Source organism: Lissotriton helveticus, chromosome 5_1 (genome assembly GCF_964261635.1).
Source record: "Lissotriton helveticus chromosome 5_1, aLisHel1.1, whole genome shotgun sequence".
NCBI classification, from domain to species: Eukaryota; Metazoa; Chordata; class Amphibia; order Caudata; family Salamandridae; genus Lissotriton; species Lissotriton helveticus.
Window position 1 is genome coordinate 7,852 of NC_136065.1, and position 288,358 is coordinate 296,209.

At 49.1% G+C, this 288,358-nt stretch overlaps 1 protein-coding gene and 1 long non-coding RNA gene across 2 annotated transcripts in view; one reads left to right on the forward strand and one right to left on the reverse strand.

The window, feature by feature from the left end:
• Positions 1 to 25,620: 25,620 nt before the first annotated feature.
• LOC144754041 (H-2 class I histocompatibility antigen, Q10 alpha chain-like) lies at positions 25,621 to 157,251 on the reverse strand. The gene is made up of 4 exons (XM_078641553.1): positions 157,092 to 157,251; positions 94,705 to 94,974; positions 93,294 to 93,566; positions 25,621 to 25,979 (listed from the first exon to the last, which is right to left on the reverse strand). Exons 1-4 carry the CDS (start codon positions 157,153 to 157,155, stop codon positions 25,636 to 25,638), a joined length of 951 nt encoding a protein of 316 aa, XP_078497679.1. The 5' UTR covers positions 157,156 to 157,251; the 3' UTR covers positions 25,621 to 25,635.
• A 130,094-nt stretch (positions 157,252 to 287,345) lies between these two features.
• Positions 287,346 to 288,358, forward strand: part of LOC144752880 (uncharacterized) — a 2,887-nt gene continuing 1,874 nt past the window's right edge. The window contains exons 1-2 of the long non-coding RNA XR_013594131.1: positions 287,346 to 288,165; positions 288,206 to 288,358. The exon at positions 288,206 to 288,358 is cut by the window's right edge and continues 450 nt beyond it. This is a non-coding gene — a long non-coding RNA (uncharacterized LOC144752880). The remainder of the gene's footprint in view (positions 288,166 to 288,205) is intronic.

The following is a 288,358-nucleotide window of genomic DNA, read 5'->3' on the forward strand; positions in this document are numbered from 1 at the left end:
GGGGGACCACCAACACTCAGCTGGCCCCCAGTTCGGCAATTTTCTGTTCACTGTATAGGAGGCCGTGGTCCCAGTAGACCCAGTGGGACCCCGAGGTGTCCCCGGCGGCTTGGGCTGTGGCTTGCTGCCGGGTCCCCTCGAGGGAGGGGCAGGCCTTCTGTTCCCGCTGGAATTGTTCTCGGGTGGGACCACCCTCCTGGCGCCATTGGGCTAGTTCGGGTATGTCGCTGAGATCGGTGCTGCCTTCTGGGTCGTGCTCCGATGGCCCGGGGTCGGAGTCCTCATTGACTGCGGGCGGTGGTGACGCGGGCCACTCTGATTCTTCAGTCGGGGTGGCCTCGGTTGCCGCCGGGGCCCGGGCAGTCATAGATCGGGTCGTAGCGCAGACCCACTCTGGTAGTCCCATCATTCCTAGATGTTCTCTCCGCTCGACTTGGGCCCAGGGAGAGCTCTCGAGGTCGTTTCTGAGGAGGCAGTCCACGGGGGCGTCGTCCCGGACGGTCACCTTGAGGGTGCCTGACACCCCCCCCACTCGAAGGGGATTCGGGCCATCTGACACAGAGTCTCGGAGTTGTCGGCGGCCCTCACGGGGCATCGCACGTTCGGTATGATCTGTTCGGGGGTCACCAAGTGGCAGCGGACAGCCGTTACACTGGCGCCCGTGTCTCGGAGGGCTTCGGTCCGTCGTCCATTGATGTGGACCCACTGGCGGTATTTTTGAGTGTTGCTCGGTAGCGGGGCCTGGGGGACCATGTCTCTTTCGCCCAGGCAGGCTAGGGCCATGGCGGCCGGTTCATACTCAGTTTGATCTTCATTATAGATCTCTTCGCCTTCTTCTTCCCCTTCCCCCAGGGCTGCTGCAGCGAACTGGCGGGTCGGAGGCCCGGTGGTGCCGGGACGCTGGTTCATGGGGCAGAGGGGGTCACTGGCATAGTGACCGGGCCGCTGGCATCTGTGGCAAGTAATGTTCGGGCGGGGCCCCGGCCGTGCGGGCGGGGTCCCTCTTCTGGTCAGGGATGGCGAAGTGTTTTTCTGGGGGGACCCCCGAGGGGGACTCCGTCCCGGGGCCGACGGAAAGTCCCGGCTCCTGTTCTGGCCTCCTCCGCCGCCACGCTGGCGGGGGTGCCCCGGGCCGTTCCGTCCCGTTTCTCCTATCGGGGTCCGGGGGACCCGGGTGCTCACCCATCCATCGGCCTCGACGGCGAGTCTTCGGGGCTCGGCCAGATTGCTGTCGAGGAGATGCTGCCTGAGCTCGACAAAGCAGTTGTTGGAGAGGTGCTCCCAAACGATGAGGTCGAAAAGCTGCTCGTAGGTGGATACTTTGCTGCCCTTGATCCATCCTTCCAGGGCCCAGCTATAAAAGTTTACGTACTCCACCCACGTGGTACCGGGGATCTTTTTGCAATCTCTGAACCTCTGTCGGTACATCTCGGGGGTGAGGCCATACCGGATGAGCAGGGCGTCCTTCATGTGGTCATAGGAGGACATCACGTCCTCGGCCAGCTCTAGCAGGGTGTCTCTTCCTTCGCTGACAAATCTCCCCCATAAGCCGGCACCCCAATCTTTTCGCGGGATGCGGTGCGCAGTCATGGCAACTTCATACGCCTTGAACCATTGCTGGATATCGTCATTTTTGTAGTACTCCTTGATGACATCCTTGGGGATGTGGACCTTCGGGTCGGCAGGAGGTGGAGGGTTCCGGGTTACCGCGGCGCCAGCCTCTTCGATCTTGGCTTTGATTTCTAGTTCCTTGAGGCCACGCTCGTGTTCGTACGTGAGCTTTTTTTCTTCCAATTCTCTTTGCCTCTGCCTCTCTTCTAGGTCTCCCTCTAATTGTAGTTGCTCAAGGGCCATTTTCTTTTCGGCTAATTGGAGTTCCCCGTCCAGTCGGAGTCGGGCGAGCTCTAGTTCATGGAGCCGACTCCTCTCTCGCTCTCGGGCGTCTTCAGGGGAGAGGCCCGGTTCTCCGTTGGTGGTTCTTTCTTCTACTGGGGTTATGACTGTACTCAGGGGTACCTCTAGGACAATGTCATCGTTAGTTTGGGGCGGCGTCGCTCCGGTCTCCACCCACGTTTGCAGCGCTTCTTTAAAATCGTCTTTCGTGCTTAGTCCGGTGGTAGCGATACCCAGGGCTTTGCAGAATTGTTTGAGTTCTTTATGGGTGTAATCCTCTAATCGTTCCTTCTGGAATTCTGTGGTCGTTCCGGCTTCCTTAGTACTCATGGTTGCTGTGTGTCTCTGTTAGTAGTGGCGAGTTACTCGCTGCACGATTTGCGTGGGCTCGGATCCCACCGCTGCCACCAATGTTGGAAAGGCGATCCCAGGGGAGACAGAAGATGTCTGACTGCCCGCCCCGAGACCCACCTCCCTCTATGGAATAGGCCGAGCGCCGTAGGGAGGCCTCCTTGGCGAGGCTCCTCACCTATAATCGTAACAGTTGAGCAACCACCCTACCACAGACGGACACCACACAAAGGAATATTCTCAAGAATCTTTATATAAGAAAGAAAGGCAAGTTCTCGTAAGGTTATCACACCGGGATCGAGGGATCCGTAAAGTCTTGGTTTCGGGAAAGGGGTTAGCGGGACAGTCTCGGCACCAACTGGTGCGTGGATAGTTCAAGGGGTCAGGCCGCGACAGCGTCAGCAGGGCCTCGATATCGTTCAGCGTTGTCCCGGCCGCGACAGCGTCAGCAGGGCCTCGAAGGTGGTTTCACCTCGGTCAGGCCGCGACAGTGTCAGCAGGGCCTCGAAGGTGGCTTCAGCTCGGTCAGGCCGCGACAGCGTCAGCAGGGCCTCGAAGGTGGTTTCAGCTCGGTCAGGCCGCGACAGCGTCAGCAGGGCCTCGAAGGTGGTTTCAGCTCGGTCAGGCCGCGACAGCGTCAGCAGGGCCTCGAAGGTGGTTTCAGCTCTGTCAGACCGCGACAGCGTCAGCAGGGCTCAGAGGTTCCAGGTTGCAGAGTTCTTATCAGGATCAGCCGCGACGAGGTCGGCAGGGCTTTGACTCCAAGATACAACTGAAGTCCCAGATCAGGGCTGGCCCAGATATAGGACTGGAGTCCTTTGATGTCCGGACCCTCGCGCCTGGGGGTCAGAGGGGCCAGGATGAAGGTGTCCAGACACCCAGCAGGGGGGTGGAGCCAGTGCCCAGGGAGGCTGGGGGGCGATAGATACCAGGCGTCCGGGGACGGCTGGAGGCCCATCGAAACTCCCCTCTTCTCGGATCTGCCAAGTGGCCACTCGACCACCCGGGAGGATCTTGGTGCCTCGATGTTGGGGCTTTGCTGGGGCCGGGGCCAGGGATGGCTGCGGCCATGTGCTCGGGACGTGATGGGCACAAGATGGAGTCGGGCCGGAATGGGTGGCCTGGCATGGTTGCCAGACCGGCAGTGTTGGCGAGCAGGGTCCGCCGGGGTCCCAGGGGGGAGAGCCGTGGGTTGCCAGGGGGGCTGCTCTCGTCGATGGTTCGTGTTCAGGGGGGTCGACAGCGGGTCGACGGAGGGCCGATGTCGTCCCGGGCCCGCCATGCGGGAGGGGTAGGACCACGCCACGAGGCCGGGTCCAACATACATTCACCCCAGTACAGAGATCTGGGCCTAAATCCATCGTTTTTTTGCACTCCACACCACCCCCGTTCAGACATGGCCATATGCAAATCAGCCTTGACCCTGTGCCTCATGGGAACAGTGCAGCCCGAACTGCCAAGCCATGTCTTTCCTGGTCCGAATCAAGCATTCTAGGAAGGGTTTCTGGCTATCAGCCGTCTTCAGCCAGGACAGCTTGACTCCAGTGGTGTGTAGAGTGCCTCATGGGAACAGTCCAACCCGAACTGCCAAGCCATGTCTTTCCTGGACCGAAATCAAGCATCCTAGGACCGGTTTCTGGCTATCAGCCGTCTTCAGCCAGGATAGCTTGACTCCAGTGGCATCTAAGCCCCCATGCTCTCCTTCTGACTGGCTCCTTCATTAATGGCTGCAGCCAGGTCAAAGATTGGCTGGAAAAAGGCTGGCTTCCTGTATCGTCTGCTGTCTTGGGTCGAGGGCCCCGGCGACACCTCCAGATAAACAACAATAAGGCCAAACTGACAACTTCCCTGGAACAATTCTTCAGCGTGGAATTCTTCTCTATTCACATCATTCTGTTATCCAGAGGTTGGGTCCAGATATTCCTGGCTCAGTAAAACTGCTTTATCTTTTCACCAGGGAGATGGGGGGAGGAATTAAGGTTTGAATGTAGAAGAGCTACAAGCCACAAAAGGAAGGGATACGGTTACCCTGTAAGCATCTGTTCGGAGTGTGCAGTGCTGAAGATTCACGTGCTCTGCATACTCCTACCATCTAGTTTTCGGCTCAGACGCTTGGAAGTTGTTTATCTTCGAAGAAGGTTTAGAGTCACACGATTTGCTGTGACTCCACCCTTCGTCCATAATGTGCACGGGCACCGGCTCCATCTTGGATTTTGCTTTTCAGACAGGGGTTCAGAATGTGGACATAGGGGCTAATTACGAGTTTGCGGTCATTAGATCGCCAAACCTGGAGTGGCGCAGCGGTGGCGGTGCGTCCAGGCGGTCTGACTGCTGTATTCTGATTTTTCTGGTTGAACCGCCGCAACCGCCGGGGACCCGTGATCTCTCGGCGGTGGCGTGTCGGTCACAGGCCATAATATGGTGCTGCACCGCCAAGCATATTATGAGTTTCCTCACCGCCGCAGCTTTCATGGTGGTGAACCCGCCATGAAAACTTTGGTGGTGAGTGTAGGAAGCCGGCTCTGTATATACTATACCAAAGTCAGGTATAGTGTGCACAGGATCCCTGAAGGCTTATAGAGGTTAAAGAAGATAATACTTTACTCTCTATTTGTGATAGTGTGGATAAGCAGTAAGGCTTTATCAGAGGGTAGTGTTAGGAATTTATTGTACACACTCAGGCAAGAAAGGATGTCACACACTAAAAGACTGAACTCAGACCAATTGTTTGTATAAAAATATATTTCTTATGCATTTTTTCTAGAACCAAGCAGGACTTGGTACAGGTAAGTAGAATTGTACTTTTCAAGACAGATGGATAAACAAGCAAGCAGGATGAAAATTACTTTTGTTACACGTTTGTAAAATATTTAAATACAGTTGAAATTACTCTTGATTACTTTTTCTACTCACACTGGGACATTTCCTAGATAAAAGGTAAGGAAAACAGTTTTCATAAAACCACAGAGGAAAACAGTCAATGCAATCCTATAGAGAAAAATTAGGTTATCGATTTGCAGGTAAGTAAACGGTCTTTAAGGTTGAGTTCCTGAGGTTAGAACAAGGGTTCCAATAGGGTCAAGGATGCACTCAAAAAACACACTCAACGGCACTACTGCGGCCGGGTGCAGAGTACTGAGGCCTAAAGTTAGCCTATGGGGGCTGTCGATTGATGGCTGCTCACGAGCAGGCCACTGGGTTGTAGGAGCAAAGCTTCTAGTGTTAAGCTCAGGGCAAAGGAGGATCCAAGTTAGCACACAAGATGCACCCACCACGGCTCAGGGGCGGCTGGATGCAGTGTGCCGGATCGGCGTTGGTTTCCTTGTTGTTTTCAATGGGAGATCTCCGGTCAGAACATTTGTTTGCAGGTTTGGGTAGGAATCTTACTGGAGGCGACCACCAGTTGGAAAGGTAAGTTGGGATGCTGGGAGTTGCTTGGACACCATCGTTTGGGCCACCCAAGGCCATGGGGCGTGTGGTGCAGCGGTGTCTTTAGGCATCGGGTTTCCTTACCAGCTCCAGTCGAGGAGACGCTTCACATAGAGGCTGTAGGCTTAGTGGGGAGGTTTGAGGCAGGTCAGGATCGCCGGGGGGACTTCCTCGTGGTGTTGGGATCCTCACGCTCTGGCATGGGCGTGGGGTGCAGACTCGTTCTTGAGCAAGTCCGGTGCTCACGGGAGACAAAGTCTATTTAGAGAAGGCAGGGCAGGTCCTCCAGGTTCTGGGAGGCTGCTGGCTGTAGGACATGCCAGGATTCTGCTGGAGCAGGTCGAGGTCCAGACAGGCCAGTCGGACTGGGGCGAAGTCAGTTAGTGTCCTCCTCTTCTTCCTTCAGCACGGCTCTTCGGTCCTTCTTCTTGCTTATCCAAGGAGGCAAGTGTCGGGGTGTCTACATTTAGGGGCGTTTCAGGTAGGTACAGGACCCTTCCTTTGGGTGGGTACACCCCCTATTATGCCAACCTCCAGTGTGAGTGGGGAATAAGCCTCACTCTAAATGGCTGGATCCCCCCATCTTCAAGGTGGCGGACACTGAGAGTTGTGCTTCACCTCGCCTCCCCCACCTGAGGTGTGGGGTTGGCAGAGTTGGGCTCCAGTCTTTAGCATTAAATCCCACACTGGCATCAGAGTGGGTTTAATGTCCTTAGAACTTTGTTACCAAACTACCCAGAATTCAGTGAAGCCATTATGGTGCTGTGGAGTTCGTAATGGGAAACTCCCAGACCATTTACTCTTTATGGCTTTACTACATTTACAGGGTCTAAGAATGAACTTAGACTCGGTAGGGGTTCAGGGCTCATGCACCTGAACCCTCACCAGTGGTATAGTGCACCCAGCAAGAGGGGTGTCTTACCTATACCATAGGCAGTGGATTGTAGCCACGCAGGGGCCCTCTCGACTCTTCACTTTTCTCTGCACCAAAACACGCAGCCTGCAAGGGCAGTGTGTGTTCAGGTACAGGGCCTCTGAGGGTGGCACAATATGTGCTGCAGTCCTTAGAGGCCTTCCCTGGTCACAGTGCCCTTGGTACCCATGTTACCTTTTACAAGGGACTTACATGTGGCCAGAGAGTTGCCAATTGGGGTTGCAAAGGTACAGTTTTAGAGAAAGAACATAGGCCCTTGGTACCTGATTAGCAGGTACCGAGGGCCCACTTCTTCAAAGCGCAGGAGGGTGAATCTACAGCACTACACGCTATAAACAGATACTTACAGGGGGAGTAACATTTTCTGTTCATAGTCTGTGGCTGTGGATTCACATACTCTGCAGAGACTAGAAAGCAGAACCCTTGATTTCGGCATGCTGGCGGAGGCTAGCAAGCAGATGTCTGGAACAAAGTTCTTAGAATTGTCTGGCCAATGATAGCCTGGTGGCAGGCTAAGCGACCACACAATAACGCTTGTTAAGAGTATGCGTTGGTGACCAGGTGACCTCTTTACAAATGTAGGCTGGTGCAATGTTTCATAATGAGGAAAATTGAATTTTGCCCTGTTATGTGTCCCTACGTGCTCCCCCACATGTAATATATGTGCATGATTAATATGCATATTTCCCTCCATGACCGAATAAAGATGCAGTTACAGTTGCGTCCAACGTTATTATGTCAGTTATCCAGTCCTCCTGAAAGCAACGTGAATTAGGCTTTTAGGCCTATGTTGCCAACGTTTTTTCATTTGTGCACGTTAAATCATCGAGATGCACCCGTTTCTAGGCCTTACAGGGCCCGGACACCAGATTCAGGCCTCAAGTCTCCTGAACCACTCCGAGGAGAGATGCAGCCCCGCCCGCATCCCTGACCCTTCACTCACTTCCTGCCAAGCAACGCGGTGCCCGGCTCGGCCCGGCCTGCCTGCCAAGGATATGTTATGCCTACAGTTATCAGTTCAGCTCCCCGGCTTCACATTCTTAGCTAACGAACCGCATAAACATCTTCATTTATAGTCTAGTCTTCCTGTCTCCATGCAAGAGAATTACTGAATTAATACCCATAGAAGATCCATAGCACACGCAATATCCAAAGAAATATATGCATGCACCAGCCTTAGTGACAAGTAGCCTTTGCCCTGATGACTTTTCGATTCAAGCAACATGTACTACAAACACAAGATATCAGATATGCTATAGGTACAGGTCGTTCTGACATCCTAGACTTTAGTCTCCTCTTCTAGTGCTAGAAGTCAGAGCCCCCAGCTCTCCTCAGTTACACGTCATGACCCGTTTGCGCGCACCAGTAGGTTAAAGGTTCCAGCTGCCCAGGTAGCCCCCTCCATGTATCCACCCATTTATGACATTTCTGTGACGTTTACATCACATGTCTCCGTGCACGCCCTGTGCACGCCTTCTTTTCACGCTCATATGTTCTTATCTTCTGTTTGTCACTTGTTACGCCTACTGTATTCAATGCAATTGTACTGTTTTACTATATATACTGTATGATGTTAATGAGATGGGGCAGCTGCCATTCCCCCTTTCCTTGTGTCCTGTCCCTTCCTGAACCTTAGCAGGTGATGGAACCCGATGGTCCATTGGCTCGAGCCATCTAATTAAAGCCCGTATGACTCAGATACCACGGATTCTGCCTCTTATTTATTGAGCTATCCTTTTTCAGTTAATGCATAGAAAAATAGTACCGGTAATTATTTATTTATTTACCACATAAATGGCGCCCGAATAGGGACGAGCCCCTTCCCCACGCGCCGGCGATGTAACGCAGGCCCCCTGACCCTTCTACAGCCGTGACGGACCCCTACTGTGCACGTGCAGATATTTCTGCTTCAAGTCTCCCTCAGGCCCACGGAGGAGACGGAGACTGCGGTCCGGCATCCAGACGAGGCGGTGAGGAAGGCGGATCGTCCCGACCAGAGCCCAAGCCGAGAGAGCAAGTGTCCGAGGTATCCGGAGGCCCACCTGTTTCCGAAGCCCGAGGCGCAAGCGTAGTGCGTAGCAGTAACCAGACGTCGTAGCAGTCCAGTCCAGTCCGAGGCCTTCAGTTTTGCTTCCCGGTGAGTACCGTTGCTGGGAACGTATCTAGACGGGTTCGTTAATTTGTGCCCGGTCCGACGGGTTTGGGTACACAGATCCGGTCCGACGTGTTCACCTAGGTGGATACGGTATGACGTGTCTCTTTAGGAGTATGTTCTGTACTGTTTTAGCAGTGCATCCAGTAATTCTAGTAAGTCTGTTCTCTGGTATAGTTTCTCGAGAAGTTCCAGTATTATGTTTTCGAAGTATTGTGTTTTCAATGTATTAGGTAGCACCTGTTCGAACTGTTATTAATGTGTTTTTGATGTCGTGGTATGAGTGATTGTTTGCTATTTATTACTGTGTTCATTGTGTATTGTGGTCAAGTTCAAATATGCCGCTGTTTTCTAAGTTACGTCAGATAAAAACCAGAAAAGGGTTACTCGAAGAATCAGTTCCTGTCCCTCCTAGGGACAGTCCTGGACATTTCATGTATCATAAGCATGGCTTAGATGCCATATTGTATCTAGATTTATGGGTGGACTACACCAAGGATCTCGAAGAGAAATATAGATGGCCTGTTTCAGGAACTTGGGATGCCGAGTGCATCATGAGAGTAGAGGAAGCATTATGGAAAAAGAAAGCCAGACAATCCCAGAAAGATGCCATAGAATTGTGGCGTAAAGAATCGCATAAAAGAACAGAAAAGGAATTCAGAAAAGCAGAACTAAGTAGGGAATCCTCAGAAAAAGCCCAAGAAAGGGAATTACTAGAAGAAGGTGAACGAGTTAGAGCAGAACAATCAGACAGACAAAGAAATGCCCTTATTAAAGGTATGTATCCTCTTCTCGCCGAGGGTTTGCCGAAGGCGACCCCGGAAACACCCTGTAATTTACCGCCACCATTGGTCCCGACTAAGCTACGTCATAAACCGACCGCAGCTGAAATCTTCCTTTCTTCCTATTTAGATGACACTGTCCCAGAATATGCTAATACGAATCCTACTCCGCCTGTTCAAGTTCAACCTCCTGTTAATAACGTAATTACTGTGCCTCCAGCCGTTGGACCCGGGAATTCTGTTAATGTGACAGTACCCCAGGACCAACCCACATTACGTACACCTACTTTACCAGTCACATTACCAGCAGCCGCACATTCAGTATTAATTGAAGATTCTGGTTCAGGGAGAGCAGGGGGAGGTATTCCTATCACCCCGCCTCAAACAAAACGACTGACACTGAGAGACGCAGCATTACAGCGTACGCCAAAAGTGGCTACATACGAAGCCCTCAAAAAGTACCTTACTGATTGTAGATATGATCCAGTGCCAGGCGAAGATCACATGATATTATATTCCGTACGTTTACGACGAGTTGCAAACTTTTTGATTACCATATCAGATATGAAAGACCATTTAGACAGAATATATCATTTCATCCGAACAGGGGAGAAACCAGAAAGTATTCACGAAGCTATGGTACACAGGAAAGTCGAGATTCAAGGCATGATTTTGCAATTTTTAATAAATTGTTTAATAAGAGAACAGGATCATCCTGATAAAGACAAAGAAGAGATGAAAGTCCTGACAAGACGGAGTGACAATATAGCAGACGGAAAACACAAGACACAAAATAGTATAGAAACCATGTACAGAAAGATTCGTAAAGAAATTATAGGCATACACGAGAGGGAGAAAGCAAGGATAATAGCAGAGAAAGAGAATGACTCTTCAGACGAAGAGGCAGACAACGAGAATCCCACTAGAATAGCGTATGTAGGTAGGACGAGACCTTCTGATAGACATACACGCCTAGACTACAAGAAAACTTTTCCTCCTCCCGTACCAGAACAGTGTTCTCTTGAACAATTATCCCAGGCTACTGATAAAGTTCTGAAACTACGAATAGGTTACAGTGAGCTTAGTACCATGCATGAACAAGAACTAGCCCGATCAGCAGTTCGATGGACTAGTGATTCTGCCACGTATTCAGACGAAGTAGTGGCTCAAATGTTTCTGAAGCTTCCGCCAGCCGAGCAGCGACTGGTGGGTATGTACATGATCCAGCACCTCATTACACTGTATGAGGATCAGCATTCTGATCCAGGTCCTTTATATAATGTATTGAACGAGTTACTCCTAAACAGATGGAAAGGTCTAGGTACCGATTTGATTAGCGTCATTTTAGAACAACGCCACAAATACAGAACGTTTCTGACTCCACATTTTGTTCCTGTTTCACCCCCATTCTACATAGATAGACAGAATCCGTTGCGAGAAGTACATCCTGTTAAGGGAACGGGGGGTGAGCTCGAACGAGTATTCGTTTACACTCCTATAACGAAAATAGAACTACTAGAAATGAAAAAGTTAGTGCCCTGTCACGATAAAGATCCTGCAGGGTTCCACCGTGAATTAAAAGACATGCTCCGTATGGGAGAATACACGTATCCCGATATCATCAAAATGTTAAAGGTCCTGTTGCCTGCGGGCATATATGAAAAACTCAAAGAAAAAGAATGGGAGGTGGGAGAGAAAAAGATAGATTGGACAGCGTTAGAGAACGAAGATAATACACGAGTTCCAGGTACTGGTCTTGGGGATAAAGCCAAAGAGTTGCCCGAGTTGCTAATACAAGTCTTGCCAAGATTACTAGCCACGAAAAAGGAAGACTGGGATGCCATCTCAGCCTGTAAACAGAAACAAGACGAAGACACTAGTGATTTTTATTCTAGATTTGAGAAATGTTTCATTATTAATAGCGGTTTGAAAACAAGTAGTGAGTCGTATCCACATCTTTTTGTTACCAAACTAGTTGAGAATTCTTTACCTCAAGTTAAAAATCGAGTATTGAAAGTCGAGAGTACCTGGAAAGCTAATACCCCGTCCCAAATGCTACAGATGTTACAGTACCACCAGAACCGAATCAGAGAAGAACAAGAACACGAAAGGAGACGTATGAAAGACACGAAAATGAAAGTACTAGTGGCACAGTCTGTTCCAGCAGATAGTCAAAAGAGGGGTACGAATCAAACTAGTCATTCGGCAGTTCCCGTTAAAGGGACATGCAATTACTGTAAACAGCCAGGTCATTATATAAACGAATGTGCAGTTCTGAAACACAACATAGCTACTGGTAAGACGAAAGAGAGACCGCGTCCTCCTAGACAGGAACATGTTCCGCAGAATACGCAACCACCGCAGAACGCACAACAGACAGTAACAGTACCGCAGCCTATAGCTGCCACACAACACGTTACACAGCAGATGTACCAGTACGCACAGTCAGATTATCCAGAGTATCAGCAGTATTCATGAAACAGCCTAGAGATGGAGGTTGGCTTGCCTCTCATCGAGGTTCCTGTAGATCAAGAGGGTCCCTATGTACACAGTCAAGTATTAGGGAAAGACAGAAAATTTCTGATTGATACAGGGGCAAGTAGGACTACCATCAGTCATGACGAGGTTCCAGGGGCTCCACTCTCAGGCTCAAGAAATGTTTCCCTGGGATTTTCAGGAAAGCCTATTGTTAACGAGATATCGAAACCAGTTTCCTTAGAAGTTGGTCCATTGTCCCGTACTACAGATTTGTTACTTACGAAATCATGTCCAGAAAACTTACTTGGTATTAAAACATTGAAAGAATTGGGTGCAGTAATCTGTTGTTCTCCGGAAGGAGTGAGATTGTTTTTACGTGATTTTAAAGGACATTACGTGTTAAGAGATTTTGATCCAAGATTACTGAATGTACCACAGCATTTATGGGCGCAAGGTCCAACTGATGTAGGTTGTATGCACATTACACCATATCGTGTCACCCTGAAACCTGTTACCTCGAATTCGACAATATAAGTTGCCACCTGAGGCTGTAGCAGCCTTATCGAAAATTATTGACGAGCTCATCGCTCAAGGAGTAGTTGTAGAAACTGACTCCAATGTATGTAATTCCCCGATCATCCCGATTCTCAAACGTACTGACCCAAATGCACCTCCAGTTTATCGACTAATAATTGACCTTCGAGAACTTAATAAATGTATCAGACCCCAGTACCCAGTGGTTCCAGATATTTCTTCCCTATTGACTGCCATTGATTCCGAAGCTACGTTCTTTACTGTTATTGATCTCAAGAACGCTTTCTTTAGTGTCCCCATCCATCCGGATAGTCAATTCCTTTTCGGATTCTGTTTAAATGGACGTAGCTATAAATTCACACGTGCACCTCAAGGTTTCACAGAAAGTCCTAGTATTTACAGTCAAGCGCTTAAATGACAACTAGACAGTATTCACATGCCAACTGACACTGCCCTGCTCCAGTATGTTGATGATCTATTGATCACAGCCCGTACAGAACATGACTGCGAACGAGCATCGCTGACAGTCTTGTATTTCCTGGCAGAAATGGGGCACAAGGTGTCCCCTTCGAAACTGCAATTCTGTGTCCAGCAAGTGGTATACCTTGGACACTTGCTGTCCAAGTGGGGTAGACAGTTGACACCTGACCGTATCCAGTTAATAGCACATCTTCCACAGCCCAAGACACAGAAGGAGGTACGAGCTTTTATTGGCCTCACTTCTTACTGCAGACAATGGATCCCTCAGTACGCATATCTAGCCAAGCCATTGATACAGTTAACAACACAGGAGGCAGCGACATCGACTGTCCTCCCTTGGACCCAGGAACATACACTTGTTTTCAATGAGTTAAAGAAAGCTTTATGTAATGCACCTGTGTTAGCGACACCAAACTACAGTAAACCTTTTACACTTTTTGTCACTGAACGTGATGGTACAGCATTATCTGTTCTCACACAAGACCAAGCAGGACAACACAAGCCTTGTGCTTATTTTTCTAGCACATTAGATCCAGTAGCCCAGGCTCTGCCTGCGTGCCTCAAATCAGTTGCAGCCACAGCTCTAGCTATTAGACAAAGTGATTCCATAGTGTTAGGACACTCCCTGACAGTACAGGTTCCACACTCTGTGGAAGTTCTTTTAAACCGAACACAGACTCAGCACTTGACAATTGCACGATTAACAGGATATGAACTGACACTGTTCCAGCCACACATAGAAATCAGACGCTGCAACATATTAAATCCTGCTACACTGTTACCCTCGATTACCTCAAATCCTGCCACACATGACTGTGTGGAAGTTATTAACACCATGACAAAGCCAAGACAAGACTTGACGGACATTGTATTACCTGATCCAGACCTGACACTTTATGTGGATGGTTCATGTATGAGAACAAGTACTGGAGAGTTAGTAGCTGCATATGCAGTGACTACTGAAACTGAAGTTATAGAAACACATCGTATTGACACCCTGTCTGCTCAAGCAGCAGAGCTCATCGCTCTGACCCAAGCCTGCATACGAGCCAAGAACCTGAAAGTAAACATATATACAGATTCACGTTATGCATTCGGAGTCGTACACGACTTTGGAGTCCTCTGGCAAGAAAGAGGTTTCATGACCTCTCATGGAGCCAAGATTCAGCATTGCCCCCTCATTCAAGCTCTGTTAGAAGCAATACATTTACCGACAGCTATAGCCATTATGAAGTGCAAAGCACATACGAAAGCCACTGACACCATTTCCCAGGGTAACGATCTGGCAGATCGAACAGCCAAGCTTACAGCTCAGACTCCAGACACTCCAGTTAACATGACAAAAACAGACGTTCCAGACCAGACGACTTGTATGACAGTTAAGGACCCTACACAAGACGTACTAGACATACAGACACATGCTACCCCAGACGAAATCAAGAAATGGTCTGAACAAGGAGGGGTCCAGACAGATCAGGGATGGTTGACGAAGGGAAAAGCCACATGGTTTCTCCCCGACTCTATGGTTCAAGTCATCATTAATACAGCACACAGTCCAGCACACTTAGGAGAAAAAGCTATGTTAGACAGCATTCAGAATCTCTGGTTTAACAAGCATTTATGAGCAGCAGCGAAGCAGAAAGTGCGTACCTGCATGATCTGTTGTCAGTTCAATCCAGGTAAAGGTGTTCCCGTGGAACAAGGTGGATTTCATCCTCCTGACCACCCTTTTGAAGTCCTCCAGATGGATTATATCCAGATGGATCGATATCGAGGTTTCAAGTATGTCCTCGTAGTTGTATGCGCTTTGTCCAGATGGACAGAAGCATATCCAGTCCCAGATTACACTGCCGCGACCACTGCCAAGCAGCTGGTTCGTGAGTTCTTCCCTTGCTATGGTTTGCCCCGGGTCGTGTATTCAGATAACGGACAGCCATTCTCGTCCGAACTCATGAAACAGGTATCACTTCTGTTAGGGTACCAGTGGAAGTTCCACTGCGTACGACATCCCGAGGCAGCTGGCCTCGTCGAGAGACACAATCAAACTCTGAAAATACGAATAGCGAAGGTCTGTGCAGAGAAAGGTGTAGATTGGATGGTAGCCCTGCCGGTTGCCCTCTTTTATATGAGAATGGTCGCTCACTCCCGATCGGGTTTGTCACCTTACGAAGTAGTGTTTGGTCGTCCCCCAAACATGTGGGGTACACCTATGCCACGTAAAATCACCGATGTTGACAGTAATATGCTGACAGATTACCTAGCTTCCTTGATGTCTGCACTACTCTCTTGTCGTTCACAGGTCGCGGCTGCCTTTCCAGATAACACCCAGGTGAAACCGCACGAGGTCGTTCCCGGTGACCTTGTTCTGATCCGCAACTTCGATCGTTCAAGCCCTCTGGAGCCCCGCTGGAAGGAGCCAAAACTCGTTCTGATGACTACAAGGACCGCCGTAAAGCTGGAAGGAAGAAAAGGCTGGCTCCACTCCAGTCACATCAAGCGTTTCCATGGACTGCGTCCAAAGACTTTTTTCAAGGACTGCCCCGATACTGACTCTAAACTTCCCCTGTTAGAGAAAACTCCGCAGCAGGAGTATAAATTAAAATTTAGGTCTAGTAAGTCAGACAGCGTTTAATTGTTTAAGTCCCTCTCGGGTGAAGCGGTTAGACAGGTTCCTGACATGTATGAGATAGACCCACATAGTGAGAGAGATAGACGAAACTCCAAGAAAACGAAATACTGTAAAAGTCTGCGAAGCAGATGCGTCGTTACGTTATTGTTTATGTTATTTCTGAGTCTTACGATCACATGTATAAGTTATATGCTACACGTATTTTTTCCTCCTCTTGGTCCGCATGTACACTTTTTCTTCTAATGATACAGTAGAGCACACTTTTAGTGAACTACCCCCTCACGAGTTATCCTACCGACTTGCAATGCGCAACAATACTTTTATTCGTATGTTACACTATTCACACCAGACCAGCAATGCCACTAATTGTTGGGTATGTGGTCGACTCCCCCCTTACCAGACAGTGAAGGGAGCTCTGCCACTTTTTCCCTATCTGTTTTCACACAATGGTTCGTGTGGAGCCTGGTTTACTTTAACGTCATCTTCAGACGATAAGTCCCTTCTGAATAGAACCTGTTTCCCAGACAAGGACGGTCTTTCCCATAGAACGGGGTTAGATCTAGAAAATGAAGTATATGATCTAGGTAACTTTTCCTCCAACCTCATGGTCTTGAATGTTCAGTCCGAGACCACTCCAGACTTGCCTTCTATAACAGTTCTAGCAGTGAAAGGCAAATTATGTGTTAGAAAGAATGGTTCAGTACATCTAGGACACAGTGATTGTACTACTGTGGTCGAGTATAGTGACAGTGGGAAATCTACTTTTAAAGCCTCACGTCATTCTTATTTTATATGTGGTCAGACCGCATATGTACGTTTGCCCCTAGATTGGGATGGAACATGTTACATTGCCTTCCTACTGCCACCAGTTTTCCTGGCCCCATCCGATTATCACAGAAATACCCATCTAGTACACGTTAGACATAGAAGGGAGATCGAGTCCCCAATTGTCGATCAAACTGAAACTGCCTTAGAACAGTATACAGATTTCAATAAAGGTTTCTTTTTCTTCATAGGACCTATCCAGAATAGTAAATTAATACGCAGGTTAACCAGAACCCTTGAAGCAGTAGTGAATGAGACTACTTCCGCCCTAGGTAACTTAACAGAAGAGCAGTCTGCTATGAGATTTGTTGTTCTTCAGAACCGCCTTGTTCTTGACGTCATACTGGCCGATAGGGGCAGAGCTTGTAGAGTCATCGGATCTAGTTGTTGCATTTTCATTCCTAATAACGCACCGTCTGTGTATTCAGCCATAACTAGACTTCATAAAATAGCTCATCAGCTACACCAGAATCCAGGCACCTGGACTTGGTCCGGCTGGCTCTGGAGTATAATATCTGCGTGGGGATGGAAAGTATTGTCATTCCTAGGAGTAGTAGTAATGATCATATTTAGTTGTTGTCTCTGTTTACAATGTGGCCCTGCGATTTGCGGCTTGTGCGCTACATCTTGTATTCCACGCCCACGATCCCATTCCCAAAAGATAAAAGACGAGCAAATGATGCTGTATGAACAGATAGATGGTCTCATGAATATTGATGTTTCCTGAAGGGAACGTAGGGAACAAGGAGGGAATGAGGAAAATTGAATTTTGCCCTGTTATGTGTCCCTACGTGCTCCCCCACATGTAATATATGTGCATGATTAATATGCATATTTCCCTCCATGACCGAATAAAGATGCAGTTACAGTTGCGTCCAACGTTATTATGTCAGTTATCCAGTCCTCCTGAAAGCAACGTGAATTAGGCTTTTAGGCCTATGTTGCCAACGTTTTTTCATTTGTGCACGTTAAATCATCGAGATGCACCCGTTTCTAGGCCTTACAGGGCCCGGACACCAGATTCAGGCCTCAAGTCTCCTGAACCACTCCGAGGAGAGATGCAGCCCCGCCCGCATCCCTGACCCTTCACTCACTTCCTGCCAAGCAACGCGGTGCCCGGCTCGGCCCGGCCTGCCTGCCAAGGATATGTTATGCCTACAGTTATCAGTTCAGCTCCCCGGCTTCACATTCTTAGCTAACGAACCGCATAAACATCTTCATTTATAGTCTAGTCTTCCTGTCTCCATGCAAGAGAATTACTGAATTAATACCCATAGAAGATCCATAGCACACGCAATATCCAAAGAAATATATGCATGCACCAGCCTTAGTGACAAGTAGCCTTTGCCCTGATGACTTTTCGATTCAAGCAACATGTACTCCAAACACAAGATATCAGATATGCTATAGGTACAGGTCGTTCTGACATCCTAGACTTTAGTCTCCTCTTCTAGTGCTAGAAGTCAGAGCCCCCAGCTCTCCTCAGTTACACGTCATGACCCGTTTGCGCGCACCAGTAGGTTAAAGGTTCCAGCTGCCCAGGTAGCCCCCTCCATGTATCCACCCATTTATGACATTTCTGTGACGTTTACATCACATGTCTCCGTGCACGCCCTGTGCACGCCTTCTTTTCACGCTCATATGTTCTTATCTTCTGTTTGTCACTTGTTACGCCTACTGTATTCAATGCAATTGTACTGTTTTACTATATATACTGTATGATGTTAATGAGATGGGGCAGCTGCCATTCCCCCTTTCCTTGTGTCCTGTCCCTTCCTGAACCTTAGCAGGTGATGGAACCCGATGGTCCATTGGCTCGAGCCATCTAATTAAAGCCCGTATGACTCAGATACCACGGATTCTGCCTCTTATTTATTGAGCTATCCTTTTTCAGTTAATGCATAGAAAAATAGTACCGGTAATTATTTATTTATTTACCACAATAAGAAAGCCATGGTTGCTCCATTCTCGTGGGCAGAATGTTCCTTGGGGTGGTATAGGTAAACTTATCTTGGTTTTATGATAGTAAAAGTGGATTATCCATCTTGCAATATGTGCCTTGGAACCAGACTGGCCTGTGAAAGGTTTCACAAAGGCTACAGAGTTGATACGATTTGTAAAAGAGCTTGGTTCTGTAAATGTAGTACAAAAGAGCTCTCTTGAAATCTAGTGTGTGTAAATCTCTTCCCGCCGCTGAGTCTGGGTGCAGAAAGAGGGCTGGGAGTGCTATTGTTTGACTGAGGTGAAGACTAAGGTGAAGCCTCCTTCGGCAAGAACTTAGGGTTTGTTCTGAGAACACTCCTATCCTTGACAACTTGAATGAAAGGTTCTTGTATGGTGCAGCTCGCTAATGCACCTGAGTGTTGTTTGGCAACTAAGAAGGCCCCCTTACAGGAAAGGAAATTTGAGGGCCAAAAACCTCCTGGGGACCACATTGCGGTTCTGGTGGAGTGTGGGGGGGATTTGACGAAGTATGACCCTTTATGAAAGCCTTGACTACTGGGATTCTAACGAGGGAGGAGTGTTACATCTTTTGCATATAATCAGCTACAGCAGCGAGGCTTAACCCCTTTCCTGCGGGGCATATTCCCCCGCTGTGCTGGGAGGAGGGGGGGCACGCGCAGCGCCCCGGTGCTCATGAGGAGCTCAGCTCGTCATGAGCCACGGTGGTCGTGTGCTCATGATGAGCTGAGCTCGTCATGACCACAACCGTTTCTTTAGAACGCTCGCACAGCAGGGTAATTTGCCCAGCGTGCGAGCGTTCTAACGGTCATAATGAGCTCAGCTCGTCATGAGCACACGAGCACCGTGGCTCATGACGAGCTCAGTTCGTAATGACCACACCCGTTTCTTTAGAACGCTCGCACAGCAGGGTAATTTGCCCAGCGTGCGAGCCTTCTAACGGTCATGATGAGCTCAGCTCGTCATGAGCCACGGTGGTCGTGTGGTCATGACGAGCTCAGCTCGTAATGACCACACCCGTTTCTTTAGAATGCTCGCACAGCAGGGTCATTTGCCCAGCGTGCGAGCGTTCTAACGGTCATGACGAGCTCAGCTCGTCATGAGCACACGAGCACCGTGGCTCATGACGAGCTCAGTTCGTAATGACCACACCCGTTTCTTTAGAACGCTCGCACAGCAGGGTAATTTGCCCAGCGTGCGAGCCTTCTAACGGTCATGATGAGCTCAGCTCGTCATGAGCCACGGTGGTCGTGTGGTCATGACGAGCTCAGCTCGTAATGACCACACCCGTTTCTTTAGAATGCTCGCACAGCAGGGTCATTTGCCCAGCGTGCGAGCGTTCTAACGGTCATGACGAGCTCAGCTCGTCATGAGCACACGAGCACCGTGGCTCATGATGAGCTGAGCTCGTCATGAGCATGGAAGGTGTTAAGTGTTTTGACATGTAGGTATAAAGGTAGCAGATGATGCCCCAGACCTTATCCATCGCAGGGGTCTAGATGTTTGGAAAGGCAATAATGGATAAATGCCTACGTTAAGCCGCATGGGGTCTGGGGGTCTGATCTGACCCCATCTCTGGGTGAGAAGATCCAGCCTGATTGGGAACTTCTCCTGTGGCTGATGGACATTTCCTGAAGCATGGAGTGCCACGACTGTCTGGCCCACGTCAAAGCCACTAGGAGACATGGATGCTTGCCTCATCTTACCACGTATCGGAGAAGTAGGAGAGGAGGAAAAGCATAGGCAAAGGTAAGATATCTGACGGAACTTGGGCCAGAGTGAGCATTTTAAATTAATGCTTCGGCAGGAAGGCACCCAGGGGGCGAAGACCTAAACTAGAATGAAGGCATCCATGCCTCTTCGGCAGGGTGCAATAGAGGTAGTAAGAAATCATCCCTGCTTGCAAGGACGGCCTCCTCTTGATGGCCCCTTTGACAGTAAGTCCTGCACCTCTTGTAGAAAGATGGAAAGGTGCTCCTCCGAAAGCCACCCTGATGTGGGAGGAAGCGGTGTACATCAGAGTGAAATGGGAGGGCAGACCCCGCTCAACGATCTGTAGGATGTAATGTCTGATTCTTCCTTCCACGAGGTGGTCGTGAGCCCCTGAGGGCATATACTAAAGCGGTTTGGAGGTTCATACCAAAGGGAAGGGGGCCAAGAAGAGCGTTGGCAATGGTGGCCTGTGCGATTTCTGCTTGATCCCTGCCACGAAAGGACTGGGGTTGCTGGATGGGTCTGATGTTTGTGTACGCCAGCCCTCCGCGGTGACCTTGGAAGGAGTGAAAATGACCAGCGGCTGGAAAGGCCCAAGGATCGCACTGTGACTCTGATTCCCTTAAAGCGTTTGAGGGCAGAGTCAGCCTCTGATCAAACAGGCGGGACCTGTCGAAAGACATATCTGTAAGGAACGCCTGCACATTTCCAGAAAAGCCACTGATCGCATCCATGCATGCTGGCGAAGCATCACTCCAGAGCCCATCCCTCGCCCAGAGCAATCAGTAATGCCAAGGCCAGCCCTCATTGGTGACATCCTAGCGGCCCTGAATGGTTAGAGCCAAAGAGGCCCGAAACCAATCTGTGCCTAACAAGTATATACCGCATTGATCGACCTCAATGCTAAGCCAGCCGATGAGAACATTCACTCCCCGAACAAATTGGGATTTACTTTGCTGGTGGAAGTCTGGAGCACCAAACTCTCAGGAGTAGGCGCTTCATAAGAAAATCCAGATCACCAGGTGCCGGTCTGCGGCACGATAGGTTATGTGTATTTGTAAAGCACACTATCACCAGTGGAGGTATTCACAGGTGAGTGTGTGTGCCTAGGCCTGCCGACGGTAAGTTGGTTAATTGAAACGCAAGGTCTTCAGCTTCTTGTAGAAGAGAAGAGAAGCGAGGAGGAGGCCCAGATGCAGAGTGGGATGCCGTTCCACGCGTTAGGAGCATTGTAAGAGAATGCCTGTTTTATTGATTTTGTTCTGTGTATGTGCTGTATGTATGTGCATAGTAGTCCTACGTAGCAGGTGTCTGGGTGGTTGGTGGTAGGAGATCCGTCTGTTCAGGTAGGTGGGGCCTAGTTTCAGTAGTGCCTTGATTGTGTGTGTGGGACCAGTTTGAAATGAGCTTATTCGTATATCAGGTGCCAGTGGTGCGATGTGATTCGAATGCTTTGTGGGAGGTGGAGAATAAAAGTGGCTGCTGAGTTCTGGATGGTTTGTAGTCTTCTCGTGAGTTGTTTGTTCATTCCGGCTTAGAGAAGTCCTACTTGCTGGTGAGTGGAGCATGAGTGACAGTTGTTCTAGTGTTGCCCGGGAGCCATTTGAAGATCTTCTGCAGCATCTTCAGGTTGGTGAAGCAGGATGCAGCGATGACTTTGACTTGAGCGGTCATGTCCAGTTTGCTGATTATTCCAGGGTACTTGGCGAGGGTGCAGTTCTCAGTTCAGCTGGCCAGCAGCTGGACTCCCATGGTGAGGTGTTCTTGCTGAAGATCAATACTTCTGAGTAGGCTTACATTCAGTTGGCAAATTCTGCCATGCAGGCGATGATCTGGTTTCTTGTGTTGGGTGCTTACCTGAGAGGGAGAGCATGAGTTGCACCTCGTCAGCATAGAAGAGAATGTTTATATCGTGTGTGGATAACGTTGGCCCGGGGATCATATATGCATTGAAAAGGGTGGGAACACTTCCTATAACACTTAAGAAGGAACGCAATCTACTGGCAGTCCGCAAACTCTTAAAAACTTGGCTCTTTAACTACTAGCTCAAACACACTTTTCTCTCATTCTCCTCTGGTTAGCCAATTCTGCAGTATTCACAGCGCCTAGACACCCATGGGTATTAGTGAGCGTGATACATTATATTTTCATTTTATTTCACTGAGCGATGAACCTTGAGGCACTCCACAGATAAGTTTGGAGGCATCCAATGTGTAAGGTGCCAGGCTCACAGCTTGTGTTCTATCCTGAGAGAAAAGTGGGGTATTAGATAGTGTGGCTGTGCGACTACACCATGTAATACGTTCACAATATCGTCTTGGGTCCAGTTACATGACATAACATGTGTATTTGTAAAGGGCATGTTCACCACTACGGGTATCTTGGCGCTGAGTAACAGATGTTTTTTGTTACCCAACTCAATGGTACTCATTTTATCGACCTCCGATGGATGAAAGGCTGGGTGGACCTGCTGGGATTTGAACCTGTGATCATGAGGTCGAGCACAGGCCTCTGCAGTAGACGCATTAGTCCACTGAGCAACCAGACCCGGCAGTTCGGCTGGTTTGTCAAACTTTAGCTCAACCCTGGGTCGCTGTGGGTTTGAGCATTCAGGTTTAAACAAAGAAACAAGTCTAAGCATTTAAACAGCGGCAAAAGCACTGAATAAGAAAGAGACATGACTCTCGAAATCAGACATGAATTTATAAAAACAGAGAGTATTTTTATGACTTTATAGACACCAAAATGAACAAAATCCACTGGAGGGCTCTGGAGATTTTAATACTTGAAAAAACAGTAAATTAGGATTCCTCACTCAACCATGAACAAGCTGTGGCAAGTTCAAAGTATTTGACACTTTGAAGCATTTTCGAGAAAAACTTGCATCAAGGTTGAATGATGTCACTTCCAGTTACTTTGGGCAGGGAGCAGGCCAAATGTATTTATATATTTTTTTAAGTTTACGGTGTACCACACTGGTACCTAGCAACTACAGTTTGTTAAAAAATGATTTATTTTTGCTTTTTTTAAATTGTGCTGCAATGTGTAGGTATTACAGCGGTACTCCATAGACTTTTTTAGAAATAATAAAATACATAAAAAATGTAAAATAAACTAGTACACTATTGGTGAAATACGGAGTAGTACAGTGTATTTTAAATTTTTGTACAAATGTTTTTTAAATTTTATGTACAGCGGTACTTCCTATGTAGCACCGCGATAGTCCGTAATACTTTTTTTCAAATATATAGAAACTTATAAATAATTTTCCCTACCACTTACTACTTATAATAAAGTGTTCGGAAAAAATCTCAGACCTAAAACGTACCTATATCAAAGGCCCTAACCCCGAACTCTGCCAAAGTGCACTTAAAACAACATGGCTGCCTTTCACTTTTGTAAAGGTGGTCATTAGCCAACTCTATGACGCCTTGTCATCGGCATGTACCGTGGTACTTTCGTGACATGTTGTGAAACTACTGCAGCAACAGATATCTCTAAGTTAAAATGCTTAGAAACTTAACAAATACTTGCCCCTCTTACCTATAGTACCATAAAGAGTCATCCACAGACCATTATCTATAATCCTGCCTACATTAATGTGAATCCGACAGGTGTTTGCCCGCCACATGTGAGTACAAAGTCTATGGAAAATGCATTAGGGCAAAAAGACGCTTTGGGAACCCCCAGCCCCCTTTTCCTTTGCACCCCCTTGACAAATCTCTGCTAAATTTTGCATCATCTGCCAATGTAGAACAAGCATTTGCAATGCAATAGGTCTCGCATTATTTAAGTTTAAGCTACTAGTACTGTAAATGGCAATGTTTTTATTTTTATTTATGCGCTATTTTAATTTTCTTTGCATAAAAAGGCGAATGCGCAGCATAAGAATATTCATTCTATGTTAAGCCAAGTGATGGAACACACATGGCTATAACCCGATCTATGCAAACCGAGACCTCGATGCTCATAGATTAAACATTCAGGATTCTAGGCGCAATGTTTTACTTGCGGTTACTTTCACTTTAAACCCTTGATTTGTTTCTTGGATATTTGATTGATATTACATAATTCTAGCGACATTCCAAAGTCCACCAATAAAAGCAGTTGTCGACTAATAGATAAACATTACAAAGAGCAGCTTTTTAAAATTCCCAATCTTGCAGATGAGCGCATTTTTAAAAAGGCTATTTGAAGACAAAAAAACTTTGGCACAAAATAATGCGCACTTACCCACAGAGATTCGTCACTCGTTTCCATTCAATTTACTGAAGGCGACATTCTACCGAACACTTTACTGCACCGTTCTGCATAATCTTTTCAACAACCATATCCAACTAAGTACATTTTCATTGATTGATGAGGTGTGCATAGAGGGCGTAGCTACAGCCGGGTATATGGGTTAGCGTGTGCCCTGTGCAAAAACTCACCGCCGCAGCCCGGCTCGAACAGGAAGCCAGGCAACCTGTGTTGGGACGGGGGCGGGGCCGCAAAAAGACAGGAAGCAGACGGGAGCCTACCCCGCGCTCCTGTGCCCGTCAGCCGGAAGATTGCCGGAAGATTTGCGTGTCAGCTAGCGGGGCTCCTGTGCTCGTGGAGAGCCCCGCCTGCTGCTGAGGATGACCCGCTGCCTGCCGCTGCCTGCCGAAGGAGAGAGGGAAGGAGAGAGAGACACACGAAAAGAACTCGGTGAGTGGGGTGTGAGGGGGGGAGGGGACATGTGCGCGCGCGCGTGTGTGTCTGTGTGTGTGCCTGTGTGTGCGTGTGTGCCTGTGCGTGCGCGTGTGTCTGTGTGTGTGTATGTATGCATGCATGCGTGCGTGTGTAAAAAAATCCGATGACTGGTGGGGGGGTTGCAAAGTGAAAGTAAGCAGCGCGTGTGTATGTGCGCATGCGTGAGTGCTGTGTATGCGTGTGCCTGTGATGTGCGCATGCGTGAATGTTGGTGCGCGTGCAAGCAGCTGAATCCAGCCGGGGAGAAGCGCGTGACAGTTTTTGTCCGTCATTCCCCCATGTCAGCTCGCTATAAGTCTCCGACCCTGGACGCATCCTTCGGATGCGAATTCCAGGGCGAGACCTAAAAAGGAATAGGGCTGCAAGGTTTTGCACAGATTTGTCAAATGGCGCAAAGTTATTAATGGACCAAAAGCCAAGGAAATCCTGTCTCTGGGAACCCTAACTATAAGTACAGAGTGGCTAGCGCCGCTCTGCAACTAGGATCCTTGATTCATTCTTTGCAGGGGAGTCTAGGGTGGGGTGACCTGTATGAACCCCCCTAGGTTTTCTTACACAGAATGCCGTTCAAACCCCAAGCTTTTGGCTAAACTCACACAATTTCCTCATACTTCTGTGAGGGAAACTTTTGAAATCTGTCGGGATCTACAACATTTCTACCACCAGCATTCCCACAAATCTCCCCATAAAAATGTACTCCCCTTCTGTGGCTGGGCCTAGCGCCAGTGACAGGAACAGATCAAGCTAGAGACCGTATGAAGTCAATATGTGCACCACTGTCACAATCACCCCTACAGACCAAAGTGCACTCACCATACATCACACTCACAGTGTCCGGCAGGCCGCTGTGATCCACCTCATAGTTGTACATTTTCTCATCATCTCCTTCCTGAACTTCCACTGTTTTCTGGGCCTGGTAGGTTCCGTCAGGGTTTGGCAGGATGTCCATCGATTCCCAGGGCATCTCGACACCATTCCTGACCCATTTCACCTCAATGTCTCTGGGATAAAATCCATAAGCGTAGCCGGTCAGAAAGGTGCGACCGCCGTTCTTTCTTCGTGTAATCATTGTTTGAGGGGCAACTGGAAGGAAACACCATAAGTACAATTACACAACAATCACAAGATTGGGTTTTACCCAGTACATTATTTGGAAATACATACCAGTGACACTTTTCTTCAGCACATGCTTTGACTACCCCCCTTCCCGGCACTTCCAGGACCCCATGTGCAACTGCACAGAGGAGGAACCTGGGTAGAGGGGCTGGAAGGAGAAGCCTCACCACAGCCATCTCAGATCACAGATTCCACTACATTGGTAGCTCCATCCTACAAAGAGCTGAGGATGCTACTTAGAGCTCAAGGAAAGGACCAAAGAAGGTGACAGATGTTGGGGCTCACCCGCAGAGGCTCGATGGAGGCGAAACAAGATGATGCCAAAGTAGTGTCGCTGGATACAGACCCGGTCACGGGATTACAGGGAACCTCACATCCAGTTTTTATAGTTAATTTATCAAGCGATTTACCAAGAAGAGGCTGGGGCAATAGGACACCGCACACAACACATACACAGGCTGGTTGTTATTCAAAACATTGTGGTGCTCGAGTCAAGAGGACCAGCTGTCTTAGTCTACAAAACTAGGTGAAAGATCTCTATCAGATTTAATCAAGATGTGAATCGCAACCCACGTCCCAACACCTTTTTGGTTAATAACACCCCAATTAATCACAGCAGCAATTTGACAGCAAATGCACAGACTCACAGAATATTTTTTTGATAAAAGGAGATTCTTTATTCATTCATTCTTTTAAAACATATCCTTTTCTTCTTGGATTCTTGCTGTAGCCAACGTGTTTTGTACAATTGGACTTCTCCAGGGCTTCTTCAATGTATATCCCAGGGTTTTAAATAAAGATTCTCCATGCAAAAGTCAAGAGCACCAGATAGTGCGCTATTGCAACAATCTGTACGGACACCTGAAGTTCCTGCAAACTGAATCAAGAGTGGAGGAGCCTAGATGCCCAAATGTTATCAGATATCAACTTTTAAGTTCTTAAATCAATATATGAACAAAGGTTATAATCCAATAATGGATGAGGTCTTGATAATAACAAACAGCGCGGTCCAAAGTCAGAACCCACACAATGTGGCGTATGGTAACTCCCACGCAAGTGGAGTAAGTAATTAATTTATCGCACGGCATCTTTACCTGTGTTGCATTGAAAGGACTGTTTAGTAAGAACCACATTATTTCGATTAATTGAGCTCATTCAATTATTTTTGGAGTAAGACAGACAAATATACAGACAACTCAGAGGTGGTGAAGAGACGCACAGGTAGTCTCATTCCATTTCTTAGCGTGTCCGGCCATCTTGTATCAGATGACCGTGTGCGGACTCCAGGCGTGTTTCTGAAGCCTTCAGTGGGGATTGTCTCTCTACCATATAACATTTGGGAAGGCACTGCCAGGCGGGGCTGGCACACATTTGGTTGAAAGTTTTTGTAAACTCTAGGCATATCTATCTGGCAAGGCAGCCGAGGACCACGGCTCCCACATGGAGGCAGACTACAGGAAGGAGGAACAGGATTCCCATGGCATGGACCCGGATGTTGGCTCAGTTGCCACATAGGACCACAAGGATGTCTGTAGGAATCACTCAAAACATGCCTAAAACAGCCACGGAAGGTCGGCACTTTTGATGGCTCTCATCAGGGTGCCTGTGGGACGCCCCTGGGGCTCCAGAGCCCGGAATTAAGGCAGAAAACTCACCACTGGTTCCTGGCCAAGGCAGATACAATTCAGAGATATGGAGGCGGAAGTAGCAGCGACTAGTGGTCTTTTTGCTCTCTTGAACCTCACCTTTGGGCAGGATGAAGTCTGGGACGGGCATCCCGTTGGGGAGGCCAGGGGAAAGCTTGGAGTTCACTCGGGGATTCCCTCCTCAAGACGGGAACTTGCCTAAGGCTTCTTTAATCTACAGGAATTCAGACATTCCCACTTGTCTGAGTGGGAGCCATCCCCCAGGTAGTCATCTATGTACCTATACATGTAGCGTACATCCGGCAGATTACACCTGTACATATAGCGTACACCCGGCAGATTACACCTATGCATGTAGCAACCACCCGGCAGATTACACCTATACATGTAGCGTACACCCGCCAGATTACACCTATACATGTAGCATAAATCCAGCAGGTTAAACCTATATATGTACAGTACACCCGGCAGATTACACCTATAGATGTAGCGTACAGCCGGCAGATTACACCTGTACATATAGCGTACACCCGGCAGATTACACCTATGCATGTAGCAACCACCCGGCAGATTACACCTATACATGTAGCGTACACCCGCCAGATTACACCTATACATGTAGCATAAATCCAGCAGGTTAAACCTATATATGTACAGTACACCCGGCAGATTACACCTATACATGTAGCGTACACCCGCCAGATTACACCTATACATGTAGCATAAATCCAGCAGGTTAAACCTATATATGTACAGTACACCCGGCAGATTACACCTATAGATGTAGCGTACAGCCGGCAGATTACACCTATACATATAGGAGCTCTCAGCCTTCACCTCGCCTAACCCTACGCTGTCTTCCTTGTCTGCCTCTTTGCACTGGTTGTGCCGCGCAGGAGATTACACCGCTGTCCCACATCCTCGCGGCCGATTAGGTGCCGTAGGGGTTTTTGGGACATGTAGGCAGAGCGTTTTGGGAGCGGCCATCTTGGGGGGAGCCAGGCACGCTGGTCGGCTGACCAGTGGTGCGGTTTCTCGCGGCTGAGACGGCCTAAATCTGAGCTAATTGGCTGCTCAGGTTAGACCTTGACCCTCCCCCGCTTTACCTAAGGCGGATGCTGGGTGCGGGCGAGTGGGTGCTTACGCTGCTGATTACTAGCCTCATTTTGTAACTGCCTTATTTTTAAAAAGTGTTCGTGTTGCGCGCTGATTGCTAGCGCTTCTATTTTAAATTGCACTGCTGTACTTTTAACTGTGTACTTTGCCCTCACTCTCCTTTCATTTTTCGTTACCTGAGGCGGTTGCCGGGTAACCTCTTGCTCTCAGCCTTCACCTCGCCCAACCCTACGCTGTCTTCCTTGTCTGCCTCTTTGCACTGGTTGTGCCGCGCAGGAGATTACACCGCTGTCCCACATCCTCACGGCCGATTAGGTGCCGTAGGGGTTTTTGGGACATGTAGGCAGAGCGTTTTGGGAGCGGCCATCTTGGGGGGAGTCAGGCACGCTGGTCGGCTGACCAGTGGTGCGGTTTCTCGCGGCTGAGACGGCATAAATCTAGAGGCTTTCTCCTCCACGCAGCGGATGTGCATTGCGGTCGCGCCTCTATCGCGCCGAAGGAGCGCCGAAGGAAAGCCCGTCTGTGCCCGTCAGCGTCCCGGAGGCGGACGGGTGCGGCGGGGCAGGCCCATAAATTCCGCTCCCAGTGATTTGGCATCATGCTGGCATACACGGCAGCCGAGCTCATTTCTCTCAGGGGAAAGGCGGCCTACTGTTGTACGGCTTTCCCTGGTCGGCCTAAAGGTAAGAGGCGATGTCCTGGCTGTGGCTGGCTACTGGGCAACACCCCCATCTCCACCCCTTTGGCTTCTCCTGTAAAGAGCTCGTGTCTGCTCCTGAATACTAGATCTCTTAGCAAACATGCCCTAGACATACACAAACTTTTGGTCGTAGCAAAGCCGATCTGCTTATTTCTTACTGAGACATGGCTGGGTGACTGCTCGAACCCAGACATAGCCGCTGCAATTCCCCCTAATTATGTTATCTTTAGCAAAGATAGGACAAATGGTAGGGGTGGGGGGGTGGCGATGGTGGTGGACAAGCGCTTTACTTGTTCTATCATCCAAATCGATGAGATTCATGGGTGCGAGTCCCTGGGGTTTTCCCTGTCCTTGTCTCCGCACCAATCCTGCACAGGGTTACTGATTTATAGGCCACCGGGACCCACTGGCTCCTTTCACAAAGAACTTTACGGTGTGGTTTCGGCACTTTGCCTTAGAACAGAGCACTGTCTGGTATTGGGGGATTTTAACATCCACATGGATATTGGGACTGATGCTGATGCCATTAAGATCGGTGACACTACTTCCCCTTTGGGACTCTCCCCCTACCTGTCCACCCCCACACACAATAAAGGCCATACGCTCGATCAAATATTCTCCACTATGCCAATTGAGATTTCCACTCTTACACCGGTTCTTTGGTCGGACAATTTTTTTGTTAATTTTCAAATTCTTCACACTGTCAAACCTTTGCACAACATGTCTAGTCGACCTCTCCAGGCCTCACGTGCTTATCACCTTGTCACCCCTGAGATGCTAGCTCGGGCTTGTCTATCCCATCCGTGCTTGTTGTCAGGCACTCTAGAGAAGGACCTAGTTCTCCTGCGGTCATGGTTTGTGGAGAGACTAGACGAACTAGCCCCTGTGACATCGTCCCATAAGCCCGCCTGCCGGGTCTCTGCTCCTTGGTTCACTGAAGGCTTGTCCATGAAGCGGCGGCAATGTAAGAGTGCAGAAAGGGCATGGCGCCGCCACTATGACATCACTGCCAAAATGGCGTATAGGGCATCCATCAAAGCTTACCATAGGGACATTTTGCTGGAGAAGAAAGTATATTTCTCAAAAAGAATTGAGGCTGCCTCAAATACCAGTAAGGACATTTTTTCGATTGTGAGGGAGTTTACCTCACCCAAGATGAGCACGGCTCCGTGTGCTCACTCCGAATCTTGGATCACGTTATTGGCCGATTTTTTTACCAATAAAATTAAGACCATTTTAGAACTCCTTTGCGCAGTCCGGGGTAGGGGCAGGCTCCGATACGATCTTTCCTTCTTCTTCTTCCCTGGTTGGTGGGGCTCCTACTCTTTGGGAATTTCCGCCGCTTTCCTGTCCAACATCATTGGATTTTCTCACCAAACTAAAATCAGGCTCTCCTTTGGACCCCTGTCCGGCCAAATTTTTTGCTAGAATGGCGGAAGTGATGAATCCCATAATAAACCCGGTGCTCAATCTATCTCTCAGCACGGGAGTGGTCCCTCTAGCCTGGAAGAAAGCCCTGATCATACCACTTCTAAAGTAGCTCAATCTGGATCCGGCGGAACACGCCAACTATAGGCCTATCTCCCTTCTGCCAGCTTTTGCCAAAGTCGTGGAGAAATATGTACACTCCTCCCTCTCCAACTTCCTTGAGTCCAATAGCATTCTGCATTGCACCCAATCCGGCTTCCGCACCAACATGAGCACGGAGACAGCGCTACTAGAAGTAACGGAGGCAATCAAGGAGGTTTTGGACGCAGGGGGTAAAGCGATGCTGGTGATGCTCGACCTGTCGGCGGCCTTTGACACCGTCCCCCATACTGGTCTCCTCTCAAGACTCAGTGAGATCGGTCTGCGGGGGACGGTGTTCAGCTGGTTTAAGTCCTTTCTGGCGGGCCGGCGTCAAACGGTCTGGGCCCCTCCTTTCTCTGCCGCGGTGCCGCCATTAGAGGTGGGAGTTCCTCATGGCTCTATTTTGAGCCCGACTCTCTTTAACATCTTTATGGCCCCCCTGGCGGCACTGGCGGAGTCGTTTGGTGCCCAGATCGTGTCGTACGCCGACGACACCCAGCTCCTTTTCACTTGTGAGAAGGGGTCTGATTTCGACGGGGAGAGCATCAGAGGCTGCCTTGGGGCTGTGTTTAAGTGGTTCCAGCAAAACAGCCTTAAGGGCAACTCGGATAAATCCATTGGCTGCTTCTGCCGTGGCCAAGAACCTTGGAGTAAAAATTGATAATAATCTCTTGTTGAAGCCCCAGATTCTTGGCCTAGCTGGGAAATGTTTTGGCCTTCTTAAAATGCTCCGAAAATGTCTTCGTCTGCTCTCGCAGGTACATAGAAAAATCATGGTGCAGGCTCTAATGGGTTCTCGCCTTGATTACGCCAACGTCCTGTAACTCGGATTGCCAGAGTATCTTCTCCAACGCCTGCAGATAGTTCAAAATTCGGCTGCCTGTGCCATCTTTGGCCTCCATCGGAGAGCCAGAGTCTCTGGTCTCCTGAAGACTCTTCATTGGCTCCCCATCCGGAAACGAATCATTTTTAAGGGACTTACTCTGGCCTTCAAGGCTCTCCATGACACTGACGCCAAATACATCCAACGGCGGTTGGCCTACTATCAGCCTTCTAGATCTCTGAGGTCAGCATCATTGGCTTTGGCCTCAGTCCCTGTTATCAGGAGAGCACGGATTGGAGGTCGGTCGTTTAGATGTCTGGCGCCTCAATTGTGGAACACCCTGCCTGTGTCTTTGAGAAGGAGTACCAACTTGTTAGCCTTCAGGAAGGATTTAAAATCTTGGCTGTTTGTTCAGTAGTACCTGCTTCCCTTCTGTCTGTTCCGTGTCTGTTTTAGGTCAGAAGCGCCGGGACACTCCTCGGAGTAGCTGAGCGCTATATAAAACATCCCTTAACATAACATAACATAGCGTACACTCGGCAGATTACACCTATACATGTAGCATACACCCAGCAGATTACACCTATATGTGTAGCGTACACCCAGCAGATTACACCTATACGTGTAGCGTACACCCAGAAGATTACACCTATACATGTAGCATACACCCAGCAGATTACACCTATACGTGTAGCGTACACCCAGCAGATTACACCTATATGTGTAGCGTACACCCAGCAGATTACACCTATACATGTAGCATACACCCAGCAGATTACACCTATATGTGTAGCGTACACCGAGCAGATTACACCTATACACATAGCGTACACCCGGCAAATTACACCTATACATGTAGCATACACCCAGCAGATTACACTTATACATGTAGCGTACGCCCAGCAGATTACACCTATACATGTAGCGTACACCCGGCCGATTACACCTATACATGTCACACCCGGCAGATTACACCTATACATGTAGCGTACACCCGGCAGATTACACTTATACATGTAGCGTACACACAGCAGATTACATCTATATATGTAGCATACACCCGGCAGATTACACCTATACATGTAGCGTACACCCGGCAGATTACACCTATACATATAGCGTACTCCCGGCAAATTACACCTATACATGTAGCGTACCCCCGGCAGGTTACACCTATACATGTACAGTACACCCGGAAGATTACACCTATAGATGTAGCGTACAGCCGGCAGATTACACCTATACATATAGCGTACGCCCGGCAGGTTACACCTATACTTGTAGCATACACCCAGCAGATTACACCTATAAGTGTAGCGTACACCCAGCAGATTACACCTATACGTGTAGCGTACACCCAGCAAATTACACCTATACATGTAGCATACACCCAGCAGATTACACCTATATGTGTAGCGTACACCCAGCAGATTACACCTATACATGTAGCGTACACCCAGCAGATTACACCTATACATGTAGCGTACACCCAGCAGATTACACCTATACATGTAGCGTACACCCAGCAGATTACACCTATACATATAGCGTATGCCCGGCAGATTGCACCTATACATATAGCGTACGCCTGGAAAATTACACCTATACATGTAGCATACACCAAGCAGATTACACCTATACATGTAGCGTACGCCCGGCAGCTTACACCTATACATGTTCCGTACACCCGGCAGATTACACCTATACATGTCACACCCGGCAGATTACACCTATACATGTAGCGTACACCCGGCAGATTGAAGGTATACATGTAGCGTACACACAGCAGATTACATCTATATATGTAGCATACACCCGGCAGATTACACCTATACATGTAGCGTACACCCGGCAGATTACACCTATATATTTAGCATACACCTGGCTGATTACACCTATACATGTAGCGTACACCCAGCAGATTACACCTATACATGTAGCGTACACCCGGCAGGTTACACCGATACATGTAGCGTACACCCGGCAGGTAACACCTATACATGTAGCGTACGCCTGGAAAATTACACCTATACATGTAGCATACACCAAGCAGATTACACCTATACATGTAGCGTACGCCCGGCAGTTTACACCTATACATGTTCCGTACACCCGGCAGATTACACCTATACATGTCACACCCGGCAGATTACACCTATACATGTAGCGTACACCCGGCAGATTGAAGGTATACATGTAGCGTACACACAGCAGATTACATCTATATATGTAGCATACACCCGGCAGATTACACCTATACATGTAGCGTACACCCGGCAGATTACACCTATATATTTAGCATACACCTGGCTGATTACACCTATACATGTAGCGTACACCCAGCAGATTACACCTATACATGTAGCGTACACCCGGCAGGTTACACCGATACATGTAGCGTACACCCGGCAGGTAACACCTATACATGTAGCGTACCCCCGGCAGGTTACACCTATACATGTAGCGTACACCTGGCAGGTTACACCTATATATGTAGCGTACCCCCGGCAGATTACACCTATACATGTAGCGTACACCCGGCAGGTTACACCTATACATATAGCGTACGCCCGGCAGATTACACCTATACATATAGCGTACGCCTGGCAAATTACACCTATACATGTAGCATACACCAAGCAGATTACACCTATACATGTAGCGTACGCCCGGCAGATTACACCTATACATGTTCCGTACACCCGGCAGATTACATCTATACATGTCACACCCGGCAGATTACACCTATACATGTAGCGTACACCCGGCAGATTACAGGTATACATGTAGCGTACACACAGCAGATTACATCTATATATGTAGCGTACACCCGGCAGATTACACCTATACATGTAGCGTACACCCGGCAGATTACACCTATATATTTAGCATACACCTGGCTGATTACACCTATACATGTAGCGTACACCCAGCAGATTACACCTATACATGTAGCGTACACCCGGCAGGTTACACCTATACATGTAGCGTACACCCGGCAGGTAACACCTATACATGTAGCGTACCCCCGGCAGGATACACCTATATATGTAGCGTACACCTGGCAGGTTACACCTATGTATGTAGCGTACCGCCGGCAGATTACACCTATACATGTAGCGTAAACCCGGCAGGTTACACCTATAAATGTAGCGTACCCCCGGCAGGCTACAACTATACATGTAGCGTACACCCAGCAGATTACACCTATACGTGTAGTTTACACCCAGCAGATTACACCTATACATGTAGCATACACCAAGCAGATTACACCTATACGTGTAGCGTACACCCAGCAGATTACCCCTATACATATAGCGTACGCCTGGCAGATTACACCTATACATGTAGCATACACCCAGCAGATTACACCTATACATGTAGCGTACGCCTGGCAGATTACACCTATACATGTAGCGTACACACGGCAGATTACACCTACACATGTAGCGTACACCCGGCAGATTACACTTATACATGTAGCGTACACACAGCAGATTACATCTATATATGTAGCATACACCCGGCAGATTACACCTATACATGTAGCGTACGCCGGGCAGATTACACCTATACATGTAGAAAACACCCGGCAGATTACACCTATACATGTAGCCTACACCCGGCAGATTACACTTATACATGTAGCTAACACCCGGCAGATTACACCTATACATGTAGCGTACACCCGGCAGATTACATTTATACATGTAGCGTACACCCGGCAGATTACATTTATACATGTAGCTAACACCCGGCAGATTACACCTATACATGTAGCATACACCCGGCAGATTAAACCTATACAGGTAGGATACACCTGGTAGATTACACCTATAGATGTAGCGTACAGCCGGCAGATTACACCTATACATATAGCATACGCCAGGCAGATTACACCTATACATGTAGCATACACCCGGCAGATTACACGTATACATGTAGCTAACACCCGGCAGATTACACCTATACATGTAGCATACTCCCGGCAGATTACACTTATACATGTAACTAACACCCTGCAGATTACACCTATACATGTAGCATACACCCGACAGATTACACCTATACAGCTAGGATACACCTGGTAGATTACACCTATAGATGTAGCATACAGCAGGCAGATTACACCTATACATATAGCAGACGTCAGGCAGATTAAACCTATATATGTAGCATAAACCCAGCAGGTTCCACCTATATATGTAGCATAAACCCACAGGTTACACCTATATATGTAGCATACACCTGCAGATTACACCTATATATGTAGCGTACACCCGGCAGGTTACACCTATACATGTAGCGTACACCCTGCAGGTTACACCTATACATGTAGCATACACCCGGCAGATTACACCTATACATGTACCGTAAACCCGGCTGATTACTCCTATACATGTAGCATACACCCGGCAGATTACTCCTATACATGTAGCGTACACCCGGCAGATTACACCCATACATGTAGTGTACACCCTGCAGGTTACATCTATAGATGTAGCATACACCCGGCAGATTACACCTATACATGTAGCGTACACCCGGCAGATTACTCCTATACATGTAGCGTACACCCGGCAGGTTACACCTATACATGTAACGTACACTGGCAGATTACACCTATAAATGTAGCATACACCCGGCAGGATACACCTATACATGTAGTGTACACCCGGCAGATTACACCTATACATGTAGTGTACACCCGGCAGGTTACACCTATACATGTAACGTACACCGGCAGATTACACCTATACATGTAGTGTACACCCGACAGATTCCACCTATACATGTAACGTACACCCTGCAGATTACTCCTATACATGTAGCGTACACCCGGCAGATTACTCCTATACATGTAGCGTACACCCAGCAGATTACACCTATACATGTAGCGTACACCCAGCACATTACACCTATACATGTAGCGTACACCCGGCAGGTTACACCTATACATGTAACGTACACCGGCAGATTACACCTATACATGTAGCATACACCCGGCAGGTTACACCTATACATGTAGTGTACACATGGCAGATTCCACCTATACATTTAGTGTACACCCGGCAAGTTACACCTATACATTTAACGTACACCGGCAGATTACACCTATACATGTAGTGTACACCCGGCAAATTCCACCTATACATGTAACGTACACCCGGCAGATTACTCCTATACATGTAGCGTACACCCGGCAGATTACTCCTATACATGTAGCGTACTCCCAGCAGATTACACCTATACATGTAGCGTACACCCAGCAGATTACACCTATACATGTAGCGTACACCCGGCAGGTTACACCTATACATGTAACGTACACCGGCAGATTACACCTATACATGTAGCATACACCCGGCAGGTTACACCTATGCATGTAGTGTACACACGGCAGATTCCATCTATACATGTAGTGTACACCCGGCAGGTTACACCTATACATGTAACGTACACCGGCAGATTACACCTATACATGTAGTGTACACCCGGCAGATTCCACCTATACATGTAACGTACACCCGGCAGATTACTCCTATACATGTAGCGTACACCCGGCAGATTACTCCTATACATGTAGCGTACACCCTGCAGGGTACACCTATACATGTAGCGTACACCCGGCAGGTTACACCTATACATGTAGCGTACACCCAGCAGATTACTCCTATACATGTAGCGTACACCCGGCAGATTACTCATATACATGTAGCGTACTCCCAGCAGATTACACCTATACATGTAGCGTACACCCGGCAGATTACACCTATACATGTAGTGTACACCCGGCAGATTACACCTATACATGTAGCGTACACCCGGCAGATTACACCTAGCAGATTACACCTATACGTGTAGCGTACACCCAGCAGATTACACCTATACGTGTAGCGTACACCCGGCAGATTACTCCTATACATGTAGCGTACTCCCAGCAGATTACACCTATACATGTAGCGTACACCCGGCAGATTACACCTATACATGTAGTGTACACCCGGCAGATTCCACCTATACATGTAGCGTACACTCGGCAGATTACACCTATACATGTAGCGTACACCTGGCAGATTACACCTATACATGTAGCGCACACCCAGCAGATTCCACCTATACATGTAACGTACACCCGGCAGATTACTCCTATACATGTAGCGTACTCCCGGCAGATTACACCTATACATGTAGCGTACACCCGGCAGATTACACCTATACATGTAGTGTACACCCGGCAGATTCCACCTATACATGTAGCGTACACTCGGCAGATTACACCTATACATGTAGCGTACACCCGGCAGATTACACCTATACATGTAGCGTACACCCGGCACGTTACACCTATACATGTAGCGTACACCCAGCAGGTTACACCTATACGTGTAGCGTACACCCGGCAGATTACACCTGTACATGTAGCGTACACCCGGCAGATTACACCTATACATGTAGCGTACACCCAGCACATTACACCTATACATGTAGCGTACACCCGGCAGGTTACACCTATACATGTAGCGTACACCCGGCAGATTACACCTATACATGTAGCGTACACCCAGCAGATTACACCTATACATGTAGCGTACACCCGGCAGATTACACCTATACGTGTAGCGTACACCCAGCAGATTACACCTATACGTGTAGCGTACACCCAGCAGATTACACCTATACGTGTAGCGTACACCCGGCAGATTCCTCCTATACATGTAGCGTACTCCCAGCAGATTACACCTATACATGTAGCGTACACCCGGCAGATTACACCTATACATGTAGTGTACACCCGGCAGATTCCACCTATACATGTAGCGTACACTCGGCAGATTACACCTATACATGTAGCGTACACCCGGCAGATTAAACCTATACAAGTAGCGTACACCCGGCAGATTACACCTATACGTGTAGCGTACACCCAGCAGATTACACCTATACGTGTAGCGTACACCCAGCAGATTACACCTATACGTGTAGCGTACACCCGGCAGATTACTCCTATACATGTAGCGTACTCCCAGCAGATTACACCTATACATGTAGCGTACACCCGGCAGATTACACCTATACATGTAGCGTACACCCGGCAGATTCCACCTATACACGTAGCGTACACTCGGCAGATTACACCTATACACGTAGCGTACACTCGGCAGATTACACCTATACATGTAGCGTACACCCGGCAGATTACACCTATACATGTAGTGTACACCCGGCAGATTCCACCTATACATGTAGCGTACACTCGGCAGATTACACCTATACATGTAGCGTACACCTGGCAGATTACACCTATACATGTAGCGCACACCCAGCAGATTCCACCTATACATGTAACGTACACCCGGCAGATTACTCCTATACATGTAGCGTACACCTGGCAGATTACTCCTATACATGTAGCTTACACCCTGCAGGGTACACCTATACATGTAGCGTACACCCGGCAGGTTACACCTATACAAGTAGCGTACACCCAGCAGATTACTCCTATACATGTAGCGTACACCCGGCAGATTACTCCTATACATGTAGCGTACTCCCAGCAGATTACACCTATACATGTAGCGTACACCCGGCAGATTACACCTATACATGTAGTGTACACCCGGCAGATTACACCTATACATGTAGCGTACACCCGGAAGATTACACCTATACGTGTAGCGTACACCCGGCAGATTACACCTATACGTGTAGCGTACACCCAGCAGATTACACCTATACGTGTAGCGTACACCCAGCAGATTACACCTATACGTGTAGCGTACACCCGGCAGATTACTCCTATACATGTAGCGTACTCCCGGCAGATTACACCTATACATGTAGCGTACACCCGGCAGATTACACCTATACATGTAGTGTACACCCGGCAGATTCCACCTATACATGTAGCGTACACTCGGTAGATTACACCTATACATGTAGCGTACACCCGGCAGATTACACCTATACATGTAGCGTACACCCGGCACATTACACCTATACATGTAGCGTACACCCAGCAGGTTACACCTATACATGTAGCGTACACCCGGCAGATTACACCTGTACATGTAGCGTACACCCGGCAGATTACACCTATACATGTAGCGTACACCCAGCAGATTACACCTATACGTGTAGCGTACACCCAGCAGATTACACCTATACGTGTAGCGTACACCCGGCAGATTACTCCTATACATGTAGCGTACTCCCAGCAGATTACACCTATACATGTAGCGTACACCCGGCAGATTACACCTATACATGTAGTGTACACCCGGCAGATTCCACCTATACATGTAGCGTACACTCGGCAGATTACACCTATACACGTAGCGTACACTCGGCAGATTACACCTATACATGTAGCGTACACCCGGCAGGTTACACCTATACATGTAGCGTACACCCGGCAGGTTACACCTATACATGTAGCGTACACCCGGCAGATTACACCTATACATGTAGCGTACACCCGGCAGGTTACACCTATACATGTAGCGTACACCCGGCAGGTTACACCTATACATGTACCTCCTAGACCATTACCCACGGAGACTCCCTTTAGGGGCCCGCAGTGCTTCGATTGCGGGATGTGGGGACATATCGCCCGCCTTTGCCCCCAGAAACGTTCACAGGAGGAGCCCATGGACATCAACTTCCTGCCCAAGGCCGTCATGTATTCAGCGGAGTTGGGTGGAGCCTATCACGTGAGTGTTACCGTCAACGGGACGATAGTCAAGGCTCTCCTAGACTCGGGTTGTAAGCAGTCAGTAATACAGGGAGATTTCGTGAGGCCCCACCAGGTAATGCCAGAGGGGTCTGTGTATATCAAGTGTGTACACGGGGACGTGAAGGGATATCCGGTAGCGTACATCCCCATCGAGGTAAAGGGAAAAGACACTCTAGTAGTAAAGGTTGGGGTTATGGATGCCCTTCCAGAGGCCCTCATTCTCGGGACGGATAATCCCCACTTCCTGGACCTCTTTAAGGACTGCCTAATTCCAAAGACAGAGAAAGGTGTCAGGGCTATCCCGGATCTCACCTCTACTGACCCCTGGGAGGGAGACAGGAGCTTTCGTTTCGCTCAAGCCAATGATTCCGGCTTACTCAACGCCTGGGAGCAGGCCCACCAAGAACAGAACAATCCGCAACCAACCTATCCTCGTTTTCTGATTAAGGAGGACCTCCTCTATAGACAAGCCAAACATGATGACCCCCTGCAACTGCTTGTACCGACATGCTTTAGAGAACAAGTTATGTTCTATGCCCATACGCACTTGCTTGCGGGGCACATCGGGAGCGAAAAAACCGCCCAAAACGTTCTACGCAGCTTTTACTGGCCTGGTATTTATCATGACATCAAAGCCCACTGCCAGACATGCGACCTGTGTCAAAGGAAGAACACCCAAAGACCTGCAGCAGTGCCCCTCCAACCCCTTCCCATAATCGGAACCCCGTTTGAAAGGGTTGGAATGGACCTGATCGGCCCCCTACCTCCGACACGCAAAGGATACAGATATGCTCTCGTAATCGTGGATTACGCGACTCGTTTCCCGGAGGCGTCCCCTTTTGAAAAGCCCCACGTCCAGGAACATCGCGGATAAGTTCATGGAACTGTTTTCCCGGGTCGGATTCCCTAAAGAGATCCTGACGGATCAGGGGACACCCTTCATGTCCCGAGTAATGAAGGAAGTATGCCGCCTCCTGGGGCTACACCAGATAAAAACGTCAGTGTATCATCCCCAGACTGACGGCCTGGTGGAGCGCTATAACGGGACCCTTAAGGTGGTGCTCAAGAAGATGTTTACCGTGAACGAAAGCGATTGGGACCTACTGCTTCCCCTGGCCCTATACGTTATCCGTGGCCAGAAGCAGAGCAGTTTAGGCTGCTCGTCTTTCGAGATGTTGTACGGACGCCAACCCCGGAGCCTCCTGGACATGACCCGTGAGGTGTGGGAATCAGAGCCAGGGAGGGAGACCAGAACGCTGTTGGAATACAGCCAGAATCTAAGGAACAAGTTGGGCAAGATACGCGAACTGGCGTTCGCCCACCTGGAAGGCAGCCAAAGGAAACAGCAGGTACACTATGACAGAGGGAAAAAATGGAGACACCTACAGAAAGGCGACTGGGCCCTGGTGCTATTACCGTCCACTTCTAAAAAGTTCCAGAACTAGTGGCAAGGGCCCTACGAAGTCCTCGAGACCATAGGAAAAACCACCTACCGTCTATGTCTGCGGAGAAACAAGACACAGATCTTTCACATTAATCTTTTAAAGAAATGGCTGGGCACAGCCCCGGTGTCCTCCCATCTGGCAGACGCAGTACGTAACCATCCTGAAACCACGCTGGGGGACCTGGTGGTCAACGAGGACTTGTACGAGAAGGAAAAAGAGGGACTACAAGCTGTCCTACAACCATTCAAATCCCTGTTCTCGGACCTTCCGGGCCTAACTCACTTGGCGGAACACCGAATTGATACCCCTACCGGAGTCACCGTTAAGCGAAGGCCATATCGGATTCCTGAGGCAAAAAGAGAGGCCATACGGAGGGAAGTCAAGGAAATGATCCGGTTGGGGGTGATACGACCCTCCCGAAGCGAGTGGTCCTCGCCCATCGTGATGGTGCCAAAGCCCGACAGCAGCAGCCGTTTTTGCATGGACTTTCGAGCCCTCAACGCGGTGTCTTCCTTCGACGCCTATCCCATCCCCAGAATCGACGAGCTTATTGAGAAACTGGGTGATTCCCGATACATCAGCACGCTAGACCTAACCAAGGGGTACTGGCAGGTACCCCTTCGGGAAGGGGACCGAAAGAAGACGGCTTTTTCAACACCAGACGGGTTATACGAGTTCAACGTCCTCCCCTTTGGACTACATGGTGCCCCGGCCACCTTCCAAAGACTAATGAACGAGGTGTTACGGGGACACCAGGAATACAGCTCGGCATATCTTGACGACATTATTATCTTTAGCCCCTCCTGGGAGAGACACCTACAACACCTACGGATCATTCTCCAACTGTTGAAAGACGCAGGGCTTCACGTCAACTCCAGAAAATCCAGGATTGGATATCAGAAGGTGAAATACCTCGGATACCTGCTGGGACACGGTGTCATAGAACCCCAGATCGAGAAAATAAGAGCCATCGCTGAAACGCCGTTTCCCAAGAACCCGAAAGAGATGAGAGCCTTCCTAGGACTGGTGGGCTACTATCGGAGATTCATTCCCTCTTTTTCGAACATCGCTGCCCCTTTGACGGACACCTTGCAAAAAAACCCGAAGGGATGCGACTTCCATAATCCGACGCCCGCCATGTGGAAGGCCTTCCAGACCTTGAAACGGGCGATCACAACAAGCCCGGTACTGACCTCCCCGGACTTCACCAAACCATTCATCCTGCAAACGGATGCCTCCGATTTCGGTATCGGGGCAGTGTTGTCCCAGGGCTCAGGGGAGGGGGTTGAGAGGCCCATACTATACATCAGCCGGAAACTATTCCCTAGAGAGGTAAAATACCCCACGATTGAGAAGGAGTGTCTCGCTATAAGATGGGCGATAGACAAACTCCGGTATTACCTGGAGGGGCGTCAGTTCGTGCTGTATACTGACCACGCGCCCCTGTTATGGATGAGCAGAAACGTGTCCAACAACCCAAGGGTAATGAGATGGTTCCTGGCGCTGCAACCCTTCAGGTTCCTGGTCCGCCACAGGAAGGGGTGTGACAATGCCAATGCGGATTATCTGTCCAGGTTTCCTCTCCCCGATCGGGAGAATCCTAGGGGGGAGGTGTGTGACACGGGGGACCCGGACACGGGCCCCCCTGGCCTACCTTTTCATGTGTCCCCTCTGTTGTTTCAGCATACCGACACTTGGAAAACCGCGGATGTGGTCAGCTGCCTTCCAGTGATGGACAGCGAGGGACCCTGTACCTTTAAATGGGCGGCAGCAGAGCAGGAATCTATCCACGGCCGCTCCATAAAAACCGGCCCTGCCCCTGGACAGGTGTGTGTTACACCTGGAGGCGGAGAGTGGAGACTGGAGTGCGAGGACGGAGGGGAGCGGCGAAGGAGTGAAGACGGAGAGGAGTGGAGGTGGATCGAGGACGAGAAGGAGTGGTGGCGGATCGAAGACGAAGACGAGAGGAATTCGAGCCAGGACGGAGAGGAGTGGAGGAGAACCGAGGACGGAGCGGAGAAAGGAGGAAACACCGACCCAAGCGGGACGAGGCGGGACCAGGACGGACCAGGAGCGGAGAGCGGAGGAGACCGCCCTACAGAGAAGCGAGACTGCAGCGACACGCCAGGAGGCCACCGAGAAGGCGCATCGCCCAGCCACGCTTCCCAGGAAGTGTGGCTAGGACAGGTACGGTCACGACTCCTGGGTTGGGCTGGACGTACTCTGGGCAAGCCTCCTTGACCCCTACGGGACACCGTTAAATATATCCCCCTCTGGACTGTTTCTTTGTTCCTTCACCATCCGGCATTTACCGAGGGGTAGATAATTTGCACGCGTGTTTCCCTCACATCCCCTTCCTCACACTGATTGTGCTGGGACAACTGAGTAACACTGGTTTCCTTTGTTTTGTTGCACGTTGGGCGGATCCCCACCCGGAAACATCTTGACCACGGCGGAAGCACGGACTACAACGCCCAGCAGGCACCGGGAGACGAGACGGCGGAGCGGAGTGCGAGAGGCGGCAGAGGAGGCGGCAAACCCTCTTCCATTTTACCGAATACCTGCGATAACAAGCATTTACAATGCAATGGTTTTGCCTTTGTTAAAGTTAGAGCTATTGGCATTGCTCTTGACACTCTGAAGCTCCACTCTGAAGCTCCACTCTGAAGCTCCACTCTGCACTCTGAAGCTCCACTCTGCACTCTGAAGCTCCACTCTGCACTCTGAAGCTCCACTCTGCACTCTGAAGCTCCACTCTGCACTCTGAAGCTGCACTCTGAAGCTCCACTCTGCACTCTGAAGCTGCACTCTGAAGCTCCACTCTGCACTCTGAAGCTCCACTCTGAAGCTCCACTCTGAAGCTCCACTCTGAAGCTCCACTCTGAAGCTCCACTCTGAAGCTCCACTCTGAAGCTCCACTCTGAAGCTCCACTCTGAAGCTCCACTCTGCACTCTGAAGCTCCACTCTGCACTCTGAAGCTCCACTCTGCACTCTGAAGCTCCACTCTGCACTCTGAAGCTCCACTCTGAAGCTCCACTCTGCACTCTGAAGCTCCACTCTGCACTCTGAAGCTCCACTCTGAAGCTCCACTCTGCACTCTGAAGCTCCACTCTGAAGCTCCACTCTGCACTCTGAAGCTCCACTCTGCACTCTGAAGCTCCACTCTGCACTCTGAAGCTCCACTCTGAATCTGCACTCTGAAGCTCCACTCTGCACTCTGAAGCTCCACTCTGCACTCTGAAGCTCCACTCTGAAGCTCCACTCTGAAGCTCCACTCTGAAGCTCCACTCTAAAGCTCCACTCTGAAGCTCCACTCTGAAGCTCCACTCTGAAGCTCCACTCTGAAGCTCCACTCTGAAGCTCCACTCTGAAGCTCCACTCTGAAGCTCCACTCTGAAGCTCCACTCTGAAGCTCCACTCTGAAGCTCCACTCTGCACTCTGAAGCTCCACTCTGAAGCTCCACTCTGCACTCTGAAGCTCCACTCTGCACTCTGAAGCTCCACTCTGAAGCTCCACTCTGCACTCTGAAGCTCCACTCTGAATCTGCACTCTGAAGCTCCACTCTGCACTCTGAAGCTCCACTCTGAATCTGCACTCTGAAGCTCCACTCTGCACTCTGAAGCTCCACTCTGAATCTGCACTCTGAAGCTCCACTCTGCACTCTGAAGCTCCACTCTGAATCTGCACTCTGAAGCTCCACTCTGCACTCTGAAGCTCCACTCTGAATCTGCACTCTGATGCTCCACTCTGAATCTGCACTCTGAAGCTCCACTCTGCACTCTGAAGCTCCACTCTGCACTCTGAATCTGCACTCTGAAGCTCCACTCTGCACTCTGAATCTGCACTCTGCAGCTCCACTCTGAATCTGCAGCTCCACTCTGCACTCTGAAGCTCCACTCTGAAGCTCCACTCTGAAGCTCCACTCTGAAGCTCCACTCTGAAGCTCCACTCTGAAGCTCCACTCTGAAGCTCCACTCTGAATCTGCACTCTGAATCTGCACTCTGAAGCTCCACTCTGCACTCTGAAGCTCCACTCTGCACTCTGAAGCTCCACTCTGCACTCTGAAGCTCCACTCTGAAGCTCCACTCTGAAGCTCCACTCTGAAGCTCCACTCTGAAGCTCCACTCTGAAGCTCCACTCTGAAGCTCCACTCTGAAGCTCCACTCTGAAGCTCCACTCTGCACTCTGAAGCTCCACTCTGAAGCTCCACTCTGAAGCTCCACTCTGCACTCTGAAGCTCCACTCTGAAGCTCCACTCTGCACTCTGAAGCTCCACTCTGCACTCTGAAGCTCCACTCTGCACTCTGAAGCTCCACTCTGCACTCTGAAGCTCCACTCTGAATCTGCACTCTGAAGCTCCACTCTGCACTCTGAAGCTCCACTCTGAATCTGCACTCTGAAGCTCCACTCTGCACTCTGAAGCTCCACTCTGAATCTGCACTCTGAAGCTCCACTCTGCACTCTGAAGCTCCACTCTGAATCTGCACTCTGATGCTCCACTCTGAATCTGCACTCTGAAGCTCCACTCTGAATCTGCACTCTGAAGCTCCACTCTGAATCTGCACTCTGAATCTGCACTCTGAAGCTCCACTCTGCACTCTGAAGCTCCACTCTGAAGCTCCACTCTGAAGCTCCACTCTGAAGCTCCACTCTGAAGCTCCACTCTGAAGCTCCACTCTGAAGCTCCACTCTGAAGCTCCACTCTGCACTCTGAAGCTCCACTCTGAAGCTCCACTCTGCACTCTGAAGCTCCACTCTGCACTCTGAAGCTCCACTCTGCACTCTGAAGCTCCACTCTGCACTCTGAAGCTCCACTCTGAATCTGCACTCTGAAGCTCCACTCTGCACTCTGAAGCTCCACTCTGAATCTGCACTCTGAAGCTCCACTCTGCACTCTGAAGCTCCACTCTGAATCTGCACTCTGATGCTCCACTCTGAATCTGCACTCTGAATCTGCACTCTGAAGCTCCACTCTGCACTCTGAAGCTCCACTCTGAATCTGCACTCTGAATCTGCACTCTGAAGCTCCACTCTGAATCTGCACTCTGAAGCTCCACTCTGAAGCTCCACTCTGAAGCTCCACTCTGAAGCTCCACTCTGAAGCTCCACTCTGAAGCTCCACTCTGAAGCTCCACTCTGAAGCTCCACTCTGAAGCTCCACTCTGCACTCTGAAGCTCCACTCTGCACTCTGAATCTGCACTCTGAAGCTCCACTCTGCACTCTGAAGCTCCACTCTGCACTCTGAAGCTCCACTCTGAATCTGCACTCTGAAGCTCCACTCTGAAGCTCCACTCTGCACTCTGAAGCTCCACTCTGAATCTGCACTCTGAAGCTCCACTCTGCACTCTGAAGCTCCACTCTGAATCTGCACTCTGAAGCTCCACTCTGCACTCTGAAGCTCCACTCTGAATCTGCACTCTGAAGCTCCACTCTGCACTCTGAAGCTCCACTCTGAATCTGCACTCTGATGCTCCACTCTGAATCTGCACTCTGCAGCTCCACTCTGAATCTGCAGCTCCACTCTGAATCTGCAGCTCCACTCTGCACTCTGAAGCTCCACTCTGAATCTCCACTCTGAATCTGCACTCTGAAGCTCCACTCTGAATCTGCACTCTGAAGCTCCACTCTGAATCTGCACTCTGAAGCTCCACTCTGAAGCTCCACTCTGAAGCTCCACTCTGAAGCTCCACTCTGAAGCTCCACTCTGAATCTGCACTCTGAATCTGCACTCTGAAGCTCCACTCTGCACTCTGAAGCTCCACTCTGCACTCTGAAGCTCCACTCTGAAGCTCCACTCTGAAGCTCCACTCTGAAGCTCCACTCTGAAGCTCCACTCTGAAGCTCCACTCTGAAGCTCCACTCTGAAGCTCCACTCTGAAGCTCCACTCTGCACTCTGAAGCTCCACTCTGAAGCTCCACTCTGCACTCTGAAGCTCCACTCTGAAGCTCCACTCTGAAGCTCCACTCTGCACTCTGAAGCTCCACTCTGAATCTGCACTCTGAAGCTCCACTCTGCACTCTGAAGCTCCACTCTGCACTCTGAAGCTGCACTCTGAAGCTCCACTCTGAAGCTCCACTCTGAAGCTCCACTCTGAAGCTCCACTCTGAAGCTCCACTCTGAAGCTCCACTCTCCACTCTGAAGCTCCACTCTGAAGCTCCACTCTGAAGCTCCACTCTGAAGCTCCACTCTGAAGCTCCACTCTGAAGCTCCACTCTGAAGCTCCACTCTGAAGCTCCACTCTGCACTCTGAAGCTCCACTCTGAAGCTCCACTCTGCACTCTGAAGCTCCACTCTGCACTCTGAAGCTCCACTCTGAAGCTCCACTCTGCACTCTGAAGCTCCACTCTGAATCTGCACTCTGAAGCTCCACTCTGCACTCTGAAGCTCCACTCTGAATCTGCACTCTGAAGCTCCACTCTGAAGCTCCACTCTGAAGCTCCACTCTGAAGCTCCACTCTGAAGCTCCACTCTGAAGCTCCACTCTGAAGCTCCACTCTGAAGCTCCACTCTGAATCTGCACTCTGAAGCTCCACTCTGCACTCTGAAGCTCCACTCTGCACTCTGAAGCTCCACTCTGAATCTGCACTCTGAAGCTCCACTCTGCACTCTGAAGCTCCACTCTGCACTCTGAAGCTCCACTCTGAATCTGCACTCTGAATCTGCACTCTGAAGCTCCACTCTGAAGCTCCACTCTGAATCTGCACTCTGAAGCTCCACTCTGAATCTGCACTCTGAAGCTCCACTCTGAAGCTCCACTCTGAAGCTCCACTCTGAAGCTCCACTCTGAAGCTCCACTCTGAAGCTCCACTCTGAAGCTCCACTCTGAAGCTCCACTCTGCACCTCCACTCTGAAGCTCCACTCTGAAGCTCCACTCTGCACTCTGAAGCTCCACTCTGAAGCTCCACTCTGCACTCTGAAGCTCCACTCTGAAGCTCCACTCTGCACTCTGAAGCTCCACTCTGAATCTGCACTCTGAAGCTCCACTCTGAATCTGCACTCTGAAGCTCCACTCTGAATCTGCACTCTGAAGCTCCACTCTGAAGCTCCACTCTGAAGCTCCACTCTGAAGCTCCACTCTGAAGCTCCACTCTGAAGCTCCACTCTGAAGCTCCACTCTGCACTCTGAAGCTCCACTCTGAATCTGCACTCTGAAGCTCCACTCTGCACTCTGAAGCTCCACTCTGCACTCTGAAGCTCCACTCTGCACTCTGAAGCTCCACTCTGAATCTGCACTCTGAAGCTCCACTCTGAAGCTCCACTCTGAAGCTCCACTCTGAAGCTCCACTCTGAAGCTCCACTCTGAAGCTCCACTCTGAAGCTCCACTCTGCACTCTGAAGCTCCACTCTGCACTCTGAAGCTCCACTCTGCACTCTGAAGCTCCACTCTGCACTCTGAAGCTCCACTCTGAATCTGCACTCTGAAGCTCCACTCTGCACTCTGAAGCTCCACTCTGAAGCTGCACTCTGAAGCTCCACTCTGCACTCTGAAGCTCCACTCTGAAGCTGCACTCTGAAGCTGCACTCTGCACTCTGAAGCTCCACTCTGAAGCTCCACTCTGAAGCTCCACTCTGAAGCTCCACTCTGAAGCTCCACTCTGAAGCTCCACTCTGAAGCTCCACTCTGCACTCTGAAGCTCCACTCTGAAGCTCCACTCTGCACTCTGAAGCTCCACTCTGAAGCTCCACTCTGAAGCTCCACTCTGAAGCTCCACTCTGAAGCTCCACTCTGAAGCTCCACTCTGAAGCTCCACTCTGCACTCTGAAGCTCCACTCTGAATCTGCACTCTGAAGCTCCACTCTGCACTCTGAAGCTCCACTCTGAATCTGCACTCTGAAGCTCCACTCTGCACTCTGAAGCTCCACTCTGCACTCTGAAGCTCCACTCTGAAGCTCCACTCTGAAGCTCCACTCTGAAGCTCCACTCTGAAGCTCCACTCTGAAGCTCCACTCTGCACTCTGAAGCTCCACTCTGAAGCTCCACTCTGCACTCTGAAGCTCCACTCTGTACTCTGAAGCTCCACTCTGAAGCTCCACTCTGCACTCTGAAGCTCCACTCTGCACTCTGAAGCTCCACTCTGCACTCTGAAGCTCCACTCTGAAGCTCCACTCTGCACTCTGAAGCTCCACTCTGAAGCTCCACTCTGCACTCTGAAGCTCCACTCTGAATCTGCACTCTGAAGCTCCACTCTGCACTCTGAAGCTCCACTCTGAATCTGCACTCTGAAGCTCCACTCTGCACTCTGAAGCTCCACTCTGCACTCTGAAGCTCCACTCTGCACTCTGAAGCTCCACTCTGAAGCTCCACTCTGAAGCTCCACTCTGAAGCTCCACTCTGAAGCTCCACTCTGAAGCTCCACTCTGAAGCTCCACTCTGAAGCTCCACTCTGAAGCTCCACTCTGAAGCTCCACTCTGCACTCTGAAGCTCCACTCTGAAGCTCCACTCTGAAGCTCCACTCTGCACTCTGAAGCTCCACTCTGAAGCTCCACTCTGCACTCTGAAGCTCCACTCTGCACTCTGAAGCTCCACTCTGCACTCTGAAGCTCCACTCTGCACTCTGAAGCTCCACTCTGAATCTGCACTCTGAAGCTCCACTCTGCACTCTGAAGCTCCACTCTGAATCTGCACTCTGAAGCTCCACTCTGCACTCTGAAGCTCCACTCTGAATCTGCACTCTGAAGCTCCACTCTGCACTCTGAAGCTCCACTCTGAATCTGCACTCTGATGCTCCACTCTGAATCTGCACTCTGAAGCTCCACTCTGAATCTGCACTCTGAAGCTCCACTCTGAATCTGCACTCTGAATCTGCACTCTGAAGCTCCACTCTGCACTCTGAAGCTCCACTCTGAAGCTCCACTCTGAAGCTCCACTCTGAAGCTCCACTCTGAAGCTCCACTCTGAAGCTCCACTCTGAAGCTCCACTCTGAAGCTCCACTCTGCACTCTGAAGCTCCACTCTGAAGCTCCACTCTGCACTCTGAAGCTCCACTCTGCACTCTGAAGCTCCACTCTGCACTCTGAAGCTCCACTCTGAATCTGCACTCTGAAGCTCCACTCTGCACTCTGAAGCTCCACTCTGAATCTGCACTCTGAAGCTCCACTCTGCACTCTGAAGCTCCACTCTGAATCTGCACTCTGAAGCTCCACTCTGCACTCTGAAGCTCCACTCTGAATCTGCACTCTGATGCTCCACTCTGAATCTGCACTCTGAATCTGCACTCTGAAGCTCCACTCTGCACTCTGAAGCTCCACTCTGAATCTGCACTCTGAATCTGCACTCTGAAGCTCCACTCTGAATCTGCACTCTGAAGCTCCACTCTGAAGCTCCACTCTGAAGCTCCACTCTGAAGCTCCACTCTGAAGCTCCACTCTGAAGCTCCACTCTGAAGCTCCACTCTGAAGCTCCACTCTGAAGCTCCACTCTGAAGCTCCACTCTGAAGCTCCACTCTGCACTCTGAATCTGCACTCTGAAGCTCCACTCTGCACTCTGAAGCTCCACTCTGCACTCTGAAGCTCCACTCTGAATCTGCACTCTGAAGCTCCACTCTGAAGCTCCACTCTGCACTCTGAAGCTCCACTCTGAATCTGCACTCTGAAGCTCCACTCTGCACTCTGAAGCTCCACTCTGAATCTGCACTCTGAAGCTCCACTCTGCACTCTGAAGCTCCACTCTGAATCTGCACTCTGAAGCTCCACTCTGCACTCTGAAGCTCCACTCTGAATCTGCACTCTGATGCTCCACTCTGAATCTGCACTCTGCAGCTCCACTCTGAATCTGCAGCTCCACTCTGAATCTGCAGCTCCACTCTGCACTCTGAAGCTCCACTCTGAATCTCCACTCTGAATCTGCACTCTGAAGCTCCACTCTGAATCTGCACTCTGAAGCTCCACTCTGAATCTGCACTCTGAAGCTCCACTCTGAAGCTCCACTCTGAAGCTCCACTCTGAAGCTCCACTCTGAAGCTCCACTCTGAATCTGCACTCTGAATCTGCACTCTGAAGCTCCACTCTGCACTCTGAAGCTCCACTCTGCACTCTGAAGCTCCACTCTGAAGCTCCACTCTGAAGCTCCACTCTGAAGCTCCACTCTGAAGCTCCACTCTGAAGCTCCACTCTGAAGCTCCACTCTGAAGCTCCACTCTGAAGCTCCACTCTGCACTCTGAAGCTCCACTCTGAAGCTCCACTCTGCACTCTGAAGCTCCACTCTGAAGCTCCACTCTGAAGCTCCACTCTGCACTCTGAAGCTCCACTCTGAATCTGCACTCTGAAGCTCCACTCTGCACTCTGAAGCTCCACTCTGCACTCTGAAGCTGCACTCTGAAGCTCCACTCTGAAGCTCCACTCTGAAGCTCCACTCTGAAGCTCCACTCTGAAGCTCCACTCTCCACTCTGAAGCTCCACTCTGAAGCTCCACTCTGAAGCTCCACTCTGAAGCTCCACTCTGAAGCTCCACTCTGAAGCTCCACTCTGAAGCTCCACTCTGAAGCTCCACTCTGCACTCTGAAGCTCCACTCTGAAGCTCCACTCTGCACTCTGAAGCTCCACTCTGCACTCTGAAGCTCCACTCTGAAGCTCCACTCTGCACTCTGAAGCTCCACTCTGAATCTGCACTCTGAAGCTCCACTCTGCACTCTGAAGCTCCACTCTGAATCTGCACTCTGAAGCTCCACTCTGAAGCTCCACTCTGAAGCTCCACTCTGAAGCTCCACTCTGAAGCTCCACTCTGAAGCTCCACTCTGAAGCTCCACTCTGAAGCTCCACTCTGAAGCTCCACTCTGAATCTGCACTCTGAAGCTCCACTCTGCACTCTGAAGCTCCACTCTGCACTCTGAAGCTCCACTCTGAATCTGCACTCTGAAGCTCCACTCTGCACTCTGAAGCTCCACTCTGCACTCTGAAGCTCCACTCTGAATCTGCACTCTGAATCTGCACTCTGAAGCTCCACTCTGAAGCTCCACTCTGAAGCTCCACTCTGAAGCTCCACTCTGAATCTGCACTCTGAAGCTCCACTCTGAATCTGCACTCTGAAGCTCCACTCTGAAGCTCCACTCTGAAGCTCCACTCTGAAGCTCCACTCTGAAGCTCCACTCTGAAGCTCCACTCTGAAGCTCCACTCTGCACCTCCACTCTGAAGCTCCACTCTGAAGCTCCACTCTGCACTCTGAAGCTCCACTCTGAAGCTCCACTCTGCACTCTGAAGCTCCACTCTGAAGCTCCACTCTGCACTCTGAAGCTCCACTCTGAATCTGCACTCTGAAGCTCCACTCTGAATCTGCACTCTGAAGCTCCACTCTGAATCTGCACTCTGAAGCTCCACTCTGAAGCTCCACTCTGAAGCTCCACTCTGAAGCTCCACTCTGAAGCTCCACTCTGAAGCTCCACTCTGAAGCTCCACTCTGAAGCTCCACTCTGCACTCTGAAGCTCCACTCTGAATCTGCACTCTGAAGCTCCACTCTGCACTCTGAAGCTCCACTCTGCACTCTGAAGCTCCACTCTGCACTCTGAAGCTCCACTCTGAATCTGCACTCTGAAGCTCCACTCTGAAGCTCCACTCTGAAGCTCCACTCTGAAGCTCCACTCTGAAGCTCCACTCTGAAGCTCCACTCTGAAGCTCCACTCTGAAGCTCCACTCTGCACTCTGAAGCTCCACTCTGCACTCTGAAGCTCCACTCTGCACTCTGAAGCTCCACTCTGCACTCTGAAGCTCCACTCTGAATCTGCACTCTGAAGCTCCACTCTGCACTCTGAAGCTCCACTCTGAAGCTGCACTCTGAAGCTCCACTCTGCACTCTGAAGCTCCACTCTGAAGCTGCACTCTGAAGCTGCACTCTGCACTCTGAAGCTCCACTCTGAAGCTCCACTCTGAAGCTCCACTCTGAAGCTCCACTCTGAAGCTCCACTCTGAAGCTCCACTCTGAAGCTCCACTCTGCACTCTGAAGCTCCACTCTGAAGCTCCACTCTGCACTCTGAAGCTCCACTCTGAAGCTCCACTCTGAAGCTCCACTCTGAAGCTCCACTCTGAAGCTCCACTCTGAAGCTCCACTCTGAAGCTCCACTCTGCACTCTGAAGCTCCACTCTGAATCTGCACTCTGAAGCTCCACTCTGCACTCTGAAGCTCCACTCTGAATCTGCACTCTGAAGCTCCACTCTGCACTCTGAAGCTCCACTCTGCACTCTGAAGCTCCACTCTGAAGCTCCACTCTGAAGCTCCACTCTGAAGCTCCACTCTGAAGCTCCACTCTGAAGCTCCACTCTGCACTCTGAAGCTCCACTCTGAAGCTCCACTCTGCACTCTGAAGCTCCACTCTGTACTCTGAAGCTCCACTCTGAAGCTCCACTCTGCACTCTGAAGCTCCACTCTGCACTCTGAAGCTCCACTCTGCACTCTGAAGCTCCACTCTGAAGCTCCACTCTGCACTCTGAAGCTCCACTCTGAAGCTCCACTCTGCACTCTGAAGCTCCACTCTGAATCTGCACTCTGAAGCTCCACTCTGCACTCTGAAGCTCCACTCTGAATCTGCACTCTGAAGCTCCACTCTGCACTCTGAAGCTCCACTCTGAAGCTGCACTCTGAAGCTGCACTCTGAAGCTGCACTCTGAAGCTCCACTCTGAAGCTCCACTCTGAAGCTCCACTCTGAAGCTCCACTCTGAAGCTCCACTCTGAAGCTCCACTCTGCACTCTGAAGCTCCACTCTGAAGCTGCACTCTGAAGCTCCACTCTGAAGCTCCACTCTGAAGCTCCACTCTGAAGCTCCACTCTGAAGCTCCACTCTGAAGCTGCACTCTGAAGCTGCACTCTGAAGCTGCACTCTGAAGCTCCACTCTGAAGCTCCACTCTGAAGCTCCACTCTGAAGCTCCACTCTGAAGCTCCACTCTGAAGCTCCACTCTGAAGCTCCACTCTGCACTCTGAAGCTCCACTCTGAAGCTCCACTCTGAAGCTCCACTCTGAAGCTCCACTCTGAAGCTCCACTCTGAAGCTCCACTCTGCACTCTGAAGCTCCACTGAAGCTACACACCGCGCAGGGCAGCTCTGGATGCTGATGCGAGAGGCCAGCTGGGAGGCGCGCTGCTCGTCTTCCTGCTCGTGCTGACTCGGAGAGAAAACTTGTTTTCATTGGGAGAGCGGCCTTCAAAGACCCGGTCACTGCGCCTCTCCGAGTGTTTAGCTTGGGATAAAATGGGCGCAGTGTTGTGGTGATGACAGTAGAGCAAGGGAGGTGCCGGCAATGCCGGAACAGACTCGGGGGCGTTCCCGGCGTCGCGTGACGTCGGCAAAAGGGAAAGAATGTCGGGAACGCCCCCGTGTCTGGTCCGGCATTGACGGACAGGCCCCTCGTCCAATGGCAAGGCTCCATTTACGGAGCCAGCCAATGAATGAGGAGGGCCGACCCAAAGCACACTACAATTCTCATCAGGTTTTCGCCTGCGCGAAAAAGATGCGCAGAGCGCATCTTTTTGGCGAGGCAAAACCTAACAAGCATTTACAATGCAATGGTTTCGCCTTTGGAAAAGTTAGAGCTATTGGCATTGTAAATGACAAAATTTGTATTTATGTGTTGGTTTTGAAAACATAAATAAATGGCATTGTCATTTACATTGCCATTAGCTTAATCTCGGCAGTCACTCTGCACTCCCTAGCTCTCCCTAGTCACTCTGCACTCCCTAGTCACTCTGCACTCCCTAGTCACTCTGCACACTCCCTACTCTGCACACTCCCTACTCTGCACACTCCCTACTCTGCACACTCCCTACTCTGCACACTCCCTACTCTGCACACTCCCTACTCCGCACACTCCCTACTCCGCACACTCCCTACTCTGCACACTCCCTACTCTCCAGCCTTCCTACTCTCCAGCTATCTGTAAGTAGCTCTCCTGTGTGTTGCCCAGCCTACTCAATTTGAAGCTTTTGGTTGGGTGAATATGTGGAAACCAAAATAAAAACGTGTATTTGAGACAAAAATGTGTGTATTTTCAGAACTCATAAGCTGACAGCTGGAGTAAATGGTTGGCGTTCCAAAATATATTTAAAGCAGATGTTGGAGTGATAAATCGTGGGGCGATTGGGAGACATATTACTGACAGTTTTACGTTGATGATCAGGCATTGCAGCTATGCCGGTTATGTATTAGCTATGTAAAAGCGTTCCAAATTGACAATTTTTTTTTTTTTTACAGTACTGCTGGCAACCCTCTTGATGCATGGAATGGATCACTGTTGGTAAGCCTGCATAACGTGGCCCCTAAAGTAATCATATATGATGGGGTCACTGTGACAAAGTTGTTAATAGCTCACGATGATTTTCATTTAATAAAAGTAGGTCTTGCTACAGAATAGGTTGGAGGCCCCTGGAGCAAGAGTTTTCTCTTTTTTGGAGCAAGATGTTCTCGCTCTGTAGAGGCTGAGAGGTGCAATGTATACATCTTGGCATGCAATAACAGCAGCAGAGTGTAGGTAGGCCCCGCCGGGGCGAAGATTCAAAGAAGGTGACGCCCTTTAAGTGACGGCGAGTTGATTGGCGAGTATAAGGTTAGGGTGAGGCCTGCACATAAGGACGGAATGAGTTCAGATGAACGGGCCATATAGGCAGCGGCGGAATTGGTTGACCAGGGTCTAAAACATCACAGCGGCGCAGGGGTCAACATTACTAGTACCGTGAGTTGAGGTTCAAGTCCCTGTAATAGACGGAGGTTAATAAGAAGACAAGGCCACCTCCAGTTCAGACTGTAATCGACCTGCCCCACCCTTCCGAGGGGCATCACTGGTTCAACCAGAGACCGACAGCCAAAATGGAACCTTGCTTTAAAAAAAAAATCAAAAAATGGTATACGAATACGTACTTTTTAAACTAAGATACCTGCAGTCACTTTGGTAAGCTTTTTACCGAAAATAAAACCGTTGGGCGGCACTTCCCCTTTACTGTGTCAAGTGCCCTGTCACTCCACCGAGGGAAGTCTGCTCACCAGGAAAGCCTCAACAAGTCGCTAGAATTCCGGATTTGCATAAAATGTAGAGACGCTGCCCAGGAATAACTAGCTGCACTCAACTTTGAAAGGGCCTGTATGCAGACGATCATATTCCTAAAATAAACACGAGCAGACAGTTGACTGCACGCATTGAACTAGGAAATCCTGGCCGTCTCATGGGGGGGGGGGGGGTTACATTTATCGCATTTGATCAACTAGTAAAACGGGTTACACAGGAGTGGGCGTGCTCCAACTGGTGAAATGGCTCAGGGGGTTCGTCTAACTGCTGCATATCCATCAAGGGGCTAGCAGTAGAGATAATTACGAGGCCTTCACTTTACGGGTTCCAAACATAGTAAAACAGCACTTACCACTAACTAAGATGAATGTGTGTACTGCGGAGATGTGCCTCCACCACTAACCCGGGCACACCCAGGCCGCACCACGTGTCTCGAAACCGACCTCCTGCAACCCTTAAAGGGCTGGCAAGGCTCGGCGTCCGTTCTCCCCTACGTCAGGGCAAAGTGGAAGCCACCAGTGGAAAGGTCGAGGCCAGTACCCTCACCCCCCACTCGCCCGGCCCACCTCCCAATGTCTGCGGCGGTACAGCGGCCTACGAGGAGAGTGGACCTCCCAATGTCTGCGGCGGTACAGCGGCCTACGAGGAGAGTGGTCCAAGATCTGGGTCATCTCTGGGCCCCAGCGGACCCCACAGACAACCCCTAGCTCTGTAACGAAATAGAGAATACAAGAGTCACCACGGTGAATACTGCGTGCGTTCTCTTACCGGGTTAAGGATCGGGTGTAGGCTCCCGCGCACCCCGCTCTCTGGGGGTGAGGCCCGCTCTGTTGTTATGCTTCCGGAATGTGCTGAGTTGTGAGCGGCGGGTTAATTTCCTGGAATTACTCACTCCCTCAGAGAGATTCCTTCCATTCGAGGACACAGGGGGCGGGGGAGGGTGCGGGAGGGGGCGGGAGAGGACACAAACGGCGGGAGGGGGCGGGAGATCCATTCGAGGACACAGGGGGCGGGGGAGGGTGCGGGAGGGGGCGGGAGAGGACACAAACGGCGGGAGGGGGGCGGGAGAGGACACGGACGGCGGGAGGGGGCGGGAGAGGACACGGACGGCATTCACTTTCAGTGAAAGGGGAGGGAACGGAAAAAACGTAACTCCGCCCTGGGAAAAAATCTCCGGAACGCCCCCGAATCTGGTCCAGCCTTGATGGACAGATCCGGCACTCAATGGCTAGCCTCCATTTATGGAGCTAACCAATGAGAGCCGTGGGACGTTCCAGGAGTCCTTATTGACGACATAGGATTTCACCTGCGCTGAAGAGCTGCGCAGAGCGCAGCCTTCGGCAGGCGAAACCCAAAAAGGAGACTGTATACCGGAATAAAACCCGCTCTTCCCAAAACCCCAGTGTCTCTGGATTTATTCGACAGTCGAGCTGAACCCCCACAGCTACCAAATGCCCTGTTTTCCGTCTAGCTTCGGCATCCCCCACTTTGTTGAGTTCTGGGTTTTTTCTTGTTAGTTTTATATATTGCGCAAACTCAGCCCAAGGTCGACGCCAGTTGCTTTACAGATGGACACATTTATTTTGTTAGGCATAGGATGATTAAGTGATTTGCCGAGAGTCACCGGATGTGGAGCGTCCTTGCCGAGACTGGAACCCCCGCTTTGAGGTATGTTGTGAATTCTGCTGTGTCTGTGAGGGTGCCTGAAGTCTGTGTATAGTGTAAGAGTGTCTCTGCTGCGTAGACTGCCTGCATGCACGCACTCGAGGGGCTGAGATGATGCCATGTGGAGCTCCTCTGCTCCTGCGGGTGCGTGTCGCAAGTGACTTGCGTGTAATTTACAGTCATAAAGCAAGCAGGTACACGGATGTGCCTGTACCAGCAGACGTCTCGTTGCAGCACTGGGCAGGCGCACTGCGCATCGGAGCACGGACCACAGATGCAGGTACACTCTGGCGTCCAGCACACCGAGGCTGGCATGTTCAGACACACATACAGCGCTGCGAGTACCGACACAACACTGTAACTAGATGTTATCACTCAATTAAAAGTAGCGTCTTTTTATTAGCTGCTGAATGATGAGAGGTTGACTCGACAGTGGATGCATTCGAATCTGTAACCTCAGATTACACACAGGTCCCTGCAACCGGTGCATTACCGACAGGTCTATCTTAGATGCGCATGCTGAATAGGAAGTGCGCGGTGTGCTGCACTGGGCCGCTTGCAGCACAGAGGACGGTACCAGGCTTGCCACGGTTTCAGAAGCGCTGTCGAGGGAGATTCATTGCCCTTCCCCCCTTTCACCCACCCTCCCCAACTCACCTCCAAACTTCACCGTTAGAAACATCCTGCCTCCTCCGGGGGCGAGCCTTGATCTCGAGCGGGGCCTGGGTAGGAGTAGGGTGGAGTGGGGTAGATTGGAGTAGGATTGACTGGAGTAAATTGGGATGTGGTTCACTGAAGATATTGGAGTAGGATTGAGTGGGGTAGATTGAAATAGGGAGGAGTGGGGTAGATTGGAGTGGGGTATAGTGGGGTGGGGTAGATTGGAGTGGGGTATAGTGGGGTAGAGTCGGGTAGATAGGAGTGGGTTAGATTGGAGTAGGGTAGAGTAGGGTAGAGTGGGGTAGAGTGGAGCGGGTTAGATTGGGTACTGTGGGGTAGATTGGAGTCGGGTAGATTGGAGTGGGGTAGAGTTAGGTAGAATGGAGTGGGGTAGATTGAAGCGGGTTAGATTGGGTACAGTGGGGTAGATTTGAGTCGGGCAGAATGTAGTAAGTTAGATTGGGGTTGGGTAGAATGTAGTGGGGTAGATTGGAGTGGGGTAAAGTTGGGTAAAATGGAGTGGGGTAGATTGGAGTTGGGTAGAATGGAGTGGGGTAGATTGGAGTAGGATGGACTGGAGTAAATTGGGATGTGGTTCACTGAAGATATTGGAGTAGGATTGAGTGGGGTAGATTGAAATAGGGAGGAGTGGGGTAGATTGGAGTGGGGTATAGTGGGGTGGGGTAGATTGGAGTGGGGTATAGTGGGGTAGAGTCGGGTAGATAGGAGTGGGTTAGATTGGAGTAGGGTAGAGTAGGGTAGAGTGGGGTAGAGTGGAGCGGGTTAGATTGGGTACTGTGGGGTAGATTGGAGTCGGGGAAAATGGAGTGGGGTAGATTGGAGTGGGGTAGATTGGAGTTGGGTAGAATGTAGTGGCGTAGATAGGAGTGGGGTAGAGTTGGGTTGAATGGAGTGGGGTAGATTGGAGCGGGTTAGAGTGGAGTGGGGTAGATTGAGGTAGATTGTATTGTAGTACATTGGGGTGGATTGTTGTGGGCTGGAATGGGGTAGAGTGAAGTAGATTGCGCGGCGTGGGGTGGACGGCGTGGAGTACGGTAGTTTGGAGTTGAGTATGGTAGATTAGGGAAGCTGGATTGAGGTAGATTGGAGTAAAATAGATTGTGGTAGGGGTAGAGTGAAGTGCAGTAGAGTTGGGTAGATTGGGGTAGACTGGAGTGTGGTAGATTGGAGCGGGTTAGATTGGGTACAGTGGGGTAGATTGGAGTCGGGTAGATTGGAGTGGGGTAGAGTTAGGTAGAATGGAGTGGGGTAGATTGAAGCGGGTTAGATTGGGTACAGTGGGGTAGATTTGAGTCGGGCAGAATGTAGTAAGTTAGATTGGGGTTGGGTAGAATGTAGTGGGGTAGATTGGAGTGGGGTAAAGTTGGGTAAAATGGAGTGGGGTAGATTGGAGTTGGGTAGAATGGAGTGGGGTAGATTGGAGTGCGGTAGATTGGAGTGGGGTAGATTGGAGTGGGGTATATTGGAGTAGGGTGGAGTGGGGTAGATTGGAGTGGGGTATATTGGAGTAGGGTGGAGTGGGGTAAATTGGAGTGGGGTAGAGTCGGGTAGATTGGAGTGGGGTAGATTGGAGTAGGGTGGAGTGGGGTAGATAGGAGTGTGTTAGAGTTGGGTTGAATGGAGTGGGGTAGATTGGAGCGGGTAGAGTGGGGTAGATTGGGGTGGGGTAGATTGGAGTGGGGTAGAGTGGGGTAGATTGGAATGGGGTAGAGTGGGGTAGATTGGAGTGTGTTAAGAGTTGGGTTGAATGGAGTGGGGTAGATTGGAGCGGGTAGAGTGGGGTAGATTGGGGTGGGGTAGATTGGAGTGGGGTAGAGTGGAGTAGATTGGAATGGGGTAGAGTGGGGTAGATTGGAGTGGGTTAGATTGGAGTGGGGCAGATTGGAGTGGGGTAGATTGGAGTGGGGTATAGTGGGGTAGATTGGAGTGGGGCAGATTGGTATAGGGAGGAGTGGGGTATATTTGAGTGGGGTACATTGGGATGGGGTTCTCTGAAAGGTGTATATTGGAGTAGGATGGAGTGGGGTAGATTGGAGTGGGGTAGATAGGAGTGGGGTAGAGTCGGGTAGATTGGAGTGTGTTAGATTGGGGTGGAGTGGGGTAGAGTGGAGTGGGGTAGAGTGGGGTAGATTGGAGTGGGTTAGATTGGAGTAGGGTGGAGTGGGGTAGATTGGAGTGGGGTAGATTGGAGTAGGTTAGATTGGAGTGGGGTAGATTGGAGTAGGGTGGTGTGGGGTAGATAGGAGTGTGTTAGAGTTGGGTTGAATGGAGTGGGGTAGATTGGAGCGGGGTAGAGTGGAGTGGGGTAGATTGAGGTAGATTGTATTGTAGTACATTGGGGTGGATTGTTGTGGGCTGGAATGGGGTAGAGTGAAGTAGATTGCGCGGCGTGGGGTGGACGGCGTGGAGTACGAAAGTTTGGAGTTGAGTATGGTAGATTGGGGAAGCTGGATTGAGGTAGATTGGAGTAAAACAATTGTGGTAGGGGTAGAGTGAAGTGCAGTAGAGTTGGCTAGATTGGGGTAGACTGGAGTGGGGTAGATTGTAACGGGTTAGATTGGGTACAGTGGGGTAGATTGGAGTTGGGTAGAATGTAGTGGGGTAGATTGGAGTGGGGTAGATTGGAATGAGGTAGAGAGGGGTAGATTGGAGTGGGGTAGAGTGGGGTAGATTGGAGTGGGGTAGAGTGGGGTAGATTGGGATGGGGTTCACTGGTAGGTGTATATTGGAGTAGGGTGGAGTGGGGTGGATTGGAGTGGGGTAGAGTGGGGTAGATTGGGGTGGGGTAGATTGGAGTATGGTAGAGTGGGGTAGATTGGAGTGGGGTAGAGTGGGGTAGATTGGGATGGGGTTCACTGGTAGGTGTATATTGGAGTAGGGTGGGGTGGGGTGGATTGGAGTGGGGTAGAGTGGGGTAGATTGGGGTGGGGTAGATTGGAGTATGGTAGAGTGGGCTAGAGTGGAGTGGGGTAGAGTGGGGTAGATTGGGGTGGAGTTCACTGGAAGGTGTATATTAGAATAGGGTGGAGTGGGGTAGATTTGAGTGGGGTAGAGTGGAGTGGGATAGAGTGGGGTAGATTGCAGTGGTTCCGCTCCTACCTCGGCAATCGTTCCTTCTGTGTTGCCATCCCTCCCTTCAAGTCCAATTTCCAGCCACTGGCCATGGGGGTTCCGCAGGGATCCTCGCTGAGCCCCACGTTGTTTAATCTGTACGTGAGACCGCTGGCTGAGGTCGCCAGGCAGTGGGGCCTAACTTTGGTCTCATATGCCGACGACACTCAGCTAGCGGTTACTCTCAGCGGGGATGCGGAACTAGATGCCCCCAGGTTTCAGGATGGACTGAAGGCGGTGGCTTGCTGGTTGACGGGGAACTGTCTCCAGCTGAATGCCACCAAGACAGAGGTTATGATTGTCGGAAGGGGAGTGGAACTTTGGGGTGACCATTGGTGGCCATCAGAGCTGGGACCAACCCCGACTCCGGTGTCGGAGTTGAAAAACTTGAGAGTCTGGTTGGATGCTGGTCTCACTTTCGTAGGACACACTAAAAGAACAGCTGCCTGCTGCTTTGGTCTGTTGAGAGGCTTAAGACCTGTCCTCAAATACTTTGATGCCCCAACCAGACAGCTAGTAATCCAGGCCACTGTTATCTCTCGCCTGGATTATGCTAGCTCTCTTCTGGCTGGGGCCAACCAGGCTGAGCTCACTCGCCTGCAAAGGGTGCAAAACGCTGCGGCCAGAGCGATTGTTGGCCTGCCCAGATTTTGTTCGGTGGCGAGTGTCCTTCGCTCCTTACACTGGCTCCCAGTGAGGAAGCGTATTCTTTTCAAGGTCCTATGCTTGACTTTTAAGATTCTGAGAGGCATAGGCCCTGAGATCATGTCTCGCTTCCTTTCCTTCTATGTCCCCACTCGCACCCTGCGCTCCCAAGGCCAGGCCTTTGTCGTAGTCCCTAGATACAGGCTCTGCCGTATGGGGGGACGCTCCTTCTGTGTAAAGGCGGCATTAGCGTGGAACTCTCTCCCGATGGAAATCCGTCTGCTGGAGGATCTTTTGGCTTTCCGGAAAGCCTTGAAAACTTTTTTGTTTTAGCTGCCTCTTTTCAGTCCCCAGTTTATTCTTATTGTGCTTTTCTTTTAGAGTGGTCCCTTCTTAGCATTCCGCTTCCTTCTGTTGTGTTATGTTCCTCCTTGTCAAATGCGCCAGGACGCTCCTTAGCTGGAGTAGCTGTGCGCACAACAAAAAACAATAACATAACATAACATAACAGATTGGGATGGGGTTAACTGGAAGGTATATTGGAGTAGGGTAGAGTGGGGTGGATTGGAGTGGGATAGAGTGGGGTAGATTGGAGTAGGGTGGAGTGGGGTAGCCTGGAGTGGGGTAGAGTGGTGTAGATTGGAGTAGGGTAGAGTGGGGTAGATTGCCATTGGGTTCACCGGAAGGTGTATATTGGAATAGGGTGGAGTGGGGTAGATTGGAGTGGGGTAGATTGGAGTGGGGTAGAGTGGGGTAGATTGGAGTGGGGTAGATTGGAGTGGGGTAGAGTGGAGTGGGGTAGAGTGGGGTAGATTGGGTTCATTGAAAGGTGTATATTGGAGTAAGGTAGAGTGGGGTAGACGGGGGGGGTCACTGGAAGGTGTATATTGGAGTAGGGTGGAGTGGGGTAGATTGCGGTGGGGTTCACTGGAAGGTGTATATTGGAGTAGGGTAGAGTGGGGTAGATTGGAGTGGGGTAGATTGGGGTGAGGTTCACTGGAAGGTGTATATTGGAGTAGGGTGGAGTGGGTAGATTGGAGTAGAATGGAGTGGGGTAGATTGAAGTGGGGTAGAGTACAGTGGGGTAAAGTGGGGTAGATAAGGGTGGGGTTCACTGGAAGGTGTATATTGGAGATGGGTTGAGTGGGGTAGATTGGAGTGGGGTAGATTGGAATGGGGTAGATTGGGGTAGATTGGAGTGGGGTAGAGTGGGGTAGTTTGGAGAGGGGCATAGCGGAGTAGATTGGAGTGGCGTAGAGTGGAGTGGAGTAGATTGGGATGGGGTTCAATGGAAGGTGTATATTGGAGTAGGGAGGAGTGGGGTAGATTGGAGTGGGGTAGAGTGGGGTAGATTGGAGTGGGGTGGAGTGGGGTAGAGTGGAGTGGGGTAGATTGGGATGGGGTTCACTGGAAGGAGTGTATTGGAGTAGGATGAGTGGGGTAGATTGGAGTGGGGTAGATTGGAGTGGTGTAGAGTGGGGTAGATTGGAGTGGGGTGGAATGGGGTAGAATGGAGTGGGGTAGATTGAAGTGGGGTAGATTGGAGTGGGGTAGTGTGGGGTAGATCAGAGTAGGGTGGAGTAGGGTGGATTGGGTAGATTGGAGTGGGGTAGGTTGAGGTGGGGTTCACTGGAAGGTGTATATTGGAATAGGGTGGAGTGGGGTCGATTGGAGTGGGGTAGATTGGAGTGAGGTACAGTGGAGTAGATTGGAGTGGAGTAGAGTGGGGTAGATTGGAGTGGGGTAGATTGGAGTAGGGTGGAGTGGGGTAGAATGGAGTGGGGGAGAGTGGGGTAGATTGGATTGGGCTAGAGTGGGGTAGATTGGGGTGGGGTTCACTGGAAGGTGTATATTGGAATAGGGTGGAGTGGGGTAGATTGGAGTGGGGTAGAGTGGAGTGGGGTAGAGCGGGGTAGATTGGGATGGGGTTCACTGTAAGGTGTATATTGGAATAGGGTTGAGTTGGGTAGAGTGGGGTACATTGGGATGGGTTCACTGGAAGGTGTATATTGGAGTAGGGAGGAGTGTGGTAGATTGGAGTGGGGTAGATTGGAGTGGGGTAGAGTGGGGTAGATTTGAGTGGGATAGAGTGGAGTAGGATGGAGTGGGGTAGATTGGATTGGGGTAGATTGGACTGTGGTAGAGTGGGGTAGAGTGGAGTGGGGTTCACTGGAAGGTGTATATTGGAGTAGGGTAGAGTGGGGTAGGTTGGAGTAGGGTAGAGTGGGGTAGACTGGAGTGGGGTAGATTGGAATAGGGAGGAGTGAGGTAGATTGGAGTAGGATAGAGTGGAGTAGATTGGAGTTGGGTAGATTGGAGTAGGGAGGAGTGGGGTAGATTGGAGTGGGGTAGAGTGGGGTAGATTGGAGTGGGGTAGAGTGGGGTAGATTGGAGTGGGGTAGAGTGGGGTAAATTGGTGTTGGGTAGAGTGGGGTAGATTGGAGTGGGGTAGAGTGAGGTAGATAGGAGTGGGGTTCACTGGAAGGTGTATATTGGAGTAGGGTAGAGTGGGGTAGGTTGGAGTAGGGTAGAGTGGGGTAGACTGGAGTGGGGTAGATTGGAATAGGGAGGAGTGAGGTAGATTGGAGTAGGATAGAGTGGAGTAGATTGGAGTTGGGTAGATTGGAGTAGGGAGGAGTGGGGTAGATTGGAGTAGGATAGAGTGGAGTAGATTGGAGTTGGGTAGATTGGAGTAGGGAGGAGTGGGGTAAATTGGTGTTGGGTAGAGTGGGGTAGATTGGAGTGGGGTAGAGTGAGGTAGATAGGAGTGGGGTAGATTGGAATGGGGTAGAGTGGGGTAGATTGGAGTGGGGTAGTTTGGAGAGGGGTAGAGTGGGGAAGATTGGAGTGGGATAGAGTGGGGTAGATTGGAGGCGAGTAGATTTGGATGGTGTTCACTGGAAGGTGTATATTGGAGTAGGGAGGAGTGGGGTAATTGGAGTGGGGTAGATTGGAGTCGGGTAGAGTGGGGAAGATTGGAGTGGGATAGAGTGGGGTAGATTGGAGTAGGATGGAGTGGGGTAGATTGGAGTGGGGTAGATTGGAGTGGGGTAGAGTGGGGTAGATTGGGGTGAATTCACTGGAATGTGTATATTGGAATAGGTTAGAGTGGGGTAAATTGGAGTGGGGTAGAGTAGGGTAGATTGGAGTGGGGTTCACTGGAAGGTGTATATTGGAGTAGGGTAGAGTGGGGTAGGTTGGAGTAGGGTAGAGTGGGGTAGACTGGAGTGGGGTAGATTGGAATAGGGAGGAGTGAGGTAGATTGGAGTGGGGTAGATTGGGATGGGGTTAACTGAAAGGTGTATATTGGAGTAGGATGGAGTGGAGTAGATTGGAGTTGGGTAGATTGGAGTAGGGAGAAGTGAGGTAGATTGGAGTGGGGTAGAGTGGGGTAAATTGGTGTCGGTAGAGTGGGGTAGATTGGAGTAGGGTAGAGTGAGGTAGATAGGAGTGGGGTAGATTGGAGTGGGGTAGATTGGAATGGGGTAGAGTGGGGTAGATTGGAGTGGGGTAGAGTGGAGTGGGGTAGAGTGGAGTGGGGTAGAGTGGGGTGGGGTTTACTGGAAGTTGTATATTGGAGTGGGGTAGATTGGAGTGGGGAAGATTGGAGTGGGGCGTAGAGTGGGGTAGAGTGGGGTAGGGTGGAGTGGGGTAGATTGGGATGGGGTTCACTGGAAGGTGCATATTGGAGTGGGGTAGAGTGGGTAGATTGGAGTGGGGGTAGAGTGGAGTAGGGTGGAGTAGGGTAGATTGGGATGGGGTTCACTGGAAGGTGTACATTGGAGTAGGGTGGAGTGGGGTAGAGTGGGGTAAATTGGAGTGGGGTAGAGTGGAGTGGGGTAGAGTGGGGTAAATTGGAGTGGGGTAGAGTGGAGTGGGGTAGAGTAGAGTGGGGTAGAGTAGAGTGGGGTAGAGTAGAGTGGGGTAGAGTGGGGTAGATTGGAGTGGGGTAGAGTGGAGTGGGGTAGAGTGGGGTAAATTGGAGTGGGGTAGAGTGGAGTGGGGTAGAGTAGAGTGGGGTAGAGTAGAGTGGGGTAGAGTAGAGTGGGGTAGAGTGGGGTAGATTGGGATGGGGTTCACTGAAAGGTGTAGATTGGAGTGGGGTAGAGGGGTAAATTGGTGTCGGGTAGAGTGGGGTAGATTGGAGTGGGGTAGAGTGAGGTAGATAGGAGTGGGGTAGATTGGAGTGGGGTAGATTGGAGTGGGGTAGAGTGGAGTAGATTGGAGTGGAGTGGAGTAGAGTGGGGTAGATTGGAGTGGGGTAGAGTGGGGTAGATTGGAGTGGGGTAGATTGGAGTAGGGTGGAGTGGGGTAGAATGGAGTGGGGGAGAGTGGGGTAGATTGGATTGGGCTAGAGTGGGGTAGATTGGGGTGGGGTTCACTGGAAGGTGTATATTGGAATAGGGTGGAGTGGGGTAGATTGGAGTGGGGTAGAGTGGAGTGGGGTAGATTGGGATGGGGTTCACTGTAAGGTGTATATTGGAATAGGGTTGAGTTGGGTAGAGTGGGGTACATTGGGATGGGTTCACTGGAAGGTGTATATTGGAGTAGGGAGGAGTGGGGTGGATTGGATTGGGGTAGATTGGACTGTGGTAGAGTGGGGTAGATTGGAGTGGGGTAGATTGGAGTGGGGTAGAGTGGGTTAGATTGGGGTGGGATAGAGTGGGGTAGATTGGAGTGGGGTTCACTGGAAGGTGTATATTGGAGTAGGATAGAGTGGAGTAGATTGGAGTTGGGTAGAGTGGGGTAAATTGGTGTCGGGTAGAGTGGGGTAGATTGGAGTGGGGTAGAGTAAGGTAGATAGGAGTGGGGTAGATTGGAGTGGGGTAGATTGGAATGGGGTAGAGTGGGGTAGATTGGAGTGGGGTAGAGTGGGGTAGTTTGGAGAGGGGTAGAGTGGAGTGGCGTAGAGTGGAGGCGAGTAGATTTGGATGGTGTTCACTGGAAGGTGTATATTGGAGTAGGGAGGAGTGGGGTAGATTGGAGTGGGGTAGATTGGAGTCGGGTAGAGTGGGGAAGATTGGAGTGGGATAGAGTGGGGTAGATTGGAGTAGGATGGAGTGGGGTAGATTGGATTGGGGTAGTTTGGACTGTGGTAGAGTGGGGTAGATTGGAGTGGGGTAGAGTGGAGTGGGGTAGATTGGAATAGAGAGGAGTGAGGTAGATTGGAGTGGGGTAGAGTGGGGTAGATTTGAGTGGGATAGAGTGGAGTAGGATGGAGTGGGGTAGATTGGATTGGGGTAGATTGGACTGTGGTAGAGTGGGGTAGAGTGGAGTGGGGTTCACTGGAAGGTGTATATTGGAGTAGGGTAGAGTGGGGTAGGTTGGAGTAGGGTAGAGTGGGGTAGACTGGAGTGGGGTAGATTGGAATAGGGAGGAGTGAGGTAGATTGGAGTAGGATAGAGTGGAGTAGATTGGAGTTGGGTAGATTGGAGTAGGGAGGAGTGGGGTAGATTGGAGTGGGGTAGAGTGGGGTAGATTGGAGTGGGGTAGAGTGGGGTAGATTGGAGTGGGGTAGAGTGGGGTAAATTGGTGTTGGGTAGAGTGGGGTAGATTGGAGTGGGGTAGAGTGAGGTAGATAGGAGTGGGGTTCACTGGAAGGTGTATATTGGAGTAGGGTAGAGTGGGGTAGGTTGGAGTAGGGTAGAGTGGGGTAGACTGGAGTGGGGTAGATTGGAATAGGGAGGAGTGAGGTAGATTGGAGTAGGATAGAGTGGAGTAGATTGGAGTTGGGTAGATTGGAGTAGGGAGGAGTGGGGTAGATTGGAGTAGGATAGAGTGGAGTAGATTGGAGTTGGGTAGATTGGAGTAGGGAGGAGTGGGGTAAATTGGTGTTGGGTAGAGTGGGGTAGATTGGAGTGGGGTAGAGTGAGGTAGATAGGAGTGGGGTAGATTGGAATGGGGTAGAGTGGGGTAGATTGGAGTGGGGTAGTTTGGAGAGGGGTAGAGTGGGGAAGATTGGAGTGGGATAGAGTGGGGTAGATTGGAGGCGAGTAGATTTGGATGGTGTTCACTGGAAGGTGTATATTGGAGTAGGGAGGAGTGGGGTAGATTGGAGTGGGGTAGATTGGAGTCGGGTAGAGTGGGGAAGATTGGAGTGGGATAGAGTGGGGTAGATTGGAGTAGGATGGAGTGGGGTAGATTGGAGTGGGGTAGATTGGAGTGGGGTAGAGTGGGGTAGATTGGGGTGAATTCACTGGAATGTGTATATTGGAATAGGTTAGAGTGGGGTAAATTGGAGTGGGGTAGAGTAGGGTAGATTGGAGTGGGGTTCACTGGAAGGTGTATATTGGAGTAGGGTAGAGTGGGGTAGGTTGGAGTAGGGTAGAGTGGGGTAGACTGGAGTGGGGTAGATTGGAATAGGGAGGAGTGAGGTAGATTGGAGTGGGGTAGATTGGGATGGGGTTAACTGAAAGGTGTATATTGGAGTAGGATGGAGTGGAGTAGATTGGAGTTGGGTAGATTGGAGTAGGGAGAAGTGAGGTAGATTGGAGTGGGGTAGAGTGGGGTAAATTGGTGTCGGTAGAGTGGGGTAGATTGGAGTAGGGTAGAGTGAGGTAGATAGGAGTGGGGTAGATTGGAGTGGGGTAGATTGGAATGGGGTAGAGTGGGGTAGATTGGAGTGGGGTAGAGTGGAGTGGGGTAGAGTGGAGTGGGGTAGAGTGGGGTGGGGTTTACTGGAAGTTGTATATTGGAGTGGGGTAGATTGGAGTGGGGAAGATTGGAGTGGGGCGTAGAGTGGGGTAGAGTGGGGTAGGGTGGAGTGGGGTAGATTGGGATGGGGTTCACTGGAAGGTGCATATTGGAGTGGGGTAGAGTGGGTAGATTGGAGTGGGGGTAGAGTGGAGTAGGGTGGAGTAGGGTAGATTGGGATGGGGTTCACTGGAAGGTGTACATTGGAGTAGGGTGGAGTGGGGTAGAGTGGGGTAAATTGGAGTGGGGTAGAGTGGAGTGGGGTAGAGTGGGGTAAATTGGAGTGGGGTAGAGTGGAGTGGGGTAGAGTAGAGTGGGGTAGAGTAGAGTGGGGTAGAGTAGAGTGGGGTAGAGTGGGGTAGATTGGAGTGGGGTAGAGTGGAGTGGGGTAGAGTGGGGTAAATTGGAGTGGGGTAGAGTGGAGTGGGGTAGAGTAGAGTGGGGTAGAGTAGAGTGGGGTAGAGTAGAGTGGGGTAGAGTGGGGTAGATTGGGATGGGGTTCACTGAAAGGTGTAGATTGGAGTGGGGTAGAGGGGTAAATTGGTGTCGGGTAGAGTGGGGTAGATTGGAGTGGGGTAGAGTGAGGTAGATAGGAGTGGGGTAGATTGGAGTGGGGTAGATTGGAGTGGGGTAGAGTGGAGTAGATTGGAGTGGAGTGGAGTAGAGTGGGGTAGATTGGAGTGGGGTAGAGTGGGGTAGATTGGAGTGGGGTAGATTGGAGTAGGGTGGAGTGGGGTAGAATGGAGTGGGGGAGAGTGGGGTAGATTGGATTGGGCTAGAGTGGGGTAGATTGGGGTGGAGTTCACTGGAAGGTGTATATTGGAATAGGGTGGAGTGGGGTAGATTGGAGTGGGGTAGAGTGGAGTGGGGTAGATTGGGATGGGGTTCACTGTAAGGTGTATATTGGAATAGGGTTGAGTTGGGTAGAGTGGGGTACATTGGGATGGGTTCACTGGAAGGTGTATATTGGAGTAGGGAGGAGTGGGGTGGATTGGATTGGGGTAGATTGGACTGTGGTAGAGTGGGGTAGATTGGAGTGGGGTAGATTGGAGTGGGGTAGAGTGGGTTAGATTGGGGTGGGATAGAGTGGGGTAGATTGGAGTGGGGTTCACTGGAAGGTGTATATTGGAGTAGGATAGAGTGGAGTAGATTGGAGTTGGGTAGAGTGGGGTAAATTGGTGTCGGGTAGAGTGGGGTAGATTGGAGTGGGGTAGAGTAAGGTAGATAGGAGTGGGGTAGATTGGAGTGGGGTAGATTGGAATGGGGTAGAGTGGGGTAGATTGGAGTGGGGTAGAGTGGGGTAGTTTGGAGAGGGGTAGAGTGGAGTGGCGTAGAGTGGAGGCGAGTAGATTTGGATGGTGTTCACTGGAAGGTGTATATTGGAGTAGGGAGGAGTGGGGTAGATTGGAGTGGGGTAGATTGGAGTCGGGTAGAGTGGGGAAGATTGGAGTGGGATAGAGTGGGGTAGATTGGAGTAGGATGGAGTGGGGTAGATTGGATTGGGGTAGTTTGGACTGTGGTAGATTGGAGTGGGGTAGATTGGAGTGGGGTAGAGTGGAGTGGGGTAGATTGGAATAGAGAGGAGTGAGGTAGATTGGAGTGGGGTAGAGTGGGGTAGATTGGTGTCGGGTAGAGTGGGGTAGATTGGAGTGGGGTAGAGTGAGGTAGATAGGAGTGGGGTAGATTGGAGTGGGGTAGATTGGAATGGGGTAGAGTGGGGTAGATTGGAGTGGGGTAGAGTGGAGTGGGGTAGAGTGGAGTGGGGTAGATTGGGATGGGGTTCACTGGAAGGTATATATTGGAGTGGAGTGGGGTAGAGTGGGGTAGATTGAAGTGGGGTAGATTGGGGTGGGGGTAGAGTGGTGTAGAGTGGGGTAGGGTGGAGTGGGGTAGATTGGGATGGGGTTCACTGGAAGGTGTACATTGGAGTAGGGTGGAGTGGGGTAAATTGGTGTCGGGTAGAGTGGGGTAGATTGGAGTGGGGTAGAGTGAGGTAGATAGGAGTGGGGTAGATTGGAGTGGGGTAGATTGGAGTGGGGTGGAGTGGGGTAGAATGGAGTGGGGGAGAGTGGGGTAGATTGGATTGGGCTAGAGTGGGGTAGATTGGGGTGGGGTTCACTGGAAGGTGTATATTGGAATAGGGTGGAGTGGGGTAGATTGGAGTGGGGTAGAGTGGAGTGGGGTAGAGTGGGGTAGATTGAAGTGGGGTAGATTGGGGTGGGGGTAGAGTGGTGTAGAGTGGGGTAGATTGGAGTGGGGTAGATTGGGATGGGGTTCACTGGAAGGTGTACATTGGAGTAGGGTGGAGTGGGGTAGATTGGAGTGGGGTAGAGTGGGGTAAATTGGAGTGGGGTAGAGTGGAGTGGGGTAGAGTAGAGTGGGGTAGAGTAGAGTGGGGTAGAGTAGAGTGGGGTAGAGTAGAGTGGGGTAGAGTGGGGTAGATTGGGATGGGGTTCACTGAAAGGTGTACATTGGAGTGGGGTAGAGGGGTAAATTGGTGTCAGGTAGAGTGGGGTAGATTGGAGTGGGGTAGAGTGAGGTAGATAGGAGTGGGGTAGATTGGAGTGGGGTAGATTGGAGTGGGGTGGAGTGGGGTAGAATGGAGTGGGGGAGAGTGGGGTAGATTGGATTGGGCTAGAGTGGGGTAGATTGGGGTGGGGTTCACTGGAAGGTGTATATTGGAATAGGGTGGAGTGGGGTAGATTGGAGTGGGGTAGAGTGGAGTGGGGTAGAGTGGGGTAGATTGGGATAGGGTTTAATGGAAGGGGTATATTGGAATAGGGTGGAGTGGGGTAGATTGGAGTGGGGTAGAGTGGAGTGGGGTAGAGTGGGGTACATTGGGATGGGTTCACTGGAATGTGTATATTGGAATAGGGTAGAGTGGGGTACATTGGAGTGGGGTAGATTGGAGTGGGGTTCACTGGAAGGTGTATATTGGAGTAGGGTAGAGTGGGGTAGACTGGAGTGGGGTAGATTGGAATAGGGAGGAGTGAGGTAGATTGGAGTGGGATAGAGTGGGGTAGATTGGGGTGGGGTTCACTGAAAGGTGTATATTGGAGTAGGATAGAGTGGAGTAGATTGGAGTTGGGTAGATTGGAGTAGGGAGGAGTGGGGTAGATTGGAGTGGGGTAGAGTGGGGTAAATTGGTGTCGGGTAGAGTGGGGTAGATTGGAGTGGGGTAGAGTGAGGTAGATAGGAGTGGGGTAGATTGGAGTGGGGTAGATTGGAATGGGGTAGAGTGGGGTAGATTGGAGTGGGGTAGAGTGGGGTAGTTTGGAGAGGGGTAGAGTGGGGTAGATTGGAGTGGCGTAGAGTGGAGTCGAGTAGATTTGGATGGTGTTCACTGGAAGGTGTATATTGGAGTAGGGATTAGTGGGGTAGATTGGAGTGGGGTAGATTGGAGTCGGGTAGAGTGGGGAAGATTGGAGTGGGATAGAGTGGGGTAGATTGGAGTAGGATGGAGTGGGGTAGATTGGATTGGGGTAGTTTGGACTGTGGTAGAGTGGGGTAGATTGGAGTGGGGTAGAGTGGAGTGGGGTAGAGTGGGGTAGATTGGGGTGAATTCACTGGAATGTGTATATTGGAATAGGTTAGAGTGGGGTAGGTTGGAGTAGAGTAGAGTGGGGTAGATTGGAATAGGGAGGAGTGAGGTAGATTGGAGTGGGGTAGAGTGGGGTAGATTGGGATGGGGTTCACTGAAAGGTGTATATTGGAGTAGGATGGAGTGGGGTAGATTGGAGTGGGGTAGATTGGAGTGGTGTAGAGTGGGGTAGATTGGAGTAGGGAGGAGTGAGGTAGATTGGAGTGGGGTAGAGTGGGGTAAATTGGTGTCGGGTAGAGTGGGGTAGATTGGAGTGGGGTAGAGTGAGGTAGATAGGAGTGGGGTAGATTGGAGTGGGGTAGATTGGAATGGGGTAGAGTGGGGTAGATTGGAGTGGGGTAGAGTGGAGTGGGGTAGAGTGGAGTGGGTAGAGTGGAGTGGGGTAGATTGGGATGGGGTTCACTGGAAGGTGTATATTGGAGTAGGATGGAGTGGGGTAGATTGGAGTGGGGTAGATTGGAGTGGTGTAGAGTGGGGTAGATTGGAGTAGGGTGGAGTAGGGTAGAATGGAGTGGGGTAGAGTGGGTAGATTGGAGTGGAGTAGAGTGGGGTAGATTGGAGTGGGGTAGATTGTAGTGGGGTAGATTGGAGTGGGATAGTTTGGAGTAGAGTGGGGAAGATTGGAGTAGGGTGGAGTGGGGTAGATTGGAGTGGGATAGAGTGGGGTAGATTGGAGTAGGGTGGAGTGGGGTAGACTGGATTGGGGTAGATTGGACTGTGGTAGAGTGGGGTAGATCGGAGTGGAGTAGAGTGGAGTGGGGTAGAGTGGGGCAGATTGGGGTGAGGTTCACTGGAATGTGTATATTGGAATAGGGTAGAGTGGGGTAAATTGGAGTGGGTAGAGTGGGGTAGATTGGAGTGGGGTTCACTGGAAGGTGTATATTGGAGTAGGGTAGAGTAGGGTAGGTTGGAGTAGGGTAGAGTGGGGTAGACTGGAGTGGGGTAGATTGGGATGGGGTTCACTGAAAGGTGTATATTGGAGTAGGATGGAGTGGAGTAGATTGGAGTTGGGTAGATTGGAGTAGGGAGATGTGGGGTAAATTGGAGTCGATAGAGTGGGGTAGATTGGAGTGCGGTAGAGTGAGGTAGATAGGAGTGGGGTAGATTGGGGTGGGTTTCACTAGAAAGTGTATATTGGAATAGGGTAGAGTGGTGTAGATTGGAGTGGGGTAGATTGGGGTAGATTGGAGTGGGGTAGATTGGGGTGGGGCGTAGAGTGGGGTAGGGTGGAGTGGGGGGTAGAGTGGGGTACAGTGGGGTAGCGTGCAGTGGGGTAGATTGGAGTGGGGTAGATTGGGGTGGGGGTAGAGTGGTGTACAGTGGGGTAGGGTGGAGTGGGGTAGATTGGGATGAGGTTCACTGGAAGGTGCATATTGGAGTGGGGTAGAGTGGGTAGATTGGAGTGGGGGTAGAGTGGAGTAGGGTAGATTGGGATGGGGGTAGAGTGGTGTAGAGTGGGGTAGGGTGGAGTAGAGTGGTGTAGAGTGGGGTAGGGTGGAGTAGGGTGGAGTGGGGTAGAATGGAGTGGGGTAGATTGAAGTGGGGTAGATTGGGGTGGGGGTAGAGTGGTGTAGAGTGGGGTAGGGTGGAGTGGGGTAGATTGGGATGGGGTTCACTGGAAGGTGCATATTGGAGTGGGGTAGAGTGGGTAGATTGGAGTGGGGGTAGAGTGGAGTAGGGTGGAGTGGGGTAGATTGGGATGGGGTTCACTGGAAGGTGTACATTGGAGTAGGGTGGAGTGGGGTAGATTGGAGTGGGGTAAATTGGAGTGGGGTAGAGTGGAGTGGGGTAGAGTAGAGTGGGGTAGAGTAGAGTGGGGTAGAGTAGAGTGGGGTAGAGTAGAGTGGGGTAGAGTAGAGTGGGGTAGAGTAGAGTGGGGTAGAGTAGAGTGGGGTAGAGTGCGGTAGATTGGGATGGGGTAGAGTAGGGGAGATTGGGGTGGGGTTCACTGGAAGGTGTATATTTGAATAGGGTGGAGTGGGGTAGATTGGAGAGGGGTATATTGGAGTAGGAGGGAGTGGGGTAGATTGGAGTAGGGTAGAGTGGGGTAGACTGGAGTGGGGTAGATTTGAATAGGGAGGAGTGAGGTAGTTTGGAGCGGGGTCGAGTGCGGTAGATTGCGATGGGGTTCACTGAAAGGTGTATATTGGAGTAGGATGGAGTGGGGTAGATTCGAGAGGGGTAGATTGGAGTAGGGAGGAGTGGGGTAGATTGGAGTGGGGTAAATTGGAGTCTGGTAGAGTGGGGCAGATTGGAGTGGGATAGAGTGGGGTAGATTGGGGTGGGTTTCACTGGAATGTATATATTGGAATAGGGTAGAGTGGAGTAGATTGGAGTGGGGTAGATTGGAGTGAGGTACAGTGGGGTAGATTGGAGTGAGGTAGATTGGGGTGGGGTTCACTGGAAGTCTATATTGGAGTAGGGTAGAGTGGGGTAGATTGGAGTGGGGTAGATTGGAGTGGGGTAGATTGGAGTAGGTTGAGTGGGGTAGAGTGGGGTAGAGTGGGGTAGATTGGAGTGGGGTAGATTGGAGTAGGGTGGAGTGGGGTAGATTGGAGTGGGGTAGAGTCGGGTAGATTGGAGTCGGGTAGATTGGAGTGGGGTAGATTGGAGTAGGGTAGATTGAGTGGGGTAGAGTTGGGTAGATTGGGTGTGGTAGATTGAAGTGGAGTAGAGTGGGGTAGATTGGGGTTGGGTTTAATGGAAGGTGTATATTGGAGTGGGGTAGATTGGAGTGGGGATGATTGGAGTGGGGCGTAGAGTGGGGTAGAGTGTGGTAGGGTGGAGTGGGGTAGATTGGAGTGGGGGGTAGAGTGGGGTAGGGTGCAGTGGGGTAGATTGGAGTGGGGTAGATTGGAGTGGGGGGTAGAGTGGGGTAGATTGGAGTGGGGGTAAAGTGGGGTAGGGTGGAGTAGGGTAGATTGGGATGGGGTTCACTGGAAGGTGTATATTGGAGTAGGGTAGAGTGGGGTAGATTGGAGTGGGGTAGAGTGGGGTAAATTGGAGTGGGGTAGAGTGGAGTGGGGTAGAGTAGAGTGGGGTAGAGTGGGGTAGATTGGGATGGGGTTCACTGAAAGGTGTAGATTGTAGTGGGGTAGAGTGGGGTAGATTGGGATGGGGTAGAGTAGGGGAGATTGGGGTGGGGTTCACTGGAAGGTGTATATTGGAATATGTTGGAGTGGGGTAGATTGGAGAGGGGTATATTGGAGTAGGAGGGAGTGGGGTAGATTGGAGTAGGGTAGAGTGGGGTAGACTAGAGTGGGGTAGATTGGAATAGGGAGCAGTGAGGTAGATTGGAGTGGGGTAGAGTGGGGTAGATTGGGATGGGGTTCACTGAAAGGTGTATATGGGAGTAGGATGGAGTGGGGTAGATTTGAGAGGGGTAGATTGGAGTAGGGAGCAGTGAGGTAGATTGGAGTCTGGTAGAGTGGGGTAGATTGGAGTGGGGTAGAGTGGGGTATATTGGGGTGGGTTTCACTGGAAGGTATATATTGGAATAGGGTAGAGTGGAGTAGATTGGAGTGGGGTAGATTGGAGTGAGGTACAGTGGGGTAGATTGGAGTGGGGTAGATTGGGGTGGGGTTCACTGGAAGTCTATATTGGAGTGGGGTAGATTGGAGTAGTTTGAGTGGGGTAGATTGGAGTGGGGTAGAGTGGGGTAGATTTGAGTGGGGTAGATTGGAGTAGGGTAGATTGGAGTGGGGTAGAGTGGGGTAGATTGGAGTGGGGTAGATTTAAGTAGGGTGGAGTGGGGTAGATTGAGATTGGTAGAGTGGGGTAGACTGGGGTGGGGTTTACTGCAAGGTGTATATTGGAGTGGGGTAGAGTGGGGTAGATTGGAGTGGGGAAGATTGGAGTGGGGGTAGAGTGGGGTAGAGTGGAGTAGGGTGGAGTGGGGTAGATTGGAGTGCGGTAGATTGGAGTGGGGGGTAGAGTGGGGTAGGGTGGAGTGGGGTAGGGTGGAGTGGGGTAGATTGGGATGGGGTTCACTGGAAGGTGTATATTGGAGTAGGGTGGAGTAGGGTAGTTTGGAGTGGGGGTAGAGTGGGGTAGGGTGGAGTGGGGTAGATTGGAGTGGGGTAGATTGGGATGGGGTTCACTGGAAGGTGTATATTGGAGTGGGGTAGAGTGGGGGAGATTGGAGTGGGGTAGATTGGAGTGGGGGTGGAGTGGGGGAGATTGGAGTGGGGTAGATTGGAGTGGGGGTAGAGTGGGGTAGGGTGGATTGGGGTAGATTGGGATGGGGTTAACTGGAAGGTGTATATTGGAGTAGGGTGGAGTGGGAAAGATTGGAGTGGGGTAGAGTGGGGGAGATTGGAGTGGGGTAGAGTGGGTTGAGTGGAGTGGGGTAGAGAGGGGTATGGTGGAGTGGGGTAGAGAGGGGTAGAGTGGAGTGGGGTAGATTGGGATGGGGTTCACTGAAAGGTGTAGATTGGAGTGGGGTAGAGTGGAGTGGGGTAGAGTGGGGTAGATTGGGGTGGGGTTCACTGGAAGGTGTATATTGAAATAGGGTGGAGTGGGGTGGGTAGAGTGGGGTAGATTGGGGTGGGGTAGAGTGGGGTAGATTGGAGTGGGGTAGAGTGGGGTGGGGTTCACTGGAAGGTGTATATTGAAATAGGGTGGAGTGGGGTGGGTAGAGTGGGGTAGATTGGGGTGGGGAAGAGTGGGGTAGATTGGAGAATGGTAGAGTGGGGTAGATTGGAGTGGGGGTAGAGTGGAGTAGGGTGGAGTGGGGTAGATTGGGATGGGGTTCACTGGAAGGTGTATATTGGAGTAGGATGGAGTGGGGTGGATTGGGGTAGTTTGGAGAGGGGTAGAGTGGGGTGGGGTTGAATGGAATGTGTATATTGGAATAGGGTGGAGTGGGGAAGATTGGAATGGGGTCAATTGGAGTGGGGTAGATTGGGTGGGGTAGAGTGGGGTAGATTAGAGTAGGGTGGAGTGGGGTAAATTGGAGTAGGGTAGAGGGGTAGATTGGGGTGGGGTTTACTGGAAGGTGTATATTGGAATAGGGTGGAGTGGGATGGGTAGATTGGGGTGGGGTAGATTTTTTTTTTTTTTTTTGTAAGACCTTTATTTACATAGAGCAAGTTACACTGCATGAGCCTACAACCCTGAGGCCGGCTCGCCATGTTACCATGTTCGTCCAATATAGCATATGTAATACATGAATAACTGTGCAGATACGGTAGGCAGATCCGTCTCATTCGCCCTACGCAGAACTCTTAGCAGTCAGTCGGTATGAGTCTTACATTTTGTAATTTTATAAACAGAACTATAACATTCCCCAACTGTAGACCTTACAGTGCTCTCGAATACAACCTATACAGTGAGTGGAGCAGTATCCCGGTATTTCCCCAGTGCCGCCCTCAGTCATCTCCAATGCATTCAGCAGTCATCCACACTCCAGTCTTTCTAGTGTATCAGCTAGTCCTCCTCATGTTCCTGCAAGGAATTCAGATAGTCTGACAAAAAGCCCCACATGTCCTTCGGCTTCGATGTTACAGGTAAGTCTTCCTCGTAAGTTTGTAGTTTATCCCGGCAGATGGACATGTCATGTAGCCACACTTTTGTAGTCGGTACTCTACGGCTGTGCCAGCATTGCGCCACCTGTCTTTTTGCTAGCAGTAGTGCGATTGCACAGAATTTGCGTTTTAGTGCTCTGAATTGAGGTACAATACCCAGCAGGCAGATCTGTGGCGTGCACCGCACCTCATCTCCCAATATGGCCGACAGTGCTGCTGTGACCTCCTCCCAGTAATCCGCTACCCTCGCACACTGCCATGCCAGATGTACAAAGTCCGCACCCTCACTACCACAGCGCTTACATTTGTCGTCCTCTTGTAGCCCATATTTGCGCATTTTCACCGGTGTGTAGTAGGCTTGGTGGAGGATCTTAAAATGTATAATTCTCAGATTCCCATTGGGTGTCAATATCTGTGTCAGTGCGCATGTGCTGTACCATTCCTCATCTGTCAGGGGAGTATCAAACTGCGCATCCCATCTCTCCTTAGCTTTCAGTGTGTGGCCTGCTATTTCCGTTTGCGCAGCATTATACAACCTGGACACCTAAGTGAGATAGATCCCTAGTAGTGATCAGCATCTGTAAGGGCGCTAGAGTTTCCGGTTCCGCTGGGAACGATGGGTAGTGTTCCCTCAATGCCCTTTTCAACCTGTAGTACGTGAATCGGAACATAGAAGACTGGTTCCGGATATAATGCAAGTTGTCGATGTCTATAAATGTGCCACCCTGATACACATCACACATCCTGTCGATTCCAGCTCTTGTCAGCAGAGACATCCCCACTTTTTCGTTAGTGACTGACAAAGCCTGATGGTGCTGCAATGGCATGTCCGGTGCATACAATGGGGTTTTGTGAGCCAATTGTCCTAGTTTGTTCCAAGCTTTGATTGTGGTGTCTACAGTGTTGATGTCCTGTTTGTGGAGTGGAGGTCTGGTGTGTGATAATATCGCCGACAGGGGAACGGGATGGGCATCCCCTTCCTCAATGGCCACGTGAGTAATATAGGGGACCTCATGGTACCAATATGCTGCGTACTGTGCCTGGGCACAAAGGTAATATAGGAGAAAGTCTGGGACCCCGAATCCACCTTTTGATATCGGGAGTGTCAGTGTTTGCAGGTCAATTCGAGCCTGTTTACCCGCCCATATCAAGGTTAGTACTAGTGACTTTATGCGTTGAAAGACCTCTCTCGTAGGCGTAATGGGTATGTTGTTAAAGAGATATATTATCTTGGGCAAGATGTTCATTTTAACTATCGCTATACGATCAGCTATTGATAATGGTAAGTGTATCCAACGACGGACCTTATCGTCCAGTTTGGAGAGTACCACCCCATAGTTTGCTCGCATGACTTCGTCTGGATTCCTGTGGAACATGACCCCTAGGTATCGAATCGGGTCCTGCTGCCACTCTAGTGGATAATCCATTGCAAAGGGGGTAGTGGCATCGGTGAGAGGTATGAGCGAGGATTTGGACCAGTTTATTGCTAAACCCGAGTGACCCCCAAACCGGATGTACTCTCTAAGCAGCGGGTTCAGATGTGTCTCTGGGTCGCGAACATATAATAACATATCGTCTGCGTAGAGTGATATGTGCAGTGGCCTAGACACAAATTGCAGGGCCGACTCCTTGTAATTTTGACGTACTATGCACGCTAGTGGTTCTAACGCCAGCGCAAAGAGCAGGGGTGACAGGGGGCAACCCTGCCTTGTGCCCCGCCCAATGTCAAATGGAGCTGAAACATAACCATTGATTCGGACTCTTGCACATGGTTTAGTATACAGCAAGGAAATCCACTGGACAAACCTTTTAGGGAACCCCATCCTATTGAGGACAGTCAGCATGTAACGCCATTCGATCGAATCGAACGCTTTCGCGGCGTCGAGCATGACAGCTACCGCCTTAACCGAGGGCTTCAGATAGTGTGCCAGCGCGAACAGGGTTCTGGTATTATGCGAGGTGGATCTAGTGGGCACGAACCCCGCCTGATCCGGGAGTACTAGTCGAGTCATCAGTGGGGACAGCCTAACGGCCAGTAACTTTGCGAGTATTTTCGAATCTACGTTTATTAGGGAAAGGGGTCTATAGGAGTCGCAATTTTCCGGATCTTTGGATGGTTTAAGGAGTGCTATGATCATTGCCTCCCGCAGAGTGGGGGGGAGTAATGATCCCTCAAAGGAATTACCATACATGTCCACCAAATAGGGGGCGATGATATCCACAAATTTTTTATAAAATTCGGACGTGTACCCGTCAGGGCCTGGGGCCTTTCCATTGGGGAGCGAGGCGATCACCTCAGTGACCTCCTCGACCGTGATCGGTCGAGCCAGATATTCCCTATGGGCATCCGACAGCCAGCCAATCGCCACCTCATGTAAGTAGTCATATGTTTCCTCAGTAGTAGCTGTTGGTTGGGATTGGTATAGTGTGCTGTAGGAGTCTACAAAACATTCGACTATGTCTGCTGGATGTGTTTGTAAAATCCCCTCCCCTGACTTGACTCGGAGTATCGTTGAGTGTCCTCGTCCCTCACAGATTTTCCGCGCCAGTACTTTCCCTGGTCTACCCCCTTCCCCAAAAGCCCTGGCCTCGTGTTTGCGATCTAGGTATTTGATTTCTGCCGTTAAAAAATCGGCATGTTCTGTGTGTAATTCGCGCAGCTTGGGTAACAACAATACGTCCTGCGTTTGTTCATAGTGCATTTCTAAGTCCCTCATCTGGCTTTCGCAGCGGCGAATTTGGCACCGTATGTTTTTGAGTACTCCTATGGTAGTGCTAATGCAGACTCCCCTTATCGTGGCCTTAAAGGCTTCCCAGAGGAGACAAGAGTCTTCAGTAGTTTGAGAATTATTAGCAAAGTAGTCTTTGATTGCCTTAGTCAGGGTGTCTACATATATTGGGTCTGTGAGGGCCTGGGAGTTGAAACGCCATTGGAATGGGGGGGGTGTGTAATGAGGTATGTCCAATTGTAAGTGAACCGGGTTGTGATCCGATAGCGTGCGTGGCAGCACCTGTATCTTACGCGCCCACAGAGCAACATCCTTGGAACCCAACCAGTAGTCCAGTCTGGACCAACTATTGTGGGATGCTGTGATGTGTGTAGCACCTGGGTCGTCAGTGTGTTTTAGTCTCCAGATGTCCGCCAACGCTAGATCCTCCATCATGTGACCCACCATTAGTCTCGACTGCTTGTGTTGTTCCACTGATTGTGAGGAGCGATCCAGTCCGTCCAGTAGTGTCACGTTCCAGTCCCCCCCGCATAAAATGTGCGTGCAAGCATGTTTCTGCAGATGTCCCCAAATGTCACGATAGAATTCCGGCGCGTCAATATTCGGGCCGTACACGTTTAGGAGTGTTATGTGTTGGCCTCTTAGTGTACCCGTCACTAGCACGTATCTGCCAGCTGGGTCCTGTGTCAAATGCTCCTCCTCAAAATTGACCCCCTTCCTAATCAGTATAAGCACCCCCCGGGAATAAGACGAGTATGAGGCTCTGTATGAAGTACCTGCCCACCTCGACCCCAATGTAGCGTGAGTGTGCGGTGCTAAGTGCGATTCCTGCAGGAATGCTATATCAATATTCCATCTAGTAAGACTGGCAAATACCTGCCTAATTTTCTGTGGGCGAGAAAACCCACGAATATTCCAAGTGAGGACGTTTAGACAGTTACCGCTGCCAGTTCTAGAACCTGGTGTACACAAATGATGCTATACCACACATACCAGCACATACAAGTACCCTACCCGGATCCTGATCCCACCCATTACCATGGTCGTAAGTTGCAAATACAATCCCCCTCAAGGAATATCTGAATGATGTGTACATTTGCAATGCAATTGGTCTTAGTAAACAGTCAAACATCCCCCCTCCCCAAAACCCACCCACTCCAGCATCCCCAACCTGCCGAAGCCTTACCCCTTCTGAGCACAACTCCCTCAACCACTGAACCAACAACTCGGTGCTCATGGCAGAACTTGTGTTGGGTATTACCCTTATGGAGGTCCGCCAGTAGTGCAACTCTTCACCCGATGTACGGGTGCAGGCGATACTTGATAGAATCAGACAGAATCGCAATATATGTGTCCATCAATCCACAATTCCACTTCCCCCCCACCATCCTCCCGCTGGGTGCAAGTAGTGGAGTAGCTCTAAAGGATAAGCTGTTGCGTCTCGCAGCGAACATACATGTGCGGAAAAGTCTAGGCCTAATAGAACCAATGCACAGCCCTCCCCGCACATAGCAATCATTTGGTTATACATTGTACGGGACACAGCAGCGTGTGGGGGCGATGTCACCACCGGTAGTCCACACAGCGCAATGCAAAGTGAGTCATAGTGTACAGTGGTCTGCCACTCCCTCCGCTATCTTATTCCAGTTCTGAGGGTCTGCGATCACTTTTGAAATAAAGGGTCCTGACCCATCGCTCGCAGTGGTGGCATTATTTACAGTTTGATACAATCGTGTGATCAAAAAATTCAGCGGGGAAGGCATAGCAGCAAGGTCAATTTATGAATATCCGTGGCAGTTCAGGACAGTGGTGTGTGCCCTCCCCTGCCATCCCAGCTTGTCCCTGCCTTTCCACCGCACATTGTCAACTTTAAACGCTATTCTCTCACCTTTGGTAGCCTCGTGTCCGCATACCCTGTGCAATGCAGCTGAGGAGGGCCATAAAGCAGCCCCACGTTGTCATCCGTGCGGCAACTCTTACCATCGCGCAAAGTTGGATACCTTCAGTGACATCAGTCCGAGACTTCGTTCTGGTCGTCCCGGGATTCCGACCTCGCCTCACGCTGTATTCTCTTGACAAAGACGAGGGCCGCTTTGGGCGTCGCCAGCACGATCGTCTGCTCCTTCCACACCACTCGAAGTCGGGCAGGATATAGCATAGAATACCCAATGTTCAATGCTCGCAGCTTAGCCTTCACTGTGGCGTACTCCTTTCGTGCCTGCTGCACAGCGACCGTGTGATCAGGGTAAAACTCCAGAGAGTTGCCCTGATGAGTGATTTTGCCCTTTTCCCTTGCCAGCCTTAGGATCACGTCTCTGTCCCTGTAATTGAGGATCCGCGCCACTATCGGTCTGGGTGTCGCGCCGGTCGGTGGCTTGGGGCCCAGTGATCTATGGGCTCTTTCCACAATAAAGATCTGCGATAGGGCCTCCGCCCCAAAGATATCCTTACAGAGACCCTCGATGTAGTGTTCCATGCGCCCTGTGTTGGTAGATTCTGGCAGGCCCGTGATTCGCACGTTATTGCGCCTCGAGCGCGCTTCCAAATCCTCTTCCTTCGCTTTTATCACTGCCAGAATGCGTTCAAATCCCGCGCATTTAGTGGTGGACGTATGCGCCTCATCTTCGACGGCAGATATTCTCGCTTCAGCTTCGTCCAACCGTTCGCCATGTTTTTCTTGTCGGGCAGCCATGTCATCCATCCTGCACGTCAGATTGTCCAGCTTGCCATTGATGTCCTGCAGATTTGATTGGATAGCCAGCAAAATCTTCTCAATGTTAGTAGTTGGCGGTGGATCTGCAGAACCGCCGGCCTCCGCCATGTCGTCCGCAGGTTTAGTTACCCTTTTGCTGTCAAATGAAAGTTTTGGTTGCTGTTTGTCTGGCTTCCCCATAGTGGTGGCCGGTGAGTGCACTTTCCTCAATGTGGGTCCAGACGCCCTCGTTGCTCTGGTCGCCGTGTTTCCTCTTTAGTGGTGGCCAGCAGCTGCACGTGGTGGTAGTTCTCTTCCAAGATGGCCTCCGCCAGTTGTATTACGCCAGCGTGTGAGTACCCCGGGGGGGATGCGGTCTGGTCACCCCTGCGGCAAGTTGAAGGAAGGGAGAGACATGTGCCCGTGACCTTGGGGTGCCACTGCGCGATCAGCCCGGCAATGGGACGCCACCTAGCTCGTGCGTTATCTCGCTCCCTATACCTGTCGGCACTATGGATGTAAATTTCACTGTTTGCTGGATTGATTGAGTGCAGGAGGCCTGCGTTGTGCCGTTCTCAGTCTCTCATGCACCTGCCGGTGTATCCCGCTCTCCGCCCCGCCAATCCGCCAGTAGTGAGCCCAGTACTCCGTGCAGGAGCCCGCCGGCGCTAAACCCCAGGTTCCGCTGTGACGGCAGTGGGCGCCGCCATATTGTCAGGCAGCCGGCCGAAGTTTGGGCGCACTCCGCCCGTGTGCCTCGGTGCTGGAACGATGTAATCGGTTCCGCTGGGCCTGGCAATCTGCGCTCACCTTCGGGCAATATTTGCTGGGCTACTCGGGCAGTACGCTGCTGAACCTGCGTTGTTCGCTCCACTCTCGCAGTCGTCCGCCGGCCATCTTGTCAGGCACATCGGTGCACGCCGCGGTTACCTCGGTATTGTATTTGCGCCCGGGGGGTATCGACAACTTCCACACCTGTCCGCCTCCGCTCCACATATTCCCACACCAAATTCTGGTCGCGCAGTGTGGAATGGTGGGGTTTTAGTGGCAATGGATCACATCGTGTGATATCGCCCGGCGGAGCTGCAGTTCAGGCAGCCATTCCGCTGTGCGCCCCCTAGCGCCTCCCGGGGTGGGGTAGATTGGAGTAGGGTGGAGTGGGGTAGACTGGAGTGGGGTAGAGTGGGGTAGATTGGGTGGGATTCACTGGAAGGTGTATATATTAGAATTGAGTGGGGTAGATTGGAGTGGGGTAGAGTGGGTAGATTGCGATTGGGTTCGCCGGAAGGTGTATATTGGAATAGTTGGAGTGGGGTAGATTGGAGTAGGGTGGAGTGTGGTAGATTGGAGTAGGGCAGAGTGGGGTAGATTGGAATGGGGTAGATTGGAGTAGGGTGGAGTGGGGTAGATTGGAATGGGGTAGTGTGGGGTAGATTGGAGTAGGGTGGAGTGGGGTAGATTGGAGTAGGGCAGAGTGGGTACATTGGGATGGGGTTCACTGGAAGGTGTATATTGGAATAGGGTGGAGTTGGGTAGAGTGGGGTAGATTGGTTTGGATTTCACTGGAAGGGGTATATTGGAGTAGGGTGGAGTGGGGTAGATTGGAGTGGGGTAGAGTGGGGTTAATTGGAGTGGGTTAGATTGGAGTAGGGTGGAGTGGGGTAGATTCGAGTGGGGTTGATTGGAGTAGGGTGGAGTGGGGTAGATTGGAGTGGGGTAGAGTGGGGTGGTGTGCAGTAGATTGGAGAGGGGTAGATTGGAATAGGGAGGAGTAAGGTAGATTGGGGTGGGGTTAGAGTGGAGTAGATTGGGATGGGGTTCACTGAAAGGTGTATATTGGAGTATGATGGAGTGCGGTAGATTGGAGTAGGGTAGAGTGGGGTAGATTGGAGTAGGGTGGAGTGGGGTAGATTGGAGTGGTGTAGAGTGGGGTAGATAGGAGTGGGGTAGATTGGGTTGGATAGATTGGAATAGGGAGGAGTGGGGTAGATTGGAGTGGGGTAGAGTGGGGTAGAATGGGTTGGAGTAGGATGGAGTGGGGTAGATTGGAGTAGGGTAGAGTGGAGTAGATTGGGATGGGTATCGCTGAAAGGTGTATATTGGAGTAGCATGGAGTGGGGTAGATTGGAGTAGGGAGGACCGGGGGAGATTGGAGTAGGGTAGAGTGGGGTAGATTGGGGTGGGGTAGAGTGGAGTAGATTGGGATGGGGTTCACTGAAAGGTGTATATTGGAGTAGGATGGAGTGGGGTAGATTGAAGTAGGGTAGAGTGGGGTAGATTGGAGTAGGGAGGAGTCGGGTAGATTGGGATGGGGTAGATTGGAGTGGGGTAGATAGGAGTGCGGTAGATTGGGGTGGGTTTCACTGGAAGCTGTATATTGGAGTAGGGTGGAGTGGGGTAGATTGGAGTAGGGAGGAGTGGGGTAGATTGGGGTGGGGTTCACTGGAAGTCTATATTGGAGTAGGGTAGAGCGGGGTAGATTGGAGTGGGGTAGAGTGGGTTAGATTGGAGTAGGGTGGAGTGGGGTAGATTGGAGTAGCTTGCAGTGGGGTAGAATGGAGTGGGGTAGAGTAGGGTAGATTGGAGTGGGGTAGAGTGGGGTAGTTTGGAGTGGGGTAGAATGGGGTAGATTGGGGTGGGGTAGAGTGGAGTGGGGTAGATTGCGATGGGGTAGAGTGGAGTGGGGTAGAGTGGGGTAGATTGGGATGGGGTTTACTGGAAGGTGTATATTGGAGTAGGGTGGAGTGGGGTAGATTGGAGTGGGGGTAGAGTGGGTAGAATGGAGTGGGGTAGAGTGGGGTAGATTGGGGTGAGGTAGAGCGAAGTGGGGTAGAGTGGGGTAGATTGGGATGGGGTTCACTGGAAAGTGTATATTGGAATAGGGTGGAGTGGGGTAGATTAGAGTGGGGTAGAGTGGGGTAGAATGGGTTGGAGTAGGATGGAGTGGGGTAGATTGGAGTAGGGTAGAGTGGAGTAGATTGGGATGGGTATCGCTGAAAGGTGTATATTGGAGTAGCATGGAGTGGGGTAGATTGGAGTAGGGAGGACCGGGGGAGATTGGAGTAGGGTAGAGTGGGGTAGATTGGGGTGGGGTAGAGTGGAGTAGATTGGGATGGGTATCGCTGAAAGGTGTATATTGGAGTAGCATGGAGTGGGGTAGATTGGAGTAGGGAGGACCGGGGGAGATTGGAGTAGGGTAGAGTGGGGTAGATTGGGGTGGGGTAGAGTGGAGTAGATTGGGGTGGGTTTCACTGGAAGCTGTATATTGGAGTAGGGTGGAGTGGGGTAGATTGGAGTAGGGAGGAGTGGGGTAGATTGGGGTGGGGTTCACTGGAAGTCTATATTGGAGTAGGGTAGAGCGGGGTAGATTGGAGTGGGGTAGAGTGGGTTAGATTGGAGTAGGGTGGAGTGGGGTAGATTGGAGTAGCTTGCAGTGGGGTAGAATGGAGTGGGGTAGAGTAGGGTAGATTGGAGTGGGGTAGAGTGGGGTAGTTTGGAGTGGGGTAGAATGGGGTAGATTGGGGTGGGGTAGAGTGGAGTGGGGTAGATTGCGATGGGGTAGAGTGGAGTGGGGTAGAGTGGGGTAGATTGGGATGGGGTTTACTGGAAGGTGTATATTGGAGTAGGGTGGAGTGGGGTAGATTGGAGTGGGGGTAGAGTGGGTAGAATGGAGTGGGGTAGAGTGGGGTAGATTGGGGTGAGGTAGAGCGGAGTGGGGTAGAGTGGGGTAGATTGGGATGGGGTTCACTGGAAAGTGTATATTGGAATAGGGTGGAGTGGGGTAGATTAGAGTGGGGTAGATTGGATTGGGGTAGATTGGAGTGGGGTAGATTGGAGTGGGGTAGAGTGGGGTGGGGTTCACTGGAAGGTGTATATATTAGAATAGAGTGGGGTAGACTGGAGTAGGGTGGAGTGGGGTAGATTGGAGTGGGGTAGAGTGGGGTAGATTCGGGTGGGGTAGAGTAGAGTGGAGTAGAGTGGGTTAGATAGGGGTGGGGTTCACTGGAATGTGTATATTGGAATAGAGTAAAGTGGGGTAGATTGGAGTGGGGTTCACTGGAAGGTGTATATTGGAAAAGGGTTTAGTGGGGTAGATTGGAGTGGGGTAGAGTGGGGTAGATTGGAGTGGGGTAGAGTGGAGTGGGGTAGAGTGGGGTAGATTGTAGTGGGGTAGAGTGGAGTGGGGTAGATTGGGGTTGGGTTCACCGGAAGTCTATATTGGAGTAGGGTAGAGTGGGGTAGATTGGAGTGGGGTTTACTGGAAGGTGTATATTGAAATAGAGTTTAGTGGGGTAGATTGGAGTGGGGTAGAGTGGGGTAGATTAGAGTGGGGTAGAGTTGAGTGGGGTAGAGTGGGGTAGCTAAGGGTGGGGTTCACTGGAAGGTGTGTATTGGAATAGGGTGGAGTGTGGTAGATTGGAGTGGGGTAGAGTGGAGTAGGGTAGAGTGGGGTAGATTGGGGTTGGGTTCACCGGAAGTCTACATTGGAGTAGGGTAGAGTGGGGTAGATTGGAGTGGGGTAGATTGGAGTAGGGTGGAGTGGGGTAGATTGGAATGGGGTAGTGTGGGGTAGATTGGAGTAGGGTGGAGTGGGGTAGATTGGAGTGGGGTAGAGTGGGGTAGATTGGAGTGGGGTAGAGTGCAGTGGGGTAGATTGGAGTGGGGTAGAGTGGGGTAGATTGCGATGGGGTTCACCGGAAGGTGTATATTGTAATAGGGTGGCGTGGGGTAGAGTGGAGTGGGGTAGAGCGGGGTAGATTGGGATGGGGTTCACTGGAAGGTGTATAGATTGGAGTGGAGATTAGAGTGGGGTAGAGTGGGGTAGGGTGGAGTGGGGTAGATTGGAGTGGGGTAGAGTGGGGTAGATTGGGGTGGGGTAGAGTGTGGTAGATTGCGATGGGGTTCACCGGAAGGCGTATATTGGAATAGGGTAGAGTGGGGTAGATTGGAGTAGGGTGGAGTGGGGTATATTGGAGTTGGGTAGAATGGAATGGGGTTCACTGGAAGGTGTATATTGGAATATGGTAGAGTGGGGTATATTGGAGTGGGGTAGAGTGGGGTACATTGGGGTGGGTTTCACTGGAAACTGTATATTGGAATAGGGTAGAGTGGGGTAGATTGGATTGGGGTAGAGTTAAGGATAATGGGGTTAGATTGAAGCGGGTTAGATTGGGTACAGTGGGGTAGATTTGAGTCAGGCAGAATGTAGTAAGTTAGATTGGAGTTGGGTTGAATGTAGTGGGGTAGATTGAAGTGGGGTAGATTGGAGTGATTTAGATTGGGTACAGCGGGGTAGATTGGAGATGGGTAGAATGTAGTGGGGTAGATTCTAGTTTGGTAGAATGTAGTGGGGTAGATTGGAGTGGGGTAGAGTTGGGTAGAATGGAGAGGGGTAGATTGCAGCGGGTTAGATTGGGCACAGTGTGGTAGATTGGAGTCGGGTAGAATGTAGTGGGGTAGAATGGAGTTGGGTAGAATGTAGTGGGGTAGATTGGAGTGGGGTAGAGTTGGGTAGAATGGAGTGGGGTAGATTGTAAATGTAAATGTAAATGTAAATGTACAGGAATTTATATAGCACAAATCACCAAGCGGTTTCTAAGCGCTTGCTTAGGGAACCCGTCGTGGTATTCCCCTGTGAGATAACCCCGGCAGGGTATCCGCAAGGTGAAAGCCAGGCATCCCGCCGCGAGGGGCCGTTGTGGAGATTAAGCAAGCTATTGCCCAGAGTCGCAGAGTGTGAACCCGTGAATCCGGTAGGCACCGGAGCGAGAATTGTCGAGTCCATGGACATTTTAGGACTCAAGACCCCGCCGAGCCGGGAATTGAACCCTGGTCCTGGGCTGACCTCTGCTTCCAGGTCTGCCTCCTCTAACCAGTGAGCCACACGTCTCTAGATTAGAGCGGGTTAGATTGGGTACAGTGGGGTAGATTTGAGTGGGGTAGAATGGAGTGGGGTAGCTTGGAGTGGGGTGGATTGGAGTGGGTTAGATTGGGTACAGCGGGGTAGATTGGAGTAGGGTAGAATGTAGTGGGGTAGAGTTGGGTAGAATGTAGTGGGGTAGATTCTAGTTTGGTAGAATGTAGTGGGGTAGATTGGAGTGGGGTAGAGTTGGGTAGAATGGAGAGGGGTAGATTGGAGCGGGTTAGATTGGGTACAGTGGGGTAGATTTGAGTCGGGCAGAATGTAGTGGGGTAGAGTTGGGTAGAATGGAGTGGGGTAGATTGGAGCGGGTTAGATTGGGTTCTGTGGGGTAGATTGGAGTCGGGGAAAATGGAGTGGGGTAGATTGGAGTTGGGTAGAATGTAGTGGGGTAGATAGGAGTGGGGTAGATTTGGGTTGAATGGAGTGGGGTAGATTGGAGCGGGTTAGAGTGGAGTGGGGTAGATTGAGGTAGACTGTATTGTAGTACATTGGGGTGGATTGTTGTGGGCTGGAATGGGGAAGAGTGAAGTAGATTGCGTGGCGTGGGGTGGACGGCGTAGAGTACGGAAGCTTGGAGTTGAGTATGGTAGATTAGGGAAGCTGGAATGAGGTAGATTGGAGTAAAATAGATTGTGGTAGGGGTACAGTGAAGTGCAGTAGAGTTGGGTAGATTGGGGTAGACTGGAGTGGGGTAGATTGGAGCGGGTAAGATTGGGTACGGTGGGGTAGATAGGAGTCGGGTAGAATGTAGTGGGGTAGATTGGAGTGGGGTAGAGTTAGGTAGAATAGAGTGGGGTAGATTGGGTACAGTGTTGTGGAGTGGAGTGGGGTAGAATGGAGTGAGATAGATTGGAGTGGGGTAGATTGGGTACAGTGGGGTGGATTGGAGTGAGGTAGAATGTGGTGGGGTAGATTCTAGTTTGGTAGAATGTAGTGGGGTAGATTGGAGTGGGGTAGAGTTGGGTAGAATGGAGAGGGGTAGATTGGAGCGGGTTAGATTGGATACAGTGGTGTAGATTGGAGTCGGGCAGAATGTAGTGGGGTAGATTGGAGTTGGGTAGAATGTAGTGGAGTAGATTGGAGTGGAGTAGAGTTGGGTAGAATGGAGTGGGGTAGATTGGAGCGGGTTAGATTGGGAACTGTGGGGTAGATTGGAGTCGGGTAAAATGGAGTGGGGTAGATTGGAGTTGGGAAGAATCTAGTGGGGTAGATAGGAGTGGGGTAGAGTGGAGTGGGGTAGATTGAGGTAGATTGTATTGTAGTACATTGGGGTGGATTGTTGTGGGCTGGAATGGGGAAGAGTGAAGTAGATTGCGTGGCGTGGGGTGGACGGCGTAGAGTACAGTAGCTTGGAGTTGAGTATGGTAGATTAGGGAAGCTGGATTGAGGTAGATTGGAGTAAAATAGATTGTGGTAGGGGTGGAGTGAAGTGCAGTAGAGTTGGGTAGATTGGGGTAGACTGGAGTGGGGTAGATTGGAACGGGTTAAATTGGGTGCAGTGGGGTAGATTGGAGTCGGGTAGAATATAGTGGGGTAGATTGGAGTGGGGTAGAGTTAGGTAGAATGGAGTGGGGTAGATTGGAGTTGGGTAGAATGGAGTAGGGTAGATTGGGTACAGTGGGGTAGATTTGAGTCGGGCAGAATGTAGTAAGTTAGATTGGAGTTGGGTAGAATGTAGTGGGGTAGATTGAAGTGGGGTAGAGTTGGGAAGAATGGAGTGGAGTAGATTGGAGCGGGTTAGATTGGGTACTGTGGGGTAGATTGGAGTTGGGTAAAATGTAGTGGGGTAGATTGGAGTGGGGTCGAGTTGGGTAGAATGCAGTGGGGTAGATTGGAGTCGGGTAGAATATAGTGGGGCACATTGGATTAAGGTAGATTGGGGTAGCGTAGAGAGAAGTGTGGTAGAGTGGGGTGGATTGGATAGAGTGGGGTAGACTGGGGTGCAGTAGACTGGAGTTGGGTAGAATGGAGTGGGGTAGATTGTAGTAAGGTAGATTGGGGCAGGGTAGAGAGAAGTGTGGTAGAGTGGGGTGGGGTGGATTGGATGGAGTGGGGTAGATTGGAGTAAGGTAGATTGGGGCAGGGTAGAGAGAAGTGTGGTAGAGAGGGGTGGGGTGGATTGGATGGAGTGGGGTAGATTGGAGTAAGGTAGATTGGGGTAGGGTAGAGAGAAGTGTGGTAGAGTGGGGTGGGGTGGATTGGATGGAGTGGGGTAGATTGGAGTAAGGTAGATTGGGGCAGGGTAGAGAGAAGTGTGGTAGAGAGGGGTGGGGTGGATTGGATGGAGTGGGGTAGATTGGAGTAAGGTAGATTGGCGTAGGGTAGAGAGAAGTGGGGTAGATTGGGGTGGTTGTGGATTGGATCGAGTGGGTTACATGGGGTAGAGTGGGGTAGACTTCGATCGGCTGGGGTAGACTGGAGTGGGGTAGAGTTGGGTAGAATGGAATGGGGTAGGATTGGGGCAGTGTGCCGTGGAGCCAGGTAGCTGCTTCAAGAGTCGGGGTACACTTGCGCTCACATGGAAGAGCCGAAGGAAGCGCCGAACAGAAAACAAAGTCAAAGGATATAAAAAACAACACTAGTCAGAAAAAGATATAGAAAAGTTCTGTGACTCTCTGCGGACGGATACAAATTAAGTGGGATCAGTTGGGGGTGGTGCAGACTCCGCTTCAAGCACCTTCACTGTATAGAATACGTACTAAGAAAGGAGTGGGGGCTGGGGGGGGAGCACGGATCTCATACAGGGTACAAAGCCCCCCACTGTGTGTAACACTGCTCCAGACCCCCTTGTATCATCCCTGGGGGGGACAGAAATACTGGAGTCGGCGAGATGGGGGGAGGGGCGCAGAGCGGATCACAGAGGGCAGCAAACAAACCTCGCCCCTGAGGGTAACCCGGTCTTCTTGCAGTACAGGGTGCCAGTCTCTGTCCACACAAGGCTTCAGTGGGGGCGGTAAGCGCTATATAATTACCCATAACCCACCTGTCTGCAGCCGCTCCGCCCCGAGCTTCAGGTATTTCTTCAGGTACTCGATGCACCTCCCCTCCAGGAAGTCCTTATAATACTGGGCGATGCTCCTCTCCGAGTTCCATCGGTCCTGTGTGATCCTGGCCGCATCCATGGCCGCCGTGTACGTCTGTCTGTCCTTGTCGAAGCTGAGGAAGTCGTGTCCGTCGAAGGCGTCCTGACGGAACCCTCCCACGGAGCCGTCGTCCCGGAGCTCACAGCCGAACATCCACTGGACCATGTGGAGACCTGAGGGGGGGGGGGAGAGGGGGGGTGAGAAGAGAGAGGTCTGACACCCGCAGGCAGAGGCTGAGGGGAGATACAACACCCCCCCCTCTCACGCACCCCCCTCGCACCCTGCTCACAGCCTTACATCCACTGGATAATGTGGAGACCTGAGGGGGGAGCGAGGGCTGAGGGAGGGGTGGAGAGCACGAGGGGCAATCACCAGCACCCCTTTCCCCCCCCTCGATGGGGCCGCCACTGCAGTGAGGAGACACAAGAACCGCCCCATGGGGCGTCACCCGGAGCTCACGCCCGGAATCCTAGTGGACACGTGTGGGATCTGAGGGGGGGGAGAATGGGGGGCTGAGGGGGGGCCCTGCGGGAGAGCAGCGGAGAGACGCTGGCTGAGAGGGGGGAGAGTGGGGGGCTGAGGGGGGGACCTGCGGGAGAGGAGCGGAGAGACGCTGGCTGAGGGGGGGGGGGGGCAGCAATGATCGATCCGGGAGAGCGGAGGTGAGTGAGAGCCTGAGGGAGGGGGGGGGCGAATGAGGGGGGACCCAAGAAAATCCTTCCCGCCCCCCCCCACTCCACCAATTCCGATCACCTGAGCTCAGCAAACACCACCCACAGCATGTGGAGAGGGGGGGGGCATGAGGGCCTGAGTGGGGGGGGGCAGGGGTTCAGTCACGTTCAAGCCCAGAGAGACCGTCGACCCTCATAAAACCCCCGTAATGAGGGAGAGGACTGTGGGGGCACTGGGGGGGCGTGGGAGGGGGAAGCACAGAGGCAGGGTGAGGCCCCTGGGTTGGGGGGCTTCTTACCCCCCCCTGCAGGCACAAACACCCCTCACAGCCTCTGCGCTTCAGAATGTTTTGCGTGACTGCGTCAGATCCCCCCCTCTGCAGTCACTCGCCCCCCCCCCAAATCACTGACCTGTCACAGCTCACTCGTGCTGGGTCTCCACCCCCCTCCCTCGAGCTAAGTTCGACCCACAGCCACACTGGAGCCCCCCCTCCCGGCCGTTCCTCCAACCCCCCCTCAACACCCAGATGCCCCTCACCCCTGTCTGAATGAGGCCCCTCCCCCGGTGTCACGCACTTCCGGTTGCCCCGCTTCCCTGGACACACTCCCCCCCCCGACCATGCCCCCCCCTGTCACTCACCCTGGGTCTGGTTGACTCGGTCCATCACGGTCCTCACATTGGCCTTGGACACCTGCTCGTTGCCTCGGCTGATCTCCGTCTCCACCTCCCAGTACCGGGGGTCCTCGGCGGTGATCCTCTCCATCCAGGGGGCCCGGGGCTGGTACCTGCGGCTCTCACTGGTGTACCCCACGATGGGGACGTCATCCACGTACCCCGCTATGGAGAACTGGGGGACCCCGGGGAGGGGCCCCGAGAGGGAGGAGTGGAAGTACCGGAGGGAGTGCGAGCCTGGGGGGGGAGAGAGAGGGAGGGGGTCAGAGGAGAGAGCGCCCCCCACATGAAAAACGTTCCAACCGCACCCCACACAACAGTGACCCACCACATGCATTATAAAGACACCCCCCAGTCCTCCACCCCCCCTCTACAGTGTACGTCACTCTTACAAATAAACGGGGCGACCCCAGGGCGGGGCCCCGAGAGGGTGGAGTAGAAACCTCTGAAGGTGCGAGCCTGGGGGGGAGAGAGGCACAGGGGGTCAGGTGAGGCTCTCAGGGAAGGGGGGGTGTCAGCCCCGCACCAATAATACATATTCCCGGGCACCCCATCACCCCCCCCCCCCACTCTGTCACTCATGTTCCTGATCTAAGAAATAGCCACTCTCTGCTGGGGTGGGGGAGGGGATCACCTCTCATAACCACCCTGCCCCGCGCGGCCACCCCTCCCTTTCACCCTCTTCAGCACTGGTGGACGGGGGGGGGGACGGGGGGGGGGGTGTTCTGGAGGATTCCACAGTCTGAGATGGTGATGACACCGCGGGCCTCTATTTACATAGCCACGCCCATTCCACGATATAGCCACGCCCCTCAATGTTGATGCTGGGAGCCTTAGATGTAGCTAACACCCCCCCATCTCTTCGAGCAGGGGAAGGGTAAGAAACCCCAAGAGAGCCTCCTACGAAAACCACTGTTATCGACCCTGCAAGTGTTAAAGGGTGTGTGTGCCCTGCAATGCCTTTAACCAAATGACTGCAGGTGAAGAAGCTGAATGCACAAGACTTACTGAGATCGGTAAATAATACTTGGGGCCCCATAACTAGGGAGCAAGGTGTGACGGTAATAGGGGAGGAGTCACGAGGGGCGGAGTCATAAAAACCAGACTTTGACAACAGTTTATGCTTTTATTTTTTAATAATGCAGCCACAAGGACAAATGAGATAGTAAATATGTCTGGGTTAGGTGTCTGACACAGAGGCTGCATTTTAAAATATCTCCTGCGGTTCAGGCACCTGCTGCAGAGATCTGTGTGCAAAGAAACTTTTAGGGGATAATAAAACTGTCAAGATAACTCTGGAAGTTAATGCACTTCTGCAGTGATCTATGTCTGACCAGCAACTTTTAGGGGATAATAATACTGTCAAGACAGCTCTGCAAAGAACTGTGTGCGCCCAGCAACATTTAAAGGATATTAATACTGGCACGATAGCTCTGGAGGTTAATGCACTTGCTGCAGTGATCTCTGTCCGACCAGCAACTTTTAGGGGATAATAATACTAGCAAGACAGCTCTGCAAAGAACTGTGGGCGCCCAGCAACATTTAAAGGATATTGGTACTGGCAAGATAGCTGTGGAAGTTAATGCACTTGCTGCAGAGATGTGCATGCCCACCTAGGAACTTTTAGGGGATAATAATACTGACAAGATAAGTCTGGAGGTTAATGCACTGGTTGCAGAGATCAGTGTGTCCCCAACAACTTTTAAAGGTTAATAATACTGGCCAGATAGCTCTGTACGTTAATGCACTTGCTGCAGAGATCTATGTTTTTCCCAGTCACAGTTTTGACTCAAAGTAGCACAGAGGGTTACAGTGCCTGCGGCAAAGCACATTGCGTAACATGCAGACCACGATTTCTATTTGTAGGCCCAGCAACCACCACAGTCTACAGTGTATGCTACTCACACCGCAGAAGTAGGGGACCCTGGGAAGGAGACCGGAGAGGGAGGAGAAGTAACGGAGGGAGCAGGAGCCTGGGAAGAAAGTGCACACCCATCCCCCCACATGCAATACCTTCCCTCTGCACCCCCACACAGCACTGAACTCCCCCCCCCCTGGCTATCGGGCATGTTAATCTTCCACATACAATGGGAGACCCCGGGGAGGGGCCCACGAGTGAGGAGCGAGCCTGGGAGGGGGGTTACAAAGGGTCAGAGAACTGACCTCACTTAGGGGTTTGGGGGAACGGGGCAAAAAAAACACCCCCACAGCATTCCCCTCGGTCATCAGGCATGTCCCTGACTCAAGAGAGCTGGGGGGTGGAGGTGGGGGCAGGGGGTAGGGGGTTATACTTCACAAGGAGAGGTAGAAATGAGAGCAAGTCTGGGGGGGCAGGCCAAAGACCTTGCATTATAGTCGCCCCCACGTGTGTAATACTACCCCTCCTACAACACTGCCCCCGCTCGCCGCGGCGGTCACCTCACCCTTTTCCAGTCTCTAAGCTTCCTTTGAGGGGTGGAACAAGAGCAAGGGGAGTGATGGGCGTGGGTGGGGGGGGAAGATGGGGGTAGTTTGAGTATTATCGGTTCCAGGTTCTGATGATACTATAAAATCTCTATTTACATAACCACGCCCCACTAACGCATCCCCACCAATCACATGGCCACACTCCTCAGCTCTGACCAAACTCCCCTAAATCTGTTAGAACAGAAGAGTAAGAACACCCCCCCCCAAATACATAGAGAGCCCCCTCGGTAAACCACTCTCTTATCGACCCTGCAAGGATTAAAGGCAGAGTGCGCCCTGTTGTCCCTTTCACCCAATGCCTACAGGTGAAACAGATGAATGTACAGAGTTGGCATCGTAAAATAATACTCTGGGAACCCACACCTGGAGGTCAAGTTGAGATAGGGGAAAGGGGGTGGAGTCACAGGGCGGAGTCAAGAAAACCAGACTCTGGCATATGTACGAACGCCTCTACATCTGAGCAGGCAGGAGAAGGGTAAGAAACCACAAGCAGAGAGAGCCGCCTACTTAAACCACTCTCGTATCGACTCTGCAAGGATTAATGGCCGAGTGTGACCTGTTGTGCCTATAACCCAATGCCTGCAGGTGAAACAGCTGTATGTACAGAGCTGGAATCAGAAAATAACACTCCAGGAATTCCTAACGGGGGTGTCAAGGTGTAGCAGGGGAAATGGGGTGGTCAAGAGGGGCGGAGACATGAAAAGCAGAGTCTGACCGCCAACTTGTACATCTATTTTTTAAAAACTCAGCTGATCACAAAAAGACAGCTTTTTAAAGATCTCTTGGGGTTAAGGCACCTGCTGCAGAAATGTGCCTCACCTCCCCACCCCCCACCCAACGAATCCTTATCTACGGTGCATGTTACTCTCAGAGAACTAGGGTGTCTTGGGGTGAGGGGCACAGAATAACCAGACACACTCCTGTGAAGTTTCCCAGGTCCAAGCGTGATGTGCTACTCTAGGTCAGATGTTTTATTTGAATTCTAGGACTTGTAAGCTTATCTTTTACAATATAAAACAGGACTACAAGTCCCAGAATTCAAAGGAAAAAACCTGGAATGCAGCAGCTCATCATACAAGAACCTGGGAAGCTTGGCAGGTATGTGAATAGAGGGGGGCAGAGGGGCAGAGACTGGACCTCAAAGAGGAGAGGCAAGTCCCCCCCTCACATGTCACCCGCAGATGGGGGGCAGCACAAATACCACACCCCTGCCAAGGACAACACTGCCCCCCCACTCTTCTCTCCAGTGTGTGTACTTACCACCACCGTAATTAACTCTCTCCCTTCCTACCAAACACTGCCCCCCAGCGGATGCCTTCCCCCTCTCGTCCACGTCACTGGTCCAATACAACTTAGGTACTGCTATGGAGCTTAGGAGACCCCCTGGCTTATATCTCCAAGGCGCTCCCTGAAATACGGCCACGCCCACCCGGACCTTTAGGAGTCAGGGTGAACCCGATGATGCAGCATGACACCAACAGGGTGTGTGAGGGTAAATTAACAGAAAGGAGTTCCCTCCTATCCCGCATTTTAGCGGGGTACGCCACGTAAGCCTAATGTTGAGCCCGTTGGGTCTGGATATTTAAGTTTGCTCCATTTTTCTTTGTTCCCCAGCCCACTCATAGTGTAGAGCACCCTGCACAGTCCCACATTAAGTCAGAATGCCTCTGCTACAGAGGAATTCTTGCCATTCAATATGTTATATATAAGATCGCGCCCTGATGAAGGATAAGTTCATCTTTTGGTCACGTCCGAAACGCGCGTCAGTGCATTTCTGTCTAATATTGCATTATGATCAATTTCTGTACATTGGATTACGTTTACTGTATTATGTTTAATATGTACATCTGATTAATTTGAATATTGATTGAATTATTGTTGTTTCTAATCTTTGTGTAGGTCTCTTTTGTGTTGTATGCTTGTTGCTTATTTTTTGTACAGTTTGTGAGAGGTTGGCCTGGCATATGCTGTCCTCTATTCTAGTGGGCCCCTTGCACCAGTCCAAACGACCCTTATTGATGATAGGTTAAGACAAACTTTATTGAAAGCTATCCTAGTGGTAGCTTTGGAGAGCAGCCTTCAGGCTAAGTCTTGAAGCAGATTGTTTTACCAGTCTATAATCTCGTGAATGAGCAAATGAAAGGAGAACCACACTAAGGGGCAGATTTACTACAAAGTAACGCAGCGCGGTGCAGCAAGTCATTTTGCTGCTCCGAGCTGCGTTAGTTTGGAAAGCACAGAGATGAAACATATTTACAAGAATATGTCGCATCTCTGTGCTTCCCCCTGCGCTAGCACACAAACTGCAGCCATGCGCCGGAGCAGGCACCCTTGTACCATGGTGCAAGGATGCCTCTGTTGTGGGGAGATTGTTTATGTGCAGGAACACGACATTTTTCGATGCAGCCATTCCAAAGTTAGCATTTACAGCGAGGTTATAATGCACTTAAGAGTATATGGCCTGGCTGCATCACAAAACAGCCTCAGAGAATAGATTCCGAAAGCTGCAGAGGGTTCTTGCTCATGAATGAGCACCCTCTCACACAAAACCAAGCACTCTGCCTTCAGGATTGTCAAGGCCTGCCATAGGAGTGACTTACAGGTTTACATGCGTCAGTGATTTAAGGTAGATATAGGAAGCCTATATCTTAGTAAGGGGTGCATGCACCACCTTACCCAGGCTGCAGTAGCAGTCCTATGGTGCCATTTTGGAAGGCTTCCCAGAGGTGGCATAATACATGCTGCAGCCTCTGGGGTACCTATGATTTGGTACCCAAGGTACCATATACTAGGGACTCACAAGGGTAGCCCAGTAACCAATCTGGAGTGTACCTAAAGTACATGCAATCATTTTAGAGAGGAAGCAGCTAGGCTGAGGTCCTGGATAGCAGGATTGCAGCCAAACTAAGTCAAAAACCATCAAAACACCAGGAAGAAAGTGGGGGTAACTATACAGTCGGATTCCACCTTCCTACACTGTTGTAATTTTACATGCTGTGATTTCTTGCTCATTGTACATTGTTATTGCTGTATTTCATGTGTTGTTTCTTTATAGAGTTTCTACGGGTGCTCCTCAAATTACACACATGAAAATATATTGACTATTTATACTGAATAAAGACTTGTTAAATATATTTTTGTCTTTTTTCATAAATAAATTGGTAAAACCATTGGTCTGGTACTGAACAGTTTATATACCATGGATGAATTGCAAGTCTTTAAATGATTTTGTTTTGGAGAAGTTTTTGTTGTCTTTGTTTCTTCAAACAGGCTAGCCAACATAGGCCTACGTGGACTGCAATAAATCTCCTCCAATCCTTTCTGGTGAATAGAGAACAGGCGGTTTCCCTTGGGGAATTTAGATCAAAACCCTCCTCTCTGCCTTGCGGGGTTCCACAAGGGTTGTCATTGAGCCCCACCGTTTCTAATGTTAATGTGACCCCCGCTAGCCAAACTGATCAAATCTTTTGGTTTCTCAAAAACATCACATGCAGACGAGGCTCATATTATTGTGTCCATCGCTAGCAATGAGGGGGACGCCTCCCATCGCTTCAATAGTTGCATGGGTGAGATTGTCAGATGGATGAAACATAATAGTGTGAAGTTAAATTTGGGTGGCGTGGCCAAGATGGCGTCTTGGTAAGATCCAGTTGCTCTGCTCTCCGCTCCCACCGGGCCCGTTTTCGCACCTCCGGCGGCAGAAAGGGCACCAGAGCCTGCCTGTGTTACTGCAAAGGGCAACGCAGCATTCCTCGCGGTGTCGAAGGGCCGGGCCCCGGCGACAAAGGCAGCTCTGAGATCGTGGCGGAGCGCCAGAGGACGTGACGGAGGACCACGAGAAGCCGCGGCAGACGGCTTGGAGCAGAGGGCGCCTGGGCAGGTCTTTTGGCGGTCCACGTGTCTGGTATGGGGGCTGCCACTGCTACACAATGCAACCAGAGCGGCAACCTCAGCCGCAAACTCAGAGGCTCGCATCGGTGGCTATGAGAAGAGCCCGGGCCGCGGGAATTACGCGAGGCCCCGGCTTTGCAGGCCTAGGTGGGCTTTCACACACACAACCTGGTGATTGTTGGAGCTGTTGCCCACATCGGCTGGGGAGAGAGCTCCAGCAGTCTCCCCACCTGCGGGAGCCCCCTCCTTGCAGCCACATGAGATGAGAAGGAACCCCGGATGGATGATCAATAGCCCCTTGAGGTCTTCAGGGGCACATACATCGGCCACAGGCCTCTCTGAAAGAGAGGCCAGCGTGGTGGCCCCTTCGACCAAGATCACACCGGAGGCTATAGGGGGTGCCAGCACACGGATGTCTAAGACAGGGGAAGTTTGGAGGAGCACTCCTGCCCACCAACCTCAAGATTGCCCCTTACACTACTGCATCAGTCCAGAGGAGTCTACAGCTTGAACACGGGCTTCACTGAGAGATGAGAGCGGCAGCGGGGCAGGGGTAGGACAGCATTGCGGCAGCAAGGCCCCGGCACAGAGCCCTGATGGACACTAAACACCCCCTCATTGGTGAATGAAGGGAGGGAAGAAGGGAGAGCCCAGCTTGTCTGAGGCACACGCCGGGAAGAGCCACAGCCGCATCAGCGATAGCCCACCAATACCTTACCTCTACCACCGCTTCACCTGCTGGGCCTTTCGCTTTGGGTCTGCACCCGTTCACAGAGACTCTAACACTACAGAGCTAGCGGCATTCAAGGGCAAGAAAGACAGATGGGTGAGGGACCTGCTGCTCAAGTCGACGCCAACAGCAAAGCACCTGGATGAGGCTGAGGGCGGCGAGCACCCAGAGGGCCCGGTCAGCCGATCCTTCATGGAGTCGCTGCTCCCCTCACTCCGTGAAGATTTGCCCACTATGAAGCACAAGTTATTAGCGGACATGAAGGATATCCGCCATGATGTGGACTCCCTGGGTGAACAGGTCAACACCCTAGAAGAGGGTGAAGCGGGACGAGACGAAGAGCTCGAGCACCTTCAACAGGAAGTCATTAATTAGGCTGCACGAGCAGAACCTGGAACTCCAAGCACACACGGAGGACTTGGAGAATAGGTCCAGGCAGAATAATATCCGCATCCGTGGTGTGGCCCAGGACGCAGGAGATGGCGACATTGAGGCGCTCGTGGTGGGCCTATTCTGCTCCATCTTGGGCGAATCTCCATCAAACTGGACCACTCCCGCAGAGTAGCCTTAGGAGGATGGCCCGGCCCCCCCAGCGGACATCTTGACGTGCGTCCATGACTATCAGCTAAAGGAGCGGATTCTCTGTGAGGCCCGGCATCACACAGACTTTACCTATGAAGTTTCAAAGCCCACGCTGTTCCAAGACTGGGCAGCCTCTACCCTACTTAAGCACAAAACCTTCTGCCTGATCACTTCTTACCTTCGAGAAGCTGGCATCAAGTACTCCTGGGGACATCCCTTTAGACTGATTTGCCATTTCAAAGGGGAACTGAGACAAATTCGCTCCCTCTCGGCTGCTTGCAAACTTCTGGACATTGAGGTTCCTGCAGCAGGTGAATCGAAAAAGAACAATCATGCACACAGACGCCGCAGTGGTCATGGGTGGACCACCATCAAGCCCTCTAGCCCGTCAACACGCCCTGACCCAGACACTATGGCCAGAGAGTGACAGGCGGTCCTGGCATCTCTCGCAGGAGGAGCCTTGGAGTGAAAATGGAGCTATCTAGGCTGAGATTCGATGATTGTTGTTAACATCTCTGCCTGCTGCTGGAAACACTTTAAGACATTGGCATGGGCCTTGCCTGGAGGGAGCGGGGAGTCGCAGGCCACAGGTACCCTCTACTATTATTCCAGGGAGCAGCAGGCTACGGACATTGACTCTTTGCTTCTTTTCATCGTTAGAGGTTTTTGCTAAAGTTGGGGTGTTGGTATTATACTCAATGGGTCCTCTATCCCCTTCCCACGCTTCTCTTGTCTTCCTTACATGCGCGTGACTTCTGTCTAGCCAGGACCCTAGCTATGCGCTCTCACAGGGCCCCATACGGGTCGGGCGCACTATGCCCCCTCGCACCTACACCGCCTTCTGTCCCCACCATCCTCCAAGATGAGTATTAACATCCTGACCCTCAATGTGAAGGGTCTTAATAATCCTATCAAACGCAGAGCTATCATGTCGTACTTGGAGAATTCCAAAGCTCATGTCTGCTTGTTGCAAGTGACTCACCTATTGCACGGCGACACACATAGATTGCGCTCTAAGGCCTTTCCACGGCAGTACTTCTCCTCACTCCCTACTTTGAAGGCCGGGGTCGCTATTTTTATATTTCCTCATTTTCCGGGGTGGTAGGGGCAAGGGTACGAGAAATCAGGGGGAGGCTTTTGGCGCTCTCTTTGACCTTAGGATCGCACGCGCTTACGGTGGCCATTATCTATGTATCTATGTTCCTAACGAGGGCCAAGAGTCATTCATCCGAGAGGCAGTGACATCTTGACATCCTCCTCAGACCGGCAGATACTGATGGGAGGTGACCTGAACATTGTGTTCAACGGCCAACTGGACCGCTCGTTTCAAAGGCCGGGACTAACTGGGGCTGTATCTGATGGCACTCAACAGTGGTTTCATGACCTGGGGTTAATCGATGTGTGGCGCCACTTTCAATTCCATTCAGAAGACTACACTTTCTACTCCCACTCCCGCTGGACCCATGCCCGTTTGAATGACTTCACTGGGTCTCGGTCCCACCTTCCTTCGATACAGGTGTTGGCTGTTGAGCCACAGGCACTCTCTGACCGTGCGGCACTGACCACAACTCTACTCCTTCCCCCACTCTCCGTCCATCACACTCCTGGAGGCTCAGAGAGACACTCCTTCAGCGCCCTGAAGTCATTGCTCACCTCAAGAAGACGCTGGAGGACTACTTAGCCATGAATAATACCCAGGAAACTTCTATGGTATCCGTGTGGGAAACACTTAAAACCCTAAACACTTAAAAGGGCTATATTTTAACGCGCGCTCAGTGCCAAAGCATGCAGTAAAAATATGGAGCCTTTTGGGTATTAAAAAGCCTGATATTTGCTTCATTCCTGAAACCTGGATCCATGAACAGGCCTCCCCTGATGAGGCGACTGCGTTCCCTCCCCAATACCATCTAACTAGATTAGACAGAAACATCAGGAGAGGCGGAGGTTTAGCAATAGCCACTACGGCCGGATTGGAAATTACCTCCATAGAATACATTGCTTTGGATGTGTTCGAACTATGCATTTTTAGAATCGAAAGGCAATCTAAAGGAATCTGGAGATGCGCAATAGTGTACAGACCCCCGGGCCGGAAAGCTAACTTTATACACTACTTGATTGAAGCTATTGTCCCCCAATGTTCAAGCAGCTGATAATTTTCTTCTCAATGGGGATTTCAATTATCACGCGGAATTACTATCAGACCCTGACACCAATCAACTGATCACCAACCTGAGCACTCTGGGATTGGTTCAAATGGTGGTGGGACCTACCCACCCGGCTGGCCACACGCTTGACCTTCTGATCACCAGCACAACCAGCGTCAGAGTGGAGAGGTGTGGAGTCAGAGTGGAGTCTCCCCTTCACCTGCTATGGTCCGACCATGATATGTTGAAATTCTCTATACCAGTAATCACCACTAAAACTGACCTCAGTAGTGAATGTACATGGAGAAGGCCCTGGCGGAAAGTTACCTTTTCCCCCCATCTCAGCCCCTCACTTTTATCCTACACCAAGATTGACCCGGCAGCCACCTCTTTCGAGGCAGCAATTGCATCGACTCTGAACACTGTGGACCCCTTCAAAAGGGTAAAATTTAAGCCCAGGAGAGCACCCTGGTTTACAGAACAAATAAAAATTTACAAACTCCCCAGTAGGATAGCTGAACGGAAATGGAGGAAAAGCAAAAGTACCAAAGATCGGAAAAAGTATAAACTCCTCCATCAGAGCTATTTAGTCGATATTAGACAGGCAAAAAAAGTACATCTCATGAACAGGATTGAAAAGGCCGCCAATTCCAATAAGGAACTTCATAAAATACTAAAGGAATTTACCACCCCACCACCCAGTCGTGTAATTCTGCTTCACAAGACTGGACAGAGACACTTTCTACGTTTTTGAGGAAAAGAGTATCGCGATCCATAATACCCTTCCTAAGCAGGATACAAAAACCCTATAAATGACACTGATAGCACCCTTCCCTTTCTAGAGGAGTTCACTCCGCTTAATTCAGATGAAGGGTCAACTACCCTGGCCAAGATTAAATCGGGTTCTCCAGTAGACCCGGTTTCACCCCGCTTTTTCTCAACCATCGCCCCCCTGCTCCTTAGAAAACTTACTGATTTATTTAACATGTCACTGTCACAATCAGTAGTTCCAGCTATATGGAAAGCTGCTAGGGTCAGATCTATTATAAAAAAACACTTCTGATCCCAAGATACCAAGTAATTATCATCCAATCTCTCTGCTTCTATATTTTGGTAAGGTGCTTGAGTCCCTGATCAATAAGCAACTCAACACACACCTGGAGAGCCACGGATTATTGGACCCGTCACAGTCAGGTTTCAGGGCCGCCCACAGAACCGAAACAGCACTGGTGGAAGTCACTGATAACATCAGGCTAGCCCAGGACAACGGGCAGTCAGCCATGCTTGTCTTGTTGGGTCTGTCAGCCGCCTTCGACACCATCTCCCTCAGCATTTTAGAACAACGGCTCTGGGAGATGGGTGTCAGAGGTAGGGCCCTAGACTGGCTCAGAAGTTATTTAACTGACCGAACCACCACGATACAGATCGGCAACATGGTCTCTCGAAGTCGGCCAGTAAAGATGGAGTCCCTCAGGGTTCCATATTGAGCCCTGTGCTCTTTAATCTTTATGTGACACCACTGGCTAAGGTGATCAGGTCCTATGGTTTTGATGTTGTGTCATACGCTGATGACACTCAGCTATTGATCACCCTAGGCCCTGATCCCATCGACACAAAGATCCGCTTCAAAAACTCTATGACCCACATTAATAACTGGATGAGCGCTAACTATCCTCAGCTAAATGGTAGCAAGACTGAGCATATTCTCTTCGGCAGGGCACACAAATTTTGGTTGAGTGTCTGGTGGCCCCATAATCGTGGTCTTAAACAAAGAGAGGGACTAGAAGGGCTGTTTAACGGGGTTCAGCGTACGTTGCCAAATACTGTGGAACAAAGGAGGGTATGCAGTTCCCCAATGGAGGGGGATGAACCAACGTGAGTGGAGACAGCAAGGAGGGGGTTCCTCCTAGGCGGAACTAAAGTCCTCACACACCCAGCAAGCTAGGTGTCATGCTTCATCATATGGACTTGCTCCTCGTGTGGTCGGCGGTGCAATACCCGACGGGCACCCATAAAGGGGCTCTTTGGCGGAGAGCTTCTGTTCCTGCCGTATGGTGCTGTGGGTGTGAGGGCCCTAGGTAAACGTGTAGACGTGAGTGAGTGGTTTAAAAAAGGTTGGATAGTCCACAGTAGAAGTTTTATGGAGTGGTAATCCACCTTATTAAAATACAAAAGAGAGGCTGCTCGCTAGCTCAATGGTCCAGGAGAGCAATGCTCTACTCTGAACTAGTGGTCGACATGTTTCACGCAGTGTGTTCAAAATGACACTATGCATTTCATCAGGACCTAAAAGCACTATCTACACATAGCGGTCAGGTGGAAGGGTTCCTGCCTACCACTATCTTAATGCGAGCACGTAGTCCCGCCCTGTAGGAGAGTAGGGTCTGCTATCCTATGGTCACCCCAAATTTTTGCTTTTTGCTTCACTGGTTTTCGACTACTGAGGCTGTGGGCCTGCTGATCAGACCCCCAGCCTGCTGTTCTCTCACTAAATTACTGACACATGTGCTATAGGCACATACCAATTGGAAATGGACTCCTTGTCAGCCCCTGTAGAATGCACTATAGGTGCACAGGGCATAGGGGCCACCAAGGCCTACCAGGGGCTGCAGTATATCTTTTGCCACCCCTGGCTGGTTCTTTAAATTGACACAACTGGCTGATCACTCAGCTGGGGTAAGGTGGTGTAAACACCCCTTGCTTAGATATAGTATACCTATATCTAAACCTATATCTGGACACATGTAAACCTGTGAGCCATTCCTATAGAAGGCCTCATCAATCCTGGAGGCTGAGTGCGTGGTTTTATGTGAGATGGAGCTCTAGCATGAGCTGAGCCTGTCTGCAGCCGTCGGGAACAAATCCCTAAGCTGTTTCAGGATAATGCCATACCATATACTCTTAAGTGCCTTATAATCCTCGCGGTTAAATAGCAACTTTGGTTTGGCTTTATCAAAACATGTCGTGTAAGGTGTCATACGATTTGGAATACCATCCCCTCGCCAGTTCTGGCGACGGGGATGGCATTCCACCCCTCTAGAGGGGTAAGACATGTTACTTTACTTTAATGCGGTTGATTTCTCCAAAGACCTTAAGATCCACAAAATGGATGCCTCTGCCACAGACAAATGTCTGGACCCCTGCAGTTGACCGAAACTCGACCAAATGGGTCCTGGACAAAGGGTTTCCTGTCACAGGAGGGTGTCACCGCCCTCCAGACAGGAGATAGTGTATTGTAGCAGGGAGGTTTGAAAGAAACCAGACACTGCTTGGGGCGCACAAGGCTGCCCCTTGCATAATCCGGCCAAACCGGTTCTGGGGCACTCCAGCCCTCGTGCCAGGGCGGCCTGGATCAAAAGAAGGGGGTGTATCCACCCACTTCCTGGGTCCCACCCATAGGAGGGGACCTAGCAGGTAATCACGCCCCCCAGATTCGAATAAGAGTGGGAGCAGTGCCAATGCACATCAGATTTCCTGGAAGAAACATTTGAAACGAAATTCTGGACCCTTCGCCCTCCATCTCAACGTGGAAGCCCGAAGAATCTCCCTTGTGGTCAAGGAGTGACCACCCTGCAGCAGCAGGCACCATCCAGCCCTCGACGTCTACTTAGTTGCAGTTCCTGCCGGAACTCGAGCGACTGAGATCGACGAGATCAAGCCTGCCTGCCTTCTAACAGCCCGATCACCAGTTCCTGCAAAGCTGAGACCCGTGGAGGCGACCGGAAGCGTGGGGCACGCCATCTTGAATTGACCACGAGACGCTGACCGTGCAGCCCACGAGTGATCCTCAAAGCTGTGCACCGGGGTTTGAGAAGCCCCCACCCTGAGCTACTCCTGAGCCGAAGTTCAGCCCTCCACACTCGACGAGTGCTGCGTGGGGCCCTTTGGCTCTATTTGGCTCAACGCGTTGGCCCGGTCACTTGCCAGCTGGCTAGTGGTCCCTGTGCCGACGAACTAACTAAGAAGACTCGTGAATCTGGTTGCTCCAGATCCACACCAGCTCCCCTGAAAAGGAGCCCTGACTCTGACCTTCCTGGTCCGAGTGAGAAGCAATCTTCCGATCCCGCGTGGATTGCTCTTGCCAAGGCTTGTTTGCTCCAAACTTGAAGCCGACTGCACCGACGGTGAGAGCCTGCGTGGGACAGATCGTGACCTGCTCCTGGACGTCGCAGATGCCCCAGAGCCCACGTGACAGCGGAGAGAAGCTCCTCGACGACCACCTGATTGCGCCCGACATTGCCTGGTTCCGTCCTGGTTCCACCCTGGTCACTGCTGAGTGACCCAGACTCTGTCCCCTCTGCTTTCAGGTACTCTACAACTTGAGTCCACCCTTGGACTCCACCGGACACTTCATCTTTAACCTGCCTGCAGCCCTTTCAGCTTCAAGCACCAAGAGCCTGCGAGTCAAAACCCGACGTCACTTCGACCCTGTGCACCCACTTCCTGTGGGTGAGGTAACTTTGCTCCGCCGGTGTTCCCACACTGGTGCACACCTCTAGGGTCTGTGTGTTAAGTTTTGTTCCTCTAGGTTCAGCGGAAGTGTCCTTTAACTTTATGACTTTTACGCACCATTGGTTAACATTGGTGCGTGCGTGCGCTTTCCGCACATCTCCCGAATCCCGAGGGCCATTCCCGACTTCAGCATTGCTTGTCCTGACTGCTCCCAGCGATTCCCTAGGCCCTAGGCCTAACCACTGCTCGAGTGGCATCTCTTATACCACTTGTTTAGTATATGGTTTGAGTGGCCCCCTGCCCTCATCCATAATTGTGCAACTTTGTATGTTTAAACAGTGCTTTTGATTTAACGCTTGTGCCCCTTTATTCATAAAGAATACTGGGGATTGTTTTTAGTAATAAACACATATATTTTTATAATATATACTTGTGTGGTGTCCTTTCATTTGGTATTACAGGATTGTAGGTGGTAAAACAGCTCGCTTAACACGACCTCTTAAGTTAAGCCTTTAGGCTGCTTAGTCCATGCTACCCCTAGGATAGCTTGTCTAATAAGGTTGACTTACAACCAGACACCATAAGGGATTGTTTGGTCAGGTAGTAGGTGGTTCCAGAATTGGAAACATCCCCTACCAGGCCAACTTCTCACATTGGTGAGCAGCGGTGCGGATTTGAGCTTGCTGTTGTTTTACCATTGCAATCTTTATATCAAATTGAAAGATCACATCAAGTACCTCTAGGTACATATAAATCAAAAGCTTAGCATATTAAGTTCTACTGAACTTAGTAGTTGTAGATTAAAGGGATTAGCACACCCTGACTACAACTCACTAGCAAGGTACAGTAGGAAAACACTTAGTGTAGGTAAGTGCACCACTTACACCTCACTAGTAACCATGTCTGACACAGGAAAAGCCTCAGGGTCTAATCCTGTGACAGTTGACCTTACCCAGGCAACTTTTGGATATGACAAGTTAACCCGCAGAGACTTGATTGCCTTGTGCAAAGCAAGAGGGTTAAAAAGGGGCAGAAGCCCCACCTGCCAAATCCTGGTGGAAATCCTAGAACAGGATGACTTAGAGAAGGCAAAGGAAGCTTCCCTAGAAACAGGAAATGGAGGGAACCCCCCTGAAACTGATCCCCCTCAGGAGGAGGAGGATGATGATGACTTAGATGAGGACTCAGACGTTGAGGACTTAGAAGTTCAGGAGCAGGGTAGCCAGGTTCCAGTTGCCAGGCTTAGCCAGGCCAACTTGGACCTACTGGGGAATGGAGAGGGCCAGCACCTCCCCAGAACCCACCATGGGATTCTCCCAGGCAACAGAAGAGTGAGATCTCCCTCAGGGGACTCTCATATTTCTAGTGCCTCCAGAGAATCAGAGAGAGGCATGACTGCTTCTCAGAAAGCTGAGCATAGGGCTAGGATGAGGGCTGTCAGACTCCAGATAGAGAGAGAGGAGGTAGCCCTGAGTCAAGCTAAACTTACCTTAGCTCAAGCTAAACTTGCCTTGGCAAGAGAGCAGAAATTAAGTGGCTTAGATGTCACTGGTGGCAGCAATTTTCCAAGAGAAAAAGACAGGGCCTATGACAATAGAAACCTGACCAAAATTGTGCCCCCCTTTAAAGAAGGGGATGACATCCACAAATGGATGACTGCTCTTGAGAGAGCCTGCATGGTACAGCAGGTTCCTGAGAATCAGTGGGCTGCAATTTTGTGGTACTCCTTTTCTGAGAAAGGGAGGGACAGGCTCCTCACAGTTAGACCTGAGGATGCCAAAAACTACTCCGTTTTGAAGAGTGCTCTTATTGAAGGGTTTGGCCTAACCACTGAGCAATACAGGTTGTTGTTCAGAGACACCCAAAAAGCACAGACTCAAGACTGGACTGATTTCGTTGAGTGTGCCACTAAGGCTTTGGAGGGTTGGTTGCAGGGAAGTAAAGTTTCAGACTATACAGGATTGTACAATCTTATGATGAGAGAACAGATCCTTAATAACTGCACAAACCAGCTGTTGCATCAATACCTTATTGACTCTGATCTGACCTCTCCCCAAGAATTGGGAAAGAAGGCAGACAAATGGGTCAGAACAAGGATTAAGCAGAAACCCCAGAACCAAGGTGGTGACCAGAAGAAAACAGACCAGAAGGGTGGTAATCAGAATCAGAAAGATAAAGAAAAAGACCAGAAGTCTTCAGGCCCCCAAACTAATAGTAAGGAGGGTGGTTCCCAAAATGGTAACAAGAAGAAGAAGAACAAAGGTCCAAAGACACCTTGGTGTAATACCTGCAAATCAGTTTCACACTGGGGCAGTGAGTGCACCAAGGCAAATCCAGTTCCCACCACTACAGCTCCTAAAGCAACTGCAACCCCAAGTACAGTAAGCAGTGGTGGAACACAGTCCAAGGGTGTAGCTGGGTTGACCCTGGGTATTGAAGTAGGATCTGGCCTAGTCAGAATCCCTACACAGGCAGTTCTCCTGTATGATGTGGACATCGAGTTGCCCACTGCAGTAAGCCCCACTAACCTGGGCAAATACAGGCAGACTCCCTTAATTAATGAGAAACTGGCTCAAGCCTACAGGGACACATGTGCCAGTGTCACAATGGTGACACCTGACTTTGTGGACCCTGGACAGATTGTACTAGGAGAGAGCTACCTAGTAACCAATGCAAGCAACTCCACTACTTCCCATAGTGTGGCAGTTGTGAACTTCTCCTGGGGAGGAGTTGATGGCCTAAAGAAAGTTGTGGTGAGTGCAGACCTACCAGTAGACTGTCTGTTAGGCAATGACCTTGAAAGCTCAGCATGGTCAGAAGTGGAGTACAGGACTCATGCAGAAATGCTAGGGATTTCAGAGCATGTCCTTGCCATGACAAGGGCTCAGGCTAAGAAGTGCCTTCCTGAACCAGTGGTGGATCTTGGAACAATAGACCAACCACAACCCAAGAGAAGGAGCAAGAGAGGAAAGGCCCAGCCTTCCACCTTGCCCCAGGTTGAGGATCAAGTTTCAGAGGAAACTGATTCTGCAGTCCAAGAGGAGACTGTCTCTGAGGAGCTTGAACCTGACCAGGTTGAGTTTCTGGGGACAGGGGGACCCTCAAGGGCAGACCTGAGGCAGGCTCAATTAGATTGCCCTTCCCTTGAACCCCTCAGACAGCAGGCTGCTGCTGAGGCTGCTGGGGATGCCCAAGGTACCCATACTGTGTATTGGGATGATGGACTCCTTTACTCAGAGGCTAGAGACCCCAAGCCTGGCATGACCAGGAGGTTGGTTATACCTCTGCAGTTTAGGGGGTTCCTTCTTACTTTGGCCCATGATATTCCCCTTGCAGGGCACTTAGGCCAGAACAAGACGTGGGACAGGCTTGTCTCACACTTTCACTGGCCTCACATGTCAGAGAATGTCAAGGAGTTTTGTCGCTCCTGTGTCACTTGCCAAGCCAGTGGTAAGTCAGGTGGCACAACAAAGGCCCCCCTAATACCACTACCTGTGGTGGGGGTCCCCTTTGAGAGAGTTGGAATTGATATTGTGGGTCCAATGGACCCCCAAACAGCATCTGGGAACAGATTCATACTGGTGGTAGTGGATCATGCCACCAGGTATCCAGAGGCTATTCCCCTAAGGACCACCACAGCACCTGTGGTGGCAAATGCCCTCATTGCAGTTTTCTCAAGAGTGGGCTTTCCTAAGGAGGTACTATCAGATAGGGGCACCAATTTTATGTCCAGCTATCTGAAAGCAATGTGGAAGGAATGTGGAGTAAACTATAAGTTTACCACCCCATATCATCCACAATGAAATGGGCTTGTGGAGAGATTTAACAAGACCCTTAAAGGCATGATAAAAGGATTACCAGAGAAGCTCAGGCGGAAATGGGACATTCTTTTACCCTGCCTGCTCTTTGCTTACAGAGAGGTCCCACAGAAGGGGGTTGGCTACAGCCCTTTTGAACTTTTGTTTGGCCACCCTGTGAGAGGTCCATTGTGTTTGGTGAAAGAAGGATGGGAGTTACCTCTCAAACAACCCAAACTAGACATAGTGGACTATGTACTTGGTCTCCGCTCCAGGATGGCTGAGTACATGGAAAGGGCATCTAAAAACCTGGAGGCCAGCCAAGAATTACAGAAAGCTTGGCATGACCAAAAGGCTGTGCTGGTAGAGTTCCAACCAGGACAGAAGGTATGGGTACTGGAGCCAGTGGCTCCAGCAGCACTCCAAGACAAATGGAGTGGACCCTATCCTATTATTGCAAAGAAGGGGGAAGTCACCTACTTGGTGGACTTTGGAACACCCAGGAGCCCTCACAGGGTAATCCATGTGAACCGCTTGAAAGCATTTGTGGACAGGGAGGACATGAGCTTGCTCATGGCCACAGATGGGGAACAGGAGGAAGAGAGTGACCCTCTCCCAGACCTGCTTTCTCAGAACCCTGATGATGGTTCAGTAGATGGAGTAGCCTTGGCAGGCAGCCTCACTGACCAGCAACAGATGGACTGCAGACAAGTTTTGCAGGCCCACAGGCATTTGTTTTCACTCACACCCAGCCAGACTGACTGGTGTACCCATGTTGTGGACACTGGTGACAGTCTGCCTGTCAAGAATAAGATCTACAGGCAACCTGACCATGTCAGGGATTGCATCAAGGCTGAGGTGCAAAAGATGTTGGAGCTTGGAGTGATTGAGCCATCAGAGAGCCCATGGGCCAGCCCAGTAGTCCTGGTGCCAAAACCTCATACCCAAGATGGAAAGAGAGAAATGAGGTTTTGCGTGGATTACAGGGGTCTCAATGCTGTCACTAGGACAGATGCTCACCCCATTCCAAGAGCAGATGAGCTCATTGACAGATTGGCTTCTGCCAAGTTTCTGAGCACATTCGACCTGACAGCTGGCTACTGGCAAATCAGACTAGCTGAGGAGTCAAAGGCCAAGACAGCATTCTCTACCCCTAGTGGACATTATCAGTTTGTGGTAATGCCCTTTGGGTTGAAGAATGCACCTGCCACTTTCCAAAGGTTGGTGAACCAAGTCCTTACTGGGTTGGATGACTTTTGTGCAGCTTATCTGGATGATATTGCTGTCTTTAGCTCCACCTGGGAGGATCACCTGATCCACCTGAAGAGAGTTTTGGAGGCCCTGCAGAAGGCAGGCCTAACTATCAAGGCCACTAAGTGCCAGATAGGGCAGAGTAAGGTTGTATACCTGGGCCATCTAGTAGGTGGAGGCCAGGTTCAGCCACTGGAGAGCAAAATCCAGGCCATACAGGACTGGGCTCCTCCAGTTACCCAGACACAAGTCAGAGCCTTCTTGGGCCTGACTGGGTATTACAGGAAGTTTGTGAAGAACTATGGGTCTATAGTGACACCATTAAATGACTTGACATCCAAGAAGATGCCAAAAAAGGTTCAGTGGACAGTTAGCTGTCAGAAGGCATTTGAAGACCTGAAGAAGGCCATGTGCTCTGCACCTATCCTAAAGAGTCCTGACTACTCCAAACAGTTCATTGTACAGACAGATGCTTCTGAGTTGGGGGTGGGAGCTGTGCTCTCACAACTTAATCAAGATGGTCAAGACCAGCCAATTGCTTTCATTAGCAGGAGGCTGACCCCAAGAGAAAAACGTTGGTCAGCCATTGAGAGGGAGGCCTTTGCTGTGGTTTGGGCATTAAAGAAGTTGAGGTCCTACTTGTTTGGAACTCACTTCCTGGTGCAAACAGACCATAAGCCCCTCTTGTGGCTTAATCAGATGAAGGGTGAAAATCCCAAACTGCTCAGGTGGTCCATTTCCTTACAGGGGATGGACTTTACAGTGGAGCACCGCCCAGGGACTGACCATGGTAATGCAGATGGTCTCTCCCGGTACTTCCACTTAGAACATGAAGACTTATCTGGTCAAGGTTAGTTTAATGTCCCTGCGTTTGGGGGGGGGGGGGTTGTGTAGGAGAGTAGGGTCTGCTATCCTATGGTCACCCCAAATTTTTGCTTTTTGCTTCACTGGTTTTCGACTACTGAGGCTGTGGGCCTGCTGATCAGACCCCCAGCCTGCTGTTCTCTCACTAAATTACTGACACATGTGCTATAGGCACATACCAATTGGAAATGGACTCCTTGTCAGCCCCTGTAGAATGCACTATAGGTGCACAGGGCATAGGGGCCACCAAGGCCTACCAGGGGCTGCAGCATATCTTTTGCCACCCCTGGCTGGTTCTTAAATTGACACAACTGGCTGATCACTCAGCTGGGGTAAGGTGGTGTAAACACCCCTTGCTTAGATATAGTATACCTATATCTAAACCTATATCTGGACACATGTAAACCTGTGAGCCACTCCTATAGAAGGCCTCATCAATCCTGGAGGCTGAGTGCGTGGTTTTATGTGAGATGGAGCTCTAGCATGAGCTGAGCCTGTCTGCAGCCGTCGGGAACAAATCCCTAAGCTGTTTCAGGATAATGCCATACCATATACTCTTAAGTGCCTTATAATCCTCGCGGTTAAATAGCAACTTTGGTTTGGCTTTATCAAAACATGTCGTGTAAGGTGTCATACGATTTGGAATACCATCCCCTCGCCAGTTCTGGCGACGGGGATGGCATTCCACCCCTCTAGAGGGGTAAGACATGTTACTTTACTTTAATGTGGTTGATTTCTCCAAAGACCTTAAGATCCACAAAATGGATGCCTCTGCCACAGACAAATGTCTGGACCCCTGCAGTTGACCGAAACTCGACCAAATGGGTCCTGGACAAAGGGTTTCCTGTCACAGGAGGGTGTCACCGCCCTCCAGACAGGAGATAGTGTATTGTAGCAGGGAGGTTTGAAAGAAACCAGACACTGCTTGGGGCGCACAAGGCTGCCCCTTGCATAATCCGGCCAAACCGGTTCTGGGGCACTCCAGCCCTCGTGCCAGGGCGGCCTGGATCAAAGGAAGGGGGTGTATCCACCCACTTCCTGGGTCCCACCCATAGGAGGGGACCTAGCAGGTAATCACGCCCCCCAGATTCGAATAAGAGTGGGAGCAGTGCCAATGCACATCAGATTTCCTGGAAGAAACATTTGAAACGAAATTCTGGACCCTTCGCCCTCCATCTCAACGTGGAAGCCCGAAGAATCTCCCTTGTGGTCAAGGAGTGACCACCCTGCAGCAGCAGGCACCATCCAGCCCTCGACGTCTACTTAGTTGCAGTTCCCGCCGGAACTCGAGCGACTGAGATCGACGAGATCAAGCCTGCCTGCCTTCTAACAGCCCGATCCACAGTCCCTGCAAAGCTGAGACCCGTGGAGGCGACCGGAAGCGTGGAGCACGCCATCTTGAATTGACCACGAGACGCTGACCGTGCAGCCCACGAGTGATCCTCGAAGCTGTGCACCGGGGTTTGAGAAGCCCCCACCCTGAGCTACTTCTGAGCCGAAGTTCAGCCCTCCACACTCGACGAGTGCTGCGTGGGGCCCTTTGGCTCTATTTGGCTCAACGCGTTGGCCCGGTCACTTGCCAGCTGGCTAGTGGTCCCTGTGCCGACGAACTAACTAAGAAGACTCGTGAATCTGGTTGCTCCAGATCCACACCAGCTCCCCTGAAAAGGAGCCCCGACTCTGACCTTCCTGGTCCGAGTGAGAAGCAATCTTCCGATCCCGCGTGGATTGCTCTTGCCAAGGCTTGTTTGCTCCAAACTTGAAGCCGACTGCACCGACGGTGAGAGCCTGCGTGGGACAGATCGTGACCTGCTCCTGGACGTCGCAGATGCCCCAGAGCCCACGTGACAGCGGAGAGAAGCTCCTCGACAACCACCTGATTGCGCCCGACATTGCCTGGTTCCGTCCTGGTTCCACCCTGGTCACTGCTGAGTGACCAAGACTCTGTCCCCTCTGCTTTCAGGTACTCTACAACTTGAGTCCACCCTTGGACTCCACCGGACACTTCATCTTTAACCTGCCTGCAGCCCTTTCAGCTTCAAGCACCAAGAGCCTGCGAGTCAAAACCCGACGTCACTTCGACCCTGTGCACCCGCTTCCTGTGGGTGAGGTAACTTTGCTCCGCCGGTGTTCCCACACTGGTGCACACCTCTAGGGTCTGTGTCTTAAGTTTTGTTCCTCTAGGTTCAGCGGAAGTGTCCTTTAACTTTAACTTTATGACTTTTACGCACCATTGGTTAACATTGGTGCGTGCGTGCGCTTTCCGCACATCTCCCGAATCCCGAGGGCCATTCCCGACTTCAGCATTGCTTGTCCTGACTGCTCCCAGCGATTCCCTAGGCCCTAGGCCTAACCACTGCTCGAGTGGCATCTCTTATACCACTTGTTTAGTATATGGTTTGAGTGGCCCCCTGCCCTCATCCATAATTGTGCAACTTTGTATGTTTAAACAGTGCTTTTGATTTAACGCTTGTGCCCCTTTATTCATAAAGAATACTGGGGATTGTTTTTAGTAATAAACACATATATTTTTATAATATATACTTGTTTGGTGTCCTTTCATTTGGTATTACAGGATTGTAGGTGGTAAAACAGCTCGCTTAACACGACCTCTTAAGTTAAGCCTTTAGGCTGCTTAGTCCATGCTACCCCTAGGATAGCTTGTCTAATAAGGTTGACTTACAACCAGACACCATAAGGGATTGTTTGGTCAGGTAGTAGGTGGTTCCAGAATTGGAAACATCCCCTACCAGGCCAACTTCTCACACGCCCGATCTAGTGGAAACCTAGACAGGGATGACACAATCAAAAACATTTGGAATTGGTAATCTGTATAAGCCGGAGTCATCATTACAGCTTCACATCACGCAGCACATCAAACATAACATGTAGGATTCAAAGGTTAAAAACAAAGGATGACGAAGAGAACGCATAAAAAGAACCGGAACTAGTATATCGTAAGATGCCTCACCTAACTAGGGGATAGCGCTGGCTTCTACGGTGTTCTCAGCAAAATGACAACTCCATTTGGGTGTACTGGTCGTAATCATTAACACCGCAAAAAGATTGGCTGATGCCCTCCTTCTTAGAATACAGGTGGCAGAAGCTGCATTGAAACCATCTATCCCCAAAACTGCCTTCCCGTCTAAACTAGCAGAGATTTACAACGGAATTACAGAAAACAGAGAGTTTCTATTAAAACAAAAGCTTAACAAATTGCAAAAGGATGTAGCCAAATTTGATAAGGAGAAGGTTTACCCCTACCTTAAGGAGGATTACACCACATTCAAGAACAGATCCTCCTCTGATGAGAGCTCAGACAACGGCAGCAGAAGGGGCTCGTCCAACAGTGATTCCAGCACTGGGAGCTGGGGTAACCATAACCAACATAAGCCCAATATCCAACCATAACCCAACTTTGAAAATGGGCCGATGTTTCATGGTCCCGTTCCTCCGCCATGGCAGTACCCAATGTACCCTCAAGGCCCTCCACAATACTACCCGATAAACAACCCCCCTTTTTTAGGCAGAGGCTGGGGCAAAGGAAGAGGGCAAAGAAGAGGAGCACAGAAGGGGGTACAGTGGCAGGACCAGACCCCACACTCAATAGAGACGAGGGGAAGGAGGGCTTAGTGATCAACCTTTCTACCAGACTCCTGACAACTACCGAAAAGACAGTCCTGGAAAAGGGTCTGGAATTTGTGCCCACACCAGACAAATTCAATGAGATGTGTGAAGTAAGCGATTTTCTAAGGAAGGTACAACTCAAAGCCGTCTTTCACGACAAGGCCCCACCGGAACAAGATGACACTGGGCTGCGTAATCCTTCTGCGTTCACTCCGAACAACAGTATGGTTCCCCCCTGAGATTTTAGCATTTGAGGGTGCCGTACTCAAGGGGTTGACTAACATGCTTAGAGCCCCTCTCTTCCACAATCTGTCAAATGCAGAGAGAGAGGCAGCCCTGACACTATCGAATGACCGTAACATTACTATCAAACAGGTGGACAAGGGAGGGGCCATTGTAATCCAATCCACCACGGATTAAGACATAGAGTGTAGACCTCAGCTTGACATCACCAACCACTAGACCCCTTTGGCTGTGGACCCCACTCCCAGATTGTCAGCCGAGATAGCATCCTTGGTTTTTGAAGCTGAAACTAACGTGTGGGTAAGCAAGAAGGAAGCGGACTTCTGACAAAAGACCCCAAGACGTCATACTTCTACACCCTCCCCAAAATCCATAAGAACATCATACCGGTCCCAGGGAGACCAATCGTGTCAGGGATAGGGTCCCTGCTTGAACCCCTTTCCAAATTCTGCCACCACTTCCTCCAGCCCCTGGTCAGGAAGATACCTTCATTTGTGCAGGACACCACCAATGTCCTCCGCATTATCGACAACATCAAGGGGAGAGTTGGGGTGGACCTGCTGGTCGCCTTGGCCGTGGAGGCGTTGTATACTAATATCCCGCAACGAGCCACCTTGGAGGCAATAGAATCCTGCCTGATTAAGGAGTTTTGGACTTCACCTACCCCCATCCCATTCATGATGAGCTGTGCCACCCTAGCCCTAACTGAAAACTTTTTTGAATATGACACACAACTGTTCCACCAGACCCAAGGTACTTCCATGGGGAGTACCTTCGCCCCTAGTGTGGCCTGTCTTGACATGGCTACCTTTGAGGCAGATGTCATTATGAATCCTAACAATCCATATAGAGACAACCTGACATTATGGAGGAGATACATAGATGACATCCTCATTCTATGGAAAGGGGATATAACAACCTGTGAGGCTCTTTGTGGTTGGATCAAAACACAAAACGCATTCCTCAACTATTCGCATTAAGATAGTGATAGGTAGGAACCCTTCCACCTGACCGCTATGTGTAGATAGTGTTTTTAGGTCCTGGCGAAATGCACAGTGTAATTTTGAACACACTGCGTGAAACATGTCGACCACTAGTTCAGAGTAGAGCATTGCTCTCCTGGACCATTGAGCCAGCGAGCAACCTCTCTTTTGTATTTTAATAAGGTGGATTATCACGCCATTAAACTTCTTCTATGGACTATCCAACCTTTTTTAAACCACTCACTCACATCTACATGTTTGGCACACCCACAGCATCATACTGCAGGAACAGAAGATCTCCGCCCAAGAGCCCCTTCATGTGTGCCCTTCGGGTATTGCACCGCCGACCACACGAGGAGCAAGTCCTTATGATGAAGCTTGACACCTAGCTTGCTTGGTGCGAGAGGACTTTAGTTCCGCCTAGGAGGATCCCCCTCCTTGCTGTCTCCACTCACGTTGGTTCATCCCCCTCCATTGGGGAACTGCGTACCCCATAATCTTGGTCCCTGTCCATCTCCAAAACCAGTGGTGCAGAACCTTGGAGTAATGATTGACAACCAGCTATCAATTAAGAATCATGCAAACCATATAATTAGCATCTGCTATGGTATTATGCGCAGTTTACAAAAAATCTTTCAAGGGATCCCAATTGAATCAAGGAAGCCACTTGCTCAGGGACTAATCATAAGCCGTATTGATTATGGAAATGCCCTGTTGGCCTCGATCAATGAAGAACTGTATTCTAAGCTTCAGGTCCAGGTAATGGCGTACCAACTACGATCCCTTAGATACAGTCTCGTACAAACTGGCCATCTCAGTCTACAAGGAGATGATTGTGAAAGCAAAATCGAGCTACTTTACATCTAAAATTCAGTCCTCAAACTATTCTAAAGAACTTTTCGATGTGACTAAGTCCCCGATCCCAAAAACAACACCTCTCACCAAGTGTTCTGTAACGCTCTAGCCTAGTGCTTCAAGACTAAGGTTGAGGCTATCTACAGCTCCCTTTCCTCTCACTCTTCATTCACCTCTCCTCACCTGGCTGCGCAGCAAATAAATGCAACTAAGTTGTGTTTAATTCTTGTTGTCCTCGCGACCTGCCTCGCGCTGCCCTTCTCCGCGTGCCCTCGCCCAGGGTACTTTTGACGTTCTCCCGTTCTACGTTAGAACCTTGGGCGAGGGTGGCAGGTGAGGGGCAGTTGGAAGATTACTTCTCAGACTGTCAGACGCCTATTGGTGTCAGGGCATATTATTTAATAAAGACGGCTACGACTACCTCAGCCTTTACAAACTATTCCTTCCAATAACATGGCCCAGCGATACAATAGCACAGTCCCTCTCTCCAGCATGCCCAAAGGGATTCTCCCATCGCACAATGCTGTACATTGTGCAAATCTCCTTTTCTTCTCTGTCCATAACATCTGTTCAGTCTTTTCTTAGTCAGGTCAAGCCAGGGTCACCACTTGACCCTTGCCTCCCCCCCCCCCCAAAAAAAAATCTTTCGCCTTGCTCCTGAAACAGTAGCCAAGTACCTTACAGACATCTTTATCGGATGTTTGAGACCGGCCACTGAAAGAGGAGAGCCTTCACCCTCCCTCTTTTAAAGAAACCTCCCTTGGATGCTCTTCGTTGAGCCCTACTCTTTTCAATCTTTACATCACCCCCTTGGCTGTTTGATTAAATCTCTTGGCCTTGCAGTAGTGCCATACGCTGGCGAAACCCAGATTGTGGTGTCAGTGGGCAGTAATACTGACGACAGTGCCTCCAGATTCCACTATTGCATGCTACAGATTGGAAGCCGGATGTCCCGTAATCTTTTTAATAGTAATCTCTTATTCTCATTTAATTGTATTCAGCCTGGGTCCTCCTAGTTGCTCAGCCAGAGTGAGAGATGGTATTGGAATGTTGGTGTGACTATGATGCGTGGAATGTTGGTGTGACTGTGATGCGTGGAATGTTGGTGTGACTGTGATGCATGGAATGTTGGTGTGACTGTGATGCTTGGAATGTTGGTGTGACTGTGATGCGTGGAATGTTGGTGTGACTGTGATGCGTGGAATGTTGGTGTGACTGTGATGCGTGGAATGTTGGTGTGACTGTGATGCTTGGAATGTTGGTGAGCCTGTGATGCGTGGAATGTTGGTGTGACTGTGATGCTTGGAATGTTGGTGTGACTGTGATGCTTGGAATGTTGGTGTGACTGTGATGCGTGGAATGTTGGTGTGACTGTGATGCGTGGAATGTTGGTGTGACTGTGATGCGTGGAATGTTGGTGTGACTGTGATGCTTGGAATGTTGGTGAGCCTGTGATGCGTGGAATGTTGGTGTGACTGTGATGCTTGGAATGTTGGTGTGACTGTGATGCATGGAATGTTGGTGTGACTGTGATGCTTGGAATGTTGGTGTGACTGATGCGTGGAATTTTGGTGTGACTGTGATGCGTGGAATGTTGGTGTGACTGTGATGCGTGGAATGTTGGTGTGACTGTGATGCTTGGAATGTTGGTGAGCCTGTGATGCGTGGAATGTTGGTGTGACTGTGATGCTTGGAATGTTGGTGTGACTGTGATGCATGGAACGCCTGGGTGCCTGTGATGCGTGGAATGTTGGTGTGACTGTGATGCGTGGAATGTTGGTGTGACTGTGATGCTTGGAATGTTGGTGTGACTGTGATGCTTGGAACGCCTGGGTGCCTGTGATGAATGGAATGTTGGTGTGACTGTGATGCTTGGAATGTTGGTGTGACTGTGATGCGTGGAATGTTGGTGTGACTGTGATGCGTGGAATGTTGGTGTGACTGTGATGCGTGGAATGTTGGTGTGACTGTGATGCTTGGAATGTTGGTGAGCCTGTGATGCGTGGAATGTTGGTGTGACTGTGATGCTTGGAATGTTGCTGTGACTGTGATGCATGGAATGTTGGTGTGACTGTGATGCTTGGAATGTTGGTGTGACTGTGATGCGTGGAATTTTGGTGTGACTGTGATGCGTGGAATGTTGGTGTGACTGTGATGCGTGGAATGTTGGTGTGACTGTGATGCTTGGAACGCCTGGGTGCCTGTGATGAATGGAATGTTGGTGTGACTGTGATGCTTGGAATGTTGGTGTGACTGTGATGCTTGGAACGCCTGGGTGCCTGTGTGGATGAGTGGTGACAGTAGGAGATGGGCTGAGCAGCAGGGAGGCTGCTCCTGGTGGAGCTGGTGTAGGAGCTGTAGGAGCTGGTACATGGCTGGACTGTGATTGACGTGGAACTAATAAAGAAGATGTGAAACTCTACAAGGCTACCAGTGTCTCAATGCGCGGGGTACAACATAATCTGTCTTTTGATTGGATTCCATCATCGTCTTTCTTCGTGCTTAAGACACCAATGAAAGTTCTTCCGTTCATCCTGTGTGATCTACAGAACAATGTAATTTTCACTCTTATTGTTTCCAAAATAGATTATTGTTATACCTTGTTTACTAACATCAAGAAAAGATGCCTCAGAATGCTGCGGTACGGCTACTGCTGAGAACTCCCAAGTTCCGATCTGTCTCCCAGGGCCTCTCCAGCTCCACTGGCTTCCCATTAAAAAGCAGATAGAGTTCAAGGCCCTATGCATGGCCTTAAAGGCGCTGCACGATGTGGGGTCTAAGTATCTGAATCTACACTTCCAACGGTACACCCCCAGTAGCTCACTTTGATCGTTGTTAGCTCGCAATCTGTTAGCACCTAAAGTCAAAACTTAGATCTAACTGAGGGGCATGGGAAGGGGGGGGGGGGGGCAGGAGCTTCATCACTTGCATTGCCAAGCTCTGGAACACGATGCCCCCACATCTGAAAAAAAAAAACAGCCAGTAGAGGGGTAGTAGATGGGTAGAATGGTAGTAGAAGAGGGATAGAGGGGGGTAGAAGAGGGCAGAAGAGGGAGAGAGGGGTAGAAGAGTAGTAGAGTAGTAGAAGAGGGGTAGCAAAAGGGGTAGAAAAGGGGTAGAAGAGTAGAGGGTACAGGGGTAGTAGAGGGGTAGAAGAGGGGTAGGGGTAGCAGATGGATAGAAGAGGGGTGGAGGGGTAGTGGAAGGATAGAGGGGTAGTAGAGGGGTAGTAGACTGGTATAGAGGGGTAGGCGAGGGGTTGAGGGGTCGTAGGGTAGTAGAGGGGTAGAAAAGGGGTAGAGGGATAGTAGAGGTGTAGTAGAGGGCTAGAAGACAGATAGAGGAGGGGTAGCGTGGTAGAAAAGGGATAGTAGAGGGGTAGAGGGGTTGTGGGGGGTAGAGGGGTAGATGAGGGGTAGAGGAGTAGAAGAGAGGTAGAGGGATAGAAGAGGGGTAGAGGAGTAGAAGAGAGGTAGAGGGGTAGAAGAGAGGTAGAGGGGTAGAAGGGTGGTAGAGGGGTAGAAGATGGATTGAGGGCTAGTAGAAGGGTAGAGGGGCAGTAGAAGAGTTGAGAGGTATTAGAGGGGTAGAAGAGGGATAGAAGAGGGGTAGAGGGGTAGAGGGGTAGTAGAAGGGTAGAGGGGTAGTAGAAGGGTAGAGGGGTAGTAGAAGGGTAGAACTGTAGTAGAGGGGTAGAGGGGCAGAGGGGTCGGAGAGGGGTCGAGGGGCAGAAGATGGGTAGAGAGGTCGAAGAGGGGTAGAGGGGTAGAGGGGCAGAGGGCCGAGGGGCAGGGGGTCGTAGAGGGGTCGAGGGGCAGAATATGGGTAGAGGGGTTGAAGAGGGGTAGAGGGGTAGAGGGTAGAAGAGGAGTAGAGGGGTAGAAGGGTAGAAGAGGGGTAGAAGGGTAGTAGAGGTGTAGTAGAGGGGTAGAAGAGGGATAGAGGGGTAGAAGGGTTGAAGAGGCATAAAGGGGTAGAGGGGGTAGAAGAGGGGTAGAGGGGTAGAAGATGGGTAGAAAAGGGGTAGAAGAGTAGAGGGTAGAGGAATAGTAGAGGGGTAGAAGAGGGGTAGTAGAGGGATAGAGGGGTAGAGGGGTAGTAGAAGGATAGAGGGGGATAGAGGGGTAGAAGAGGGGGATAGAGGGGTAGAGGGGTCGAAGAGAGGTAGAGGGGTAGAAGGGTAGGAGAGGGGTAGAAGGGTAGTAGAGGGGTCGAATGGGGTAGAGGGGTCAAAGGGTAAAAGAGGGGTAGAGGGGTAGAAGGGTAGAAGAGGGGGTAGAAGAGGGCAGAAGAGGAGTAGTAGAGTAGTAGAATGGGTAGAAAAGGGGTAGAGGGGTAGAAGATATGTAGAAAAGGGGTATAGGAGTAGAGGGTAGAGGGGTAGAGTGGTAGAAGAGGGTAGAGGTGTAGTAGAAGGATAGAGGGGTAGTAGAGGGGGATAGAGGGGTAGAAGGGTAGAAGAGGGGTAAAAGGGTAGAAGAGGGATAGAAGGGTAGAAGAGGGGTAGAAGGGTAGAAGAGGGGTAGAAGGGTAGAAGAGGGGTAGAAGAGGGGTAGACAAGGGGTAGAAAAGTAGAGGGTAGAGGGGCAGTAGAGGGATAGAAGAGGGATAGGGGGTAGCAGAGGGATAGAAGAGGGGTGGAGGGGTAGTAGAAGGATAGAGGGGTAGTAGAGTGGGATAGAGTGGTAGGCGAGGGGTAGTAGGGTAGTAGAGGGGTAGAAAAGGGGTAGAGGGATAGTAGATGGGTAGAGGGATAGTAGATGGGTAGAGGGGTAGTAGAGGAGTAGAGGGGTAGACGAGGGATAGAGGGGTAAAGAGGGGTAGAGGGAAGAAGGGTGGTAAAGGGGTAGAAGAGGGGTAGAACAGTAGATGAGGGATAGAGGGGGTAGAAGAGGAATAGAGGGGTAGAAAAGTAGTAGAGTAGTGGTAGAGGGGTAGAAAAGGCGTAGAGGGGTAGAAAAGGGGTAGAAGGGTAGAGGGGTAGTAGAGGGATAGAAGAGGGGTAGGGGGTAGTAGAGGGATAGAAGAGGGGTGGAGGGGTAGTAGAAGGATAGAGGGGTTATGGGGTAGTAGGGTGGTAGTAGAGTAGAGGGGTAGAAGAGGGGTAGAGGGATAGTAGATGGGTAGAGGGGTAGTAGAGGGGTAGAAGAGGGGTAGTAGAGGGGTAGAGGGCAGTAGAGGGGTTGTGGGATAGTAGAGGGGTAGAGGTGTAGAAGAGGGGTAGAGGGGTATAAGAAGGTTTAGGGGGATATAAGAAGGGTAGCGGGGTATAAGAGGGGTAGAGGGATGGTAGAGGGGTAGAGGTGTAAAGGGGTAGAAGAGGGATAGAGAGGTTGAAGAGGAGTAGAGAGGTAGAAGAGGGGTAGAAGAGGGGTAGAAGAGAGGTAGAGGGGTAGAGGGGTAGAAGAGTAGAAGAGAGGTAGAGGGGTAGGAGAGAGGTAGAGTAGAGGTAGAGGGGTTGAAGTGAGGTAGGGATATATAGGCAATTGAAAAGGAAGCTATGGACTTCAGGAATGTGAAAGAAAGCTCTCATATCTTGAGAGCTGATTACAAGCATCTCCTAAGAAATGCTGCAAAACTTTCAAACCACGGAAACAATGTTGTTGTTTGAAAGTTTCACCGTGTTTCTCTGGAGATGCTTGTAAACACGAGTAACCTGATTCATTTAATTTAACAGTTGGCTCCGCCCAGGATTGCTTAGTAACGCAAATGACAAGGAAACTATCGACTTCAGGAATGTGAAAGAAAGCTCTCGTATCTTGAAAGCTGATGACCCATGACGAGAGAGGAAAGCCGGATGGCGCCTCTGCTCGTAAGCCCGCGCCCTTGTGCGTAACTGCAAGCTCTAGGCCAAGTCTTAGCATTTTCTGAGGCCCACTTACTAAAAGTCTCGCCAGATTAGCGCATGCGCTGGCTCATGAGAGACCTAAAAAAACATAAAGAGTGAAAGAAAGAGAAAAACAGGAAAAGAGAGAACGGATTGAGGAAGGAAAGGGGAGTCGACAAGAAAGTAACAGAGAAACAAGAGACAAACTAGAGATGTAGAGGATGAAAAGAGAAGATGAAAACAAAAACTGAACAACTAAGACAGGAAGCATAAAAAAAGGAGACAAAGGTTAGAATGAAAGAATAAAGAAACAAGGGGAAAGAAGAAAACATGGGAGAAAAGGAAAGAAATGCAGAAAAGCGAGTGAAAGGAGGCAAAAGAAAACAAAGTAATAAAGAAACAGTGAAACAAGGAGAAATAGAGAAAAAGAAAGTAATAGTCAAAGAAGGACACAAGTAGCAAAATAAAGAAAGAAAATGAAAAAAATATATTTCAGAAGAGAGTAAACTACATGTTCCTTTATTTTCGGATCCCTAGGCCCAACAAAAAGCATTGCACGGTGCTGCCATAGCATCTGAACTGCTCCTATTGTCCAACCAGCTGACAGGTAATGATCATGTGAGGTCAGAGAGCTGCTGGTAGCTCGCAATCGACCTGTTTGAAACGCCTATGCTGGAGTCTAGCATCGCACTCTGACAGGTAATGATCATGTTAGGCCAGAGAGCTATTGGTAGCTTGCAATCGACCGGTTGGAAACGCCTGTGCTAGAGTCTAGCATCGCACTCTGACAAGTAATGATCATGTGAGGCCAGAGAGCTATTGGTAGCTCGTGATCGTCCTGTTGGAAACGCCAATGCTAGAGTCTAGCATCGCACTCTGACAGGTGATTATCATGTGAGGCCAGAGAGCTGCTGGTAGCTCGCGATCGACCTGTTGGAAACGCCTATGCTAGAGTCTAGCATCGCACTCTGACAGGTGATTATCATGTGAGGCCAGAGAGCTACTTGTAGCTCACTATCGACCTGTGCTAGCGTCTAGCATCACACTCTAACAGGTAATTATCATGTGAGGCCAGAGAGCTGCTGGTAGCTCGCAATCGACCTGTGCTAGTGTCTAGCATCACACTCTAACAGATAATTATCATGTGAGGCCAGAGAGATAGAGTATCGGCCAAACCTGCACTCAAAGCCCTCCACTGGCTGCCAATACGGGAAAGGATTAAATTCAAGTCCCTGTGCATTGCCCATAAAACTCTTCAGAACAAGGGGCCCCCTATTCTAGGGAGCTTGGTCCGTCCATATAAGGCTATTAGGGCCTTGCGTTCGGACCATGGAAATTTGACCATATTTCAAAGAGTCAAGAAGGTTCGCTCTGGAGGGCGGCGATTCTCGGTCAATACGGCGACCCTGTGGAATGCCCTCCTGGTTAGTCTGCGAACCGAACCAAGTTACTTGAAATTCCGAAAGCTCCTTAAAACGTTTCTCTTTCCTCAGGATGTGTAAGACCTAGGCCCTTTCTCAGTTGTCCTCTGTTCTATAGCGCTGGGACGTTCCCGGGCAACCATGCGCTTTATAAATCAAATTTCATTTCATTTCATTGGTAGCTCGTAATCGACCTGTTCGAGATGGCTGTGCTAGAGCCTAGCATCACACTCTGACAGGTAATTATCATGTGATTCCAGAGAGCTACTGATAGCTCACAATCGATGTAGGAGAGTAGGGTCTGTTATCCTATGGTCACCCCAAATTTTTGCTTTTTGCTTCACTGGTTTTCGACTACTGAGGCTGTGGGCCTGCTGATCAGACCCCCAGCCTGCTGTTCTCTCACTAAATTACTGACACATGTGCTATAGGCACATACCAATTGGAAATGGACTCCTTGTCAGCCCCTGTATAATGCACTATAGGTGCCCAGGGCATAGGGGCCACCAAGGCCTACCAGGGGCTGCAGCATATCTTTTGCCACCCCTGGCTGGTTCTTAAATTGACACAACTGGCTGATCACTCAGCTGGGGTAAGGTGGTGTAATCACCCCTTGCTTAGATATAGTATACCTATATCTAAACCTATATCTGGACACATGTAAACCTGTGAGCCACTCCTATGGAAGGCCTCATCAATCCTGGAGGCAGAGTGCGTGGTTTTATGTGAGATGGAGCTCTAGCATGAGCTGAGCCTGTCTGCAGCTGTCGGGAACAACTCCCTAAGCTGTTTCAGGATAATGCCATACCATATACTCTTAAGTGCCTTATAATCCTCGCGGTTAAATAGCAACTTTGGTTTGGCTTTATCAAAACATGTCGTGTAAGGTGTCATACGATTTGGAATACTATCCCCTCGCCAGTTCTGGCGACGGGGATAGCATTCCACCCCTCTAGAGGGGTAAGACATGTTGCTTTACTTAAATGCGGTTAATTTCTCCAAAGACCTTAAGATCCACAAAATGGATGCCTCTGCCACAGACAAATGTCTGGACCCCTGCAGTTGACCGAAACTCAACCAAATGGGTCCTGGACAAAGGGTTTCCTGTCACAGGAGGGTGTCACCGCCCTCCAGACAGGAGATAGTGGATTGTAGCAGGGAGGTTTGAAAGAAACCAGACACTGCTTGGGGCGCACAAGGCTGCCCCTTGCATAATCCGGCCAAACCGGTTCTGGGGCACTCCAGCCCTCGTGCCAGGGCGGCCTGGATCAAAGGAAGGGGGTGTATCCACCCACTTCCTGGGTCCCACCCATAGGGGGGGACCTAGCAGGTAATCACGCCCCCCAGATTCGAATAAGAGTGGGAGCAGTGCCAATGCACATCAGATTTCCTGGAAGAAACATTTGAAACGCAATTCTGGACCCTTCGCCCTCCATCTCAACGTGGAAGCCCGAAGAATCTCCCTTGTGGTCAAGGAGTGACCACCCTGCAGCAGCAGGCACCATCCAGCCCTCGACGTCTACTTAGTTGCAGTTCCTGCCGGAACTCGAGCGACTGAGATCGACGAGATCAAGCCTGCCTGCCTTCCAACAGCCCGCTCCACAGTCGCTGCAAAGCTGAGACCCGTGGAGGCGACCGGAAGCGTGGGGCACGCCATCTTGAATTGACCACGAGACGCTGACCGTGCAGCCCACGAGTGACCCTCGAAGCTGTACACCGGGGTTTGAGAAGCCCCCACCCTGAGCTACTCCTGAGCCGAAGTTCAGCCCTCCACACTCGACGAGTGCTGCGTGGGGCCCTTCTGCTCCATTTGGCTCAACGCGTTGGCCCGGTCACTTGCCAGCTGGCTAGTGGTCCCTGTGCCGACGAAACTACAAAGAAGACTCGTGAATCTGGTTGCTCCAGATCCACACCAGCTCCCCTGAAAAGGAGCCCCGACTCTGACCTTCCTGGTCCGAGTGAGAAGCAATCTTCCGATCCCGCGTGGATTGCTCTTGCCAAGGCTTGTTTGCTCCAAACTTGAAGCCGACTGCACCGACGGTGAGAGCCTGCGTGGGACAGATCGTGACCTGCTCCTGGACGTCGCAGATGCCCCAGAGCCCACGTGACAGCGGAGAGAAGCTCCTCGACGACCACTTGATTGCGCCCTACATTGCCTGGTTCCGTCCTGGTTCCACCCTGGTCACTGCTGAGTGACCCAGACTCTGTCCCCTCTGCTTTCAGGTACCCTTCGACTTGAGTCCACCCTTGGACTCCACCGGACACTTCATCTTTAACCCGCCTGCAGCCCTTTCAGCTTCAAGCACCAAGAGCCTGCGTGTCAGAACCCGACGCCACTTCGACCCTGTGCACCCACTTCCTGTGGGTGAGGTAACTTTGCTCCGCCGGTGTTCCCACACTGGTGCACACCTCTAGGGTCTGTGTGTTAAGTTTTGTTCCTCTAGGTTCAGCGGAAGTGTCCTTTAACTTTAACTTTACAACTTTTACGCACCATTGGTTAACATTGGTGCGTGCGTGCGCTTTCCGCACATCTCCCGAATCCCGAGGGCCATTCCCGACTTCAGCATTGCTTGTCCTGACTGCTCCCAGCGATTCCCTAGGCCCTAGGCCTAACCACTGCTCGAGTGGCATCTCTTATACCACTTGTTTAGTATATGGTTTGAGTGGCCCCCTGCCCTCATCCATAATTGTGCAACTTTGTATGTTTAAACAGTGCTTTTGATTTAACACTTGTGCCCCTTTATTCATAAAGAATACTGGGGATTGTTTTTAGTAATAAATACATATATTTTTATAATATATACTTGTGTGGTGTCCTTTCATTTGGTATTACAGGATTGTATGTGGTAAAACAGCTCGCTTAACACGACCTCTTAAGTTAAGCCTTTAGGCTGCTTAGTCCATGCTACCCCTAGGATAGCTTGTCTAATAAGGTTGACTTACAACCAGACACCATAAGGGATTGTTTGGTCTGATAATAGGTGGTTCCAGAATTGGAAACATCACCTATCAGGCCAACTTCTCACAATCGATCTGTGATAGAGTCCAGCATCACTCTCTGACAGGTAATTATCATGCGAGGCCAGAGAGCTATTGGTAGCTTGCGATCAACCTTTAGGAGACACCTGTGCTGGAGTCTCAGACAGGTAATTGTCGTGTGAGGCCAGAGAGCTACTGGTAGCTCGCGATCGGCCTGTTGGAAACACCTCTGCTAGAGTCTAGCATCACACTCATGATGACACACTCTTATCATGTGAGAGCCAGAGAGCTATTGGTAGCTCGCGATCGACCTGTTGGAAATGCCTGTGCTGAAGTATAGCATCGAACGCTGACAGATAATTATCATATGAAAGCCAGAGAGATACTGGTAGCTTGCGATCGATTTGTTCTAGAGTCTAGCATCACACTCTGACAGGTAATTATCATGAGAGGCCAGAGAGCTCCTGGTAGCTCACGATCGACCTGTTCTAGAGTCTAGCATCGCACTCTGACAGGTAATTATCATGTGAGGCCAGAGAGCTGCTGGTAGCTCGCGATCGACCTTTTGGAGACACCCGTGTTGGAGTCTAGCATAACAGCGTTTGTTACATATAAAAACACATGTTGAAAATCTTGCCTATTCCCATTAAAATTACATTTTTGTTTGCAAATGAAATAAAATAGTACACGATTTGATTATGATGGATGCTTCTTTGCATGTTTGTAGTATTTTGCAGTTCAAATAGTCCCTATGCGGGAACTATTGACTTGCCAATGTCGTTTAGTCATGTTGTCCAGCGGCTTGGCTGCGCAGTGTGGCTAGAAGGAAAGGTAAGAAAGCGCTAAGACGCGGCCAGAGCTGGCATCACATCATAACTTGTTTTGGGTGGGGGGCAAGCAAAGAAGGGGAAAGGAGTGGGTTAGAGGCAAACACATATGGCTGATGGAGCATGACGGGGAGAGAAACTCAATAACGGGGTGGGTGGGTGGGGGGGAGAGAAACTCAAACAAGGGGTGGGTGGGTGGGAAAGAGGCAACACGGCGTACGGGTTGGGTGAGAGGGGGATGAGAAATAGTACCTCATTCACAGCACGATCAGCGGGGGGACATTAATCAACAGGACGCACTCTGTACTTCACCCATGCTTCACAGAAAGAAAAGGAAGTGACGCCACGAATGCACTGGCCAATTAGGAGGGGAAATGGCCTTAACAACAGGGGGCCGTTTCCCTGCAAGCTGTACCGCGCTTGCCTTAACCATGCATATGCCTTATTTACAGGGCAGGGAGCAGTTATAGGGCCCAAGGCAAGGGGGGCTGGGTAGTTAGCAGGGGTAGGGGACAGTTTTAAGGGCTCAGGGCGGATGGGGCTGGGATCGTGGTAGTTTTTAGGTCTCGCGACCTATCGATGCGCGCATGCGCATCGAGCGGAGCGAGAATTCAAGCGGCGAAAACATCATGAAACCACCAGCTTTTTGCTGGCGTTTTCATGCAGTTCATGTGAACCACGTGTTCAAACATGAACGCGCACCAGCCTCCCTCCATTTGCCGCAGAGCACATCAAAGGGCTTCGCCCAGCGTGCGCTCTGCGGCTTCTCGGCTACTCCTCCCCTAATTAGTCATTTTCGCCGCTCCCCTGCCCGCCGTGTCGCATTTCTCCTCCCCCCTCCCCTTCTCTGCCTTCTGCCTTCCTTTCCCGGCGCACGCATTTTTTTTTTTTTTTTACAAGCCAAGCCGGCGGTAAACTGAGGGGTTTTTTTTGCCGAGTTTTATATAGCGCGAACTAGACCCGAACGGAATCAGGTATCAGAGCGCTTTACATATTTTCCTTCTTTGCTTTCCTTTCTTTAGAGTCCCCTCCTTGCAGCTCTGGACCAGTTTAGGGTTAAACATCATCCAAGCAAGCAGTGTGACGTAGCATCATGTTCCCTCTTTCCCTCACTCCAATTCCCTAAAGTATTCCCCCCCCCATGCCCTGTCATTCCCTCTTCAATTGTGTTGCAGCGCTTTAAACGTCTTAAACACAATAAGCACTATACAAGCCAATACATTACATAAAGTGACATCCTCCCCTCGCCACTTTTGTGTTTACCTTTCCCCTTCAGATGCAGCGCTTTGACCCTATCTGCATGTGGCATAAGCGCTATCTATGCAAACTGCTGACATATTACATTGGGTTTTCCTGTTCCCTCTCTCTAATTCCTTTTCTCCTTCCACTTGTTTCTCCTCACCTTTAATGCTTCCTTAAAGTACTAAGTTGCACTATAAATGTAGGGCAACTTTACTGTCGTATAATAAGCAGCCAACGTGACATAACTTCCAGGTTCCTTTCTTCTCTCTCTCCGGCTCCCTCCTGTGTCCACTCCTACCCTTGCTTGCCTCCGCTCTGCGCATGCGCCAGCTGTTTGCAAGCGTTTATTGACAAAAGGAAAACATAGTCTGGGAATCACAGAGGCGGGTAACAGGGGGTCCTCAAGCATTGGCATTGCCAATAGGTCTCGCTTGTGGGATCTTACAAGTATTTAGTTTTGCAGCACAATATCCGATTATGCAACAAGGATATTGTGCTGCAAAACTAAATACTTCTAAGGTCCCAGAAATGCGAGACCTATTGGCAATGCCAATGCTTGTTATGGTGGGGGGACAGTTTTCAGGGCTAAGGGCGGAGCCAGGAAAAGGGGCAGTTTACAGGGCAGGGGACAATTTTAGGTCTCAGGGCGGGGGCTCGATCGGGGTCCTTTAGGGATGTAGGGGACAGTTATTAGGGCTCAGGGTGGAGGGCTGGGGTCGTTTTTGGGGCGTGGTGCTAATTTTTAGGGCTCAGGGCAGGGGGGAAAAGGACAGTTTACCGGGCAGGGGTATGATCTTTACCCTGCATGTACCTTTACCCATCATGTATTTACCACAAAATTGCATGGTAAAGGCACGCGTGGAAAAGGCACGTGTGGTAAAGACGCAGTTGTGGCAGGGAACGCATTGTTCAGGCAAGCGCTGTACCATCACACAACCAATTAGGAGGCAGCAACTAAGATTGACAATGAAACCAACGAATGGAACGCAGCAGCGGGCTTCAAACCGCAAACAATGCCCCTGCAGCGGCAGCGAATGCGCTTTTGGCGGGTGAATCCTAAAATCGGATTATGCTGGGGGCGGGGCTACAACATTTCCAAATGTTAAGGAAATACACTTTTTGGCCTTGTAGATTGTTTGTTGTATGATTTGCATGATATTTTGGTGACTTGGCTCATGTTGTGGCGTGCTACACTCATTCACACGTACACACACTATTGTATTACACTAATCTGAGCACACAACCCCTCCCTGTGTTATATTTATCCTCCCACACACACTCCTCTCCCTGAGTTACACAGATCCCCACACACAGCCCTCACCCCGTGTTACACTGATCCCCACACACAGCCCTCACCCCGGGTTACACTGATCCCCACACACAACCCTCTTCCAAGGTTACACTGATCCCCACACACAGCCCTCACCCTGTGTTACACTGATCCCCACACACACTCCTCTCCCTGAGTTACACAGATCCCCACACACAGCCCTCACCCCGTGTTACACTGATCCCCACACACAGCCCTCACCCCGGGTTACACTGATCCCCACACACAACCCTCACCTCGTGTTACACTGATCCCCACACACAGCCCTCACCCCGGGTTACACTGATCCCCACACACAGCCCTCACCCCGGGTTACACTGATCCCCACACACAACCCTCACCTCGTGTTACACTGATCCCCACACGCAGCCCTCACCCTGTGTTACACTGATCCCCACACACAGCCCTCACCCCGTGTTACACTGATCCCCACACTCAGCCCTCACCCCGTGTTACACTGATCCCCACACACAGCCCTCACCCTGTGTTACACTGATCCCCACACAAAGCCCTCACCCTGTGTTACACTGATCCCCACACACAGCCCTCACCCCGTGTTACACTGATCCCCACACACAGCCCTCACCCCGTGTTACACTGATCCCCACACACAGCCCTCACCCTGTGTTACACTGATCCCCACACACAGCCCTCACCCCGTGTTACACTGATCCCCACACGCAGCCCTCACCCTGTGTTACACTGATCCCCACACACAGCCCTCACCCCGTGTTACACTGATCCCCACGCGCAGCCCTCACCCTGTGTTACACTGATCCCCACACACAGCCCTCACCGTGTTACACTGATCCCCACACACAGCCCTCACCCTGTGTTACACTGATCCCTACACACAGCCCTCACCCCGTGTTACACTGATCCCCACACACAGCCCTCACCCTGTTACACTGATCCCCACACACAGCCCTCACCCCGTGTTACACTGATCCCCACAGCCCTCACCCCCTGTTACACTGATCCCCACACACAGCCCTCACCCTGTGTTACACTGATCCCCACACACAGCCCTCACCCCGTGTCACTGATCCCCACACACAGCCCTCACCCCATGTTACACTGATCCCCACACACAGCCCTCACCCTGTGTTACACTGATCCTCACACACAGATCTCATCCCATCTTACACTGATCCCCACACACAGCCCTCTCCCTGTGTTACACTGATCCCCACACACAGCCCTCACCCTGTGTTACACTGATCCCCACACACAGCCCTCACTCTGTGTTACACTGATCCCCACACACAGCCCTCACCCTGTGTTACACTGATCCCCACACACAGCCCTCACCCTGTGTTACACTGATCCCCACACACAGCCCTCACCCTGTGTTACACTGATCCCCACACACAGCCCTCACCCTGTGTTACACTGATCCCCACACACAGCCCTTACCCTGTGTTACACTGATCCCTACACACAGCCCTCAGCCTGTGTTACACTGATCCCCACACACAGCCCTCACCCTGTGTTACACTGATCCCCACACACAGCCCTCACCCTGTGTTACACTGATCCCCACACACAGCCCTCACCTATGTTACACTGATCCCCACACACAGCCCTCACACTGTGTTACACTGATCCCCACACACAGCCCTCACCCTGTGTTACACTGATCCCCACACACAGCCCTCACCCCGGGTTACACTGATCCCCACACACAGCCCTCACCCTGTGTTACACTGATCCCCACACACAGCCCTCACCCTGTGTTACACTGATCCCTACACACAGCCCTCACCCCGTGTTACACTGATCCCCACACACAGCCCTCTCTGTGTTACACTGATCCCCACACACAGCCCTCACCCCGTGTTACACTGATCCCCACACACAGCCCTCTCTGTGTTACACTGATCCCCACACACAGCCCTCACCCCGTGTCACTGATCCTCACACACAGCCCTCACCCCATGTTACACTGATCCCCACACACAGCCCTCACCCCGTGTTACACTGATCCCCACACACAGCCCTCACCCTGTGTTACACTGATCCCCACACACAGCCCTCACCCTGTTACACTGATGCCCACACACAGCCCTCACCCCGTGTTACACTGATCCCCACACACAGCCCTCACCCCGTGTTACACTGATCCCCACACACAGCCCTCACCCAGTGTTACACTGATCCCCACACACAGCCCTCCCTGTGTTACACTGATCCCACACACAGCCCTCACCCCGTGTTACACTGATCCCCACACACAGCCCTCACCCCGTGTTACACTGATCCCTACACACAGCCCTCACCCCGTGTTACACTGATCCCCACACACAGCCCTCACCCTGTTACACTGATCCCCACACACAGCCCTCACCCCGTGTTACACTGATCCCCACAGCCCTCACCCCCTGTTACACTGATCCCCACACACAGCCCTCACCCTGTGTTACACTGATCCCCACACACAGCCCTCACCCCGTGTCACTGATCCCCACACACAGCCCTCACCCCATGTTACACTGATCCCCACACACAGCCCTCACCCCGTGTTACACTGATCCCCACACACAGCCCTCACCCTGTGTTACACTGATCCTCACACACAGATCTCATCCCATCTTACACTGATCCCCACACACAGCCCTCTCCCTGTGTTACACTGATCCCCACACACAGCCCTCACCCTGTGTTACACTGATCCCCACACACAGCCCTCACCCTGTGTTACACTGATCCCCACACACAGCCCTCACCCTGTGTTACACTGATCCCCACACACAGCCCTTACCCTGTGTTACACTGATCCCTACACACAGCCCTCAGCCTGTGTTACACTGATCCCCACACACAGCCCTCACCCTGTGTTACACTGATCCCCACACACAGCCCTCACCCTGTGTTACACTGATCCACACACACAGCCCTCACCTATGTTACACTGATCCCCACACACAGCCCTCACCCCGTGTTACACTGATCCCCACACACAGCCCTCACCCTGTGTTACACTGATCCCCACACACAGCCCTCACCCTGTGTTACACTGATCCACACACACAGCCCTCACCTATGTTACACTGATCCCCACACACAGCCCTCACCCTGTGTTACACTGATCCCCACACACAGCCCTCACCCTGTCTTACACTGATCCTCACACACAGCCCTCACCCAGTGTTACACTGATCCCCACACACAGCCCTCACACTGTGTTACACTGATCCCCACACACAGCCCTCACCCTGTGTTACACTGATCCCCACACACAGCCCTCACCCCGGGTTACACTGATCCCCACACACAGCCCTCACCCCGTGTTACACTGATTTATTTATTTATTTATTTATTTTTAATATTTATAGAGCGCAGCATATACCCTTGGGCGTCTTGGCGCTAATAAATCATTTGTTTACATACGGAGCATGATGCTTTGGACCGGATGAAGAAGCAACTGGCCAAATGATATAGTTATTGAATAAACAACCAGGTCTTCAGGAGTTTACGGAACTGAAGGAGGGTGGTGCTTTGCCTGATGTTGAGAGGCAAAGTGTTCCAGAGTCTGGGGGCTGCCACCAAAAACCGACGGTCTCCCCAGGTAACGGTTTTGGTACGAGGTACAACCAGTTGATGAAGAGTGGCTGATCGTAAAGCTCTGGTGGGTTTGTGGAGTTGCAATTGTTCCTTGAGAAAGTGTGGTCCTTGATTATTGAGAGCTTTAAACACAATGCAGAGGGATTTAAAGTGAATTCTTTTTTGTACGGTGAGCCAGTGAAAGTCTGTTATATTTTTAGAGATGGATTCGAACTTTGTTTTGCCTGAAAGCAGGCGTGCCGCTGCGTTTTGTATTGTTTGTAGCTGTAGGAGAGTAGGGTCTGCTATCCTATGGTCACCCCAAATTTTTGCTTTTTGCTTCACTGGTTTTCGACTACTGAGGCTGTGGGCCTGCTGATCAGACCCCCAGCCTGCTGTTCTCTCACTAAATTAATGACACATGTGCTATAGGCACATACCAATTGGAAATGGACTCCTTGTCAGCCCCTGTAGAATGCACTATAGGTGCACAGGGCACAGGAGCCACTAAGGCCTACCAGGGGCTGCAGCATATCTTTTGCCACCCCTGGCTGGTTCTTAAATTGGCACAACTGGCTGATCACTCAGCTGGGGTAAGGTGGTGTACACACCCCTTGCTTAGATATAGTATACCTATGTCTAAACCTATATCTGGACACATGTAAACCTGTGAGCCACTCCTATAGACAGGCCTCACCAATCCTGGAGGCTGGGTGCATGGTTTTTATGTGAGATGGAGCTCTAGCATGAGCTGAGCCTGTCTGCAGCCGTCGGGAACAAATCCCTAAGCTGTTTCAGGATAATGCCATACCATATACTATTAAGTGCCTTATAATCCTCGCGGTTATTTAGCAACTCTGGTTTGGCTTTATCAAAACATGTCGTGTAAGGTGTCATACGCTTTGGAATACCATCCCCTCGCCAGTTCTGGCGACGGGGATGGCATTCCACCCCTCTAGAGGGGTAAGACATGTTACTTCACTTTAATGCGGTTGATTTCTCCAAAGGCCTTAAGATCCACAAAATGGATGCCTCTGCCACAGACAAATGTCTGGACCCCTGGAGCTGACCGAAACCCAGTCAAGGGGGTCCTGGACAAAGGGTTTCCTGTCACAGGAGGGTGTCACCGCCCTCCAGACAGGAGATAGTGTATTGTAGCAGGGAGGTTTGAAAGAAACCAGACACTGCCTGGGGCGCACAAGGCTGCCCCTTGCATAATCCGGCCAAACCGGTTCTGGGGCACTCCAGCCCTCGTGCCAGGGCGGCCTGGATCAAAGGAAGGGGGTGTATCCACCCACTTCCTGGGTCCCACCCATAGGAGGGGACCTAGCAGGTAATCACGCCCACCAGATTCGAATAAGAGTGGGAGCAGTGCCAATGCACATCAGATTTCCTGGAAGAAACATTTGAAACGATATTCTGGACCCTTCGCCCTCCATCTCAACGTGGAAGCCCGAAGAATCTCCCTTGTGGTCAAGGAGTGACCACCCTGCAGCAGCAGGCACCATCCAGCCCTCGACGTCTACTTAGTTGCAGTTCCCGCCGGAACTCGAGCGACTGAGATCGACGAGATCAAGCCTGCCCAGCTTCTAACAGCCCGATCCACCGTCCATGCAAAGCTGAGACCCGTGGAGGCGACCGGAAGCGTGGGGCACGCCATCTTGAAGTGACCACGAGACGCTGACCGTGCAGCCCACGAGTGACCCTCGAAGCTGTACACCGGGGTTTGAGAAGCCCCCACCCTGAGCTACTCCTGAGCCGAAGTTCAGCCCTCCACACTCGACGAGTGCTGCGTGGGGCCCTTTGGCACGATTTGGCTCAACGCGTTGGCCCGGTCACTTGCCAGCTGGCTTGTGGTCCCTGTGCCGACGAACTACAAAAGAAGACTCGTGATTCTGGTTGCTCCAGATCCACACCAGCTCCCCTGAAAGGGAGCCCCGACTCTGACCTTCCTGGTCCGAGTGAGACGCCATCTTCCAATCCCGCGTGGATTGCTCTTACCAAGGCTTGTTTGCTCCAAACCGGAAGCCGACTGCACCGACGGTGAGAGCCTGCGTGGGACAGATCGTGACCTGCTCCTGGACGTCGCAGATGCCCCAGAGCCCACGTGACAGCGAAGAGAAGCGCCTCGACGACCACCTGATTGCGCCCGACATTGCCTGGTTCCGTCCTGGTTCCACCCTGGTCACTGCTGAGTGACCCAGACTCTGTCCCCTCTGCTTTCAGGTACTCTACAACTTGAGTCCACCCTTGGACTCCACCGGACACTTCGTCTTCACCCTGCCTGCAGCCCTTTCAGCTTCAAGCACCAAGAGCCTGCGTGTCAAAACCCGACGCCACTTCGACCCTGTGCACCCACTTCCTGTGGGTGAGGTAACTTTGCTCCGCCGGTGTTCCCACACTGGTGCACACCTCTAGGGTCTGTGTGTTAAGTTTTGTTCCTCTAGGTTCAGCGGAAGTGTCCTTAAACTTTAACTATTTGACTTTTACGCACCATTGGTTAACATTGGTGCATGCGTGCGCTTTCCGCACCTCTCCCGAATCCCGAGGGCCATTCCCGACTTCAGCATTGCTTGTCCTGACTGCTCCCAGCGATTCCCTAGGCCCTAGGTCTAAACACTGCTCGAGTGGCCTCTCTTATACCACTTGTTTAGTATATGGTTTGAGTGGCCCCCTGCCCTCATCCATAATTGTGCAACTTTGTATGTTTAAACAGTGCTTTTGATTTAACGCTTGTGCCCCTTTATTCATAAAGAATACTGGGGATTGTTTTTAGTAATAAACACATATATTTTTATAATATATACTTGTGTGGTGTCCTTTCATTTGGTATTACAGGATTGTATGTGGTAAAACAGCTCGCTTAACACGACCTCTTAAGTTAAGCCTTTAGGCTGCTTAGTCCATGCTACCACTAGGATAGCTTGTCTAATAAGGTTGACTTACAACCAGACACCATAAGGGGATTGTTTGGTCAGGTAGTAGGTGGTTCCAGAATTGGAAACATCCCCTACCAGGCCAACTTCTCACATTGGTGAGCAGCGGTGCGGATTTGAGCTTGCTGTTGTTTTACCATTGCAATCTTTATATCAAATTGAAAGATCACATCAAGTACCTCTAGGTACATATAAAATCAAAAGCTTAGCATATTAAGTTCTACTGAACTTAGTAGTTGTAGGTTGAAGGGAGTAGCACACCCCTGACTACAACTCACTAGCAAGGTCCAGTAGGAAAACACTTAGTGTAGGTAAGTGCACCACTTACACCTCACTAGTAACCATGTCCGACACAGGAAAGGCCTCAGGGTCTAGTCCTGTGACAGTTGACCCTACCCAGGCAACTTCTGGATATGACAAACTAACCCGCAGAGACTTGATTGTCTTGTGCAAAGCAAGAGGGTTAAAAAGGGGCAGAAGCCCCACCTGCCTAATCCTGATAGGACTCCTAGAACAGGATGACTTAGAGAGGGCAAAAGCAGCTTCCCTAGATACAGGAACTGAAGGGAACCCCCCTGCAGTTGATCCCCCTGAAGAGGAGGATGATGATGACTTGGATGAGGACTCAGAAGTTGAGGACTTAGAAGTACAGGATCAGGGTAGCCAGGTTCCAGTTGGTAGGCTTAGCCAGGCCAACTTGGACCTACTGGGGAATGGAGAGGGCCAGCACCTCCCCAGAACCCAACATGTGATTCTCCCAGGCAACAGAAGAGTGAGATCTCCCTCAGGGGACTCTCATCTTTCTAGTGCCTCCAGAGAATCAGAGAGAGGCATGAGTGCTTCTCAGAAAGCTGAGCATAGGGCTAGAATGAGGGCTGTCAGACTCCAGATAGAGAGAGAGGAGGTAGCCCTGAGTCAAGCTAAGCTTACCTTAGCTCAAGCTAAACTTGCCTTGGCAAGAGAGCAGAAATTAAGTGGCTTAGATGTCACTGGTGGCAGCAATTTTCCAAGAGAAAAAGACAGGGCCTATGATAATAGAAACCTGACCAAAATTGTGCCCCCCTTTAAAGAAGGGGATGACATCCACAAATGGATGACTGCTCTTGAGAGAGCCTGCATGGTACAGCAGGTTCCTGAGAACCAGTGGGCTGCAATTTTGTGGTACTCCTTTTCTGAGAAAGGGAGAGACAGGCTCCTCACAGTTAGACCTGAGGATGCCAAAAACTACTCTGTTTTGAAGAGTGCTCTCATTGAAGGGTATGGCCTAACCACTGAGCAATACAGGTTGTTGTTCAGAGACACCCAGAAAGCACAGACTCAAGACTGGACTGATTTTGTGGAGTGTGCCACTAAGGCTTTGGAGGGTTGGTTACAGGGAAGTAAAGTTTCAGACTATACAGGATTGTACAATCTTATGATGAGAGAACAGATCCTTAATAACTGTACAAACCAGCTGTTGCATCAATACCTTATTGACTCTGATCTGACCTCTCCCCAAGAATTGGGAAAGAAGGCAGACAAATGGGTCAGAACAAGGATTAAGCAGAAACCCCAGAACCAAGGTGGTGACCAGAAGAAAACAGACCAGAAGGGTGGTAATCAGAATCAGAAAGATAAAGAAAAAGACCAGAAGTCTTCAGGCCCCCAAACTAATAGTAAGGAGGGTGGTTCCCAAAATGGTAACAAGAAGAAGAAGAACAAAGGTCCAAAGACACCTTGGTGTAATACCTGCAAATCAGTTTCACACTGGGGCAGTGAGTGCACCAAGGCAAATCCAGTTCCCACCACTACAGCTCCTAAAGCAACTGCAACCCCAAGTACAGTAAGCAGTGGTGGAACACAGTCCAAGGGTGTAGCTGGGTTGACCCTGGGTATTGAAGTAGGATCTGGCCTAGTCAGAGTCCCTACACAGGCAGTTCTCCTGTATGATGTGGACATTGAGTTGCCCACTGCAGTAAGCCCCACTAACCTGGGCAAATACAGGCAGACTCCCTTAATAAATGAGAAACTGGCTCAAGCTTACAGGGACACATGTGCTAGTGTCACCATGGTGACCCCTGGCTTTGTGGACCCTGGACAGATTGTACTAGGAGAGAGCTACCTAGTAACCAATGCAAGCAACTCCACTACCTCCCATAGTGTGGCAGTTGTGAACTTCTCCTGGGGAGGGGTTGATGGCCTAAAGAAAGTTGTGGTGAGTGCAGACCTACCAGTAGACTGTCTGTTAGGCAATGACCTTGAAAGCTCAGCATGGTCAGAAGTGGAGTACAGGACTCATGCAGAAATGCTAGGGATTTCAGAGCATGTCCTTGCCATGACAAGGGCTCAGGCTAAGAAGTGCCTTCCTGAACCAGTGGTGGATCTTGAGACAATAGACCAGCCACAACCCAAGAGAAGGAGCAAGAGAGGAAAGGCCTCGCCTTCCACCTTGCCCCAGGTTGAGGATCAGGTTTCAGAGGAAACTGATTCTGCAGTCCAAGAGGAGACTGTCTCTGAGGAGCTTGAACCTGACCAGGTTGAGTTTCTGGGGACAGGGGGACCCTCAAGGGCAGACCTGAGGCAGGCTCAATTAGATTGCCCTTCCCTTGAACCCCTCAGACAGCAGGCTGCTGCTGAGGCTGCTGGGGATGCCCAAGGTACCCATACTGTGTATTGGGATGAGGGACTCCTTTACTCAGAGGCTAGAGCCCCCAAGCCTGGCATGACCAGGAGGTTGGTGATACCTCTGCAGTTTAGGGGATTCCTCCTTACCTTGGCCCATGATATTCCCCTTGCAGGACACTTAGGCCAGAACAAGACGTGGGACAGGCTTGTTCCACACTTTCACTGGCCTCACATGTCAGAGGATGTCAAGGAGTTTTGTCGCTCCTGTGTCACTTGCCAAGCCAGTGGTAAGTCAGGTGGCACAACAAAGGCCCCCCTAATACCACTACCTGTGGTGGGGGTCCCCTTTGAGAGAGTTGGAATTGATATTGTGGGTCCAATGGACCCCCAAACAGCATCTGGGAACAGATTCATACTGGTGGTAGTGGATCATGCCACCAGGTACCCAGAGGCTATTCCCCTAAGGACCACCACAGCACCTGTGGTGGCAAAAGCCCTCATTGCAGTTTTCTCAAGAGTGGGCTTTCCTAAGGAGGTACTATCAGATAGAGGGACAAATTTTATGTCCAGCTATCTAAAAGCAATGTGGAAGGAATGTGGAGTAAACTATAAGTTTACCACCCCATATCATCCACAATGCAATGGGCTTGTGGAGAGATTTAACAAGACCCTTAAAGGCATGATAAAAGGATTACCAGAGAAGCTCAGGCGGAAATGGGACATTCTTTTACCCTGCCTGCTCTTTGCTTACAGAGAGGTCCCACAGAAGGGGGTTGGCTACAGCCCTTTTGAACTTTTGTTTGGCCACCCTGTGAGAGGTCCATTGTGTTTGGTGAAGGAAGGATGGGAGTTACCTCTCAAAAAGCCCAAACTAGACATAGTGGACTATGTACTTGGTCTCCGCTCCAGGATGGCTGAGTACATGGAAAGAGCATCCAAAAACCTGGAGGCCAGCCAAGAATTGCAGAAAGCTTGGCATGACCAAAAGGCTGTACTGGTAGAGTTCCAACCAGGACAGAAGGTATGGGTACTGGAGCCAGTGGCTCCAGCAGCACTCCAAGACAAATGGAGTGGACCCTATCCTATTATTGAGAAGAAAGGGGAAGTCACCTACTTGGTAGACTTTGGAACACCCAGGAGCCCTCACAGGGTAATCCATGTGAATCGCTTGAAAGCATTTGTAGACAGGGAGGACATGAGCTTGCTCATGGCCACAGATGGGGAACAGGAGGAAGAGAGTGACCCTCTCCCAGACCTGCTTTCCCAGAACCCTGATGATGGTTCAGTTGATGGAGTAGCCTTGGCAGGCAGCCTCACTGACCAGCAACAGAGGGACTGCAGACAAGTTTTGCAGGCTCACAGGCAAATGTTTTCACTCACACCCAGCCAAACTGACTGGTGTACCCATGTTGTGGACACTGGTGACAGTCTGCCTGTCAAGAATAAGATCTACAGGCAACCTGATCATGTCAGGGATTGCATCAAGGCTGAGGTGCAAAAGATGTTGGAGCTTGGAGTGATTGAGCCATCAGAGAGCCCATGGGCCAGCCCAGTAGTCCTGGTGCCAAAACCTCATACCCAAGATGGTAAGAGAGAAATGAGGTTTTGCGTGGATTACAGGGGTCTCAATGCTGTCACTAGGACAGATGCTCACCCCATTCCAAGAGCAGATGAGCTCATTGACAGATTGGCTTCTGCCCAGTTTCTGAGCACATTTGATCTGACAGCTGGCTACTGGCAAATCAGACTAGCTGAGGAGTCAAAAGCCAAAACAGCATTCTCTACCCCTAGTGGACATTATCAGTTTGTGGTAATGCCCTTTGGTTTGAAGAATGCACCTGCCACTTTTCAAAGGTTGGTGAACCAAGTCCTTACTGGGTTGGATGACTTTTGTGCAGCTTATCTGGATGATATTGCTGTCTTTAGCTCCACCTGGGAGGATCACCTGATCCACCTGAAGAAAGTTTTGGAGGCCCTGCAAAAGGCAGGCCTAACTATCAAGGCCACAAAGTGCCAGATAGGGCAGAGTAAGGTTGTATACCTGGGCCACCTAGTAGGTGGAGGCCAGGTTCAGCCACTGGAAAGCAAAATCCAGGCCATACAGGACTGGGCTCCTCCAGTTACCCAGACACAAGTCAGAGCCTTCTTGGGCCTGACTGGGTATTACAGGAAGTTTGTGAAAAACTATGGGTCTATAGTGACACCATTAAATGACTTGACATCCAAGAAGATGCCAAAAAAGGTTCAGTGGACAGTTAGCTGTCAGAAGGCATTTGAAGACCTGAAGAAGGCCATGTGCTCTGCACCTATCCTAAAGAGTCCTGACTACTCCAAACAGTTCATTGTTCAGACAGATGCTTCTGAGTTGGGGGTGGGAGCTGTACTCTCACAACTTAATCAAGATGGTCAAGACCAGCCAATTGCTTTCATTAGCAGGAGGCTAACCCCAAGAGAAAAACGTTGGTCAGCCATTGAGAGGGAGGCCTTTGCTGTGGTTTGGGCATTAAAGAAGTTGAGGTCCTACTTGTTTGGAACTCACTTCCTGGTGCAAACAGACCATAAGCCCCTCTTATGGCTTAATCAGATGAAGGGTGAAAATCCCAAACTGCTCAGGTGGTCCATTTCCCTACAGGGGATGGACTTTACAGTGGAGCACCGCCCAGGGACTGACCATGGTAATGCAGATGGTCTCTCCAGGTACTTCCACTTAGAACATGAAGACTTATCTGGTCAAGGTTAGTTTAATGTCCCTGCGTTTGGGGGGGGGTTGTGTAGGAGAGTAGGGTCTGCTATCCTATGGTCACCCCAAATTTTTGCTTTTTGCTTCACTGGTTTTCGACTACTGAGGCTGTGGGCCTGCTGATCAGACCCCCAGCCTGCTGTTCTCTCACTAAATTAATGACACATGTGCTATAGGCACATACCAATTGGAAATGGACTCCTTGTCAGCCCCTGTAGAATGCACTATAGGTGCACAGGGCACAGGAGCCACTAAGGCCTACCAGGGGCTGCAGCATATCTTTTGCCACCCCTGGCTGGTTCTTAAATTGGCACAACTGGCTGATCACTCAGCTGGGGTAAGGTGGTGTACACACCCCTTGCTTAGATATAGTATACCTATGTCTAAACCTATATCTGGACACATGTAAACCTGTGAGCCACTCCTATAGACAGGCCTCACCAATCCTGGAGGCTGGGTGCATGGTTTTTATGTGAGATGGAGCTCTAGCATGAGCTGAGCCTGTCTGCAGCCGTCGGGAACAAATCCCTAAGCTGTTTCAGGATAATGCCATACCATATACTATTAAGTGCCTTATAATCCTCGCGGTTATTTAGCAACTCTGGTTTGGCTTTATCAAAACATGTCGTGTAAGGTGTCATACGCTTTGGAATACCATCCCCTCGCCAGTTCTGGCGACGGGGATGGCATTCCACCCCTCTAGAGGGGTAAGACATGTTACTTCACTTTAATGCGGTTGATTTCTCCAAAGGCCTTAAGATCCACAAAATGGATGCCTCTGCCACAGACAAATGTCTGGACCCCTGGAGCTGACCGAAACCCAGTCAAGGGGGTCCTGGACAAAGGGTTTCCTGTCACAGGAGGGTGTCACCGCCCTCCAGACAGGAGATAGTGTATTGTAGCAGGGAGGTTTGAAAGAAACCAGACACTGCCTGGGGCGCACAAGGCTGCCCCTTGCATAATCCGGCCAAACCGGTTCTGGGGCACTCCAGCCCTCGTGCCAGGGCGGCCTGGATCAAAGGAAGGGGGTGTATCCACCCACTTCCTGGGTCCCACCCATAGGAGGGGACCTAGCAGGTAATCACGCCCACCAGATTCGAATAAGAGTGGGAGCAGTGCCAATGCACATCAGATTTCCTGGAAGAAACATTTGAAACGATATTCTGGACCCTTCGCCCTCCATCTCAACGTGGAAGCCCGAAGAATCTCCCTTGTGGTCAAGGAGTGACCACCCTGCAGCAGCAGGCACCATCCAGCCCTCGACGTCTACTTAGTTGCAGTTCCCGCCGGAACTCGAGCGACTGAGATCGACGAGATCAAGCCTGCCCAGCTTCTAACAGCCCGATCCACCGTCCATGCAAAGCTGAGACCCGTGGAGGCGACCGGAAGCGTGGGGCACGCCATCTTGAAGTGACCACGAGACGCTGACCGTGCAGCCCACGAGTGACCCTCGAAGCTGTACACCGGGGTTTGAGAAGCCCCCACCCTGAGCTACTCCTGAGCCGAAGTTCAGCCCTCCACACTCGACGAGTGCTGCGTGGGGCCCTTTGGCACGATTTGGCTCAACGCGTTGGCCCGGTCACTTGCCAGCTGGCTTGTGGTCCCTGTGCCGACGAACTACAAAAGAAGACTCGTGATTCTGGTTGCTCCAGATCCACACCAGCTCCCCTGAAAGGGAGCCCCGACTCTGACCTTCCTGGTCCGAGTGAGACGCCATCTTCCAATCCCGCGTGGATTGCTCTTACCAAGGCTTGTTTGCTCCAAACCGGAAGCCGACTGCACCGACGGTGAGAGCCTGCGTGGGACAGATCGTGACCTGCTCCTGGACGTCGCAGATGCCCCAGAGCCCACGTGACAGCGAAGAGAAGCGCCTCGACGACCACCTGATTGCGCCCGACATTGCCTGGTTCCGTCCTGGTTCCACCCTGGTCACTGCTGAGTGACCCAGACTCTGTCCCCTCTGCTTTCAGGTACTCTACAACTTGAGTCCACCCTTGGACTCCACCGGACACTTCGTCTTCACCCTGCCTGCAGCCCTTTCAGCTTCAAGCACCAAGAGCCTGCGTGTCAAAACCCGACGCCACTTCGACCCTGTGCACCCACTTCCTGTGGGTGAGGTAACTTTGCTCCGCCGGTGTTCCCACACTGGTGCACACCTCTAGGGTCTGTGTGTTAAGTTTTGTTCCTCTAGGTTCAGCGGAAGTGTCCTTAAACTTTAACTATTTGACTTTTACGCACCATTGGTTAACATTGGTGCATGCGTGCGCTTTCCGCACCTCTCCCGAATCCCGAGGGCCATTCCCGACTTCAGCATTGCTTGTCCTGACTGCTCCCAGCGATTCCCTAGGCCCTAGGTCTAAACACTGCTCGAGTGGCCTCTCTTATACCACTTGTTTAGTATATGGTTTGAGTGGCCCCCTGCCCTCATCCATAATTGTGCAACTTTGTATGTTTAAACAGTGCTTTTGATTTAACGCTTGTGCCCCTTTATTCATAAAGAATACTGGGGATTGTTTTTAGTAATAAACACATATATTTTTATAATATATACTTGTGTGGTGTCCTTTCATTTGGTATTACAGGATTGTATGTGGTAAAACAGCTCGCTTAACACGACCTCTTAAGTTAAGCCTTTAGGCTGCTTAGTCCATGCTACCACTAGGATAGCTTGTCTAATAAGGTTGACTTACAACCAGACACCATAAGGGGATTGTTTGGTCAGGTAGTAGGTGGTTCCAGAATTGGAAACATCCCCTACCAGGCCAACTTCTCACAGTAGCTTTGTGATTACTCTGGTTTGAGCATTAAGAAATAGCCCATTGCAATAGTCCAGGGATGCAAGGACAAGGGCAGTTACTAGTGTCTTAATGGCAGAATCAGGGAGAAAAGGACGTATCTTCCTGATCATTTTTAATTTCAGGTGTGCCGTAGACACTGTTTTATTAGCATGGTCCAGGAAGATAAGACCGTCATCAAAGATGACTCCGAGGTTCCTGACCTTGGTGGTAGGAGTAGGAGGGGTACCAAAGGTTTCAGGCCACCAACTGGTTGGCCAGGCTGGTGACAGGGGACCAAAAATGAGTACCTCGGTCTTTTCTGAATTTAACTTTAGGCAGTTGGTAGCCATCCATTTGCCTATGTCTAGGAGCCCCTTCTTAAATTTATCGGCTATTTGTTCTCCGTTCCCTTTGATTGCCAACACTAGTTGGGTATCGTCGGCATAGGAAGTTAGGCTCATCCCATGTGCCTTGATGGTATTGGCAAGGTCCGACACATAGATGTTAAAAAGTGTCGGACTCAGGGATGAGCCTTGAGGAACTCCACAGGGGGCGGAGAGTTGGGCCGATTGAAAGGGACCTAGAATGACAGCCTGTGTTCTTTTGTCAAGGAAGGACGCAATTAGGTCTTTGGCAGTGTGGCCGATGCCACATCCCTGGACACGGTCGACCAAGGTGTTGTGGTCGACCGTGTCGAAGGCCGCCGATAAATCTAGCAGAACCAGTATGGCAGTGCCACCCTGGTCCCTGATTACCCTGATGTCGTCGGCGGCTTTGATCAGGGCTGTTTCTGTGCCATGATGTTTCCTGAACCCAAACTGCGTGCTGTCAAGGAGCTGGTGTTTTTCGATAAATTCAGAAATCTGGATGTTCATGATTTTTTCAGTCACCTTTGCCATGAAAGGGAGGCTAGCAATGGGACGATAGTTTTTTAGCTCACTTTTGTCTAGGGAAGGTTTTTTTAACAGGGGTTTTAGTAAGGTGTTTTTGAGGAGATCAGGGTAATTGCCTGACAAAAGAATCAAATTGCAGACCTGCGTGATTGCCGGTATGATAGAGTCCATGACCGGTCGAAGTACAGAGAGAGGGCAGGGGTCCAGAGAAGATCCTGATTTGATGGTGGATAATATATTTTTTATTTGGTCTGGGGTGACTGGTTGAAAAGTGAGAAACCTATTAGCAGGGGGAATAGTGGGTGTAGTTACAATTTGAGGTGATTTGGTGGAGAAAGCCTGGTAAATATCATCTACTTTAGTGAAGAAAAAGGAAGCAAGAGAGTCACACATAAGTTGCGACGGAGGGGGGGTAAGGTCGGGGGAATTCCCTGATAGTGCTTTGGTGATTTGGAAAAGTTGTTTACTGGAGTTCTTAGCTCTCTCAATTTGGTCACTGTAATATTGTTTTTTGGCTTTTGCTATCATGACTTTGTAAAGTGCCAGGGCTTCCTTGTAGACTAGTCTACTGGCTGTGTCGTAGTCTTTTCTCCAATTTCGTTCCTTGCTACGATTAATCTGTTTTTGTGCCCTTAGTTGTTCGTTATACCAGGGGGCAGAAGGTTTAGATCTATTTTTGGAGTGTTCTTTGGAGGGAGCAGATTGATCCGTGGCCTGGCTCAACCAGTCGTAGAGTTGCTGGAGAGCTAAGTTAGGGTCCGAGGCAAACGCGGGACGGGTTTGTTCCAATATAAGTTGCCCGTGTTTAACCCCGTGTTAAACTGATCCCCACACACAGCCCTCACCCTGTGTTACACTGATCCCTACACACAGCCCTCACCCCGTGTTACACTGATCCCCACACACAGCCCTCTCTGTGTTACACTGATCCCCACACACAGCCCTCACCCCGTGTTACACTGATCCCCACACACAGCCCTCTCTGTGTTACACTGATCCCCACACACAGCCCTCACCCCGTGTCACTGATCCTCACACACAGCCCTCACCCCATGTTACACTGATCCCCACACACAGCCCTCACCCCGTGTTACACTGATCCCCACACACAGCCCTCACCCTGTGTTACACTGATCCCCACACACAGCCCTCACCCTGTTACACTGATGCCCACACACAGCCCTCACCCCGTGTTACACTGATCCCCACACACAGCCCTCACCCCGTGTTACACTGATCCCCACACACAGCCCTCACCCAGTGTTACACTGATCCCCACACACAGCCCTCCCTGTGTTACACTGATCCCACACACAGCCCTCACCCCGTGTTACACTGATCCCCACACACAGCCCTCACCCCGTGTTACACTGATCCCCACACACAGCCCTCACCCCGTGTTACACTGATCCCCACACACAGCCTTCACCCTGTGTTACACTGATCCCCACACACAGCCCTCACCCGGTGTTACACTGATCCCCACACACAGCCCTCACCCCGTGTTACACTGATCCCCACACACAGCCCTCACCCCGTGTTACACTGATCCCCACACGCAGCCCTCACCCTGTGTTACACTGATCCCCGCACAGCCCTCACCCCGTGTTAAACTGATCCCCACACACAACCCTCACCCCGTGTTACACTGATCCCCACACACAGCCCTCACCCCGTGTTACACTGATCCCCACACACAGCCCTCACCCCGTGTTAAACTGATCCCCACACACAACCCTCACCCTGTGTTACACTGATCCCCACACACAGCCCTCACCCTGTGTTACACTGATCCCCGCACACAGCCCTCACCCTGTGTTACACTGATCCCCACACACAGCCCTCACCCCGTGTTACACTGATCCCCACACACAGCCCTCACCCCGTGTTACACGGATCCCCACACACAGCCCTCACCCATTTTACACTGATCCCCACACACAGCCCTCACCCCGTGTTACACTGATCCCCACACACAGCCCTCACCCCGTGTTACACGGATCCCCACACACAGCCCTCACCCTGTGTTACACTGATCCCCACACACAGCCCTCACCCTGTGTTACACTGATCCCCACACACAGCCTCACCCTGTGTTACACTGATCCCCACACACAGCCCTCACCCATGTTACACTGATCCCCACACAGCCCTCACCCCGTGTTACACTGATCCCCACAAAGCCCTCACCCTGTGTTACACTGATCCTCACACACAGCCCTCACCCCGTGTTACACTGATCCTCACACACAGCCCTCACCCCGTGTTACACTGATCCCCACACACAGCCCTCACCCCGGGTTACACTGATCCCCACACACAGCCCTCACCCTGTGTTACACTGATCCCCACACACAGACCTCACCCTGTGTTACACTGATCCCCACACACAGCCCTCACCCCGTGTTACACTGATCCTCACACACAGCCCTCACCCCGTGTTACACTGATCTCCACACACAGCCCTCACCCCGTGTTACACTGATCCCCACACACAGCCCTCTCTGTGTTACACTGATCCCCACACACAGCCCTCACCCCGTGTTACACTGATCCCCACACACAGCCCTCTCTGTGTTACACTGATCCCCACACACAGCCCTCACCCCGTGTCACTGATCCTCACACACAGCCCTCACCCCATGTTACACTGATCCCCACACACAGCCCTCACCCCGTGTTACACTGATCCCCACACACAGCCCTCACCCTGTGTTACACTGATCCCCACACACAGCCCTCACCCTGTTACACTGATGCCCACACACAGCCCTCACCCCGTGTTACACTGATCCCCACACACAGCCCTCACCCCGTGTTACACTGATCCCCACACACAGCCCTCACCCTGTGTTACACTGATCCCCACACACAGCCCTCACCCAGTGTTACACTGATCCCCACACACAGCCCTCCCTGTGTTACACTGATCCCACACACAGCCCTCACCCCGTGTTACACTGATCCCCACACACAGCCCTCACCCCGTGTTACACTGATCCCCACACACAGCCCTCACCCCGTGTTACACTGATCCCCACACACAGCCTTCACCCTGTGTTACACTGATCCCCACACACAGCCCTCACCCGGTGTTACACTGATCCCCACACACAGCCCTCACCCCGTGTTACACTGATCCCCACACACAGCCCTCACCCCGTGTTACACTGATCCCCACACGCAGCCCTCACCCTGTGTTACACTGATCCCCGCACAGCCCTCGTCCCGTGTTAAACTGATCCCCACACACAACCCTCACCCCGTGTTACACTGATCCCCACACACAACCCTCACCCCGTGTTACACTGATCCCCACACACAGCCCTCACCCCGTGTTACACTGATCCCCACACACAGCCCTCACCCCGTGTTACACTGATCCCCACACACAGCCCTCACCCATGTTACACTGATCCCTACACACAGCCCTCACCCTGTGTTACACTGATCCCCACACACAGGCCTCACCCCGTGTTACACTGATCCCCACACACAGCCCTCACCCCGTGTTACACTGATCCCCACACACAGCCCTCACCCCGTGTTACACTGATCCCCACACACAGCCCTCACCCCGTGTTACACTGATCCCCACACAGCCCTCACCCTGTGTTACACTGATCCCCACACACAGGCCTCACCCCGTGTTACACTGATCCCCACACACAGGCCTCACCCCGTGTTACACTGATCCCCACACACATCCCTCACCCCGTGTTACACTGATCCCCACACACAGCCCTCACCCCGTGTTACACTGATCCCCACACACAGCCCTCACCCCGTGTTACACTGATCCCCACACACAGCCCTCACCCAGTGTTACACTGATCCCCACACACAGCCCTCCCTGTGTTACACTGATCCCCACACACAGCCCTTACCCTGTGTTACACTGATCCCTACACACAGCCCTCAGCCTGTGTTACACTGATCCCCACACACAGCCCTCACCCTGTGTTACACTGATCCCCACACACAGCCCTTACCCTGTGTTACACTGATCCCTACACACAGCCCTCAGCCTGTGTTACACTGATCCCCACACACATCCCTCACCCCGTGTTACACTGATCCCCACACACAGCCCTCACCCCGTGTTACACTGATCCCCACACACAGCCCTCACCCTGTGTTACACTGATCCCCGCACACAGCCCTCACCCTGTGTTACACTGATCCCCACACACAGCCCTCACCCCGTGTTACACTGATCCCCACACACAGCCCTCACCCCGTGTTACACGGATCCCCACACACAGCCCTCACCCATGTTACACTGATCCCCACACACAGCCCTCACCCCGTGTTACACTGATCCCCACACACAGCCCTCACCCCGTGTTACACGGATCCCCACACACAGCCCTCACCCTGTGTTACACTGATCCCCACACACAGCCCTCACCCTGTGTTACACTGATCCCCACACACAGCCTCACCCTGTGTTACACTGATCCCCACACACAGCCCTCACCCATGTTACACTGATCCCCACACAGCCCTCACCCCGTGTTACACTGATCCCCACAAAGCCCTCACCCTGTGTTACACTGATCCTCACACACAGCCCTCACCCCGTGTTACACTGATCCTCACACACAGCCCTCACCCCGTGTTACACTGATCCCCACACACAGCCCTCACCCCGTGTTACACTGATCCCCACACACAGCCCTCACCCTGTGTTACACTGATCCCCACACACAGACCTCACCCTGTGTTACACTGATCCCCACACACAGCCCTCACCCCGTGTTACACTGATCCTCACACACAGCCCTCACCCCGTGTTACACTGATCTCCACACACAGCCCTCACCCCGTGTTACACTGATCCCCACACACAGCCCTCTCTGTGTTACACTGATCCCCACACACAGCCCTCACCCCATGTTACACTGATCCCCACACACAGCCCTCTCTGTGTTACACTGATCCCCACACACAGCCCTCACCCCGTGTCACTGATCCTCACACACAGCCCTCACCCCATGTTACACTGATCCCCACACACAGCCCTCACCCCGTGTTACACTGATCCCCACACACAGCCCTCACCCTGTGTTACACTGATCCCCACACACAGCCCTCACCCTGTTACACTGATGCCCACACACAGCCCTCACCCCGTGTTACACTGATCCCCACACACAGCCCTCACCCCGTGTTACACTGATCCCCACACACAGCCCTCACCCTGTGTTACACTGATCCCCACACACAGCCCTCACCCAGTGTTACACTGATCCCCACACACAGCCCTCCCTGTGTTACACTGATCCCACACACAGCCCTCACCCCATGTTACACTGATCCCCACACACAGCCCTCACCCCGTGTTACACTGATCCCCACACACAGCCCTCACCCCGTGTTACACTGATCCCCACACACAGCCTTCACCCTGTGTTACACTGATCCCCACACACAGCCCTCACCCGGTGTTACACTGATCCCCACACACAGCCCTCACCCCGTGTTACACTGATCCCCACACACAGCCCTCACCCCGTGTTACACTGATCCCCACACGCAGCCCTCACCCTGTGTTACACTGATCCCCGCACAGCCCTCATCCCGTGTTAAACATATCCCCACACACAACCCTCACCCCGTGTTACACTGATCCCCACACACAACCCTCACCCCGTGTTACACTGATCCCCACACACAGCCCTCACCCCGTGTTACACTGATCCCCACACACAGCCCTCACCCCGTGTTACACTGATCCCCACACACAGCCCTCACCCATGTTACACTGATCCCTACACACAGCCCTCACCCTGTGTTACACTGATCCCCACACACAGGCCTCACCCCGTGTTACACTGATCCCCACACACAGCCCTCACCCCGTGTTACACTGATCCCCACACACAGCCCTCACCCCGTGTTACACTGATCCCCACACACAGCCCTCACCCCGTGTTACACTGATCCCCACACACAGCCCTCACCCCGTGTTACACTGATCCCCACACAGCCCTCACCCCGTGTTACACTGATCCCCACACACAGGCCTCACCCCGTGTTACACTGATCCCCACACACAGGCCTCACCCCGTGTTACACTGATCCCCACACACAGCCCTCACCCCGTGTTACACTGATCCCCACACACAGCCCTCACCCCGTGTTACACTGATCCCCACACACAGCCCTCACCCCGTGTTACACTGATCCCCACACACAGCCCTCACCCCGTTACACTGATCCCCACACACAGCCCTCACCTCGTGTTACACTGATCCCCACACACAGCCCTCACCCCGTGTTACACTGATCCCCACACACAGCCCTCACCTGTGTTACACTGATCCCCACACACAGCCCTCACCCCGTGTTACACTGATCCCCACACACAGCCCTCACCCCGTGTTACACTGATCCCCACACACAACCCTCACCCCGTGTTACACTGATCCCCACACACAGCCCTACCCCGTGTTACACTGATCCCCACACACAGCCCTACCCCGTGTTACACTGATCCCCACACACAGCCCTCACCCCGTGTTACACTGATCCCCACACACAACCCCCACCCTGTGTTACACTGATCCCCACACACAACCCCCACCCTGTGTTACACTGATCCCCACACACAGCCCTCACCTCGTGTTACACTGATCCCCACACACAGCCCTCACCCCGTGTTACACTGATCCCCACACACAGCCCTCACCCCGTGTTACACTGATCCCCACACACAGCCCTCACCTGTGTTACACTGATCCCCACACACAGCCCTCACCCCGTGTTACACTGATCCCCACACACAGCCCTCACCCCGTGTTACACTGATCCCCACACACAGCCCTCACCCCGTGTTACACTGATCCCCTCACACAGCCCTCACCCCGTGTTACACTGATCACCACACACAGCCCTCACCCCGTGTTACACTGATCCCCACACACAGCCCTCACCCCGTGTTACACTGATCCCCACACACAGCCCTCACCCCGTGTTACATTGATCCCCACACACAGCCCTCACCCCGTGTTACACTGATCCCCACACACAGCCCTCACCCCGTGTTACACTGATCCCCACACACAGCCCTCACCCCGTGTTACACTGATCCCCACACACAGCCCTCACCCGTGTTACACTGATCCCCACACACAGCCCTCACCCCGTGTTACACTGATCCCCACACACAGCCCTCACCCTGTGTTACACTGATCCTCACACACAGATCTCATCCCATCTTACACTGATCCCCACACACAGCCTCACCCTGTCTTACACTGATCCCCACACACCCCAGTGGAGCCCCCCTCCCTATTCCCTCCCCCCACCCACGATGTATCCCCCCCCCCCCCTCAGGTCACTGACCTGCCCGGGCCGGCTGCAGCAAGAGCCCCCCCAGGAGCAGGAGGAGGGGGGCACAGCAGGTCATGATGAGGGGGGCACAGTGACGTCACCGAGGGGTCAATAACCACAGCCTGGAGGTGAGGACGAGCTCCGGTGAGAACTTCACACGATCTGAGCTCAGCCCCCCAGGGCTCAGAGGGAGAGGGGGGCCCACCAATCAGAAGGCAGAACAGCAGCGCGTCATCACTCTCCAGGTAGAGCCTCGCTGCGAGGAGCTAGATGGAGCAAGGAAAAGTGAAAGTGAAAGTAAAGAGACAGAAGTTTCGTTGTCTTTTTTTCTAGTTCCCCTCTGATCATTTACCCAGTGCTTAAGCCCCCTCGCCTGTCCTTCTTGCAGACCATTGTGAAGAGTCTACACAGCGATTTCACCCCCCCCCCCTTGTGTTATTCCTTCCTCCAGTTTTGACCCTCTCTCTCTCTCTCTCTCTGTATCGCTCTTTGTGATGGGCGCTGTCTGTGCTCAGACTCTGAAGTGCCTCGAAGCACTCGCTGTTATTATTGGCTGGGAGAGGGTGCGCCATTACAGGCAGAGCTGCCGACTTTGTCCTGTGGAATCATGTTCGGAATCCCGGCGTCCACTCCGCACCCTGTGATTCTGGACAGATCACTTCACCTCCCTTGTCTGTGACATGAAAGTGACTCATTGTAATGTGACCGGTGCTCCCGTAAAGCGCTTCCTTTGGGTCGGTTTCGCGCTATATGCGAACTGCAAAATACATGAGTTTCTGCTTTCTCTTCCCTCAGCTCTGTTAGTGCTTAGAAGCCTGAGTCATTACTGATGTAAGTGTCTGGAAACCCCCTCCCCGCTCTGGTGACAGCACTGTGAGGATGAATGTTTTCCGCTTCCCCTGCGGTGCTCTAGCGCCACCCAGCGGACGGATAGCGCCTCTGTGACTGGAGAGGGGCTGATTTCCCAGAAACGGAGGCTTTGAGGCGTTGGGGGGGGGGGGGGGGGGGGGGAGGAGGGAACCTCTGATGAGAACTTCACAGAGCTCAGCCCGACCCAAGACTTGGAGACTGAGGGAGAACCAACCAATCAGAAGGCAGAACTGCAGCGCGTCATCACTCTCCAGGTAGAGCCTCACTGCGAGGAGCTAAACTGAGTAAAAGTTCAGAGGAGCCGAAGTGTCATTCCTGTCCTGATCCTCTGTCAGTGCTTAGAAGCCCTCGTGGCCCTGCCTCAATCAGTGATTTGTAAAGCGCGCTACTCACCCTTGAGGGTCTCAAGGGGGGGAGGGGCAGAGGGCGGGGAGTCGTGCAGCATCGCGAGGCTACATCTTACCCAAAGAGCCAGGCTTGAGTCTCTTTCTGAAGGCATTCAGAGTAGTGGAAAGTCTGATGCTGAGCGGGAGGTCATTCCAGGTTTTCGCTGCAATGTACGAGTAGGCTCTTCCACCCGTTCTGGCTCTGCGGTTGCGGCGAATGGCCAAGGTGAGGTCAGTAGGGACGAGGGTTCTCTTGGGTGCGTAGACGGAGACTCTATCGTTGAGGTGCTGGGATCTGATGTTGTAGTGGGATTTGTAGGTGTGGGTGAGTAGCTTGAAGGTCACTCTCTTTTCGACGGGGAGCCAGTGGAGGTCTCGTAGGCGCTGGGTAATGTGGTCCTGTCGCGGGATGCCAAGGACGAGTCTGGCGGCGGAGTTTTGATTGGTCTGGAGTTTTCGGAGTAGGGGCTTGTTGATTCCGGCGTAGAGGGCATTCCCGTAGTCCAGTCTGCTGGTAAGAGTGCACGGGTGACGGTCTTTCTGGACTCGGTGGGGGGGATCCATTTGAAGGTCTTGCGGAGGGTATTGAAGCTTGCGGAGTAGACCTCGTTGACCTGTCTGGTCATGCTGAGGGATGAGTCGAGTATGATGCCGAGGTTATGGGCGTGGTCCGTCGGAGTGGGGGGGTTGCCGAGGGCGGTGGGTCACCATGTGTTGTCCCCGGAGGATGGGGTGGGCCCAGGATGAGGACTGTGAGAAGTTGGCCTGGCATATGCTGTCCTCTAGTTATAGTGGACACCTTGCACCAGTCCAAACAACCCTTATTGATGATAGGTTAAGACAACCTTTATAGAAAGCTATCCTAGTGGTAGCTATGGGAGCAGCCTTTAGGCTAAGTCTTGGAGGAACGTAAAGCAGCTTGTTTTACCAGTCTATAATCTTGTGAATGACCAAATTTAAGGAGAACCACACCAGGTGTATATATAAAATATATGTATTTCTACTAAACACATCCCACTAGTCTCTTTATGAGGCTAGAGGCAAAAGTACATCCAGTAAACTCAATAGCATACAGTAAATAAGCACTGTGAGAAGTTGGCCTGGTAGGGGATGTTTCCAATTCTGGAACCACCTACTACCTGACCAAACAATCCCTTATGGTGTCTGGTTGTAAGTCAACCTTATTAGACAAGCTATCCTAGGGGTAGCATGGACTAAGCAGCCTAAAGGCTTAACTTAAGAGGTCGTGTTAAGCGAGCTGTTTTACCACATACAATCCTGTAATACCAAATGAAAGGACACCACACAAGTATATATTATAAAAATATATGTGTTTATTACTAAAAACAATCCCCAGTATTCTTTATGAATAAAGGGGCACAAGCGTTAAATCAAAAGCACTGTTTAAACATACAAGTTGCACAATTATGGATGAGGGCGGGTGGCCACTCAAACCATATACTAAACAAGTGGTATAAAAATTTTTGCTTTTGGCTTCACTGGTTTTCGACTACTGAGGCTGTGGGCCTGCTAATCAGACCCCCAGCCTGCTGTTCTCTCACTAAATTAATGACACATGTGCCATAGGCACATACCAATTGGAAATGGACTCCTTGTCAGCCCCTGTAGAATGCACTATAGGTGCCCAGGGCATAGGGGCCACCAAGGCCTACCAGGGGCTGCAGCATATCTTTTGCCACCCCTGGCGGGTTCTTAAATTGACACAACTGGCTGATCACTCAGCTGGGGTAAGGTGGTGTAAACACCCCTTGCTTAGGTATAGTATATCTATATCTAAACCTATATCTGGACACATGTAAACCTGTGAGCCACTCCTATAGTAGGCCTCATCAATCCTGGAGGCTGAGTGCGTGGTTTTATGTGAGATGGAGCTCTAGCATGAGCTGAGCCTGTCTGCAGCTGTCGGGAACAAATCCCTAAGCTGTTTCAGGATAATGCCATACCATATACTATTAAGTGCCTTATAATCCTCGCGGTTATTTAGCAACTTTGGTTTGGCTTTATCAAAACATGTCGTGTAAGGTGTCATACGATTTGGAATACCATCCCCTCGCCAGTTCTGGCGACGGGGATGGCATTCCCCCCCTCTAGAGGGGTAAGACATGTTCCTTTACTAAATGCGGTTAATTTCTCCAAAGACCTTAAGATCCACAAAATGGATGCCTCTGCCACAGACAAATGTCTGGACCCCTGCAGTTGACCGAAACTCAGCAGATGGGGCCTGGACAAAGGGTTTCCTGTCACAGGAGGGTGTCACCACCCTCCAGACAGGAGATAGTGTATTGTAGCAGGGAGGTTTGAAAGAAACCAGACACTGCCTGGGGCGCACAAGGCTGCCCCTTGCATAATCCGGCCAAACCGGTTCTGGGGCACTCCAGCCCTCGTGCCAGGGCGGCCTGGATCAAAGGAAGGGGGTGTAACCACCCACTTCCTGGGTCCCACCCATAGGAGGGGACCTAGCAGGTAATCACGCCCCCCAGATTGGAATAAGAGTGGGAGCAGTGCCAATGCACATCAGATTTCCTGGAAGAAACATTTGAAACGCATTTCTGGACCCTTCGCCCTCCATCTCATCGTGGAAGCCCGAAGAATCTCCCTTGTGGTCAAGGAGTGACCACCCTGCAGCAGCAGGCACCATCCAGCCCTCGACGTCTACTTAGTTGCAGTTCCCGCCGGAACTCGAGCGACTGAGACCGACGAGATCAATCTTGCCTGCCTTCCAACAGCCCGATCCACAGTCCCTGCAGAGCTGAGACCCGTGGAGGCGACCGGAAGCGTGGGGCACGCCATCTTGAATTGACCACGAGACGCTGACCGTGCAGCCCACGAGTGACCCTCGAAGCTGTGCACCGGGGTTTGAGAAGCCCCCACCCTGAGCTGCTCCTGAGCCGAAGTTCAGCCCTCCACACTCAACGAGTGCTGCGTGGGGCCCTTTGGCTCTATTTGGCTCAACGCGTTGGCCCGGTCACTTGCCAGCTGGCTAGTGGTCCCTGTGCCGACGAAACTACAAAGAAGACTCGTGAATCTGGTTGCTCCAGATCCACACCAGCTCCCCTGAAAAGGAGCCCCGACTCTGACCTTCCTGGTCCGAGTGAGAAGCCATCTTCCAATCCCGCGCGGATTGCTCTTGCCAAGGCTTGTTTGCTCCAAACTTGAAGCCGACTGCACCGACGGTGAGAGCCTGCGTGGGACAGATCGTGACCTGCTCCTGGATATCGCAGATGCCCCAGAGCCCACGTGACAGCGGAGAGAAGCTCCTCGACGACCACCTGATTGCGCCCGACATTGCCTGGTTCCGTCCTGGTTCCACCCTGGTCACTGCTGAGTGACCCAGACTCTGTCCCCTCTGCTTTCAGGTACTCTACAACTTGAGTCCACCCTTGGACTCCACCGGACACTTCATCTTTAACCCGCCTGCAGCCCTTTCAGCTTCAAGCACCAAGAGCCTGCGTGTCAAAACCCGACGCCACTTCGACCCTGTGCACCCACTTCCTGTGGGTGAGGTAACTTTGCTCCGCCGGTGTTCCCACACTGGTGCACACCTCTAGGGTCTGTGTGTTAAGTTTTGTTCCTCTAGGTTCAGCGGAAGTGTCCTTAAACTTTAACTCTATGACTTTTACGCACCATTGGTTAACATTGGTGCATGCGTGCGCTTTCCGCACAGCTCCCGAATCCCGAGGGCCATTCCCGACTTCAGCATTGCTTGTCCTGACTGCTCCCAGCGATTCCCTAGGCCCTAGGCCTAACCACTGTTCGAGTGGCCTCTCTTATACCACTTGTTTAGTATATGGTTTGAGTGGCCACCCGCCCTCATCCATAATTGTGCAACTTGTATGTTTAAACAGTGCTTTTGATTTAACGCTTGTGCCCCTTTATTCATAAAGAATACTGGGGATTGTTTTTAGTAATAAACACATATATTTTTATAATATATACTTGTGTGGTGTCCTTTCATTTGGTATTACAGGATTGTATGTGGTAAAACAGCTCGCTTAACACGACCTCTTAAGTTAAGCCTTTAGGCTGCTTAGTCCATGCTACCCCTAGGATAGCTTGTCTAATAAGGTTTACTTACAACCAGACACCATAAGGGATTGTTTGGTCAGGTAGTAGGTGGTTCCAGAATTGGAAACATCCCCTACCAGGCCAACTTCTCACATTGGTGAGCAGCGGTGCGGATTTGAGCTTGCTGTTGTTTTACCATTGCAATCTTTATATCAAATTGAAAGATCACATCAAGTACCTCTAGGTACATATAAATCAAAAGCTTAGCATATTAAGTTCTACTGAACTTAGTAGTTGTAGGTTGAAGGGATTAGCACACCCTGACTACAACTAACTAGCAAGGTACAGTAGGAAAACACTTAGTGTAGGTAAGTGCACCACTTACACCTCACTAGTAACCATGTCTGACACAGGAAAAGCCTCAGGGTCTGCTCCTGTGACAGTTGACCCTACCCAGGCAACTTTTGGATATGACAAACTAACCCGCAGAGACTTGATTGCCTTGTGCAAAGCAAGAGGGTTAAAAAGGGGCAGAAGCCCCACCTGCCTAATCCTGGTAGAAATCCTAGAACAGGATGACTTAGAAAAGGCAAAGGCAGCTTCCCTAGACACAGGAAGTGGAGGGAACCCCCCTGAAACTGATCCCCCTCAGGAGGAGGAGGATGATGATGACTTAGATGAGGACTCAGATGTTGAGGACTTAGAAGTTCAGGATCAGGGTAGCCAGGTTCCAGTTGGCAGGCTTAGCCAGGCCAACTTGGACCTACTGGGGAATGGAGAGGGCCAGCACCTCCCCAGAACCCCACATGGGATTCTCCCAGGCAACAGAAGAGTGAGATCTCCCTCAGGGGACTCTCATATTTCTAGTGCCTCCAGAGAATCAGAGAGAGGCATGACTGCTTCTCAGAAAGCTGAGCATAGGGCTAGGATGAGGGCTGTCAGACTCCAGATAGAGAGAGAGGAGGTAGCCCTGAGTCAAGCTAAACTTACCTTAGCTCAAGCTAAACTTGCCTTGGCAAGAGAGCAGAAATTAAGTGGCTTAGATGTCACTGGTGGCAGCAATTTTCCAAGAGAAAAAGACAGGGCCTATGACAATAGAAACCTGACCAAAATTGTGCCCCCCTTTAAAGAAGGGGATGACATCCACAAATGGATGACTGCTCTTGGGAGAGCCTGCATGGTACAGCAGGTTCCTGAGAATCAGTGGGCTGCAATTTTGTGGTACTCCTTTTCTGAGAAAGGGAGAGACAGGCTCCTCACAGTTAGACCTGAGGATGCCAAAAACTACTCTGTTTTGAAGAGTGCTCTTATTGAAGGGTTTGGCCTAACCACTGAGCAATAAAGGTTGTTGTTCAGAGACACCCAAAAAGCACAGACTCAAGACTGGACTGATTTCGTTGAGTGTGCCACTAAGGCTTTGGAGGGTTGGTTGCAGGGAAGTAAAGTTTCAGACTATACAGGATTATACAATCTTATAATGAGAGAACAGATCCTTAATAACTGTACAAACCAGCTGTTGCATCAATACCTTATTGACTCTGATCTGACCTCTCCCCAAGAATTGGGAAAGAAGGCAGACAAATGGGTCAGAACAAGGATTAAGCAGAAACCCCAGAACCAAGGTGGTGACCAGAAGAAAACAGACCAGAAGGGTGGTAACCAGAATCAGAAAGATAAAGAAAAAGACCAGAAGTCTTCAGGCCCCCAAACTAATAGTAAGGAGGGTGGTTCCCAAAATGGTAACAAGAAGAAGAAGAACAAAGGTCCAAAGACACCTTGGTGTAATACCTGCAAATCAGTTTCACACTGGGGCAGTGAGTGCACCAAGGCAAATCCAGTTCCCACCACTACAGCTCCTAAAGCAACTACAACCCCAAGTACAGTAAGCAGTGGTGGAACACAGTCCAAGGGTGTAGCTGGGTTGACCCTGGGTATTGAAGTAGGATCTGGCCTAGTCAGAATCCCTACACAGGCAGTTCTCCTGTATGATGTGGACATTGAGTTGCCCACTGCAGTAAGCCCCACTAACCTGGGCAAATACAGGCAGACTCCCTTAATTAATGAGAAACTGGCTCAAGCATACAGGGACACATGTGCCAGTGTCACCATGGTGACACCTGACTTTGTGGACCCTGGACAGATTGTACTAGGAGAGAGCTACCTAGTAACCAACGCCAGCAACTCCACTACCTCCCATAGTGTGGCAGTTGTGAACTTCTCCTGGGGAGGGGTTGATGGCCTAAAGAAAGTTGTGGTGAGTGCAGACCTACCAGTAGACTGTCTGTTAGGCAATGACCTTGAAAGCTCAGCATGGTCAGAAGTGGAGTACAGGACTCATGCAGAAATGCTAGGGATTTCAGAGCATGTCCTTGCCATGACAAGGGCTCAGGCTAAGAAGTGCCTTCCTGAACCAGTGGTGGATCTTGAAACAATAGACCAGCCACAACCCAAGAGAAGGAGCAAGAGAGGAAAGGCTCAGCCTTCCACCTTGCCCCAGGTTGAGGATCAAGTTTCAGAGGAAACTGATTCTGCAGTCCAAGAGGAGACTGTCTCTGAGGAGCTTGAACCTGACCAGGTTGAGTTTCTGGGGACAGGGGGACCCTCAAGGGCAGACCTGAGGCAAGCTCAATTAGATTGCCCTTCCCTTGAACCCCTCAGACAGCAGGCTGCTGCTGAGGCTGCTGGGGATGCCCAAGGTACCCATACTGTGTATTGGGATGATGGACTCCTTTACTCAGAGGCTAGAGACCCCAAGCCTGGCATGACCAGGAGGTTGGTCATACCTCTGCAGTTTAGGGGGTTCCTTCTTACCTTGGCCCATGATATTCCCCTTGCAGGACACTTAGGCCAGAACAAGACGTGGGACAGGCTTGTTTCACACTTTCACTGGCCTCACATGTCAGAGGATGTCAAGGAGTTTTGTCGCTCCTGTGTCACTTGCCAAGCCAGTGGTAAGTCAGGTGGCACAACAAAGGCCCCCCTAATACCACTACCTGTGGTGGGGGTTCCCTTTGAAAGAGTTGGAATTGATATTGTGGGTCCAATGGACCCCCAAACAGCATCTGGGAACAGGTTTATACTGGTGGTAGTGGATCATGCCACCAGGTATCCAGAGGCTATTCCCCTGAGGACCACCACAGCACCTGTGGTGGCAAAAGCCCTCATTGCAGTTTTCTCAAGAGTGGGCTTTCCAAAGGAGGTGTTATCAGATAGGGGCACCAATTTTATGTCCAGCTATCTGAAAGCAATGTGGAAGGAATGTGGAGTAAACTATAAGTTTACCACCCCATATCATCCACAATGCAATGGGCTTGTGGAGAGATTTAACAAGACCCTTAAAGGCATGATAAAAGGACTACCAGAGAAGCTCAGGCGGAAATGGGACATTCTTTTACCCTGCCTGCTCTTTGCTTACAGAGAGGTCCCACAGAAGGGGGTTGGCTACAGCCCTTTTGAACTTTTGTTTGGCCACCCTGTGAGAGGTCCATTGTGTTTGGTGAAGGAAGGATGGGAGTTACCTCTCAAAAAGCCCAAACTAGACATAGTGGACTATGTACTTGGTCTCCGCTCCAGGATGGCTGAGTACATGGAAAGAGCATCCAAAAACCTGGAGGCCAGCCAAGAATTACAGAAAGCTTGGCATGACCAAAAGGCTGTGCTGGTAGAGTTCCAACCAGGACAGAAGGTATGGGTACTGGAGCCAGTGGCTCCAGCAGCACTCCAAGACAAATGGAGTGGACCCTATCCTATTATTGAGAAGAAGGGGGAAGTCACCTACTTGGTAGACTTTGGAACACCCAGGAGCCCTCACAGGGTAATCCATGTGAATCGCTTGAAAGCATTTGTGGACAGGGAGGACATGAGCTTGCTCATGGCCACAGATGGGGAACAGGAGGAAGAGAGTGACCCTCTCCCAGACCTGCTTTCTCAGAACCCTGATGATGGTTCAGTTGATGGAGTAGCCTTGGCAGGCAGCCTCACTGACCAGCAACAGATGGACTGCAGACAAGTTTTGCAGGCTCACAGGCAAATGTTTTCACTCACACCCAGCCAGACTGACTGGTGTACCCATGTTGTGGACACTGGTGACAGTCTGCCTGTCAAGAATAAGATCTACAGGCAACCTGATCATGTCAGGGATTGCATCAAGGCTGAGGTGCAAAAGATGTTGGAGCTTGGAGTGATTGAGCCATCAGAGAGCCCATGGGCCAGCCCAGTAGTCCTGGTGCCAAAACCTCATACCCAAGATGGAAAGAGAGAAATGAGGTTTTGCGTGGATTACAGGGGTCTCAATGCTGTCACTAGGACAGATGCTCACCCCATTCCAAGAGCAGATGAGCTCATTGACAGATTGGCTTCTGCCAAGTTTCTGAGCACATTTGATCTGACAGCTGGCTACTGGCAAATCAGACTAGCTGAAGAGTCAAAAGCCAAAACAGCATTCTCTACCCCTAGTGGACATTATCAGTTTGTGGTAATGCCCTTTGGTTTGAAGAATGCACCTGCCACTTTCCAAAGGTTGGTGAACCAAGTCCTTACTGGGTTGGATGACTTTTGTGCAGCTTATCTAGATGATATTGCTGTCTTTAGCTCCACCTGGGAGGATCACCTGATCCACCTGAAGAAAGTTTTGGAGGCCCTGCAAAAGGCAGGCCTAACTATCAAGGCCACAAAGTGCCAGATAGGGCAGAGTAAGGTTGTATACCTGGGCCACCTAGTAGGTGGAGGCCAGGTTCAGCCACTGGAAAGCAAAATCCAGGCCATACAGGACTGGGCTCCTCCAGTTACCCAGACACAAGTCAGAGCCTTCTTGGGCCTGACTGGGTATTACAGAAAGTTTGTGAAAAACTATGGGTCTATAGTGACACCATTAAATGACTTGACATCCAAGAAGATGCCAAAAAAGGTTCAGTGGACAGTTAGCTGTCAGAAGGCATTTGATGACCTGAAGAAGGCCATGTGCTCTGCACCTATCCTAAAGAGTCCTGACTACTCCAAACAGTTCATTGTTCAGACAGATGCTTCTGAGTTGGGGGTGGGAGCTGTGCTCTCACAACTTAATCAAGATGGTCAAGACCAGCCTATTGCTTTCATTAGCAGGAGGCTGACTCCCAGAGAGAAACGTTGGTCAGCCATTGAGAGGGAGGCCTTTGCTGTGGTTTGGGCATTAAAGAAGTTGAGGTCCTACTTGTTTGGAACTCACTTCCTGGTGCAGACAGACCATAAGCCCCTCTTATGGCTTAATCAGATGAAGGGTGAAAATCCCAAACTGCTCAGGTGGTCCATTTCCCTACAGGGGATGGACTTTACAGTGGAGCACCGCCCAGGGACTGACCATGGTAATGCAGATGGTCTCTCCAGGTACTTCCACTTAGAACATGAAGACTTATCTGGTCAAGGTTAGTTTAATGTCCCTGCGTTTGGGGGGGGGGGTTGTGTAGGAGAGTAGGGTCTGCTATCCTATGGTCACCCCAAATTTTTGCTTTTGGCTTCACTGGTTTTCGACTACTGAGGCTGTGGGCCTGCTAATCAGACCCCCAGCCTGCTGTTCTCTCACTAAATTAATGACACATGTGCCATAGGCACATACCAATTGGAAATGGACTCCTTGTCAGCCCCTGTAGAATGCACTATAGGTGCCCAGGGCATAGGGGCCACCAAGGCCTACCAGGGGCTGCAGCATATCTTTTGCCACCCCTGGCGGGTTCTTAAATTGACACAACTGGCTGATCACTCAGCTGGGGTAAGGTGGTGTAAACACCCCTTGCTTAGGTATAGTATATCTATATCTAAACCTATATCTGGACACATGTAAACCTGTGAGCCACTCCTATAGTAGGCCTCATCAATCCTGGAGGCTGAGTGCGTGGTTTTATGTGAGATGGAGCTCTAGCATGAGCTGAGCCTGTCTGCAGCTGTCGGGAACAAATCCCTAAGCTGTTTCAGGATAATGCCATACCATATACTATTAAGTGCCTTATAATCCTCGCGGTTATTTAGCAACTTTGGTTTGGCTTTATCAAAACATGTCGTGTAAGGTGTCATACGATTTGGAATACCATCCCCTCGCCAGTTCTGGTGACGGGGATGGCATTCCACCCCTCTAGAGGGGTAAGACATGTTCCTTTACTAAATGCGGTTAATTTCTCCAAAGACCTTAAGATCCACAAAATGGATGCCTCTGCCACAGACAAATGTCTGGACCCCTGCAGTTGACCGAAACTCAGCAGATGGGGCCTGGACAAAGGGTTTCCTGTCACAGGAGGGTGTCACCACCCTCCAGACAGGAGATAGTGTATTGTAGCAGGGAGGTTTGAAAGAAACCAGACACTGCCTGGGGCGCACAAGGCTGCCCCTTGCATAATCCGGCCAAACCGGTTCTGGGGCACTCCAGCCCTCGTGCCAGGGCGGCCTGGATCAAAGGAAGGGGGTGTAACCACCCACTTCCTGGGTCCCACCCATAGGAGGGGACCTAGCAGGTAATCACGCCCCCCAGATTGGAATAAGAGTGGGAGCAGTGCCAATGCACATCAGATTTCCTGGAAGAAACATTTGAAACGCAATTCTGGACCCTTCGCCCTCCATCTCATCGTGGAAGCCCGAAGAATCTCCCTTGTGGTCAAGGAGTGACCACCCTGCAGCAGCAGGCACCATCCAGCCCTCGACGTCTACTTAGTTGCAGTTCCCGCCGGAACTCGAGCGACTGAGACCGACGAGATCAAGCTTGCCTGCCTTCCAACAGCCCGATCCACAGTACCTGCAGAGCTGAGACCCGTGGAGGCGACCGGAAGCGTGGGGCACGCCATCTTGAATTGACCACGAGACGCTGACCGTGCAGCCCACGAGTGACCCTCGAAGCTGTGCACCGGGGTTTGAGAAGCCCCCACCCTGAGCTGCTCCTGAGCCGAAGTTCAGCCCTCCACACTCGACGAGTGCTGCGTGGGGCCCTTTGGCTCTATTTGGCTCAACGCGTTGGCCCGGTCACTTGCCAGCTGGCTAGTGGTCCCTGTGCCGACGAAACTACAAAGAAGACTCGTGAATCTGGTTGCTCCAGATCCACACCAGCTCCCCTGAAAAGGAGCCCCGACTCTGACCTTCCTGGTCCGAGTGAGAAGCCATCTTCCAATCCCGCGTGGATTGCTCTTGCCAAGGCTTGTTTGCTCCAAACTTGAAGCCGACTGCACCGACGGTGAGAGCCTGCGTGGGACAGATCGTGACCTGCTCCTGGACATCGCAGATGCCCCAGAGCCCACGTGACAGCGGAGAGAAGCTCCTCGACGACCACCTGATTGCGCCCGACATTGCCTGGTTCCGTCCTGGTTCCACCCTGGTCACTGCTGAGTGACCCAGACTCTGTCCCCTCTGCTTTCAGGTACTCTACAACTTGAGTCCACCCTTGGACTCCACCGGACACTTCATCTTTAACCCGCCTGCAGCCCTTTCAGCTTCAAGCACCAAGAGCCTGCGTGTCAAAACCCGACGCCACTTCGACCCTGTGCACCCACTTCCTGTGGGTGAGGTAACTTTGCTCCGCCGGTGTTCCCACACTGGTGCACACCTCTAGGGTCTGTGTGTTAAGTTTTGTTCCTCTAGGTTCAGCGGAAGTGTCCTTAAACTTTAACTCTATGACTTTTACGCACCATTGGTTAACATTGGTGCATGCGTGCGCTTTCCGCACAGCTCCCGAATCCCGAGGGCCATTCCCGACTTCAGCATTGCTTGTCCTGACTGCTCCCAGCGATTCCCTAGGCCCTAGGCCTAACCACTGTTCGAGTGGCCTCTCTTATACCACTTGTTTAGTATATGGTTTGAGTGGCCACCCGCCCTCATCCATAATTGTGCAACTTGTATGTTTAAACAGTGCTTTTGATTTAACGCTTGTGCCCCTTTATTCATAAAGAATACTGGGGATTGTTTTTAGTAATAAACACATATATTTTTATAATATATACTTGTGTGGTGTCCTTTCATTTGGTATTACAGGATTGTATGTGATAAAACAGCTCGCTTAACACGACCTCTTAAGTTAAGCCTTTAGGCTGCTTAGTCCATGCTACCCCTAGGATAGCTTGTCTAATAAGGTTGACTTACAACCAGACACCATAAGGGATTGTTTGGTCAGGTAGTAGGTGGTTCCAGAATTGGAAACATCCCCTACCAGGCCAACTTCTCACAGCGAGGATCTTGTTCTGAATGAAGTACCTTTTGGTGGATCTTATGCGTTGGTGTTATTCTGTCATGGCGTTCTTGTAGTTGGTCTGTTATTCCGGGGTTTTGTTCTGGAATCTGGGAGGTTGGTGGTGAACCAGGTGGCTTTCGTGGGGCGCTGTTTGTTGGAGTTCCGGAGGGGGGCGAGTTTGTCTGCGCAGTTGGTGATCCATCTGTAGAGTCCATGGGCTGCAGTGTTAGCGTCGGTCATGGTGGGCTGGGGCATGACTGACTGACTGAAACATTTATAAAGCGCTTGAATGCCGCGGCGTCTTGGCGCTAAGGTGCAGAGAAAGCGGTGTGAACGAGAGTCTACTGCAGAGAGAAAAGCCAGGTTTTCAGTGCCTTTCTGAAGCACATTTTGGATTTTTGTGAGTGCAGTGCGGGGGGCAGAGAGTTCCACAAACTAGAGGCTTGGTAGGAAAAAGATTTCCCGCCCCAACGAGCTCTCCTAATTCTGGGTTGGCAGATTAAGTCTTGGTTGGCTGATCTCAAAGTTCGAGCCGGCAAGTACCGAGGAAGGAGTTTGGTAAGGTCATCAGGTCCCTTGCCATACAAGGACCTGTGAACCAGGCAGAGGGCTTTGAACTTTATTCTGCTTCTAATAGGTAGCCAGTGAAGCTCGCGTATGGATTTAGAGGTTGGATGGCGACGCGGTAGGTTCAACAGGACCCTGGCTGCGGCATTTTGGATTGCCTGTAAATTGGTCAGCTGCTTTTCTCCAGTGCCCAGGTAGAGTGCGTTGCAATAGTCCACTCGGGACATTACCAGGGCCCCCATAACCGTCTTTGTTAGTACTGACGGAATGTATGGCAGCACTTTCCTGAGGATTTTGATGGTATAAAAGCAGGTGGAAGTCACCTGATTAATTTGCGCCTTACACGAAAGATCTTTGTCCAGCATAAAACCGAGGTTCCTGACCTTATCTGCAGGATCAGGACAAGATCCCGCCTCTGGGGGCCACCAAAGGTCACTCCAAATGGAAGGTTTTTGGCCGAACTCGATTATCTCGGTTTTATCCGCGTTTAATTTTAGAAAATTTCCGCTCATCCAATTTTTTACACTAATGAGGCAAGTTTTAAAGCGCTCGGCTGTTGCTTCGATTGATTGGGATATTGACACTACAATTTGAGTGTCGTCTGCGTACGACACTAATTGTAGGCCATGAGCTTGGATTAGAGCGGCAAGAGGAGTGACATACAAATTAAATAGTGTAGGTGATAGTGCAGAGCCCTGGGGAACCCCACCCGGCAGGGTGAATTCATTGGATTGTAGACCGTCCCAGTGCACCTGCTGAATTCGAGAATCCAAGAAAGATTTTAAAAGAGTCAGCGCGGTGCCGGTAAAGCCAAGAGTTCTCAATCTGCTTATAAGGACAGGATGATTCACGGTGTCGAAAGCCGCTGTGAGGTCCAATAGAATCAGGGCCGTTCTGCCGCCTTCATCCATTGTGAAGGACTGGACTATTTAAGGCCCAGCGGTGCCAGGGAACAACACCTAAAACCTTCGTGGGATACCTGTTCTGGCGCACTAAAGACAGAGACACGGGAGACTTCCTTCGGCGTCAAAGATCAGCGTTTATTACTGCAGGGAGGCAAAAGTCACGAGAAGTACAACAGCGTGTAGGTTCTGAGAGTCTGCTTCGAATTGCATATGTGAGTCGCTCTCTTTTTATACAAGATTTTGTTACTGCACAATATGTAAGCAAAAGGTTACAACTCAGTTCCCACAGTTAAATTCAAAAGGATCGCTTTCATGTATTCAGAACCCCGGAACATAATTACATTAACATCACCAGTTCCAACTGTAAAAGCACATCTTCCCACCATTAGGTACATTCCACTTGAGTTGTAAATAAGCAAGAGAAAGAGACAAGAACAGCTGCAAGGAAGTCAGACAGCAGGGAAGAGATAGTGCGAGGATAATATTGGATGCGTAATCGTAGCTTAAAAGGGCTTGATCCCAGCATGTGCGAGGCTGAAACAATAGACCGGCACGGCGGAATCACCTTCGAGCGGAGGCAATTGCCTTAGCAGTGTCCTTCCCCTAGTCATAAAAGACGCCTGAAAGGAATATGCTTCTTCCGTAAAGCTTGGGAACTAAAGGGTCACGATGCGGACAGTTGCCTGTTCGCTGACTACGTGAGGGCAAGAAACAAAACGGATGCCGTATCTAAAATGGAACCCGAGGGTTCGTTGAAGAAACCTGTAAATGAGACGAACTCTTCTGAGTAGCATGGTGAAAACGCGTACACTTACTAAACTCGTCATTTACGGTTCATAGATACCACACTCGTCCATATTCGGCGATTCCCAAAACGCAGTAATGATTCTCACGGAACCTCAGACGCTCCTTTTGCCCTCATGTAGGCAAGAACTAGTCGAAGTCGGAGTCGATCTCGATATTCATCAGATCATTCAGATGTTGTTGGAGCATAATTCTATCCATCAATGCCTCTTTGGTAACAGATGGCCTTCTTATACACGTTGTAGCGCAAAGGCCACATAAGGCAGGACCACACTGTACACACAGACAACACGTGAACAGAAATGTCACAACAACCCCTATAATCATCAGAATCTTCCAACCCCAAGTCGACATTAGACCCCAAAACCATCCTAGAAACGTCCAATCTCCCTCGTCCACGTGTATGGACTCCGAGATTTTGTGCAACTTGGAGATGGCTTGATAAACCGTTGGAGCGTTATCAGGTATAAATATGCAGCAGCTCGAATGGATGACCTTACACACACCACCTCTATCTGCTAGAACAACGTCCAGAACCATATGGTTCTGTAACGTCATAAGCCTATCCGCTTGAAGCTCTGCTGTCAGATTACCAAGGGCGCTTGCAGTTATGTTAGCAGTTGACTCTACTACACGAGTTAACTGTCTCAGATTTCTGCTATTGACCATAGGGCCCCAAAACGGTAGAAAACCCTTGAAGAAGTCTCCTGCTTCTTGGCCGGAAGTATCCTCTTTACTAATGACACCTCTCACAACTCTGGTTTTGTGATAGTCGGCAGCAACAGTGAAAGTCGGGGGCAAGAGATTTGCAATATAGCAGGTACCTGAGAAGTCATGAGGTAACCACGTATATGCTCGGTCATAACATACAAAATAGGTACCCTTGGCAGTCAGAAAGACAGGGGAAGAGAGCATCGGTAGAACGTAAGTATCCACACAAGCACTCTTCCCAAGCTGGGCTCTTGGATTTCGGCCACGACCTTGCAGACAAAAGTGGCCTAGGTGAGGTACAATCCAGATTGGAGATGAGCTTTTAAGCTGCCTATCACCCACTGATATACTATACTCAGCCTCACTAAGGTACTTATAGGCTTGTACCTCCTCCTCTGGGATAAGTGATGGATCAAATATATCTCTATCTAAATCGGCAATAGCTATCACCAGAGACTTGTGGTACGGGCCAGGACCAAGGTTTGCTGAGCGTGGCTCTCGATGGGGGTAGGAATCTAGTGCACTACGGAACATGGTTTGGAATGCCCGAGCTGACCCCTGGGGGCTGTACGGAAGAACCAAATATGGGACACCCTGTCCATGGTATGTGGCATTAGCCCACACACCCAACAATTTGTAGTATTTACCACCAACTGATGCTGATGCAAAAGTTGCACAAAGGAATTGTTTCTAAACTCCGCACGTCTGACTTGTTCATGTTGGGGCAGTAGGTGAAAAGAATGTGGAGAAACAGTAGAGACGAAATTTAGATCATGAGGAGGAGAAGTAGGTAAAGTAGAAGGCAGCAATAATTGAGAACCAAAATACACTCCTCCCACCAGCAGCATAGATACAGTCAGGAACAACGTGAAAACCTGTAATGAAAAACATTTTGTACGAAACACCTTATCTAGTGCAGATCTTTGCACCGACATTTTCTCTCTTTTCGACAGCTTAGAAAATTCCATCCTCTAACGACCGTCCGCAACGTTCTTGACGCACTTCGTTCTGAGTAGCGATTATCAATTCCCAGGAGTTCCCAGAAATTGACAAAAGAAACCGACCTAGTGTCGATAACTGCTAAACAGAAGAAAATACCCGCACGGCCCTACGGCCAACCCAGATGATAGGTTCTAGATAAATTGAGCATTCAATTTACTATAAGTTTCTTGGCTGTACGGAAAAGGAAAAAGGTACACAATAAAAAATGTCCACAATGTTCAGGGCAAATGTGAGATCCAAAAATAACAAAATAACTTTATTTCGTGCGTGGACGAAGAAAGTACCGGCTTCTTCCGGGTCGAGTCTGATCTTTAAACAGTGGATTGGGTGGCAAATGAGTGTTCGATTGTTCAGGCAATTGTTCAGCACTTGAATTCTCCAAGGTTGATGGAAAGGAAATTGTTTGAGGGGAATCAACAGGGGTGTCAGATAAAACCAAAGTGTTCCTTATGGGCTGAGCTTCGCTGAATGGGACAAAACGTTGTGGAGCGTCGGTTTCAGACGAGGAAAAACCTCTTCTTATCCAAGTATCCTCTGGCAAAGGAAGCGGAACCTTTTTGGTGTGGGTGGCATGCACCCAGTGCTTCCGTCCCTCCAGCCGAACCGCCGTCCTCGTTGCCAGTAGCACCTGGAAGGGTCCCACAAACCTCGGCTCGAGGTTTCGTTTTCATCCGAAATTTCTGGTGAGGACCCAGTCCCCTGGTTGGAGCCGATGACCAGGACCCTCTGTTTGTGACGGCAGAGGCTCAAAGACCTGTTGATGAATCAAACTCAATTTAGCAGTCAGATCATGAAGATAATCAATCAACATTGGATATTCAATTCTATCAAATTCTTTAGGCCTCGGGACTCCCCAAATATTCGCAGGACGGCCGAACACAATCTCATATGGGCTAAGCCCTACTCGAGAGTGCACAGTTGCCCTGGTTGATAGGAGAGCTAGAGGCAAAGCATCTGGCCATGATAAACCAGTAGTTGCCTGTATTTTAGCAAGTTTCAGTTTCAGGGTGCCATTGTATCCTTCCACCAAGCCCGCTGACTGAGGATGATTAGCACTATGAAATTTCTGGACTATACCTAAGCCACGACACACACTCTTCATCACACTTCCCACAAACTCACTTCCGTTGTCCGACCATACAATCCGAGGCATGCCGTACCTGGGGAAATACTCTTTGAGCAGAATTTTAGCTGTGGATAGGGCAGTATTATCCTTGAGAGGGTAAGCCTCAATCCATCTGGAGAACGCACAAACCACAACCAGAACATACTTTAAATTATTGCATCTCTCCATGTGGATGAAGTCCAATTGGATGACTTCGAAAGGACATGTAGGAGGGGCAAAATGACCAGGTGGAGTGGGGGTGCCCTTACCGGGATTATGCATCAAACATACCATGCAATTCTTAACCACTCTCTCTGCACATTTAGTAATCCCATCATTCTTCCATACAGGAGACAACAACTTGCATATGCCCTTCGAGCTAATATGTGCTGTGCCATGGGCCATTGTAACAACAGCAAGCACATACGCATCCGGTAACATCCATCTCTGTTTCTCTGACAGATCAACCCAACATCCATCCTCGTCTAATTTTCCCGTGTTTTCTTTCCACTTAGTCTTCTCCATCTCAGTGGCCTCATTCTGTATTTCCTTCACACTCTCCACGGTGTCCTCACACATACTAGTCTCCGCAGGCCATCTCACTGAACTTGTAACATACATTCGATTTGTCAGATCTTTAGCTGTCTCCTTAGCAGTCTCATCTGCAAACGCATTACCACGACCAACATCATCTGTCACTTTTCGATGCGCACTGCATTTAATTATGGCCACCTGCTTAGGCAATGTGAGTGCATCTAAAAGGTCATTCACAAGCTGTCCATGCTGAATCTTTGTGCCATGCGACGTTAAGAATCCTCTTTCTTTCCACAATCGCCCAAAACTATGTGCCACACCAAAAGCATACTGGCTGTCTGTGAACACATTCACCCGCTTTCCTCTGGACAACACACACGCTCTCGTCAAGGCGATCAACTCAGCTGCCTGAGCCGAATTCTGATTTAATCTCGTAGATTCCACAACCGTTCTCAACGTCACTACAGCATACGCAGTCGTCACATCACCATTCGGTAACTTAAAACACGAACCATCAACATACAAAGTACCATCAGGGTCTACCAATGGAGTATCTTTCAGGTCAATACGACCTTTTGTTTCCTCTTCAGTTTTCAAATAACAATCATGTGGTGCTACATCACTTAACTCCGTGTTGATCGGCAACAATGTTGCTGGATTCAACACATTACACCGTTTTATCCGTATGTGACTAGCCAGTAACGTCAGCTCATACCCAGACAACCTTGAACTCGTCAAATGTTGAGTTTTCGTTCGGTTCAAGAGAGTGTCGACTGCATGCGGAACCATCACCGTGAGCATATTATCCATGACCAGACCCGCGGACTGTCGAATGGACACTGCAGCTGCCGCTGTTGCCCTTAAACAACTCGGCAAGGCTCTAGCTACTGGGTCTAAGGTCGAAGAAAAATATGCGCATGGACGCTGTTTGTCGCCAAAGTGTTGCGTCAGGACACTCAACGCACAACCATCCCTCTCGTGAACGTACAGTGTAAATGGCTTACTGTAATCAGGAGTACCTAACACAGGAGCCGAACACAACGCATCACGTAATTCAGAAAAACCTTTCTGACACTCTTCAGTCCATGGCAAAGGAGTCGGAACATCCTTGCACGTGAGGGCTAACAATGGTTTCGCCAATAGTGAAAAATTTGGGATCCATTGTCTGCAGTATGACGTAATACCTAGAAAGGCACGTACATCTCTCTGAGTTTTTGGCACAGTCATTCGGGTAATCGCTGCAATTCTCTCTGGGGTCAACCTTCTCCCCTCTTTTGACAATAAGTGACCTAAGTAGGTTACTTCTTGGCAACAATATTGCAGCTTGGAAGGTGACACCTTGTGATGTAAGTCACATAAATGCCGCAACAACGATACTGTAGCAGTTCTACAAATATCTTCGGTATCAGCAGCTACCAATAGGTCGTCAACGTACTGAATCAAGGCTGCGCCTGCCGGTAGTACAAATAAATCAAGTTGACTTTTAAGGGCTTGACTGTAGATCGACGGGCTCTCACAATAGCCCTGTGGTGCGCGTTTCAATCTAAAACTGCGACCACCTAATGAGAATCCGAATATGTCTCTGCTTTTCTCAGCAATCGGGATACTAAAGAAAGCATTCTTTAGGTCGATCACCGTGAACCAGGAGGCAGAAGCTGGAATCAGGGTCAACAAAGTCGTGATATCAGGGACCACGGGGAACTGTGGGATCACGATTTTATTCACTTCTCTTAAATCGATTATGAAACGATACACAGGAGGTTTAGATGGATCAGTTCGTTTTAAAATTGGTAGTACAGGACTATTACACACATTTCCTCGAGTTTCTTCAATGACATCCTTTTTGATCAGGTCGTGCACGATCGCTAATAGCGCCCGTTCTCCCTCAATGGAGATACGATACTGTGGTATACGTGGCAATCGCACATTTGGTTTCAGCTTGATCATATAAGGTGGGATGTCCAAGAGACCCACGTCATTGGGACCTGTGGCCCATAGAGACGCAGGAAGGGAGCTCAATTCCGGCGGGAATTTATCGATCGACAAGTACATAGGAGAGATTACTCTCCGACCTAATGTAAGCTCCACTCCTTCAGCAGAGCAATACAAAGTCGCATATAACCGTTTTAACAAATCCAAGCCCAGAAGATTCTCACCACAACCAGTAGATAGAATCAATGGAGCCTCCAGCTCACGAGGGCCAATCGTAAGGGGCAAAGGGCTAGAGACAGGATTGCTAACCGGGGCGCCAGAGAATCCAACGGAAACATTTGTTAAGCCAGACAAAGGTGCGCCAGGGAGTTTCGAATGCATGATGGAACTTTTCGTCGCACCAGTGTCTAACAGAAAAGGCTCAACTACGCCAGATGTAGCAACTGCGACGTAAGGCCCACTCTGATCAACCGGAACTGATACTACTCCCTCTCTCTGTCGGTGGCTGTCCTAGTAACGGTCATTTACAACAGTCTCATGTTCAACGTAATAGTCGTCCGCATAATACTGCGCTGATTTATCGGACCTTACATTTCGCTGGTCAAAACAGTTATTCGCGTCCGAGGACGTATTAGGGCGCTCAGTCTGATTTTGGAAGGTACCGCGACCTCTACCTCGAGATGCTTGTTGAGGACCACCACGACCACCTCGTGCCGATACACCATTAAGGCGGTCACGCAAAGCGGGACAATCATATTTTATATGTCCCTCTCTTCTACAGTATGCACACTGGTTATACCCAAGCATAGATCTAAAGTCAGAGGAGTCAGAACGTGACTGCATTCTGGAGGATTGCGGTTGTGGTCTATATTGCTGTTGCGAATCAGTGTGATTTGAACGCGGAGGATACACTTGCTGCAACAAAACCTTCGTTTTGAGCTCCTTCGTTTTCTTATCTACGCGATCACTTTCTTCCTTTTCCCTATTCTCATAATATTGAGCAGTCGCTAGTATTTGAGCAGTAGTGGAAACAGCCCAGGCACTTTCTGAATTTTTCAATTTGTTGCATAGTTCAGGCAACAAATTTAATACGAATTTATCGACAAATAAACGTTGGCCTCCCTCAGTGCCCATATCCTGACCGCTATGATCGACAAATGCCTCTTCAAATCTAGTGAAGAAATCGGAGACACTCTCGTCCTTCTTTTGCTTACAAGCTGATAATTTATCCCAGTTTACTCTCATCGCCGGCATAAGCGTTTTCATGAGCGTAATTATTTTCTGAGGCAGATCCAAAATTAACTGCTCAGGCTTAGCCCCACCAACTTGTAGTCCTTCAGCCGCTATTAATGCAGCCCAATCACCACCTAACTCATTCGCATGATTTTCCTGACGAATTTTCGCCCAAACCGGCTGTGGTACTACATTACCGAACAGCATGTCGATGTCGGCAAGGTTCATAATAGTAGCATCTACCAATTGGGACAACTCCTTATAGTAACCCGCCGGATTCTTGCGTGGATCAGGCAAGGACTGTTTGACCTGCAAGACTTCTGATCGCTTCCATGGGAGGTGTATCCAAACTCTTTGGAAATGTGGCAAAACTGGGGGAGCAGCACCAGGATCACCTGGCATCCACACTGGCGGAACCTCTCTCATAGGATACTGACCAGGAGCCGCTTTCCAATTCTCAGAGTCGTCATCAAACGACACTCGAGAAGGCACTGTCGACCTATGGGCTAACAATCGCTCTAAGGCACGTCGTACATCTCCACCTACAATCATACCATTCGAAAATTGACCCTGAAGTTCAACCATATCGGGCGGTACGTTATCTAAATCGTCGTTATACCATTGTTCCCTCAAAAAGTTACACATTTCTTCGAACACGAATCTCTGCGTAGGCTCATTAAACTGAGAAAACGTCTCGAAGACCATGCGTGGGGGGTAGTTAACAGGATGTCTTATCCACCTACGAGCCATATTCGCTAATGTTGCACTCTCTCTTCCACCAGGGATTTGACTTCGTCTCTGGGGAGTATCGGAAGCACTGGTTGGTAGTATCGATCCGGATAGTGGGGAATAGAGCGTAGGCACAGTATTAGGAATACGGGTACGAACAGAAGGAGAAGAAGGAAAAAGAACGGGAGCGACAATATTAGAAGTGAACGTAGGAACAGCAGAAACAGGCAAGATAGTCGGGGTAACAGAGACTGGAGTTTGCGAAGGCACAGGCAAAGGAGCAGTAGGAATAGGAACAGGTGGTGGGACAAACGTAGGATTAACAACGGGCTGACCAGCAGCCACCGGAACAACAGGAGGGACAACAGGAGGAATTACAGGCGGAACCACAGGAGGAACTACAGGGGCTGTAGCACCCTGTGCATAAGGAGGTGGCGATTTCATCAAATACGCTAACAGGGGATCCTCCTTTGAGTCCTCTTCTTTCTTATCAAGACTAGCTGGTAAAACCGGATAACATTTGTCTATCCTCATGTGATGTAGTCTAGTGGAAACTTCTATTTCTTTCTCTTCTTTATCTCGCTGACATTGTTGTACAACTTGCATTATCGGAACGAACCCTTCTCTTCGATCCTTTTTAAGCTGTTTGATTTCTTTCTGCTTGGCCTCTTTACGCCACAACCGAAAAGAATCAAACATAGCTGGCCTAGCTTTCCTTTTAAACAACTTAGCTTCTAGATTATCTAAAATCGTAAGGTCGAAACTTCCATGCGGTGGCCAACTAAGGACACCATCTTTTTTCGTGTAACGGGTCCAATATTCATTATATATAATAGGGCCCACACCATGTCGACTATAGAGCTCATATATCGGAGTTCCAACTGGAGGTATCGGACACGAATCCTCCAACCGGGAATCCTTGTTGCAACATTTTAAGAAACCAAGAAAACCACTATGGCTAGGCATCGTGCACACTAATCTAGTATCAAACTTCAAGGGTTACCAAAGTACTAAATCTTCGTGAAAGACAAAACCCTCGGTCTTTGGCAATTGCAACTGTCAAATAAAAACTAAGAACCAACAACTAAGAACCACAAATGCAATGGAACCATGCAAACAACAAAGCTTCAACAAGCTGCAACAACAACTAAGGACTGGGAGCGACCCACAAATACTTAACTGAGAGCTTCAATGGCGTCACCAGGAAGGCCCGTCTATCGTCTCGCTGTACGAAAGGTCTACGCCAGGCGTCGAAAACAGGTAGACAGTCAGGGCATCGGTCCGTCGCAGCCGTCAGGAGGCGGGAATCTTCGCGGGAAAAATCTTCGGACCACTTGTTTCGACAACAGGATCGATGAAGCGGGGTGCACCTTTTCCTCGGAGATTTCACACGAAGTTCCTCACAATCGTCAGGCTTTGGACCGGTACCGCCGATGTCGCCCCGCGTTGGGCGCCATCTGAAGGACTGGACTATTTAAGGCCCAGCGGTGCCAGGGAACAACACCTAAAACCTTCGTGGGATACCTGTTCTGGCGCACTAAAGACAGAGACACGGGAGACTTCCTTCGGCGTCAAAGATCAGCGTTTATTACTGCAGGGAGGCAAAAGTCACGAGAAGTACAACAGCGTGTAGGTTCTGAGAGTCTGCTTCGAATTGCATATGTGAGTCGCTCTCTTTTTATACAAGATTTTGTTACTGCACAATATGTAAGCAAAAGGTTACAACTCAGTTCCCACAGTTAAATTCAAAAGGATCGCTTTCATGTATTCAGAACCCCGGAACATAATTACATTAACATCACCAGTTCCAACTGTAAAAGCACATCTTCCCACCATTAGGTACATTCCACTTGAGTTGTAAATAAGCAAGAGAAAGAGACAAGAACAGCTGCAAGGAAGTCAGACAGCAGGGAAGAGATAGTGCGAGGATAATATTGGATGCATAATCGTAGCTTAAAAGGGCTTGATCCCAGCATGTGCGAGGCTGAAACAATAGACCGGCACGGCGGAATCACCTTCGAGCGGAGGCAATTGCCTTAGCAGTGTCCTTCCCCTAGTCATAAAAGACGCATGAAAGGAATATGCTTCTTCCGTAAAGCTTGGGAACTAAAGGGTCACGATGCGGACAGTTGCCTGTTCGCTGACTACGTGAGGGCAAGAAACAAAATGGATGCCGTATCTAAAATGGAACCCGAAGGTTCGTTGAAGAAACCTGTAAATGAGACGAACTCTTCTGAGTAGCATGGTGAAAACGCGTACACTTACTAAACTCGTCATTTACGGTTCATAGATACCACACTCGTCCATATTCGGCGATTCCCAAAACGCCGTAATGATTCTCACGGAACCTCAATTGTCCTTCGTATGTTTTCCGTTGCCATTATCAGGGTGGACTCAGTTGAGTAACAAGGTCGAAACCCATGTTGTGATGGATCCAGTAGCTTGTTAGAGTCTACGTATCTCACCATTTCATTATTCATAGCTTTCTCCAGGATTTTGGCTGGAAGGGGCAGGCAAGATATAGGCCGGTAGTGTTTAAGTTCGGCAGGTTCCAATGTGTCCTTCTTAAGGATGGGGCGGATACAGGCTTTTTTCCAATTTGTGGGGAATTCGCCAGAGGTAATGACCTTGTTTAGGAGGGGAGTTAGTACAGCTGACACAGTCTTTGGGATCATATGCAGTACATGCGGTGGACAGGGGTCAAGTGGGGAACCTGATTTCATTTGTATGATTAAATCCATCACTTGCATCTCCTCTAATAGAGGGAAACAGGAAAAGTTGGGGTGAGGCATCATGATAATCGTATTGTTGTCAGTGGGTGGGTCAGCTGATGAGACACTAAGATCATCATAAACTGCCTGGACCTTCTGTTGAAAGAAGGTAGCGATGCTTGCCACCATGTTCTGGTTGGGACTAAAAGCAGTATCACGGGGGCTCTTTGTCAAATGGGTAACGGTTTTAAATAGTTCTCTAGCAGTGTTGGAGGCAAGTTGGATTTTATTTGTAAAGTAAGTTGATTTGGCCAGAACTATCATATTTATATTCATGCAGGGCTTTAGAGTATTCCAATTTGCTTTGGTGACTGTAGTCTGAACGCCACGACCGCTCTAATCGCCGGCATTTCAGTTTTATTAGTTTAACCTCAGTGGAATACCATTGTGCAGTGGCAAACCGTCTTCTATGTTTTTTTATTTCCACTGGAGCCAGCTCGTCCACTGCCTGACTGATCCAGTTATGATATTTAAGAGCCCCATTGTTCGAGTTCTCATGCTCAAGTCTTGGGGGATCCTTCTCAAGTATATTTGCCAAAGGAGTGGGTTCGAGCTTCTTCCACGGACGTATTTTTTCAGGGAGTGTAAGGCCTCTCCTATGGTTGACCAGATTAGTTAATTGCAGGTTAAAGAAAATAGCATTGTGGTCAGACCAGGGAACTGGTTGAATTGAGATAACTTTAACATGGTTATTATTTGTAAAAAGGCCGTCCAGGGTATGTCCTGCGATGTGAGTGGGCTTTGAAATTAATTGAGTCATGCCAAAGCTATGAAAATTATCAATTAGTGTAGTTGATTCAGGGTCCTTAATTGCTTCCAAGTGAAAGTTAAAATCACCCAGAATAGTATGGGTAATCGAGTCCGAAGTAGTTTCTAGGTAGGTATGTAATGCTCTAATAAATGGAGCTCTCGGGCCTGGTGGCCGGTAGATCAGCAGGCCATCGAAGATCAGGCAGTTATTGTTTTTAATTTTAAAGCTCATGGCTTCGGCTTCTAGGTCTTGTTGGGAGCGTGCAAAAACTTTTAAGTGGGATTTATAGATTATCCCAATTCCACCCCCCACTGCTCCTCCTCTATTTACATATTCCACCGAATAACCTTCCGGAGTGGCCACATTCCAGTCCGGGCCTGAGACATCGGATGCCCATGTTTCTGTTAGAAACATTAGGTCAGCAGCATGGTCTGAGATCAGTGCTTCAATTTCATATTTATGTTTGACCATAGATCTGGTATTCAGCAAGATACATTTTAAAAGTCTGTTTCCACTACCTGTGCCCCCTGCCCTGGGTTTCTGATTGTTGTTTGGCCCCTGATGGGCGATAAGGCATTCGTTTGTAGCCAGCGACGGGATGGGCTGTTTATATGTTAAGCAGGGAGAGTTATTAATCACCTGCAAGCCACACGTAGCACACCTGAGGGTAGAGGGAAGACCTACCGGGTTTAATCTTCGCGGAGGTTTGCAGGAGTGCATATCCATTCTAATCAGCTCCGCTCTGGGGTAGTGTATATTTAGAAAATGGGCATAGTCTCCCGCGCTAGGCGCGGATTCGGCGCGGACGGGCGCAGACGGGCTTGCCTTCGGCGCGCCGCCGGCGCGCCCGCTGCGCCCGTCCGCTGCGCCTACGGAATGGAGGCTCCATTATGTAGTGGCCGAGGGCGGGTGGGCGGGAGGGGCGAAGCACAGGAGTGCTGAGCCTGATCCTGGTCCTCACCTAAGATGGCGGCCCCCCGAGCAGCGTCCAGTCAGCTGCAAGAGGTGGAACCTGACGTGGTTAGCAGCCAGGAGAGCCCCTGTTCTAGGTAGCGAGTCTGTAATAAGGGGTTCAACACAAGCGCTATAGATACCGCTAAATATCAAGTGGGTATAGTGCAAAATACAAGTTATTCACAAGTTTAAAAAATATTTGTATTTAAAAATTCGGCGCTTTTAAAATAATGCAATGTACAAGAAATGCGCAGTCAGTCCCGGCTTTCCGTCTCAGGACGTGGTAGTCTGACTCACACACACACAATCTCAATCATTAGTGGTGCGGAGGAAGAGGGCTTGTGTAGTGGCCGAGGGCGGGTGGGCGGGAGGGGCGAAGCACAGGAGTGCTGAGCCTGATCCTGGTCCTCACCTAAGATGGCGGCCCCCCCGAGCAGCGTCCAGTCAGCTGCAAGAGATGGAACCTGACGTGGTTAGCAGCCAGGAGAGCCCCTGTTCCAGGTAGCGAGTCTGTAATAAGGGGTTCAACACAAGCGCTATAGATACCGCTAAATATCAAGTGGGTATAGTGCAAAATACAAGTTATTCACAAGTTTAAAAAATATTTGTATTTAAAAATTCGGCGCTTTTAAAATAATGCAATGTACAAGAAATGCGCAGTCAGTCCCGGCTTTCCGCCTCAGGACGTGGTAGTCTGACTCACACACACACAATCTCAATCCATGGTTAAGGGTGGAGTTGAGTTGATCTCTTTGTGGAGGGCATGGGGTAGGCTTGTGTGCTGTAGTTCTGGATAAGGAGAAGTGGAGGTCTGTCCAGATGAGTTGCGTGGTGTGGTTGAAGTGGATGTTGTTTCCTCCTGTGACAATGGCGTCAAGAGTGTGTCCTGCCTTGTCCGGGGGTGGTGACGAGCTGTTTCAGTTCGATGTTTTAAGAACTGTACCTTATGGGCCCGGCGGCGCAGGGCACGCCTGAAATCTCCGGGTTCACCTGCCTTGTCGGACAGAGACATGAGACACTCTGTTGGGCGTAGAAAACCAGGTTTATTAGCTGCAGCTAAGCACAGTTTTCCCAGAAGTACAGAGTGGGTTCTCAGGAGACTGCCACTTTACTTCGTGGCGCACAATCTTTTATAGCACAGATATTTACGACATATACTCCCAATACATACAATGCTAACCAATGGGAAAAGTTGGAAAACAAGCTATCAAGTGTCTCAAATACGCCCTTCTTTCAGACCCCGTGTGTTGCCCCTCCCCACAAGTCAATCAGTGCTAGTGCCTACAATCCACTTTGCAGGTGGCAGGACGTATTTGTGTGCCTCAAAGGATAGTTGTGTAACAAGAGAATACACGAAGAGAATAGCGAAGGCCAGTCGGATAAGATAAAGTAAGGGAAGAATTGGGAAAGCCAAACAGTCAGTCGAGACAGGGATCAATCAGCCTAGACATGGATTAGTAGATTCGGCCAGACCCTGACATCGGTTTCGTAAACAAGGGCAGGGGATTACTTTTTAACAGAAAAGACACGCAGCAGCTAGAGAAGGCGAAAACACTCCGTTCGCCATGCCGCCTGAGTGAGGGCAACACAAAATGGCGACGGGACACAAAATGGCGGCCGCATAAGGCGAAGTCGAAAACCGAAGAACCTCAGACCCTCCTTTTACCATTACTCAGGCAAAAAACAACAGACTCAAGTTAATCTGAGTCGATGTCAACGGCCATGAGGTCGTCGAGTTGTTGCTGCAACATCATTTTAATGTTCTCTGTTTTCTGTGACACAGGCCTTGGGGCACACATCGTGGCACAAAGACCGCAAATGGCAGGGCCACACTGTAAACAAAGACAACAAGAGAAAACGATGGCCAAAACCATTCCAAGGAAGGTTAGTACCTTCCATCCCCATGTGGACAGTAGTCCCCAGAACCATCCCATGATAGACCAATCTCCTGTGTCCTGGTGAATTGACTCGGAAATTACGTGCAATTTAGAGATGGCTTGGTATACTGTAGGGGCGTTATCAGGAATATAAATGCAGCAACTAGACCCGATCAATTTCCAGACGCCTCCACGATCTGCAGGAACAATATCTAGAACCATCCGGTTCTGTAAAGTCATAAGGCGGTTCGCCTGAAGTTCGGCTGTTAGATTACTCAAGGCTCCAGAAGTCACATTTATGGTAGCCTCAACAACACAAACCAACTGTCTAATGTTTCTGCTATTGGCCATTGGGCCCCAAAAGGGAAGGAACCCTTTGAGAAAGTCCCCTCCCTCCTGTACTGCTGTGTCTTTGGAATCAATAACGCCTCTGCCATATCTAATTCTGTGATGACCTGAAGGAGCAGTGTATGTCGGAGGGAGAAGAAAAGCCATATAACATGTTCTTGAAAAGTTGGTGGGGAGCCATGTGTAGGCTCTGTCATGGCAGACAAAGTATGTGCCCTGAGATGGCACTAACGGTGAAGAAATCTTGGATGAATAGATGTATATACGAGAAAAAACACTCTTTTCCTGTTTATTTTTAATATTTTGACCATTTATCTGTAAACACAGATTGCCTCGATGTGGTATGGTCCAAATTGGTGAGGATCTCCCTCGTCTAGTCTTATCGGTAAGGCTAGTAACGTAACAAGTCACATTCCAACCATCATATGCTCGTTTCTCATCAATGGGGATCTTACCAATTTCAGCAATTCTAGCCATAGTCACTATTCCCTTTATCACAGAGCTAAGACTAAAATCTGCTCCACTACCATATGAACCAATAAGAGGATGTCGAAGTTGATTCTGGTATGCATTGGAAAACATGGCCAAATAAGCCCAAGCGGAACCTTCGTAAGAAAACGGAAGGACTAAATATGGCATCCCTTTCTCTGTGTTATGGGGCATGAGTCCACAAACCCGACAGTCAGTAGTATTGACTGCCAGTTGGTGCTGAAGCAACAGCTGGATGAATGAATTGTTAAAATATTCTGTTCTCCTAATTTGTCCGTGCTCTGGGAGTGTGTGGAACTGATATGGGGAGGCAGTAGTGGAAAAAGACAAAGAAACAGAAGTAGGAACAGGTGCTCACTGCGTGGTGTGGACAACCCAGCCCACACCAGCCAATAGAATACATGAACATATTAGGATACACAAGGTTACGCCACATCGACTAAACAATAATTTCTTATATTTACTTTTCATCTCTTGCTTTTTATTATTATTTTCCCATTTATTATCCATCCTCTAAGGCGTTGCTCACGGTAATCTTCCTAGATCACTTAGTTGTGGCTGTTAGCCGTCCTATGACACTGCAAGTCCTGCAGACCTACTGTCACTACTCAGGTCACAGCCTAAGACTCCTACCGTGACCCTGCAACTTGATGGATTGCAAAAGAAATGTCTCTAAGAGTGCAACCAGAGACAAGAAATTATTTTAATTATTCTTGATCAATCTGGGTCTTAGATTGTACCGAGTCTTGTCAGGCACCGTTTGGTCTCGAAACAAAGTCTCTGGATTTGCTGTGTTCAATCGCAGATGTGATAGTACAGCTTCTTGCAACACGTCATCGTCTTCTTTTTCAGATCTCATCCAATCCAGACGTGCACTACTAAAAGGTACAAACTGAGGGACCCTTTCGCCTTCACTATCATTTACACCCCGGCGAACCCATTGGTCGAAAGGCAAAGGCAAGGGTACCCCTTTACTGTGCACGCCGTGGATCCAGTTATTCTTTCCGGCGACCTTCTCTGCTGTACGTGTGGCCAGAAGAACTTGCCATGGCGGCCCCCAACGAGGTTCCAGGTTCTTTTTTTGCTGAAAATTCTTCAGAAAGACCCAGTCCCCGGGTTGGATGGAGTGACCTGGGTCTGTCGAGGCCTCCGGCAAAGCGTCTTGAACCTGCTGATGAAGAACATGCAATTAAGTGGTGAGGTCATGCAAGTAGTCAATCATCATAGGATATGGAATGTCGGAGTACTTTTTAGGTCCAGGGACTCCCCAAACGTTAGCTGGGCGCCCAAAAACAACCTCGTATGGGCTGAGTCCCAAGCGAGAGTGTACAGCTGTTCTTGTAGATAGGAGTGCCAAAGGTAAAGCATCGGGCCAAGCAAAACTCGTGCTGGCCTGAATCTTCGCCAATTTAAGCTTAAGAGTGCCATTGTAGCACTCTACCAAGCCTGCTGACTGAGGGTGGTTTGCCGCATGGAATTTCTGCCTAATACCAAGACCCGCACACACCTTCTGCATAATTTGGCCTACAAATTCACTTCCATTGTCACTCCAGACAATTCACGGCAAACCAAACCTCGGGAAGAATTCCTTCAAGAGGGCTTTGGCAGTTGACAAAGCAGTATTATCCTTTAGGGGGTAGGCCTCTATCCATCTGGAAAAGGCACATACCACCACCAGGACGTACTTTAAGTTATTACAACGTTCCATATGAATGTAATCGATTTGTAATACCTCAAAAGGATGTGAAGGGGGAGCCAAATGACCTGCTGGGGTTGGGGTTCCCTTTCCTGGATTATGCATCAAACAAACGATACAATGTTTCACCACATTTTCCGCACATTTAGGGATTCCTTCATTCTGCCATACTGGAGCCAGAAGTTTGCATATCCCTTTCGCACTGATGTGAGCTAGACCATGCACCATAGTAACTACAGGCAGTACATAGGCGTCTGGTAACAACCAACGCTGGTGTTCTGACAATTCCGTCCAGCACCCTGTCGCGTCCAACATTCCCGTACTTTCTCTCCACTTACTCAATTCCTTCTCCGCAGCCTCTTCTTGAATCTTTCTCACACTTTCTATTGTGTCCTCACACATTCCTCCTTCTTTGACCCATCTTGCAGGGCCTGCAACATACATGCGACTTGTAGCATCTCTCGCTGTTTCTTTCGCTACTTCATCTGCAAAAGCATTCCCGCGACCCACATCATCAGTGATCCTTTTATGTGCACTACACTTCACAATTGCTATCTGGGTAGGCAAAGCAAGTAATTCGAGAAGGTCAGTTACCAACTGACCATGCTGTATCTTAGCCCCATGGGAAATAAAGAATCCTCTTACCTTCCACAAATGGCCGAAACTATGGGCCACCCCAAATGCATACTGGCTATCAGTGTAAACATTCACTCTCTTTCCTTCAGCCAATACACAAGCTCTAGTCAGAGCAATCAATTCAGCTGCTTGGGCTGAATTCTGCCTAATGCGTGCTGTTTTTACAACTGTATGCAAAGTGGTAACAGCATAGGCTGCAGTCGTTTCACCATTGGGAAGTTTGAAACAAGACCCATCCACCCATAGGATCCCATCCGGGTCCGCGAGTGGTGTATCTTTCAAGTCTATTCTGCCTTTTGTTTCCTCCTCTGTACGGAGAAAACAATCAGGTTGTTCTTGGGTGGTCCTTCTCTTCTGCAATGGGTGACAGTGTTGCTGGGTTCAGAGTATTACATCGCTTGATGTGTATGTGACTAGCCAAGAGCATCAGCTCATATCCAGACAAGCGGGCACTCGTGAGATGTTGTGTTTTCATTCTGTTCAAAAGAGTATCCACTGCATGTGGTACCATAACAACGAGAGTATTATCCAGTACCTATCCAGCAGATTGGCGAATGGAGATCGCCGCTGCTGCTGTAGCTTTGAGACAACTAGGCAATGCCTTAGCTACTGGGTCCAGTGTAGCCGAAAAATAGGCACATGGCCGTTGTTTGTCTCCAAATTGTTGTGTTAAGACTGACAGCGCGCAACCTTCTCTTTCATGAACGTAGAGTGTAAAAGGAGTACCTAACACAGGAGCAGAACACAAGGCCGTGCGTAAGCTAGAAAAACTCTTCTGACATTCGTCAGTCCAAGGAAGAGGTTGGGGTGTGTCTTTCAGAGTAAGTGCCAGCAGAGGTTTAGCCAACAAAGAAAAATTTGGAATACACTGTCTACAGTAAGAGGTAATGCCCAGAAAGGCACGCACCTCCCTTTGTGTGGATGGTACACACATTTGTGCGATTGCTTGAATACGTTCTGGGGTCAATCGCCTTCCCTCCTTCGACAAGAGATGACCTAAGTAGGTAACCTCTTGGCGGCAATATTGCAGTTTAGAGGGGGACACCTTGTGGTGCAGGTCAGACATATGACGCAACAGTGAAACAGTCACATTCTTACAAACAGGAGGCTGAGAAGAATCAGTTTGTTTAAGGATAGGTAGAACAGGACTATTGCAAAAATGTCCTCTCGTTTCCTCAACCACACCCTTCTGAACTAAGTCATGGATGATAGCCAACAGAGCTCTTTCACCATCACTGGAAATTTTGTACTGAGGAATGCGCGGTAATTTAACATTCAGTTTGACAGTAACCACGTAAGGTGGGATCTGGAGCAGACCAACATCATTCAGACCAAGACCATTTTCAAGGTGTTGAAAGACCTTACCGCTAAAAAGGTGAATGCGATCCACCAGAGCTCTGTTGAGCACTGTGAAATATTGGCGGATTTCTTTTTGGAAAAGGTCAACGCCATTTATCGGGCCTTTCCGTCGGCTATTCCACCCGCAGAAACACCTTTTAAACGTTTGACATCCGAGGAGTTGCACTCTTTTCCGAATTTAACATCTGAAAGCCTTGGCAAATTGGCCTGCCAAGTGAGGTCGGGGTCCCCAGCGGATCCGCTTTGTCCGGCTGTGTTCAAAGACCTAGCTGTGCATAACATCTCACCGCTATGTTCTCTGATCAATACGTCGCTTACATCCGGCGTAGTTCCACACAAGTGGAAACAGGCCATGTTCCGGCCTATCCTCAAGAAACCTAGCCTGGATGGTAGCAAGCCCGAAAGTTATCGGCCAATTTCACTTCTGCCGTGGCCTGCCAAGGTGACTGAGGCGCATGTTAACGCGGTCCTCTCGGAACATCTATACCAAGCCGATATCCTTGATATGACGCAGAATGGGTTTCGGGCAGGTCATAGCACGGAGACGGCTCTGCTGTATATGGTGGAGCATTTGCGCTCCGTGCTTGATGCGGGTCAAACGGCGGCGCTGGTGCTATTAGATCTGAGCGCCGCCTTTGACACCGTATCACACCCCATCCTTCTGCGTCGTTTAGAGGAGGCGGGTGTCACCGGCATCGCTCTCCAATGGTTCCGGTCTTTTTTAGCCAATCGGACCTTTAGCGTGACCGTCCCTCCGTACCAGTCCAAATACCATCTGTTGGATCTGGGGGTCCCCCAAGGCTCCTCGCTGAGTCCTACGTTGTTTAATCTATACGTAAGGCCGCTAGCTGAGGTTGTCCGGCAATGGGGTATGACAATGATGTCATACGCCGATGATACCCAGCTAGCGGTCACGATCAGCGGGGATGCTGATGTGGATGCACCCAGATTCCAACAAGGACTGCGGGCGGTCGCTGGCTGGATGACGTCCAACTGTCTCCAGCTGAACGCTAGTAAGACCGAGGTCATGATTTTTGGCAAACAACCGGAACTTTGGGGAGGGAGATGGTGGCCAGGGGATTTGGGTCCCACACCTACCCCAGTCTCTGAGCTTAAAAATCTCGGGGTATGGTTGGACCCTTCCCTTACGTTTGCCTGCCCCACCAAACGTACGGCGGCCTGTTGTTTTGGCATTCTACGGGGGCTCCGTCCTGTGCTTAAGTTTTTTGATGCCGCCACCAGACAACTTGTGATCCAAGCCACTGTCATCTCTAGGCTGGATTATGCGAGCTCCCTATTGGTTGGCCTGAACCAGGCAGAAATTGGACGCCTGCAGCGGATCCAGAATGCCGCTGCGAGATCGGTGGTAGGACTACCTAGATCATGTCCTACTTCCAGTACCCTGCGCTCGCTACATTGGCTCCCGGTGGCTCAGAGGATTCAGTTCAAGGTCCTCTGTGTCGTCTATAAAATACTCAAGGGGTCTCCGGCCATGATTCTGTCCAAACTTCTGGTCCATTACATTCCAGCCCGAGCTTTAAGATCTGCTGATTTAGAACTGGCTGTTGTTCCTCGCTTTAAGCGCAGTAGAGCTGGCGGACGTTCCTTCCAAGTACGTGCGGCGGTGCTTTGGAACTCCCTTCCCCCGGCGATTCGCGCCCTCAGGGACCTGCTTTCCTTTCGCCGTGCGGTGAAAACCTTTCTGTTCCCCTAGTTTTATTTTATTGTGTGTTGTCACGTTGTGTTGTGCTGCTACCTTGTCGCGGCGCCAGGACGCTCCTTCGCTGGAGAATCTGTGCGCCTAATAAAAGTGCATAACATAACATAACATAACATAACATTCGGACCTGTAGCCCAAAGCGTAGCAGAAAGGGAATGCAATTCGGGTGGAAATTGGTCCTTAGATAAATACATAGGAGAAACCAGTTTTTCGCCTAAAGTAAGATGTACACCAGAGGGGGAACAATACAATCTCGCATGAAGACGTTTCAATAAGCATAAATATAACAAGGATGGGAGGGTCAAAGGGACTATTTTTAACGACCACACACAGCTATACTCCCCTTAGATACAATGAATAATAACAAAAAATAGCGGTGGGTCAAATGAGAACACAGAATGACTTTCTATGCAACTGACAATATGTGCTAGGAAAAATATTTAGTGACAATATTTCACTAAAAACTGTGGGGTACCTCTTTCATGACTGAAGAAAATACCCATCAGTAACCGATCCGTGGCGCCCTTTTCATCATGTGGGTTCCTTCAAACCATGAAGCAAGATTGTTTTACTCCAGTGTTATGTTTGTTAGACTGGAGAGGAACCGGTGACAGTTTATCTAGGCCACAGGAGGCTACTGTAAAGCAGTGCATGTAAAATATGTGAATGAGTGCAAAAAGTGAAAGACTGTGCTCTTAATGAATTTAAAATTAGATAGACATGAGGACAAATTATTTATTTCAGACCTCACAGCCTCTAAGTCAATAAAAAAGTAGTGCGATGTTAGTAGTTTTAACTAATAGCTGCTAGTATTTTGTGGTTGACATGTTTCTGCAGATTTAAAGGACCCCATGGGTATCCACTGCATTCCTCAGGACCTGTGACGCTACTGCTTAAGATTTGTGAAGATTAAAATTGGAAATTTTTCACCTGGGTTTTGAAGAATCATTCTCCCAGCTGGATTTTCACATTCCAAAACGAACAAGGCACACATGATCAATAACAAAGAAAGACAAACAAACAATTAGCATAGATCAGATATCCAATATCTCACATTAATTGATACATCATGTCTACAGCAGGAAAACGATATATTATTCAGTTCCCCTTTGGTTCTGTCAATACTAGTTTTACAAGGATACCTCTTAGTGATATCTGTTCTCTCACTTACCAATTAATGCAGGAGAGAAAAGCCTCACCTCACCTGGCTACAGCTCAGGTAGTTGAAGCACCGCTCTGGGGGGAAAAAACGAACAAAGACATGTCAGCTACTGCTGACTTCACAACAAAATTCCTGCTATCTCTGTCCGTTCCGTGGTTTACAGATATGGACCATATGGCTAGGCCGATGTATTGAGGATCATGGCAACATTTCTATTCCTGAACGTATAGAGGAATGTCAGTTTCTCCACATAAACACTCTGCTTAAAAAGCTGGGGTTTGTTATAAATTGTTAGCATATAGTCCCATTAAGAGTATAATTTTAGTGGAGTGTTAAAGATTAGCGAGTTTCTCAAAAAAACCCTATGTTTGAAAGCGAGGTTTATTTTAGAGCTCTCGTGATGTCTATAGCATTCGGTGTTTTAAGAAAGATTTATCTATTGTTTTCGACATGCGTCCACACCGTTTGTACATAAAAACGCACATGAAAAAGCATTCCAAGATAACTTTTAAAGCGAAAGCAGGCGGGAAAGTGCTCGCTCTCCTACCTGTCCGTCGGTACCTCAGGCGTCCCTCTGGTCTGTTTGGGGAGGTGCCGAACGCGTGAGAGGCTGCAGTATTTACTTCCTCATTCCCAAAAGACGTAGCACGCATCTTGCAATATCACGTGACTAAGAGTATCATGGGAAACGTAGTTTAGAATGCCAAGTCAGCGGCGTTTGAACTTCTCTTTTGTTATTTCAATAGGAAACGTTTATATTGAAATATTATCATGACAACATGTTTATAAAGGGTTCAAAAGGTCTGCCTATAGTTGACTGCGCAGACTAGTGGCGTAGAAAAGTTTAGAATAAAGCCTACGCCTACTACAATCAGACAATTTATGGGTCACCTGTATAGAAATAAAACAGAGATTTTATCAATCTATAGGTCACCTGTATGAGAGTAAAATGGAGATTTTATCAATGCCCAGTCAGAACTACATCCAAGCTGCAGGAAGACTGTATTCAGGGGGACATCCATGGAATGTCATCGTTAAGAGTAAAAACGGAGATTATATCAATGCCCAGTCAGAACTACATAAGCTGCAAAAAGGACTGTATTCAGAGAGACATCCAAGGAATGTCATCGTTAAGTCCCTCTTTGTCACAGTTAAAAGTATACACCCACTTTTGCTCTTTCTTAAACAGAAACTTGTTAACATCTGTTACATGGCTGGGTATCAAAGGTTGTTCTATCACCGTCCATTTAAAATCGTTTGGGCCATGTCCTACTTCCAGAAAATGGTTAGTCATTTTAGTAGATTGTTTTCGACATCTGATCGTGCTCTTATGTTCAGAAATGCGTGTCTTAACTTTTCTTGTGGTCATTCCTACATATTTAGAGTCACAGGGGCAGGTTATTAAATAAATAACATTTTGGCTGTTGCAATTAGTGAACCGCCTTTGCTCCCAAGGACGCCTACTTCCTATGTCAATGGTCGTAGACTTAGTCGTTTGTGAACAAGCGGCACAGTTCCCACAGGGATGATGACCTGTGACGGCTGGCATGTCCCAAAGCGTTCCCACTGCCCTAGGGATTACTGACCGTGGTCTAGTATGGATCAGTTGATCTTTAAGATTTTGGCCCCTTTTAAAAGCAAACAGTGGCGGGGGCGGAGTGTCATTGCCCGTATTCAGAATTCCCCAATGTTTTTTGATGATCTTCTGTATGCTGTTGGATTGCGTGCCAAACGTATTTACACAAGTGATGCGTGCTTCTTTGGTTTTAGGTGTCGATGGTTCCAACAAGCTCTCACGATTATTGTTGAACGCCCTCTTCTTTGACCTGCGTATCAGATGCTTGGGATACTTTTTCTCGATCAAGTTACTCTCCAATTTCTTAGCATGGTCATGAAAACTCTCCTTTGTCGAGCAGTTTCTCTGTATTCTAAGAAACTGCCCGTAGGGCAAATTATCTTTTAAAGCTTTAGGGTGACAACTCTCAAAGCTTAACAGAGAGTTCCTTGACATTGGTTTGCGGTAAAGTTCTGATTGCAAGCCAGTAGGGGTAGGTGTTATCTTGAGGTCCAAAAAAGCAAGATGGAATTTGCTGTGTTCTACAGTGAAACGTAGAAATTCATTTCTACTGTTCAACCAACTATGGAAAGTTGATAATTCATCTGTTGTTCCTCGCCATATGACCAAAACGTCGTCAATATAACGTTTCCATAGGCGTAGAGAGTTGAAGAAAGGGTTAGTATCATTGAGAATGAATTCTTCTTCGAACCTGTGAACATAAAGATTTGCCAGGCTCGGGGTAAAAACGCTGCCCATACTTGTCCCCGAGACCTGTAGAAAGATGGAATCCTCAAATTGAAAATAGTTTTCAGTCATTGCTAGATTAGCTAAAGTCATAATGAAAGCGACCGGCGTGATGGAATCTAGATCACGTTCTAATAATAGAGTCTCTATCACTTCGAGGGTCTCTCTTTGTGGGATGGATGTATATAGAGACTCTACATCAAAGGATACTAACAGGTCAAGGTTCATATCGAACTCCACATCAGGTAGAATTCTCAAGACGTCCTTCGTGTCTTGTAGGTACGTCGGTATTTCACGGACGATAGGTCTTAGGAAATGATCCACAAAAGTGGATAAGGGTTCAAACAGTGACCTTATGCCCGACATTATGGGGCGGCCTAGTGGTGGTCTCTGGGGTTTATGTACTTTAGGCAGTACATAAAAGTACGGCATTACCGGATGTGTCGTTTGTAAGTATAATGCCTCTTTAGATGTTATCCACCCCTCTGAGAGTGCATCTTCCACAAATTGTGTGATGACTAAAGACAATCTTTCTGTAGGGTCTTCATCCAATTTCCGATAGGACTTGATGTCACTAAGTTGTCGAATATACTCATCACGGTACGTGGAGGTGTCCAGGACAACTATGGCTCCACCTTTGTCGGCAGGCTTGATCACCACCGACTCATCTTTCGTTAAGTTTCTTAGGGCCTCTTGTTCTTTCTTTGGAAAGTTAATAAAAGGCTTGTGATTCTGTTGAAACATGGTTCTTACATCGTTGTCTACTGCTTCTTCGAAGGCCACAACCTTTGCTGGGAGACCTGTGGTTGGTGGGTTGTAGTTGGATGGCCTTTTCAAACCAGTATTTTGATCCTCCAAAGTTAGATCTATCATTCCCTCGTTCTTTTTTGCAAAGAGAAAGCGTAAGCGGATCTTTCTAAAAAACCTGCTCATCTCAATGTGAGTCTGGAAAGGGTCACCAGTATTGGTGGCCACAAAGCCTAATCCTCTGTTCAACACCTTCAATTCCATCTCAGAGAGTGTCCGTGAGCTTAGATTTATTACGAGGCCATCCCTGATGTTGTCGCCGTCGTTTGATCCTGTGGGATTTTCTTCCCATTCCCCAGGTCCATCGTCTGTGGCACAAGGTTCCACTGTACCTGACCTTGCTGTTGTCCTCGCCTCCTCCCCCTCTGCCTCCCCCTGCCATACCCTAAAAAAGACTGGGAATTAAAGTCAGGGTAAAACTGTTGGGGACCAAAGGGCATCATTTGCTGAGGAAAAGAAGCTCCTTGTGACCAAGGATTTGGTTGCCACCATGGTGGAAACTGAGGTTGGTTGTAGTTCTGATTAGTTCCACTCCAGTTTCTGCGGTTGCCTCTACCGCGATTTTTATTAGTATTACTCCCTGGGCTTGATGAATCTGAATCACTCGACCCTTCCCCTGAACTGGAGGTACCATAGGTTGATCCTCCTTTGTGGCCCTTAGTATTGTAAACCACAGGGACAAAGGAATCACTGGTATAGGGGTAGACTTTCTCTGTTGCAAATTTTGCCAAATCTTTTTTGCACTTTTCAAGTTTCTTAAAAAGAATTGACTCTTTGAACTCTTTGTTGGCTTTGTTGTTTTCATCCAAATTTTTTGCGAATGCTTTGCCTGAGAGCGTAGTTCTGATTTGTCCCTCTAGTAGTTGAATCTCGACCAAGATTTTATCAGCCGCTTTTTTCGCTGTTTTAATTATCTACACTAACCAGTCGCGGGTACATTTCCACGCGATTAAATACCAGTGGTTTAAGAAATCTTTATCATCCAGAAACAGTCTGGGTGCATTGGTCACGATCAATCCACTTGGTGCGCAGTTACCGCGTAGATACTCCGCCATTGTTATGCCATGGACACAGATTCGAGATTGGCTCTTTTTTAGGATTAAGATTTTAGCCCAACCTTCATCAGTACTAACTTGAGGGATCGGTATGTTGTCAAGGATACTTGGATTTTCATCTAAAATGGACTGGATCTCGGCTTCGTCAAAAGCCAGACCTAGATTGGTTGCCATGCCTACAAGGTAAACACGAAGCACATACACAGAAAACAACAGCAAAGCGTCGTATAGTCAGTGATTGTCTCCTACCCACGCCTGGGGTATTGAAAACAGAGAAGGACCCGCAGCCTTGGCTGCACAAGAACATAAATATAACAGGGATGGGAGGGTCCAAGGGACTATTTTTAACGACCACACACAGCTATACTCCCCTTAGATACAATGAATAATAACAAAAAATAGCGGTGGGTCAAATGAGAACACAGAATGACTTTCTATGCAACTGACAATATGTGCTAGAAAAAATATTTAGTGACAATATTTCACTAAAAACTGTGGGGTACCTCTTTCATGACTGAAACTGTTTGCTTTTAAAAGGGGCCAAAATCTTAAAGATCAACTGATCCATACTAGACCACGGTCAGTAATCCCTAGGGCAGTGGGAACGCTTTGGGACATGCCAGCCGTCACAGGTCATCCTCCCTGTGGGAACTGTGTCCACAAACGACTAAGTCTACGACCATTGACATAGGAAGTAGGCGTCCTTGGGAGCAAAGGCGGTTCACTAATTGCAACAGCCAAAATTTTATTTATTTAATAACCTGCCCCTGTGACTCTAAATATGTAGGAATGACCACAAGAAAAGTTAAGACACGCATTTCTGAACATAAGAGCACGATCAGATGTCGAAAACAATCTACTAAAATGACTAACCATTTTCTGGAAGTAGGACATGGCCCAAACGATTTTAAATGGACGGTGATAGAACAACCTTTGATACCCAGCCATGTAACAGATGTTAACAAGTTTCTGTTTAAGAAAGAGCAAAAGTGGGTGTATACTTTTAACTGTGACAAAGAGGGACTTAACGATGACATTCCTTGGATGTCTCTCTGAATACAGTCCTTTTTGCAGCTTATGTAGTTCTGACTGGGCATTGATATAATCTCCGTTTTTACTCTTAACGATGACATTCCATGGATGTCCCCCTGAATACAGTCTTCCTGCAGCTTGGATGTAGTTCTGACTGGGCATTGATAAAATCTCCGTTTTACTCTCATACAGGTGACCTATAGATTGATAAAATCTCTGTTTTATTTCTATACAGGTGACCCATAAATTGTCTGATTGTAGTAGGCGTAGGCTTTATTCTAAACTTTTCTACGCCACTAGTCTGCGCAGTCAACTATAGGCAGACCTTTTGAACCCTTTATAAACATGTTGTCATGATAATATTTCAATATAAACGTTTCCTATTGAAATAACAAAAGAGAAGTTCAAACGCCGCTGACTTGGCATTCTAAACTACGTTTCCCATGATACTCTTAGTCACGTGATATTGCAAGATGCGTGCTACGTCTTTTGGGAATGAGGAAGTAAATACTGCAGCCTCTCACGCGTTCGGCACCTCCCCAAACAGACCAGAGGGACGCCTGAGGTACCGACGGACAGGTAGGAGAGCGAGCACTTTCCCGCCTGCTTTCGCGTTAAAAGTTATCTTGGAATGCTTTTTCATGTGCGTTTTTATGTACAAACGGTGTGGACGCATGTCGAAAACAATAGATAAATCTTTCTTAAAACACCGAATGCTATAGACATCACGAGAGCTCTAAAATAAACCTCGCTTTCAAACATAGGGTTGTTTTGAGAAACTTGCTAATCTTTAACACTCCACTAAAATTATACTCTTAATGGGACTATATGCTAACAATTTATAACAAACCCCAGCTTTTTAAGCAGAGTGTTTATGTGGAGAAACTGACATTCCTCTATACGTTCAGGAATAGAAATGTTGCCATGATCCTCAATACATCGGCCTAGCCATATGGTCCATATCTGTAAACCACGGAACGGACAGAGATAGCAGGAATTTTGTTGTGAAGTCAGCAGTAGCTGACATGTCTTTGTTCGTTTTTTCCCCCCAGAGCGGTGCTTCAACTACCTGAGCTGTAGCCAGGTGAGGTGAGGCTTTTCTCTCCTGCATTAATTGGTAAGTGAGAGAACAGATATCACTAAGAGGTATCCTTGTAAAACTAGTATTGACAGAACCAAAGGGGAACTGAATAATATATCGTTTTCCTGCTGTAGACATGATGTATCAATTAATGTGAGATATTGGATATCTGATCTATGCTAATTGTTTGTTTGTCTTTCTTTGTTATTGATCATGTGTGCCTTGTTCGTTTTGGAATGTGAAAATCCAGCTGGGAGAATGATTCTTCAAAACCCAGGTGAAAAATTTCCAATTTTAATCTTCACAAATCTTAAGCAGTAGCGTCACAGGTCCTGAGGAATGCAGTGGATACCCATGGGGTCCTTTAAATCTGCAGAAACATGTCAACCACAAAATACTAGCAGCTATTAGTTAAAACTACTAACATCGCACTACTTTTTTATTGACTTAGAGGCTGTGAGGTCTGAAATAAATAATTTGTCCTCATGTCTATCTAATTTTAAATTCATTAAGAGCACAGTCTTTCACTTTTTGCACTCATTCACATATTTTACATGCACTGCTTTACAGTAGCCTCCTGTGGCCTAGATAAACTGTCACCGGTTCCTCTCCAGTCTAACAAACATAACACTGGAGTAAAACAATCTTGCTTCATGGTTTGAAGGAACCCACATGATGAAAAGGGCGCCACGGATCGGTTACTGATGGGTATTTTCTTCAGTCATGAAAGAGGTACCCCACAGTTTTTAGTGAAATATTGTCACTAAATATTTTTCCTAGCACATATTGTCAGTTGCATAGAAAGTCATTCTGTGTTCTCATTTGACCCACCGCTATTTTTTGTTATTATTCGACGTTTCAATAAGTCCAGACCCAGCAAATTCTCACCGCAACCATTCGTTAAAATGAGCGAGGCCTCCAAATGATAAGGACCAATCGAGATCGGCAAAGGGCAAGAAACCGGGTTACGAACTGGGGCGCCAGAGAATCCAACAGAAACGTTTGTTAAGCCAGACAAAGGTGCCCCAGGGAGTTTGGAGTGAATGATAGAACTTCTCATTGCACCAGTATCCAAGAGAAATGGTTCTGCAACACCCAATGCAACAACTTCAACATAAGGCCCATTTTGATCCACTGGAACTGATACGACTCCCTCACTTTGTCCACGGCTGTCCTCGCTGGCGTGAAAATCCTGACTCTCATTTTCCACACAATAATCGTCATTGTAATATTGTGCAGATTGAGTATTCTGCTGATCAAAATAATTCATAGAATTTTGAGGGGAAAAGGAACGCTGACCTTGAGACAACGCACCTCGCCCTCTACCCCTGGGTGCTGATTGGAAACCACCGCGGCCTCGCGGCCCTTGCAATCCACCATTACGCTGCAATAAAACCGGGCAGCTATTCTTAACATGACCTTCCTCCTTACAATAGGCACATTGATTAGGACCTAGCAAAGGTCGTGGAACAAAAGGTTCAGGTTTTTCTAACAACCTCTGAAACTGGGGAGGCTGTTGAAATTGACGCTAAACAGAACGAGGGGGATAAGCCTGTTGCAAAAGAACCTTCGTTTTTAATTCTTTAGTCTTTTTGTCGAGTTTATCCCTTTCCTCCTTATCCCTGTTCTCATAATACTGAGCAGTGGCTAATATCTGGGCAGACGAAGAAACAGCCCACGAACTCTCAGAATCTTTTAATTTATGCGATAATTCTGGAAGTAAATTAAATACAAATTTATCCACGAACAATATCTGTCCACCCTCAGTACTCATATCTTGACCACTGTGGTCGATGCACGTTTCCTCGAAATGGGTAAAGAAATCGGAGACACTCTCATCCTTCTTCTGTGTACACGCAGCTAACTTATCCCAATTGACACGTAATGCAGGCATCATCGTTTTCCTTAAAGTTATTATCCTACCAGGCAATTCTCCAATCAAATCATCGGGTTTAGCACCACCTATTTGTGCTGCATCCACGGCAGTTATAGCAGCCCAATTACCACCTAAAGCTTGATCGTGGTCCTCCCTACGAATCCGAGCCCATAACGCTTGCGGGACTACATTTCCCATCAGCATATCAATATCGGCCAAATTTGTGATACACGCATCAACAGTCTGGGACAGCTCTTTATAATATCCACCGGGATTTTTACGAGGATTCGGCAAAGACTGTTTAAGAGCCAAACTTCCGATCGTTTCCAGGGAACATGTACCCATATGCGCTGGAAATGGGCAAATGACGGAAATGACGGCCTGAATAGTGCCTGCCTGTGGAACTGCATCTCTCCATATTGGAGGAACTTCTCTCATAGGATAATGTTTCACTTTCTCACTAACTGCGGGATCAGGGTCAAGAAAAGCTTGAGAAAAAAATAAAGACCTGAAAGTGACGAGTGTCCTTACGGCGTCCTCAACCTCAGAACCCACAATAAGTCCTTTATCAAATGTAGCCTGTACGTCTAACAGACCCTGGGGAGCTACACTCAAATCCATATCCTCCCATCCTTTGACAAGAGTGTCACACATAACATTAAAAACATATCTCTGTATAGGCGCATCCCACTGATAGAAGGTGCTCATGATATCATACACACTATACTGTGGACCACTCATGACCCATTTGCGAGCAAGATTGTTCAACACAATTCGCTCGTCGGGACCTCGGAGCTGACTACGGGATTGTCTTCGAGAAAGAGTAGGAGTCAGGTTAAAAGACCCAAAAAGAGGAGAGAGAAGGCCAGAAACAGTATTGACCAATCGTTTGCGAGCTGTGGGAGAATCAGACGGTAGAACAGGAGAAAAAGCACTAAGCGAAGCCGGAGAGGGACTAACAGTTATAGGAAGAACCGGGGTTAAAGGAAACTGAGGTACAGGAGTTTGAGAAACAGGAGTCGGTGGCAAAGGAGGCGGGGGTGGAAATACTGGAAGGGGCAAATGTGGAACCGGAACCAATGCCGGAACAACAGGTGGGTGGACAAGTGGTAATAATGGGGGTGCATTAGCACCTTGTACATAGGGCGGAGGTAATTTCAACAAGTGGGACATTAAGGGATCTTCGTCAAGATCCTTATTCTGTGGAGAAGTAGGCAGCACAGGGTAACATTTATCTATTGCCATACGATGCTGTCTGTCGGAGACTTCAATCGCCTGATCAATCTCATTGTCTTTAAACTGCTGGGCAGCCTGTATAATCGTCATATCTTTCTCTTTCTTATCTCTTTTTGCCTGCTTAATTTCTTTCTGTTTGGCTTCCTTACGCCAGAGGCGAAAAGAGTCAAACATTGCCGGCCGGGCTTTTCTCTTGAACACAATTGCTTCTAGATTGTCTAATGTATCAGGCTCAACGCTACCATTTTGTGGCCACTGCAGAACACCATCTTTCTTTGTGTATCGGATCCATGCTTCGTTAAAGGCAATGGGGCCAACACCATGTTTCGAATAGAGCTCATAAGTGAGAGTTCCAACCGGAGGAATTGGACAAGAGTCCTCCAATTGGGAATCCCTATTGCAACCAAGACAACAAAGCTTCCTAAATTTACTAAGACCAGGCATCTTTTATTCACTGGCCTGCTCACAAACTTCAAGGGGTGCAGAACAAATAATACAGTACAAACGTACTCACCCCTTGGCTTCGACCACTGCAATGGTCGAATAACAACCCAAAAGAAAAAAAAGAAACAAAGACGTGGGTGCTACCCACGAATACTTAACTAAGTGTTCTCTCACGCCAACAGAGGTCTGTCTAACGTCTCGCAATACCAATCATCACAAAGGGGGCCAAGGCAGGGCGGCAGTCAAGGCAGCAGTCGTCAGCAGCCGTCGGAAAGGAGTGGCCGCATTGCAAAAGACCTTCGGTCCACTTCGACATACAGGGGTCGCTTTACGTGGTTCGCGAATCCTCCGGAATTTTCTTGCGAGGCTCCTCACGACCCTCGGGCTGAACCGCTACCGCTGAAGCCGCCCCACATTAGAACACCAGTTGAAGAACCGGACCGTATGGGCCCGGCGGCGCAGGGCATGCCTGAAATCTCCGGGTTCACCTGCCTTGTCGGACAGAGACACGAGACACTCTGTTGGGCATAGAAAACCAAGTTTATTAGCTGCAGCTAAGCACAGTTGTCCCAGAAGTACAGAGTAGGTTCTCAGGAGACTGCCACTTTACTTCATGGCGCACAATCTTTTTATAGCACAGATATTTACGACATATACTCCCAATACATACAATGCTAACCAATAGGAAAAGTTGGAAAACAAGCTATCAAGTGTCTCATATACGCCCTTCTTTCAGACCCTGTGTGTTGCCCTTCCCCACAAGTCAATCAGTGCTAGTGCCTACAATCCACTTTGCAGGTGGCAGGACGTATTTGTGTGCCTCAAAGGATAGTTGTGTAACAAGAGAATACACAAAGAGAATAGTGAAGGCCAGTCGGATAAGATAAAATAAGGGAAGAATTGGGAAAGCCAAACAGTCAGTCGAAACAGGGATCAATCAGCCTAGACATTGATTAGTAGACTCGGCCAGATCCTGACATTTGTTTTGTAAACAAGGGCAGGGTATTACTTTTTACTTTTTAACAGAAAAGACACGCAGCAGCTGGAGAAGGCAAAAACACTCTATTCGCTGTGCCGCCTGAGTGAGGGCAACACAAAATGGCGACGGTACACAAAATGGCGGCCGCATAAGGCGAAGTCGAAAACGAAGAACCTCATGTTGGCGAGGTTGTCCAGGAGATCGGCGGAATTGGGGGTCGCTGAGGTTGTCGAGGTGGAAGTTCAGGTCTCCGAGCAGAAGGTAGTCCATGGAGGTGATGGCATGGGGTGCGATGAGGTCGGTGATGGGTGTGGTAAACTTGGTGCGAGGTCCGAGAGGTCTGTAGGCGAGGGGGCCACATAGGGTTATTCTTGGGCTGGCCTGGATCTGGAAATGGTCCGTGGGGGTTGAGGAGTCGGGTGTGCTGGGAGTGGTGAGTCGAAGGGAGTTCTTGCTTGTGATGGTTGCAGACCAGTGAAGAGTCTGCACAGGGGTTTCACCTGCCTTTGTTTGTTTTTGCTCCCTTTGTATCTGTTGGTTTGGTGAGCACGGCCTGTACTCTGACTTTGACTCTAAAAGCGCCTAGAAGCCCTCGATGTTATTGGCTCAGGAGAGGATATGTCGTTTAGCCAGAGCTGCTGACTTTAGAACTGGGGACCAGGTATGAGTTCCAGCCTTGGCTCAACATCATGTGATTCTGGGCAAATCATTTAATGTGCACAGTATGAAGGTGTCCTTGTGTGATGGACCTGCTGCCCGTGTAAAGCGCTCCCTCTGGGCGATTTCGCGTTATTTAAAACTACCTAAAAAAAAAAATTCTGCCTTCTCTTTCCTCAGCTCCCTTAGTGCTTAGAAGCCTGTGTCATGATCAGGGCTGGAGTGAGTGCCGCACGGACGTCAGATCTGTCAAAACAACTTGACTTGCTGCCCACTAGGACTCCAACCGACGGGTGGAAGTCCAAATACGATAATAATAATAAGGCTCCTACCTCACAGAGGAGAACTGAAACCATTCAAATTAGAATACCTTCAATTGAATAAGAAGCAGTCTATCTGTGTAGAGACTACATTATCCGGAAGTAACGTATTCCCTTCTAAAAGGGCATTTAAGGATCTATATTGGGCGGCCCAAAGGAATCAGCTTATTGCTCAGTCTGATTCAGCTTCCCTGACTGGTAGGTTCCTAAACCATAAGCTCGACCCATCGCTCGAAATTTATTGGGATGTCATCACCAAGAGTATTGATAGGAAGCTGTACCACCAGTTTAGAGTGGGGGCTCTACCATTAAGATCTTTTACAAAGAAATGGGGCGGTCAGTCCATGGCCACTTGTCCGTGGTGTAGTGATCAGATAGAGTCTATTGGCCATGTCTTTTTTGTCTGCCCCGCATACCTAGCCCCCCGGAGTAAATGGTTAAAACCAATTTGTAAAAATCTGAGAACACGGGTGGGACAGGAGGCTCTATGGCTACTGAGGACGATAACATCAGTCCCGGTGGCTGTTGCTAAATTTTTGGGTTGGACTTGGGTTATCAGAGCTAGGCACCCAACTTACATTTGTTAATCGATCAATTGATGTTTTAAACAGTAATGTATTTATAAGAACGTCTTTATATGCTAATTTAATGCTGTTTTATGTATTTTAATCAATTAACTATTCAGTATTTTAGTGTAAATGTGTAATCTTGTACTGGTAAGGGATGTGTTTGGGAACCTTAGGTTACTTAAGCTTTTAAGTACTTTCGTATGGTTAATGTTGTATACTGAAGAAGAAAGTGTTTTATGATGTCTTTTATGATGAAATATATCGAAATAAAGATGTTTGAACTTGAACTTGACTACAGTATCTACAACCTGGCTGCCCTCCCCCTCTTCTGTCCTGAAGAAGACCCGCCTTGACACACTTCATACAAATGCGCACTTGCCGGTTCGAAACGTTGACGCACTAGATATGTCTACCCAAATTCATAATCATATTTTAAATCATTGATAGACCGAGCAGCGTATTGAGGTGCCGGGTTTTTAAGAACCCGGTGGTGCCAGGGAATAGCACCCGAAGACCTCTGAGTTCTCCCTTGTTCCGGACCACAGAAACACGGAGTCTTCTAGTCGCAGTCAGAGATCAAGTTTTATTGGCAGCTATCAAGTAACATGTGTCCTAGAAGCACGACAACGCAGATCGTGTGTTCTCAGGAGACTGTTCGTTTTTACAGAACCAGCCTTCTCCTTATATACAGAAATAATAGCTGCAAGCAAGAATTCTTGAGTTTATGATATGGCTGTAAACATATTTCTACAATAATACAAAGAGCGAAGTCATGTAAGCAAGCCCACATTTTAGATGTCCAGTTCGTGATAGATTACCCAGCCAGGCCCGGAACTCCCATCAGATATCGATGAAACCCCAATAAAGAAGGGCACCTCCTAGTCATAAAACTGGCCATAAACAAGGAACGTGGACAGGTGCGTGTGTGTGTAGAAAACATGATTTGTACGTAGTGAATGGTTTGCGGCGTGTTATGCATAGATGCTATCGTATTCGGCCACTGGGCAAGGAGCTGCCCAAACAGGTTTGGCTGGAGGCAATGGAGTCAGTTAGGACAGGTCAGGGGGGAGTCAGGGAGAGGTGGACGTGTCCTTTGAGATCAAGCTCGACCTTACTCAATTGACTTATCATGAGGGCAAGACACAAGATGGATGCCGTTTACAAAATGGAGTCTAAGGGTTCGGGACGGAAACTACGGTTTAATGGTGTTGGCATCACTCGATCGTGACGCAAATGCATAGGAATGATGTCCTAATCATTACCGGTCTGTTGATACCAAATTCGTCATGGGATATTGATATTTTGTGGCACGGGTATTGGATCTCGATATCGTGATAACAGTAGGGTCCAGAATTTCAGAACCACAGTATGTGCAAAAATGATAAGGACAAACAGAAATCTTCTCTCCTTCCCAGTTCTCACGTTGATTTGTCTTGTATATAGTGTACTGTTTATGTCACCATTCACCACATGTCACTCTTTTACCACTGTCACCTATTCCTTTTTGCAATTGATTTGTAAATTGCAACAGCCTTGAATAGTTGACCTTTATTTAAATACATTTTATAAACAAAAACGGGGTTGACCCTGTGTCCCTAAGAACCTGGGTTAATGATAGTTCAAATAAAAATTGGTTCTGTTGGGTACGCACAACACTTATTTTCAGCGTTATTATTTGGTTTTTAACTGGTCTTGTAATCCAAAATACAATACCATCTAAGTAGCTTAATAACTGATCCCCCCTCTGAAAGAGAAAAAGTGAGGCGTCATACAATCAATGAAAAGATAGCCTACAAGCAACTTCATATTCTCTTTATATGAAATGAATCATACTCTTGTCTATACAAAGACTGTCAATATCATAAATATGGTGCAAAGAAAGTGAAAACAATGAATAGTGATCACCACACAAAAGACAATACCATAAAAGACAATATATACATCATCAATACATTCAAATCAACAATCTACACAAATACAAAGGTCTAGTTTCACAAAGGCCATCCACTGTTGTGAACTTCTTGAACCCTTTTGATTTCTTTTATTTCATTGGAGTCCTAGAGTTAGGGGGCCTGTAGGAAGTGTCGACGTTTCGACCCTATCATGCGCCAACTTGTTGGTCGCGGCGGGTCTTTATCAAGACGATTAAATGCACGACAGTCTGCAAATAAGTCAAGAATATTTTTATCAGAGGGGGATTTGGATTGAGTGATTTTAACAACTTATAAGGGCGGTGTGACTACTCACCCTGGGTTCCAAGTGCAAGAATGTCACCTGTGGTCCCGGTAAAATTTTCAATTCTGTAAATAGAGGAGGGACGTATCAATCTCTAACTTCACCTACTAACTGGGTGCTGTCACAATCTAACGATACGTGACCTCATAACAACTGATATCTCCAAACAATATGTTTTTATATATTTGGGTATCGTGGAAACTGCCACTGGAGCGTCTTGGAGGGCTTTCCCCTGCTGGCTGAAATGGGACCGTGTGGACCGTGCAGGGCTTCGCGGGAGCCGCGCAAAGGCGTCGCTGAGGAACTGCCAACGGACTCACAGTCAAGTCGCTCATGTAGTCTCTGAGGGTGGTGTCATGGTCTGGACGTCCTCGCCATCTGGACTCGGGTGCTGCGTCTTCCTCTGCCGATCTTGTGGGTGACCAGTCTTCAGCCGTAACCTTCGTGCTTCCTGCACCTGACGTGGAGCGGCGGCCGACACAGCTCTCCCACTCGGACCCCTCTCGCACGGGGACTCCATCGAGGCCCTTGTCCCCTGGACTGCCACATGACTGCGTGGGCTGTGCGGGATGTTGCGTAGGCCACTCTTAGGGTGCTGCGGAACTCTCGACAGGGCCACGGTCAAGTCTTGTGTAGTCCCAATGGCTGGGTGTGCTCGACTTCAGCAGGCTTTGGGTGAACTGGGGTGTACAGACTGTTCCTGGGTGATTCGCCTCTCTGAGCTCCGGTAGTTCTGGGTGGGTGGATTTACTCTGGTGGTGTGATGCTCCTCAGGTGGTTATGCACGTGGACGGTGGTAGCAAGATGGTAGTTTTCTTCAGTGGGCAGAGAGGCAGCGATCTTCCGTCTGGGTGACTTGAGGGAGTGAGAAGGACTTCAGGGACTTCGTGGCACTGCTCCGTTGTCTGTAGGCAGGTGCACTGTGAGGTGTGATGCTATCGATACCAAGCAGCCGGTGACAGGTGAGAGGATGGTCAAACTGCGAAGCGTGGAGCTGGGACTCAGACTGCAGTGGCTTACAGTAGGTCCTCCCGCGTAGCTGTCTCCAGTGATATTTCTGCACCCCAGTGGCTGGCTTGTGTGGATGAACACCTTCCTCAGTGCTGATGTGAGTCCTTGGTCCTGTCGCTCTTCTCTGTTCCGTCTTGCGCGCCTGTGTTGGTTGTCTGCCCTGTGGCGTCATGCCACTGTTCTTTCCTCCTTTGCGGGATGGCATTGTGCCACGCTCTTCTTCTTCCGACTAGGTTTTTCCTTGGATGTGGCGTCATGCCACCTGTCTCATGTTTGTTCCAAATGGACGTCTCACTGGTCGTGCCGTTCTTGTGACAGTCTTTCCTTTTCTTTTGCGGACTTGTTGCAGGCCTGTCCTGTCAGCAGGACTTGCATGTACTTCTTGGGGACTTCCGTTGGCACCATCACCTCTTCAGGGATTTTATGGGGTCACTCTTCTCTTCGCTCGAGGGCATCGTGCTTGCGCCTCGAGGCTGCACTGTCTTGGCGGCTGCTTCTTCCTTTCTTCTGGTGCGCTTGTCCGGACTGGTCACTCTGCATGTGCTGTCGGAGCCCCTGTCGCTGTTGCGGCCAGCCACATGGAATGTGTGACTCCTCTCGTGCCTGTCGTAGGTCACTGTCGACTCCATTCTGATTCAGGGTGAGGGAGGACACTCTGTGTTTCCTTCGGCCCACTGCGGGGCTTCGCTAAGGCAGTGGAGATGTAGGGGATCTCCTTTCAGCAGTGTTTCTTGGGAAACATCCGTTACAACGCGGATGTTTCCCCGCGGTGCTGTTACGACGCGTCCGTAACAACGCAAGTCGTTACCACGACTTGCGCTGGAGGGCGCTAGAATATTAAAAATAGTAAATTTACTATTCCAACACCTTCCCGAGTGTCCACGGGGACTGGTGTTAGAATAGTAAATTATACTATTCGACATACGCGCCCCCAACGCAAGTCGTGGTAACGACTTGCGTTGTTAGGGACGCGTTGTAACAGCACGCGTTGTGACGGTACGCGTTGTACCGTCATACATCCGTGTTTCTTTGTTGCGACCGTCTGGCCGGTCAGTCCTCTTTTTGGTGCGCATCGACTGCGCCCTTCGTTTGCTTCACTGGATGCACTGGCTGTGCGTTCTCTTCAGTCGGTCACTCCTGGAACGGTAGTAGCTGTCCGTGTGCTGCTGTGCACTTGCTTGGTGCTGTGTTCTCTTCTTCAACCTAGGTGCAGTAGATGTGGTTGCTCTCTGTACTGTGTTCAGCAGTGCTTCTCTGTGGAGAGGTCTCTCTCTCCTCTGGGTCTGCCCGGGCTTATGAGCTTCTGTGTTCCTGCATCGCGCACCTCGGATGTCGCACTCTTAGTCCTCCTTCAAAGTGCTCTTTGCTGGCACTGGGCGGGCTTGTTTTCTTGCTGTGGGGTCTGTTCACCACCAGGATTGTGTGGTGCCGTATCTTTGCTTGTGGTGGCATCAGACAGCCACTGGGGTTTGCGCAGTGCTCACTTATATCCTTGGGGACTTTTCCTCTCCTCTCAGACTGACACTCGGTGAGCTTTTGCTAGGGAAACAGATCTCCAGCTGCCAGCTTTGACAGCAGTGCTTGCTGGCTCTCCCTGTCTGTGTTGAAGCGTTATTCCCTTCTTGTGCTTTTTTGTGGGGCTTGCTTGGTGTTCAATCAATCAATCATAACATTTGTATAGCGCACTACTCACCCGGGAGGGTCTCAAGGCGCTTGGGGGAAGGGGTATGCTACTGCTCGAACAGCCAGGTCTTGAGTTGTTTCCTGAAGGCGAGATGGTCCTGGGTCAGCCGAAGGTGGATGGGGAGGGAGTTCCATGTCTTGGCAGCCAGGTAGGAGAAGGATCTTCCTCCGGCGGTGGCTCTTCGGATGCGTGGTACGGCTGCGAGGGCGAGGCTGGTGGACCGTAGCTGGCGGGTGGGCGTGTAGAAGGTCAGGCGGTCGTTGAGGTACTTGGGGCCCAGGTCGTGGAGAGACTTGTGTGCGTGGGTGAGGAGCCGGAGCGTGATCCTCTTGTCGACGGGGAGCCAGTGCAGGTTCCTCAGGTGGCTGGAGATGTGGCTGCGTCGGGGGACATCCAGGATGAGTCGGGCGGAGGCGTTCTGGATGCGCTGGAGTCTTTTCTGTAGCTACACTGTGGTTCCGGGGTAGAGGGCGTTTCCGTAGTCCAGGCGGCTGGTGACGAGTGCCTGGGTGACAGTCTTCCTGGTCTCGGTCGGGATCCAGCGGAAGATCTTGCGAAGCATACGCAGTGTGTTGAAGCACGTTGAGGAGACGGCGTTGACTTGTCTGGTCATTGAGAGGGAGGAGTCCAGGATGAAGCCCAGGTTGCGTGCGTGGTCGGTTGGCTTGGGTGCGGTGCCCAGGGCTGGGGGCCATCAGGTGTTGTCCCAGGCGGAGGGCAAAGATCCCAGGATGAGGACTTCCGTCTTGTCCGAGTTCAGTTTCAGGCGGCTGTCCTTCATCCACTCGGTGACGTCTTTCATCCCTTCGTGTAGGCAGGTTCTGGCGGTGTCGGGGTCTCTGGTGAGGGAGAGGATCAGCTGGGTGTCGTCGGCGTAAGAGATGATGTTGAGGTTGTGCTGGCGTGCGATGGCTGCAAGAGGTCTCATGTAGACGTTGAAGAGGGTGGGGCTGAATGAAGATCCTTGCGGGACGCCGCAGATGACTTCAGTGGCCTCGGAGCGAAACGGGGGGAGGCGGACTCTTTGTGTTCTTCCTGCGAGGAACGAGATGATCCACTCCAGTGCCTTCTCTTGGATCCCGATGTTGCTGAGGCGCTGGACTAGGGTGCGGTGGCAGACAATGTTGAACGCAGCGGAGAGGTCCAGGAGGATGAGGGCCACTGTTTCCCCCTTGTCGAGCAGGGTCCGGATGTCGTCGGTGGCTGCGATGAGGGCGGTCTCGGTGCTGTGGTTGGCTCTGAAGCCGGACTGCGAGGGGTCGAGGGATCCGTTCGCCTCGGGAAGGCGGTCAGCTGTCTGTTGACGATCTTCTCGATGACTTTAGCAGTAAAAGGGAGGAGCGAGATGGGGCGGACGTTTTTGAGGTCGGTGGGGTCCGCTGTAGGTTTCTTCAGTGTCGGGGTCTCTGGTGAGGGAGAGGATCAGCTGGTTGTCGTCGGCGTAAGAGACGATGTTGAGGTTGTGCTGGCGTGCGATGGCTGCAAGAGGTCTCATGTAGACGTTGAAGAGGGTGGGGCTGAGTGAAGATCCTTGCGGGACGCCGCAGATGACTTCGGTGGCCTCGGAGCGAAACGGGTGTTTGGCTGCCTGTAGTCTGATTCCCTCTGCTGGACTTTATTTTGCCTTGTGTCGCTGTCCTTGGGGTGGTACTTTCGGGCTTATTGTGGGGTCAGCAGTCTCTCTGGACGGGGTGCACAGTCTCTAAATACCACTGTTTTCCTTCAGGTCTTGGAGGCACTGCAGAGGACCCCTCTAACCGTTTGTCTCCCTTTTATTTAGTGTAGGGCTTGTGCGGCTGACATCTACATCAGGCAGATCAGCGGTCGTGCCGGCAGTGCTGCCTTTCCTTGTTTGCAATTCTGACTTATGGATGTGTGTCTCCCATGGGATGGACCTCCCCTTTCTTCATTCACTACATACCGTTTTGCATGCATGAGGCTTATGGCCTTTATCCCGGATAGTGTCTGTAGTGCCTCATGTGCTTTTTCGTTGGCACTTGGTTATTTGCTTGCTGTCCCTCTTGGCCTGCGATTTAGAGGGAGTGTGTCAGTGGGATGAGTGGTGCAGGGAGGGGGTCACTTTCGGAGCTGGCTGTTTGCAGCGCAAGATGCAGTACCTCTCACCAGTGTTAGGGGTGTGGTGGCTACGTTCCGTGATGCGGCAGGGTTGCTGAGACTGTATGTCACACTAGGGTGGCTGTGTGTACATACCGGTCTGCCTTCATTCGGCTGCAGTACCACCCGCGGTCACTCGGGGGCAGTGCAGCGCTTCAGTTCACAGGGCCCGTTTTTAGGTCGAGCTGGGTTAGCAGTGCGAAGCACTGCGTCAGCGAAGCATCTATTATTGCCGACTTGCCTGGAATGTGAGACAGGGGATGTGCATGTGTGGAAAAACAGCGTTTCTCTTGTAAATACCAAAGCTGCCCGGCGCAAGACACCTCTAATACACTTCAATAATAGTTACCAAAATAAAGAGGCAGGTGCTGGTAACTGGAAAGCAAGAACAGGTTTATTACTCCAGAGGAGAACATGTCGACGCAGACACGCAGATTATCTTTGGGAGATGCTCTAACAACTTCTCTGCTGCTCCCCTTTTTATACAATTTACAGTGACTTTTATTGGTGGTCAAACATCCTAGGAATTCCTGCCTCCAGCCGGTTCCCACATAGACCCACCAGCTGTTGTTCCCCCTCCAAAATCTAACAGAGATGATTGCCATCTTGCAGCTGGACATTCCGACAGGACATAAAAGTGTGTGGGATCGGTCAGATCTAAAGGTTATGCAAGTGATAAGATCAAGCATTTCTGTTCGTGCAACAAGTCTTGCTGTGTGGGGGCAATAAAGTACGTCCGCAAGGCTTGGTTTACAGCCTGGGACCGGATCAAGTGGCCAGGTGCAGTTGGGGGTTATCAGAAGGCCTTGGTCATGTGCAGGGGATGAAAGGACAAATGTGTTTTAGGGTGGGAAGTGGCTCCGGGGCTTTGTCAGGCTGACAAGGTTTTATGACCTTAGTGCATTTGGTCATGCTGAATCAGGGCCATGGAGATGGTTGCAAGGTCAGGGAGAATCATAGGTGACTCGCAAAGCGCGAGATGGCTGCAGCACCTAAAATGGATGCCGTTTACGTGCGGACGGTGGCTCTTGTTAGGCAAAATGGTGCAGGTGATGTTCATGATTGTCGATTATGTTTTAACAGTCGCCCCTTTGAACATTCCCAAGATATCTTGCTAGTCTATTTTCGATCATTGTCATATATTGCTACAGTCTTAGGGCACAAAGGGTTCAGACATAGGGAACACAAGGGCGGTGTGCAGTTGTGCTGTGCATTGCGGTCTTTGGTGGCAATAACCTTATGCAGTCAATGTGACAGGCGAGGAGGCAGTGCATACAGAATGACATTTGTCGTATCATACGTTTAGACCTGGAGATGGGCATAATTCTTAGATGATGCAGTAAGTTAATTCAAATACAAACATGTTATCATACAAATTGTTCTGGTAGGATAAGGACCATTAAGTGCATTATTTGCGGTCTAGACTCCATGGAGATCCAAACTAGAAAGTATATTCATGCGGACAACAGGTGTTCTACAATTATACTTATTCATATACAGTAAAAGCGACCAATGTAAGGTTTCAAAGGAAAATCTTTTTCTTGTCCAATTGGGGCATAATCAATACAAAGTGATTGGGAGAGAAATTCAACCTAATATAAGTGATGGTCAGGGAGTGATAATGTTCAAAGGCTTTTTTTTTCCAATGTCTTTTTACAGCGAGCCATTACTGGTAGGCTCCCATTGTTCTTCTTCTTTCATTGGCGCTGTTGAGCACCGGCGGTGGAGCCATGCGTCCGGCTCGGATCCAGATTCCATGTTGCAGGGCGTGGCCATCCTTTGCTCGCGGACCACAGTCCTTTTTGCCCTGTTCCCTAACTAGTCTATCAAAGGTACCTTAGACAGGGTACCCGCATTCTATTCTAGATCTGTGAAGTCCATCCCTACTATCCCTATTCTATCTGTGCGCTGTGTTTCTTCATCAAGTCAATTAAAAAAAACTCCATATGAAAAGGGGGGGGGGTGTTTGGGAGGTCGAGGGAAGAGAGGGCGGATCGGGGTCAGATCCGAAATGGACCAAGGGGGGCAGAAATTCCACGCAAGTGGGCCCATCAATTAGGCTCAATGGGCTGGGACTTCCGGCACAGGTGGATCAACAGGCTGGGGGCTTCTGGACAGCCCTTCTTTCTTTCATTTTGCATGTTGGGAATGGTGCCTCGTCCAGCATCTCTTTGCTCTGCGGCTCCACCTTGGTCGTGCTCATAGATGTTTCATGATCTGCAGCCACGCTGTGCGTCACGTCTGGCCCCTCTCCTCCGACGACTGCATGGTATCTTTAAATAAGTACAAAAACGATTTTTAGAGAACTGGCAGGGGAAGACGTTTACACAATTCAATTTCTCTCCCAACCCCAAGTAGCTGGGGAAACATTTATCGGTTACTCAAAAATGACGATAGCGTGGATGTTCGTTAATCCTTACATCGGTGCATATCATTAACTCATAAACCATTACTGTGGTGCAGGTCTGCGAGAATTTTTATGAATTTCCACTATCATTTCTATCTTTGGTGTCCATTCCTTTTACATTCGTGATTGTGGCAAGAAATCTAATATCTATCAATTATATGGTCTGTCAAATTCAAACCGGTTCCTCCGGCAGAGACTCGTCGTTATAAACTAACTCCTGTTGAGCTATATTTTTCTCCAAGGTCTGTTAACTACAAAAAGTGTGATGTGCTATTATCATGGGCATACAGGTACCCTTCCTAGCTATTGTTTACCATAAAGTACACAGGCTAAGCATTGTTCCATCCTGTCAATGTTCCTTACTTTTAGCTAAAGATTTTGGTTTCAGTACTCATTCAGCAGGGCTTACTACAACATTCCTTTCACTTTGGTTCAAATCATTTTTTTTAATAAACATTCTTCTTATTTCTGCATCATCCTTTACAACCTAGCTACTTCATTAGTCAATGAGGGACTTGCGATTTCCATACAACTTATATCTAGGGTGACCGGAATCTTAAAGTAAAAACAACTAGGGACATTTCACAAAATTGGGAGAAGGACTACGATCTTACTGCAAGCTACAAGTGCGTTCCTTAGCAGAGAGCTACAGAACGGTCAGTAAGACCTTACATAAATTGTGAATTTTAAACCTGGCGGCTTGCTTGTCAATTAAATATTTTCTGGAAACAGCGGCTAACTTCTACCAGTTTTAGTCGATTTATCTTTAAAAACCGGGACATGAGCTACATTCCTTAAAATTTTCTGGGACAGCTAGTACAAAACTGGGACCATTCTGGAAAAACAGCGACGTTTTAGTCACTCTACTTATGTGCGATGGGCGTGGTAATATGAACGATGAAGGTTGTGTCACTAAGGCACTAAAACAAAAGCCACTGACATATAGCTCCCTTTTAAGGACCAGATTAGGGGACATCAGTCGTCTTACCTGTCCTTTCATTCTCAGCCAATTAAGTTCCATCATTTTACAGAAAGGAGAGGTAGTAATAAGGCAAAATATGATATTTTGTTCCGGTCAATTTGTTCAATAACTGTCGTGTTTAAAGCCAATTAGACGTGTACCGGTGATGTACAGTGTCATCATTTATTCAAAAGTGAGCTCTCAGAGAGAGAGAGAGAGCATTGTGCACAACAATAGGCAATTCGGTACATGTACAACATAGAGACAGAGAGAGTGTGTGTACAATAATAGGCTATTCAGTACGCGTACAACATAGAACAGTACAGGACAATTTACATATAAAATACACAAGCAGAGGAAAAACATAAATGCATAGTTTACATACACACAAATGTTGAATAGGACGCGACAGTACATGCATCAAGTACAAAAACCGAAGACAAAACACAGAGCTATTTTGGACAAAAGGACTTTTTCATGTACGTTACGTATTTCAGTACTCTAGTTAATTCATTCGGGGGTCAGGCTCCTTCTTTCCTTCCTTCCTATTAGTCGATAATTTTTGTAGGTGACCTATTTTGAAAATACTTACTCCCTTTAATTGGTAGGACACTAGCCCAGTCGTACTAATACTCACGGTGGGGTCCCCCAACATCTAGCAACGATGGTCCAAGTTGAGGTAAAGGAGGGATGCCAGTCAGACGTGCAACGGTACTGTTCTCATCTTTCTATGTGGATGGAAGAAGAAGGGGTAAATCTAAAACATGACAATATCTCTAACTTCTGGGTGGAGGAGGATTTGGATGAATTCCAACCCAGGGGACTCTTCATTTCTCTATTTGGTCAGTACATAAATCAGCTCACTGGTGCGTATTATTTTGGTCTATACAGGGTGGGTAGGTGTTCCTGGAAAACGGTCAAATACTTGGGATATCGGTCGGAGTCGGCCTGTTGTACTGCAATAGTCCTTCAAGCTGCTGATGTAGGCTACCCTCCCATTCACTGACTTCAGAGAGAGACTCGTTTCTAAGTAAGGAATGTGCTATTTTTCAAAAATGCCATTTGTTACTGTGCATGTTGGCACCATATTCAGGCCTATTTTTCTCATCCCGTTGACTGCTCGATCAACACCTCAGTCATACAAAAAGCATTCTCTTATTGACCCAGGCGCACATGATACATACGCATTCATACCATACACATCATGACACACACGCATTCATACCATACAAATCATGGCACACACGCATTGACAAATTCAAAGAGCGAGGTTACCCAATGGGAATTCTGGAAGAAGCCAAATCAAAAATGATGAAAATCAATCGACGGTCCTTATTGCAGGCCCACCCGAAAACATCAAATCAAGATAGAATGGTATTTGTTTCTAAATATTCAACAGAAAGCGCGAAAACCAAACGAATTATATTGAGAAATTGGTCATTACTGACACTGGAGGAAGCCTTCAACAATATATTTCAACACACTCCAAGGTTTGCATTCCAAAGGTCCCTAAACATCAAAGAAACGTTGAACAGAAAGAGACAAGTTCACACTGAAAAGCACAAAGGTACTGTACCTTGCCACAACTGTGGTAATTGCAACGCTATAATAAAAGGGAAAGAAATCAAACACCCCAGTCAAGGTTTTACCATCAGATTATGTGTCACTGCAACCTGTGACAGTCGAAGTGTCATTTACCTGATCAAATGCCCTTGTGGCCTAGCATATGTTGGGAAAACAGAACGCAAAATAAAGACACGTATTATTGAACACAAGAGTAACATTCGAACCAAAAATGTAAAATCTCCGTTGGCAGCTCATTTCAATAACCACAATCACTCTCCCAGTCAGTTACGATTTCTCATCTTGGAAACTGTACCCTTGTTACCTGGAAGAGACAATACTCAATATCTACTACGTAGAGAAGTTTTTTGGATTACGTATTTGAACACGACTCAACCGAGGGGTCTTAATGATCGGATTGACCTGAACTGCTTCTTATAAATTCGAAAGGACATTCTCATAATATGAGCAGGACTGGTTTCGCTCATATACTGAATATGAATCAGTATTGGTATTTTTTGAGTACTACAATTAATTTTATGTTCTGGTTAATTTTATGTCTTTTTCACAAACATCCAGTTAAAAACATGCCATTACAATGTTTTTGATGAATTGACTATGTGTATTTGACATATGAGGAGTAATGATAAATGTGCACACACAGACTTTTCAGACACATGACACTTCCGCTTTGACTCATAGCACCGTTTATTTTATTTTGGTCATGTCAGTAGTGGCCATAAAGTTTGATATATCTACTGCACCTTTTACTTATTATACCATTTTAATTTCGCCCGAGTCAACACAACCAGTAGTATCTTCTCTGTTTCCATTGTTGTGGAACAGAAGTAGCACTTCCGGGTTAAAAGCAACTATATCCGGTATTCCTGAATACTTCGTACAACATCTTCATGCACCGGTATGAGGATTCAAATTCATATTTGACGCGCCTACGCGACATGGTGAGTGCCATTACATTTAAATACTTGAGTTGAGAGAGTCGACATCATTTGACCCATTTTTTAAAACAACGCTCCGGTTCTTCCCCTTTTAGAACGCGGTCCGCGAAACCTGGTGACTAAGAGAGAATATTGAACCAGTGCATATGCTGTAAAACATCAGGTATGTTTGTGACTGTATTAACGCTAATATTGACTCCAGCTCCATGACATTATCGCCGCAACTTAAAAGGTGCTACCATGATTATTTTCTCTGGCGAATTACGTTTGACTATATTTATCGACTTACATTTTCCATGAACCCACATTCTACATATTCTCCAGTTTTGGAAGGTACGTTGATCTAATATTAGCAGGGGCCCATTCTAGTAATGGTGAAAGGGTGGTGTATGATTTATTAATATTGACAATGTGACAACGCATGCTAGTACACATGACATAAATACACGGGCTATTGAAACGTCACGGACATTTGGAGAAACAAGACTTATGTGATGCACAATGACTTTCTGTGTACATTCACACAAAGGGATATAAGGTTTCTAAATGTGTGTTCTTTACACAACAAAATGTATGCCATACTTAACAATACTTTACAGTTGTGTTTATTTTCCTTCGACAGTTGAATAATGCCCCTGAGGAAGGGCATAATGCCCGAAATGCATTGGGCTATGTATTAACATTTCGATACAAACATTTCAATACAAAGATAACAATCAGATTGTGACAAACAACAGTTAAAACCATTTGAATTGAATGTTTCAATAAAACTTTATTTGAAAGAGAACTTACAAACTACAAAGGAAACTTTCTTCTGTGTGCATTTGAGAACGTCATTCCCTGTTGGAATAACGCGACTGCTTTTCTTAACACACGCATTCATACCATACAAATTTTTCACGCTCCCAGTGATAGCCTCTGCATACAACATACCATCTTAGAGTACTAGCCTATGTTTCGCGTGGAATACGGTGCATTTAGGCCTTCTCCATTCTTCAGCTAAAACTCCGATGTAACCTAAAGAAAAAGAAAAGAGGGGGAGGGGGCAGCATTCAAAGCACATCAGCGCGCGTGATAACGAAAATATTTTTACTTACCATGTACCTGACTTATCTCTTGGGATGCAGTCCATGGCATCTTGGCATTGAAGCCTAGAAGAACTGTTAGTGCGGCAAAGATAACCAATGATAGGATGCTCACTACATAGATCGTTCGAGTGCGGTATTACGGACCACATGTAGGAAAGGGTCAGAGGCCAGAGTGAAGGACTAGGCTATTTAAGGCCCAGCGGTGCCAGGGAACAACACCTAAAACCTTCGTGGGATACCTGTTCTGGCGCACTTAAGACAGAGACACGGGAGACTTCCTTCGGCGTCAAAGATCAGCGTTTATTACTGCAGGGAGGCAAAAGTCACAAGAAGTACAACAGAGTGTAGGTTCTGAGAGTCTGCTTCCAATTGCATATGTGGGTCGCTCTCTTTTATACAGGATTTTGTCATTGCAAAATATGTAAGCAAAAGGTTACAACTCATTTCCCACAGTAAAATTCAAAGGATCGCTTTCATGTATTCAGAGCACCGGAACATAATTACATTAACATCACCAGTTCCAACTGTAAAAGCACATCTTCCCACCATTAGGCACATTCCACTTGAGTTGTAAATGAGCAAGAGAAAAGAGACAAGAACAGCTGCTAGGAAGTCAGACACACGTAGAGAAAAAGAGTGTGGGGGTAATATCGGAAGCATGATCATAGGATCAAAGAGCTTGATCCCAGCACATGCACGGCTGAAACAATAGGCCGGCACGGCAAGATTACCCTCAAGCTGGGCCATTTGCCTCTGCAGTGTCATTCCTCCGGTCATAAAGACGCACAAAAGGAATATGCGTCTTCCGTAAGGCTTGGGAACTAAAGGGTCATGAAGCGAACAGTTGCCTGCTCGCTGACTACGTGAGGGCAAGAAACAAAATGGATGCCGTATCTAAAATGGAACCCGAGGGTTCAGATGTAGAAACACGTTAATAAGGCGAACCATGCCAGGTAGTGTAGCGAAAACGCGTACACTTGCTGAACACATCATTTACGGTTCATAGATACCTTACTTGCCCATATTCGTTCATGCCCAAAACGTCGTAACGATTTTTACGGAACCTCAGACGCTCCTTTTGCCCTCATGTAGGCAAGAACTAGTCGAAGTCGGAGTTGACCTCGATATTCATCAGATCATTCAGATGTTGTTGGAACATACTTCTATCCATCAATGTCTCCTTGGAAACGGGTGGCCTTCTTATACACGTTGTAGCACAAAGGCCACATAAGGCAGGACCACACTGTACACAAAGACAACACGTGAACAGAAATGTCACGACAACCCCTATGATCAACAGAATCTTCCAACCCCAAGTCGACATTAGACCCCAAAACCATCCTAGAAGCGTCCAATCTCCCTCGTCCTCGTGTATGGACTCCGAGATTTTGTGCAACTTGGAGATGGCTTGATAAACCGTTGGAGCGTTATCAGGTATGAATATGCAGCAGCTTGAATGGATGACCTTGCACACACCACCTCTATCCGCTAGAACAACGTCTAGAACCATACGGTTCTGTAACGTCATAAGCCTATCCGCTTGAAGCTCTGCTGTCAGATTACCAAGGGCGCTTGCAGTTATGTTGGCAGTTGACTCCACTACACGAGTTAACTGTCTCAGATTTCTGCTATTGACCATGGGGCCCCAAAACGGTAGAAAACCCTTGAAGAAGTCTCCTGCTTCTTGACCGGAAGTATCCTCTTTGCTAATGACACCTCTCACAACTCTGGTTTTGTGATAGTTGGCAGCAACAGTGAAGGTCGGGGGCAAGAGATTTGCAATATAGCAGGTACCTGAGAAGTCATGTGGTAACCACGTATATGCTCGGTCATAACATACAAAATAGGTACCCTTGGCAGTCAGAAAGACAGGGGAAGAGAGCATCGGTAGAACGTAGGTATCCACGCAAGCACTCTTCCCAAGCTGGGCTCTTGGATTTCGGCCACGACCTTGCAGACAAAAGTGGCCTAGGTGAGGTACAATCCAGATTGGAGATGAGCTTTTAAGCTGCCTATCACCCACTGATATACTATACTCAGCCTCACTAAGGTACTTATAGGTTTGCACCTCCTCTTCTGGGATAAGTGACGTATCGAAGATATCTCTATCTAGATCGGCAATAGCTATCATTAGAGACTTGTGATATGGGCCAGGACCAAAGTTTGCTGAGCGTGGCTCTCGATGGGGGTAGGAATCTAGTGCACTACGGAACATGATTTGGAATGCCCGAGCTGGCCCTTGGGGGCTGTACGGAAGAACTAAATATGGGATACCCCTGTCCATGGTATGTGGCATTAGCCCACACACCCAACAGTTTGTAGTATTTACCACCAACTGATGCTGATACAAAAGTTGCACAAAGGAATTGTTTCTAAATTCCGCACGTCTGACTTGTTCATGTTGAGGCAGTAGGTGAAAAGAATGTGGAGAAACAGTAGAGATGAAATTTAGATCATGAGAAGGAGGAGTAGGTGAAATGGAAGGTAATAATAATTGAATCCCAAAATATACCCCACCCACCAGTAGCATCGAAACGGTTAGAACCAACATAAAGATCTGAAATAGGAAACATTTTGTACAAAACACTTTTGATCTTTGCGCCAACATTTTCTCTCTTTCCGACAGCTTCGAGAAGACCATCCTCTAAAAACCGTCCGTGTCGTTCTTGACGCACTTCGTTCTGAGTAGCGATTGCCAATTCTCAGGAGTTCCCAGAAATTGACAAAAGAAACCGACCTAGTGTCGATAGCTGCTAAACAGAAGGAAGTACCCGCACGGCCCTACGGCCAACCCAGATGATAGGTTAAATGAATTAGAATTCATTCAATAATAGTCTCTTAGCTGCATGAAAAGAAAAGGTAAACACAATATATAATGTCCACAATGTTCATGACAACAGTAAGGGGTACTGTAAAGTCAAAAAGGGAATAAAAAAAAACAAAAAAAACAGAACTCTTTATTTGTCCTTAACGCGTGGTCGAAGAAAGTATCGACTTCTCCCGGGTTGAGTCTGATCTTCAAACAGTGGAGTGGATGGCGAAAGAGTGTTCGATTGTCCAGGCAATTGTTCAGTACTTATATTCCCCAACGTTGAAGGAAGAGAAATTGTTTGAGAGGGATCAACAGGGATGTCAGATAACACTGAAGTGTTCCCTATGGTCTGAGCTTCGCTAAATGGGACAAAGCGCTGGGGAACGTCAGTTTCAGACGAGGAAATACCTTTACGTATCCATGTGTCTGCCGGCAGAGGAAGCGGAACCTTCTTGGTGTGGGTGGCATGCACCCAGTGTTTCCGTTCCTCCAGTCGAACCGCCGTCCTCGTTGCTAGTAGCACCTGGAAGGGTCCCACAAATCTCGGCTCAAGATGGCGTTTTCGTCCGAAATTTCTAGTGAGGACCCAGTCCCCTGGTTGGAGCCGATGACCAGGACCCTCTGTTTGTGACGGTAGAGCCTCAAAGACCTGTTGATGAATCAAACTCAATTTAGCAGTCAGATCATATAGATAATCAATTAACATTGGATATTCAAGTCTGTTCAATTCTTTAGGTCTCGGAACCCCCCAAATGTTCGCAGGGCGGCCGAACACAATCTCATATGGGCTAAGCCCTACTCGAGAGTGTACAGTAGCCCTGGTCGATAAGAGAGCTAGAGGCAAAGCGTCAGGCCATGATAAACTAGTTGTTGCCTGAATTTTAGCAAGTTTTAGTTTCAGGGTGCCATTGTATCCTTCCACCAACCCCGCTGACTGAGGATGATTAGCACTATGGAATTTCTGGGATATTCCTAAACCACGACACACACTCTTCATCACGCTCCCCACAAACTCACTTCCGTTGTCCGACCATACAATCCGAGGCATGCCATACCTGGGGAAATACTCTTTTAGCAGAATTTTAGCTGTGGATAGGGCAGTGTTATCCTTAAGGGGGTAAGCCTCAATCCATCTGGAGAACGCACAAACCACAACCAGCACATACTTTAAATTATTGCATCTCTCCATGTGGATGAAGTCCAATTGGATAACTTCGAAAGGACATGTAGGAGGGGCAAAATGACCAGGTGGAGTGTGGGTGCCCTTACCGGGATTATGCATCAAACATACCATGCAATTCTTAACCACTCTCTCTGCACATTTAGTAATCCCATCATTCTTCCATACGGGAGACAACAACTTGCATATGCCCTTCGAGTTAATATGTGCTGTGCCATGGGCCATTGTAACAACAGCAAGCACATATGCATCCGGTAACATCCATCTCTGTTTCTCTGACAAATCAACCCAACATCCATCCTCATCTAATTTTCCCGTGCTTTCTTTCCACTTAGTCTTCTCCATTTCAGTGGCCTCATTCTGTATTTCCTTCACACTCTCCACTGTGTCCTCATACATACTAGTTTCCGCAGGCCATCTCACTGAACTTGTAACATACATTCGATTTGTCAGATCTTTCGCTGTCTCCTTAGCAGTCTCATCTGCAAACGCACTACCGCGACCAACATCATCTGTCACTTTTCGATGCGCAGTACATTTAATTATGGCCACCTGTTTAGGCAATGTGAGTGCATCTAAAAGGTCATTCACAAGCTGTCCATGCTGAATCTTTGTGCCATGCGACGTTAAGAATCCTCTTTCTTTCCACAATCGCCCAAAACTATGTGCCACACCAAAAGCATACTGACTGTCTGTGAACACATTCACCCGTTTTCCTCTGGACAACACACACGCTCTCGTCAAGGCGATCAACTCAGCAGCCTGAGCCGAGTTCTGATTTAATCTCGTAGATTCCACAACCGTTCTCAACATCACTACAGCATACGCAGTCGTCACATCACCATTCGGTAACTTAAAACAGGAACCATCAACATACAAAGTACCATCGGGATCTACCAATGGAATATCCTTTAGGTCAATACGACCCTTCGTCTCTTTTTCGGTTCTTAGATAACAGTCATGTGGTGCTACATCACTTGACTCCGTGTTGATCGGCAACAATGTTGCTGGGTTCAACACATTACACCATTTTATCCTTATGTGACTAGCCAGTAACGTCAGCTCATACCCAGACAACCTTGCGCTCGTCAAATGTTGAGTTTTCGTTCGGTTCAAGAGAGTGTCAACTGCATGCGGAACCATCACCGTAAGCATATTATCCATGACCAGACCTGCGGACTGTCGAATGGACGCCGCAGCTGCCGCTGTTGCTCTTAAACAACTCGGCAAGGCTCTAGCTACTGGGTCTAAGGTCGAAGAAAAATATGCGCATGGACGCTGTTTGTCGCCGAATTGTTGTGCCAGAACACTCAACGCACAACCATCCCTCTCGTGAACGTACAGTGTAAACGGCTTACTGTAATCAGGAGTACCTAACACAGGAGCCGAACACAACGCATCACGTAATTCAGAGAAACTTTTCTGACACTCTTCAGTCCATGGCAAAGGAGTCAGAACATCCTTGCACGTGAGAGCTAACAATGGTTTCGCCAATAGAGAAAAATTTGGGATCCATTGTCTGCAGTATGACGTGATACCTAGAAAGGCACGAACATCTCTCAGAGTTTTTGGCACAGTCATTCGAGTAATCGCTGCAATTCTCTCTGGGGTCAACCTTCTCCCTTCTTTTGATAATAAGTGACCTAAGTAGGTTACTTCTTGGCAACAATATTGCAGCTTGGAAGGTGACACCTTGTGATGTAAGTCACATAATTGCCGCAACAATGATACTGTAGCAGTTCTACAAATATCTTCGGTATCAGCGGCGACCAACAGGTCATCAACGTACTGAATCAAGGCTGCGCCTGCCGGTAATATAAATGAATCAAGTTGAGTTTTAAGGGCTTGACTGTAGATCGACGGACTCTCACAATAGCCCTGTGGTGCGCGTTTCAGTCTAAAACTGCGACCACCTAATGAGAATCCGAATAGATCTCTGCTTTCCTCAGCAATCGGGATACTAAAGAAAGCATTCTTTAGATCGATCACCGTGAACCAGGAGGCAGAAGCTGGAATCAGGGTCAACAAAGCCGTTATATCAGGGACCACGGGAAACTGTGGGATCACGATTTTATTCACTTCTCTCAAATCAATTATGAAACGATACACAGGAGGTTTAGATGGATCAGTGCGTTTTAAAATTGGTAGTACAGGACTATTACACACATTTCCTCGAGTTTCTTCAACGACATCCTTTTTGATCAGGTCGTGTACAATCGCTAATAGCGCCAGTTCTCCCTCACTGGAGATACGATACTGTGGTATACGTGGCAATCGCACATTTGGCTTCAGCTTGATGACATAAGGTGGGATGTCCAAGAGACCCACGTCATTGGGACCTGTGGCCCATAGAGACGCAGGAAGGGAGCTCAATTCCGGTGGGAATTTATCGATCGACAAGTACATAGGAGAGATTACTCTCCGACCTAATGTAAGCTCCACTCCTTCAGGAGAGCAATACAAAGTCGCATATAACCGTTTTAGCAAATCCAGACCCAAAAGATTCTCACCACAACCAGTAGATAGAATCAATGGAGCCTCCAGCTCACGAGGGCCAATAGTAAGGGGCAAAGGGCTAGAGACAGGATTGCTATCCGGGGCGCCAGAGAATCCAACGGAAACATTTGTTAAGCCAGACAAAGGTGCGCCAGGGAGTTTCGAATGCATGATGGAACTTTTCGTCGCACCAGTGTCTAACAGAAAAGGCTCAACTACGCCAGATGTAGCAACTGCGACGTAAGGCCCACTCTGATCAACCGGAACTGATACTACTCCCTCTCTCTGTCGGTGGCTGTCCTAGTAACGGTCGTTTACAACAGTCTCATGTTCAACGTAATAGTCGTCCGCGTAATACTGCGCTGATTTATCGGACCTTACATTTCGCTGGTCAAAACAATTATTCGGGTCCGAGGACGTATTAGGGCGCTCGTTCTGACTTTGAGCGATACCACGGCCTCTACCTCGAGATGACTGTTGGGGGCCACCATGACCCCCTCTAGTCGACACACCATTAACGCGGTCACGTAGAGCAGGACAATCATACTTGATATGACCCTCTCGCCTACAATATGCGCACTGATTATACCCAAGTGAAGATCTATAGTCAAAGTTGTCAGAGCGCGGCTGCATCCTATTGGGCTGTGCTCGTGGTCGATACTGCTATTGCGAATCATTTTGATTTGATCGTGGAGGATACGCTTGCTGCAACAAAACCTTCGTTTTGAGCTCCTTCGTTTTCTTATCTGCACGATCACTTTCTTCCTTTTCCCTATTCTCATAGTATTGAGCCGTCGCTAATATCTGTGCGGTGGTTGAAACAGCCCATGCACTTTCTGAATTCTTCAATTTGTTGCATAGTTCAGGCAACAAATTCAACACAAACTTATCGACAAATAACCGCTGACCTCCCTCGGAGCCCATGTCCTGACCACTGTGGTCGACAAACGCTTCCTCAAACCTTGTAAAGAAATCCGAGACACTCTCGTCTTTCTTTTGCTTACAGGCTGATAATTTATCCCAGTTCACCTTCATCGCCGGCATGAGAGTTTTCATAAGTGTAATGATTTTCTGAGGTAAATCTAAAATTAACTGATCAGGCTTAGCCCCACCAACTTGTAATCCATCAGCCGCTAATAGTGCTGCCCAATCACCACCTAACTCATTTGCATGATTTGCTTGGCGAATTTTCGCCCAAACCGGTTGCGGTACGACATTACCAAACAGCATGTCGATGTCGGCAAGGTTCATAACAGAAGCGTCCACCAATTGGGATAACTCCTTATAGTAACCAGCCGGATTCTTACGCGGATCAGGCAAAGATTGCTTTACTTGCAAAACTTCTGATCGTTTCCTTGAGAGGTGTATCCAAACTCTTCGGAAATGCGGTAAAACCGGAGGGTGAGCTTGTGGATCACCTGGCACCCAAAGTGGCGGAACCTCTCGCATAGGATACTGACCAGCGTTCGTTTTCGTTTTGTCGGTGTCATCATTAAATAATACACGAGAAGGCACTGAGGATCTATAGGCTAAAAGTCGCTCTAGTGCACGCCGTACATCTCCACCCACAACCATACCGTTCGAGAATTGACTCTGAAGCTCAGTCACATCGGGCGGTACATTATCTAAATCATCATTATACCATTCTTCCCTCAAAAAGTTACACATTTCTTCAAACACGAATCTCTGCGTAGGCTCATTAAACTGAGAAAACGTCTCGAAAACCATGCGTGGAGGGTAGTTGGCAGGATGTCTTATCCACCTACGTGCCATTGTCACTAACGTCTCTTTTTCCCTTCCACTAGGGATCTGACTCCGTCTCTGGGGAGTTTCAGAAAGATCAAGTGGAAATAACTGACCAGTAAGCGGTGAATAAAGGGTAGCAACAGCATTAGGGATACGATTACGAACAGAAGGAGAAGAAGAAAGAAGAACAGGAGCAACAACATTAGAAGTGAAGGTAGGCTTAGTAGAAGCAGGCAAGGTAGTCGGGGTAGCAGGGATAAGAGGCTGAGGAGGTACAGGCACAGGAGCGGTAGGAGGGACGAATACAGGACCAACAACGGGCTGACCAGCAGCCGCCGGAGTAACAGGAGGGACAACAGGAGGAATTACAGGCGGTACCACAGGAGGAACTACAGGAGCCGTAGCACCCTGTGCATATGGAGGTGGCGAGTTCATGAAATACGTTAACAGGGGATCCTCCTTCGGATCCTCCTCTTTCTTATCAGGACTAGTTGGTAAAACCGGATAACATTTGTCTATCCTCATGTGATGTAATCTAGTCGAAACTTCTATTTCTTTTGGAGAAGTGTGGCTCAGTAGTTGTAGGCGGCAGACCCGGAATCTGAGATCGACCGTGGACCAGGGTTCGATTCCCCGCCTAGGCGGGTCTCGGGCTCATAAATTCCACGGTCTCGACAATTCTCGCTCCGGTGCCTACTCGACTCACGGGGTCACACTCTGCGACTCTGGGCAATAGCTTGCTTAATCTCCACATCGGCCCCTCGCGGCGGGATGCCTGGCTTTCACCTTGTGGATACCCTGCCGGGGTTTCTCACAGGGGAATACCAGGACGGGTTCCCTAAGCAAACGCGGAGATGCCCCAGGGTAAGTCCTGCGCTATATAAGTTTCATACATTTACATTTACATTCTTTATCTCGCTGACATTGTTGTACAAGTTGCATTATCGGGACCAAACCGTCTCTTCGATTCTTTTTAGACTGCTTTATTTCTTTCTGCTTGGCCTCTTTACGCCACAACCGAAAGGAATCAAACATAGCTGGCCTAGCTTTCCTTTTAAACAATTTAGCTTCAAGGTTATCTAAAACCGTGAGGTCAAAACTTCCATGTGGTGGCCAACTAAGGACACCATCTTTTTTCGTGTAACGGACCCAATATTTATTATATATAATAGGACCCACACCATGTCGACTATAGAGCTCATATATCGGAGTTCCAACTGGAGGTATCGGACACGAGTCCTCCAACCGGGAATCCTTGTTGCAACATTTAAGGAAACCAAGAAAACCACTATGGCTAGGCATCGTGCACACTAACCTTGTATCAAACTTCAAGGGTTACCGAAGCACTAATTCTTCATGAAAGACAAAACCCTCGGTTTTTGGCAATTGCAATTGTCAAATAACAACTAAGGACCAACAACTAAGAACCACAAATGCAATGGAACCATGCAATACAACAAAGCTTCAATAAGCTGCAACAACCACTAAGGACTGGGAGCGACCCACAAATACTTAACTGAAAATATAATGGCGTCACCCGGAAGGCCCGTCTATCGTCTCGCTTGTACGAAAGGTCTACGCCAGGGGTCGAAAACAGGTCGACAGTCAGGGCATCGGTCCATCGCAGCCGTCAGGAGGCGGGAATCTTCGCGGGAAAAATCTTCGGACCACTTATTTCGACAACAGGATCGATGAAGCGGGGTGCACCTTTTCCTCGGAGATTTCACACGAAGTTCCTCACAATCGTCAGGCTTTGGACCGATACCGCCGATGTGGCCCACGTTGGGCGCCAACTGAAGGACTAGGCTATTTAAGGCCCAGCGGTGCCAGGGAACAACACCTAAAACCTTCGTGGGATACCTGTTCTGGCGCACTTAAGACAGAGACACGGGAGACTTCCTTCGGCGTCAAAGATCAGCGTTTATTACTGCAGGGAGGCAAAAGTCACAAGAAGTACAACAGAGTGTAGGTTCTGAGAGTCTGCTTCAAATTGCATATGTGGGTCGCTCTCTTTTATACAGGATTTTGTCATTGCACAATATGTAAGCAAAAGGTTACAACTCATTTCCCACAGTAAAATTCAAAGGATCGCTTTCATGTATTTAGAGCACCGGAACATAATTACATTAACATCACCAGTTCCAACTGTAAAAGCACATCTTCCCACCATTAGGCACATTCCACTTGAGTTGTAAATGAGCAAGAGAAAAGAGACAAGAACAGCTGCTAGGAAGTCAGACACACGTAGAGAAAAAGAGTGTGGGGGTAATATCGGAAGCATGATCATAGGATCAAAGAGCTTGATCCCAGCACATGCATGGCTGAAACAATAGGCCGGCACGGCAAGATTACCCTCAAGCTGGGCCATTTGCCTCTGCAGTGTCATTCCTCCGGTCATAAAGACGCACAAAAGGAATATGCGTCTTCCGTAAGGCTTGGGAACTAAAGGGTCATGAAGCGAACAGTTGCCTGCTCGCTGACTACGTGAGGGCAAGAAACAAAATGGATGCCGTATCTAAAATGGAACCCGAGGGTTCAGATGTAGAAACACGTTAATAAGGCGAACCATGCCAGGTAGTGTAGCGAAAACGCGTACACTTGCTGAACACATCATTTACGGTTCATAGATACCTTACTTGCCCATATTCGTTCATGCCCAAAACGTCGTAACGATTTTTACGGAACCTCAAGAGGTACTCAGTATAAGGTGAGGGGGGGGGTGATGGATCAATGTTTTCATCGAAGAAAAACGATCTACAGTGGCCTGGGGCCGTTCCTTATTCGTGGACCATGGAAACTATAGGAGGTAGCTAGTTTCACTGGGTGCATTTGTGCTTTCAATGGTATGCATTTTTGCTACACGGTAAGACCACTAACAGACTTGTCTAATGTCTGCATGGAGATCAGTTTTGCGGACGGGTGGATGACACAGCGCAGTTCTAGTTCGATAACGTGGGAGCACAGTTGTGCCAGAAAATCACAGATTCGTATTTAGCAAGGCTGGCAGACCTATTCATGGGGCCCATAAACACGGACTAGGCCAAGCCTGAAATGTTTGTCCAAGGCATACCAATCTATAACACACAAAAGAAACTGTGCCTTTCTAAAAACCGGAAATATGCATTTGAACCCGACTGCTAAAATACAGTGCCTAGAAATGTTTTTCATATATAATCTAAACAGATGATCGTTGCGTTAGGAGATTGCGAAAAGGCTAAAACAGAGCAAGACTTTTCCTATAAATGTTCATTCTAATCATATAACTTGTGCAAGGACATCAAACGCTAAAAATTAAAGCAAGCTTTATTGCGATGTTTTTCGAGCCCTGGCTTTGGCCATGCAGGCAAATATGTTTAGAGAAGATTTCTCTCTCCTTTTTACTGAATACGTTTAAAACTTACTTCTGCCTAATGTTAGACTGGGTGGCATTCCTTTGGTGAGGCTTAGGAGCGATTGAAAAACTCCTCTGAAAAACGTGGTGTGCAAGACAAAGGTTACGATCTTTAGGACTCCAAGGACCAGAATGCACTTGGGGTTCATAGCTAACTAATTTCGGGCTAATGTACTTCTTTGGGGACCTTACAACAAAAATTCCTAATTTGAAAAAGGCGCGCTTTTGCTCCTCCGAGGGAGCTGCTAAGTAAAAAGAGGTTCGATCTACTATCCTCTTCATAGATATATCTAAACGTCAGGATCTTTACCGATTGTTTACGTTGTAAGAGTGCAAAATACAACAGATCTTGACTATTCTCTTGACATTGTTTCTGTGTACTGTATCTTTTTAACTTTTTAGAATCGAGTTACTTCATTTTACTGGCCATTTAAATTCGAGTTTCTTCTTTGCGTGTTTGTTCCACAATGAGTCATACATTATGGGACAAATACCATACTTTTTACTCGACAAACAATTCAAGCTAAAACAACCATTTTCCAATAACTTCAGAAAAGACAGGCATGATGGATATTCGGTCAAAACAAAGCTCTCAATTAATCCTAAATTCAGATAAGAAGTCTGCATTACCTGTCCTTTACTATTTGCAAATAGCAACCATTATTCAAAAACTACCAATCAATCAATATTTACGATGCTAATTCCATGTTTCTTGTGAAGGGCTATTCCTGGCGTTTCTATTTTAGCAGGGTCTAACGATCCCATCAGTGGCCTACTGATTTTCAAAATTTTTCCTAGTGAGTTTTATGCCATAGTTTGCTAAAAGCTACAGCGATTAACCTGTATTTCGCGTACATGTCCTTTTTATTAGGGGTGCCCTCCGGAGTAGCCGGATGACCGACCTCTAATAAACGGTCCGGGTTGAACCAATTACCAATCAGTGGGGAGAAGATAGGCATGACGTATAATCCGACAAATGAAGATCTCAAACAATTGTGGACAAAGGTCTGCACTACCTATCCTTCGCTGTTTGCAAAGAGAGAGAATATTCCTATTCTTCGTTGTTTGCAAGCAGGGAATATCTCAAAGAGAACCAACGTACCAAATAGCTAACGAGCTAAACGAACCAATAAAGCGTAATACTAGTATTCAATCCAAACAATTCCAATACAAACAATTAATCAATCAGATGGATAAACCATCCTACCAATCAGACGTAAAAACGTCCTACTTAACCTTACCCGGACCACGTGGACAGTTCTTCGCCTTCCCCTTCCAGCGCCCGATCGTCCTCTTACTCCAATTTTACCGCAGCATTCCTGTGGGATACCAGTCAGTACCGCAGGTCACTCGAGAGAGGTCCGTTCGGAACCGGTGAAGTTCGGATGATCGGCTACCCAGACGAGGGTCTCTTTCAGGCAGGTGTACTTTCCCGATAGTTGCAGTCGTTCACTCCGTCGTTAGGACCACACATGTCTCTGATGGGCACCACGTTGAGACGCCAATTGTGGAAATACAGCGTTTCTCTTGTAAATATAAAGCTGCCCGGCGCAAGACACCTCTAATTCACTTCAATAATAGTTACCAAAATAAAGAGGCAAGCACTGGACACTGGAAAGCAAGAACAGGCTTATTACTCCAGAGGAGAACATGTCTATGCAGACACGCAGAATGTCTTTGGGAGATGCTCTAACAACTTCTCTGCTGCTCCCCTTTTTATACAATTTACAGTGACTTTTATTGGTGGTCAAACATCCTAGGAATTCCTGCCTCCAGCTAGTTCCCACCCAGACCCACCAGCTGTCATTCCCCCTCCCAAATCTAACAGAGATGATTGCCATCTTGCAGCTGGACATTCCGACAGGACATAAAAGTGTGTGGGATCGGTCAGATCTAAAGGTTATGCAAGTGATAAGATCAAGCATTTCTGTTCGTGCAACCAGTCTTGCTGTGTGGGGGCAATAAAGTACGTCCGCAAGGCTTGGTTTACAGCCTGGGACCGGATCAAGTGGTCAGGTGCACTTGGGGGTTATCAGAAGGCCTTGTTCATGTGCAGGGGATGAAAGGACAAATGTGTTTTACGGTGGGAATTGGCTCCGGGGCTTTGTCAGGCTGACAAGGTTTTATGACCTTAGTGCATTTGGTCATGCTGAATCAGGGCACCGGAGATGGTTGCGAGGTCAGGGAGAATCATAGGTGACTCGCAAAGCGCGAGATGGCCGCGGCACCTAAAATTGATGCTGTTTACGTGCGGACGGTGGCTCTTGTTAGGCAAGATGGCGCCGGTGATGTTCATGATTGTCGATTATGTTTTAACACACGCGCAAGCCCTCGGCGATTTCACCTCGTGGGCGCGCACGCCCAGCTCGGTGCTGTGCACATCTCCTGTCTCACATTCACAGTAAGTCAGCCTCTCGCCTCTCTCAATCGCGCGCACACACAGCCACACTCACGCATGTGCACATACACACATACACCCACACACAAACACACACACGCAGGCACACACACACACACACACGCACGCACACACACACCCACGCGCACACACACACATGCACACAGCCACCCCCACTCACCTGGCTCTTTTGTCACGACTCCCCTGGTATCTCCGCCGCATCACCTGGTTTTCCTCGCAGGTGGCGCTCTCTGGCGTGTCACTCTCTAGAACTTCCAAGTCAAGCTCTACGTAGGCGCCTTTTATCATAGACGACAGCGTGCAGGTCGTGAACGCACATGTGCGGCTGGGTCCTCACTTCCAGTGCAGCAGCAGCAGGGCGGTCCTTCTCTGGCACAAGGTAAAGAATGGTTTCTTTCTGGGTGTGGTTTTATGGTGGGTCATGTCTTTCTAGCCAATCACAGAGCTTACTGGGAAGTAGAGACCCGGGAGACCCACCTAGTGCTACCAGTTGGTTCGCTGGGGTTGGAGTGTAGGCGTGTCGCCGCCGCCCCAACTGATCAGGGCCTCCTAGGTTTACTCTTCACTCACAATACCGGCACTGGTCCCACGTGTGCCCCGCTGAAGACAAGCGCCGTCCCCCGGCTTCCTCTGAATGCTCCTGAGCCGCCGGTTGTCTGAGACCTAACTGGGCGAGTGAGAAGGGACCACTAAAAAGTTCGGACATCGGCTGCCATGTTAGATGGCATTTCCCACTTTCCCAGCGAACATATGACAATGGCGGGAAGTCAGGGCCACTTACTTGGGGTGCGCAAAGTGCTTTGGGGGCTCCCTCGCTCGTGAACTGAAGGCGTGAGAGCGGTAGCTTTTAGAATGCTGGACGTGATGCATTGCTCTGCTTGATGAGTACATTTGTCGTTGCAGCCCCTCTTCCCTCCTCGTGCGCCAGGCCTGAGAAAATATATCACTATTTGTACAGACTCGGGATAGGATGACACAGTGTACAAATTCAGGGCAAAAAAAACGCTGCCAGACCTACAAGTCACCAACCCAACCCGGGAAATGCACTGTCACATCCGCTGCCTTTACACATTAAGTCTTAGGCATACCTGGGGGCAACACCATGGCAAAAATAGGTTACATGTACATGCGTTGAGTGAGAGGTGTAAAGTATAAATGTTTATTGCATTAACAGGATCATGCTCATACTGCGCTATAAAGCGACTTTTAAAACTCTGTTACGAGTGACAACTATCAAAAAAAAATTAAATCAGTAGTGAGCATTTTAAATGTACACCCACATTTTGAAAAATAACGGGCCAGGCTATCCCGAATAAAGGGTAATCATGTGATGTTTGAAAACTGGCCTTCATGCTGCGCGCAGTAACATGCAGTGTACCCACCGCGCTGTCCTAATCACACAGTCCGAGTTGCAAAAGCAGACGAGGAGCAACAAAACTATATAACGCCTTCCCGCATAATTACCCACCCATAAAACCGTATTCATTCTCAACGACTCCAACAGAACATTACAGACTGGAGCCGTCATTGTGTATCCGCCAACGCCCCCTTGTTAAGGCATTGCATTTCAAACCAGCTGCTACTACATTAGTAGATTGACAGTTTAACCTTTGCACGCCCGCCTCCTCTCCTGAGATTTGTAGAACGGGGTTGAGTTCCCCATATAAGCACGAGCTTTGTGCATTTGAAAAGACGTTTCTGAAGAGCTGTCGGAAGGTGCATAGCAGTTTGTAATAAATGGTTCTCTTTTTTGCTTGTGCATGATCTGCTGTTTATATTGCTACTTCTATCTCGCTTTAAATCGTCTGAAGACTTCTGATTAAACAAAGGAGAGTTTTTTTATAGATTAGTATTTTAATGCTTGCGTGTAAACATAAGCACAAGATTTTGCAAACTTTAAACCTAACATGGTCTGCTGGTTCAAGCGATTTCCCCCATAGGTCGCTGTAATGCGCAATGGCTCAGGGCATGGACTCAAAGGGCTGCCCTTTCTATGAACTCTGGGGTGATGGGTCTTTGCTTTTCCTGACTTTGCTAATGCTTGATTTCGGAATATATTAGGTTTGCCACATGTTAAGTCTCCATCGGAGCTTTCATCTTGTTTTCCTTCCTTCGGACACCAACATCAAAAGCAAACTTTTGATCCACATTAAACGTGCTTGTTTTGATGGTTTGTCTCAGTTTGTACAATTGAAAATGCAACAAATACCTTACTGGTAATCTTCATTTCTCCGGGTGGCATCTTCCTCATACACTCTACTGAATACAACACACTCCACACAATACCACTCAGTGCCACATAATTACACGCCACATAATTACACTGCACTCAATGCAACATAGTCTCCAAATACCACTCAGTGCCACATAATTACACTCTACTTAATCCAACATACACTCCACACAATACCACTTTGCCACAATTATATGCTACATAATTACACTGCACTCAACGCAACATACACTCCAAATACCACTCAGTGCTACATAATTTACACGACACACAATTACACTCTTCTATATGCAATGTAAATACACTCCACATAATACCACTCAGTGCCATATAATTACACACCTCATACTTACACTCGACTCAATGCAACATAAATACACTCTGTCTATCTATCGCGCTCACTCTATCACCATTACTCTATCTATCGATCACCCTCACTCTATCTGTCTATCTATCGCCCTCCCTCTATCTATCTATCGCCCTCCCTCCATCTATCTATCGCCCTCCCTCTATCTATCTATCGCCCTCCCTCTATCTATCTATTGCCCTCCCTCTATCTATCTATTGCCCTCCCTCTATCTATCTATTGCCCTCCCTCTATCTATCGCCCTCCCTCTATCTATGGCATCATCACAGTATCACTCAGCACCACTACAGCATCACTCAGGGGCACCACAACATCACTATGCGCTACCACAACATCACTGAACGCCACAGCATCACTCGTCGCCACCAAAACATCACTCAGCGCCACCACAGCATCAATCTGTGCAACCATTCAACAACAACTGGTTCAATATGTTCTCTCAATGTTTCAAGCTTTATTACAAATGTCACAAAAAGATGTTAATATTTCACTTCTGTTCCTGGATTTTTTTCACAATTAAATACAATGAACAGATGCTTCACGAAAGTTATTTACAAAAGTTTAAGCTATTGTCATTATAAATTACAATAACTTTTATTTAAGTATTAATTATTACAAAAATGTAAAGCTATTGCTATTTGTAATATCAATACATCTAAGTCACGTCAATACACCACATATTGCATTAAAAATGCTATAGGTGTCACATTTGCAAAAGTTAAAACTATTAGCATTGTAAATGACAAAGTTATTAAATTCGCTATTTTCAAAACCAACACATAAGTTAAAAAATTGTAATTTACAATACCAAGAGCTCAAACTTTCCTAATGCGAGACCTATTGCATTGCAAATGCTTGTTATGTTTTTTGGGACCTGCGGGCCTCTACGTTGACTCGAGTCAGGAACCAGGCTGCGTGCTGCTTTGGTGCGGTGTTGTGGACACAGATGTCTGGGCATTTCGTGCAGGGCGTGCTGTAAGAGGGAAGGAAAGTGCTCCCCTTTGCCTTGGTGCTTTGGCCTTTTTCTCCCTGGTTAGGCTTACCGCCTCCCCTCAGGCAATTTGTTGTCAGGGGTTGCTCTCGCGGGTAAAGTGCATGCTTGAGCCGCGTTGCTCTGATCCCGTTGTGGCTGCGCTATGCATAGAGGCGGTGGGCCTTTTGCTAGGAGTATTCTTTCCCTTGAGGCATTGGATTGGAGCTGAGCTCACTCGCCGTTTTTAGGTCGAGGACTCCGTCGCACTGCGTAAGCAGTGTGGGCGGATCCCGAAGATTTAATGTTTCTTAGAGGGGGCTTGGAACCCGCCCCTCTTCTCCATTGGCTGGCCTAGTAAATGCTGGCCAGCCATTGGAGGAGAGGGGCGTCACTCGGTTCAAGCCCGGTCTTTTTCAGATTCGGGGGCGTTTTTTAAGCATCTTTCTTGTTTTCTTTCTCTCCTCTTCCCATTGGCTGGAATTTCACCTTCCAGCCAATGGGAAGAGGAGAGAACGAAAACCACGCCCCCAATCACGAAAATGGCAGTGGTTTCTCCAAGGCATTTCTGCCTCGCCTCGGAGAAACGTGGTGGTGTTCCACTGCCCTCCTGACGGCTTGTTTATTTAATATTTGAGGCAGTTCTCTTAGGGAATGTGGGTTCATACTCTAGAATGTTTGTAAAGGGGCTCCCTGACTCTTTTACTGAAGATTTCAAAGCGCGAGGCTATGTCCCCTACTTCACCCGGCTGAGCGATGGACGCCCATCGTTGTCGGCGCCTTCTACCCCAAGCCATTCGTCGCCTCTAAAGCAATGCGCCGGTGGTCTGGGCCTTGCCTCGTCGCCCTCAGTCTCCTTTTCCACGTTGGCCGCTTGTCACGGCATGTCCTGGGCCCCATCAGCAACTAACGCGCTTATAGCCGTAAGGGGCAACGAGCGATTGGTGGAGGCGCACTACCAGCAACTGGAGGGTTCAGGCACCCTATTTGCCAGCAAGGCTCCTGGCCCCGCTATGTATGAGCGGGTGTCCTGAGTGGACTCCGCCGCAATGCCGGGAACGCATGAAGGTAAGGATTGGGTGAAATTATAGTGTGCCGGGTTGTGAGATAAAGAGCTATGGTCGCAAGCTTTGGATACAGCATCACCCACGGCTAGAAATCCAGACCATGACTAATTGGGAAACCGTATTGGTCGACTAATGAATTTTTGAAAAAATATATTCAGTAATTGTTGAAGCTCAGAAGGACGTGGCCCAAAGGGTCACCTGCCAGAAGAGTTGATAACAAATGACAACGGGATGTAGGGTGACCAACTGGCATTGGAGCAAATTCAGGACGGTGAGTGTAAAAATTCAGGACACAGGGTCAAAATTCAGGACACAAATTTAGGACAGGAGGTCAAAATACAGGACAATTAGATACATTTTACAGACACATCAGAGGTCGCGCAATCGTATTTAAGTAAGCCCAGCCATACCCAAACATATTCAACCATTTGCAAACCTATCCATCATGTATCCTTCCATCTATCATTTCACTCATCCATCCCTTCATTCATCCTTTCACTCATCCATCCATTATCCATCCATCCATCCACCCTTTCACCCTATCCATCTGTACACTCATCCATCCACTCTTCTACCCATCCATCCATTCGCTCATCCATCCAGCCATGTACCCTTTCACCCATCCAGCCATCCTTTCACTTACTCATCTATCCACCCAGTCACTCATCCTTCCACCCTTTCAGTCATCCATCCATCCACCCTTTCTCTCTCCATCGACCCTTTCACTTAGCAATCCTTCCTTCCATCCACCCACCCACCCATCCATCTACTCATCCACTCATGAATCCATCCATTGACCCTATCACTTATTCATCCTTTCTCTCATCCATTTATCCTTTCACTCATTCACTCATCTATTCATCCTTTTGTCCATCTACCCTCTCTTTGACTCACTCATTCATCCTTACATCCACCCTTTCACTCATCGGCCCATCCATTCACCCTTGCACTTAACAATTCATCAAGCCATCCACCTTTTCACTCATCCATCCTTTCACTCATCTATCCACCCTTTCACCCATCCAGCTACCCTTCCACCCATACATCCAGCTATTTATTTTTTCTCTCTTCCATCCTTCCACTCACTCATCAATTCATCCACCCTCTCTCATTATCCATCTATTCAATTGTTCATTCATCCATTCACCCTTTGAAGAATTCATCCAGCCATCCGCACATCCCTTCACTTACTCACTCACCCACCTTTTCATGTTAATTTTGAGCTGAGCCTTTTTGAGAAGAGGCCCATCAAGAGCTTCACCCTCGCTGCAGGGGCCGTTCCAGGACTGGGACAGAAGCCACCCAGGGCAGAGACAGGATCCACCACAGGAGGGGGACAGGAGCCTTCACAGGCCTGGGGGAGGGGGGGACAGGAGCCATCACTGGGGCGGGGGGGGGCAGGAGCCATCACTGGGGCGAGGGGGGGGGGAGGAACCATCCTTGCACTGTGCTCCCCTGTGCAGCAGGGGGCTCTCGCAGCAGTGTCAGAGGCCTTTGGAAAAGGGGCTCCATGTGCCAGAGGTGGCCGGCCTCTAGTTTTACTAGGTGTGAGCACAAAGTCGCCATTTGTCGTGTTGTCGCTTCTATCTGGAAATGCACACTCCTGTCTAACATGTTTGTTTGGTGAATATTCCGTATTCAAATCTTTAAAAATTCATGCAATATACATATGGGGTGGTGAAATGCACACCGCTTATTTTTTTATTCCCTCTATTATACTCTTGTTTTGAAAATATGCTTAACAGCTTCAGACTAGTTATGGCATATTTTCAAAACTAGAGTATAATAGACGGAGTACAAAGGTGTGCATCTCACCACCCCATATGTACATTGCATGAATTTTTCCCTCCACGTCGGTGAGATTGCACCCATGGTTAAGTTGATGTATGAACTTATAAAGATTTGAATACAGAACATTCATTAAACATACATGTTGCACAGGAGTGTGCATTTCCAGATAGAAGCGACAAGAACACGGAAAGAGCAGAAGCACTTAGGGCCCGATGTAGGTAAATCTGATTTACCGACTCTAGAATACCGAATTTTACTGACTCGGTATTCTAGATTCGGTAAATCAGATGTAGGAAAAAATTCGGTAATTCTTACCGAATCGGTGTGATTCGGTAATTACCGAATCGGTATTTACCGATTTGGTAATTGCCATTGATTCCTATGGGCCTTGAGGCCCATAGGAATCAATGTCAATTACCGAATCGGTGAATACCGATTCGGTAAAATTACCTAATTGTCAAGGGGGACAGGGTGTCACTTCGACACCCTGTTGCACCCCTGATTCTGGCTTGTGTGCCATGTGACACACATACATGCACAGGTGTACATGCACAGATGTGCATGTATACAGAAATTCGTTATTTACCATAAAATAGTATTTCATGGTAAATACCGAATTCTTAAGGGCCTGTTTTCATGGCCACCTACATCTAGATTTACCGATTCGGTATTTTACGGAATCGGTAAATTTACCGAATCAGTAAATTTTGGGTCCCCTACATATCAAAAACCAAATACCGGTCGGTAAAGGCCGAAATCGTCCGTTACCAACCGGTATTTGGTGTCCTACATCGGGCTCTCAATGGCTTGTTATAGCATGACAATTGACGCAAACATGATTGGTTCCAGCAGGACAAATGGCGACATCTAACAGAAATTAATGTGTTATGGCTGTATTATAATGAACGTCTAATGAATTGACATATTTTAGTTGAACACTCCAAAGTGATTTGGCGAGAGCCGGAGTACCTTGTTGCCGTTTTTAGAACACAGACATACAGCATTTTGGGAAATGGAGTTCTCATAGTCTATTAAAGATTAAAGGGTGAACGTGTAATCCGGTGTTGAATTTGGTGCTCACACCTACTAAAATGACTACACACCTGAGGGTAGTGGGAGGAAATATAAACACTGACGGGAGACAGAAACAATTGATTAAGCTACTGCTCTTGAAGATGTGCTAAGGCACTTGTAAAATAAACGAAACTGGTGCTTATTAAGCCTTCCGTGGCTTCTTTATTTAATTATTTGGCAGCGCATTGGCTCTACTGGTGGTGCTTCAGCCCCTTACCGTGCCCGCCCCCGTTTCAGCCGACCCCATCATCAGAGGCTTGCTGTATCAACCCCAGCAGTAATATGCTGCATATAAATGACACCTTAACCAATAAACCCGGCCGCATGGTTGGAACACGGCGCTGTATGGGGCGAGTTTAGAGGGGAATCACAGACATTTGTATGCACTACTCAGGCGTTTGAGAACCTGACATTTTATACACAAGATTGAATGAGCTGTTCTCTAAAAGAAAGGCGTTCACTGATTGAAAGCTGATTTAATTACATTCTGATGGGACAGCTTAGCCTAGTTAGCGAGGTAGCGTGATGTCACGTGAAGCAGTGAGAGATATTCGTGGAACCTCCGGGTCAAAGGTTTCTGTCAGGGACAGACTCAACTCGTCACCTTTCCAAGGTCATTAAAACGAGTATGACTGATTGGAGGCTAGCATCCTTCAAGCACCTTGAGGCAGTTCGAGTGGCGGCGTGCACTGCATACCTGGTGCTGGTAATTTTTGTCGCTACCATGACGGTTTCATTTTATTATTGTTTTGGTTGCTGGTGTTAGTGGAACTAGGAGCAATGTTGCCCGAAACACACTCCGACATTATATGCTGCGCACATGATACATGTCCTTGTGCGTGCTGGGCGCGAGAACAGGCATGCACTACGGAGAGCGAAGGGTTTCCGTCAGGGAAATTGCGAAGTGGAAAGCTGTGGCAGGATTGTCACAGTATAAAATTTAATCTTGCTGTCAGAATGTGTGCACGCCGCTCGAGCAGCGTGTGCTCTGTTCGCTCGCGGAAGGGGCAGGGTCGCCTGTGCAGCTCCGATGCACTCCTCCTCTGCCTGACCGGGTCGGGCCTCCGCATATGGGTAATATCAGGCTGGTGCTTACTGTGGGTGTCGCAGCAGGCCGGGCATGTCTTCCCTGCCGGAGGGGCCACGTCCTCCTCTGCCGGCTTTGACCGCACCCAGTGCTGATGCCTTCCTATTGGCTGGATGTGCGGGCAGTGGCTGTGAGGGGTTCATCAGTGGTCTGGCAGCACTTCCCCCTTCTTCTCTCCCAGGCCCAAATGCCAGTAGGCTGGCGGACGTAAGGTCATGTCTCACAGGCATACCAGTGCAGGGTGCCTCAGGCTACCGATCTCTGCGGGGCACAACAGAGAAGCAGCCGGTGCGCATGTGGGATCAGACCCCCTCGTCGCCATTGTGGTGTTGTGGCCCCTAAGCCCACATGTTGCAGCAATGACCACGCTGACACATAGTATTACTCAGATGTGAGTCCCTTGCTCATTGCACCATCAGGATTCAAGCAAGCCGGGCCGAAGACGGCTGAAATGCCAGAAACGGGACCCCGGAAGCTTGTTTCCTTCCCAGTGTAAGAATTGGCTTTTGTAGTCTGGTCTGCCCTGTTCCCATGATGCACTGGGCCAGGGACAGACTAATTTGCATACAGCCAGGTTCTGAAACTGGGATGGTGCAATGAGCTAAAAAACGGTGTTGGATCTAGCCCTGATCTCTTGACTGGGTGAGAGTACTCTGCTTAATTCAGAGACTCTGTCCATCACCACCCCTTGTTGTTAATAATTTTGTCCACCCTAAGCGTGGAAGGGTATACTCAGATGTGAGTCCCTTGCTCATTGCACCATCAGGATTCAAGCAAGCCGGGCCGAAGACGGCTGAAATGCCAGAAACCGGTCCCCGGAAGCTTGTTTCCTTCCCAGTGTAAGAATTGGCTTTTGTAGTCTGGTCTGCCCTGTTCCCATGATGCACTGGGCCAGGGACAGACTAATTTGCATACAGCCAGGTTCTGAAACTGGGATGGTGCAATGAGCTAAAAAACGGTGTTGGATCTAGCCCTGATCTCTTGACTGGGTGAGAGTACTCTGCTTAATTCAGAGACTCTGTCCATCACCACCCCTTGTTGTTAATAATTTTGTCCACCCTAAGCGTGGAAGGGTATACTCAGATGTGAGTCCCTTGCTCATTGCACCATAAGGATTCAAGCAAGCCGGGCGAAGACGGCTGAAATGCCAGAAACCGGTCCCCGGAAGCTTGTTTCCTTCCCAGTGTAAGAATTGGCTTTTGTAGTCTGGTCTGCCCTGTTCCCATGATGCACTGGGCCAGGGACAGACTAATTTGCATACAGCCAGGTTCTGAAACTGGGATGGTGCAATGAGCTAAAAAACTGTGTTGGATCTAGCCCTGATCTCTTGACTGGGTGAGAGTACTCTGCTTAATTCAGAGACTCTGTCCATCACCACCCCTTGTTGTTAATAATTTTGTCCACCCTAAGCGTGGAAGGGTATACTCAGATGTGAGTCCCTTGCTCATTGCACCATCAGGATTCAAGCAAGCCGGGCCGAAGACGGCTGAAATGCCAGAAACCGGTCCCCGGAAGCTTGTTTCCTTCCCAGTGTAAGAATTGGCTTTTGTAGTCTGGTCTGCCCTGTTCCCATGATGCACTGGGCCAGGGACAGACTAATTTGCATACAGCCAGGTTCTGAAACTGGGATGGTGCAATGAGCTAAAAAACGGTGTTGGATCTAGCCCTGATCTCTTGACTGGGTGAGAGTACTCTGCTTAATTCAGAGACTCTGTCCATCACCACCCCTTGTTGTTAATAATTTTGTCCACCCTAAGCGTGGAAGGGTAACTCAGATGTGAGTCCCTTGCTCATTGCACCATCAGGATTCAAGCAAGCCGGGCCGAAGACGGCTGAAATGCCAGAAACCGGTCCCCGGAAGCTTGTTTCCTTCCCAGTGTAAGAATTGGCTTTTGTAGTCTGGTCTGGCCTGTTCCCATGATGCACTGGGCCAGGGACAGACTAATTTGCATACAGCCAGGTTCTGAAACTGGGATGGTGCAATGAGCTAAAAAACGGTGTTGGATCTAGCCCTGATCTCTTGACTGGGTGGGAGTACTCTGCTTAATTCAGAGACTCTGTCCATCACCACCCCTTGTTGTTAATAATTTTGTCCACCCTAAGCGTGGAAGGGTATACTCAGATGTGAGTCCCTTGCTCATTGCACCATCAGGATTCAAGCAAGCCGGGCCGAAGACGGCTGAAATGCCAGAAACCGGTCCCCGGAAGCTTGTTTCCTTCCCAGTGTAAGAATTGGCTTTTGTAGTCTGGTCTGCCCTGTTCCCATGATGCACTGGGCCAGGGACAGACTAATTTGCATACAGCCAGGTTCTGAAACTGGGATGGTGCAATGAGCTAAAAACCGGTGTTGGATCTAGCCCTGATCTCTTGACAGGGTGAGAGTACTCTGCTTAATTCAGAGACTCTGTCCATCACCACCCCTTGTTGTTAATAATTTTGTCCACCCTAAGCGTGGAAGGGTATACTCAGATGTGAGTCCCTTGCTCATTGCACCATCAGGATTCAAGCAAGCCGGGCCGAAGACGGCTGAAATGCCAGAAACCGGTCCCCGGAAGCTTGTTTCCTTCCCAGTGTAAGAATTGGCTTTTGTAGTCTGGTCTGCCCTGTTCCCATGATGCACTGGGCCAGGGACAGACTAATTTGCATACAGCCAGGTTCTGAAACTGGGATGGTGCAATGAGCTAAAAAACGGTGTTGGATCTAGCCCTGATCTCTTGACTGGGTGAGAGTACTCTGCTTAATTCAGAGACTCTGTCCATCACCACCCCTTGTTGTTAATAATTTTGTCCACCCTAAGCGTGGAAGGGTATACTCAGATGTGAGTCCCTTGCTCATTGCACCATCAGGATTCAAGCAAGCCGGGCCGAAGACGGCTGAAATGCCAGAAACCGGTCCCCGGAAGCTTGTTTCCTTCCCAGTGTAAGAATTGGCTTTTGTAGTCTGGTCTGCCCTGTTCCCATGATGCACTGGGCCAGGGACAGACTAATTTGCATACAGCCAGGTTCTGAAACTGGGATGGTGCAATGAGCTAAAAAACGGTGTTGGATCTAGCCCTGATCTCTTGACTGGGTGAGAGTACTCTGCTTAATTCAGAGACTCTGTCCATCACCACCCCTTGTTGTTAATAATTTTGTCCACCCTAAGCGTGGAAGGGTATACTCAGATGTGAGTCCCTTGCTCATTGCACCATCAGGATTCAAGCAAGCCGGGCCGAAGACGGCTGAAATGCCAGAAACCGGTCCCCGGAAGCTTGTTTCCTTCCCAGTGTAAGAATTGGCTTTTGTAGTCTGGTCTGCCCTGTTCCCATGATGCACTGGGCCAGGGACAGACTAATTTGCATACAGCCAGGTTCTGAAACTGGGATGGTGCAATGAGCTAAAAACCGGTGTTGGATCTAGCCCTGATCTCTTGACAGGGTGAGAGTACTCTGCTTAATTCAGAGACTCTGTCCATCACCACCCCTTGTTGTTAATAATTTTGTCCACCCTAAGCGTGGAAGGGTATACTCAGATGTGAGTCCCTTGCTCATTGCACCATCAGGATTCAAGCAAGCCGGGCCGAAGACGGCTGAAATGCCAGAAACCGGTCCCCGGAAGCTTGTTTCCTTCCCAGTGTAAGAATTGGCTTTTGTAGTCTGGTCTGCCCTGTTCCCATGATGCACTGGGCCAGGGACAGACTAATTTGCATACAGCCAGGTTCTGAAACTGGGATGGTGCAATGAGCTAAAAAACGGTGTTGGATCTAGCCCTGATCTCTTGACTGGGTGAGAGTACTCTGCTTAATTCAGAGACTCTGTCCATCACCACCCCTTGTTGTTAATAATTTTGTCCACCCTAAGCGTGGAAGGGTATACTCAGATGTGAGTCCCTTGCTCATTGCACCATCAGGATTCAAGCAAGCCGGGCCGAAGACGGCTGAAATGCCAGAAACCGGTCCCCGGAAGCTTGTTTCCTTCCCAGTGTAAGAATTGGCTTTTGTAGTCTGGTCTGCCCTGTTCCCATGATGCACTGGGCCAGGGACAGACTAATTTGCATACAGCCAGGTTCTGAAACTGGGATGGTGCAATGAGCTAAAAAACGGTGTTGGATCTAGCCCTGATCTCTTGACTGGGTGAGAGTACTCTGCTTAATTCAGAGACTCTGTCCATCACCACCCCTTGTTGTTAATAAGACACATAGTATTTGGTAGTGGAAACTGGCCCAGGGCACGTGCGCCGGGCCCCTTTTATTAACAGGGTCACCTGACTGGTGACGCCTGTGGTGGGTGGGTGTAAAGTGTACTACATCACGGGCGGACCACTAGACTGTACCCAGCCGGATATTACAGCAGGCAAAACTGAACGTTTGTTTAAAAGGTCTTCACCCACTAATAGTGGCATGCTTGATCATAGGGCTTGGTAACAACATCCCTGTGTAGACCAACAGCTGGGATGGAGCAAAGGGAATGCAAAGACAATACATCACAAATATTCCAGGGATCTTTCAGTGCAGAACTCCAACAAAAGGGAGGTTAAAACTGGCTCGGGAACACCTCTACATTTATTCTTGGATTTCCTGGCCAGGATTAAAAAATGGCTAAAGGACAGTGATGAAAAGGGGAAAAATATTATCCCTTCATCCCTCCTGTCTGCAAAAACATCGACATGTTTCGGCCGCCCTGTTTTTCTTCCCACAATGACACTACTACCCTACCTGGAACTTCCAGTAGACTGAGGTAACCTATTCTGGTATTTTTCTGCGAAGACACCGCATTGGCACATAACCTAAATAGACAAACAACTTGTACACTGGTACATAACACAGACAATCAGTGCGTTATTCTCATTTTGCCAGACACTCATCCTCAGATAAAACCAAGGGAACACACTCAATGTTTGTTCTTTTTGTAATAGTCATTGCCCAATTATTCCAAGGCATGACCGTTCTGCACACTCTCTTCTTAAATTCATGCAGTGATATCCGTGAATAAAATATGATTATTCCAAAACCACTCTCAAGTCCCACCCTGAAGTGAAAATCAAATGGTAGATATAGGGAAGGACAAACGCAGCCATTAAAATACGCTTACCAAGTTTCATTAATCCATCCTCTGGAGCTGGAGTGTGATCAGGGGCGTCTCCTGTAGTCACACACTAAATACGCACAGAGGTGATAATCAAATTAATTGAAAATAATCTCCTGTCATGTGAGATGTAAAACTAAAGCTCATTCCATCGATCCACCGGGTAATTGGCCCACTAGTCGAGTTGTTAACATTCGCGTTTTTCCCCTCGCTTCTCTCGGGCTCGATGAGATGCGGGTAATGCGGGAAAACTCGCCGGCACTTGTACCATTGGAGCCGGTACTCAATGTAATGCAGGAAAAAGCAGGATAGCTCTGCGGCACTCGTGTACCTGGTGTGAGTGTTTAAGTCACCCCCCCCCTTGCCCCCTCCCTCATCAAGGCAGCTCTGGGGCCCATCTGTAAGTGGTTTCTTCTTCTATTTACTGTTTAAAGGATGTACAGATAATGAGGCAAATACCTGCTTTATATGAATTTCCTCATTTTTGTACTGACCTCAACAGTACGATGCTGGTCATGCCAGTAAATTAATGGCCCGGTGGCACCCCGACCTCCTAACATCAGGATTGTATCGAAGGGGTCAGCGTAGGTCTTATTTTACAGACGACTTTACCTGCTAGACCTCTTGTTCTAGAGTTTTCTTATTAGGGATTGAAATGCTGAGGTGATTCAAAGTGGCTCACTCATATCTTATCCACCCAAATCCATCACATGACCCCTCGTCATCACCAGGATGAGCCTATGGTGTAGTGAAGTGTGAGACATGTGGTTTATTATATGGAGTGGTTATGCAACCTTAACATGTAATAAACACATACAAACTGTCTTGGGTCCACACAGGCTTGTTTGTAGAACCTTAACGCAACCCTGGGCAGATGTGGCTTCAGGCAGTCGGGCTTTACCAAAGTAACAAGTACTAAGTGTTGGACTTGGCCCTTCTGACAGGTTCACCCCTAAACGTTTTGCTTTTAATGGTGACCTGGTGATGGTGATTTTTGGTTTCTGCGCACTTTCACTGTGTCCCAGTGGAAAGTGCGTGCGCACTCTGAGGGCATGTGGTGAGATAGGCCTGCCCTCCCATAGGAATGCATGGGGAATGTATGTATCCCTGGTAGTTCCTGATGCGTGGGGTGTGCAGGCTCGAATCTGGTATGTGCGGTCTCGTGTGATTGAATGCTGCGAAATGATGTATGTGGCGTGTATGTGTCTAGTGTGGAAGTGCCACTTCTGGACATGGCTGTGCGTGTGCTGTAAAGGTGCTGGCGTGTGATTGGCTGGAGCTGGCTGGGATGCCAGGCTCCATGAGTCATGATGGGTCTGCCCGGTGGTGAGTGTGGAGATTAGCATGCTGATGGCTGGGGAGGAGTGCACCTGGGTCCTGAATACGGCTGGGCTTTTCCCACACAATGCTGGCTCCACCCCCTGAGGTGCGTCTAATGACCCTAGCCCTTCCAGTGAATAGAGTGAGGGGCTGAGCACATCAAGAGTGCTCAAAAACCAGCTGCGACTGGTTTTTCCCCTCACCCTGAAGCCAGACAAAGGAATTCAATGAATAAAAAGGGGCTGTGTCCCCATGAAATATTGTTCTTGCCTAATCCTACCTGAGGGGTGCTGCTGCTGGGCGCTAGGAGGAACCGCCACTTGGACTGCCTTCCTGCCTGGAGGGCCCAGTGAGCTGGCCCCTGGCCCAGCCTTGCCCCCCCCTACCTTTCTCTGCTGAAGGACCTTTGTCCTGGACTTTTTGATTGTCCTCTAGCGCTGGGAGCGCTTTGTTCTTGCCACAAGCGCCTAGAAGCGCTTCATTTGATACTATAGCGCTTGGAAGCGCTGTATTTTTCTGTTAGCGCCTGGGAGCGCTTAATTTTTCACAGCCGGTGCCCACCCGGCAATGCCCTGAGAGATTGCCGCTCCCTGAACGGGAGCTCATCCCGTTTATTATTCAACTCGAGGGAGCCTACCCCTCAGTTGATTTATTCCCCAGCCTGCAGTGCCTGGATGGGCCGCCGCGCTGCCCGTGACGACCCGGAAGTTCTGGGGCCTGGACCGGAAGTCCCGCCCTCGCAGGGCAGCACGAGAAAGGCTGAGGTGGCGGAAGGTGCAGGCGGGGCTCCGTTGTGGGAAGGAGAGCCCCGCGCTGCCCACAGAAGAAGAGGGAAGAAAGGCCCGGCCGCAGCTCCGGAGAGCCCCGAGGAGCGGGAGCTCTCCCTCCGCAGCCAGACCCGGTGAGTGTTTCCCAGGAGCGGGGGCAGCTGTTGGTATGGGCAGAGCGGCCCCGGTTGGCAGCGTGCCGCTCCCACGCTAAAGGTGTAGTGTGCCTAGAGTCCAGAGGGACTCCCACGAGCGGGACCATTGTCTTCTTCAGTCCCCAGGAGGGGGACTCCAACAAAGCCGGAGACACAGTTATTGTAGAGCCCCAGGAGGCTCAAAAGCGCTCCAGTTGCTTGGCAAGGCCCACGAGGGCCCCGGGAGCCTATCTTTATTCCGAGTCCCCAGGGGGGGGACTCCTACGATTCCCGGCCATTGTCCCTTTTGAGTCCCCAGGAGGGGGACTCCCGCGTAGGGGGACATCGGTTGGAGCCTCGAGGGCTCCAGGTGGCATTTTCCTTGTTTTGCTGGCCCAGAGAGGCTCGTGGGGGCACATTTATCTCTCAGAGCCCAGAGAGGCTCCAACGTCTTGCAGGGCACCATTGCTCAGTGGTAAAGCGGCCCCAGAAGGCAGCGGGCCGTGTCTGTGGGGAGCCCTGAAGATTCAGAAGAGGAGGAAGAAGATGTCAGTACCTGGACGCCAGTAGAGAGTGAAGATACCCATAGGTAGGGAGTCCCTTGCTGGGTCCAGTGTAGGAGGCAGCGCCTCATCCCTTTCCCTGTCCCCAGAGGAGAGGGAAGATAGGAGGAAAGAAAGGGAGCACCAGCTGGCTTTAGAAAAGCTCAGGCTAGAGCATGCCCAGGCTATGGCACAGCTTGGCGTTAGAAAGCAACAGCTAGAGACTCAGACGGTCTTAGCGCAGGAGAGGATAGAGGAGGCTGAGAGGGCCTTCACCAGAGAGAAATTACCTCTGGAGGGTAGACTATCCCCTGCGCGCAGTTTTAATTTTCTGGACTCCCCAGGGCGGGTTGAGTCCAGTGGTGGCAGCTATATAGAGCCCAGTGCGAGCAGTCCCACTCCCAGTTCCCAGAGTATGGTACCTCTTTCCCCAGAGGAGGAGTTAAGGTTGAAGTTCAGGGACAGTAAGAAACTGTCTCACCAGTTTGGGAGGAGTTTGAGGAGGAATGTTGTGGAGCACTGTGGGCTTGGGTAGAGGTTCACACTGATTCTGATTTTGACACACTGTTTAATATGGTTCTCAAAGAGCAGGTGCTCAGTTGTTGTTCACCAGGGTTGCGCCAACACCTGTTGGGGTGTGGATTGTCTGAGGCATGTGAGCTTGCAGATGAAGCAGACCACTGGGAAAGGGCTAGAAGTTCTCTGGAGTCATTGGTGAGTGATTCCAAAAGTAGTGGTTCAGGTATCCTCCATCCCAGCGTGGTGGAGGAGGCTCAGTGTAGCCCAGCTAGGTCCCAGGATAGCAAGGAGGGTGTAGGGGCTCGCTGCCTGGCTCAGTGGAGCAGGAGTGAGGGGGAGACCGAGGTTCCCCAGACGCCCGAAGCCCTGCCTCAGGACTTGGATGGTTTCTGTAGGGAACACCAGGTTGGGGACCTAGGCTGTCCTGTTAGTCCACTTGAGGAAGATCTCCCAGTGAGTAGAGGACCTGGAGCGTCTGTAACCAGAGCTCCTGTGGTTCTAGAGTCTGGCAGTGCCGCTCCGGTAGGGAGGGTACAGGAGTCCAGCGTGAGGAGTGATTGGGGGATGAGTTCCCCAGTGCAAGAACCAGTGGGTCAGGGACTACCCAGTTGGGCTAGGATCCCGTGTAGTGACCATGGTGACACCACTTCTGTTCTGGGGGATCGTCACGCACTGTCAGGTGGACAGGGGACGGGAGATCTGCGCCAGACAGACAGTCACACAACAGATGTGTCATTTGTTAGCCTCAGGGGGATGGAGTGTAAGTCCCCAGAAGTCCTGGAGTGCCAGGCAATTATTCCACCAAAAGGTTTTAGACCAGAGGTTGGGAGGCCAGGTTCAGGATCAGCCTGACCTGAAGGGTAGGACGACTGTAACCAGTGTCCTGACCGGTTCTTCTTCCAGAGGAACTTCTCCAGGTGAGAGAGGGCAGACCTCTGGAAGGGGGTGCAGAGGGTGGGAGAGCCCACCTCTGACCCCGGCGCAACCTGAGGGGTTAAACCCTGGGTTGGAATGGCGTTCTAGGTAAGTAATGCTTTATTGTACATGGTTATTTAAAACCTTTACAATGTTAATGAAACAAAGAAGCTCCAATTTATAAAATGTGTGTCTGAATTGAACAAGTTAAAAACTAAAATTCTCTACATAAGGCAAGTAAACGAGAATACTGGATAAGAAAATCGACAACACAAATGGAAGGGGCTTATCATCTTATCAAAACGATCAAGTGTGAGAGTCAAGGTGTCAATGTAGGAATTGGACTTCCGGGGTACCGTTAGGCTCATCCTTTGGACCGTTTAAGGTATTGCTCGTTTTAGTTGGTTCCTTCAAGGTTTTGAAGCGGGCCTCGGCTGTTTCAAGAAATTTTACCATTCGACGGCTCAGTTGGATGGTGTCCCCTTTAAAGCAGGCCAGAACTGCTTGTCTACAGGTCCGTATCTTGTGGAAGTTAAAAAGCGGACGCAGGAAGACTCGTCGTTCATGAGTGAGCTCGGTACAGGTGGTGATCAGGTGGACTATGTTTTCTTTTCCGTCCCCACAAAGTCGACATCTTGTTGGTGACGGTGGCCGTAACCATGGAGGCAAGTGGGCCGCTAAAGGCAGTAGCCCCAGGTGAAATTTCAGAAATTTCTCTTTTATTTTCTGGGTAAAACCAATCTGCAGATAGGTTTGGGGCAAATGCACGGTGTATGATTGAACTGTAAGCCAGCCATGAGCCCGCTCTATTAGGGCGGCTTTGTCCTGCAGCACTGATTTCCTCTGGACTGACTTGTTGACCACCTTTTTAAAGACTGCTGTGGAGAATGGGAGTGACCAGAGTTGCTGTACTCCAAGGTCCTCAATGGCTCCCTCCAAATACCTCCTTGCAGTACATGTTGCTTTTGTTTTGAGGTTCCTTCCACAGGAGAGCATTTAAGGTATTCGGATCACCTCTGCATAGTTTATGCCAGGTTTTTATGTAGGCTCCCTTGCCTGCCAGCTCTTCTTTTTGTAACCCGAACTCTAGTCTCATTTGAGCCGGCGATGAATACCTTGGAAGGCCAAAGATCATACGAAGTGCTTTTGCCACAGTTCTATCTAATAAGGGAGCATCCCTCCCTCTCATAGCTTCACTGCCATAAGTAATTGCTGGGATTAACTTTGCCTGTATTACCTTTATTAGAGGAAGAAAGCTTGGACCGGAAACTGTGTTTTTTACGGTTCTGAGTGTCGCTGCCGCAGATACTCCTCTCCTTTTTATAGCTTCACAATGCGGAGTGAAGTTGCCCTTATGGTCTATAAAGACCCCCAAATATCGATATTCGCTGACCTTTTCTAGCTTGCTAAATGACAAGAGCCAGTTTCAAGTTGCTTTCTTTTTTGGAAAGATTGATACACATAACTTTTGATTTATCCCGGTTGATGGTAAGTCTATTAGCAGCAGAATATCTTGAAGTAATATCCAACAGCCGCTGAAGGCCAACCGGGGTCCGGCTGATGAGTAACAGATCATCTGCATAGAGTAGGTTGGAAATCTGTGAGCCCCCTAGCTTTGGAGCATGTGAATTGCCGTCATTCAACAATTTGGATAGGTCTCCCATAAAAAGATTAAAAAGTGTTGGGGCAAGAACGCAGCCCTGTTTTACTCCGGTGTAAGTTGGAATCTTTCTTGAAAGATGGTCACCGGTGCCCAGCCTGACTTGCACCCATGTGTCGCTGTGAAGGAGAATTAACTGTTTTAAAAGCAGCGGAGGAATGTTCAGTTTGAATAACTTTTCCCACAGAAGGTTCCTGTCGACATGATCGAAAGCCGAACTATAATCAATATAGCACAGATAGAGTGGTTGGTTCGCTTCTTGTGCTGCATCAATTAATAAAGATAGTGCTAAGATGTTGGAAGAGGTTCCCATACCTTTACAGAAGCCTGTTTGGTTGTATAGGATTGCTGAGACATCGGCTGCCCAGGATAATAGTTCCTGCAGAACGAGGCCCGCAAAATATTTTGCCTCATTATCGAGCAGAGCCACTAACCGGTAATTTTTTGGATCGCTTTGGTCTCCCTTTTTGAGGATCGGTGAAATGATGGCTCCCCTCCACAATGATGGAATCAAAGAAGTCTGCAGAATCTTAACACACATTGGTTTAAGGGCAGCTGCCCAATACGCGGGGTCTTGCTTAAACAGTAGGGGTGGAATCCCATTTGGACCCGGGGCCCCATCACGCCTCCCCTTTGAAATTCTGTTGCAAATCAGTGCACACTTGATTGCAATAGTCTGATCTAACTGCTGGAGCTCGTGGCAGTCACGGATGAATTTTGAACAGTCCATGGTGCATTTTATGTGTGTGGAAGTACCTTGGATGTTGGCATCAGTGCCCCTAAAGTACGTACTAAGGAAGGTTATCCAGTCGTCTTCTTGGACAAAGGAGTTGGTGCCATAATTCTGCGCCTTGGACAGATTATTAATCTTCCTCCAGAATTGCGTGATGTTGTTTGATTTGGCGTCATGTAAAAGTTTGTCCCAGAGGGCCTCTTCTGATTCCCTCTTGAGTCGCCATACCAACCTCCTACGGTCACGCTTTAGCAGCCTCAGTTCATCCTTGCATCAGGATATTTCCTTACCCTTCGTAAGTCTGGCCGATAAGAGTTTTTAGATTTTTTAGGCGAGCATTGTTTGTCAAAGCGAGATTAAATTACTGCGTGTGATTAACGGTATTGCTCCCTCCATCAAGCTGGTTTCCTCTCTGTGTTTTTCCCATATTTTTATTTTTGCGCAAAGTTTCTGTAAATGTCTCCCAGCTGGCTATAAGGTCCTTTGTTTCATTTTGGGTTTCGCCATATACTTGCTTGGCGTAAAGCAGAAGGGCCACGGGATCATCTGTTCTGCACTTTAAACGCCTGTCGTTTACTGTGAAGACTTGTTCATAACCGATAGCTCGTTCCGGTATTTGTATTGTAAAGGCTTCTAGTGTCACTTTTTGTGGTAAGTGATCACTGTAGTCAAGTGAGCCAATATGGAAATCAATAGTTGCTTGGAACAAGTTACCCGAGAGGAAGGTGAAGTCAATTGTTGAGCTAGACGTTGTGCTTTGGAATGTTGCTGCTTGGGGACGATCCCCAGGGAATCTCCCATTAAGTGCTCTGAGACCCAGATCTTCCAGTGCTCCTAGAAGTCGGAGTGATGCATTTGTAGTTCTACCCCCTGAAGAATTATCCTGAGAGTATTGTTCCAAAGCAAGAGGGTCGTCAACGGTGCTGACTTCCGTTGCGGGTTTGTTGAGCATATTCTTGTTGAAGTCACCGCTGACAATCAGACTGTTTGTATGCTCTGCAGTTAATAGCTTTGACAGCTCTTATATCAGCTGCCGAGCTCCTTGCTTCTTACCTCGGGGGTGTAGATAAAGGTTTATTAAAATTATCTCCTCATTCTTTCGCTGGTTTCGAATGGCGATTCGTAGTACTTGGATTGCGTTCGGAGACTCTAGGTTGTATGGAAGCGGTTCCACTGTACTTGTGCTTTTTAGTGAACTGTATATGGCTAGGCCTCCTTTTTTGTGGCCAAATCTTGCGGACTGAGTTGGAGGAAAGAAGTTCAAGGTAAAGCCTGGAAGTAGTGGTGGAGAATCTGACCAAGTTTCTTGGAGGGCTAAGATATCAAAGTTTTGCATGTAATGTTTTAGATCTGCGTCCATAAGTTTGTCCCGAATGCCATTGATGTTCCAAGAGCAGATTTTGAACCTTTTGAGCGATTTCCCGGTTACCGGGTTGTCATGTCAGTGTTTTTCCGGCTTGTTGTTTATGGACCTGCTCAACCATGTCCAGTCTAAGTTAGTTTGCTCGTTCACGGGTTTAAGCCTTCTGACACCCCGTTCTTTTTGTTCTTGGCTGACCGGGGATTTACTACGGGCCCCTCGCAGTACAGATAGCGAATGGTGGACTTGATTTGGCTGATTTTGAGCATTCTGATGTAAGAAATCGCTTGCCAAGGGATCTGGGTATCTCGGTTTTATGACCGGACGAAGTAGTATGCCCCAGCTATTGAGTTTTGCTTGTTCGTTGAGCACGCTTTCAGCCAAATCAGTGGAGGCCCATACTGTTTTAGTAACTTCCACCCCTGGGTGTTCCGGTAAGACTATAAACTCCACTGAGGCCAGATCCTTGGTGGATATGTTCTTTAAGCTGTCTATGGAATTTAATAAGCGTAGAATGTTGCCCCTGTTGAGGATATCAAAGGAGCCCCTTGAAGTATATTCCGGGATCAATAAAATTGCGGGGTTACCTGAATGCACCTTTATCCTGTTCAAACCGCTGTGCGGGGATGTGGAGGTAGTCTCAGCCCTAATGAGGGCCTCTGCTGGCATTCTCTGGACTGGGGCCTTTGGGTCATCTGCTCTAGTTTGTACCTGGTTTGAAGGACTTCCTATTAAAGAGACTGCTGGAGTATGGTCTAGTTGTGTCTCATTACCAACATTAGGAGATTTTTTTTGTTTCTGGAGGCGCTCAGGTTAGACGTGGATTTTTCCCCACCTTCGTTCGGGCCCTCGCTGGTGTTGGTTTTTATAACTTTAGCGCAGCTGCTCAGGGCAGGGCTGACAGCTTTTTTTGGTGACGTTGTGTTAGAAGTCTGTATTTTACTGTTCTTTTTCCTTTGGCATGTATGCCTCTGATCCAGATTAGGGGAGGAGCATAAGTCCAGTTCTGTGTCTATATCAGGGCTCGTTTGAGCGGACTTAACAAGCGTTGAGCCTAGGAGCTGAATGCTGACTTGGTTGTTCATAGCTTTACCATCAGTCAGCGAGCCTAGCTTCAGCTTGCGGCCCTTCCTCTGTTGTTTTCTGCCCCGCTTTGGGGAATGCCCGTTTTCTGCCCCGCTTTGGGGAATGCCCATGTCCCCGCGGGACATCCTTTTGGTTGGATTCCAGAGTGGGAACTAGGTCATTATTTGCTGGTTGAGGGGCTTCACCTTCCCTGGAGTGTCCTTGGGCTCTTGGTACCCTTGCACTATCCTTTTCACTTGCCATTTTTCCTTTATGTATTTGGGGGGGACCTCCTCTGGATGAAGCAGAGTTCCCCTGCTGTTTGTTTGGCAAGAACAATTTTTCCTTTCAAGTTGACCCGTTGATGAACTGTTTTTAACTGCCTCCCTGATGCCTGTGAGGAGATTATCCATTGCTCCCGGGAGTGTAGCCAACTTATCCACGATTGCTATGCCGGGGCAGGTTGTTTGTATCAGTGCTGTCTCCTCTTGAGCCCTTTTAACCAGCTTAGTCAGTTCAGCTAGCTTGTTGTCAATGTTGGAGACAAAGACTGATAGCGATTGTAGAACTGTTAACTGGAGGTCCATTTTTGTCCGATTGATATTGAATGGCATTGACAGACAGTTGCATTATGTGCAGGAGAGATTCCCATATGTCTGCCTTTGCTCGCGATGTTGGAATCGTGATAGTAGGTTGCAAGACATTACATTTTGGGCTTATTGCCGTTGTTTTTCGGTCCGCTTGGGGCGGTGAGGTGTATAGGGCGACCAATTCTTCCCAATCTTCTTGCGTGGAATACATGGCCTCTGGAACCGGAGTGCTTGGTGAAGTGGGGACTGAGATGTCTTGCGCTGGAAGATGGCCTCGAGTCGGAGTTAGTGATTGCTCAAACTTTGCCTTGACAATTGACTCCTGTTCCTCAGAGGAATACCCAGCGCGTGCTTGCCCCTTTGTTTCATTATCGTGATCTGCAGACGTCTTGATGCACTTACTAGGTTCTGGTTGCGATTGCCTGAGGTCTTGTAGTGAGGGTGAGGGTGTGTTTTTCTCTAACATAGAGGCTTGTTTTAAACCAGCGGTACCTTTACCCTCCTGTGTTGCCCGACCTGAGGTCCAAGATGCCGAGTTGTTTTATGTGCTGGGTACTGGTGCAGGTGTACCGGGGGCTTCCGGAACATCAGATATGCTGAGGTCCTTAGGAGACGTTTGAGACCCTCGATTATCCTCAGAGGCTCTGGTGGAATTGGACCAGTGTTCAAGGGAGCATTTTGCTCCCGATCGGTTGGTGGAGTCCTTCTGGGTCCAGTTTGTTTTCGAACCCATACCCTGGACACTCTGGGAGGGATCTTGTTACATGCTCGTGAGTGTCTTAGTTTTTAATTCACGTACCCGGGCCAAATCGGGCCCCCAGTTCCTGATGGTCGACTTAAGGGTCACCCCTCTGTGGAACTCGCTGTGATTTCTGCAGCGTGATTCAGTCTGTATAGAGTCTGGGCGATCCCTGACATCACCACCTTCTTCTTCTCCCCCTCTCCTCCTTCTCCATCTTCATCGTCGGTGATGACGTCCAACGCCTCTGGGGGGGGGGGGCTTTCTCTTCTTCCCTCTCATCGGCTCCTTCAGTTGCTCTGGCTGAAACCCTTGAAACCCTTGATCCGATGCGTGGGAAACCGGAAGTAGTGGAGTTGGCAGGTTGATAAGTTGCCGGGTGTTCAAGCAGAGGACTGAACCAGCGTCCTTTATAAATGAGAATTTCGTATAAATTTTAGGTTGGTAGCTTGGCCCTTTAGGGTTTGGTGAAAGTTCAGAGCTTGAGTGACCTGGGAGAAAGGGGGTTAGGGGGATCAGACGCTCGTCTCCTCCTCCTTCCCTTGGACCCTCTACCTCCCCATTTTCTAGATCGTCTATGCTGGTGTTCCTGGAGTCTACATTTGATTTCTTTTTGCCCTCATTTGCTCTCCGAGATCTTTTGGTAGGGTTCAGGCCTGTGTAGGGATCCCTGGATCTCCCGGACCTCATAGTGGTCTATTTGTTGTCCTACTTTTATTCCTACTCCTGGATCTTTTTCTCTTCATGGGAGATTGCCCTTTCCCTTTCCTTGTCCGTATGACAGCACAATGTTGCGCAGTTGCGCAGATTCCTTTGGGGTCCTTGGCCCCCGAATTCGGTGTTTTAGTCTAGTAGAAACTGGCAAGGTGAGTCTACTAAGTCTGGTAGGCCCTGGCAGGTGTGGTGAGGCTGAGTAGGCATGGCTGAAAATGGGTGAGTATGATGAAAGAAGAACTTGTGCAAGAGGGAAGGTTGGTTGGGCTGGTTGGGCGAACTGGGGGCTGATTAGGAGTGTCTTCGGGCACCTCTGCTGCTTCTACCACCGCTTCTGCCGCCTCTGCCACCTCTGCCACTGCTACCACACCTCCTCAAGTTCCTGACTGCTACCGCCTGCTCTTTCCCTGTTTAAGCTCGACTTGAGGTTCAGGACTCAGGATGCTGAAACAGCTGGTGCTAAAACAGAGGCGGATGCGGGTGCTGGGGCGAGGATGAAAAGGGGGGCCTAGAAGCAAGCTAGAGAACGTACGCGCCTGAAAAGCAGCCAGCAGTGCTTTAGACCCCCCCCCCCGTTGCAGTTTACAATATCGGGGTCGCTCCCGCCAGGCACTGACCGCGGCGCTCACACCAACCTTCGCGCTCCGGTATTCATGCGGGTCCCGCTTCCTTCACAAGCCGCCACTGCAGACCTGCCACTGCCTCTTGCCACTGCCACTGCAGCACCCGTCGCCTTGGGTCTGTCACAGGAACCGTCGTAGGGGGCAGGGGGCCGGGCGCTGGTCTCAAAGCGCAGGGGGCTGGGTGCTGGGCAGCCCCCTGCAGGCTTTTGCAGGCTTTCCGCTTATTTCCCGCCGGGCTTTTGATCCTTTTTGCCGGCTCCGGCTGCCAGGTACCGGTGGTGCCGGTTCCAAGGATGCTGGGACGGGGTTCTCACCTCCTCTGCTCGCGACGTGGAGAACGCCGACAGGCGACCAGAGCGGCTCGCGACTCTCTACTGCTCTCTGCTGGTCCTAGCTGCTCTCTGGATTCACCAACTGTCTATTAGGATCCTTCAATGGCGTTCTAGGTGTACCCCTCGTCGGAGGAGGATGAAGCCTAGGAGAAGAGGTAGGGGGAGGAGAGCCTTCCCTGAGACTCCTGGTCCGCCTGAGGGTGTAGACCCTAGGCTGGAGAACCAGTGGCAGTCTAGCCCTGTCTTACAGACAGGAAGAGTGGAAAATGGCTACTGTGTGCCAGGGGTTACTACCCCCCACTCTGTGAATAGGCAAGGACCGGTGGCACCTGGGTGGCCCAGGGCCTGCTCCTGGCCGTGGACAGCTCGGGAGTATCAGTGGGGTAGCCCAGTTGGTCCAGACAGTGTTTTGAGTAGGAACCCCATGGTTTCACCATGGCGTAGAACCGGAGGGTATCCCTGCAGTTGTGGGCCCGCGTCCGTGTTCTACCGCCCCAAGCAGGGAAGTCCATCACGGTGGTGATTGGTCTACCCTGGGTTTTGGCTGGAAGGGGGTTGTGTTGGACTTGGCCCTTCTGGCAGGTTCACCCCTAAACTTTTTGCTTTTAATGGTGACCTGGTGATGGTGATTTTTGGTTTCTGCGCACTTTCACTGTGTCCCAGTGGAAAGTGCGTGCGCACTCTGAATGCATGTGTGAGGTAGGCCTGCCCTCCTATTGGAATGCATGGGGAATGTATGTGTCCCTGGTAGTTCCTGATGCGTGGGGTGTGCGGGCTCGAGGCTGGTATGTGCGGACTCGTGTGATTGAATGCTGCGAAATGCTGTATGCGGCGTGTATGTGTCTAGTGTGGAAGTGCCACTTCTAGACATGGCTGTGCGTGTGCTGTAAAGGTGCTGGCGTGTGATTGGCTGGAGCTAGCTAGGATGCCAGGCTCCATGAGTCATGATGGGTCTGCCCGGTGGTGAGTGTGGATATTAGCATGCTGATGGCTGGGGAGGAGTGCACCTGGGTCCTGAATAGGGCTGGGCTTTCCCCACACAATGCTGGCTCCGCCCCCTGTGGTGCGTCTAACGACCCTAGCCCTGCCAGTGAATAGAGTGAGGGGCTGAGCACATCAAGAGTGCTCACAAACCAGCTGCGACTGGTTTTTCCCCTCACCCTGAAGCCAGACAAAGGAATTCAATGTATAAAAAGGGGCTGTGTCCCCATGAAATATTGTTCTTGCCTGATCCTACCTGAGGGGGGCTGCTGGTGGGCGCTAGGAGGATCCGCCACTTGGACTGCCTTCCTGCCTGGAGGGCCCAGTGAGCTGGCCCCTGGCCCAGCCTTGCCCCCCCCCCCCACCTTGCTCTGCTGAAGGACCTTTGACCTGGACTTTTTGATTGTCCTCTAGCGCTGGGAGCGCTTTGTTCTTGCCACAAGCGCCTGGAAGCACTTCATTTGATACTATAGCGCTTGGAAGCGCTGTATTTTTCTGTTAGCGCCTGGGAGCGCTTTATTCTTCACAGCCGGTGCCCACCCGGCATTGCCCCGAGAGATTGCCGCTCCCTGAATGGGAGCTCACCCCTATTATTATTCAACTTGAGGGAGCCTACCCCTCGGTTGATTTATTCCCCAGCCTGCAGTGCCTGGATGGGCCGCCGCGCTGCCCGCGATGACCCGGAAGTTCTGGGGCCAGGACCGGAAGTCCCACCCTCACAGGGCAGCACGAGAAAGGCTGAGGTGGCGGAAGGTGCAGGCGGGGCTCCGTTGTGGGAAGGAGAGCCCCACGCTGTCCACAAAAGAAGAGGGAAGAACGGCCCGGCCGCAGCTTCGGAGAGCCCCGAGGAGCGGGAGCTCTCCCTCCGCAGCCAGACCCGGTGAGTGTTTCCCAGGAGCGGGGGCAGCTGTTGGTATGCGCAGAGCGGCCCCGTTTAGCAGCGGGCCGCTCCCACGCTAAAGGTGTAGTGTGCCTAGAGTCCAGAGGGACTCCCATGAGCGGGACCATTGTCTTCTTGAGTCCCCAGGAGGGGGACTCCAACAAAGCCGGTGACACAGTTGTTGTAGAGCCCCGGGAGGCTCAAAAGCGCTCCAGTTGCTTGGCAAGGCCCACGAGGGCTCCGGGGGCCTATCTTCATTCCGAGTCCCCAGGGGGGGGCTCCTACGATTCCAGGCCATTGTCCCTTTTGAATCCCCAGGAGGGGGACTCCCGCGTAGCGGGGACATCGGTTGGAGCCACGAGGGCTCCAGGTGGCATTTTCCTTGTTTTCAATCAATCAATCAATCAAGACAATTATAGAGCGCACTACTCACCCGTAGGGTCTCAAGGCGCTAGGAGGGGGGGGGGTGCCGTTACTGCTCGAACAGCCAGGTCTTGAGCTTCTTCCTGAAGGCGAGGTGGTCTTGGGTCAGGCGCAGGTCGGTCGGGAGGGAGTTCCAGGTCTTGGCGGCCAGGTAGGAGAAGGACCTTCCTCCTGTTGTCGCTCTTCGGATGCGGGGGACGGCGGCGAGGGCGTGGCTGGTTGATCTGAGGTGGCGCTTGGGAGCGTAGAAGTTGATTCGGTTGTTGAGGTAGCTCGGGCCTTGGTCGTGTAGGGCTTTGTGTGCGTGGGTGAGGAGACGGAAGGTGATTCTTTTGTTGACGGGGAGCCAGTGCAGGTCTCTCAGATGTCCGGAGATGTGGCTTTTTCGTGGGATGTCGAGGATGAGTCTGGCTGAGGCGTTCTGGATCCGCTGGAGTCTCTTCTGGAGCTTGGCGGTGGTTCCGGCGTAGAGGGCGTTGCCGTAGTCCAGTCGGCTAGTGACGAGGGCCTGGGTGACAGGTGTTTTGCGAGCCCAGAGAGGCTCGTGGGGGCACATTTATCTCTCAGAGCCCAGAGAGGCTCCAACGTCTTGCAGGGCACCATTTGCTCAGTGGTAAAGCGGCCCCAGAAGGCAGCGGGCCGCTCCAACCTTGCCCCACAGTGTTGTTCAGAGCTATGGAGGCTCTAGGGGGCATTTCTTGTTGGTTGAGCCAGAGTGGCTCAGGGGGCAGACAGTTGGTTCGTCAGAGCCTGTGAGGCTCCAACGCTGGCCCCATCAGTGTCTACACAGCTGCCCAGCACTTAGTGAGCAGCTGCCATGTTTAGGCCCCTGACTTTGGGACCCAGGGCATCCTAGCCCCAATAAGGCCAGTTGGCCTAGGGACAGTCACAGGTGGTGACTTATGTGAGTTTGGCACAATTGTGTTTTCCTGCACCTCTGAATGTGTTTTTATGCGTCATGTGCCTTGTTTTTACACCTCTGAATGTGTTGGTTATACATCATGTGTTCTCCTGTGCTGCACCTCTGAATGTGTTTATGATGCATCATGTGCCTTGTTTCTACACCTCTGAATGTGTTGTTTATGCATCATGTGTTTTCCTTCCCTACACCTTTGAATGTTTATGCATCATGTGTAATGTTCCTATGCTTATACCCCTAAATGTATGGTGATACTTGGTGGTTGTTTTTCTCCTAGTACAGGTGTTGCTAGTGAGGTCCTAGTTCCCTGCGGGACATTTTTCTAAGGTGGTTAGGGTTGCGTAGGTGGTACTTACCTGGTACCAGTAGTTACTGGTTGGGTGCTAAAGTGATTTATACTCTATGTTCTAAGTGCTAATTCTAACAGTATTTCTAGTTCTAAAAGTGCTGATTCCTGAGAGTGGTCCAGGTGGCCCTGTCTTGTACATATCCCCTGTAAATTCTGCCCGTGCCTGTTGGCACATTGTAAAGTGTGTGTTTTTATCTAATGTGTTTTGGTGTAATACAAAGGCTATTTTTATACATAACCTTGTGTGGAGTTTCCTTTGTGGTGGGCCTTGGGTGTTGTTGCTGGATTGCGTGCGCAAACACTTAACTCACATTGCCTCCGAGTTTAGCCTTACTGCTCGTGCTATGTTACCAAGGGGGTGAGCAGGGGTTATCTTGGCGTGTAACTCCCTTGACTTGACGTGAAAGTGGTGGTCTCTGACTGACTTTGGCGCAAGCCCTGGCCAGCCAGGGATCCCATTTCTAACACTAAGCATTTACAAGTAGCAAACAATTGAATAAGAAATCATCAAGACCTAAAGGAAATCCAACACAATTTATAGAAACAGATCTTATTATCAGGAATTTTTAGACACCAAAAAAAAATCCACCAGAGGGTTCTGAAGATATTCATTTTTAAGTAACCCGTTAATCACTACTTTTTCATTCAAAATGTCAACAGGCATTGGCAACTACCATTGTTACTTTAAAATCTTTGTAAAACTTTTGTAAAGTTGCGTTCAGATACTCTGGCCCACTTTAGACGACCAGCTCCAGCAGGGGGCAAGTCAAAGGGGCCAGGAAGGTGAATCAGCTCAGTTAGCTTGCAGTCTCCAGTCCAGGTCCAGGTTCCATGGGCAAATCCCATAGACATTAGTGGAGCGGTCCCGATGCAAGGGATACATAATGCTGAGGATGCAGTCCATGCTGTGGATGCTGATCCATAGTCTTTAATGGAGCGGTCCTGATGCAAGGGATACAGGATGCTGAGGATGCAGTACATGCTCATAAAGTTGACGGGAATCTTCCTGGTGCCACATTGGCTCTGGTCACTGTGGAACAAGCAGTTCCCTTTAACTGTGGCTAGAGCAGGGCCGAACTGGACTTTGCGGGCACCGGGCAATCCGCCGGTGCGCCATAAGGGTGGGGCCGGTTTTGGGCCCTGGGGGCAATTTTTGTTACAGGACTGTTTTTGCAGCATAGCTGCAAAATCGGCAATGTAACAAAATCGGATGAAAACCAACCCCGGCAAAGAGCTCAGAGGCACCCCCAAACCCCCGCTGGGGGGGCAGAGCACTTTGCCAGGGCCGGTTTTCGTTCCCAGTCCGGCCCTGGGCTAGGGTCCTTCTTGGGCGACCACAGTGCACTTTGATAACTCTCCCGGGCCCAGCAGACTCAGGTGCATCTTTTGAGCATTTGGATTCGGTCTCTCGGCCTACACTTTGGCGGTATGCGATGATCCAGCGATTGTGGTACCAACTCTGCCAAGGCAGCTTCTTCAGCATTTGATGCCGTGGAGCTGTCACAGGAAGTCAGCAAATTGATTATTAAAGTGCAGGGGTTGACTTCTCTCAGAGCAGGGCACAACAGGCACAGTCCTCTCTTTGCTAGGACAGGAGCAGCAGGTGCAGTCCAGCCTTCAGTGTAGCCTCTCTTGCCAGGTCCACGGAACAGCAGGGGCGTCCCTCTTAGGTCCTTTCTCATGATCTGACATCTGGGTAACACTTTTATGCCAACAACTCACCCTCAGGAAATACACTGACTACTAGCCAAAGGGCTACCAGGTCCTCTTCTGCTTGATGATGACTTCCTGCAGTGTGTGTCATCTAGCTATCCCAGAGTGCACTATTCTGCCCACCCCTAAGATGGCAGAGCCCTCCCCTTGGTGGGTGGAGCTTGGTAGGCCAACATAGAGGTGTGGCTACCTGAGGGCTACAAGCCCATGTGAAAATCAGTTTGGCAACTGTTGTCTGCTCTTTGTCCCTGTTGCAAATCTTTCTACCAGAACAAAAGAGCAGCCCTTCCTGTGTGTGCCCACCATGTGCCTTACAAAGACAGCTTCTTCTTTGAAGCTCATCTTGTGGGCTAACACCCTGTGTGGCTTGCTTCCCGAGAGAGGTGACACCTCTTTCAATGGCAAGCACCCAATGTTTCCTTTCCTGGGAGTTGTTTACACTTTTCTTCAGAAGGACAGAAGGCTTTCTTGTGACCAGCAAATGCAAATAGCCACTGGAAAACGTGGGCAACAGAGTCTGAACTTTCTATGAATTGCCTTTACTCAAAAGGTACATTAAATTTACTTGGGCATCAAGTTGGGTTCATGTAATGATTCTTTTGATACTTTGAAGTACCAATTTTAGGAGTTAGCTCAGCTGAGTTGTCAGCACATAAACCTGTACTCGCCAATGTGGCTACTAGCCCTTCCACAGTAAACACAACTATTTGGTTTTTTTTTATTGTCAAGACATATACAAATATGTATTCTACTTCTTAAAATAGAGCCCATGCCTTAGAACTTGAACTGCCTACCTTAGGGGTGAGCTATATATACTAAAAGGGGAGGTCTGGATAATGCATTGGTTAAATGCTAAAGTTGAGTTAGCTGTTTAACAGTCTGCAGTGGCAGGTTGGGAGACATGGTTTACTTTGTTACAAGTGCTGCAGCCCATGCGGGATACTTTAACAGGCTTAGGGTACCCCTGGTACCATAAACTGGGGACTTATAAGTGAGTTAACCTATGGCAATTGGATATAAGCCAATAATAAATCAAGTTTGCAGGTCAGAGCACTGACACTGAGGTCAGGGTAGGAGGCCTCAGTGCACTCACAGTCGAAATACCCAGCAACATCAGCCCACTTTAGGGGTGACCAGACAAGATGAGGCATTTACTTACAGAAAGGACCTGAGGAACTTTTTTGGCAACTGGAGGACCCAGATACAGACAATACTGGAGCCCCTAACTAACAGACAGGGGTACAAAGACCAGAGAGATCTGGGATGCATCGCAGGTCACCGGAGGACTTTACCATGGGCACCCAGCAGGTCCAGAATAGTGAAGTACTCTAAGATGTCATGGTTGATGATGAATATAACACAGCGCGTCTTGAAAATGTCCTGAAGTCTAACAATGGCAGTCATATGAAGGAGGGCTGTGACGCAGTCTACCCGGACATACCTCGGATTCCCTCACTCTTTAACAACATCTGCTCCCCTCCCTGGTCTCAAAAGACCTGACAGAAGACGACCTCCTGCCACTGCCAGCAAAGGACGTCAGACTGAGAACATAAAATGAAAAACGTAACAACACAATAAAGTGACCTGCTGAGCCGCCACCAGTCGCAGCCGCCCGCAGCACCCACCACTCCCTGGTGGTCCCCGCGGGGATAAGAGCCTCAGTGCCCCACACACCATCAGGGAGACTTGATCCGCCCCCACACTCTTGCTCATGATAAGTCACTGGTTCAGGCCTTGTTAGATATTCTGACACTTTTGTCTGCACACTTCCACTGTGTCACCAGCCAAGGGGAGTGTTGCTTGGCTAGACACAGCTGTGTGACAGAGACTGTCACTCAGGGTGTATCACACCTCAGCTTTCTGCTAAGCCCGGTGGTAACCCTCATATGACAGTTGTATGTTCCAAGAACGCAATCCGCAACCACGCTCGGCTGAACAATGTGGTCTTAACAACAACTGCGTCTTCACCACGCATGCCTTTACAGCGCATGTCTTTACAGCGCATGCCTTTACCACGCATGACTTTACCGCGCATGCCTTTACAGCGCATGCCTTTACAGCGCATGCCTTTACAGAGCATGCCTTTACCGCGCATGCCTTTACAGCGCATGCCTTTACCGCGCATGCCTTTACCGCGCATGCCTTTACAGCGTATGCCTTTACCGCGCATGCCTTTACCGCGCATGCCTTTACAGCGCATGCCTTTACCGCGCATGCCTTTACAGCGCATGCCTTTACCGCGCATGCCTTTACCGCGCATGCCTTTACAGCGCATGCCTTTACAGCGCATGCCTTTACAGCGCATGCCTTTACAGCGCATGCCTTTACCGCATATTCCTTTACAACAAATTTAGTTGTAAAGACATATTTGGTAAAGACATATGCATGGTTAAGGTTCTGCCCTAGCCCTGATCAATGCCCTAAAACCCAGCCACCGGTCCTGACTTACGATTCTAGCCCTAAAAACACCCTAACCCCCCACCCTGAATCCTTAAAGCGGACCCCATGCCTAAATATGAAGGCCTCCCCAGCCCTTGGAACACCCCATACCCTCCCCGCCCTGAGCCCTAAAACCCAGCCCCATACATGAATTCAATTCAACCCCACCGCCCCTAAACCCTAAATCCTTCACCCCAGAAATCGACCCCTACCCCCTCCCTGCCCTGAGCCCTAAAACCTTCACCCTATAACAAAAAAACACCCCAGTCCGCCGCCCTAAGCCCTAAAACCGCACTCCAGGCATGACCCCCGAACCTAAGCCCTTAGTCCTTCACCCCTGAACCCCCTCTCTGCCCTGAGCCCTACAACCTTCACCCTATAACTAAAAACCTTTATCCTATACCTATAAAACAACCCCCACCCTAAGCCCTAAAACCGCCCCAGCCGTGATCCACCCACCCTAAGCCTTAAGTCCTTCACCATATAACTGGACCATGACCCACCGTCTGCCCTGAGCCCTAAAACCTTCGCCCCATAAGTAAAAAACACCCCACCCCCCACCCTAAGTCCTAAACTCAGCCCAGCCATAAAAAGTACCTTGTCCCCGTCACAACTATCCAGCCCCCCACCCTGAGCCCTAAAAACGGCCTCCCCACCCAAAAAAAAGTAATAAAAAAAATTATACTCACCAAGTTCCTCAACCGGGCAGGAACTCACTACTGACCCTCCGCCCAGATCTCCTCCGCTCGAGTCTAGGGCGCTAACTATCACAGACGCCCAAACCATGCATGTGCGTGGTAAAGGCATGTGCGTGGTAATGGCATGTGCGTGGTAAAGGCATGTGCGTGGTAAAGGCATGTGCGTGGTTTAGACGCCTGTGGTGACGCCTGCGTTGTTAAGCCACGCGTTGTTCAGACTGTGTGGTTTAGTCCGTTTCCCCTCATATGACTTGACACTCTCCTGAACCTCGCGTTGTACCAATGTCCCACTGCTATAATCAATCATCTCACATTGAATACAATTTCAGATTTTTTGTATTTTTTCTTTCTTCAGCCTCAGTGCCCTGTGAGGGCTCCACCCTTTAACACCCCCAAACTATAAAGAAGGCGGAGTCCTCTGGATGGGGGCTGTGGTCTCCCTCTTCTAGCCGGACTTCTCGCCACGCTGGTGAGTGAAGAACCTCAACGCACACCTACATGTGACGTCACTCTTTGTAGAAATGAGTGAAATGAGGATTTACCCTCACTTAGAACCATGTGAACCCCCAAACTAAAGCTCATGAAACACCAGAGGCTGTAAACAAATGTCTAACAAAATAATTGTCCATTTGTTAAATCAGAATACTAATCCCTTCTGGAAGATAATTAAAAAAAGACTCCTTACCTGACAAAAACACCTAGAGAGAAACTGGCAAAGCTGGGGCTGAACCTGCCCTAAACCTCTCACAGTGCCCCCCCTGTGTCCTTCTCTAAAGCGCTTCTGACAATTTAAACTTTTTCATTGTGAACATTGAGAGGGTTCTTCAGTCCAGACCCATTACCCTGAATCATGTCTGCCTCTTGTCGTCATGACTGGGGCCAGAAGGACGGGTGGTGGTAAGAAAGCCTGGCGACTCCTCTTCTTAGGAAGGTCAACCTTCAACTCTTCCAGTCACCCAACATAAGACCCAATGCCAATCTTCTTCTTTCACCTACAATGTTCCAAATATTATCTGTCAAGTACAACTCTTCCTGGACGTCCATCACATTTCATCACTAGTTCAGTCCGGATTGAGCCCGCACCATAGGATGGAGAGCCCCCTGCTGGGTTTCTGGGGTGACACCCCCCTTGTTAGTGCTTTTAGATCTCTCGGTGTCGTTCGACACCGCGAACCACTGTATCCTCGTGAGCTTTCTACTCCACGGTGAGGGCCTCGGAGAGCACAGCGAGGCGAGTCCACTCTTTATGGAAAACTGCTCCTGGCCCGTCTGATCCGGATCCTTAACTTCGGTGACCTGTCGCTGAGGCTGTGGGGTCCGGCCAGGGTCATCCCTGACCCCTGCACTCTTAACTATTGGAGGAGCACAATTTCGCCTCCACCCTTAAACATCACAATTATGCCGTTATAGTTTCAGTTTGGAAAGCTTTATTCGGTTTGATTGACACAACCATAAAAGCAACAGTAAATCAGAAGAAAAAAACATACAGTAACATTTAACATAAAATCATCATAATTCAATTATTACAGTTACCCTACTGTGGTAGGAAAAGTTGACTGCGCATTCCATATATTAACCCACAATCTAGTACACCGTCATTATAGAGTCACAACTGACACTATATTCCTGCGTGCCTTAACTTCATTAACGTGTGCGATGCATTCCAATGGAATAACGAACGGTAATCATTGTAAGGATTAGAGATTTATACACGTATACACTAATGTTTAGTTGAAACAGGAAATCATGTACTTTTATTCACGCTTTAAATGTATTCTTGACATTGCACGTGTGCATGTACATTCTTGTATTCAAGTTTATATTAACTGCTAATTTAACTTAGCCTGACTGCAGGCCTCAATTGAAATGCATTTTGCCTGCCGGCGCATTCTCTCTTTCTTTGCAGGTGTATTATCATGATTCTCGTTAGTTAGAGAAAGGCTTGTAGTCTATATTAGATTGCTGATAGTGAGGCCTGGAGGGAAATACTTGGCGGCAGTGATCGTGGAGAATTAATGGTCGAAGAAGCCTCCCGTTCATCATGTACCAGGACGGAGAGATGTTCCAGGTTGAGAGCCACAGGCCACGTTTCGATGGGAAACTGAAGGGATGCTGCCGATACACACAATAATGATTTGATTGGTTCCTGGTGGTGTGAAAGGAGATGGGGAAGCTTATGAATCTTCTTTTACATTTAATTGATGATCACACAGTTACAAAAGGAAGATTCCCTTTAGACTATGCGAGCTACAGACCCCTCTCTCTGTCTTATTCTTGCAAGTGTGAAGCTTATGCTGAACAATTTTAATGACTTCTGAAGTTTGATCATGCTGACACCTTCTATGCTCCCTAAATAGAGACCCTTGGTAGATGATCCTATAACTGACCTATGTTTCTTTCTTTATTGTTGTGGATATCACAATTCTGAATTTCATTCTATTACGTCTGAACCTACTGAGATATTTCAGCTTCTCTGCTGTATTGCTGTACCCAGGAAACTTATTATTGGTTTTCTTAAATACTGGATTGATTGGAAATCCAAAAGAAAACCCTTCAACCACATTTGGCGATTGTTGGTCCTTACTGTGGAGTCACATTTGCTCCACAAGACAGAAATGTGTTGATGTCTTCTCCCTTTCAGTGCCTCACGTCAACCAACAAAGGACCATACGACCAATGGGGAACATATTTGATGACTTCACTAAGAAATGTTGTTGTAAGTACCAGTGGAATGTCACTATATACCTCCTCACCTTTCCTGGCTGTTGCTGCAGGGCACAGCCGAAGATTACGACCAGAGCCCAGAGTGTACCGAGTTTTACGACTGTCAGCTCAGTTCTCCGGGCCTGTGTGAGTTGTAACGTGTATATCCACTGTTCTTGGAAACACGGGAACTAGGTACTACTGCGAGGTCACTGCTCTGCCTTTCACAACTTCATCAAAGCGCCAATATCACAAGTGAATAATAGAACAAGGGCCCTGGACATCTGTTGGTGCTGGTACTGAGCTCTCCTTCACTGTGCCCCCTCGAGGCGCTATCTCAAGACTTGCAGCCACGCCCAGCCTTCATCAGAATGTCCAGATATAAAGAAAGGTGCCCCATGTTGACGATTTATGGTCCAGGCTTCTAAAGTAATAATGCTCCTCTCAGCTGCTCCACGTCCCATGAGTAGTGCCCACTGGACAGACCCACGAGTAGTGCCCGCTGGACAGGCCCACGAGTAGTGCCCGCTGGTCAGACCCATGAGTAGAGCCTGCTAGACAGGCCCATGTGTAGTGCCTGCTGGAAAGTCCCACAAGTAGTGCCCGCTGGACAGACCCACGGGTAGTGCCCACTGTACAGTCCCACGAGTAGTGTCCACTGGACAGGCCCACGAGTAGTGCCCGCTGGACAAGCCCACGAGTAGTGTCCATTGGACAGGCCCACGAGTAGTGCCCGCTGGTCAGACCCATGAGTAGTGCCTGCTGGACAGGCCCATGTGTAGTGCCTGCTGGACAGGCCCACGAATAGTGCCCACTGGACAGGCCCACTAGAAGTGCCCACTGGGCAGGGCCACGAGTAGTGCCCGCTGGACAGGGCCACGAGTAGTGATCGCTGGACAGGGCCACGAGTAGTGATCGCTGGACAGGGCCACGAGTAGTGATCGCTGGGCAGGGCCACGAGTAGTGATCGCTGGGCAGGGCCACGAGTAGTGATCGCTGGGCAGGGCCACGAGTAGTGATCGCTGGACAGGGCCACGAGTAGTGATCGCTGGGCAGGGCCACGAGTAGTGCCCGCTGGACAGGCCTAGGAGTAGTGCCTGCTGGACAGGCCCATGTGTAGTGCCTGCTGGACAGGCCCACGAGTAGTGCCCAGTGGGCAGGCCCACGAGAAGTGCCCACTGGAGAGGGCCACGAGTAGTGCCCACTGGACAGGGCCACGAGTAGTGATCGCTGGACAGGGCCACGAGTAGTGATCGCTGAACAGGGCCACGAGTAGTGATCGCTGGACAGGGCCACGAGTAGTGATCGCTGGACAGGGCCACAAGTAGTGATCGCTGGGCAGGGCCACGAGTAGTGATCGCTGGACAGGGCCACAAGTAGTGATCGTTGGGCAGGGCCACGAGTAGTGCCCGCTGGACAGGCCTAGGAGTAGTTCCCACTGGACAGACCCTCGAGTAGGGCCCACTGGACAGACCCTCGAGTAGGGCCCACTGGAGAAGACCCACGAGTAGTGCCTGCTGCACAGAGTAGTCATTTTCCCCTTCTGTTCGCTTGCTTTCCACCTTGCTACTTGTCAAGACTCTTTAGGGGTGTGTGGGTGCTATGGAGATAACATGTTCTCCGTCTGCCTACATCTGCATCCCTCTAAGTGTTGACTCCATATTCTATCTGTGACTGGAACAAGTCTTTGCTCACCAGTCCCATGCCGAGGAAAACATGGGAGAAGGAGCAGCAAATAAGAACTCACCTCTTCTGATGTGCAGGTGACAGTACATCTGTAACTCTCACCTCCTCTGACGTGCAGGTGAGAGTAGATCTGTATCTCTCACCTCCTCTGATGTGCAGGTGAGAGTAGATCTGTATCTCTCACCTCCTCTGACGTGCAGGTGAGAGTAGATCTGTATCTCTCACCTCCTCTGATGTGCAGGTGAGAGTAGATCTGTATCTCTCACCTCCTCTGACGTGCAGGTGAGAGTAGATCTTTAACTCTCACCTCCTCTGACGTGCAGGTTGTTATGTATTATTTTAGGACCCTATTGTAAGTTTCCCGATTCATGCCCTTAAATAGGTATAAATCACCATATCCTTATATAGGCATGTACATCATAGCCATATTTAGGCTTAGCTCATGCAGTCCAAATACGGCAGGGCTACTTCCACTAGTTCCAAAAATCCACACCGATTTCTTGGAAAATTCAGCTTCAGCAGCTGGGGACTTCCCCTTGCTTGAATATTGATTTGTCCAAGAACTCATGGAGTTTTCAAAGAACTGAGACTCTTTGATGACGTTATTATGTCCAACTGTACGTCAAACCCGGCACCTTCAAGGTATAAATATGCCCACACTTGCCCAAGCAAACACACAGTGGTTTGGAGCAGTTCGACTATCTATTTGCCCGACGTGCCCTGCTACAGCAAGTGCCGAAGGAAGCTGACCCTCCAGCAGACACACTGAGAGAGACGCTGTCTTTTCTCCTGCCGAGAAATCCAGCTCCAGTGTTTCCAAGCTACCCTTGCGGGTTGTTGGGAAATCGAGTCCCGAGACTGACCTTCTTCATTCTAAACTAAGGTACGGAGCTGATTAGACCCTAAGAGAAATCTTGGACAGATTCTTGGCAAAAGAATACTATATTTATGCTACACCTCACTTACTTCTTCCCTCGTACTAAGCTTAGGTTAGGTACACCCGGGTAGGCGTATTTTAGAAGCACCAGTTGAGTACTTTTAGCCTCTGTTATTTATGTATGTATTTATCTATGATTTAAGAACCATACAATGCTCTTACAGTATTATTTTATTCTACTATTTATACTGTATGAATTATATTTTACACCCAGTTTCAGTATTGTAGCAGTTCATTTCTTATGCTTGAGAAAGAAGACTGTTCAATAAAACCTTTTTATTGAAAACGCCCGTTTATCTATTTCTCTGCACCTCTGATGAAACGAAGCATGCACGATTGACTGAGTGAAATATCTATCTATTGTTTCCACGACTCTGAAGATACGTTTTGTCTTGGGGAAACAAAGTTGTCATGTTTATGCGGTTGTCAGAAACGAATCCCTTCTTGTGAATTCGAGAAAGTTTCTAGTGACCTCTGAGCTAGCTGGCACTCACAATTAAGTCTAGTATATTCGATAGAGACCTAGTCGACCTCAGTCCTATGTCTAATCTATAGAATATAATATTCCAATGCGCAGAGCCTATTGGGAATATAGGAACTACACTACATGGTGCCCAACATTTGGTAAGACACTAATTTAATGCTAGATACTAGAGTAACTCAGTTGTGCTTTTCACAGAGACCCCTTTATCCCGTAAAAACTCCAATAGATGTCTGGAGTGGGTTAAAGGATAAAATATCTGCCTTAAACTGAGTAGGACAAAAAATCCTATGTATTAGTTTTTGGTTTGTTCAACGTTGAAGGATACAGTGTTCCAAAATATTGTGCACCTTTATTTCCTTGAAACTTGTTCTGCAAAACTTTCAACAAAATGTTGGATTCCGACGAGGATAATCACAGGGTTACAGGAACTGCAGTAAATGCAAACCAACCAGGTCTTGACACTAGAGTTTCCAACAAGAAGATGCGGATGCTATAATCATCCCTCAAAACGTAAGGAAAACCATAGCTATAAACCTTATAGAAAATGGCCTATCAGCAAGAGGTGGTAGAGTCATATTTGTCATAGAGCCACATGAATATCGGCAGACATAGGTATTCTGTTCATGGATTGTCTTTCCACAGGCAAATCCAACAACACATGTGTTCCACTTCTATAAGATAGAGGAACATCCAGCGGAATACGTTCCGTTCGAGGACATTGAAATTCCACTAACTTACCAAGAGCATCAGCTCTGGTTTAAAGGCGCCCTACAACATCAAAATCACATTAACAGGCTCGGTCCACTAGGTAGACCAGGAGCAACATGCCTGGCACTAGCCAGCTATACACCACATCCTAACATTGAAAGAATGTCAGATGTAGAACTGTTAGCTCAGCTAACACAATTAATTAAAATACATAGACAATTGGTACAATATATCATGCGGACCTTAACAGTCCAACCTGCTATAAGAATTCCACAGCATACCCCTCATCAGGGGAACACAAACAAAATCACACCACAGACTATACAGTCAGTAATCGGTAAGTTGCCTGCAAAAAGGGAACAAATTCCATTCTGGTTAGCCCAGAAAATTACTCAAATAGAGGCAGTATTTCCCGATAGTACACCTCATGAGAAACACAGGATTCTAACAATCTGTTTACCAATGGGGATTGCACCACACTGGAGGACTGTGACACTTGGGGTACAGTCTTTGCTTCAATCTACACAAAAACACATGGTGTCCCGTCTATGGCGGTAATACCAGACGTTCTCAGACAGAATCAAAATGAATACGGTCTGGAACCGGCCTTGAATCTTGGTATGCAATTACTGAAAGATTTCAAACAGGTCTCAGCTATCTTATTAGCTAACATTAAAGATGAAGCAGCATCAGTGGCAATCCGCCAAAAATAAAAAGAACTTGATATTATTGAACAACCGTATGAACTTGCCAGAATTATTGAAAAATCCAATGAAGAACTAGGAAGAGATAGTTTGGGAGAGAAACCCGTAAAGCCTGCATTAACAGAAAATCCTGAAAAAGTTTTTATTAAATATAATCTAACTACTCCTAAAAAGAAATGGGAAAATAGTAGACAGTCACTTCCTAAAGAGAAGCGCTCTCAGTCCAGAGGTAGATCTCCTCAAAAGAGGCACTCTGAGAAGAGATATAACCTTAGAAATAGGGATAATATAAGAAAACCTGATAGATATCAAGATACTGATACACGTTCCTCTCGTACCTTTCAGACTACCTCGCAGAAATCCGAAAGAAGAGGACGATCAGAACAAAAAAAAGAACGCGTGAAGTCCAAAGACGATCAACACGTTCCGAAAAAAAAAGAAAACTCAATTCTCCAAAAAGAAGGTAGCAAGTCTAAAAATCAGACATGCCGAGGATCTTGAGGAGACAACTCAAAAACGGGGAGTGTGCCCAGACTTTGCTGGACAGCGCAGCAGAGGTCACCATAGCTCGCAGGATCCTGAAACATCATTTGGAGACAGTAGATCTGAATGAATATATTCAGGTTGAAACTGCCGACACCAGGGTTAGTGTACCCCATACGTTATATGAAGTAACACTCTAAATGGAGGGGGATATTACTAGGAAAATAAAAGCACTCTTTTGGGAAAAACTATCTAAGGGTTATGACATCCTTCTAGCTGAAAAAGACTGGCCACCTGAATTTGTCAGGGAGTGCCCAGATGGCGAAGAAATCATTATGCCAGCCTTCTCTAATCATATTCCTATTCATACAAAATACACCAATGCCAGAATATGGGCTGTGGCCCAGGCTCCCGCATTATATAAAAATCATGTGGGATGGGATGAGGACTCTCCTCATCATAAAATCCAGTTAAAAAAATCAACCTACTTCTCAAAGGCAGTATCCAGTAAAGCGGGAAGCTAAAAAACAAGTCAGGGAGATTTTAGATCAACTTGGATACCAAGGGGTGATTGAAACATGCACTTCGTCAATTAACAATCCTTTGTTTCCTGTCTCCAAACCAGACGAAACATATCGTCTAGTTTTGGATTACAGACATTTAAACTCTTGTTGCAAAACTTTTGCAGTACAAAATTCACGCAGTGCAGCACTGATGAATAACATTGTTCGAAGAAATACAAAACTACAATAGATATTTCATACAGTTTATTCTGTCAAAACATTGTACCTGAAAGCAGGTATTTGACAGCTTTCTCAATAATGGGGATACAACAACACTTCTGTCGTCTCCCCCAGGGATTCAAGAACAGCCCTGGATTATTTTCAGCCAGAGTAACAGAGTTACTACAAACGTATGATGATGAGGCATTATCTTATGTCGATGACATCTACCTTACAGTTGATGATTTGGACAGGCACTTGAACAAGGTGAACACCATAATACTTGGATTCGCCTCTGAAGGGTATAAATTAAATTTTAAGAAATCAAGAATTGCCCACCTCAACGTCCTATTCTTAGGATACGAACTTTCAAGTGAAGGCAAGAGCCTGTCAGCAAACTTTTTAGAAAAATGTGTGCTGCTCCAAACTCCAAAAATGCTGAAAACCTACAGTCAGTTCTAGGATTCCTAAACTTTGGAAGAATTTACATTCTAAATTATGCAGAAAGAGTTAAACCTCTCTACAAATTAATCAAACCTGATTTCAAACCAACTAATTGGACTCAAAAACACACAGAAATTTTGCGTTCAGTGCAAACAGACATGTTAGCAACAAAACACTTACAGACATGCGACAATGTATGCAACATTGTAATCCGAATCATCCCAGGGTGATGCGGATTCACATACCTAACCTTTAACGAAGGTGAAAAGGTACCAATAGCTTATAAGTCACACTTGTACACACAAGCTGAAATGAAATTCACTTCAACAGAAAAAATTCTGACAGCGGTTCAGACTGCTGTAGAAAAGGAGAGAGCCCTAGCACAGGGTAAACGCATTAAAATCGTTACACCTGTACCTGCCTTAGAGGCAGCGACAAAGGCAATCATTCCAAATGCAAAAGCTCTACATCCTAGATGGATACAATGGGTTAATTATCTTGCTGCAACAGACGTTGAATACGTTTTTGACCCTTACTTGAAGACACAAGAATTTATCCAATACAAACAAGAATGTCCTCTGCCTACTGAAATTCTGCCTCTAGAACATTACGGCTGTATAATATACACAGACGGATCAGCACAGCCCGCGATTGGGGGCAAACAAGCTTACAGTGCTGTTTGCACGATTGTTAAAGGTCGCTGGCGCAATGGTAAAATAAGACCTATGGTCACAAAAACTCAATCACTAGGAGACTGTACAGCTCAGCGAGATGAACTCCAAGCTTTCAAGATGGCGCTTGAAAATACCAATCGCAAATTCCCCAAACTCATAGTGTGCGATTCGTATTACTGCGTCCAGTCTTACAATGAATATCTGCAGAACTGGGTTCAAAATGGTTTTAAAGACGCAAAAGGTGGCACAATCAAGCATAAAATGCTTTGGGAAAAAGTAGTTCTTTTACAGAAAGAACTACAAAAGAATCACGTGATACATACACTGAGTCATCAGCGTGATGGCGTTCACGTTGAAGGGAATTCATTGGCTGATGAAGCCGCAAAGGCAGCTGTGCAAACGGCTTCCGTAGCTGCTATTACTCATTCAAAAATGAAAATAGACAGTGAAATAATACAAGCAATCACTGCTTCAAATAAAGGCAGCGGTAAAACACTACCGAAGGGCTTTCCACTCAAGTACTCATATATAACTGATGCGAATAATGTTCCTTTTGCTCGAATCCCTGGAGTGGGGGATAGAGTAATCCCAAAAATGGAACACAGGTTAGGACTAATCTCAGCGGCACATGAAGGGCTTGCCTCTGCACATGCAGGTGTTTCTGCCACAGTTTCATTATTAAAACAATTATACTGGTGGCCACGCATGAGGAAACAAACCAGAAACTATGTTTTGGAATGTGAAATATGCCAGAAAGTGAAACGCCCGGCGCAGACGCCCCTTCTGATTTCAGATAAACCACTAGCGTGTGTTTACCTGGACCACTGTGGTCCCTTATAAAGGGATGGCAACTATAAATATATCATGGTCGCAGTGGATTCATGCTCGAGATTCATTTGGATGTTGCCTCAGCGCTCAGCTGACGCCCTGAACTGTTATAAAAGATTTGCGAGTCTTTATCGGCACATACGCAATCGGCACGCTACATTCTGACCAGGGTCCTGCATTTAGTTCTAGGGCTTACAAAGAGGCCATGGCCAGCTTGGGCATTGCATTGCGATTTTCGAGTCCATTCCATCCTGAGGGAAATTTTGTTGTGGAGAGAAATAACCGTGACATAAAGCAATCTATAACAGCTCGGGTATTAGGTTTGGGTGATGGGTGGGTCAAACATCTAATAAATGTCCAACCTAGTCTTAATAACCTGCCAAGAAATTCTCTGGGTGGAATCACTCCATTTGAAATCCTTTTTGGTACTAGAATGTTGGCTGAAGACCTCGATCGTCACACTTCAGTGGTGGAACAAAAACCCTTTGATATCAAAGATCGTTTGGCTGTTTTACAGGACTTATATGAAACAAGAAGAAGTCTAAGCAATACCAGCGAAAAGCCAACAACCACTGAAGAAAAACCACCTGTCCGAGCAAGACCTGTCCGGATTCCAAAGATTGGGGATCTGGTCAGGGAAAAAATAGCGGACAAGAAGGAATTTGGGCCTTCTTACAGAAAACCAGTACCTGTACTAGCAATCCACAGATCAAGAACAGTACTACTGCCGCCCCTTGCTGGAAAAAAGGAGAACCGGTCTGTGTCAATTGACCTGGTAAAACCACATCATGTGGCCGATAATAAGTAGTAGGCCCAGTGGACTCCCAAGATGTAACAGACGACCAAATCTTGCTACTATCCAACAGGTTCAAACTGAAAGACTCATCACCATTGAAGATTCTAAAGTGATAAAAGAAGGACTATGCAAAAAAGCCATGAAACTTGTGCCTCTTGAAACCCAAGTAACAGTACGTCAAGAAACTCCCATCTACAATGATGTAGCATCTGACTATACAAACATGTCAAGGGAACAAGCAGCTCCAGCGATTTCAAATAATCCGGATGCGATACCAACAATTGACAGAACTGTCTCTGGCTATTTCATCAACTTTGATAACTTTTCTGAGGATCCCAGTGAACCTGAAACTACGCCAGCAAACAAATCTTTCAAGGAAAAAGTAAAGGAACTTGGTCAAGAGCTTGCAGATACATATCTGGTTTCACCATGGGTTGGACTTTGGATTGTGTTAGATGTACTTTTCCTCCTACCATGGCTCATTCTTGTTTTAAGTTTGGGAAAGCTGATAGATGGAAAACACATTAAAATGGACACAGCAAGTAAGAACATCAACTTGCTCCTGAAGCCACACAAATCATCTTATCGTGAACAACGAGACCTGTCATCAGTGAACACCACAGCGGTCCCACTACCTGGTGGAATAGCTTGGGATACAAATGATTATGACATGTATGGCTCTGTCGAGCTGCTAAAGATTCCTCATCAATTTAAGGTTTCCTTGAGTGATTTTGTTTCACCCAGCACATTTTCTGATGATTGGGACTTTGAGACTGTTAATAACATGATGGCAGACTTAGAAATGTCAGCAAAATGTACAAAGCATGAATACTTAGAAGGTTCATCAAATTATGAAGAAATTTATTATTTCAATCATTTTGGTCATCATTATTTGCATAAATCTGCAAACCCTAGAAATGTTTTAACTTATAATCAATGGAAACATAGTCCAACACCTCCAAAAGGTAGTTCTAAAACGTTTCTTAGAAAATTTCCATATTTTACAGGTTTTAATGTTACAAAGCTAGAAAGTTTTTACTTTAAAAATGTGAATAAGACAGGCATGAAAAGTATGTTGACAAATACTAAGCAAATGTATTCTGCTACCTTTTATGCTCAATTGTCCACCTTAGGCTTTGACTTTTGGAAAGACAACATTGAGACAAAAACAGTTTGGGGCACAAAAGACTGGCAGGTACAAGGTTTAGAAGCATTGTTCAGAGCCTGCATTATCCCAGAACAAATACTGTTCTTAAATGACACTGTTCAACAGACATCTTGTCTTGACCTGGCTAAGATAAAAGATTTAAACAAACCGTCCATACCTAAGCCCACACCTGATAGTAATTTAACTTCAGGTGAGGAGGTAGACGTAAATTATGTTTTTCAACAAAACAGAACAAATCCTGAATGGAAAAAATGGTTAATCTGGCCCACAGACACGAATAACTGTCAAGATAGATTCCTGAACAAGGCACAAGGGTTCACAGTAACTCGGCCAGATCCAAGATATATCCAAAGACATCATCCAGGGATGATAACAACTTATAGTGTAGGAAAACTATGCCTTGAATGGCTGCAGAAATCCACAATTCCAGAAATAAAACAACACTTATCTTTGCTCAAAGATGGTGTTGATTTACAAGAATTCTTACTAGGACCTCGTAATCCACATCATAAACGTTTCATATACGCCGGTATATACGCTGCTTACAATGAAGCATGGAAAGTCACGCAAATGGAAACAGCAGAAAGAATACGAGAAATTGATCGTATTAATTTAGAGAAATCACTCTCTGTAGTTGACAATGGGTTAACAACTCTGTCGTCCAGAATATATTCTTTGGACAGCATTGTATCCTCTGCCATAGACATAATGGAACAGGACTTGCTAATGTTACAACATGGCCAGTTTCAATTACGTTCTATAATTCTGTTAGGTTAGACATTGCAAAACCTTTGTTCTGGCTATGTGCCTTGGCGTCTATTCAACACGTCATTGTTTACTGTATTTAACCTCACAGATAAATAAATCTCATTGGCACAGAGGGGGGCAGACTATACGGTGCTGAGCATAGAAAAACTGGAGAGATTACCATTGACCGTTTCTGAGAAACCATCAGTTGAATGGATAATACATGGCACCATCACGATAACAGTGACGACTTTCCAGTTTCAGTATTGCTTAAAACACACACCAGCAGGCCTGAATGAAAGGTTGGGTAAAGAATGCATTAAGTCGACCAGGGATTTAACATACACACACAAATGTTGGAGTGGGGGAAAAGGAAGTATTTCTTAGTGGTAAAAATTGTGAAAACTTACTAAGCAGTACACTGTTGTGTCAAGGTATTAATTTACACGGAGCCTGCGAGGGTTCTTCCAATAACCCTTCTTGCCACCTGCAGGGTTTGCCCACAGCTGTGATAGATCCAACTTTCAGGCAGCTTTCCAATGGTAGCTACATTATGTTAAATGATCACAGCTGTTGTGGAATGATGCCAGGAATAAGCTATCTAGTTACTGTGTCAGCCAGGGTCACTTGCTGTATGCAAGTATTGTTTCCTAAAACCAAGACAGACGGGGAGTCACCACTATGGCCTTCACTGAACATCTCTTCTATACGAATTGATACTTTAAGCAGAATGAAAGCCATTCTTTTGCAAAAAACTGTGCCACTGACCTCGTCCAGAGAGACGTATGATCTGCAAGTTGCAAGGTCCTCTGCAGAGATACATGCATTATTATCAACAAACTGCCCAGTACATTTTGCAGAAATGTTAGGTCGTATCTTTAACATGTCTGATACCAGCAGTATTACACATGTATTTAAGAACTTTTTTTTCGGGATTAGCACCCTTTGAAGCAGTCCTTGGCATATTTCCTAACTTCGTCCACTCTGTGTTCGGCAGCCTGCCTCTCATTTTGGGACTCGTGGCAGGAATCTTATTTTTATTCCTCCTGCTCCGTTATGGAAATCCGGCCACCAGCGATACCCAAGTCAGCATGGAAAATGCGCTGCAGGCTATGAGGTACAGTAACAGAATAACACAGATCCTTGGCTTGGCTCGTTTGAGAGATCTGAATACCACATGGTTCCTGTCATTCAGACCAATCTGGCAAGATTGCATCTTACCTGTTCTACGATGCCTGCTTTGTGGAGGGGAATGCATGTTAGATGTCCTTCTAACACTACCATTGGTTATGCCAACGGATGCTGACGCATTACTGGGTCCGGTAACAGCTTATGTGTTGTGTTGCCCCCAACGACTACCAATCCTGATGACGGCATTCATTGAGATCTCACCGGCAAATCCAACTGGAGGTGAGATACGCGGACCAACAGGCACACAGGTACCATCTGCTATGAACATTGCTAACGTGGCTGACGCTGACGGCGATGCCTCACTTCTGTGTACAATTGACCTTCCTAGAAGTAGTCGAACTTTCATCTACTGTGGTAGACGATTTCTTTGACAGCCTTGATGACTTAATGTTTTCTCCTGACACCGAGAATAACTTTTCAAATTAGCACACAGCGTCCTTTCGAACTCTGAAATTCGACCTTCACTTTTTTCAAAACAAAAGCTCCTAACTTTGGAACTGTATTTTTTCTACGATTTGATTAAAAAAAAATTCAAAATTGAACTTTGGCACAAAAGTAATCTGCTTAAAGTAGAACTATTCTTAGAGAACAAGAATTCCTTGAACACTTCCTAGAAACAATATTAGCCTAATCCACAAACAAAAACAGTTTATATATTCTGCTATGGGATGGTCTCGACCTTTTTCCTCTGTAACTAAGAGCCATTTCATAAATGTAATTTTCGTGATTCATTTAGTTAGCATTGCTAATATCATATAATACGCTTACAATGAAGTCCTTTCCTTTAAATGTGTACAGTACAAAATGCTCACTTTTTCGTGTGCAACCATTTCAAATGTATTTTATATGACTTTTTTGGGGGTTGTAAACACATGCTCTAGATTATATGTTTTAGTGCTTGAACTTAGATGAACATGATAACGTGGAGTGGTGTTATGTATGTCTTATATAGGCATAGAAATCATAACCATATTTAGGCTTAGCTCATGCAGTCCAAATATGGCAGGGCTACTTCGACAAGTTCCGAAAATCCACAACGATTTCTTGGAAAACTCAGCTTCAGCAGCTAGGCACTTCTCCTTGCTTGAATATTGATTTGTCCAAGAACTCATGGAGTTTTCAAAGAACTGAGACTCTTTGATGACGTTATTATGTCCAACTGTACGTCACCCGGCACCTTCAAGGTATAAATATGCCCACACTTGCCCAAGCAAACACACAGTGGTTTGGAGCAGTTCGACTATCTCCTTGCCCAACGTCCTGCTGCTGCAAGTGCCGAAGGAAGCCGACCCTCCAGCAGACGCACTGAGAAAGACGCTGTCTTTTCTCCTGCCGAGAAAACCAGCTGCAGTGTTTCTAAGCTACCCTTGCGGGTTGTTGGGAAATCGAGTCCCGAGACTGACCTTCTTCATTCTAAACTAAGGTACGGAGCTGATTAGATCCTAAGAGAAATCTTGGACAGATTCTTGGCAAAAGAATACTATATTTATGCTACACCTCACTTACTTCTTCCTTCGTACTAAGCTTAGGTTAGGTACACCCGGGTAGGCGTATTTTAGAAGCACCAGTTGAGTACGTTTAGCCTCTGTTATTTATGTATGTATTTATCTATGGTTTGGAACCATACAATGCTCTTACAGTATTATTTTATTCTACTATTTATACTGTATGCATTATATTTTACAACCAGTTTTATGATTGTAGCACTTCACTTCTTATGCTTGAGAAAGAAGACTGTTCAATAAAACCTTTTTATTCAAAATGCCCGTCTAGCTATTTCTCTGCACCTCTGGTGAAACGAAGCATGCACAATTGACTGAGTGAAATATCTATCTATTGTTTCCCCGACTCTGAAGATACTTTTTATCTTGGGGAAACAAACTTCTCATGTTTATGCGGTTGTCAGAAACTAATCCCTTCTTGTGAATTCAAGAAAGTTTCTAGTGACCTCTGAGTTAGCTGACACTCACAATTAAGTCTAGTATATTCGATAGAGACCTAGTCGACCTCAGTCCTACGTCTAATCTATAGGATATATTATTCCAATGCGCAGAGCCTATTGGGAATATAGGAACTACACTACAAGGAGAGAGTAGATCTGTAACTCTCACCTCCTCTGACGTGCAGGCGAGAGTATATATTTAACTCTCACCTCCTCGGAAGTGCAGGTGAGAGTATATCTGTAACTCTTACTTCCTTTCTCATGCAGGTGAGAGTAGATCTTTAACTCTCACCTCCTCTGACATGCATGTGAGAGTATATCTGTCACTCTCACCTCCTCTGACATGCAGGTGAGAGTAGATCTTTAACTCTCACCTCCTGTGACGTGCAGGTGAGAGTATATCTTTAACTCTCACCTCCTGTGACGTGCAGGTGAGAGTATATCTTTTAACTCTCACCTCCTCTGGTGTTCAGGTGAAAGTATATCTGTAGCTCTCACCGCCTCTGTTGTGCAGGTAAGAGTATATCTTTAACTCTCACCTCCTCTGGTGTGCAGGTTGGAGTATATCTGTAACTCTCACCTCCTCTGACATGCAGGTGAGAGTAGATCTTTAACTCTCACCTCCTCTGACGCGCAGGTGAGAGTAGATCTTTAACTCTCACCCGCTCTGGTGTGCAGGTGAAAGTAGATCTGTAACTCTCACCTCCTCTGATGGGCAGGTGAGAGTATATCTGTAACTCTCACCTTCTCTGATGGGCAGGTGACCTCCTCTGATGTGCAGGTGAGAGTAGATCTTTAACTCACCTCCTCTGACGTGCAGGTGAGAGTAGATCTTTAACTCTCACCTCCTCTGGTGGGCAGGTGAGAGTATATCTGTAACTCTCCCCTCCTCTGACTTTCAGGTGAGAGTATATCTTTAACTCTCACCTCCTCTGACGTGCAGGTGAGAGTAGATCTTTAACTCACCTCCTCTGACGTACAGGTGAGAGTAGATCTGTAACTTTCACCTCCTCTGACATGCAGGTGAGAGTAGATCTTTAACTCTCACCTCCTCTGATGTGCAGGTGAGATTATATCTTTAACTCTCACCTCCTCTGTTGTGCAGGTGAGAGTATATCTTTAACTCTCACCTCCTCTCATGTGGAGGGGAAGGTAGGATGTTTTCTATCTTTATTCCGCCTTGGCAGGGAGCAATTATCGGTGCGTAGAGAGCATACTTCTACCTCAGTGATAACCTCAGTGATGAAACAATAATGGTGATGCTGACACACATGTCTAGTTTAGTGCGAAGAAACATAATAAAATGACAGTACAAGTGTATGGTAATTGCGATCTCAACTGAACAAGACAATTGAAACAACACGTGTACATGGATACTACTCTTCAGGTGTGCCGATGCCGGAGATACTTCACCAAGGATGGTTACCGCCTTCATTTAATCTAAGAGATGAGCGTCATATACGGTACGTGGTAAAAAGTGTCCTTGATAGTACTTAATATAACAAGAACGGATGAGCCAGTTCGAAAACGCATATTGATGTATGGAAGGACCCGTAGGGAGTCATTAGTCATGAATCAGGTTGTGTTAACAGGTGTGCACTGTGACACCGCTAGTGGTCTCTGGGAGAACTCACAATGTGCATCAGTGTCATATATCTAGAAGAAGCAAGGGGTATTGACCTGTAATATTGTGTACAATTGTGCACATTTATGTAATCAAATGATAAAGTTCACATCATTTATACAGCAATATACAATGGTACAAGGGTAAGGGTATCAACAATATCCACATGTTAGTTGTCAGTTGAGGTACAGGAGTAAATTGCTGTTGTAAAAATCCTGAATTGTAATGTTCTTATACAGAGTCCCACATTTGAGCTCAGCGTCCTTTTGCATCAGTGTAGATCTTCTAATCAGTTAGACGGAGTGGCCACAAAACCACGCCATTCCTCCGCTGTATTGAGTCCTTGGAGGATAGAAGGAGTCCTTTCTATCCACTCACATTCAAGTCTTTGCAGAGTCTGTGATATGTCGCCGCCTCTTTCAGGGACAGTTGCTTGGTCCATGACCTGCCATTTTATTTCATCCCCTGTGTGGTTCTTTTCCATGAAGTGTGACACCAAAGGGGCATTCAGCACCGAACGCCTTATTATGCGTCAGTGTTGGCCAATGCGCGCTTTGATGGGTTGTGAGGTTTGTCCAATGTATGGTAAGTCACGGGTGCACCGTATGCAATAAACAACATTTCAAGAGTTACAGTTTGAGAAAAAGTTGAGAACTTGTCTAACATTAGCATGTTCAAAGGTGTCTGTATCAGATGTGCAGGTACACGCCACACAATTACCACATTTAAAATGGCCTTTTACCTCTGGTAGGCCCAAGCTGGTTTGAGTGTTCTGGTCCTCTGCCTGGTGTTGCCTCGTGTGAAGAATGTACGAGGTGATCCGTGACATTCTTGCCCCGTTTCAATGCAAACATAGGAGTTTCTATTGCAGGATCAATGTTCCTAAAGAGATTCCAATTTTTTGTGATCAATCTTGTTTGTGTGTGCCAAAAGTAGTCACACAAATCAGTCTTTCAAGGGGAGTTTTTTCTTTAGTGGTCAGTAAATCTCTCGAGCAAAACCAAGCGCGTTTTAGGGAATTTTTTACTATTCTGTTAGGATAACTCCTTGTTAACCGCATGCGTGCGGGCGGAATTCCGCTCGTACGCTGGTTTTTTTTTAAACCGCATGTTACGTGACGAGCTGGGCTCGTCATCAGCGTGCGAGGAGGCTACGCCATGACGAGCCCAGCTCGTCATCAGCGTAGAAGGGGTTAATAGTTTAGCTTTCAGTACTTGGGCTTCTTTCATGTAATTTTCCTTATCATTCTTTAGGTCTTGTAACGCTCTTCTCTCCTGTAAAGTGATGGTATAGGGTATAATGCATCCACTTGATTTATAGACGCCGTTTTTCCCGCACCGCTTAGGACCTACTCTGTTCCCGGTGGCTCATTTGATTGCTCCCTGTTTATTGGAGTATTTGTTGGATTTCAATATTTTGAGACTGGAAACCTGTATATTCAGATTATACGAAACGTTCCATCTAGTCATTGACAAATTTGTCAAACGTCCAAGAATTGGTAACCTAGCTATAGCCCTGAAGAAGTCTGTGGTCAAATACCACTATAGACGAAACACGTGTTGGCAGCTAGACTGTGTTGAGAAGATTCTATTTGAATAAAGGAAGAAAAGAAGAAATACACCACTTGTCGAGTGTTTACACATACTTTATTGTCTGTTTAAGCTCAGGATATACTTTGTCTTGGCAAATTTATTGATTTGGACTTTCTGTACAAACTACTAGAAATGAGCGTGACACAGGCTTCAAAAGATCCAATTTCCTTGTGGGAAAGCATTTTAAAATCGAATCAGTAAAGCTTTTTACTATAGACTTCTGTGGTGCTCTCTCATCCCCTATTTCAGACTTTGTTATATATGAAGTGACATATTGAGCAACAGCAATGGAACTGCATACACTGAGTACTACAAACTAAATATCAATGCTGGCATTCCACATGGACAGGATTACTGGATTGTAATCATTGATAAGTTTTGAAGCCTCACTTCTCTTCATGTAGATTTTTTTTATAGGTGATTTTCCAGTAACAGTGTTGTTCTGTGCCTGGGCTAGGCCCAAGTAGTGTAGCTGCTTATTTCTTACATTGTCTATTTTTCACAAAAAACATTTCTGTCGTGACCCTTGCACATATTTTCGTGCAAGACAATGGTGGATTAGTTTCTCTGAAACTACTTTGTTTACACATTAAGCTTCGCACAACATTAT

Coding starts and splice junctions, on each gene's coding strand:
- LOC144754041 (XM_078641553.1), bottom strand. CDS start 157,155: ATGACCTGCTGTGCCCCCCTCCTCCTGCTCCTGGGGGGGCTCTTGCTG. Junction 94,975..157,091: donor GCTGCAGCCGGCCCGGGCAG/GTCAGTGACCTG, acceptor CTCCCCCCCCAG/GCTCGCACTCCCTCCGGTAC. Junction 25,980..93,293: donor GGCGGAGCGGCTGCAGACAG/GTGGGTTATGGG, acceptor GTTTCCTTCCAG/TTGCCCCTCAAACAATGATT.